The sequence below is a fragment of the Trichomycterus rosablanca genome, chromosome 17 (assembly GCF_030014385.1).
Source record: "Trichomycterus rosablanca isolate fTriRos1 chromosome 17, fTriRos1.hap1, whole genome shotgun sequence".
NCBI lineage: Eukaryota > Metazoa > Chordata > Actinopteri > Siluriformes > Trichomycteridae > Trichomycterus > Trichomycterus rosablanca.
Window position 1 is genome coordinate 6836661 of NC_086004.1, and position 206564 is coordinate 7043224.

Genomic DNA, 206564 nt, shown 5'->3' on the forward strand with positions numbered 1-206564 from the left:
CTTAGTCTAGCAGTGACAGTGATGTGTTTAAAAACTCCAGCACAACACACACTAACACACCACCACCATGTGAGTGTCACTGAAGTGCTGAGAATGATTCACCACCTAAGTGGTGCACTGTGGTGGTCCTGTGGGGGTCCTGACTATTGAAGAACAGCATGGAAGGGAGCTAACAAAGCATGTAGAGAACTACAAAGTGCTTCTATATGGTAAGTGGAGCTGATAAAATGGACAGTAGGAAAAGGAGGTGGTTTTAATGTTATGGCTGATCGGTGTAGATGGACAGATTACTAGATATTTTGTGTGTCCAGCACATGGTGGTCAAACACCTTACAGAAACACTTCATGTTGTTCATCTGTTTTTTTTTACATGGTAAGTTAGGTTCAATTGAAATTCCAAACTTTTTAATTGAAAAAGCAGTAATATTCATGGAAAATGAACAGCAATTCTAAATATGTTGGTATTTGTTTTTATTCTTTTATGCCTGTGTTCTTTTTTCCAGGCTAATCATTTTTCCCAACACATCTGATTAAACTTCTTAACAAATCACCATGGCTGACCTGGGTTGAACTCTGTGTTTGGGCAGAGAAATCGGTACATTATGCAGGACAGAGGGCCTTTAGGATCAGGATTGAGAAACGCTCTTTTATAACATACATTCCATTCTTAGGTCTTACAATTCTTGTAATATATACATCTAAATACATGTCCTTTTATAGTTTATTTAGCTTATATAGTTCATTTACAGCTAAAAAGCATTCAAGCTCTAAACATCTTTGGATCAAATACACCAATATTGTCTTTTGGTTTGTATTTTTTACTGGACTAGACAAAAACATGACATATTATATAATGTAGGGAAATTCCAGAACTGAAACAGTTTCAGTCTAATAAAGGTTACATAGGCATGTCTTAGACTCTAGGACTCCACCAAACTGTTTTAGACAAATAACATATCTGGCAAGAATGTACAGAATTTCATAGTGAAAATATTATACCAACATAAAACATGGTGGTGGTAGCATAATGGTGTGGAAAAACTTACCATTATTAAGCAAACAACTGATTAGAAACTCTTAGGAAATTCTTGTGGCATACAGTAAGATGATAGGTATGTAAGCTGAAGCTCAGGTCTAATTGGGTTTTGCAACATAACCATAATTTAAAAGACAGCATTAAAATTTTAAAGTAGGCTGATCAAAGCAGTTCATGCATGGAAAAGCAGTGTGACTGATTTTAAGCAGTTCTTCTTAAGGTAGTGTAAACAATAATTAGGTTTAGGGAGCAATTACTTTTCCACAAGAGTGGTAGCTTATTGTATAGCTTTGTTAATTAAATAAATGTAATTATGTTAAACAAAATATGTTGTGTTTTACTTAACACAATATATAATATCTTACAAAATATTTTGCAAAACGTAAATACTGGGCAATTGATTAAAAAATAAAATCAACAAATCTCACTAAAACCTGACTTCTAATTCAATTCACATTATAAACACTAGGGCTGCACCAATCACATACTAAGAACTAGTGTTAGGGCTGATGCCCTTAAGAACTGGATTGATATTAGACAGTATTTTTTGTACAGATGACAAATCAAATTAAAACAAATGAATACATACATTAAAAAATACTGTGCACAGATGCTGTAAGGTACTTGAAAATGACAGGGGTGCATTTTTCTTTTTTTGATAAGACAGATTTACCTTTTTCTATTGTTGCATTGACTGATTTGTAATTGTATCATATTGTGGAATAGAAACACTGAAATGTAAATTAAATTACCTCTGTGATTAAAAAGTGGTGAAGAAGCAGCACTGTATTCTTCAATTTAACACATCATGCCTAGTTTAGTAGGTCCATGGACCATGTCACTAGGATGCGGTGGTATACTGTTATCGGAAGATGAAATTACCAAATTCAACAATGATTTCATGCCCTGTCATACATACTCTGTTCTCCTCCTTGGAGACATTTCAGGGCTAGCAGGTCTTCCTTGCAGTGGCACTGACCCTGGCATAGGGTACTGTTCATTCTGCAAATAGAGGCAGGAGGTGATGAGCAGTGATCCGGCTACAACATGCAGAAGCGATGCCGTCCAGCCCCAGAACAAAGCACAGCCAAACTCCCAGCGTGGCACCACATCAGGAACAGTCTCATCAAAGAACCGTAGGACGGTCAGATGGGCCACGTATGACACAGGAATGACAACAAGAACTCCTGTGGCAAAGCAGAGCACTCCTCCAAACATCTTCAAAGTCCTTTTTGCTTGGAGAGTCTCTGTGCCCTTACAGCTGTTGACAAGGTAAATGCCAGGAATGGCAAAACTCAGGCTCATTAGACCAGTTGCCAAGGTTGTACACATCAGGATCCGGGCCAGGCGAATGTCCGGAGGGAGGCCGAGAAGGCTGTCGTAGGGTCGGCACTCCAGGATGCCCAGTTCTTGGACCACACATGTCTCCCATAAACCCAGCTCGTAGCTCTCGGCGGGAAGGAGATCAGTGGACAGGGTGAGCCACTGGGACATCAGAGTGGTAGTCAGTGAGCAAAGCCAGGCGCTAAGAGAGAGAAATACCCCAAGTAACTCCAGAATGCACACTCCTGTATCCATAATGTCACACCAGTCTGCCTGGCACTCCAGAATTAGTGCTTATCCTCCCTAAGAAGTCTATAGTAGACGTGCCAGTGCAAGATCTGCCCCAAATGCTTACTTAAGCAGTACCTCCAAACAAGTGCCTCCTTCTTTAATTAGACTCCTTTGAGGGAGTGTACCTAGCAAGAACAGCCAGGAGGATGGCATCATCCTGACACGTTGCCCTCCTATCCGCTGATGTGGCGTCTAAGCTGCACTGATCAGTTCTGACAGAGGATACGCGCCGTGAAAACAACAGCGTCATTCACACATGCAGACCATTTGCAAACAGTTCTTTTTTTCAGGACGTGGGGGAAGAATACAGAAGGGCTGGTTTGTGAATACTGTTGTTAGTGGCAAAATGTGATTGTGCTCATCTTCCAAAATGAATCTCTAATGTTTACTGCTTTGCACCAGAGAGTGAAGGCTACAACCTGAATGCTGGCACGGAGATGCAATTAAAAGTGGCTCCCTGCAGGTAGAAATGGTCTGTGAAGGTCATAAAACCAGATCAATGTGATTGAAGAAAATGAGTCTGGAGTCGTCAATAAAAAACTTGTCAAAAGAATCAGTGATAAAGGAATTCTCCATTTAATTCTGAAGAAAGTTTACCATGAACAATACATGTACTGAAATAATGAACAAAAACCTTTTTACGTAAATGCTTTTACAGTGGAAGTGAAGTTGATGGAATTTTTAGTCAGTAAATTTTAAATACAGCTCACAAGTGGAGCAACAGCAAGGGGTGATGGTTCCAGTGCCTATCTTCAGAACACTGAGCTTAGGGTGGATGTGCACCAGTCTATCCCAAACACATTTACTTAGTAAATACATGAACTCGCCCATTTTTTAACTGGACAGTAAGTGGAAGTGGCTTTGAAACTGGGTTTCTGACACCAACTCTAAATCCTGCACATCGTTAAGTAGTATTCTGCGCAGATCTGGTTGTTGTATTGACGTTAATAAACGCACCTAGACAACAGCGATTGAGTCTATGGGTGCGTCTCAAACCGTTTCAGAAATATCCAGGTTGCCATGTAGTGAACATTTTTACCCCAGTGGCATAAAGCGGAGGCATTCAGGCTCTCTTTATTTTTTTCTTTATTAATTTCTTTATTTTTTTTATTCTTCACGTCTTCTGCTGGCGTGAATGGAACGTGCTTCCATATTCAGCTACATTTACTGCATAGTGGGATATCACTAGGGTGCGAATGTTCCTGTGCCCTTTCACACTTAGCCCTAGTGTCGATTTGAGACGCACGCAGTTGCATGCTGGGAGAACAGCGTCTCTGAAGGGTTTTTATGTATCAGGTGTAGCTGTTTTATTTAATAACAACCATAAACGGTATAATATAAATATATTAAATGTAATAATGAATACATTAAATAACAATAATAAATAAAGCGATATTGAGTCATTATAAGAATAAAGAATGGCGGAGGCTGACGGTAAGCTGAGAACTGCAGTGTATGAGTAATTGTAGGATTTGCTCGTTTATTTGTTATTGTTTTACATTCATAGAGCATCACAGCTTACACACACTTCACTAATTATACTGATTTTAAACACGTCTGTGGACTATTCATACAGCTTTCGTTTTAGCCGCATTTGTATAAATGAATGTATAAATATTGTGTTATTGTTTGCATGCTTTATCTTCAGGCATTAAAGTAAATGCCTCATTGTTACCTATAGTAATATGTCAGCTGCATCAATATATAAACGTGTGTGCGGGAGAAAGGAGGAAACCGGTGCACCACAAGAAAACCCACGCAGACATGTTGTGGTTGAAAGTGACACAGACAGAGAGAAGAGGCGTGGATCAAACCATAATCCCCAGGACCACGCAGCTATGCAACACCCACAGAGGCGGTGTCTGTAAATGTGAACTCAGAATTTGACCATCGCTAGCTATGAGAAATGTTTGCCTCTCTTACCATCCTCTTCACTATTTATTATAGTGTGATTTAGAATTAAACAGAAGCCTTAGCAATGATACTAAATATAACATGTTTTTACTGTTTGTTCAGCCTGCTAGTGTTGCTGGGTGAAACTGGCTGCTAAAATGCCTTTCTTATTTTAAGTATTACAGCTAGTGCAGAACTAGTACTCCATGTTTAATATTCATAAGAATTTGTCCTGTATGGGGTTGATCAGTTTGTTTGTTTTTTCTTTTCACACCATCACATGATCGGCATCTATTTAAATATAACTGACAAAAAGCTGACATTTCTAGTGCATGGTTAAGAACAATTTACAGCTTGACCTCTGGGTCATATCCTCAGATGAGCCATTTTTGTTGTGTTGTTTGTTTGGTCTTCAAATAACACCATGTTGTTTTTATTAGGGATCAGCAATGCCACCCCTACAGAGGAGATGAATGGGGCTGGAAATCTGATGGACTTCCTTGATGAACCAATTCCCGATGTGGGCACGTATGAGGATTTTCACACCATTGACTGGCTCAGAGAGAAATCTAGAGATACAGATCGGCACAGGAAGGTATGAAAAATAAAACACAATGAGAAACATGTATGGTTGTGGATTTGCTTCGTTTTCCTGAGCAGAATGCATTTTTACACATGGCCAGTGGGGGATTTCTTTAGAGAAATCACATACAAGAGTCAAGTCTCTGTATAGGTGGGCTGGCATATTAGACCACTTTGCCACCCGAATGCCCAACCCTCTTATTACTTAACTGTTTTACAAATACTCTAAAATAGTATTATCTAGATTTTTTCGGTTGAGATATTACAGACACTAATTTCTGTCCTTCAGCCTTTTTCTACATGTAAACACTCTCCATGTTGCCCACAGATCCGAAACAAGAGGAAGCAGTCTATCTGGGAGTTTGTAAAGAGTCTGTTGGATGCATGGTCAGGATGGGTAGTGATGCTGCTCATTGGCCTGCTGTCAGGTACACAACATGCTTGTAGGTTTAATTGGGATGACTGACCTACATGACATGCTGGTCAGTGTGATGATTCCTTTCCCTCTGTTTTCAGGCACACTGGCTGGAGTGATCGATCTGGCTGTAGACTGGATGACGGACCTGAAAGAGGGAGTATGTCTCTCTGCATTTTGGTACAGCCATGAGCAGTGCTGCTGGACTTCCAATGAGACTACGTTTGCAGACAGAGACAAATGTCCTCAATGGCAAAAATGGGCTGAGCTGATGACAGGGACCACTGTGGTAAGGGATTAAGCTAAATTCTTCATTATCTAATTATTAAACCACATGCTTATATCCAAATTAGACTTGGGGGATGTTGCAAAAAACCTACAGTATAAGTATGACTTAAGTGTACATTATAAATATGCCCTGGCATTTGCAACCCCCCAAGCTTTACACAGCAATGCTGCACTGTGATGAATATTTGTAGAATAGTAATAGATTTTATGTGTTTAAAGTGAGTATTGGCTGTAAATATATGACAGTTTTTTTTCTTGCAAGTATTTAAGCCAAAATTAAATGAAACTTGAACTGTGTTTTCTGTTGTGTTTCTCATTAGGGTGCTGGGGCGTATTTATTAAATTACTTTCTGTATGTGATGTGGGCTTTGTGCTTCTCATTTCTGGCTGTATCTTTGGTTCGGGTGTTTGCTCCTTATGCCTGTGGATCAGGAATACCTGAGGTAAGCACAAAACAAAAATGACATAAAATATATGCAATCAGTTAGTCACAGTCTGTAATGTATGCAATAAGCACATAGGTTAGAGACCAGTCCCAAATTATTTTGGCTTAATTTTTGGGGTTTTTAGTGTTGAAACAACAGATTAGTTTCTTTGTTGCTGAGATCTAATTCTTTCCCGATACATCATTAATTCTTTATTGCTTCGATGAGACGTTATGTAATGCTTAAGTTCTGTTAGAAGAGAAGCAGTCTCATGTCATGATCCCACCTCTTTGCTTTACTATGGTATAGTGTTCTTAGAATAATAAGCACAACAATTCTGTCCTTGAACATGACAAGCTTAATTATTATCAAAGAGTTTTGTTTAGTCTGACCAGAGTAAGTGAAGAGAAAACATGTTCTGACTGGTTTAAATGCCAGTGTAATTTATCTACATTTGTCTCTATATTTGTGTTATTTTTCATATATACTGGTACATAGGTTGGATAAAAGAATGCAAAAATAGAAACAGGTGAAAATATGAAAAGCACAGAAAGCGATATTTTTCATTAGTGTTAACTCTTATGTTTTGTTTAGATATTTGACATGAATGAATGTCTTTACTGTATTTGTGACAATTTGTATAAAACATTATATATGAGCCATTGGTTAAGCTAGACTAAATTTGTGTTTCTTGTTTGCCAGATTAAGACTATTCTAAGTGGTTTTATAATCCGAGGTTACCTGGGAAAGTGGACGTTGCTGATTAAGACGGTTACCCTGGTGTTGGTTGTGTCATCCGGACTGAGCTTGGGGAAGGAGGGACCGCTGGTGCACGTGGCCTGCTGCTGCGGAAACCTCTTCTGCAGCCTGTTCTCAAAATACAGCAAGAATGAGGGCAAACGTAGAGAGGTGAACACCAATGCTCGTAATCATCTATCGCAGAGTTACAGTTACATGTAGCTATATAATATTAGGAAATGTTGTTCAGTGAAAGAGCTTTTACAATGGGTAAATTCCATCATTTTCCCTAAAACGATTTACAAAAAAAATGATACTAGACCAATGGCATTACTGTCTGTTACAATGAAGAAGAGAACAGCTTTACTTTTTTTTAGTGGACTGGGATGGCATATGTCTCAAATGTCACCTTTTGTCATATTTGCTGGAATTCAGTGATACTTATACGCTACTGCATGTTGTTTCTTCTCAATGTTTTGTAATGTTGTCATGGCTGATAAACCATCTATATGCTGTTTTTGTGATCTGTAGGTTTTATCAGCTGCAGCAGCTGCTGGTGTGTCTGTGGCCTTTGGCGCACCAATAGGAGGAGTGCTTTTTAGCTTGGAGGAGGTACACAACACTGTTCACAGCAGTCACAGTACAACATCTATTACGTCATATTTCTTACTAGCTAAAAGATTTGTTTTGTTATATCAGACAGTAAACCAGGAACAAGTTTACAGTAGTAATTTGACAATATACAGTCTGATGATTCAGTAAAGTGTCTACCATGACAGGTGTTGCTATACTATTATACTGTATGGCAAGATTTACATTTACATCATATGCTCTTAGAGTTATACTGTAAACTCTGTAAACTATCGACTCTCTAGAACGGACTTCATGTCAGAATAATGTTTAAAATGGTAAAGAAGAAAGATTTTACTCATATTGGACTCCATAATTAGAAGGGATGCCAAATGTATTGTTTGATAATAGTCTGGGTTTTAAAATTTAACCTTTATATACGAATATATACCATTACTGTGATTTTGGGCTATATTGTCCATCTCAGGATAGATGTTTAAATGTAGTCACATGCTGTCTGTTGGGAGCTGGATTAGCTGGTCTAACTGTATTTTATTATTGTGTCAGTGTGGGTTTCATTAGCTGGTTTTATCCCACCTCATAAAAAATGCAGAAGTTGGATTTGCTGCACTAAATTACCACTAGGTGTTAATAAGTTGGGGTGTGATGCCCTGTTATAGGCTGACACCCTGTCCATGGTGTATTCCTGTCTTGTGTATAGTGTTTCTTGCTGGCTCTGGACCCGCCATGACCATAATCAGAATAAGGCAGTTATTGAAGATTTAGCATTATGGTTGAATCACCATGATGGATTGGTGCCCTGTGCCTGATATTCCTGCCATGCACCAAGTGTTTCCTGGTGGAACCAGACCACATGTAGGGTTATTTATATTAATGTTTGCATATGAGATATTGTATGAGCTCAAGTCTTCTGTCTCCTCTTCAGGTGAGTTACTACTTCCCACTGAAGACACTGTGGCGCTCGTTCTTTGCTGCATTGGTCGCTGCATTCACTCTACGCTCCATCAACCCATTTGGAAACAACCGACTGGTGCTTTTCTACGTGGAGTACCACACACCATGGTACATGGCCGAGCTGGTACCCTTCATCCTGCTTGGGGTGTTTGGGGGACTCTGGGGCACCTTGTTTATCCGGGGCAACATTGCGTGGTGCCACAGGAGGAAAACCACCCGATTGGGAAAGTACCCTGTGCTGGAGGTAATCGTAGTGACAGCAATTACTGCCATCCTGGCTTTTCCAAACCCGTACACACGTCGCAGTACCAGTGAGCTCATCTCTGAGTTATTTAACGACTGTGGTGCACTGGAGTCCTCCCAGCTTTGTGATTACATCAATAACCCTAACATGAGCCGCCCAGAGGATGATATACCAGACAGGCCAGCTGGGCCGGGTGTCTACACTGCCCTCTGGCAGCTAGCACTGGCACTGATATTTAAGATAGTCATTACCATCTTTACGTTCGGTATGAAGGTAAGCAAGAACTTCAATGTGTTGCAATGTTTACTACTAATTACTAATTTAAATGTGTGAAAGATTGAAACAGGCATTTGGTGCTCATGTTCTTTTTTTAGATTCCATCAGGGTTGTTCATCCCCAGTATGGCAGTGGGTGCAATTGCTGGCCGGATTGTGGGCATCGCAGTGGAACAGATGGCCTACCACCACCATGACTGGATTATATTTAAGAATTGGTGCCGTCCTGGTGCAGATTGCGTCACCCCTGGCCTCTACGCCATGGTTGGGGCTGCAGCATGTCTTGGTTCGTAATATAAAATAAATAACATTTACATTGTGGACTAAATGACTACACTGGATGTGGACACTTAAGTTGTAGACTGTTATGTTTACCACACAGTTGTAATAATTATTTCTAACAATCAATCATATCACTTTCTCTGTCTCAGGTGGAGTGACTCGGATGACCGTGTCCTTGGTGGTCATCATGTTCGAGCTGACCGGTGGGTTAGAATACATTGTGCCCCTTATGGCCGCTGCAGTCACCAGTAAGTGGGTGGCGGATGCGTTCGGTAAGGAGAGCATTTACGAGGCACATATTCGTCTGAACGGCTACCCATATCTGGATCAGGATGAATTTACCCACCGCACGCTGGCCACAGATGTGATGCGACCTCGCAGGAACGAGCCACCGCTGTCTGTCCTGACGCAGGACAGCACCACTGTGGAGGATGTGGAGACACTCATTAAAGAGACTGATTACAATGGCTTCCCAGTGGTTGTCTCACGTGAATCAGAGAGACTTATCGGCTTTGTCCAGCGCAGAGACCTGACTCTGGCAATCAGTAAGCACGGCTAATTTGGTTCAGTGCAATCGCACACCTTCATAATCACTCTGATTCTGCAGCAAATTGGGATGTATTATTACATTTCTAAGCTACTTTATTTCAATTTAATTAAATTAGCATTTACAAACAGGTGACAAATTAAAGGAAAAACTGAAGTGGGCGGGGAAAAAAAAAAAAAAGTGAAACGATTAGGCAGTCACAGCGCATATTAAAATTTTAATCAAGCCTAGTTAACCTTGATGTTAATGGAAACCTTGAAAATGATGGAAATTAGTTTTTAAGGTTTTTAACCTTTTTTTTGTTTTGCGTTCCCCTTAAGTTGTTTTGCTTTTCTTTGCATTTCACATACTGTCCCAACATTTTAAGTTTGTATATCCTTTGCATATTAATGAAAATCTAATAGTTTATTAGGACTGGTTACACAAAATTCAAGTTTTTTAATGTCAAACACAGTCATGGACAATTTTGTATCTCCAATTCACCTCACGTGCATGTCTTTGGACTGTGGGAGGAAACCGGAGCTTCCGGAGGAAACCCACACAGACACGCAAAACATGCAAACTCACCACAGAAAGGTCCTGGACCACTCCACCTGGGATTTGAACCCAGAACCTTCTTGCTATGAGGAGACAGTGCTACCCACCAAAATCTAATAAAATGTATATTGTTTATTACACTGTAAATTAGAACTATTAAACATAAATTTGCCTCTGTGTGCTAACTTGTTTGCCTATGTGTTTCTATAAATGCAGAGAACGCACGACAGAAGCAGGACGGCGTAGTCAGTAATTCGGTGGTATACTTCACAGAGGACGCGCCTCAGCTGCCCGCTTCAAACCCCCAACCCCTGAAGCTGAGACGCATCCTTAACCTCAGTCCCTTCACAGTCACAGATCACACTCCCATGGAGACAGTGGTGGACATCTTCCGCAAGCTCGGCCTTCGCCAGTGCCTGGTCACTCGCAGTGGGTAAGAACTTCCTTAAGGTGATAAAACTGGTCTCCTGTTGCTAAAACAGTTCTTATAGTATAGAGCACAGGTTCAGATTCCATTTAGTGTTTCCTATAAAACATGTTTTTGGCAGGATTTTGGCGCCTATAAATAAAATGCATTATTATTATTATATATACCAAAGAAATCGGCTACCTCTTAGAATAATGTGACCCATTGCTCACAAACAACTAATATTATACTAGTTAATTAGTCACCTTTAATTTCTGCATCGTAGGAGGCTACTGGGGATCATCACCAAGAAAGACGTGCTTCGACACATGGCCCAGATGATGAACCAGGACCCTGAGTCCATCATGTTCAACTAAACCTCTAACCATCCAAAATTCTACATACTGATCATGTATATAGTGCAACACTACTGAGTATTCACTTATAACTTGAATGCTGAGAATATTTTAAGGTGGTTGGGCTGGTAAATTCAGTGAAAAATATTTGTTAGAAGTCTCATAAGCTGTGATGTTTGTCATGTAAACCCAGTTTATTTATTGTTCTGATGGTACCAGGCCTTTAAGACAAGCTAGAAATACACATCTCATAATCACAGTAGTAAGTTTAAGTGAAAGGTCTGGTTATTTAATTATGATGTGGTAAAGCTCACTCAGTTTAGAGTAACCACCAATTCAGCTACTGGCCTTTAGCTTCTGGTCTTCAGAAGGTGGTACAGTCACTACTTTTAAACAATTAAGCTGTAATTCATTAAATTATTTTAGTAAGCAGCTAGCTTATAATAATCTGATAAAATCTGATAAAAATAATTCATTTTTTGTTTACATTTGGGATTGTGTGATCAATCATGGTGTGTATTTCTTGCTGTTTGGTTGGATGCATATCCTAATCCACTCTCAAGTGTTTTTTACTGTGTAAATACTTAATTATAATGGAAAATAGTGCATCAAATTATCCTGATTTGAGCCAAGTAATAAGTCACCACCAACATAGCAGCACTGGTGATGTTACTAATCTGAGACAATACTTATTGTGCTGCATGGTGTGTAAGGTCAGAATAAAGTGGTGTGATCTGCATTTTTGAACATGAACATTTAAAATTCAAACTCAGACTACTGGGTTACATAATTTTGGTAATCTGATTACTCAGATACAATCCATCTGGCTTCTGGCATCTTGGCTAAGACAAATAATTAAATTGGAAATAACTGCAGAAATCAAGAAATCAGATTATTAATGCACATGTAAATGCACTCAGTGTTGTTCTGTGGTTTTATGCCAGTATGTGTCTTGGACCCCAGTACAATATCTGGGATATCTCACCTTGAGTAGATTTGGTTAAAGTTCTTGGATGAGTGGAGAAATGTTCTCATGATTAAGCTAATTGCCAATACTCACTACTTCAAGATACATCAAAAGATAGCAGCATGTATCCTTCTGTTCCTTAGGATGATCTATAACTACAACTAAACTAAACTGGTTTTCCTTTCTTTTCAGTGTTTATAATGATGATTTCACTTGCACATTAGCATTACCAGTGTGGTAGGTGCAGAACAGCCAAGTATTACCATTTACACTAACAATGTAATGATGTGATCTGCTGCTGCACACTTTATGTGTTACTACTGTAAATCATTAGTATGTTTAGCTTTGAAATGTTCTTTATTTTATGGGCGCTGAAACAAATGGTTCTGGTACAGACCTCTAAAAATACCTTAATATATATTCAGTTTTATTTTGTGCTGCTGTTACTCTAGTTATGTAGGAACTTTGATTTGCACAGGCTGTACCCACAGATTAATTTAAACATGATAAATATTCATTACATTTAATTGCACATTATTTATAGGGATGTTTGTATTGTGAACTCATTGCAAGCATTGCAGCGTGCCAATGTGGCGGGTCTGTTTATGTTGAACTATTAGCATTATGCTAATATTTATTAATTAATTGTAATTATTTATTTTGATTCTTTATGAAGATTCCTTGTGTGTAACATCATTTTTGTAATGTGGCAAGTTTAAGTTTTTTAATGTACAAATTTTGTATTTGTGTTAAATGGTGAAAGTTTTTATTTCTACATGTATGCTAATTACTGCTAATGAACAAGTGATCTAATGCACCTTCAATCATTAAATCAGTCAATCAAAGTCTGTTTTTCAAGTTGTAAGTTTAACCTTTTATATAATACTATAATAGAGAATAGGTCTAAAACAAGAATAAAACAGGTGTATCAACCCATTTATATCCTCAGCCCCATTAGGAAAACCAGAATACTTTTAAAACTCCCCTATGTCTTCCTGCCAGACACAATGCCATCCACCATTTGTATCACGAACTACATACAGCTATATAAAATAGTTTGTTAAAGGAGTGCACTGGTCATTAGTATTGGTTTATTATGTATTACACAGTTTGCATTCATGCAGCCTTTAAGCTCCAGCCTTTAGAAACATAGTTATCCAGCTTGCTGGGTAGATGAAATGTCTTGTCACAATCAGATTTGCTACATGTTGCCATATATTTCAAAAATATACCATAAAAACTGATTTAGATAACATTGCCAGATAATGAAGATTGTAGCAGCTAGCTATTAGCAAAGCAGGCTACACAGAAACAGTAAAATTCCAGTATTAGACTACTAATATTACTAATTTACATTTATTTCTTAAATTCTTAGTGATCTACTTCATATTACCCAAACATCTTACAACAGATTATAATGTTTGTGCTTTGATGTAGACAACACTGGCAAATAGGAAAGACACAAAATGCTACCTAAGCACTTAATAAATGATGGTAAATTGGAAATGTCTTACTCTTTTTTTGTTTTTATGTGATGGCCTTAGACTAGAGCATTGAATATTGTACATTAAATTTAACAGCCATGCTTATATTAAATGGTATTCAGTCACATGGTGGTTTTAATACTTAAAGTATAGATTTATATAAAACACTGGAAACACCTAGACATCCTTCAAAAGCAGTTTGGCACCATCAGATGGGCATAGACACGATGTTTGGCAGTGGGCCGACGGGGGGTGGGTTATACTTCTCTACCCGCATGAGTCGACGGAGAATGTCATCCCGGTCTCTTGGCCAGCTGTACAGATGTGTGTTCTGTAGCCATGTGGGAACATAGCTCTGAAGACCATAAACAAAAGAAACATGTAATTTATTTATATACCTGTGAGTTAATTGTCAATTTTGATAGATACATGTGCTATCTAAAGTGTGGCCAGAAGAACATGGACACCTGACTAAGCTTATTTCATTCCAAAACCATGAGCGTTAATATGACGTTAATATGAAGTCTCCCTTTTGGAAGGCGATCCACAAGTTTTTGGAATTTGTTTATATGAATTTGTAAGGTCAGGCACTGTTGGCTCGCAATTTGCATTCCAGTTTATCCCAAATGTGTTTATTTGGGTTGAATTTGGGGCTAAACATTTACCTTTTTAGCCCCAGGAAAAAGCACAGGAATGACCCTGAAGTTCCTGCAGCCGTTCCTTATGAATTCACTCTGAAGCTGGGTAACAAACACAACACAAGCAAAACAGTTTCATTAATGTAGCCATAGTAAACATCAATAATCCAAATGATTTACACTGTTTATAATCATGCCTTCATCCCCCACCCATGCCCCAAAGATTTGTGCACACCCCTTCTAGTTGTAAAGTTCAGGTATTTTGCCACACGCATGACTGTGTGTAAAATAATATAATTTTTTTTCAGTTATATGCTTCCATTTGTGTGTCAACAGTTTGAGGAAGGCATGTTTCTGTTCTGTTTCCAGCATGGACGTGCCCCTGTGTACAAAGCTAGTCCATTAACATTTTGGTATAAAGAAACTGTGGTGGCTTGCACAAAGCCCTAACCAAAACTCCAATGAACATCACAAGAATGAACTAAGGGGTGGTGGATGGGGCTGATGGGGGTGATTACAAACAAGTGTCCATACAGTAAAAAAAGCAAAAACTCTTCACCTGCTTGTGAATGTACATGGTGTTTGATGTCCTCTCATTGTAATCCATGCCCACACTGATACCTGTTACCGTTTCAAAATACTTCAGACTGATGACAATAATAATAAGATAATCTTTCTGCAGTAGGAGAAATACAGATGTAAGATTTAGGAATGAAGATCTAGTAACTACACAGTTCTGCATTTCTACATGTTGGTCTCAGGTATGTCTTTACCTCATTGAGGTATCTCTCCATGCAGTCGATCTTACTGATGCTGTACAGCTGCTGTTCAAAAACATCAATCTGAAAGCATACAGATCCAAGGAAGGTGCAGTAATGAAAAATTAAATGTTACAAGTAAATAAAATGTGTTTTCAATCCAACAAAACAGTAAAAGTTTAAAAAGGTATTCAGATTAGTCTTTCTACTTTTTTGAACAACACTTTTTCAAATACTTTAAACATACTTTAAAATGTGTAACTGATACAGACACAGTTTTATAAGATGTTTTGTAATAATAATAGCAGCAATATTTGCAAAACCCAATTTATTTTGTCACCTCACTATTAATGCACTAAATGTTTATGTTCTCTCAGAATTATTCTTACCAGTCAAATATACTGTGTTACTTTTATATGTATTTACACTGACTGCAATACTAAAAAAAAAGTTTTCATTATTCTGAGCAACCCTGAACGATTCATTATAATTGACTGACATAGATGTTATAAAATGTCACAAAGTGTGATGCATTTCCGCTCACATGTGTGTCAAAGCCGTTGTTCCTCAGCAGGGCTACAAACTTGATGACCTCCTTAAGATGATCTTCGTTGTCTGCCTCATATGTGACGAACACTTTTCCTTTATGTTTAAGAAAGAAGTTGATGGAAACAGAATGGAACAAAATGGAACAACAAAAAGAATTTCTGTCCTATTTAGTATTTATATCTGACCTGGTTTCCCAGAAGTACACGAATCACAGTAAAACTGTGTTAAAAATAATACAAAGTCTGTCATAAAACCATCTTATTTGTGCTGAAACGCATTTGAACCAGTAGTGTAAAGTAAATTGTTCAATGTGGTCTTACAGCTGTAAGACCTCAGGCAGTGGTAGCTCAGTGGTTAAGGTACTGGACTAGTTATCAAAAGATTGTTGGTTTAAACCCAGTCACCACCAAGCTGCTACTGTATCGCTCTTGAGCAAGACCCTTAACCCTCAGTTCCCTGCACTGTACTGTAAGTCACTTTAGATTAAAAATGCAGGGGTGCAGATAATACCAAGTAATTCACAAATGTTTTTGTTTTTTTTACTTTTTTGTAAATGAATGAATGAAAGAGAACTCACTCTGTTCCTGAGAAAGCCATCTTCTGCAAGGACTCGTCTGTCTGGGTTTGTGAGAGATGTCTTCACTAAAGAGAAAACCACAATCTTAGTCACAAACAAACTCTGCTTATTAAAAGATTATTTATTTATTTTCACAAACTGCCTCCTATTGGCCAGGGTCTCGCTGTGTCCGGGACCACCCTGAACCACTGTAAGGCTTGAAATCACACACTCGCACACTCACTAATTCACTCCATGGGAGAAGTTAAAGCTGCTTTTTGGCAGATAGAAGAAATCCAAAGTGCCCTGAAGAAATACTTACAGAAGTGGGGAGAACATGCCAAAGTAAATAGTGATTTAAAAAATAATTGACTCAGCTGGCAAAGTTGGTACTGCACAACAACATGGGTTCAGACTACTCACTGTAGGTAAGGTGCATGTGTGGGTTTCCTTTGGGTACTCTGCTTTCTTTCTACTTCCCAAAACATGTCAGTAAGTGAACTGGATATACAAACTTGCCCTTAGGTATGAGTGAGTACATGTGAGAAACTGATGCCCAGTAATGGATCAAAAGCTCCTAGTCAGGTGTACATACTTTGGCCATGTAGTGTATTTTGGGTCTCAGTGATAAAGGAGAAAGAAGAGTTGAAAAAACTGGTTTAGAGGACTCACTTTTCAGCTTCACCGGAATGTCTGTAGTTCTCCAGGCCTGTGGGACAAGAACCACCATGTCAGACACACTTACTCAGACACAAGCAATGCCTCCACCCAGCCTCTCGAGTTCAAGCATAGGCTAGCATATTAGACTGCTATGCCTCCCAAGGGTCTAGGTGTACCACACTTGATGTGAAATATTACATACCTGTGAGTGTGTACGGCTGGTGATGGGGGATGAGATGATTCTCAAGGCTTATTTGCACTGGAACTGGACCATACTTATAGGGATGTCCAGAATGGGGCATCATATGGCAGGTGTATATGGGAGGTCCAAATGAAGTAAAGGAATGCAAAGAGCCAGGCTTCTCCAAACTACTAAGGCTCTCACTGTGTTTACTGGGGAGAGAGTGGTGGCCACTGGGGTAATAGCGTCCACCCATTGAGCAGCTCTCGTAATCTGTAGAGGGCAGGTACGATGGCAGGCTGTTTGGCTGACATCCACTGAGGCTTCTGCTATGGTAGCTGGCATAGTGCCAGCCATCCAAATCTCTTCTGTCAATATCAGCCTGGCTGGGGTATGGAGTCTGCTGGATATATCTGGAAAATTGATGACTCTGGACTAGTTTTCTGCAGGAATAGGGATGATTGTGTTGTTCCAACAATTTACTCAAGGTAACTGAATGAATGTGGGAGGTCTCAGAATTCAGAGATTCTGTGAGAAATCCAGACTGAAACTCCTCAGCCAGCGTCTCATCATTTTCTTCAGGACAGTTTAGCGATGGCTGACTTTGGCAGGCCATGTGGAGGCAGGAGCTACAGAGAAAACTGAAATACATACACGTTAAGACACACCAGAAATATGTAGTCAAAATTACACATGAAATAAGCTAATAGACCTATCACAATCACACAAGTCTAATTTACTCACTAATTTAGTAACCAAATTACCCTGATCAGGGTCATGATAGGTTTAGAGCCTATGCCAGAAACACATGATCCAAGGCAGCACAACTTTTTTGGAAATTGGTGTGTACTTTCGGTCATATAGTGTATATCATGGCAGTTTTTAAATTTTAATGATTTCTGCAACTATGTAACTGTCTACAGTCAAGCAAGCTTCATATCACTATAGGTTTAGGGAATGCCATGCAAGAAAGAACCTTCAAAACTGGCACACGTTGCATCAGCCACGTCCATCAGGACAAAGTCTTTCAATAGATGACAGTTGTAGTTTGTAAGTGGTGCATTTGAACTTGCCGTATTTTTCAATCATGAACACTAAATTTAAATGACATTTAACTTTCTACAGCCACAAGTAAGTGTAAATTTGTTACTTATAAAAGAAACTTAAAGAGAAGCTGCATTTTTACAGTGTATATTATCCAAGAAAAAGCAAAACATTAAAAGCTTAAGACTGACAATATATGTTTATTTATGTAACCTTACAAATGTGCATAAACTTTTAAACTGTAGTTTATCCATCGCTTTACCTTTAAATTTAAAGGGAAAATGCGTAACATATACTGAAAACGATATCAGTTCCAATGTAATCAGCCAACACATACCTTCTGTACACATCAAATATATAAAACAAGGTCTAATCATGCATTTGAACACTAACGTTTTCACGCATGTAACATCTGCCTGTAGGATCTGATACAAATGCAGTAAAAGTGCTGACAGTGCTTTTTATTGTGTTTTTGTGTTCACATCTTTGTACCCAGGAACTCTGACCTCACACTTGAGATGTTTCAAAGACTAGGTTTTGCAATACTAGAAATAGGCCATGCGTGCCTTAGGTTTGCCTTTGCATACAGTACACCCAACCTTAGACTCAGGTATTATTTAGGCCAAACTGCAAAAAAAAAGTACACCAAGTGTCAATTTTCTGCAGATGTTGCAACTCAGTGAAACCACATCTGAGCTGTGTCAGTCTCTAGCACAATGTTGTTTGCTTCAAAAATCACTATGATACAGTTTTTCTCTGCAAAAAAGTTAAAAGAGGCACTGGTGGCTTAGTGGGTGAAGTAAAGCTCAATCAGATTAATAAAGAATTTGAGCCCCACCACTGCCAAAGTTTTTACCTACAGTTGCTTCAATCGTATTTTGATTGAAACCAATTCATCTCTTGCCTTGAAGCAGGTTTTAAAAAATATGGTTAATAATAATAATAATAATAATAATAATAATAATAATAATAATAATAATAATAATACATGTTAACAACATCAACAACAATAATAAATTCAATCCAATACTACATTAAATAATTAAGCATGCAACAAAAACAGGATAATTGAACTTACACACGTAGGGTAACTGCTCAAAATCAAGCTGGATTTTATAACTTTCTCTGTAGTTCTATTTTGCAGATGTGCAGATGTGATCAGTAACAGACCTGATATTAAACTGATATTAAATACTAACACAGGGGAGAAAAACAGAAACTGTCAGGACCCTCATCTGTAAACACACCCACAGTGGGCGGGGCTTCAGGATAACCACGCCCAAACCTGGCTAACTAGTCATAACCAATTATTAAAAACACATTATAGGATGTACACTATGGTATCTATATTTACCCCTTGTCACTATTTACATTTAAGATATCAAACAGTGAAATTATATACAGGAATAAATAATAAACGTAAATTAGAGTAAGTAAATAAACAAATTAATTAATTAATAAAAATAATAACTTTTCATAGTACATATACTGTATATGTTCCCTGTGTTTTAGTTTACCTGTTTATTATTTTTTACTAACTACTACAACTACTACTACTACTACCACCACAACTATAACTACTTCTACTACCACCATATCACTACTACCACCACTACCATAACCCCCCCCACCACTATTACTACTACTACTACTACTACCACCATATCACTACTACCACCACTACCATAACCCCCCACCACCACTATTAGTACTACTACTACCACCATATCACTACTACCACCACTACCATAACCCCCCACCACCACCACTATTACTACTACTACTACTACTACTACTACCACCATAGTACTACTACTACCACTACCATAACCCCACCACCACCACTATTACTACTACTACCACCACCATTCACTACATAAAATATGTAAAATTGTAATAAAGTACAATTGTTTCATGTACCTATTAGGAGGTTATTTTGGTTATAAACAGACAAAGACACTCAATCACGTGTTACAATATCCCAATATTGTACACTATCATAATATCATAACCCCCACCACCACCACTAATACTACTACTACTACTACTACCATAACCCCACCACCACCACCACTATTACTACTACTACCACAACCCCACCATTACTACTACCACCATAACCCCACCACCACCACCACTATTACTACTACTACCACCATAACCCCACCACCACCACTATTACTACTACTACCACCATAACCCCACCACCACCACTATTACTACTACTACCACAACCCCACCATTACTACTACCACCATAACCCCACCAACACCATTATTACTACTACTACCACCATAACCCCACCACCACCACTATTACTACTACTACCACAACCCCACCATTACTACTACCACCATAACCCCACCAACACCACTATTACTACTACTACTACCATAACCCCACCACCACCACTATTACTACTACTACCACCATAACCCCACCACCACCACCACTATTACTACTACTACCACCATAACCCCACCAACACCACTATTACTACTACTACCACCATAACCCCACCACCACCACTATTACTACTACTACCACCATAACCCCACCACCACCACTATTACTACTACTACCACCATAACCCCACCACCACCACCACTATTACTACTACCACTACCATAACCCCACCACCACCACTATTACTACTACTACCACTACCATAACCCCACCACCACCACTATTACTACTACTACCACTACCATAACCCCACCACCACCACTATTACTATTACTACTACTACTACTACTACTACCACCATATCACTACTACCACCACTACCATAACCCCCCATCACCACTATTACTACTACTACTACTACTACCACCATATTACTACTACTACCACTACCATAACCCCACCACCACCACTATTACTACTACTACCACTACCATAACCACACCACCACCACTATTACTACTACTACCACAACCCCACCATTACTACTACCACCATAACCCCACCAACACCACTATTACTACTACTACCACTACCATAACCACACCACCACCACTATTACTACTACTACCACTACCATAACCCCACCACCACCACTATTACTACTACTACCACTACCATAACCCCACCACCACCACTATTACTACTACTACCACCATAACCCCACCACCACCACCACTATTACTACTACTACCACCATAACCCCACCACCACCACTATTACTACTACTACCACCATAACCCCACCACTATTACTACTACTACCACCATAACCCCACCAACACCACTATTACTACTACTACCACCATAACCCCACCACCACCACTATTACTACTACTACCACCATAACCCCACCACCACCACTATTACTACTACCACTACCATAACCCCACCATCACCACTATTACTACTACTACCACTACCATAACCCCACCACCACTACTATTACTACTACTACCACTACCATAACCCCACCACCACCACTATTACTATTACTACTACTACCACCATAAGCCCCACTACCACCACTATTACTACTACTGCTGTTACTAAAAGTAGATCATTTACTGAGATAAACTGAGTATAGCTGGGAGTTATTTTTATTCTACACTGTTGAATGTAGGAAACGCTTTTTGCCGGCAGATGACGCTGTATTATAAACTGAGGTAACGAACCTACAGGTCCCGCCTTCTAATTTAATATATCATCCAACGCTGCAAACTGACCAATCAGAGAAAGTATTTCAGCGTCGCCCTTCTAGCAGGGGAGGGTCAGAGCCGTAGAGAGAGAGTTGCGACACTCCTTGATCTCGCCGCCACGCGGTCACGTGGTTCATGTACTCTCCAATAGTTCCAAACAAACCCGGCGCTGTCATGTTCTCCTGTGGGACAGGCAGCAGTAAATGAAATATTAAACGGTAAATAATAAACATTTGTACAATTTCTGGGTATTTTCAACTGCCTTTACATTTACTGCATCTGCTTTAATGTCAATTTGGTATATGAAGAGGAAGATTTATGTTTATAATGACTCGTTCTTGTTAACACACAGTACATTATATTATCATACACATAATGCGATATCATTAAGTAGTAGAGAAAAAATACAGTACACAGATTAAAGAGTTTTTTTGTTTTGTTTTTTTGCATAAACTAATCTCCCTTCACTTTCCTGAGGATTCATAATAATAATGATCATTTTGGCTAAACACGAAGCCATGTGGCTAGATTCATAAGGTTTACCTGCACTGAATTAACAGATTCATAAACACACTACCGTACCTTTAACATTATAGTGCAGGTACATGAAATAGCTTCATTCATCTCTTATTTCATGAGTGATTAATAATTGATTCCTACAAGTAATACATGAATGAATTAATTATGAATATGCACAAGTTCATTTGGTCTAATGTAAGTGGTGGACAAGGTACACAAACCATGTAGTTGAGTTAAAGTAGAGATATCCAAGGTAAAATATTACTCCAGTAAAAGTAGTAGTAAAAGTAAAAATACCTCCACTTGAGTAAAAGTACTAAAATATTTACCTTCAAATGTACTTAATTATGAAAGTAAAATAGCATGATTTATTACGGCTCTAATGTTTTATTAAAGCAATAAGCCACTCGAGACCATGCGTTACTGCGATTTTATCACGGGGAAGGTCGTTTTGGCACGACGCTAAGCGGAGTGCCTATAACGTCTTTCCCCGTGATAAAATCGCAGTAACGCAGTTACTCGAGTGGCTTATTGCTCGAGTCTCGAGTGGCTTATTGCTTTTATAAAACGGCGGTCAACATAAAATATAATAAAATACAACAATGTTCAATAAATAAATGTTTTTATTTACAAAAACACTTACAAAAAGCATTCTTCCGCGAAATCACGTAGTCCGTTAACAGTGTTGCTAGGCAACATGAGGGCGAACATAACATTCACTTTTTCTTTTCAGTGGCGTATTAATATGGAATGATGTGAGGTGGTCCTAGGTGTGCGTTTATCGGGGATTTTACAACGGCTTCGAACGCGGCTCAGCCAATCAGATTTTAGGACCAGAACTATCCGTTTTATAATATCATTTCTGTAACAAGACTCTTGATTAATCAACTCATTTTAGGTCAAAAGACTCGTGTCATTAATTACGCTTAACTGACTAAGCTAAATTCTGTTATACCTATTAATTAAGATAAACATGTAACATTTAGTGCTGAGCAAATGCTAAACAATAACAGGATTAAGTATATTAATGACATCAAATTCATTATTTTTTTTAAAACAAAGCAACAAACAGCTGAAAATGCTTGCTAAGTAGTGGAAATGAATGGGGCTCTATGGGATGTTTGGAACTTTTCAGAGCTCCACAACCCGGAAGCTGCGCAAAAAAATGTCCCGCCCCCGTTACAACGGTTCCCTATGGGAGAGTCGCCACTCTGTTCTCTCTACCGCTCTGGGGAGGGTTTTAGGGCCTCGGTTTGATAAATGCATGCAAAATGATTCTCTTTAGTGATTCAATCACTCAGTATAATGCAATAAATGATTTAAACCCTGCAGAGTTTTAAACGTTCCCTGCATCCAAAGACAAGTGCTTTAGTTCCTGGGGGGCTTGATATGTAAGCTTGATACTCTGTAGGACAGTGGGCTTTCAGGACTCATTTTAAGAAACCCTGGTCTGAAGTGATATTGAACTAATAATTATATCTGCATTATAAGATATTTTAGATTTATATAAACGTTTAAGTCTGTTAGCAAAGAACAAACATTACTTATAATACGCTTATTGTCGTACATTCGTATTAATAAGTGTCAGATTAAGAAAATAAATAAAAAGGTAACATTTAAAATATACTTCTGTTTAACCAAGCCTTCATTAGGGAATAAAAGTTGATTAACTCACTGCACCCTGTAGTGCAATTTCCTAAATCAGTTTTGGTGTGTGCAACCCACCCTTCATAAGCTTCAAAAGACATGTAATTCCTAATGCCATATAGTGGAGGTAGGTTGCTGTGTGGCACCACCACCCTGTGTAAAAAATGTAAAGTTCAATACATAAAATTCACACAAGTACAATTGTTTCATGTACTTTTTTGTCATGTATTTGTAAGAGGTTATTTTGGTTATAAACAGATAAAGACACTTAATCACGTGTTACAGTATCCCAATAATGTTGAGTTTTAAATAAAAATGCTGATAAACAAAGGGCTATTTGGGAGCTGAAAAGAGTCGATTCGTATTGATACCATATGAATGGTTCAATAGAGCCAAAGTGCCCATTACTTGAATGAATCATTTAGACAGTCAGTGGAGTCGGTTCCCTAAAAGATTCATTCGTTCCAGACTTCCACATCACTACCGCAGACGCAAAGGCGCTACTATTGGCGCATGCGCATTGCAGGCTTGATTTTGAACCGCTGCTGTGGGGCGGAGATCAACAACAGTGCTGCAGAAACATCAAATAATCAACCGGCCGAGCAGGAGTGATGCCCGGTGCACAGCTTTAACCTACCAGGTATGTCTGTTACAGTCAATTTGTGCTGATTTGTGCTTGAGTTTGATTTTATTTCTGTGATCTAATATTTTGACTTAAAAAGCCGCTTTGCCCCGTTAAGTGTCATGCTGTTTCTTATTGGCAGCTTGTTGCAAGTTATCTGATCCATAAACATGATCAGTGCGAATATTTTCTGCTACTGTCGCTGCTTTACTGGTGGAGCTGCACGAATATACATAAGCATGACTTCTGGATATATTCCCGAGGAAAGTATACACTAACTGGCCACTATATTAGGAACACCATACTAATACACGGTAGTACCCTCTTTACCCTCTGAACAGCCTCATTTCTTTTCTTTATGCCACAGATTTTACAAGGTGTTGGATAGAATTCTTGTATCATGCTGTCATTACTGCACCACGTTATTGTCAGCTACACATTTAAGTAGCAAATCTCCAATACTACCTCATTCCAAGGTGCTAGATTGGATTCAGATCTAGTGACCAGCTGGCAACTGAAGCACACTGAACCCATTGACATGCATAAGATGACTTGTGCTTTGTGTTATGATGCACTATCATGCTGGAAATAGACATAACACAATGGCAATATTGTGGTGATGGTCAGCTGCATTACTCTCAAGTAGACCCTGGGATTAAAATGATGCTTGATTGGAATAGGAGGGCACAATGGGTGCCAAAAAACATCAATACACCATTACACCACAACAACCAGCCTAAACCCGCTGACACAAGGCAGGTGGCATCCATGAATTCATACTGTTTACTTCAAGTGATTTAGCTTTAGCTTTAGGTTCTTGACTGACAGGAGAAGAATCTGGTCTGCGACTCTAAGGTTAAATGTTTTTGCTGACCAGTGGTGTAAAGACTCGTAGTAGTAATAATAATAATAATTATTATTATTACTATTATTATTATCATTATTGTAAAGGCTTGTTTTTGAGTTACCTTAGCCTTTCTGTGATAGGGCAGTGATAGCTCAGTGGTTAAGGTACTGGACTAGTGAACAGAAGGTTGACGGTTCAAGCCCAGCCACCACCAAGTTGCCACTGTTGGGTCTCTGAGCAAGGCCCTTAACCCTCAATTGCTCATCATGTTCAGCTCATCGTGTAACTCGCTTTGGATAAATGCGTCTGCTAAATGCTGAAAATGTAAAATGTATAAATGTAAAATGCTGTCAAATTGAACCAGTGTGGCTAATTAACAACTGCCACTCATGATGTTTTTTTCATTGCACCATTCTAAGTAAAAGTAAGTTGTTCTGGCAATAAAAACTAAGTTACTCGAATTATATTTTACCCCATCCTTGATATGAATATTATCTAATGTGCCTTAATGGTTTTTGGATGATTTATGCATTGCACTTCTCAAACATGACTGGCTTACTCTATAGTTACAATTAGCAGGTGTACAGTTGTTTCTAATAAATGGCCAGTTATTGTATAATAATTAGTGTTGTAACGAAGTATTTAGTTTCCTAAACTATTTTAAATTGTATTGTGTTAGATTTTTAAAATCAAATTACATTTTATAACATTAACAAGGATTTGAAAATGAAAACATAAATTTATATAAAAATTATATAAAAAACAGATTTGGAGACCCTTAGACTGCTATGTTCTTGTTTATGTCCTTATGACCCACTTATAATTATTGTATGTATTTACACAAATAATGTGTCTTGGTAAAAATTTTTTATTTCTTTTTATTTGAATTCTGATTCTTTTTGTAGGATTAATGAAGTGGAACTGCAGGATAATGTGGGACTCTACATCGCATTGGTCTGCTGTTTTGGATGAATACCCTGTGTGTTTCCATAACCATTGTTTGAAGTGTGTGCTGTAACTGCTCTTGAACACATATGGTGCCCACATGCCAGCTCCAGGCTTACGTTCACCTAAAGTGGCCTGTTATTAAAGGAAAAACATTTGTTTGCTGGAATAACATTTTTGCCCATGTACTGATCATTTTCATTGCATTTGACTCTTTTTTATGATTTAAGTTTTGGTTTGGGCCAATCCTAAAGAAAAATGGAGGCCAATATGGAATACATGGTGAAACAGGTGATGCAGAAAGACTTGGGAAGACGCCTCCAGGTCGGACAGGAGATTATTGACTACATCCTGGACAGGCAGAGGTCACATGACTTAGAGCATGATCAGACCATGCTGGACAGGATGGTGGACGGCCTGGCTACCTCATGGATTAACTCCAGCAACTTTAAGGTAACAAAAATGACATTACAGCTGCAGTTTAATGCTTTTTGTTAAAATCAAAAGAAATAACATGATTAAGTCATGTTTAAGTCAAGTTTATTCCTTACAGTTTATTTTTGACTTTAATCCTTTCAGAGTAAAACTAGTGTCAGCATGAAGTTGCATCTGATGATAAACCAGATGTGACAACATGCTTTCTCTTCAGGTTCTGGTTAATAAATCAGGATGTGAATTTACATCCTGTGTGGAAATGTACAATGTAGTAACATTTAGAGCTTTTAGCAGACGGCAGATAACACCAAACTATGGCAATGTGGCTGTAGTGGGGCTTGAACCAGCAACCCTTTGATTACTAGGCCAGAACACTAACTGTTAAGCTACCACTAGTGCTCTTAAACCCCCATGCTGTGTCTTTAACCATATTCTGTTGTACTAAAAGTCTGTATAATCAATAACACAGCAAGAAACTGATGCTGTGAGCAGCTGATGTCATGCATGTGTTGCTTGTCACTGTCGCTTGATTTGCAGCACTGTCGTATCCTTCTACTTTGTAAATTAATTAATTAGTAAAAACTGTTACTAAATATTCATTTAGAAACTTATGTTTACCAGAGGGCTTCAAAAGGACAGAAGTGTAAGATGCAATTTGTCATGTCAGCTTAATTAATAAAGATCTGATTCCATCACTTGAGGTGTACTTGGGACAGGATTTTAAAGCTGTGAATCATGGCATTAAATGGGCAATATTGTGTAGACTTACAGTGGTGGTGTACCATAATTAGATATCACACTTCAGCAGAAATGCAGCAGATGATTAAGACGAGAATGGCTATTGATTTTGAACAGTATAAAAGCAGCTGCTTTCTTTACTGGAAGAGGAACACAGAGTCCTTGTATATCCATGGGGGTGTACAGTTACCCAGACTAGCAAAAGGAAAAGTATTTAACCCCCTACTGTTACTTTACATGATTTTCATAGCATAGAAGCTAGAATAATTTGGAAAAAAACTTTTAGTTAGATTAATTAAAAAATTCTAAAACTGATAAATCAGCAACTTATAATTATTTATTCCCTTGTTTTGTGCTTGGATGACCTGGCAGCTATTGCAGGTAGTGTCTCAATCAATTTTGTGAAATGCGATAAATAATTTAAAAAAGGAATTCACAAGGAATGCTCCAAGTTCTGCCAGGCTGGTTGTGAAGCAGCGGTAAGGTCTTGCTACAGATGTTTGATGGGGTTAATATCAGGATTGTGATCATTTTCAGTCATAGCTACAGTCATAGTCCATCTATATGATGGACTGAACTGAGCTTCGAGGTTTGTTTCATGTCTTTAACATGGTATTGTATTTTATTCTGATCTGTGCTTTTTGTTTTTAATGCTCTTTTCATTTTGTTTTGAACAGTTTGAACAGATTTTACAATACTGAAACCGTACAGAGAGATTGGCTGTTTATTCTTGTATTGTTAAAGAAAACAGCTGATGCTCAAATGTAAATGAAAATGTAAGAAAATGTATGGACTGAATACTTTTTTCAGGGGACTGAAAAGGGATCTCAGAATGTGTAATGGAAAGAACTGCAGTTATTATCATGAGTACTGTGGAAAGTATTTTAGGAGTAAGAAATACTGCCTTCAAAAGTTTGCAATGTATTAGTGTCTGTAAATTGTAGCTCAGTGCAGCTCACAGGTTTAGAAAGTCTTTGCACTTCAGTCTGTGTACATTGTTGGTATAAAGAAATTGCCCTCTTTTTGATTATTTTTGTTGCATAATTACCTGACTGAATAACTAAACAAATAATGATACATAAAGGTGATATTTAAGGAACAGAGTTATCCAAAGCATATATTCCATTGGTAAAAAAAAAAGCTCATTTAAATGGAAACTGCCTTGTCATTTATATCAGAAAATACCAGAGGTTTTAAAAGAAATATTAGTTTCATAAAACCAATTATGATTATAAAAATCAAGAGAAAACTAAACTTATGGCCTCACTGGCATCTGACTCAACCCTCAAGAATGATTGTGGTGGCATTAACTAGAAAGTCTGGGATTTATTAATGAAAAGGCTTGCAAATATAGTTAAGTTCCTAATTTGGTTTATACAAGTGCAATTATGTCAATCATAATCACACTGTTTGGGTTTTGGGCATTAACCTTTTACGGGTCCCAGCATATCCAATAAGTTTAAGTCCAGACTTCAGTCTGGTTCATTTTCAGCCCTTGAGATCTGCACTTATCTTATGAGATCTGCATATTTTATTAGCTTCTTTGGCGTTTTCTTCAAATTGTGGCATAGTGTCCCTGTATGAACTTGACATGCTGCTTATAATTTAGTGACTGCTGAAATTATAAAATCAAGAAGAGGGAATTACTTTCACACACTATGTGTTATGCTTTTCACTATATTTAGGTGGCCCATCTGTTGTTATGCTTGCCTGTTATTTCGTAAAGCCGAGCACCATGAGCAGATTACCCACCGGAACAGTTTCAAGCTTAACAAAACTTGTTACACAGGCCAAAACTTGTCCCTTGTCCCAGAACACAATCCTTTACTAGACGTATTATACACTGTTGACTGATGGATTCATATGTGTATGAACATCTGTGTTTGTGAAACTGATGTGATGTCGGATGTGACACGAGTGTTTCATGAGTCAGGCTTTACTGTATCTCATCCGAACAACACTGACCCAGCATGACCATGCAGATGAAGTACAGGAGACGTGTGATGTGCAGCTACCGCGTCTCACACTTTATCCCTGCGCTGCAGCATCCTGAATGACCCTTAGATACGAACACATCAGAAAATGCTGAATGTGTGATTGACAGCATTACTGCAAGCTATTTACGGAGCACTTAGTAACAACAAGAATTGGCGTTATAGAAAAGTGCCTGATCCGTATAGGCGCTACGTCATTAGCATGTGAATGGACAGTTCAACAGAAACAACAGAGACTGCATTGTACTGATAAGATGTTTTAGAGATTGGTTTCCTCACTAATTATAATCTATTGTTTTTAGTATTCATTATCAATGTGTAATCAACTAATTTAGCATACTAAATTACATTGTAAGGACAACCAACAACACATGGAAATATCCTACACATTGATTGTCTGTTATTGAATATAATAATAATGGATAATACCTTTATTTGTCATATATACATATATACAGTACAACGAAATTCTTTCTTCACGTATCCCAGCTTGTTTGGAAGCTGGAGTCAGAGCGCAAGGTCAGCCATCGAACGGCACCCCTTGAGCTGAGAGGGGTAAGGGCCTTGCTCAAGGGCCTTGCTCAAGGGCCCATCAGTGGTTGCATGGTAGAGCTGGGATTTGAACTCTCAACCTTTCAGTTGGTAGCCCAAAGCTCTACCCATTAGGCTACCACTGTCCCTGCAATTAACATATTAATTGATGTTTAACAGCAAAACATACATAACAGTAACTATCCAGCGTTATAAGTATTGTGTTACTCTGGCAAAGAATTGGTGGTTTCTTTATTACTTGTGAATTACTTGTGGGTGAATTGTTGCCCAGACCTGCCACTCCTGGGTAGATTTATTACTGTTATAGGTATCTTCCATTTGAGGACTCATCACTTTTTCAAATCGGATATATGGGTGTTACATGTTTTGTTTGTTAAATAAATGAAATTGTTTTTGAACAATAAACAATTCATGCTTTGTGAAATTTATTTAGAATTATTATGCATAAAAATGTTTTGCGATAAAAATTTATTTAATAAGACAAAACCAGAATAGATGCATTTTATTGCGCTGAGTGATCTGCCCTGCGTCCCTATTATCTTTTATGTTTTTGAAGTTCTTCTTTGTAAAACACCCACCATATACGCAATACACAGAGTCATGAAATATTCATTGCTAGTTTAATGAGTCAGTCCAGGGATTTGCTCATGCATTTGCATTACTATTTTAAAGTGATTGCAGCAGTCTTGATGTATTCAATATCCCAGATGGACATGATGAAGAGTCACCTTAAAAGAGAATGTGACTGTTCATCACCGTTGCTTGGTACACAGCTCAGTGCTGAAATATAGCCATCGTGTATGATTAAAAACAGAAGCCCTGGTCATCGCTGGGCCTCCGTGAGCAGTGCAGCATTGCTAACTCCATCATACCAGTTGAAGTCTTTTGGTGTTGTTAAAGCATGAAGTTTTTGTAAACACCACCTGTTACTGAATAAGCCTTTATCTAAGAGGGATTAACAGAAATAATCAATATATTTTCACTTTCTTTTTTCTCTGGTATAAAAAAGATGTCACTTTCACATCCATAACACGGTGACTCAATGTTGTACTATTGTTCTCTCTGTATTTACTACATCCACATTAATGTTAAGTGAACAGTAAAAATTAGGGTTTTACCAGTACAGTGGTGAACATTGATGTGTAATGACTCAGACTGTAACACAAAGCTGTTCTTATACTGGATCATATTAGGAGATGCAGAGTTTGGAATGAACACAGGAAGTATAAAAGCAGTAATCACCATCTCCTGTTTTTGCTCTTGTTTGTCTGGCTTCCTTTTATCTCATGGCCTAGAGCGTTCTTACTGTCCAATTCATTACAGGCAGAGCAGGTATTAAAAGAACTCGATACTTAGTTGTTAAGGAGGGTTTGTCTGTTTTTACTGCACATCGACTGCTGTGGTGTCTCTCTGGCCTTGTGACTGCAGAGTAAATTAACTTTGATTAGAAAAAAAGTGCCAAATAAACAGAAAACCCCAATACCCTGCTAAATATTTTATATAAGTAAATGTGTGTTTTGTATTTAATGTGTGTTAAAACTGTGAGGGACTATGCACCCAAGTTTTTCACTCACCTTTCACACCTGTGTTAATGTGACATGACAAAAGTGATTTGATTTGATTTGAAACTAAAAGCTGAGTGTTACTAAACTGGTAGTTTTAGTCTTATAAAAATAATCTGCGTTGAATAAGAAATAGTTTTGAATAGAAACTCCTCATTGTCCTCCTGTCATCCCATAATAACAAACTGGACAGGTTGCTTAAAAGGTAAATCACAACGTCCAACATTCTGGCTCAGTAACAGACTACTGTATATACAGAATATTAAACGCTACATTCTGGCACTCTGATGCAAGACAGACCCCGACAAGTAATTTAGACACACTCAAATGAGAAAATAATTTACTTAACATGTAGCAAAGTGTTAGCCAAGTGTAAGTTCCATTTTGTTTTAATAGACGTGAGTTTATTTCTTAATTACATTTACGGCATGTAGCAGATGCTTTTATCCAAAATGACTTACCGTTATGACTGAACACAATTTTTGAGCAATTGAGTGGCGGGGCTTGAACCAGCAACCTTCTGATTACTGGTCCAGTATTTTAACCACTGAGCTATCATTGCCCAACTGTAACTATCTAAACAATTGAAATTATTCAGTAATAACTGCACTACTTGGCTTATTGCTGTGGATGGAAATTTTGCCCATTTCTTTAAACCAATAATTGACTGTCATTAGTTGGGGGTTACCTGCTGGCTGTCAGTTGGTCAAATGGAATTGAACATTGGCTGCTTTTACCAGAACCAGCTTATGTCTAACCCAGATTTCTTCTTCTTCTTACCTTTGCATTGCTGAACAAATGTGAGCAATTTATTAAAAGCACTAAACTTGTAGTAAGAAATTTTTTGCATGATTTTAGCAGAATTAATTTTACATGATCATTTGTGTACTCTTAGATAAGTCTGAATCTATATGTGTCAAGTATTTTGAATATTTTCTGAGCTTGGCAGTGGTCTTGAGTTTCAGTCATGGAAAAGGTTTAGTTTTCCATATAAGGATCTGGAGCAAACCCCAGAGGTTCATGAACCCATCGTGTGCTCATGTGGGATTTTCTGGCCTCTTCACATAAAATCCCGTCATCCAGTCATATAAAACATATTTAGTGAAGTGGTGATGACTGAATAGACTCAATGTATTATGGGCCGGGGAAGTTTAGTCTACTCATGTATCTATTCACAGCACTTTGGGCGGCAAGGTAGGCAAATGCCCAGGAGTTTCAGCAATTTCACCTGTTCCTCTGTAAACATGATTTGTAACAGGAAGAGAAGCTTGTGATTTGGCTGGCCCCAGTTGTTAAATTTGCACAATACACAACTGCTAAGAAATACGCATTGTCATGCACATTTAGAATGTGTCATTGTTTTGGCTTATCAGTGTATATAAATCACATCTACACGTGTCCCCAAAAAAGAGTGGCATTTGGGTGTATGTACATCTCTAGAGCCCTAAAGCTGTGCGGCACTCGTACTGCCTGCTGCTACCTGCCTCATTTCTACAGATGTGTTTTATTTATGCCTTCAGGTAAATGCTTCAAGGTAATTTCAAAACACTGGTGCTGTTTTTTGTAATTGATGGTTGAGTAATATTTGATCTGTTCAGACCTATCCCTTTTATCGAAGTGTGTGTATGTGTGTGTGATATGCATGCTCAGTTAAATGGCTGTAGCTCCTGTGTAGCACTACAGTAGCTGTTGGAGGTGAAGCATGTACAGTTAGTACAGTCTAACCAGTCTGGAAGAACCCAAAAACTGAAGTACTATTATAAACCTGCTGTATGTGCCAGGATTTGATATTTACATTTTCATTTTGAATTGCCTGTAAAAGTACTAAAAAGGCTTGTGCCAACATGATCTAAAGCCTTTAGCCAGAGAGGTGTACCAGCACATGTAAATGAACATGGCATCCCAATTACACTGACAGCTAGATTTGACAGCCAAGTGAGACAAATAACAGAGTTTTAAAAAAGTTACAAAAATGGAAAGGTTATGCATCCAAACTGGACTTAAATCTCTTTGGATACATAATTGGGGGTGTTCCCACAGAAGAGCCTACCATCACTTAGAATTAGGGAGGATTCTCCTTGTGACTAAGGCTGGGAAGGCTTTGTACAAGGTTTGAGTGTCTTTTATTAAATTGAATTGTGCCTATTAGGTCAAAAGAGAAATCAAAATGCCAGATTGTTTCAAATCTTTTGTGTTGCAGTCTGCCGCCCTTCCTATAAAACAAAGCTGTGCTGATCTACCTGAAAATAAACCTGTCCCTATGTCTGGGGGTGGGGGTGGGTGTGTGAGTACCAGTTGTCTTTATCATAACATCTGACCTATTTAGTCCCTAATAACTAGTACCTGTAGTCCCATATTGCCTGAGCTGAGTCAACCAATCAAATCTCATCTTCCACAGCCGTCCTGGAAACCCGGCCATCTTCCACAACTGTAATTGGATCACGTACAGTAATGAGGACAGGAGTCCCGCTGCACCTCTGTACCTCTGTTCCTGCTACTTATTTTACCTCACACTCGTTACTACTGATTAGCCATTAAATTATTATCATATTGAATTACATTTAATTATAGGAGGTAAATCTGACCAGAAATAAAAATAATAATCAAATGAAAATACAAACCTGTTTATGCCATATATATTTGCACAAAGATCATATTGGAAACCATCTATTTGCATCTAAATGAATGTTTAATTGATTGTATTTATAACTTGATATTTAATTGTATCCTGTGTGAACTACAGTAGCTGTTTGCAGGGAAAGCATGTACAGTTAATACAGTTTAGTCAGTCTAAAGGCCTGAAGGAACCCAAAAACTGAAGTCCTATCATAAACCTGCTGTATGTGCCAGGATTTGTTATTTACATTTTTATTTTGATTAACCGTTTTGCTTTTAAATGACCTTTAAAAAGGCTTGCTCCAAAGGCTTCAGCCAGAAAAGTGAATGAATGTTTAATTGATTGTATTTGTAACTTGGTATTTAATTGTATTTAATTGTATCCTGTGTAATATTCAGGATGTTGAGGATCTGAGTTAGAGTCTGAGGTCTAAACTCTTAGGAAGGCTTTCTATAAGACTGAATTTTGTTTGTTGGAATTGTTTTGCCTGTTCAGTCAAAGGTGCATTTATGAGGTCAGATAATGTTGGATGAGAAGGCCTGACTCGTGTTGGACGTTCCAGTTCATCCAGAGAGGGTTTAGTAGGCTTGATGTCAGGGCTCTGTGCAGGCCACTGGAGTTCCTCAACACCAAACGTGTTTTATGTATGTTGAGAGAGAGTCATGCAGGGACTGTAAAAAGCATTTACCAAACTGTTACAACAGAGACAAAATCATAACGTTGGTTTATTACAGTCGAAGGAAGTAGTGGTGGTAAATTCGGTTCATTTTAAGGACTCGGGTTAATCTTAGTCACTCAGTAATGTGACCCGGTTCACTTGGGTCAGTTGAGTCACTTGAGTTACTTGTACTGACATTCTGATTGCGATTGATTTACTGCATGAAAATGCATCCAAATATCACTTGTCTTCCATGCACTCATCTTCTGTAAATAAATCCTTCTCTCTTAATTCTCTTGGCACCTCACACTTCTCTTATCAGTGTCAAGTTGACACTTTTTTCTAAGTGGAATCATGATCATGCGGGAGAGGGGGGTGGTTTGTTTGTTTGTTTGTTTATTAGGATTTTAACGTCATGTTTTACACTTTTGGTTACATTCATGACAGGAAACGGTAGTTTATCTTCACAAGGTTATATCGAACACAGTCATGGACAATTTAGTGTCTCCAATTTACCTCACTTGCATGTTCATTTTTTGGACTGTGGGAGGAAACCCACGCAGACACAGGGAGAACATGCAAACTCCACACAGAAAGGACCCAGACCGCCCCACCTGGGGATCGAACCCAGGACCTTCTTGCTGTGAGGCGACAGTGGAGAGGGGGGTGGACTCACCTACCAATCAGATAGGTATATTAATGGGTCAAGGGTTTAAAATGACCATGGGGGCTATGATACTCCTTAAGTGGTACAGTACTAAAGTAGCCTGTAAGCATTTGCATTTTAATAATAATATAACTATATTTTGTTGTTTTGCTTACAAGAAAATATGTTGCATTATTAATCTGTACCTTGACTACTGATAATAATGACAATAATAATAGCGTGTGCATAAAATCAGCCACATAACAAACACCAGTGAGTAGATTCACGGACTGGAGTAAAGTCGGTTCAGCCAAATCATCTGAGTCCGCGGTGTTTCGGTGAGTCGGCTCACTCGCCTTGCGTACCTAGCAGCAGCCAGGGTTATGTGTATTGCAATCAGTGTCCGATAGATGGCGCCGTTAACCTGAACATTATTTATCTTTCTTTTAACCGGATTTGTTTGGGTTCCAAAAATTGCACCGAGTCTGAGCAGAACTGCTCAGGTGATGCGGATTGTGTTGGTCAGGTGTCAGCAGGGATGATCTCGCTAAACGCTCATTGATCATCCCAATCCACCCCCAGACAAGGAAGGATAAAATACCCGCCCGTTTCCCGGCTGGCATATGACTTCTTCATAAAATATACTCCATGGTAGGTTTAGTTAAAACGCATATTTGCTTAATCATTGTTGCTCTGTGTTTAGCGCACATCATGTGTAACTTACTGCATGTGATGAGTTTAAAATAAACAAACATATTTACAATAAAAAGTGAAACAAATGTCGATTTTAGACATTACCCATGATTCTTTGCGGTCTTTATTTGCATACTGCCCGCCTACTTGTGGAACTAGCACTGTTGTACAGTTAATACTGGTGTTAAATGTATAAAAAATGGAAAAGTCAAAGTATAATATTCTGTACATTTTATATATTTGATGTATTATTTATTTATTTTTTTCAGGTGGCACTTTTGGGAATGGATATTGTCTCTGCCTTAGTAACCAGATTACAAAACAACTTTAAACTTCAAATTGGGACAGGTAAAACAATACTGTTATTATATTTATTATTTTTAAACATACTATTATCATTATTATCAATAATAATAATTATATTATTATTAAATTATAAGATAATATCATCTTTAGAGAAATGCTACAGATAGTTTTAGGATGATTATAATCTGTTCACACCTATTTATTTTAATGAATTATTCACCATGTAATAAAATAATGGGTTTCCTTGTCTGTCTTTTTGTTTCCAGCATTGCCCAGTTTATTAGACCGTTTAGGTGATACCAAAGATCAAGTAAGAGACCAAGCCCTGACTCTGCTGTTAAAAATAATGGACCAAGCTGCAAATCCACAGGTCTGCACATACATACTAGTGAATTGGTTTATATAAATCCAAGTGGAATATGTTTTCCCTTAGTATTATGTCAAAGAATTATTATTTTATTCATCTGGATTTCTTATTTGCAGTATGTATGGGATCGTATGCTGGGGGGATTCAAACACAAGAACAACAGGACCAGAGAGGCTGTCTGTTTCTGCCTTATATCCACATTAAATATGTAAGTACACAGTTATTGGTGGTGTAATATATACATCAAGTCCTTAACAGTGCTTTTTTATATTGAATACAAATTTTTTTTCTTTTGCATATATTTTCAGATATGGAGCACAAGGTTTAACTCTGAGCAAGATTGTACCTCATATATGTAATTTATTAGGAGACCCCGCAGTTCAGGTAAATTTCATTCATCTTTTGTACTTAAATCAAAGTACTACTTTTTGCTGCATAAAATCAATTATAAATCTTGTCTTTGAGCGTCACCTGCTGGTTGAAATATACATTACATTAGTGCTGCATGGCAACGGATAAAATGGTAACCTATAAAAATGATTTATTTTTACTAACTACTTCATTTTGCCACGCATTCTTTCTTTTACAACCCCTGAGTGCAAGGTGGCAATATATCTTGGACAGGGTGCTATTTAATTCAGGTCAACAAACACATTTATTTACTACAGTGTCACCAAGGACGGATTAAGGATAGTCTGGGCCCCTGGGCAAAGAGTTGCCCAGGTCACCACCCCCCCTTCCAAAAACATAAATAAATTAATACATTAAACAACCTGTCAATAACTAACCCTAACACAAGAATCTATTTTATATAAGTTTCTTTCTACTCTTCTTTCTTGCAAAGTCATCCACTAATTCATCAAAATTAAGCTGTCTGACCAAATCTGATTCAATGGCCAGAAGTGACAGTGAGTTCAAGCGGTTTTGGCGCATCCTAATCCTAAGTTCATTCTTAATACGAGCCAGTTTGGAGAATGAACGCTCCCCTTCACAATTTGTGATAGGCACAGTCAAAAAAATCCTAAGTGCTATGTAGACATTTGGAAAGGTTGACTGTAAATTCAAATTTATCATGGTTTTGAGCATTTTACTAGGACATTTTTCTTTTTCTGTTATGAATGATTTGTATTGTATCAATTCATCTGCCAGGCTCATGTTCAGATCTGAAGGATATGCTGCAGCGAGTGAGTTAGCCTTTAAAGTGAGCTCACTGTTGGACATATTGTCAGGCATGAAAAGAACATCAAATAGCTCAGTTAAGTGTGTGTATGCATTCAAACGGTGGTTGAGACAGGACACAAGTTTGTCAATGACAACATTGAAAGTTTCGATCCGAAACTTGTCCTTTCCGTTAAATGCTACACCTGGCTCTGCACTATCATCAGACATAATTTTGCGCTTCTTTGTACGCTGGAGGTCATGCCTGTACTCTTGGGAGACAGCAGTGGTGACATTTAAAGCTGCCCCTTCAAACACCTCAAAGTTATCTCTCTGTGCTGCCACAAAGTCTCGTAAAGACAAGAGAAGTTGTGTAGCCGTACATATGTCAATATCATGCTTCTGCAGCTGCAGGCTTGTGGCTTGGAACCTCTGTAGTATTGTGTCCCAGAAGTATGCCATGAAGGCCATCTCCAACGTGTCCAATTTGTCACAGAGTGCAGAGGCTTCACTTCGAGTTACACATTTCTCCTCCATATCTTTAGACATATCATTCAATGCCTCTCTCAGTTGTGCATAATATTTCCAAAGAGCCTTAGTTGACTCAGCTCGTGCGCTCCATCGAGTACCTGAAAGTGATTTCAGTGTGAGTTTGATATCAGTATCACGGAAAACCTTTTCCCACCTGTGTGTAGATGATGCACAAAATGTGTACATTGCCTGTACAAAGTCAAAAAAACATCCAGCTTCTGGGCTACTGTCAACAGCATTGACACCAACTAAATTCAGTGCATGTGCTGCACAGGGGACATAACAAATCAAAGGGTTTCTTTGTTTAAGATGAGCTTGGACTCCATTGTACTTTCCCGACATGTTACTTGCATTATCATATGACTGGCCCCTACAGTTGGATAAGTCTAGGCCCAGATTCTCCACCATAGCAACGACACACTCTGCCAAACTGTCCCCACTATGGTTTTCAATAGGCTCAAAAGCTAGAAAACGCTCAACTACATGTCCGTCATTATTAACAAACCTAAAAATAAAAGTAAGTTGGTCCACATGAGCAAGGTCTGGAGTGGAGTCAACTATAACAGAGAAGTATTTTGGCTAGGGCCCAAAAGCATGGCTTGGGCCCCCAAGAGGCCCTAGGGTCAAAGTCCCTAATAGTCAGAGGATCCTTAAAATGGAGGGCCCTCGGAAATAAAAATATATTGTATCATAAATGTTGATAGGCATCGCAAAATGTTTTGGGCCAGGGCCCCCCCGGGGCCCCCTGACCTCAAGGGCCCCTGGGTGCTGGCCCCACGGGCCCGGTCAGTAATCCAGCCATGTGTGTCACTAGTGGATAGGGCAAGTTTAGAGTAGCCAGTTCACCTTATGCATGTTTTAGGAGGTGGAAGGAAACCAAAGGAAACCTAATATGGTAGATTCAGCAAATATACATTAACTGTGTATTTAAATGTGCAAAATAAGCATCCAGACTTTTACAAAAGTCTGAACCTGAATTAAACTGACAAATATTTTTGAAAGCTTTATTTAGGTTGCTTTTCTTTAATACCATTATTTCAGTGTGTCCTGTATGTTTTACTGTAGGTTCGAGATGGAGCTATGAACTGCCTTGTGGAGATTTACAGACATGTTGGAGAGAGGGTGCGAACAGATCTGGGGAAGAAAGGACTACCACAATCACGGTAGGCATTTTGGATCCTTGTACATATCAGTTATAGATGAGCTCATGTGGCGTAGGGGTCTAATACACTAAGTCTCCCTGGTGCTGCTGGCCTGACTCGGAGCTCAGCAGGCACAATTTGGGCCCATGGGAGAAAAGGACACATGGGATTTCTTATCATTTCCACTGCAAAAATGCAACATCAGGTGTCAGGTTGAGGCATCATACACCTTGTAATTGTAACACTAGCTTTAATTTAATTTGATTTAATTTAACACTACACTTTGCCCACTCACTTTGTTGATAGTGAATGACTGTATTTGAGAGAAATGTTTGGGAAATGAACACTTTTGCGCACTTTATGTGTTGCAGCGTAAACGTTTAGTTTGATTTATGATTATGATACTGTTATTTCATCTGACAGTGAAGTTTTTCTTTGGTGTTTGAGCATGTGATCAAACTTCTCACTTCAGTAGATACATTAATAAGATTGGACAGTAAATGGTGTGGTTATCTCTGACCGCTGCCATTAAAACATCTTTTTCTCTTTTTTTTAGGTTGAATGTAATTTTCAGCAAATTTGATGAAGTACAGAGATTAGGAAACATGGTTCAGGCTGCTGGTGAGTAAAGACCTATTGGACATTTTATGCTTAATAACTAAGATAATCTTCACTGTGCTGGGCAACAGCACTTTGTCAGTGGAAAACTATGGGGGCGGAGTAAGGAATGGGGGGGGGGGGGGGGGTGCTTTTTTGGTATATGATATATTATGGTGGTAAATGGAATATGATATTTTATAGTGATAAATGGTATATGATATAGTGGTAAATGGTAGATGATTAATGGCTTCTTGAAAGTTTTTGTTTGAGTTCTCATTGTGAGCATAAAATATAATGTGTTGGGATCACTATGCTGTGGGTTTATTTGTAGCTGAAGGACTTATAATGCCAGCATAAATGTATGTGTTCATGTAAGATTTAAAAACGCATAAGAATCATGTCCTCTGATTGGACAGTACCTGTTCTCAAAATTAGCACTGATTGGCTCATTTAAATGAGCTGTTTGTACATAATCAGATGGTGAAGCACTTGTGAAACTGAGAAAACATTTGCAAATGCCCTTACTGTGTTTTTATTAGTTTTATCTGAAGGGTAATGCAAAAATTAGTGGTTCTATTTTTCAATCCTGACCAAGAAGGGCTGTGACTAATACAAAAAGTCACACACTAACGATCTCTGTTATCCCCAGTCATTGTGTAGGTGCTCCTCTGAGATCCATCAGCTTAAGAATATAAAACAAACCCAAACGGCAGGCAAATGTTCAGTCAGCACAAGGAGATGTACTGCTTGCCTGTTAGTAAGGTTAGAATGCCTGTGTGTTGGTGGCATGACTTCAATGAAAAACCAGAAAGAAGAGACTGAATTTGTTTGGATGTCTGCTAGGATGTCAGTTATTAACCTGTTAAAAGAAATATCATGGTTAAAAATGCCAGTCCAGGGGTGCTCGGGTGGTGTAGCGGTAAAACATGCTAGCCCACCAGTGACGAGATTTTAAGCACTCAGTTTGAATATGGGTTGCCAACCAAAAGCAGACATGATTGGCTATGTCTGGGGGATGGCAGGCCAAAGGGATTCCTCATTGCTACTGCAATTACAGTTACTGCTGGCTGGTTGATGGTGCCTGCACAGAGGTGGGAAATAATAGAGATCAGTGCATGAATTTCTGTATGCAACACTGATGTCTGTAATATTGTAAAACTGTAAACCCATCTGGGAACACATGTTGAAGTGTGTTAGGTATGGCCCTCCTTGGTCAGGGTAGTGGTATGCAGCTGTATAACCAGATGTAATTGGACAAGGCTGAAGGCATCAGTGGATGCGGACATGTGCAAGATTTAAATCCTGTACTTAAAAAAAGCTTTAAATAGCCGTTCTTTTAGATCTGTGCCTGAAACTGGGTTTTAAATGGGCTTAGTGTTTCACTACATTGATGAAATATTGGCTCACCTAAAAGCTCCATGTCGTCTACCTTCACTATTCACTACAATGTTAAAGACCACTTGGTTAAGCATGCCAAGTGGACGACTCTAAGCAGAGAGGGTAAAACAGACAGAAAGAAGAGATGGGATTAGGAATGAGGTGTAGTAGAGGAGTGGGAGGTTGCTGCTGCAGACTCTTTTTTTGGAGCATGGTGGCACTTTATATACGCAGTCACAAGATCAGAGCGAGAGAGAGAGAGAGAAAATAGGAGAAAAAAAGGGAGGGAAGGGAGGGAGGGAAGGAGCAAATAAGATGCCCAGAGCTAAGCTATGCTGAGCTAAGAAGCAACATTCACCCCCGTACTCACACTCATACTCGTATTTACGTGCTAACTGTAGTGCATTAAATCACATCAGCACACTGGACATGACCACTGAGGAAGGTAAGAGCTGACTCTGTTCAGGAATGTTTATAGATTCCTGCAGGTGATGGGACTGCATGTGTGGATGCTTGCTGTGAGTTTATGTAAGAGGGTTTCTGCTGTTCCTCTCATCTTGTTCGTATCTGATAGCTGACCTCATTTTCATTTGGAATAAAGCAGGTGCACGTTTGTAGAACTCAATTATTACTCTGGCTTCATGCTAATTAAGATTTAGATGCTGGAGGTACCAAGTAAGCTGCACTATTGTGACAGTGTTTCCTACAATTGTGTTCTGGTTTATTCCAACCAGCTCTTACATTTTCTAAGTGGGGTTAAATATTGTTGATCACCCTATTTTATTATTATTTTTTTGTGTGGTTTGGGCAGTCAGTCTAAAGGAAACTTTGCCTGTCAGGCATTGATGGATTAATCAGTTGTGAAACTCTAAGCAGCAGAAGTCAAAAGTTTAAATACACTTGTAAGGAACATGATAGTCTACAATGTACTTAAGTAACCAGGATGAATAATTTAGGAATATTTAAGTTTTAAGCATGGCCTGATTGTTCATTAGTGACTACCGTGGCATAATCCTTACTAGATGTTATGATTGACTACAGCTGGTAATGTCTTTAGCCCATATAAATGATTGAATGATTGATTGAACACATAAAAAGTACATGAAACTGTGGTCTCTTTGCAAGCAAAAGAGATAACCTCCTTTTTTGGTGCATATAATCAACAACATACTTGAGTTAGGCTTTAAGGTGACAGTTTTGGTGCAGGGGCTTCTCTTTTTGCCCAGCAGTTTTCAACTTGTGTGCAAAAATATGCAAGATGCAGATGTTGTCAGCTTGTGCAGTGTAATAGGAAGAGCAGTGTCTGAGCTCGAATCCTGTTCTGGACTCACAAATGGAGAAGGTGCATGATGGTATGCCAAGTTAAGCCAAGTTAAATATGCAGATAAATGATGTGCTGTGGCGACCCCTAACAGGAGCAACCGAATGGAATTGTTCAATTGTACAGCTTGCAAGTCTTGAATTGTCCACCCTGTTTCTTCTAGTTTATTTCAGTTATGTCATTTACAGTTTATTATTAAATGGGTTTCTGGTCAATGTCCGAAAACTTGGTTTTTCAATAATCTTAAAAAAATAAAAACATTGTAAAACGTTTTTGGAGAAAGATGCATCTGTTTCAATCCTTCTGAACCATATTGAGTTTATAATTTTGTGGTGAAGAGAGGTAACCCTTCTTGCTTAGTGTAGAAGATGAGCTCTAAGAAAAAAGAGCTGCATGTCAGCATTCTGTAGCTTAAAGCTTTGATTGAAGTTCTGCTGAGCTACGGGATCTACTGAGTCTTATACCTCCTGCATTTTTCTTTTTCCACTGCGCTCGAAGGATTAGTGAATTTTGAGATGAAGTATGAGCTGTCACACAGTATTGCAAGGCTGTATGATATGGAGAGACAGACACTGGATTATACACTCACCGCTCACTTTATTAGGAACATCATACTTTATGGCATGGCTTCCACAAGGTGCAGACCACATCAAATTGCTGCAATTTACAATTTTGTAAATCCTTATACCACATCCCAAAGGTGCACTGAGCTCGTATCCACCATGTAAAAGGTCATAATAAAATACCAGCATATTAAGACTTACAGTACATGCGCAACTCCATGATTTATTTACTTATTGCCTATGATTTTGATAAAGGATGCCTAAAAAGCTCATGGTCGGGTGTCCACATATTCACATATATTTTGATATATTTTGATAAATTACATATTGTAATTGGATCTTTGAATTGTTTATTATAACAAAGGCTGATATAACAAATAAGGATTAATGAAAGCCTTCAGTAATGTTCCAGATGCTGCAGTTTAATGGTGTATGTCTGCAGTTGGAGTGTTTAAACAGATGCATTACACAGGCACATAATTTTTAGCTTACTGCATGGCTGAGAAAATCGAAACTCAGCAGCGTTCTGTGTGGAATGTGTTGATTATTGGGTTTAGTTCTCTGCATGTGGAACTGAATCTGTCCTGATGTTTCTGACTCATTTTCCAAACTATATAGTGAAGTCAGTTGTCATAAAGAGTTACTATGGGGGGTAGATGTCTGTGTATTTAGGCTAGATATGGACTTCAGTAACGAACAGTGCATTACAATTGAAACTCTGAAATGTTGCATTGTGGTGAATAATGATTGGAGGGTGTAGTTCACTAATCCATTACACATAGCTCTGCTGTCTGTTTTTGGTCAGGATTGTCTTGTTCTTTAGCCACCAGATAGGTTGGGTGCCCAACAGATACAACTAGCTGTGTCTGAGGGTAGAAAGACTGAATGGGGAATCACCTCCTTTTTTCTTTTTTGCTGTTCTCCTACTGCATAAGTGGCATAGGAATTAAGAAACCATAGCATATCCTCTTTAAGAAGAATCTGGCAGCTTCACATGTCATCACTCGCCATAATGCACATGGATATTCAATATAACCAAATTGGTATTTGTAAAAGAGCTGTTTTGTCCTGTACAATATATTAGTGTAGTGAAACACCAGAACATACATGAACATTGTGGTTTTTGGAATTACCACAATTGGTGATGGGATGTGTTTTTGACCAACATAAAAAACTGGACAAAAAAAGCTCTGTATTAGTGATGTTTATGAAGAGGTTTGGGGGGAATTGTGAAATAATCAGACTCAAGAATATATTCCAACTATTTTATATTTAAAGTCTTTCCAGAAAAAAAAGCCTTTAAAATGCAGGACAACTACACTGAAAATAACCTGATGCCCATTGTCAGGTATAAATAAGGGTCTGTGATGTTGTGGAATTTTCCTTCAAAGGCCCTGGAAACCTTACTAGGTTACATGGGATCATGGACATTTCAATCCAAAATTCGTCTGTCTCTGCCAAGAAACCAAAAATAGGTCATCACTGGATCTTCCAGCAGGACAGTCAGATTAACACGAACATGGTTTACTGAAGACAAAATAAATCTTCCTCCATGACCCAGTTCTCTGATCTAAACCCTGTGGAAAACCTGTGGGATGATCTAAAGAACAGAGTGCACTAAAGAGGACCTAGAACCCAAGACTAGAGAGATTCTGTAAAGAGGAGTGGTCTCAAATGTCCTGCTCATGACATCCTGTAGGAGAAGACTAAGTGCTGTTTTATTGGCAATGAGAGATTGTAAACAGTTTTAATTGCAGGGGTGCAAATAATTATGAAGGGGACAGTGTGCCATAATATTGCAACACAGAATGAATCTATGTTTGGAGCATATACCTTATTCATTTCACTTTCGGAGGATTGTAATTATGCATCTTTAGTCGTGACTGTAATTGTATTCTGTAGTTTCAGTAGAGAGGTTGAGAACATTGAAGTCTGGAGAAAAGAGAAAGCAGGTGCTTACTGGCCTCAGGGTGGCAGTAGTAAACATTGTAGAAATCAGAGAATACATAAGAATGGCTGTAATGTATCTTTAGAAGCTAAATATAAACAAAATAACACTCTAAATCAAATCATTCAGTCTGTCTCTTGTTGCTCTAAAAGCTTATTGAACCATCCCTGCTTTGCTCTATAAAACAAACCAGCTGTATATTTTTCTACTCTATTAAAGCCAGTGTCTCGGCTCTAACCCAGATCACACCAGCAGCACATCGTGTTCTAACACCAGTGTCCTTTTACTGAGTCACTTTCTCTGGTGACGCATTGAAATATGTCCTCGATCAGCAGTAGTCAGTCTGCAGATTCATCAGGCCTGGGTTATTACAGTAAGAAGCACTAGAAGCACTAGAAATAGGGGAAAGTTACACCCTACTTTAAACAGAGCAGGAAGCATTTTGGGGATCAATAAGCATTTATTTTGGATTTAAATTGTAATGTAATAAAAATAATAAAACATTTAAATAGATATCATTGTGGCATCGTGGTGCAGATAGTAGAGTTGGTGTCATACAGTTATATGGGTCTAAACAGCATATTGTAATATGTAATATTCAAATGGACAATTAATATTCAGCCAAATCCCTGTTAGAAATCAGTGTAGGTAAGAAAAGTAAAGTAACAACAAAGAAAGGGAATCGTCATGCTTGGTTCATTTTTAAAAGTGGAAAATATGGTATAATGCTAGAGCTGGAGTAAACATTTTATTATGTACTTTCAAAGCTATTAAATAACCCCCATAAAAACCTGAGCTGATCACATGATGGTATCTGCTTCACTGTCTTTCTATCCCAGTTTTTATTAGTTTGTATTGATTTTGATAGTCGGGTTTAATAGTTTACAGGCAGGTGAAACCCAGCATGAGTAAATACTGTGTAACCTACTTTCTTGCGAACAGTAGTAACATTGCATGTTGTTACCTAATTAACTGTGAGGTGCTACATAGCAATAAATTTTGTGTCTTATGTGTTAAAAGTCCACATAAATACTGAAAATATTCTAACCTGCCTTTTGTTCAAATAAGTACTTAAATGTCGAACATGATGAATGTTCAATCCTGCTTATATTCTAGGCTTGAAATGGATTAATGGCTGTTTACAGCTGAAGTTCAGCTGCTCACCAACGAAGGTGTCAAGAATATTAATATTTATATTAATATTTTTCTCTCATGTTTTGATAAATTATTAACTATAGTGTCCAAGGGTGTCACCATCTTGTTAAGGATAAATCAAACAAAACAGGATTCTAAGAAATGCAGTCATTGGCCAGTTTGAGGATTTGTTTGAGGAGAGGAAGGAGATGAGAGATCTGCACTACACTACACAACCATGTGGACCATATGTTTGTTGCACATCCTTTTTTAAAACCATTTTCTCTTGTTATTACACACAAAACAATACTTTTTGGTGTACACCTACAGCAAGATGGATTTTGTTCTTGCTTATTTTAAATCTAGCAGAATTATTAATGAATGTAATAGTAGGAGTCCATGTACCCCTTTTCCACCAAAAAAAACATGGTTCTTGAGATCTGAGATGGGAACCAAGATGGAGGCGATGAAGTATTATGTGTTTTTCCCCTCCCCCTAGTTGTCACCCCCTCCTCCATAAAGTAATATGAGAGGCGGAGCTCAGTGTGTGGCACCTTAGCTTGGGGTGTGCTTCCCGTGTTTTCATCTCTCGCTCACACACACACACACACACACACACACATGCACAGGGAGGGGGTCTGCCTGTGAGCCTAACTCAGGCAGCAATGCCCACGTTCAGTGCCTGCCTACAGCACATCAGATCCGGGATTACATGCTTAGTCATACACTTACACACACACACACTCATTCACACACCTCGAGCATCACGCCATAGTGCACACTCATATGGCAGATTAGGGGGTGTCCATACAAGAAAGGAGGGGCAGCTGCGGAGGAACGGGCAGAATGAGGCTGAGCCAGAGACTGTGACGGCATGTTGAGGAAACTGGTATGCCGGAGGATCTGCGCCTGTAAGCATCTCTTTCTTTTATCCAGAGAGGAAGGGAGGGAGGGTGAAGGAAGGAGAGGAACAGTAGATGTGCTGGACACAGGGTTGGTCATGGACAGCAGTGTTGAGTGTTACTACTAGGTAATCTTAATCTTAAAAGGGGAAATTGAGTGATGACAGATAGTGGACACGACCCAATTCTGCCTACCGGAACGGTTCCATTAATAATGCATATGGATGTTTTGGGAGAGGACATTGATTTTTAGTCACATCTGCTACTGTTCTACCTGTCTGTTTAGCTGCCATCTGAGAGGACATCACTTTTATGTGGAAGTGTGTGTGTGTGTGTGTGTGTGTGTGTGTATGGACTGTGTTTGTGTTAAAGCAGGATACAGAAATTGTTTATCAATATGACTGGATGGTGTGAAAGGTGTCATGAACGATGAATGATGACTGATGCCTGTGGTACGCTGCTCTGGTGTGTGCGAATGTGTGAATAATTTATTGGAATTGATTGCCAGGCTGGCACGTTTTTGGTGCTTTAGCTCTCACGTGTACGACTCAGGGGGATTTTATACAGACGCTTCAGAAAAAGGTCGCACCAAAAAAGATGGTGCCCTTCAGACGGGAAATTAAGCTAGAAAAGCTCTGACAAATTATCATGGCAAACACATTTAATACATGGACACTAGGCTTTGTGCATGGCTATTTAAATACATAGGGTGTTTGAATAAGTCATAAATAGCATTATTCTACACTTCATGTAGAAGTGCTTCTACTCTAAAGGGGAGGCAGTCATGTTCACTCAGAAAACTTTTTGGTATTTGGCTTAATAAAAGGTCTCATCAGAGTTTAATAGCTGATCAACAACTTGAATCAACACTATTTTTGAATGACACTGCAATTTTGCGTTTGACCTAAAATTTCAGGTTTCAAGGTGTATTGGGTATAATTTACACATTACAGGTGAGCACCAAAAATACTGAAACATTTTGCTTTTTTAAAACGTTTGACCTAATGACTCTTCACATTTAACAGTATGCCTAACATATTTGCGTTTGATAAATGCAATTTTTAGGGTGGGTGGGACGGTGGCTCTGTGGGTAGCACTGTTGCCTCACAGCAAGATGGTCAGGGGTTCAATTCTCAGGTGAAGCGGTCTGGGTCCTTTCTGTGTGGAGTTTGCATGTCCTCCCCGTGTCTGTGAGGGTTTGCTCTAGGAGCTCCGGTTTCCTCCCACAGCCCAAAGACATGTTGTCAGGTTAATTTGAGATTTACCCTAGGTGTGTGTGTGTGTGTTTTTTCTGTGATGGACTGGCAATCTGTTCAGGGTGTTTCCTGCCTTTCACCCAGTGAATCAGACCCACCACAGTCCTGAATATGATAAGAAGTGGCAAAACAGACAATGAATAATCAAATTTTAGGGTGTGTCTGAAATGTGATCGACTAGTGGGATGTAAATACAATAAAAGTTAAGAAAACAAAACAAATAAGCTGTTTTTTCCCCAGATAACGTATTTCTGTCATTTGTAATAGAACACAGAACCTATAATCAGTTCACATTTAAGTCTTTAACATTGAAAAAATGCAGATGTGTCTTTACAGTACATACTTTGCTCTCTCTTAAGATAAAAACATAGATGATGATGATTCTGTGGACGGAGGGCGTTCCTCCTCCTCCTCTAAAGGAGCATCGTCCACCCGACGAACTGGATCCATGCGCAGACCAAGTTCTGCCTCCAGCACCAAGAGTGCAGGTCAGTCACAACCCAAAATATGCCTCCTTATTCTGATCTTCTGATATGGAAGCAGTTATCAAAGAATACTAATTATTAAAGTGATATAATACGCTCAGGTGTGTGTCTGTGTGTGCTCCTGTTGGCAGGTAAAGAGGTCTCAGGTGCCGGAGCTGTGGATAAGGAGGACTTTATTCGTGCCTTTGAGGATGTGCCTAAAGTACAGGTTAGACTTCATTTTAAACAACAAGCTTTTTAACAAGCTAATTACAACCTCTTGGGTTGCTTGTAATAAACACCATTCACATAAATGCAATTACTCAAAAAAGCTGCTGGGAACGGAGCCTACGAACATTGCACTAATGACTAGAACAATAAAAGTAGAATATGCAACACATATTAGTGATTAGATTATGGCTAATAAATGTGCATATAAAATAAATGCCCAAAAGTATGTGGACTCCTTATTATGACTTTGTTGGATATTATATTCCAAACACTCCTACCATTCAAAGATTCAAGGCTTACAGCAGTTACTGAGCCTAGGGGGGTTCCACTGAGAAGAGTAAAAATAAAACTACCCTCAGCCTACATTGGGTCTTTGAGATTGCTCACCTCGAAAGTGCAAGGGTCAATGAATGGCGACCATATACTGTATATGGTAGCTTTATTGTCCTTGTAGCTCCAATGCAAAACTAAAAAAGCAAACAATAGACAACAAAGGTGTCCTAGATTGTGGACTATATCTGGGGTATGAGCTCTAAAAAAGTTGTTTCATACTGCTTTTAGCTGCATTTGATCTCTTCATATTTTTCATGTTGATGACCAGAATGTTCTATAATGAATTCCATCCTCAGACCATTTGAAACCCTCAGTAAAAGGCCACTCTTGTCTTTAGATTAATTAAATTGCTGTGACTGTAAATTTTTGTTGCTCCAGCCCAGATGAAAAGGTCACTGAGGCCACGGATGCTTCAGCCAGCTCAGGTTGGAAATGTGCCATTTCTGCCCTTGTCTCCGTTTCAAAGTGATGATAGTGCCGTGTCCTTGTTTCAGATTCACTCCAGCCGGGAGCTCGAGGAATCGATGAATAAGATCAGAGAGGTCCTGTCAGATGAAAAACACGACTGGGAGCACAGAGTGGCAGCGGTGAGCATACTTCCTGCCTCTCATTGTACCATTTTCCTGATTTTGTTGATACTTTTGAAGGTAAGCACTGAATTACAGATGACATTTGATTAAAGCTGGTTCTGAAATGGATCTGGGAGTATCCAGTTGTCCCTTAGGCACCTAAATCTGGTCCAGTGTGTCTGGCTGAATGAAACCCTGTTTCTGTTCTGTATGAGTACAATAAAATGGACTAATGTGGTTTACAAATTCAATTTTGGTTTCAGTTGAATGGAATTGAAATGCCAGATAGGCTTAAATGATAACATTGTTTTAATAAAGTAATTATTGTCTACAGAATTATTGCAGTAAATGACCTTTTTGTTAATGATTGCTGCACATCTTATTGCTTACACTCAAGTCTGTATTTTTCCAGTGTACAATTTTTTTCCTTTTGGCTGCTCTCGTATTTTTGGGGGCCCTTCTGGTCAGCATACCTAATTTGGCACAGTTTTACAAGCCAGGGTTTCTCATCCAACATCAGTGCCTGATCTCACAATTACTCTTTTGACTGATTGGGCACAAGTTCCCACAGACACTCTCCAGAATCTTTTAGAAAACTATCTCAGAAAAGTGTTAAAGTTACAGAAGATGCGGTTGGTGGTTGCATGTGCCTTGAAAGAAGCAAGTGTTAGCCTTAACCCTTTGGAATTGATAGCTGTTGAGTAATTTGGGAGACCAGAAAGCAGAAAAAATAATAATTATGATTATAATCATAATAAAGATCACCTTTATTAACCTAAAATGCAAATAAACATATCTCCCTATTATAACTGATGGAGGAAATGCATCAAAAAACCATGAAGTAAGTTTTTTATGATATAAAGCTGATTGGATTTTATGTCTGTTTTTACTTCTGTGCAGTTAAAAAAGGTTCGTTCACTGTTGCTCGCTGGTGCTGCAGATTATGACGGTTTCCTACAACAGCTGCGACAGCTAGAAGCAGCGTTCAAGCTCTCCGCTAAAGACCTGCGTTCTCAGGTTGTTCGTGAAGCCTGCATCACACTGGGGTATGTTCTCACACTTACAGTAAATGATATTTAATGAGCTGGTGGATCACTGAGGGATTTAAAAGATCTGTAATTTAAAAGATTAATTAGTTTAGTGAATTTTGTTTCCTGTTCTGAACTCTTTCTCAGATTGCTTTTAAGCTTTATGCATTACAATATGAAAGGTAATGATAAAAATGGCAATTAGACTGCGTGGAACTTACATTTATTCAATTTTTTGATCATGTGATTTTGATCAAACTCCCTTTGAAATGTGTGTACATTTTAGTGTTATTATTTAACAATATAGTAAAAGTGATTTTATTTGCTAAAACATTATTGCAGTTCTATGAATTAGATGTGGATTAATTTGAATGTTAGCCTGGGTGTGACAGTCTGGGCTTTGTTTGAAACATTGATATAAAAGGTTAAATATATTTAAGACATTATAAATATATTTAAGTCATATAACATTTTTAATTAAACATTGAATGATCGGTTCATCCACATTGTCAGTAGAAATGTTATACATTTTTCTGTTTAGGCATTTGTCGTCTATTCTGCGTAACAAATTTGATCATGGAGCCGAATCCATCATGCCCACGCTGCTCAACCTCGTCCCTAACAGCGCCAAAGTTATTGCCACATCTGGGGTCGCAGTTATTCGCCTTATTTTACGAGTAAGTGCTTACCTGAGAGTTAGTAATACAGCCAAAACTCTATATGATGTATAGAAAAATCTTGTGCAGTAATAGTACATATACTGGTGTGCCTTTTTCTCTGATTGCCTCTGTTATTGCATATGTGTCACATTCAGTAATTTAATAAATCAATAAACCCAACATGATATTAGATATGGGAAGAACTGGCGCGTATCCGAGGTGTGTTGCTGCATTACCTCAAGTGATTTTGGGAAAACTGGACCCACCGTGACCATTACTTTATATTTAAAAGTAATTTATCAGCCGCTCAGGTGGCGCAGCGGTAAAAAGAAACGCGCTGCAACCAGGGCTGGATTCTGGGAGCGTGGTATCGAATCCAGCCTTGCTTTACCGGTTCGAAGCTGAGTGGCTATATGAGCAACGATTGGCCGGTTGCTCATGTGGGGGGTGGGACAAAGAACTGGATGTGGGTCTCTCTCTGTCAGAATGCGATTGCGTTCTCTGCCGGCTGATTGGAGGCGCTTACACAGGGATGGGAGAGGGTGCCCTTAGGGTGTGTCTCTCCGCATGCAACGCTAGGTGGTGCCAAACTCGTCAATGTGTGGGTGGCAAAGATGCATCTGGCTGCTGCTCGTGTTTCGGAGGGGATACGGGTTAGCTTCAATCACCTCCGTCAGGGCAGGGTTCGGCATAGACAGAGAGGAAGCACGATGCTAATTGAACAATTGGATGCGCTAAAAGGGGAGAAAAAGGAGTAAAAAAAAAAAATAATAAAAAAAAAATAATAATAATAAAAAAAATAAATAAAAGTAATTTATCCAACAACCATAAAACCCCTATTAATAACTGCCAATTAACCAGTTCACCAAATGTAACAGCTAGGCTAATTTAGCTAACTGGACACAGTAAGGCAACTCTGGAATAAAAATCACACTAATCTTGAATCTTACCATTAGTTTCTACAGGAACAATATGCCTTAATAAAATGAAATTCCAGAAAAGCAGATAAAAATGTTTTAGAAATATATCAGTCTGAAGTGAGATACAGATTAGCAAATTAGCTAGCAAGATAAAAAAAAAAGCACTGCTAACGATGAAAAAACATTGGTGCTTTTTTATCATTAAAGCAACCTAATGATCCCCAAACCTTAAGCTTTTATTTTTTAATTAATTGAATTATTAAATTCACTTTTGTGTGTTTTGTTAAATGAACTTGAATTATTCAGTGAGAAAAAATTCAGCATTATAAATTCTTCACCTCTTGAAAGAGCCTATGCCATAAACCCTAAGTGACTGCACACCAATTCTACTTCTAATTTTAATCAGCACTTTTTGACTTTTATTTGTTTGCTGTGTGGATTTAATAAACTCATGTGGGCAAAATAACTATCAGAAATTTTGTTATAAAGCATTTTATAGTACAAAGAAATAAAGAAAATATGTCTGTTGATTGTGTATATTGTATAACGTGTTTCAGTATACAGCTCTTCACTCTTATCCTCCAGCATTAATGAGCCTGTCTTTTAACTGCTGGTCAATCAATAGCATTGATTAGGGAATTATATGTGTGTGGCAGCATGTCAGGGGTGTGTTGAGGCATAAACAAATCATAAACAGTGTCATGGCGTGTTTTTCCTGCCATGTGGGGCGTGAATAATAGTTTTACGCAATGACATAACATTCTTTATTATTGCTCAATAGTATTTTGTAACCTTTTCATTCAGTGTTTCACAGTCACAGCAATTAAGAACTACCACATACAAACTGACGTCTAGTACAGTGAACACTATGTACTCACTGTGATAAAAATACAAAAACAGAGGCAATCATAACAGAACCAGATCCTCTTTTATAGCACTGTATGTTATTATACATTTTTATTAAGAAACCTAAGTGTTGTGATGTTTTTTTTCCAGCACACACATTACCCTCGACTCATTCCAGTCATTACCAGTAACTGCACGTCCAAATCTGTAGCAGTGCGACGGTAAATAAATGCATCCTAGACACAAACCATTATAATCTTTTATCAAATAATGGCTATTTTAATCATATGTCTTTTACTCAGGCGCTGTTATGAGTTCTTGGATCTTTTACTCCAGGAGTGGCAGACCAGTTGTCTTGACAGGTAAGAATTATTTTATCAAAATGCTTTTATTCCAGGCTCTTGTTTCCATGCTTTATAATAAGAGTAGCAAGGCTTTGTCTTCTGGATGAACATTTTAAGAGAAGCTATCTAAAGCTTACACACTTTCACCCACACATGGGTCATGTCCTTGATCACAGCCCAGAAATTCTGTCTGCTGCACTGTAATTATCACTAGCAGTAAGCTCAGGGCTGCCGCAGGACTTCCTGTGGGTGCAGCCCCTTATCAGCACTGTGGGTGTTTTACTAAAGAATAAATAGCTCATAGAATTAGAGGAGCAGCACAGAAACCCCCATATTGATTAAGTGATCCAGTTGCACCACTGCTTCCTTTGGACTTTTGGTAATGCTTGGCTTTGTCTCTTTTTCAGACATTTAGCCGTCCTGATGGAGACCATTAAGAAAGGAGTTCACGATGCAGACTCGGAAGCCAGATCTGTTGCCAGAAAGTAGGTACCACACTTTTCAGGCATCATCAGGTGCACTGTTAAACAGAAAGTTGATGTTAAATTTTGGACACACAGCTCTTGCTAGACCTATCTACATCCTACTCAGGAAGTAGCGACAATTATGGTCTCAGACTCCTGGTCTGATCATGAAACAGTATAGTCTGAAGTGTCATATACGTAACTTCACTCAGCAACATTTACATCAACATACCAAACTCTTAAAAAATCAAAAGGAAGGCTTAAACCCAGGTCCACAGAACTGTAATTACTTTGTGGCTTCTCCTATACCAGTTGCACCACTGTACTATAACAGGCTGCAACAGGTACCAGCCACTTTACATTGGACATACCTTGTGGAATAGATTCCAGAATGTGTTTAAACATTTCTTTCATAATTTGTTCATGAAACCAGTTAATTTATGCAAGAGCAGTAGATCACTGCTGAGGTCCAAGTTCAAGTCTCAGGTTTGCTTTCGACTACGTGGAAATAATTGATGATTTCTTTTGCGATGGGTAAAATTGTGCAATGTGACATGATGCATATATTAACATTATTTCTTTAATCTGATGTTTGATATGAACACTAAATGAAGATGTTGACCAGTGTCACATGACTGGTTGACTGAATAATTACATAAATAAACAGATTTTTAATAAAGTGACCCATAGTAGTAAAACTATCAATAAAAAAGAATTTTGTGTGTATTTCAGGTGTTACTGGGGATTCCATGGACACTTCAGTAAGGAAGCGGAGCATCTGTTTCACGCTCTGGAGCTGACTTATCAGAAGGCTTTGCAGTCGCATCTGAAAAGCTCTGACAGTGTTATGTCCTTTCCCCAATCTGATCGATCCTCCTCTAGCTCACAAGAGAGCCTCAAGTAAGACAGAAAACCAGCTCCATTTTTCAATTGCATTTTCTTTTTCAGTTTCAAGAATGTCTTTAATCTCTTTTCATGTAGTCGGCCCCAGTCTGCTAAAGCTGCTGTAGGAAGCACTGGAACCAGAAGTAAGATTTTTCATTACTGGCATGACTGAAACTAATCAAGCTCTCACAGCCTGATAAACTGATATTTAGATGAATGTTAACTGTTTACATTCACCTGTAAAGAACATGTGCATTACATGGACAAAAGTATGTTGACCCCACTTCGGGGTGTAGAAGTATTCCAGTGGTCTTCACAGAACCTGACCTCAAGGTTTAGGATGGGGGTAGCAACTCCATATTTATGCCTATTGATTTAGAATGGTATTTTAACAAGCTATCACCATATAGTGTATATAAAATGATTTTAATTGTTACTGTTCTATTTTCTTTGACTAATGCGGACTTTTCTTTGACATTCATAAATTTGTTTTCTGCTCTCTGACTGCTTTGGTGCTAGTGGAACTGGCACTGTGCAGAAATATCCAAAAATTACCTAAATATCCTAAATATTGGATGTAATTAGTGAAATAAGGAATGGCTTACTCAAGCTAAAATTAAGCTGTTGGAATTGCCTATGACCTTAACCCTATGTGAAAACCAATTCTACCACATAGAATCAAAATCAAACCAATGTTATACCAATTCATTAGTACTGATGTGTTTTGTGACTGTATTGTTCTCAGCTAAAGTGGTCAGTTCTAGACCTTCACCGGCTTCCAGCGCACTTCAACGATCTCGTAGTGATGTTAATGTTAATGCTGCTGCCAGCTCTAAGTCTCGGATGCCCACGGTACCTGTTGCTGCCCCCTTCAGCTCAGCCACGGCACTGCCACCTGGTTCCTATGCCTCACTGGGTAATTATTATGTTATTACACTGTATCTTGTGTATACAATCACACTTGTGCAGTGAGCTGCTTTTTTACTTTTACTCACTAGTCACTAGACATGTATTTCATGGCATGGGATTTCACATATTTCTGCAACTGTTTTTGTACCTGAATGTTTTTGTATCCTTCTGACTACAAACTGTAGGTTTTTAAAGACATTTACTGCAGATGCTGTGTTTGTTCTTTATTTGTAAATTGCTCTAACCAACCACTGCCAAGACCCCCATCTCGGCTGTGCCACTGGCCTGTCCGGGTACTCAACAGACTTAACTGGACGTGTCTGAGAAAGGGAAGGCTGCATGGGGTTTTATCTCCTTTCCACTGTAACAGATTCTTACAGTCAGGTGCAATCGTCAGAGATTAAGTACTGCATTTTCTCTACAATTTTACTACAATTTTCTCTCTCTCTAGGTCGTGTTCGTACGAGGAGACAGAGCTCAGGTAGTGGTGTTGCGAGCAGAGCCTCTGTTACAGACGGTAGGGGGCGGAGTCGAGCTAAAACAGCCTCTCAGTCACAACGTAAGTTCACTCTGCACATACAACATTATCCTTTGGGAAACTCTTCTTTGTAATACATCATAAACATCAGCATGATCAGAGATGATTTTTGAAGTCATGACATTCCCAATGCATGCTGGGTAATGCATTCTCATTGTCATTATGTAACTGGATGCTTTAATTGCTTCCCTGCTGCTGGTATGTAAGGATCTAGATCAGCTAATTCAGCAGGTGGTAAGACTCACGGTACTGCTGCCTCATCTATCACTACAGCATGACCCAAACCCCTTCATCCAGATGTGACGTCTCTCCTGTTTTATGTTTTATTTACTGCTGTGTCACTGTCCATCATTTTTGCCTGAACTGTGTAGATTTAATGTGGTCATTCCTATTCTATGCTATTTTATATTTTGATGAGTAATAGGATCCCTGCATGCTCTCCATGCTTAGAGCTCTGACCGTATTTTTTATTTTAAGTAATTGCTTTGTGTGTGTGTAGCTGGGAGTCGCTCCACATCTCCGGGAAAGCTGATTGGTCAGTCATATGGAAAAGTCTCCACAGTAACACCCACCGGGAGGCGCAGCAAGATCCCCCGCAGTCAGGGCTGCAGTCGAGATAGCAGTCCCAGCCGTTCCACCCAGGGTGAGACACACACCACATCATACACACATTTTTTTCATCTTTTCACTGCTGACATATTTAGGCATCACCACAACATATCTGGTCTGCGTACCAAACTTGACACCAGATGCCCTTCCTGACACAACCCTTGTATTTTATTCAGGCTTGAACTCCTGACCATGAGCTTGTTGGACTTTCCATTAAAAAACCCCAAATGATATTAAAATAGAGTGGGGCTGAGGTCAAGGATTTGTGCAAGGCTTTTCATGCACATTTATTCTGGAACAAGAATGGACCTTCCCTAAACTGTTGCTGCAAAGTTGGAAACATATGTTCTTTATTTAACTGTTTATTACACCTGTTAGCAACCTGTTCAAGAAACTAGAAAAAACTGTATATAAAAAATAGTGTGTTGTGTTTTTAACAATCCTCTAATCTATTTCTTGTCTTGTAATTTTCCTCTTTTCATCACTGAGACAATAATTCTCTGTTTTAACTACTGCACTTCTGTTCTGCTGCTTGGCTCTTTGGTGTGTGTGTGTGTGTGTGTAAATGTGTGTTTATGTGCATGTGTGGTTGTGTATGCGTGTGTATGTGTTTATGTGTGTACATGTGTGTGTATGTGTTTGTGTATTGGCTGGTAGTAAGGGGTAGTCGTATCCCGCGGCCCAGTATGAGTCAGGGTTGCAGTCGTGATACGAGCAGGGAGAGCAGCAGAGATACAAGCCCAGCAAGGGGCTTCACCCCCCTCGGTAAGTCAAATACACCCAGAAATGAGTTAATTATTAGGAGAAAGTGTTAAATAAATGTTACATTTGCAGCCTCAAATGAAAGCAATTCTAAAGACAGGTATAGTTCAGGTATATTAGAGCTACTAAAAATTGCTGTGTGTGTGTGTGTGTGTGTGTGTGTGTTTGCCCTGTGATGGACTGGCAACCTGTCCGGGGTGTTCCCTGCCTTTCGCCCAATGAATCAGACCCACCATAACCCTGATCAGGATAAACTGGTGGTAAAAAAGTAATTTAGCCCAAAGACTAGTCTTAATCAGTATTAAATAAATATTACACTAGATTAGTAAGGATCATGAGCTTTTAGAAATAATTTCTAGTTTAATGATTCAGTTAGGACTGATGATGAGCAGCACCTTCTGTCCTTGTTTTCCCTCTGCTTTATTCTTTTCTGCTATAATTCTTACACAGTAAATTAAGTAACATTTACATCTTTTAATCTTAATTAAAGGGATCCATTGAACACTTTACTAAATAGTGTAACAGGTTGCTCTGTATTCTTGTCTTGTTTTTTTTTTACTACGCCCTCCTTACAAGCTAGTGTTGAAGACCATAAGAGGATAAACTGTATCCTAGTAAACTGTATATAATGTGAGTAGATATTACCTAGTAGTGATGTAAAACACAACTTTAAAAATGGGGTGCAATATTTACTAAGTGGCTGTGTTTACATGCAAGGTTCTGAAGTACACTGGATCCCTTTAAGTCTGTTGCTTAAGTGTATGGGTTGTTAGCTCTCTAAATCTGAACTGTATATGACTCTCCTGTTGGTTAGCGTCCCGGCGCCACTCACGCTCCACCAGTGCTCTGACATCAGCTGATACTCTTCAGACAGGTGAACAGTGGCATGTGCAATTGTAATTATTTAATAGTTACATTGCAGCATTTGAGTGATGAATCTGTGATTGTGGCTGCCAACTAAGCAAGGCGTAAAGTGTGTGATTCTGAATGTGTTTACTTTTTTTTATTGTGTTATTTATTTTGTGTTTTAGCATGCTTTTTCTAAACATTTGAATGCCAACATGAACTTGGAACAGCTACTACTTTTAGCATTAAATCAGTGCATCCTTACATACATGTTTATTGTTTTTGTATATTTTTGTGATTTTATTTTAAAGGCTACACTTAGTAAAATGCACTTAGATTTGATGTACAACGATCACCCAAAACATTAGAGCCACCCACCAAAATGTGCATGCCATTGCTTATTTCATATAATATTACATCTTATTGTTCACATGCTGAGTTTAGCAGATGCGATCAGCGATCAGCATCTGAGTGACAATGATTAGGGCCACCACCAACAGGTTGGTTAAGACTTATTGATTCCAGTGGACATAAAGACTATGGTGTCTGGTACGGACCAACACATGGTTCAAACTTTTTATCCAAAGCGACTTACAGTATACAGTCTAAGCAATTCAGGGTTAAGGGCCTTGTTCAAGGGCCCAACAGTGGCAACCTGGCAGTGGTGGGGTTTGAACCAGCAACCTTCTTTTTACTAGTTCAGTACCTTAACCACTAAATTACAACTGCCACATTTGCACCTGGATGACTGTGGGGTGATCCACCTCACAACATGCAGAAATTCAGTATTCTGGCTCCAGATACCACAGGTTTTCTTCAGATGTCTTGTGGAATCCATGTTCCGGCAGGCTAGAGCTGTTTTAACAGAATATTGGTCAGGTCGTCCTAATGTTTTGGCTCATCAGTGTATATATACTGTTTGATAATTTTAAGTATTGTTTCATACATACTGTATTTTCATATATTTTAAATGTTTGAGGCATGTTTTGTTCATGAATATTTTGTAATGTTGCTTTGTTACATACAGTATATTACTGTGTATGTCTTTGGTTTAATATTATTGCTTCATTTTTACATTGATGGCAAAAAAATCTTTAAAGGGATTGATTACAAAACACATATGTAATGTTTTTAAACTGTTGTCATTATTATTTAAATATTATTATTATTATATTAATTGATTAGGATTTAAGGAATGGAACTTTTTTGCCCCCTTTTCTTAAAATATGCTGGGCCAAAAATACACCAAAAGCAGCTGCCATAAATAGTCAGATGTTAAAACAGAGGTGACACTGCCCCAATCAAGCAAGCTTTAAATCACAGTAGGCTTGTTGTGAAAGCCACACTATGGTCCCAGAGATCACATATCACAGCGGCAGCAAGAAGAGACCCCATCCAAACTTTCCTCAGACACAGCCAACAGTGTGTGTGTGTGTGTGTAGATACCCGGCTAGATTGGCAACTCCTGCTGAGATTCAAATTAGCAAGTTTGAACACTCTTGCAGTGTTGTGTTAGCACCTTAGACAGCTACGTCTCTTGAGCACCGCTGTTTGTATATTTTTGACCCATTTTTTATTTTTTTTCCAGAAATCACACCATAAACATAAAAATAATTCCTACATAGACACCTTTTACAGGACAAACATGTTCTAAGGGCACTTGGGTGGTGCAGTGGTAAAACACACTAGCACACCAGAGCTGACATCTCAAACTACTGAGATCGAATCTCAGCTCTGCAATGATTGGCTCGTCAGATGGAGGGAATGCCGGAGGGGATTCCTCATGACTGCTGCAGTTACGACCTCTGCTGGCTGTTTGAATAATGGAGATTAGTGCGTGACTTAGTCACAGCCCTCTTTGATCAGGAGTGGAGGTCTGCAACATTAGATGAGAAATGTGATTGGGTAATTGGATACAACTACAGATTAGGAGGAAATTCCAAATCTTTTACTTTTACATCAGTTGTTAATAATACAGAATAATTCAGTATTGATTGTAATATTGCTTTTCTTTCTTTTTTCTTTCACTATCAGATCGTTTTGGGCTGATACACCAGGCGCGGATCTCTGCCTCGGTTAATGCCATGCGCATCCTTAACACTGGCATGGAGGTGGAGGCAGCAGTGGCTGATGCCCTGGTGAGATCACTACTGTTTTTCAGCTTTATTTCTAATGCAGTTCAGATAAAAAAACGTCTAGATAAAAAAAATTGGTGGCCAGAATTGTGTAAACATCATGAATAGCAAAATCCTGATCTGTCCCTCTCTTTGCTTTTCCCTTTATGGCTAAAATCTCACCAGCTGTTAGGAGACTCCAGGAGTAAGGTAGAGCTTTCAGTGATGTATAGCCATGTCATGTCACCATTATCTTCAGAATCCATTCACTTACATAGAGATATCACTAATTTATTATCTCTTTCTGACTGATTAACTTCATTCCAAAAACATACAACTGAAAGTTGATTATTTTAGGTGTGAATAATGCCAGCTTTCATTTGTCCATGTCTGTTTACCCCATTGCATGTCTGTTTTGTCAAAACATTAATGCCACATTCTTAGCAATGTAGCTGTGTGTATGCTGGTGCTTTAATACTAAGTCACTGTGTTTTTGTTTGGGCTTTAGCGGAGACCCATGCGGAGACGGTACGAATCTCCTGGCATGTATTCTGATGATGATGCCAACAGCGATGCATCAAGCGCATGTTCAGAGCTCTCATACAGCTCCCGCAATGGAGGAGTGCCACACTACATGCGGCAGACAGAGGACGTAGCCGAGATCCTTAACCACTGTGCCAGCTCCAACTGGTCTGAGAGGAAGGAGGGTCTGCTGGGTCTCCAAAATCTCTTAAAAAGTCAGAGAGTTCTCAGGTGTGTTTAACTATGTGCAGGCAATCTTTGTCTAAGTGTAGTTTATCAGCCAAGACTGATGTTTGATTTTTTACACTAGGTCACAATGCTGCATGACTACTACTACAACCAATTCTAATACTACTACTAATTCTACTACTACTATTTCTACTATTTTTACTACTACTGCTTAACCACTACTAGTACTACTACTTCTTAGCCACTACTAGTGCTAGCACTACTACTACTGCTTAACCAGTACTTTATATTATATACGGCAATGCACTGCAGGGTCTCAGAATGAATTACCGACCTGTCTTGGGTGCTACTGCTTTGTGCCCAGTCCAAGGAAGCCGGACCCACTGCAACTCTGACCAGAAAATTGGATAGATAGATGGATGGATGGATGAATGGATGGATGGATGGATGGATGGATGGTTGGGTGGGTAGTTGGGTAGGCGAATGGATGGATGAGTTTCTCTCTTTGTAAAGATATGTCAATTTCTAATTTGATGCATTGCATTCAAGTTACATGCCAACGGGAACAGGGCAATGTAAGACTGGACTGGTTTTAATTAAATAAGTCCAAAGAATTTTCAAATAATTAATTTCTTTTTATTAATCTTTTTTTTTCAGCCGTGTGGAACTGAAGAGATTGTGTGAGATTTTTACGAGGATGTTTGCCGACCCTCACAGCAAGGTGAGACCATTTAAATAACAACATTTACCTTAAATCATCCTAAAGAAAACCATGCCACTTATTTATCTCCTGTGATACTAAGATTTAGTGTCATGTGATACTAACAGTGTGTTTATTTTATTTCATGCTCGTCATGGTGTGGAATTCTCCAACAGAGAGTAAGTAAGCTACATTTCTTGAAGCATTGTTAGAATTCTTTACACTGAATGATTCATTGCTATAACATTGGGGTCCTGGGTCATGTTATTGATGCATGTTTGACGGCAGGTGTTTAGCATGTTTCTGGAGACGCTGGTGGACTTCATCATGCTGCACAGGGAGGATTTACAGGACTGGCTCTTTGTACTGCTCACCCAGCTGCTGAAGAAGATGGGTGCTGACCTGCTGGGCTCGGTGCAGGCCAAAGTACAGAAAGCCCTTGACGTCACCAGGTCTTCAATTTATAATTTGAGCAATAGTTTGCTAATAGTGCTTTTTATTTAATTTTTACACTGAAAAAAATATAAATAATTTTATGTCTTTAGATGTATGTTAATTAGATGTATTTTGTGTATGCTTTCTCTTTCATTTTCTCAGGGATTCTTTTCTGTATGATCAGCAGTTTAACATTCTGATGCGGTTTATTGTCGATCAGACACAGACTCCTAACCTCAAGGTCAGTCAAAGACATTAAATCTGATATGTCACCAGTTCCTACATAAGTGATTATCAGCGTCAGACACACTTAGATGTCAGATTTCCTAAATGTAGCACCTTGCCTTTCTGTACAACAAGTACAGAAGCCTAACCAAGGTAATGAGGATAAGTGGTGAGTGAGGTTGGGATGGCAGGAGCACTTGGTGTTTTTTAATGAATATGAACAATGCATAACCATAATTCCCTGCATTTATTTCGAGAGATCAAGTAGCAACAGATGTTTCTTGGCAATGTCATAGAGGTTTAACCAGGGTCTCTTTTAGGTGAAGGTGGCCATTCTGAAGTATATTGAGTCTTTGTCCCGGCAAATGGATCCCTCTGACTTTGGGAACTCCAGTGAGACTAGACTGGCCGTCTCCCGTATCATCACCTGGACCACAGAGCCCAAAAGCACAGATGTCAGGAAGGTAAATGTGTGTTGTATTTTTTGGTACATCAGATACTTATTATGAAGTCAATTTACAATTTGAATACTATATAATATAAACAATTTTTTAAAATCCTTTTTATGTATTATAATCCAAAAAGGTCCATTTTTGGGGGGCTTCTGCATATATGTCATACATTTTGAAGAAAAAAAAGGGGGTGTTGATTGACTCGTAGAGTTTTTTGTGCATGTATACATAGTCACTCACATTTGTTATGGCATATATACAGACTCTGCATGAATGGGTGAGTGAGGAGCTGGCAGACAGGCTCAGCTCGCTCACCTCCCTCCCCGTGGAGGGCAACCTGGAGGAGAAATGTAAGCAGGTAGTGACATTTTAACTTTAAACCTTTGTGCACGAGCTTCACATGGAACAGACTTGGCTCATGATCTCTTTGGTGACTCTCTTTAGATTAACCTTCAGTAAGATCATTTTCTCTTTTCATGAACTTTTTTAACCACTGGACTGTGGGAGGAATGGGTAAATGGTTGTGCTCTTTCAGAAGTCTAAATCTTCATATATTTAAATCCTCTGTGACTTTCCTCTGCCTTGATTGTGTGAATATTGATCATTTCTAATGCTTTAAGTTTATTTATGTTCTTTGTGCATGAAAGAAGATACAGAATCTAACAATTTGTTCAAGGGTCTTTCATGGTTTTAACACTTCTGTCCTTCTTTGAATGGCTGTTGTAATGTTGCTCCTTAAATGCAGAAGATCAGCATGTGATTTGGTCCTTTTTTAACAAATAGTTCAGGTCATTTAAAACAGTAAATAAACAAAAAATGTTAAATTAACTTCCCCTCCACATCTCGGCTTTTTAAAATTTGAGTATGTCCAGTTTCCCTACAGTTACTGGGCACTGTGTAGTAACACACCCAATATAAGGTGCAATACATCAATACATGGCGGGACCTTATGCAGAAAGGCCAATAATGTCTGTATTTAGATGCCTGACTGGCCAATAGCACGACAGGGGATTCAAACCCTGGATTGCGGTGATAGTGGGTTATGCTGATTTACTGATGACCTTATATATAATATTATATAAATAAACAAATACATTTTGACTATCATTGAGAGTGCCAAGTGTAATAAAGAAAAGGAAATGAGGAAAGCGTTCTGCAAAATCAAACATTAGTTTCCTTTAAATCCCATATAGCCTATATTAATGGAACAGTAGCATGTTTTTCATAGGCTTTTTAATCTCTTTTGACTGTTTAGCTGACACTGCTGCTACATCTTGTGTATTGTAAAATGATTTCAGTAGTATATCACTGTTTTCATCATCTCGAACCCTCTAACGAATGCTGGCCTTGCATCTGGCGTTGCTCACGTAATTGTTAGTTGTTTTTTAACTGTTACATTGGCTTTGTATTGCAGGCCGCTCAGACTGTGCTAATTTCTCTGTTTGAGCTGAACACACCGGAGTTCACCATGCTGCTGGGTGCTCTGCCTAAAACCTTTCAGGATGGAGCCACCAAACTCCTACACAACCATCTGAAGAACTCCAGCAAGTCTGCAGCTGTGGTACGTTTCCACTTTGCTCTTTCTGTTCGTGCTGCTATAGTGTTACACAGAGGCATCAGACAGAGGCATGTATTCCTGTATTTCAGAGTTCACCAAGCAACACGGTATGTCGCACGCCTACAAGACTCTCGGCTAATCGCACCAGTCCTCTAACGTCACCCACAAACTGCTCGCATGGAGGACTTTCACCCAGGTAACACCACACTACCCTAACAATTATGTTGTTTGTAATATTTCACTTAAAACATTGATTCACTGTTTACTTAGATGTACACAGTCCAGATGTTTAAGCTGTTTAAAATGTTCAGCTCGCGTGATGATACACTTAACTAATGTTCACATTTAAAAATATCTCTTCTGAGTAAAGGCTTGGCAGAACACAGGAACAAACCCTGTTTGAGGTTATATAACCAAATGTAAGTGGACACCAGACCATGAGCTTGTTGGATAACTAAATACAACTATGCATTCATATGCAGTCGGATTACCTGTGCAGCTATAACAGCCACTGCTTCTCTGTTAAAGCTTTCCACAAAATTTTGGACTGTGTCTATGAAAATTTGTACCCATTCTGTCAAAGCTTTTGCAAATTCAGGGATTGATGTTGAACAATTGGCATGCAATCTGTGTTCTAATTCAATGTTCAAAGTGCTTAAAAGAGTGGAGGCCATGTTGCTGAGTTCCTCCACACCTATCACACCTATATTTATGGAACTCTATGCCAAGCCGGAACACTTAAAAGTCTTTAAGAACTGTTGCCACAAATTAATGGCAATTACATTATTATACATGTTTGATTTAGGTGTGGCTGAAGCATCTAAATTTGTTCCATTTATGAGAATAGAGTTCACATACTTTTGGCCATATAGTGTATTAAACATGTTGGACAAAATTGACAATATAAAATATTAACTTTAGCTTTTGTGTGCCACGTTGTATGTTTATTTTTTAATATGCTAAATTGATGAATTCATGAATAAACAGAAATATTGCACTTATTTATGAATAAAACATGGAGTTTGACCAGTGGTGAGGACGGTATTCATGATTGAGCTGCTTTCACTTATGTTGATGAGTTTAACAAGTACTAATTCTGCTTTAATATCTTTCCGTTACCGTTCTAACACCCACAGCTTTGAATCTGTTTCCTCTGCTTCCTCTTTTCCTTCCATTTTTCCTGATTTCCTTCTCTTTCTCTGTTTTTCCTCCTTCTTGTATCATCCCTCCTTACCGGCTCAGTCGTTTATGGGGCTGGAGCTTGAATAGCTCAAAGACATCCTGTCCTTTCAAATCCCCTCCTCCTTATCCTAACACCCCCCCTCTAAGGGCTGGGCGGCAGGCTCCCTCGCCCAGGTAATGACCCTTCACCTAGGAGTCACAGCATGGGGTCAAAAGTCATTGGGGTCCCTCTTCCTTTTAAAAACAGGCTGCTTCTATTCATTCTGCTTTTTTAGGGATTTCATTAAACCCCCAAATGCTGAAGCTTTGTATTTAAAGTCATTTCTTAGAACCATGCTGCTTTCTCAGATTTGTCGTGCTGCATTTTCTAACACTGTCTCGTCACTTTTTTAGACCATCTAATCTCTATGTGATGCTGCACTGTTGTCTGTGTGTATGTGGTTCTTTGGTGTTTTATAAGAACTACAGCTGGATGCAAACGTTTGGGCACCCAAACCTGCAAACAGTTTTAAAAGAATACAGGTATCCACCGCTTTTTTTAAGCTTTACGCAACTTCTCTTACCTGAAAGACCTTCATTACTACCTGTTTTGGCTGATCTGAAAAAGAAATTTGAAGACTCCCGTTTTTACTATATGATAGTGCTAGTTTAGGTTTTGAGGGTTAAGGCCCAACAGTGGCAACCTGGAGTGGTGGGGCTTGAACAAGAAACCTTACAAATACTAGTCCAGTATCTTAACCATTGAGTTCCCACAACCCAAGTGTTACTTGGTATAATTTGACAACACTCTTTTTTCTGATGGTGGGGGATACCTGTAACATTTTTTAATTCATTTGTGCGTTCATGTTAATGCACACTCACTTGATTAGCTTAAAAAATGAAAAAAAGCAGTAGTTTTGGAATGGGCAAACGTTTGGACCGTCTTCTTAAACAACTGTCTATGAACCTTACGTTTATACACACATGCAATTTTACTACATTACCTGTAGGTGTCGCCAGATCAATCATGTGAACGTAAATGCCATCTGGTGGTGTAGTACAATTGCATGTCTGGCATGACATTTCCTCAAGATTCTGCTTCCACTTAACTGTTTTAGTGCTATACACCATTATTTTCTACATTAATAATAATATTATTATTAATACCGTGTGTTTTTGTTCAGTCTTTTAACAATGTGTGAGGGTTCTTAGAGAGTGTGTGTGTTTGTGTGTGTGTGCAGTATGTTGGAGTACGATACTGAGAACATAAGCTCAGATGAGATCTACAGCTCTCTGAAAGGAGTGACAGAAGCCATTCAGAGTTTCAGCTTCCGCAGTCAGGAGGACAGCTACGAGCCAATCAAACGTGATGCCAAGAAAGACAATGCGGTGAGATTCAGCACAATTTCACACCAGACATGTGAACTGAATTATCTAAATATTATAGCAAAAATACTACTTACTGTTTACTTCAAATCATGAGCTAGTGGAATGTGTCTTTTAGATATAATCACTTGTGTTTTGTGGCTAGACATAGCAGAGAGCATGAGTGCAAAGTATATCTTTTGTGTTAGCTAACCATGTATAGAAAATAGGGTTTTGTGCTCTCTTGCAGTGTACTTAACTTCCATATATAAGCAGAAATGTGTTGGTTGTATAAAACAAAATGTATTACTAAAATATGCCAAACAGCAAATGTTAACAGCATATATTACTGTTAAACAAACCAACAGACTTACAAATAATAACATGTAGTTTAGGGTTCTAGATATGGCACTTAGATTTGATTATATTAATAAAGTCATTCAAGCCTACTGTAAGTTCTTTTGGTAATTAATAAAAGTAAGATAAGAAATCATGTTAGTAGACATTCATGACTTTTCATTTGTTTACTCATTGTCTCTGTATCATGAACCCTCTCAGTCCGGTGTGGCGTCTTCGGCTGCAGACCCCCGGCTTGCTACAGAAGTGATGGAGGGGGGCCGGATGGCTCTGGACAACAAGACGTCATTACTGAACACGCCGGCTCCTCGATCATTTCTGGGGCCAAGGACACGCGAGTACAACCCCTACAACTACTCCGACTCTATCAGCACCTCTGATAAGAGTGCTTTGAGGGAAGCAGCGTTCAACGATGATGTGGAACAGCTCCGCAATGGTAAAACCTTTCTGTACTCATTTTTATTTTTACATTTTGGTCTTTGGTGTTTAGTGTAAAGCATGCAGTGTGTCCACTTGTATAGGAAATGAAGAAAATTGTGGTTCTTGTTTAGGTCGGCAGCAAGACTTTAGTGAAAACAAAATCATACATTCGAAAGCTTATTCTGCAGGTAATTTGTTTTTGCTTGTTATTATATTATCTGTTGAAATATTTGCAGTCTCACTGGGTTAGCTGTCTTCTCTACAAGATTTAACATTCTTAAGAATTTTGGCTTAAAGATTGGTATTACTAGAGTGGAACCAAATTCAGTCTGAATTTGAAAGTAAACCTATTGCTCATAAAGACAGACCTCAAAGTATTAATAATGGTTAAAGTGGGTCATGTCAAATCTTGTGTGGAGATAAATATGGTAAGAATATTACTTAATTATTTTGTATGGTATAAACTGTTCAGTTAAAGCAGACTGCTGTAGTATTGGAAAAAAAAACATCCGTACAGGCACTAGGCTGTGTAATCTTACCTATGAGAAGAGACAATAAAAAACTGAATCAAAGGGTAAATTACTTTCTGAATTGGCTTATGGATTAAACAGGATATTTAGAAAAAATATCAAACCTCATTAGAGAAGGCGGCTGGCCTCTTAAGACTTCAGTTCTTTACGATTTCAGTACAGTTTTATGTAAACAGAACACTTTTTGCTGTTTCCCAGGTCCCACACAGCCTCTTGAGCTGGTTGGTGACCTGTTAAAGGAACTGTCCTGTCGCAGTGAGCGTGTGGAGGAGAGGAAGGCCGCTCTGCTGGAGCTGTTGAAGGTGACTCGTGAGGACAGTCTGGCTGTGTGGGAGGAACATTTTAAAACTATGCTGCTCCTGCTTCTCGAGACACTGGGGGACAAAGACGTGAGTGTCAGTTTACTTCACATGATCATGCCTCATTTTCTAACAATATCGTCAATCAAGGGATGGTACGTTGACATAGCATGAAGTGTGGATGGCAACAGCACCAGGGTCCCGGTGGATTAACTACTTCTAATGCCGCTAAGTATTAGTAACTAATAAACGGGTAGGAACGTGATACCATGCGATGGATTAACATTAAAAATAAGTGTTCAATATAAGGGAAAAAACTGGTCTACAGACTGAAAGGCTGCAGAAATCGCCTCACAAATGCTCTTTTAGTTGAATGGGCACACATTCCCACAAACACACTCTGAAATCTTGTGAGGAGCCTTTCTAAAATAATGTTATACCTGCAAAGAGGAGAACTCCATATTCATGTGCATGGTTTTGAAATTTACTGTCCAGCAAGGGCAGGGCAGGTCAGGTGTCCACATACTTTTGACCATATATGACACACAATGGCTGAAACAGTGTGATCAAAGCCAGGCTGAGAAAACAGCATCTAAAAAACAGGCTGTAAACAAGACTTCCTCGGGATGAGTCAGGATGTCTTGTTCCTACAAGTCGGGCTATAAACAAGCACACAAAAGCCGTTCAGCCCTAACCAACCCTAATTGTTTACAAATAAAAACATGACAAACTCCTTTTCTAAATAGCTAACATCTTTTAATACCATTATTTGTATTTTTGGCAGCTGTGTAGTTACCTCCAGAACAAAAATTCCAACTTATGCACCAATAAATAACGTGCCTTTTCCTGATGTCCACTTTAGCACACAATCCGGGCGCTGGCTCTACGGGTTCTAAAGGAGATCCTGCGCGGTCAGCCTGCACGCTTTAAAAACTATGCAGAACTGACCATCATGAAAACATTGGAAGCACACAAAGACTCCCACAAAGAGGTGAGACATAAGTCACATCTGTTTACATCTGCCTTTTATGTGACCTGAATGTTGTTTGGCTTTCATAGTAAGTTCAAGAAAAGATTTGTATTTTACAGGGCTGGCTAAAACAAGGCTGAATTAACTAAATTGGCTTACCAGTTTAATTTGGTAAACTGGTTGATTAAGTAACCAAGGGGCAAAGGGCCACCTCCCTTCCCAAAAATCACATTTCCATTTATGTTGGGCGTAGGTCTGATTTCACATGCTGAACCTACAGACAGACCTACAACAAGTCTCCAGCATCAGCAACTGCTAACATGCTTAGTAGCATTTCACTTAATTATAAAACGTAGTTTCGTCCTCTGTGATCAACACACAGTACTTGTAGTTTTTAGTGTGTTTTTGATCACACTGTGTTTTGTGTGATGTTGAGGTGGTACGAGCTGCAGAAGAAGCTGCCTCCACCCTGGCGTCCTCCATAAATGCAGAGCAGTGCATCAAAGTCCTGTGCCCCATCATACAGACTGCAGATTACCCCATCGACCTGGCTGCCATTAAAATGCAGACCAAGGTCATCGAGCGGATTCCTGAGGATTCTCTGTATCAGCTGCTGCCTGACATCATCCCAGGCCTGTTGCAGGTACACACACAAACACACACAGAGAGTAAATGGTGCTTTGTGTAACTGGTTTTAGTCCAGTATGTACTGTATGTCCATGATCTGTTTTGTGCCCAGTATTTTTGGGAGACTGTGGGTTTATTCAGCTACAGTTGACAGTAAGGCCAAAAATAACAGTAAAAGGTTTTTAATTTTTATTTTTTACAAATTCAAATGTGTTTTTGTGTCTGTGCTCTTACTTTAAGGGTTATGATAACACAGAGAGCAGTGTAAGGAAAGCCTGTGTTTTCTGCTTGGTGGCAATTTATTCTGTCATTGGAGAAGGATTGAAGCCTCATCTTGCCCAGCTTACAGGCAGCAAGGTAAATCTAAAGAAATGCTCACGTCTTTGGTAGTAAAGTAAAAAGTGGTGAGAATGTATGAATATCCTGTATTTCAAATGATATAAATCAACAATTGAACAAATGAGTTCATTGTTTGGTTATCTCATAAATATAACTGCTGCCAGTCCTGTTTTTTCAACTTCCCCAAAATTTTCATCTATGTTCTTAGTCAAATGAAACATTTTGCAAGTTTGCTTTGTTTAGTGTTGCTGAAGCGTTAAATAAATCACTGTATGGGAGGTAAAAGTGGAAAACAATGCTTTGCTGTTCACAACCCTGTACATACAATTGAAGTTACATACTGTATATGCTAAAGGAATTGGCAGCTTTAGTCAAAAATGTAAACACCAAGAAGAGTATTGAAGCTCAGTTGTTACTTGGTGAGAAAGGATGCAAAAATGAACATTATTGCTTTTAAAATACATTTAAAAAGAAACTGAATCAAATGAAAGCTTCTTCCCTGGCACATTTCTTTTAAAGATTTTGTCAAGATTTGGCAACCTTAGACAAATTTTAGTCAATTCCAAACATACTGTATATCACTGTATATACTTTTGAAACATACAAATACCAGTGTCAGTGGCTCTTGATTCCACCATCCACTTGTGATTGAATCACCCAGGATAAATGTAAATATCAAGTGGGGCCAGCCGCGTGGGTAATAATCTTTACTGTTCTCTTTTACAGGTGAAACTGCTGAACCTGTACATAAAAAGAGCCCAAACTACCTACAGCAATAGCAGCAGTTCTTCTGATATCTCCTCTCAGAATTAAATCATGATCCACGGCCATGATTATTATCACCTCAGCTCTGCTTTAGTATTAGAGACTCACTCAGCCTCAGATCTGAGCTCTTTTTTAATGGAGCATGGTTTCTTAACGTTAGTCATATAGGCCCACTGCCCTGCCAGGTTTTAAGGCTTCTACTCCGAACACAACTGATTATTATTTTTTTGTTTTTAAATGATTAAGCCCACCATGAGCTGGATTAGGTGTGTTTGGAACAGAGAAAGCTTAAAACTTCTCTTTCTGTACTGGGTCTCCAGGACTGGTGTTGAGAAACTGATTTTGAGAAACTGTTATTTGATGTATTGCTGAAGAATAATAGTAGAACTGCACTTTTTCAGTGTGGGTGACTGTGACTGGTACGATTCTGTCCTCCTGAATGTGTGAGCAATGTAACAAACATCAACGCTAGCAGCTGAGCTGTACCTCACTCCACTACACTGTATTATCATATAGAGCAGTCTGTCAGTGGCCCTTGTTCTCTCTCATAAAGGAACAGTTCAGAACAGCTTATGTTTTGCTACCTCAAACGTAGTCAGTCAGCAAAGTCTTGTTGCTTTTCACTTTTGCATTAATGCTACCAAGCTAAAGCTTTCTTGACAGCAGACACAATTTTAAAGCAAGCTCTAAAAAACTACAAAGACAGCCAAACAAGATTAAGTATATATTATATTTTACAAAAGAAAGAACTGTGGTTGCATCTTAAATGGTAACAGCTGTTTAAGAGACACAGTGTTCTGTTACACTAACCCACTACTGCTGAGATCCGGGTTCCAATCATAGCTGTGTTGTTGGTCGGCAGGGCTACAACTGGCTATATCTGAGAGATAGGGCTGGCTATCATGGGGTGGTCACCATGGCCCTGATCAGGATAAAGCGGTTGATTAAAATGAAAATGAATAAAATCCCAAATAATACAATTAAATTAGTTTTGATTTTTAGTGTTTTGTAATTGCATATAGTTTATTACATAATATTGATTTACATTTATTTCTGTTTTTAATGTTTTAACTCGTATAATACAGTGAATTTGCTTTTAAAAAGGAATGTGGCCAGAGTAGATAAGATCACAGCTCAGTTTGGCACACAGACAATCAATAATTGCAGTATTTGCTGGTTAAAATCTACTATTTTCTGCTGTTGTTTAACAATCTTAAAGCTCACGGTGGGTCCATTTTTTAATGACCAGTAGAAAACCTAGAATGAGAAAGAATGTGTTTTTAATTTTTGCTTTATTTTAACTACTGAAAGCTCGCTGTTGAGCCCTGTTATGCCACGTAGTGTAGTGTAGTTTTACCTTCAAATTGTATGGGGATTCACAGCCCCAGTTTAAAACTAAAACCATTTGGAAAGGTCTTGGTTGACTATGTTTGAGCTAAAACACTTATAAATAGCTGTTTTGTTAAACCATTCCTTTAAGCTTATTAATTTTGTCAGATTTTACAATGTGGTCAGTTACTACAACAACAATATTCACCATTCACATTGCTTAAATATAGACTGACCAATCAGCAGTTGTGTTACTGTTCCTCTGTATGCACGAGTATTAGGAACTACAATTAGGAAAGAAAATGTCTGGGCATTCAGCACTAAATATGCAAACACTACGATTGTATTTGTACAGTTATTATGTAAACTTAACCAGTATGGAAAGAAAAAAGATACAGGAGGATTTTTTTCTGTTTTTTGGTAAAAACAGTAAGAATTTTTTTTCCATTATATAGGATTGTTCCTTACAGTCGTTTGGCTGGTCCATTTAATTCTATTGTGATGCATTTTGACTGTTCAGAACAAAATATCTTTCCTTACTCAGAAAAGGTATGTAAGATGACTCTGGTTGGGATATATTCTTGTTTTAAAGATACATACACTAAGTCGGCTTAGTGACAAGTTCATAAACTCAATTCAAACAACCAGGAGGGCAGTGTTGTTGAAGTAATTGAAATGCTGTATGTATTATCCAGCTAGCACCTGACTCCACTCTGCACCACTTGTGTTCTGTGAGTGCTGCTCCAGGAATGACCTGCTTTATTCGTATTAAGAAAACAAATGCCCATAGATATCACCAAATCAAATCCAGACTACAATGTAAGAACATAAATGCATGTATGTTTACCAGTCAGTTTGTGAAAAACGTGTTCAGATTGCTTGTTCTGGATCTGATCTGATCTAAGTACAATACTGTAATTAAGCGTTCATTGAACAGCTCAGTGTTGGAGTGAGTAATAATCCTGGTGGTGTATATACTGGGTGTATACTGTAGATATGTTTACATGTACACTACTTATCTAGAGCTCTGTATGCAGATTTAATAGGATCCCCAGCTTCCGTTAGAGGGGCTCAACGCCTTATACTTTCCTACTTTTACCTTCTTATAAGGAAAATCACCTGTTACATTGTTCAGCCTTGTTCACTGTGTTCAGCTGTGTATGATATATTGATGTGAATGAATGTGTGTATAAGGAAAGTGTTTTACAGAGACTGTTACAACAGAAGCTCTTACAATGCTTATGCTAATGTATTTAAATATTAGGCAGTCGCTACATTTTGCTAAGTGCGCATGCGTTTTGTTTAGCTAATTAATATTCATATCTGTATTTATGTTTCATTTTGTTTCACTGACTGTACATAAGAGCTGTTTTTGTTCATTTTCACCAATGATAAAATCTGTACACTTTAATTGCTCTAGATAAAAAAAATCTGAGTTTTTTTTTTAATCTCATAGTCTCGACTCTTCTTTATCTGCTGATTTCGAGTGTCAATTGGGTGTGTGCCATTGAGGCATCGACTCCTGGAGTCAAGATGCCAGCACTTAATGTATTGATAATCCAAGTGGTTTGCACATTGGTCCAAAATCTTTTAAAGGTGTTTGGGTGGTTATGATCTGGTGAGTATGAAGACACATCAAATAACAGACATGTGGGCATCATTTACCCACAGAAGAGATGGCACCAGGATGCACTGAAGGACAATCCACTTTGCAACATACAAAAGTTGAAGGACCTGCTGGTTATGCTGGCCAGACATATTGTGGAGTCCATATTTGGGTGGGGTCAGAGCTGTTTTGACAGCAAATTTGGTGGGTGGTCTTAATGTTTTGATAAAAAGCCATGTCTAAGGCTCTAGAACTCCAAAACACACAATAAGAGCTCCAAATGGACAAATAATGGCAAAAGTGGTAATTGTGTGGCCAGTGCTTAAATAATAGACTGCAGTCTGTGGAATAGTGAAATACTAGTGCACTTTTGCTAAGACTTTATAAAGCACACTTCACCAGCAATCTCCTTTAATTTAAGTGATGTACAGTGGGGTCAAAAAGTATTTAGTCAGCCACTGATTGTGCAAGTTCTCCTACTTAGAAAGACGAGAGAGGTCTGTAATTTTCATCATAGGTACACTTCAACTATGAGAGACAAAATGAGAAAAAAAAAATCCAGGAATTCACATTGTAGGATTTTTAAAGAATTTATTTGTAAATTATGGTGGAAAATAAGTATTTGGTCAATAACAAAAGTTCAACTCAATACTTTGTAACATAACCTTTGTTGGCAATGACAGAGGTCAAACGTTTCCTGTAAGTCTTCACCAGGTTTGCACACACTGTAGCTGGTATTTTGGCCCATTCCTCCATGCAGATCTCCTCTAGAGCAGTGATGTTTTGGGGCTGTCGCTGGGCAACACGGATTCCACAAATTTTCTATGTGGTTGAGGTCTGGAGACTGGCTAGGCCACTCCAGGACCTTGAAATGCTTTTTACGGAGCCACTCCTTCATTGCCCGAGCGGTGTGTTTGGGATCATTGTCATGCTGGAAGACCCAGCCACGTTCCATCTTCAATGCTCTCACTGATGGAAGGAGGTTTTGGCTTAAAATCTCATGATACATGGCCCCGTTCATTCTTCCCTTAACACGGATCAGTCGTCCTGTCCCCTTTGCAGAAAAACAGCCCCAAAGCATGATGTTTCCACCCCCATGCTTCACAGTAGGTATGGTGTTCAACTCAGCATTCTTCTTCCTCCAAACACGATGAGTTGAGTTTTTACCAAAAAGTTCCATTTTGGTTTCATCTGACCACATGATATTCTCCCAATCCTCTTCTGGTTCATCCATATGCTCTCTGACAAACTTCAGATGGGCCTGGACATGTACTGGCTTAAGCAGGGGGACACGCCTGGCACTGCAGGATTTGAGTCCCTCTCGGCGTAGTGTGTTACTGATGGTAGCTTTTGTTACTTTGGTCCCAGCTCTCTGCAGGTCATTCATCAGGTCCCTCCGTGTAGTTCTGGGATTTTTGCTCTCCGTTCTCATGATCATTTTCACCACAAGGGATGAGATCTTGACCCCAAGGAAGATTATCAATGGTCTTGTATGTCTTCCATTTTCTTACAATTGCTCCCACAGTTGATTTATTCACACCAACCTGCTTGCCTATTGTAGATTCACTCTTCCCAGCCTGGTGCAGGTCTACAATTTTCTTCCTGGTGTCCTTCGACAGCTCTTTGGTCTTGGCCATGGTTGAGTTTGGAGTCTGACTGTTTGAGGCTGTGGATAAGTGTCTTTTATACAGATAACGAGGTCAAACAGGTGCCATTAATACAGGTAACGAGTGGAGGACAGAAGAGCTTATTAAAGAAGAAGTTACAGGTCTGTGAGAGCCAGAAATCTTGCTTGTTTGTTATTGACCAAATACTTATTTTCCACCATAATTTACAAATAAATTCTTTAAAAATCCTACAATGTGATTTCCTGGATTTTTTTTTCTCATTTTGTCTCTCATAGTTGAAGTGTACCTATGATGAGAATTACAGACCTCTCTCATCTTTCTAAGTAGGAGAACTTGCACAATCAGCGGCTGACTAAATACTTTTTGGCCCCACTGTATAAGAGGTGATAATGAAATGCCCTTTCATTTTTGAAGGCTGACAAAGCTTGTCACGATGCTTGTCAATCAAAATCACTGTATATATCAGACCATCTGTAGGACTTTCTGTCCTTGTTCTTTTCCCCCCCAAGTAATTTCCCTACACATTTCAGGTCTCATAAACTTATACAGTACTACTGCAATTTCAGAAAAATAGACAAAATAAAAATGCAAGCAAAACAAACTAGTAATCTGTAATTTGACCATTGCTTTTTCATGGTCAGTTGAGTTCGCATGTTCTCCCTGTGTCTGCGTGGGTTTCCTCCTGGAGCTCCGGTTTCCTCCCACAGTCCAAAAACATGCAGTCAGGTTAACTGAACACACTGAATTGCCCTATAGGTGAATGTGTGTGTGTATGTGTGTCTGCCCTGCGATGGACTGGCACCCCGTCCAGGGTGTTACTGTGTGCCTTGCGCCCATTGAAAAGCTGGGATAGGCTCCCCATGACCCTGATTGGATAAGCGGTTAAAAAAGTGAGTGAGTGAGTGTTATTCTGAATTTGATGCATGCCGGACGTTTCCCATGCTCACGTGCCCATTGTTGGCACTTTCGGCGGTGGACAGGGGTCAGCATGGGCACCCTGACTGGTCTTCTGCTATACAGCCCTATACACAACAAACTGTGATGCAGTGTATTCTGACACCTTTCTATCAGAACCAGCATTAACTTCTTTAGCAATCTGAGCTACAGTAGCTCGTCTGTTGGATCGGACCACACGGGCCAGCCTTCGCTCTCCACAGGCATCAATGAGCCTTGGCCGCCCATGACCCTGTCGCCGGTTTACCACTGTTCCTTCCTTGGACCACTTTTGATAGATACTGACCACTGCAGACCGGGAACACCCCACAAGAGCTGCAGTTTTGGAGATGCTCTGACCCAGTCATCTAGCCATCACAATTTGGCCCTTGTCATTTTTCCTGCTTCTAACACATCAAATTTTAGGATTAAATGTTCACTTGCTGTCTAATATATCCCACCCACTAACAGGTGCCGTGATGAAGCAATAATCAGTGTTATTCACTTCACCTGTCAGTGGTCATAATGTTATGCCTTGTCGGTGTATGTTTTAATGGACAGACTGCTTGTCCTGCGCGGTAGTATCACAGTGTTCTTGTAGTTTCTGAAGAACAACAGCAGAGGGCGGAACAGAGCTGAGAATGTGGCTGTGGTTAGTTACAGTCACCAAACGCTGCTAACATCAAAATCTCGTCATGTCGGTAAATTTAAATTCAACTTTTTATTCTGTCATTTCTGGCAACGTTTTTGGCCAATTCTTGCAGCTGTAAGTAAAATCTATATCTTTATCAAGTAAAGTGCTTATTCAGAATAATTTACAAGTAATTAAGAAAGCTCTGTTTGTGAGGTAACTTGTTTCAGCTAACACCAAAATAACAGCTATCAAAATATTCGATTAGCTGTTGTGGCTTCATTTATTACATAAGTTTTACTTAATGACTAAAATTTGTGAAGCTTTTGTAGCATTAGTTAGAAAATAGGTTAGTTTGCAAAATTTTTAAGCTATGGTTATTTTAGTTTGCTAATATATTTGTTTGCAGTGTTTCCTTTAAACATGTTAATTTGTCTTAAAATTTTTTTTTATTATTATTACTTTTGGGACTTAATTTATATGTAATGAATTGGTTCTGGTAATCAGGCCTAGTGGTTTATATTTCTCTGTCAGTTTATTTTAGCTTAAAGCCAGGTGGGGCGGTCCGGGTCCTTTCTGTGTGGAGTTTGCATGTTCTCCCCGTGTCCGCGTGGGTTTCCTCCGGATGCTCCGGTTTCCTCCCACAGTCCAAAGACGGAGGAAGTGAGGTGAATTGGAGATACTAAATTGTCCAAGACTGTGTTCGATGTAACCTTGTGAACTGATGAATCTTGTGTAATAAGTAACTACCGTTCCTGTCATGAATGTAACCAAAGTGTAAAACATGACGTTAAAATCCTAATAAACAAACAAACAAACATTTTAGCTTAAAGTTGATACAAGTACAAGATGATTCAGTGTGCTCTACTTAGGAAATTTTTTTTAAAAACATATATACATATACAAGTTGTTGGGAAGTAGAATAAAGCTGTATATACAGTCCTCTCCATTGGACTGATTGTATATATTGCTTTATCCTACTTCCTAACAACTTGTATATGTATATATATTTTATTTCACACACACACACACACACACACACATATATATATTATTCCTAAGTACATAGGAAGTCTCACAAGTCTCACGGTTGGACTACTGCAACTCCCTCCTGGCAGGAGCTCCCATGTCCGCTATTAAACCCTTGCAGCTCATTCACAATGTAGCTGCCCGTCTGGTTTTTAACCAGCCCAAACACTGCCACACTTAAGCACTTAAGCTAAGCACTTAAGCTGACTTGTACTTATTTACTAACATTTTTCTTCCATTTGCAAAAAAAAAAAAAAAAGACACTTTGGTTCTAACAGGTTTCAGCAGATTTGTGTTCTTCGACTGTTGTTTACTAAAACTTGAGAAATGAAATGTTTACTATGGAAGCACTTCTGTAAGTCGCTCTGGATAAGAGCGTCTGCTAAATGCAGAAAATGTAAACGTAAAGTACACTGAATCTCGTTGTACTTGTACAATGACAATAAAGGTATTCATATTCGAAATCCAGTGTTTGAGATTCCCACAGAGTTCCTTTTTGCCTTTGGACTTTTTTTCTTTTTCTGAATTTATTTTCAGATCTGTGTTTCTCTATAATTTGCTCAGTGGTCAGTGCCTTTAAACTTGTTTGTTTTCATTCCATATCTGTGTTTCTCTAAAATTTGATTTCTCTGAATTCTCCTTTTCATTTTGATTTGTTCTGTGGACAGTATAGAATGTGGCTATATCAACATAAACTATTTATCCTTGTGTGGTCATTAAAAACTGCTAATACACAACTTTCCTACCCAAGAGGGCGGCACGGTGGCTCGGTGGGTAGCACTGTTCGATCCGAGTTTGATCCCCAGGTGGGGCGGTCTGGGTCCTTCCTGTGTGGAGTTTGCATGTGCTCCCTGTGTCTGTGTGGGTTTCCTCCCACAGTCCTAAGAAATGCAAGTGAGGTGAATTGGAGATACTAAATTAGCCATGACTGTGTTTGACATTAAACTTGTGAACTGAATCTTGTGTAACGAGTAACTACCGTATCTGCCATGAAGTTCCAAAGTGTGTAAAACAGGATGTTAAAATCCTAATAAATAAAAAAATCCTACACAAGAATCCACTTTCAAAATAAGGTTTTTGGACAGGACACATTAGATTGAATCTAGTTGTACAATTCCCATCAGTATAAAGACCTAATATTTTAATATTATCATATTGTTCAAGAATTGTGCTTTTTGTGCTTTTTAAAGATTTGGTTTGTCCTTAGCAAGTTCTGTCTTCTTAATAACTCTCTTATTTGCCCTTGAGCGTTAGTAAAGACATACTGGCATAAGAAGATTTTTAATCACAGTTTCATGAATAAAATTATAGCAGCAAAATAGGCTGATTTGTGTAGTAATAGGATAAATGACTGTATTTATACATGTGTCCTGATAATTCATCATTGTTTCTTATGATCAGAGGGAATGTGTCATCATTCCCACATAGTCTATCATTGTGGAGAAAATCATGAGCACTGAAGCTGAAAATGGCTCTTGATTGTGTGATGAGTTATATGAGCCTCAGTGTTGGGTTGTTTTTCTCTGGCTGTCTCCGCTGACAGTTACATTTAAATCACATCACTTAATGTACTGTAGAATTGGTCCTGTGGGCTGAATAGTGAAAGTGATTCACTAATGACTAATGGCATGTTAATCAGGGCAAAATATGTGATATCGCTACATCCAGAGGAGGATGGAGAACCCTAAGAGATTATTCTGGTCCAGCCCTCCAATTCTTCAAATTTTATTCGGGTTTGAGACCGGCAAGTGCACCTCCCAGTGGCTAGGTTGTTTCAGCCACCCTTCCCAAACATTAGCCAAATATGTCTGCAGACACCCGGCTGACCAATAGCACTGCTGAGATTTGAACCCTGGATCTCACTGGCGGTGTACTAGCATACTCTACCTCTACACCACTTGAGCACCTACAGTACCCAAAGTATACTTAAGCAAAATTGTTACTTTTTTGTATTTTTTAATAATGTCTTCTTTACTTTACCAACCCACCCGTCTGCTGTTTTTATTTTATCCATCATTCCTGCCCTTCTGGTTTTTGTTTCCTTTTTTACTTCTTATTTTAGTTCTTCATACCTTTCTTATTCTGTTTATGTTCTTATGTTTTTTATCCATTTCTCGGTCCTCCTTTTATTACCTTCTCATCGTTTAGCCTTCATTTTCATTTGCTCTTTGTGAAATGCCCACTCCTCCTTTCATTTATTTTCTTTTTCCATCCATCCATTCTTCTGTCCATTGGTCCGTCTGTTTCCTCTGTTCTGGTGGTTTCATGTTGCAGTATTACACAACTCTATTAGTTCCAGCACTAGATTAACTCAAGGTATTTAAATGTGTTGGCCTGATGTGTTGGTCTGTAAGCACCTCCTTGCAGGCATCTATATTTATTTGTATAACTGTGATAACAGAGCACAGTGTTAATGCTGTAGATGGAGGTCCAGCGCAGGTGTATCAGCATCCATGCCTTTCATTATGGTCCAATCTCTCTCTTTGGTGGGCATGTCCAATCTCCACTGCTGCATCCCCATCAATATTCACCCCTATGCTGAAAATTAATTTTAATCAAGGCTCTTAGTTCTCCTGGCCAGGCCTGACTGTTTAAGCATCTTTTTAGCGTACGATTAGCGCACATTTCCCAAACCTGGCCGGGAGTGGCGGCTGGGTCAGGTAGGTCGAGCCAGTGAAAGAGAATGACTTCATTGTGCGATGACTGCACCATAAATCATCGAGCCTTTTCTATAAATCACAGCAGATGGTGGAGAACGGGCACAGGCCCGTGGGAGCCCACCAGGCCCAGGGCATGCTGGGTACACCGAACTGCGGCAGACGCCGGCTGTGTAGGAGGTCAGAATGTGCGAGGTGTACATTTCTCTGGCATGGAAGAACGTAGAAAGTATGCAGTATGAGATTAGATTCAGACCTGGAGGTCTACGAGATCCGCCTCTCCTTCCTGGCTTAAGTTGTAACGTCCCCTAATCGGCCTGATTAGTATGCATGTCCTCGGATGTCAGGGCCCATGTGAGGCCTGTCAGGCTGACATTAAAATGTCTCGTGTTGAGAGGACAGTAGGGGGTGAACTGCACGTCACATCATCCATTTTGATTATAAAAACGTAATTGAGCAGAATGTGGGCTGTAATACAGTCACAATGCAGCGCAGTATCACACAGAATGCCAGGATCTCAGCTGGGTTTAATTCACTGCTCCATTATATGTAGCTCTTTTGGATTTTTTTCATTTGTGTGTTTGGTTTTTCTTAAATTGATTTTGATGAGAATTTTATAATAGATATTAATGTGCTTTTTATACTGAGATTTCTGTTTTTTCAAAACTCTGGCGCTAATGCAGCTGTAGCGAATGCAAAGTGCCATGATTAAGAAAAAACACAAACATGTCAGGACTGTATTTCAGGGTTATAAGTTTTCACAAGTAGACCCTTAGCTTATATACAACATTTGAATGTCTTTAGCTTATTTAGTAATACATATTTAAGAGTTTATTGATTTTTTTCTGATATAATACACTAGGTAGATGTTTATTTAATGAAATTGTGTAAACATATCTGAAACATTGAATGTATTGGAAAATAAAGAACAAAAATGTGTATTTATGGAAAGGGTTGATTTTCATCAAATGGTCAGATATCCACATAGTTTTGGTCAAATATTTTATGCCTGCACAGAGCAAAATATGGCTCAATAAAAAATATGTTCACAGTAATATTTTTAAAAGCCGTATTAACTTTTATATCATTAAAACTAAAATTCTACTCCACTAAACTAAAAACTAATTCACAAATGTAGAGATTATAAATTTCACAATGAGATTTTATATATTTGTATTTTTAATTAATTTAATTATTAATTTATTTTACTGTATATTAATAAGCTTTGCTTGGGGCAGTGTTATTTTATTTATAATTTTTAATAGTTATAGTACATTTCTGGTTTTTTTTAGCTAGTACTGCCTGCTATAGGTTTTTAAAATTTCCAAATTGTATACAAACATGTTTTCAACAGAACAGCTCATTTATTATAGCTTGTTATGTTGTATATTGCTTGTCTTGTGGAAAGAAAGTCATATTATAGATAACTGTTTGTAACTTACTTACCACTAGTTTTTTTATTTAATGCAGAGTGTTTATTTGATGCAAATTGAATGTGAGGCAATATACGATCAACTCCTGCACTTTAATTAACACAAATCTAAAACCACTGAGTTACCCATGCCACTTTCGTGACACAGAATTTAAAACATGCTTAAAAACATAATCTCCACTAGATGGAGCATTGATGCTGATTATTTCCAATCTTAAACAGTTCTACAGTTGACCTGTTGCATTCCTGCGGTAAAAAAAAAGAAAAAGAAAATAAAAAAACCTGATTAAGATAAAAAAAGAATTTATGTATTCACAAAAGACACTTACCCAAAGACACTCTAGTGTTTATTTGACTGTAGACTTTGGGTCTGCATGGGTGTGAATTTGTATGTGCTCTGAAAGAGGTTTTTTTCCAAGGATGGTCCTGTATTGGACTGCTTTCATCTGTCCTTCATTTCTTATCAGGCTTCCTCAACAGTGCTGAGAAGCACCTCAGTTGTATGATACTCTCACCACCATGTTTCACAGATTAGATTGTATTAGCCAGGTGACATAAAGGTTTGATTTATAGAGTTCTGTAAATAGTTGTCCTTCCAACATGATCTTCCACTGTTGGGTTCTTCTTTTGTCCTATTTAGTCTAAGGACAATTCCTCAGACTTCATGATTTGTTTTTTCTCCCCACAGTGAAGTCTAAAATTGTGGACCTTTATAGATCCAGATGTGCTTGTTTAAACTAATTGTAACAGGTGGACTGCAATCGAGTTCCGGCCTCATTTCAATGCTACCTAAAAGCAAACAGGATGCACCTGAACATAAAGGGTCTGATTAATTAACTAATGACTTTAATTATATTTGTTAGAGCAGGAAAAGCACTAAAATCTGTGGAGCAGAAGTTCTTAATAACAAAGATTTTTAAGTGACAGTGAAAATCATAATTCACCCCCCCCCCCCTTAATCTACACATTTTTTATTCTAAATTGCAAAAAATTCTGTTCTATTGCTTTGTGTGCCCATTCCTGCCCTGACTAAAGGAAACTTTTTTTTTGACCTTCTAACAACCTTCAACCTTATCAGCCTTCCTCTCTGAGGTACAACCAGATTCCTTTTTGATGCCCAGCCATGCTAGTAGCACAGATTCAAACTCATGAGCTCAACAGTGGTGGTAAAGCACATTAGACCGCTGCTCCACCCAGTGCCAAAAACTGCCATATCTGTTTTTTTAAGGTAATGGTCAGGTGTTGCACAGTTTTGCCTGTAGAGTGTATTAAAACAAAAGCTTAAAAAGAACCCTTCTTGTGTGTGTTTGTAAGTGTGTAGTTAAATTTATCACAGCTTAGGGCACTTCCTTTAGTTCTGCACCTCTTGGCACACGGTAAGTGTTGGTGCTGTGTGATTATGTTATTTTTTAACAGCTGGGTAAAAGATGGCTTCCTCTGTGCTGGTAAATTTATGATGATGTCTAAACTCGAGGCCCTCGGCCCTTCTGATCTTCTTTTACTCTGCTGACCTTTGACCTCGGGTTCATTAAGGAGGGGCTTGAAGCAGCCGTGAGTGCATGCTCGTAATCAAGTGCTGTATTTAATGCAACCAGGTCAGAGCCCACTTCACATCTGGTAGAAATTGCCACTTCTGGTAATTATGTGTGATTTCTTTTGTTTATTATTGTTTGTTTTGCCATCTATAAACATTATTTAATGGAGAGAGATGGTAAATCACCCGGGAAGTGTTTTTGCCAGATCCTTTTATGTTTCTGAGGCATTTAGCACTTGAAGAAATTGAGTGTAAGATGAGTTTTATATTTAGCACTAAAATCAAAGGTATTTTTATAACCGTTACCAGTATATTGATGGTGTTTTTAAATCGTTATTCATTTTATTAAATCGTTCATTTTAATTTCAACCATGTTTTCTTGGTCAGTGTTATAGCGGGTCCGGTTTAATCGTTAAACACTAGGCACAAGGTAGAAATACCCTGGACAGGTTGCCAGTCTATTGCAGAGCTTCAGCTATTCTCCCCCTCTCAGGTATGGCCAATCATGTCTGTGTAGATGCCCGGCCAGTCAGTAGCACAGCTGTGATTCAAACCTGGATCTCAGTGGTGGTGGTGGGCTAAAGTAATAGACCACTACCATCAGGCCATGTGGCAGCATCACAGTGCATAAATCATACAGTAACAGGTCCGAGCTTTAGATACAGATCTCAGAGCAGTTGTCTTTCAATCCACATTTCTTTTTTTAGAGGAGATTTCCTTCAGTAAACTTCAGTGCAGGTGCCATGAGCTATGAGTACATCTCAGTGCAGATCTCAGCACCAATTTCAGTAAAGCTAGTGCAAAGTTCGATGCGAACCTCAGATCTCTGTTAAGGTCTTATTACAGATCTCATATCACAGCACATGTAAGTGCAGATCTTAAGCAGAAACATAAAATAGGCTTCTCAGATGGGACGGGACCTCTCCACTCTGTAATCATCATACTGTTGAATTATTTGTATTGTCTGCCCTTCTCAGCCCTCCATTACTGTGTGTAGATTTGTAACCTCGAGCTGTCTGTAGTTAAACATGAAAAGTATACAGTGTGACTGTGTGCCATATCAGAGCTATTATTATGGCTTTGTAAGGCCTCTCTTTTGCCCGGTCAGAGAACTTTAAATGCAGGGAGTAAACGTGGGTCGTGTGTGGAGGGCGGCTGTGGCATATACAGAAATTTCAGAAGCCCGCTAATAACCCACTACACACTGAATGGCATGGAGTCAGACTCATGCTATCTGGTTGATGGTGCTTTCTGGTGAGATCCTGATTGGTAAACAGTTTTTAGTAAAAATGGTGGGGGACTTACAGAAGGGCTGCCTTCTGCGCCCAGCCGACCGGTAGCAGAGCCAAGATTTGAACCGGGGTGTTCAGAATCTCAGCACTGGTGTGCTAGTTAAATATTATTTATTTTACAATTGTTTTTTTCATAATTGTTATTTTGGTAAATGTTTTTAAAGAAATAATGCATATCTTATTGTAGCTACATATCCAATGCTCTTATGAAGATGATGTGGTTGTATTTGAATTCGTACCAAGCAAATTAAATTGGTCCCAAAAAAAAGCCCACCCCAACTTTACTGCTAACCATTTCCTTCCTCAGCCTGCTGGGTGGCATGAATAACTTCTTATGAATTGAATATATTTTGGTATAAAAATATAAAAACAGAATTAATATATTAATAATAGATGTGAATGTCTATTAAATATATTGATAAAAATCCATGAATTCAAACTGAATGAAAAATAAGAATGGCAGTTTAATTTTTAATGCAAGCGGGTGCCAACCCCATGTATTTGCCTTTAAATTGCCCTTCTAGCAGCCTGGACTAGGCAATGAGTATAACATGGGAAGAGCAATAATAAAAGGACCTTCTGGAGATCAAGGACAAGAGATGTGTGGAAAAATCCTTTTCTCTGGAGCAGCCACACAGCCGGCTGTGAGGCAGCACCCCCGTCGACATTAATGCAAATTATGCTATGATAATTTAATAACTCAGCCAGCTTGATCCGTCCTTTTTATTACAATTATTATCGGCCAGGGGGTTGTGTTCCATCACCACAAAATAAACATCATCTATCATCCTTGCTGATGATTAGCCTGTGACAGGCCACGCAAGCACCTCTGCATAAATGAGGCCTAACGCCACTTGGCTGCATTAAATCGAGCTTACTCAGTTTTGTCACCAACACTCATTACATGCTGTCAGGTGGATCTGATGCGAGGTCATTATCAAGCCTATAATCCGATTACAGGATAGCTCTGATGTTTGTCCACACAAGAACTTTGCAGCCCACTCATAGATTGAAAAACAAAAACTAGGACTTGGTATTAAGTTTGTAACTGACCACTAAACATATGCACACATAATATGCATCAGTGTAAGCTTTTTATGAAAGCGGGATGTACATGAATTGAATTATATCCTTATGACAATTTTACCTGGATTTGGCTGGTGAGCAGGTGTCAGTTTTAAGCCTCTACAACACTTTCCAAAAAAAAAAGTTTGATCAAACACAGCAGCTCTAGGCCTTTTATTTACTGTGAGAAAAACAGCACTAAAGCGGCAGCTTATGAAAGCTGGTCATTAAAATCGTTGCATTATGCAGAATTACAGTAAGGGAAATTAAAGGGAGAAAAGTTGTTTTTAGTAGCACTTTATCTCCCTACCATCTTATTTTAAATGCACACCTATTACTATGCTGTGACTTGTTATTATACATTTTAAGTTCATGTTAGCTTAACAAAGTGTTCTGGTGCTTTTGATTAAACAAATCAAGCGTAAAAGTAGATTCAGAGAGCATCAGAGGCGGATCGGTGTTCTAAATCCTTTGTTTTAAAACGGTTAAAGAAATAAAATAAGTAATTAATATGCAGCATTGGGGGGGGGGGGGGGGGGGGGTCAATGATTTTTAGTATGGAATTTGTTTTTGGCTAGGATAAGTGCTTTTGACTAGAACAAATATTTTCAGATACAAACTTCTCTATGTAGAGCCAAAAAATGAAACAAAAAGGAGGTAAGCACTATTAAATACTCAGCTCAAGAAGGCACTCTACTCACCTTTAAATCATCTTTAAATTCATCTATACATATGCTGAATCCTGAAATGAGATTTGATTTGAATTTGATTGCGCAGTTACTTGTGATAGAAAGCTTTCTAAATAGCAGCCCTGTCATCAATCCCGACCTTGTAAAGCTTACGATCCTGTTCTTGTTAATAGAGTCTTTTCAATTTGCTTATGCTGTTTGTAATTATTGTAAATATACAAGTAAATCTACAAGACATTATGAATTTGAAGATCAGAAGTCTTTTTTTCTCCTCATACATTAACATTTTCCTCCAGTTTTGTGATTGATGCATCTGTAGCTTGGGCAGCCACTATTTGACTTGTTTGGAATTGCCTCATATTCATAAGCATGTACATAAGACAACAACTGTCTCTTTTTTGTTCTAACAGACTTTATATCTTTGTTTTTTGTTTTGGGCCTTTCCACTCAGAGCGGTATCTGAAAATCTCTCTCTTGTTCTGAACTCCTCTCACTTCTGTCTGTCTGCTGTAGTATCTTGTTTTCAGCTCACCACTGAGCATGCTCTTTAAACCGACCGGCTTTGTGAAGATATAAGATATATTATTTATGTTCAAACCACCATTACATTGTTGACCTTGACTGTTACGGAGATGAAAGAGCTTTGGCACCTGTGTTTTGGGTTCAGGGGTTGTGAGAGAGTGCTCCTGAATTGTCAGGACTGAGTCCGTTTGTGTTGACAGCGTAGAGGGATTTGTACGGGATGGTTTCTCTTAACACTCCGGCATGACTGAAATATTAGCAGCCAAACGGTTGCTCTCCATTTCTTTTGATCATCTCATGCTTGAACCACAAAATGATATTGATTGGTGTTTCTCTTTTTAATTTTATTCTTTTATTATTTATTTATTTATTAATCTATTTAATTTATTAACAAAGCATCTTATACATATTTACAACTTATATTAGTTTGATCATAATTAATCATCATTGCTATTTTAATATGTGATGCATACTGTCCTAGATTTAATCATACATTTATTTAGATTTGTTTTTACAGCATGAATGTATGCTAGTGAATTAATTAGTGAATAAATGTTAGCTATTAGCATTATCATAAATTAGGAATGTCTTTTTAAATACATGAACATTGTAATTAATTAACATGATATTATTAAATGCTTAACTGCAATAAAAACGTGTATTAATTAAAAATGTATTAATAAATGTATTAAACTGTATTTAACTGACAAAAATACAAAGGAAATATTTCCTGTGATGCCTCCAAACCAACTCAACCAACTGTGGCATCACCACTTACACCAGTCTTGAGTTTTATCTTTATGTTTAGGGTTGTTGACTTCGTAAAACGTCCAGATTTGGTAAAATTACTTGATGTAAGATGCTGTTTCTGTTCGCCAGCCATAAAACTCTCGACTGCTGTGAGTTTGGGGTATCACCCAGGTCCCTTAATGCAAATGTCTGACATGCATTTATGTTTTTTATTGTTAGCAATAGTATCCTATGTGCTAACCTCCTATAAATGCCATTTTCACAGAAATGTATTTTTGCGCCTTGAAGAGCTTATGTTAGCTTGTGTGTTATTGTGCAGCTGGAGGAGTAAGAACTTGAGCACATGAGTGAGTAAGCGTTCATTGAACTGAGGGGTCTGGGGGTTTTTGGGAGGTCAGAGTTAGTCCCATGTTGGTGTCTGTGCAGTGGGGTTTAATGAGTCTCTGGAGGAGAGGAGGGTGGAATAGATGAAGGAAACAGGAAGGAGAGAGAAGTTGGGGTGAGAAGTCAGTAAGTCTGCAGGTCTACAGCTTGGGGAACTGTCATTCATGACCTCTCTCAGCTGGGTTTGCTATTTGAGATACGTCCTCATCATATACACTAACACTGCTTAGTGCAGGTTAACATGGTTCTTTACTTCATGAGTTTTATGATTTTTTTTCCTCTCTAAAAGTTGCTTTACTTCGTCCCACTTAACGAACAATGCATATTTTAATGTACTGGCTGGTTTTTAAACCTAACAAAGATTGGCCCATGCCTAATGGACCTGAAATGTTTTAAATAATGTTCACTTAAAAATAGCAGTGCCAGGCCGCTCAGGTGGCGCAGCGGTAAAAACACACGCTGGAACCAGAGCTGGGATCTCGAATACATCGTATCGAATCTCTGCTCTGCCTGCCGGCTGAGGCTGAGCAGCCACATGAACAACGATTGGCCTGTTGTTCATATGGGCGGGACTAAGCCGGATGGGGTCTCTCTCTCATGACTGGTGCAATTACGACCTCTGCTGGCTGATCGATGGTGCCTGCACAGAGATGAGAAAAGAGTGCTCTCAGGGTGTGTCCCCCCGTACACCAGCTGCACTGCACTCGTCAAAGTGTAGGTGATAAGATGCATACGGCCGCTGGCCACGTGTCGGAGGGGGCGTGGGTTAGCTTCGTTCGGCATTGGTGGAGAGAAAGCATGATGCCATGGGGCAATTGGACGTGCTAAAGAGGGAGAAAAATGGGAGAAAATGCATAAAGAAAATATATTTTAAAAAAAATAGCAGTGCCAGAAAGGGTTCTTTACTGTAATAGGATAGAAGAACCTTTTTGGTTCCTTAATAAAACATGATGATTTGTCAATGACACACAAACTCAATGAATCACTTTTATAGATAAAATAATTAGAAGTTATGATTGGTGTAAATTGATTAGTTTATTTTAGCACTAACACAAATATGAAGAACTATTAACTGAAGGACACTTTATAATAACAAAGCTGGCATGAAACTGACCCAGCCCATCCTCTAAGGCATTATATAATCTTTAAAACCTTAAGTTTGAAATAGAATTGATAAAAGCAGCCAAAATTTTAATGGATTAGTTGGATCATGTGTGTTGCAACAGAAACACTTAGAAAAGTAATTTGGGGCCTGTGCTTCAGTAGACTCAGCATCTTTCACTGTCCTGCAAGGTCGTGATCTTTGGCCCCTGCATTTTTTCTGCTGTTGTGGATCCCTAGGGATTCTGGGAATGTTTTCCCACCTATAATGTGTGTGTTTTACACCTCTGGGTGCTAAAAGCCAGCAGGCGGAGAGTTGCTCTGGATTTAACTGAAAGAACACCAAGTTTTATCTTCTCAGGGGCTGGAGAATTGGGAGAGTAATAGAGGAAGTGATAGATGGGTGTGTGGGAGGTGTGTTCGCTATGTGTTAAGCAGGGTTCTTTACACATTTCACCTTCAGGATGCTTCACTTTCATGGCCTTCATGGTTTCCTGATTCAATAGAGCAGCTCATACTTATGCCTGTGTTGTGATTCAGTACATTGTAGCTATTATGCTAAACAATTCCTAATGATCCAGTTACTGCGTGTATTGAAAATATTTCTGTATGTAATATTACACGCACCCTGGTAAATTAATGAGAACTAGAACAAACCTAATAGCAGATAATTCATTCACAAACGTTTTTGCTTGTTTGATGAGCTTTTCAGGATCATAGTGTGTATAATTCATCACAATAATAAAGGAATATCTCTAAAAGAACAATGCAAAAATGATCTATTTAGGTCAAAATTAAGTCTTCATCATGGCTTTTTAGCACAATCGTCCCTTTAAGTCCCAAAAACAGATGGCATGTTATTTAAAAACAGATGCTAGTTTGCATAATACCATCGCATGAATATTTATGTTTAATTATTCCATGACACTGACTAACCTGTAAACGTTAAGATGCTACACACAAGCCAGTCTGTAACCCCAGCGAAACATGTAGCCTCCTGCAGCCAATGCTAACACAAATTCTGGTTCATTAACACATCACACCATGTTCTCATGTGTTGAAATCCCTACCTTTGAGTATAGGATAGACTAATTTTTATTTTGTTTTTGTCTCATTTAAAAATCACTTCAACTGTATTTTATTTACAAAGATGTCTCTGCTGGACAATTAATGATATGTAAAAAATACTCTCTGGTTTTAATGGCTCAGAGTTGACTAAGCATAGAGTTCAACCAACACCAAAGCATTCATGAGCATGTTTTCTTGTGCTGATTGGTTGAGTTTTACCTTCAAGCATGACCTACAATCACTTACCACCATTAATTCCCGACATTGCATCTTTTTCAAGTCTTAACAATCTTTGAGCTCACTGGGTAGGATAACACCTGCATGGACATCTCATATATGTGTAAACAATACTTAAACATTAGCTGGTACATCTTCTCATTCTTCTCTCATTAATCTTTTAGCTGTGAGGGCCCTTTCTCCTGTGTTGTGACAGATCTTATCTCCGTTTTGACAGGTTCCTGTAGGCTCCGGCTTAGATGTGTAGCTCAAACCGCTCAGTATGACACTTAGTGGTGTTTGAGCTGGTATTTAAAGCATTGCTAATAATTGTTTAGTAATTGCAGTAATGCTTTAAACTGTGATCACTTCTGCAGTCATGAATGGGGGACTTTTAATTTAAACTCATTGTGACGTTTATCATTTACAGCCTGTCTGACTCCGAAATGGCCTGTAGTTTCATAAACACTTGTATAGCAAAACATGTTTTTGCAACCCTCCTTGGTCCAAAATTTTATCATTTCACCACATTTACTGATTCTTTATTGCATGATGAGATGATGTCCTGTCTCATATCTTACAACTTTATGCACTTATTATCTCACTACTTTAATATTCCATGGTTAGTTTACAGAACCATGATGCACAGTTAAATGACGTTTTAGAACTTTTAGAAGCAAATTAATAATACGCTGGTGTATGTACTGTATATGTTTTGACCCATCAGATTTTTTTTGCATGTAAACTTTTGACATCAGCTGTACATATTTTAAAAGGTTTGTGCCCCTAGTGTCATCTTGGACAAAAGGAAATCTGATCCGATCAATAATTAGTTCGCAGTACATTACCTGGAACCCATAGCGGCATGTTCCGATGGAGGTGTACTTCCTGCATGGGGGCTCCAGGCAGAAAGAAGAGTCGGATCGCGTAAATAGGGGCTGCCATCATTAGCAGGCATGGAAAAGGGGATGTGAAAATACAAGTGGGCCTATTTGTCTGCAGCTGGACTGGATTTCTGCAGCTAGATTGCTGTCAAATTATACCCAGCCCACAAGAGCAGACTTAGCATTCCTTTAGAAGTCCCAGATGAGGCTGGGCTGCAAACTACTGCCCACATAAGAATGAGTGTTTACACCTCCCTCTGTCTTTTATTCTGTACCGGCTTTGTCCTTATGTTAACAGATAGACTCTTGAGATGCAGTACATCAACCGTACTTACTGAGAACTGTGAGTAGGCTCTCAAAATAGGTTATAGAAGTCCCTCTCATAACTCCGCTGCAGGGTACCTTTCACAGTCTGACCTCTCGGCAATGTGGAATTATACAGTCGAAATATTATTATTCACCAGAGCCAGACTTGTGACCCCTTGCCGTTTACAAAGGTAGAAACCCGTCCCTCATATTGGCTGTACAGTGGTCTTGTTATAATGAGGTTGCAAAAGTCAGTAGGACAGAAACATGTGATATTAATACGTCCAATAAATTGCCCCCAGGGGATTTTTGTCTCCCCTTTTGTACCACATAGGAAATATTCAGTCTTTCTCTTCGCCTCCAGAGTATCTGTCATTTAAGGATCATCCAGCATAGCTTCTTTTTTGCCTCTGGCCTATGTTTAAACTCCCACTAAATGGTTTATAAGAAGCAGACTGTGGTAAGGCTTTTTTTTTCATTGAGTCCATCTCGTCAGAGGGAATGTTTGAGAGAGAAGCTCTTTAAACGCACGGCAAGCGATTAAAGCCATTAACCTGAGAGACAGTGTGTAAGAAAGTGGCCTGTCCTGGTCCCTGAGGGTGAGTGGTGTTGACATATCCTCACAGCACCGGCAAGGATTCGGTTTCAGCTCCACTTCGAAGGAGTCGACTCTGCAGGTAAAGCATGCAGGACGATCATCTCTGTAGATTGCTCAGCCTTAATGTTAAAATAGGGGCTTTAAAAGGCTGAAAAATGTCTAAGATTATGTGGCCATTTAAGCAATACAGGCATTTTTCTAAATCCAAATAGCATAACTACATGGCTTTAAAGGCATGATGGGTGTTCCGTCTTCTGTCTGATCTTGTCATCTTCTTCCCTTTCTCTTCCAATATAATCATGTATAATTTGCTGTTGCACTTGCGATCTCCACCACATACATGGCACCCATACTGGCCGAGGAGAGCCGTCGGGTGGACATGCCTCCTCTGACGTGTGCAGCCAATCAGTCTTCTTTTTAATCTTCAGTGTGTGATTGCTACAGAGAGCTCTACACGTTTATATAAACCTCAGTAGAAAGGAGAGAAGTTTATACCAAACGTCTTGTCAGAACCATGAAAAAGTAAGTCATTTAGCCTGGGATCTTGAAAGGTTGTGCTGGGACAGTCTGAGTGTGGTCAAATCTGAGTGTGGCTCCTCACACCGAGCATGGACTAAGATTATATCCCACATCTTACTCTGAAGTAATTAAACACTGCAGTTCTGCCGATCTCTTCCCTTCATGCTGACAGATCAGCTCCAGCCTGATGAAGCCTCCTGTGTCTCGGTTTCCTCTGTAGCTAGAGCTCACAGCCCGGAGCTTTCTTCAGAGACATCGCTCTTTCATCCAGAGGATTTCAAATGAGGCATCCATGCTAATGTATTGCCCAGTTTGTCTGGATTTTGCTTATGACTGGTAGCATTACATTCAACACTAGAGTATGGTGCCATAATATCAGCGTGTCCTCTTTTCTTTAAGCACTTACTGTTTTATTTTCACTGTTGACCTTACCTGTTGCACACTGTTATCTCACCCATTGGTCAAGATTTTTTCAATCATTACCCTCAGCACAATAGCAACAAACAGAATGCAGATTCTTGTTTATTCACAGTTGAAGGACAGGGGCCTTCATGTGTAAAATAAAAATGTAAACATTACTTCTGATACTTTTATGCAGACTAAATTGTTATTAATGAATTATAAATATAATAATTTTATGATTAGTCAACATTTTTATCTTATCGTATATTTTACCTGATATGGCCTGCAAGTTTTGTCTCCTTATTATACAGTGTATTGTCCCAAATATATAAATATTTAACATAATTTTTTATATATATATATATTATTTTTATGCAATTTCTCCCCATTTTTCTATTCTTCTTCCGCTGCTGACAGACTCCAGATTTGCATTCAAGGAGAGCACGCCGCTGCCCATGCCTTCTTTACACGTTTAAAACCCTCCTCTTCTCGTCCGTGCTTCCTGCATGGATGTCTCTTCTGCCAATCAGGGTCCTTACACAGCGTATGAAGACCCACCCACACACATATAGTCCGGTCCCCACCCTGCAGATACGGTGGCCAATTTGTATCTTCAGCAGGCACTGCCAATTATGCCCGCCAGATGGCGCCCAGCCGACCAGTGGCAACACCGAGCCTTGAACCCGGGAGTTCAGAAACCCGGTGCTGGTGCGTCAGTGAAATATCCCGCTGCGCCACCTGGGCGCCCTTTATTTAACATCATTATAACATTATAATATCGTGTGTGGAGCCCAAATTGTTAAATTAATGTCAAATGAGTGATACAGAAATGTATAATTGGAATAAGATAATTCGCTTTAATACGGACACTCCATCACTGCAACGTACATGATCAGACACGATATGCCACCGAACTTAAAACAAGCAACTTAATACAGGACATAGGTGCAGAATAATCAAAGGTTCGGTCATACTGACTGAAAAGAAAGAGACATAGAGACAGATAGAGACAGATGAAGGAGGCAGTGCTGAGAGGGACTTGTGGGAGTTGATAATGGGGTGTGTTGAGAATGGGGGCTCAGGGGAGCACTGGGCTAACGATGCTGTAATGTAGTGCTGCTGTCCACATGAACAGCACAGTGACGGATTGGGTGGGCAGTGAGAGCAGGCCATACAGCCACACACACATGCTGCCCAATCAATCAGATAAACGCACGGCTACTTCCCCCCGGTACATTGTCAGGCCTAGACACCTAATTAACACACACATACACACACATAGAAATACACACACAGTTTACACAATTGCTACACACTGATGTGTAGTTTTCATGTTACCAGGTTATTAGTCAACCTTAAGCAAGAAGATTTCCAAAAATGCCATATTTTTTTGTATTATTTCTGTAATCTTTATAAATTTCTATTTAAAATATGCCATCTGTGGGGTAATGGTGCAGCTAATAGTACCCAACTGTTGCCACTCTTACAGAAAAATTACCCTAATGCGTCTTTCAAACATGAGACAGCAATGTTTAACTGCATCGTGACACGAATGGAAGTCTCCATTCAAAAACTTTGGAGAACACCGTGGTCCAGAGACATCCCGTGTGACCGAACTGGGCAACACATTAACATGGATGCCTCATTTGAAATCCTCTGGATGAAAGAGCGATGCCTCTGAAGAAAGCTCCGGGCTGTGAGCTCTAGCTACAGAGGAAACTGAGACACAGGAGGCTTCATCAGGCTGGAACTGATCTGTCAGCATGAAGGGAAGAGATCGGCAGAACTGCAGTGTTTAATTACTTCAGAGTAAGATGTGGGTTATAATCTTAGTCCAGTTAGTTAGTTAGTGTAAGGAGCCCACCTCGGTTTGACCACACTGAGACTGTCCCTGCACAACCTGTCAAGATGCCAGGCTAAATGAGTAGTTTTTTCATGGTTCTGACAAGACGTTTGATGTAAATTGGTGAAAGTCATCTTTCTTTTCCACTGAAGTTGCAATACTGATGCAATATAGACTTGAAATGGACATCCTCACAGTAACCAGGTACAATTTCTATAAAGAAGTTGTGTGAAATGTGAAGAAGTGATTGTGCCATGCTAGCGTTTTTATTGTTCTATCTATTTTTAAAACATATAACAAAAACTATGATAGAGATGTGCTAGATGTGTCTAATGTGCTGGATGGGAAGTCACTTTCTCGCTGCTGCAACTTCGACTCTAGTACTGCATAATCAAGACACCGGCACAAGTTGAGAGGGAAAACAAAGAGCCGAGCATGTTCCTACAAATGTGTAGAGCTCTCTGTAGCAATCACACACTGTCGATAAAAAAGAAAACCGATTGGCTGCACACGTCAGAGGAGGCATGTCTAGCCTGCGATGTATGTGGCGGAGACTGCAAGTGCGAAAGTAAATGTTATTATTATTATTTATAATTAGGATTTTAATGTCATGTTTTATATACTTTAATAGTTAATTGAAAAAATACATTGGACAAACAAACCAAACACTAAATTCCAATATTTAACCACCTAATCCCAATTGTAAAGTATAGTGGGGGTATGTGGTTTGGTTCTGTCATAGGAACAGGAACATTTGTAGCAATTAGATATTTATGTGTAATAACATACAGTATCTTTAGGTTTTTTTGTAAACAGAACATGAACAGAAAATGTGCTAAACGCTAAACTCACCACTGTCAACCCCAAATCAGTCTACCAATAATAAACAATGCCCAGAGAAGTCCAGAAGTATGCAGTTGCAATTATTCAATGACATTTTACAAATTAATTGAGATGTATCCAAAAAGATTACTGGCGGTAACAATTACCAATGGTGGCTCAACCAAGAACAAACCATTGGGGATTAATATATATATTTTTTAACATTCCAAGCCAAATTCCAGATTTTGCATTGAGCTATTTACTATTACGACCAACCACAAGCACAAATCAGTGGCATTTAAACTAAATAAAATGTCTATTTAATAACATAGCCTCTTAGTTCACAAAGTGTCTAATTAATTAAGAAAGCAGGTATGTGGTAAAGGTGAGCAGGGTCACCCCTCTACAGTGCCCATCTGATCAAAGCGCTGGACGTTTCTTATCAACTCAGCTTCCACTCTCATCTCCGACATCAGTACTTGTTAAGATTTTCCTATTTTTTCTATTCGTCCTCGGGCTATTATTCCTGCCCTCTGTTTCTCAGAGAGAATAAGAAATTCCAGCTATCATCAAGCCCAGATCAAACGAGGTCTCAGCTGAATTCGCTGTCAGAACAAAACCATTTGTTCCTGCGGCTCGCTCCAAAGGCCTCGTCCCTGGACCTCTTACTCCTTCAAGTGTGTTTAATGTACTTTCAGCAGCTGGCTCCCCCAGGCCTGTCTGCCACTGCTCATTTTGGAAAACATGGCAGCGAACTTTAACAGGTTGCACCGTATGCACATGCCTATTTTCCTTTACCCATAATCACTATACATGTAATAAAAACAAGAATTTTTTTTCTCTGACTAAAGCACAAAGAAAAGATTTCCAGTGTTTCACTGACGTGCTTAATTGTACTTCGTTTTTTTATTTCATTCAAGGATTAATCCATTGTTATTTCTGGTGACTGAATGGGCCCAAATTCCCACAGACATACTTTAAGTTCTTTTTGACTTTAAAAGTCTTCTCAAAAGAGCAACTGTCGTAATAGCTGAAAATATCACATAGAGGTCACACTATTTTTGTAGCATTTTTTTTTAATGGGACATCCAACAAGCTCATTGTCAGGTGTCCAAATACTTTTGGCCAAAATGCCACTGCTCATTTTGGAAAACATGGCATCGAACTTTAGCAGGTTGCTCTGTATGCGCATGCCTATTTTGCTTTACCCATAATCACTATACTTGTAATAAAAACAAGAGTTTGGTATTTGTTCATTTTCTTGAATCTTTTTTAATCTGACTAAAGTACAAAAAAAAAGATTTCCAGTGTTTTTACTGACGTGCTTAATTGTACTTTGTATTTAATTTCATTCAAGGATAAATCCTTTTTTATCCTAATTTCTATTTTTGGTGACTGAATGGGCCCAAATTTCCACAGACATTCTTTAAATTCTTGTGAGAAGCATTCTCACAAAAGTGGCTGTTGTTATAGCAGAAATGATCACATAGAAGTCAGTCTGTTTCAATAGCTGTTGTTTTTGAAATGGGGTGTCCAACAAGCTCATAGTCAGGTGTCCAAATACTTTTGGCCAAATAGTGTATTTGTTATAGTAGTGTATGATTTGTGAAACAGACCGATTGAACTCCCATTATTATTTTACCCAAACAAAACCTCGTTCCCACCAGGGTTCTGCAAATGACCGGCCCTATGAGACTGTGGGTGTGTTCGAAAACCTGGTGAGCTCTCTACATAGATGCATTTTACGTCATCCTACGTGCTCTCCCGAGAAGAAGGCTGTTCAAATTCTTAGATGCCTTAAAACGCTGTCTAGTAAGGCACCTTAAATTTGAACAGAATTTTGACAGAATAACGAGGCAATCCCAGCATTCAGTGCGGCACAACTTTTCTCACAAAAAAATTACAAATATGGCGGACGGATGCAGATGTATAAACATGCACAAGTGTCATTTATTTGCAAATTCGGGCTTGTCATCGAATGTAACCCTTTTCGGTACACAACGGGAGATGTTAACATGCTAGCACGTTGTGCCACCTCATCCCACTGGTTTGAATGGCATGAGGCTAACTGTGTTAGCTTAGTAAGTGAAAACTGATGGAATCGCTGTCTAAATAGTGCATTCGAATAACCTGCCTTATAAGTCAATGACTTATTAGAATCCTCTCTAGTTAGGCAGCTGCCTAGGTAGGCAGTAAGACATTAAGGCAGCTCACTAGGTTTTCGAATAGACCCTGTATTACAGTCAACAAATGTTTGGGTTTTTTTCACATTTTTTGTTATACTAGAAGTAATCATGGTATGTAAAGTGGTGTGGTGTTTGACTTAGACTTTACTGATACACAAATAATTATGTAATAATGCATAATAAGACCCGGTGAAGATGGGGAAAAGATTCCACACAACACACAAGTAAAAAAAAAACAACAATACTGTATTTTGTAAAAATTTACAAAAAGATATTTACATAACCAGCTCCATACATGGTCTGTTCACATATAAAAAAAACTATTAACTATTATTATTAATGTCACATCAGTATTAGAGTCCAAAGTCCAAAATATTCAGAAGTATACGCTCAATTACTGGCTCCATCTTTCTTTCTTTGGGTACTGATAAACCTGTTAGTGTATAAGGAACGTAACTATCCGGCATTTCCACTGAGACCAGGATAGACGTGAAAAGTCCCTTTTCCTTCTTTTCCTATTACACGGATACAGAAACATCAAACTGTGTGATGAATTTTTGACTTTGTACTTGATAACAAGACAAAAAATAGTCATTTACATATTGTACACATTTCTTCAAGAGAGTCCAATTCTGCACGAGTCTTTATTTTTGGCTTCCTGCGTATGCGTTTGCATAGCAAGGCACTTAATTAGTACTCTCATTTCAACACCTTAAAAGAAAATACAAAAATACTGGACTGAAACTTTTCTGATGTTCAGTTTTTATATACAGCACATATAATTATTGTTCTAAGGCAGAATATGGCTTTTTTAACATAAGGGAATCTACAGGACCACAAAATCTCTACACTAGTGCTACACCGGATACATCATACAAAAACGTATAAAAACAATTCCTAATTCTTTATTTAAAAACGTCCACTTTTCTTCAGGTCCTTCCTATGTTCTTTACATCATATTTTAATTCATTTTGGACTCTTTAAGACATCATGTTTAGAAATTTGCTTTCTTCTGCCAGCGCGGTCAGCATGGAAGTCATGTCTCCGATGGCCATGTTGCCGACGCCTGCTGGAACAGAGGGCAACGTTACAGAGTTACTTGGCGTCGTGAGGCGGGAGGACTCCTGCGACAGGTTGCGGAGAATACTGGGACTGAAAGTTCCCGACATCAGGCTGGCATGGTCGCCGTCATCCAGCATGGCATCAAAATCGATCTGTGTTTGCTCCATACCGTCCACCGTGCTGGAGACTTGGTTGTTTCCTGGGGAGCTCACATCAGCCATCAGTACTGCGTCCGTTGCAGCTGATTTGTTTAAAGAGCTAGACTCGAACATGTGGATCTGCCCTGTGTAGAACATGGCACCGCTGTCTGTGGTGTTAGCCACAGGCTTTTTGGGGCTAGCCTCTGAGGTGTTGTATACAGGGCTGAAGTGAGATTGCGGGTATCCGGGTTGCTGTGACCCCGAGTGCTGTCTGCCGTAGTGTTTGGGTTCTGTGGGCGGCCTGGGCTGCAGCAGACCGTGGTTTCCGTTTTGGATCGGGTTTTGGGGAACAGTATCGTAGCTCTGCTGATCGGTCCCTGTGTGGGAATAATCTCCATGATAATCCTCACAGGTTCTAGTTTCACTGGCACCAGACTTTGTTCTTATCCTGTTATTTGGCATGTGCATGGGCTGCAATGGTTTTCTGGATGGGCTTGTCAAACCCACATTTCCTCCTGTTATATTACCACAGGATGGATGCTGCCTGCTGCTTCTGTCATTATCCTGGTGGTATCCATGCTGGGCATGGATATGCTCGGTCTTGATGGCTTGTTGCCTAGCAGGAATCTGGGCGCAGTTCATCCTCTGTTGAGCGGCGAGTGCGAGGTTCTGACTCATGGTTTTGACTTGCTGGTTGGATTTATGGTTTTCAAAGGGTCCACAGTTCTGTTTTTGTTGGAGTGCAGTGATATTTGCCCAGTGCAGTGCCTGCTGCTGATGCTGCTGCTTGGTTTGGCTGGGAGATGCTTCTATTGTCCCTGAGCTAACCTCATTCCACTGCACAGGCATGTGGGTCTTGCTGGCACTAAGAGATGAGTTGTGTTGGGCTGGACTTATTTGGCAAGAAGCTGAAGTCTGTCGGTTAATGCTGTTTACAGAGCCGTCCACCACAGCCATGCGCCTCTGGAAGAAACATGCCTGAGGTGATGCTGTGCCATTGCTAAGGTAGCCCTGTCCCTGCTGGTGCTGGTGACGGTGCCCAGAGCCTGCTTGTTGTGTCGAATTTCCATTAGAAGCAAGGTACTGAACCATATCATCCGGCAACATTAGGTCCTCATCGATGGGACCATTGACTTCGCTTGCCATGGTCTCCATGGCAATATTCTCTGAGATGCTGGGAGGCCGGGGAGGGAATGGAAGATGTTGTAGATTACCATCTGAGCGGGTGTGGCTCTGCATTGCCAACTGACGACTAGAAGGCAAGTGTTGGGATGGATTGACATTGATCATGCTATTAAAACGCTGCCTCTGCTGGAGGTGTTGTTGATCTGCGATCACCCGTCTTACTGGCTCACTCGCACGCCGCCCGATACTTCCCGGAACCTCATGGGGCATCATGCTAGCTCTGGCATACCCAGTGTCACTGCACCTCCTGGGCACTAATGGGATTCCAAGTGGGTGCAAAGACGTTTCGTGAGAATCTCCCAGCAAGGCCATACGTGCCTTTAAGCTCATGTGGTCCATATTGGGAAGAGGCGTGGGTGGAGCGCCCCCAATTGCTGCAGCATATTTAGCTTTAAGTCGGTAATGTTGGGCAGGAGTGAGGCTGAGCAGGTCTGGCAGGCCTTCACACTGGCTGGCCTCACTGGAGCGGCGGGAAAGGTCTGTAGAGATAGGGTCATACGAACCGGCCGAGCTGATGTTGTTAAGGCGCAGTCCGGCGTGAGAAGCCTGGCTGGAGCGGCGGCTGGAGTAGCATGGCGAGATGCCAGAGGAGCGTCGGCTTAGCGTGTAAGCTGAGCTCAATTGGCTTGCCAAGCTGTCCCGACGCTCCATTGGCTGGCACAGGACGGTTGTCTCGCCAGGGCAAAGGTCACTCAGACGTGGGCTGGTGATGGGCAGGGAAAGATTGCCGACATGTCCGGAGCTCTCCAGTAGGGACCCTTTGAAAAAATCATCGGGTATTCGTATTAGTTTTTATGCCCTTATCTAATAGAGTAAACAACCACAGTTTGTTTATAATCTTACCACTGTTAATGATGGGTGGCAGCTTGATGTCAGAGGCTTGTGAAACAGCATTTGCCCAGGAGCATGACTCCCTAACCATCTTCAGCTTCTCTTGCTTGAGGTGGCTCAGCCTGTGTGCTGGGCTGGCACACCTGTGCAGATGGAGGCCCAGAATGCCAGTGGAGACAGTGGAGTCCACCAGGGGCACATCGTCCAGCATGCTCAGGTCTCCCATGCCCCCCTCGCCAGGGCCCAGCAATCCTACTCCACCGTCATGGTGGGTGGCACTGCCAAGCGGTGATGGCTGGCTGCTACATGATGACTGACCACCAGGGCTGGACTGATACATCTGTTAAAGAGATGAGAGGAAAATTACCGTAAGCTTACAATAATGTTTTCACTGAAGCAGAATAACAGTGTACAGGCAGCAACCCATGCAATAGGAATGCAGGAGTTCCATATCAGAGCAGATTTATCAGCTGATATTGATACCGATCTGAAACTGATGCTTTTACAGTATGGCATCAAGTCCCATCATTAACATAATTATCAAATAAAATAAACTTTATAGACAATACAAAAAATGTGATAAATTGGACACACTTGTTGCATCTACCGTACTTTTAGCTCTGTCTTCATGAGACATGGTGAAGTCAAAGGATGACTTGAAAATGTTTGTTTATGCCCTATTAAATCATAGTTCTCACCCACTTTAATCCCATCAGTAAAAAAGTTTGGTCCTGGGAGACTAACTTTGCAAAGGTATTGCTTTTTTTCAATATACAAATCAGATATGTAAACCTGGGGGTATTATGTAGCAAAGTTTATCCAAAAACTTGATTAAGGTGCCCAGAAGACTCGACATAAGTGTAAACTAAGAATAAGAAGCTTTTTTTATTGGTTTATCTATTGATAGACAGACAGACAGACAGGTAGACAGAGGGTCAGATAGATGGTCGGACAGATGGATGAACAGAAAGATAGATAGTGAGATAAAGGGTCAGATAGATAGATAGATGGATGGACAGACAGACAGACTGACAGAAGGACAGATGTAGAATTGACTTTTGCTCCCCTTATAACAGTATAAGAATAGTATAAGAAACTGAAGTATAACTGCATGACATGATTTCCTATAGCAACGTCTCTCTTTGTGCATGAACTATTCAACCCTCCCAACATAAATAAAGTTATTCTCCTCCTCACATCTGTGTCATCTCACTGTACGACCTGAATGACGTATATATATTCTGTCCTTGAGTGAACCGCCGAGCTGTTCTTGATCACAGCGTGATCACCCGGCACTATTTGTTTCTCATGCAAAAACATTCCCAGTAAGAGAGAGAGAATATTAATTGTGTGATGGCTTTTATCATGCAGTGGCAGATGGGTTAGAGTTCCAGGATGAGAGTGAAGGAGGTGCGGTGGTGAGGGCCTTTAAAAAAAATCAGACACTCTACATTTTAAGGTATTTTAAGCTACAAAAAAATTACAAATAGTTTTAATGCCAAACTACCAATTTATTTGGAAGAAATAAGCAATTGCATGTGTGCAAGTAGGAAAGCTTTGCTACACTTAGATTATAAATGAATTATTTGGTTGTAAGTCAAGATTCCTGGTCCTTCAACACATAATGTGACAAGTTTGCTGGCAGCTGACATAGTGCCTTTGAGACCAAGTCAGCAGAATTCATTTAAGAAATGTTAAAATAATAATCCAAAAAGATGATTAATAATAATGTCAAATACATGAATATTTTAATCAAATACTTTAGGTGATGTACATAGACACATGTCATGCTAGAAAAGAGATTGGAAGTTAGTGCTCACCTTAGTAATGCCTGTCCATAGAAAAAGAAGAGAAGGAAAAAAGCAGATAGACATGTTGCATGAAAAGAGAGAGCAGGAGTTAGAAAGAGACAGATTGCTTTCGTCTGTAGGAACGGACAGGCTTTTGTTAGTATGTTTTAATTAAAGAAATAGACAACCTTTTAGTGTGTAGTTTTTCTTTGTTTAGTTATGTATTGAAACCTGTCAGTGGTTCTGTTTACATGCAAATATTCTCAACATTTAAGGTAGAAAAAAACCCAAATGTTTAAGGTACATGTATTATTCAGTAAGTGTACAAAATATGTACCACCCAGAGTAACACCCTAATGACAAAAAGTACTTTTTATTCCTTTCATTTTTAAAGGAGCTGGCAAGCTTTATATTGCTATACTAAGAGACTGCCATGAAAAGAATAACCCAATGTACAACACACTATATCATTTTAATTTAATGTGTTTACAGAAATAATTATAGTTTGATTTATTCCAATTATTAGGCTGCATGTAAACCTGGCTACTGTTATTAAACTAAAAAAAAGTGTGGAACAAAACTTACCACAGAGTTCTCTGTCTTTATAGACTTGACCTGCAGGTAATCCTCCACGCCTCTGGTGGTGCTGTTGGCTTCAAACTTGTCCTGTCCTCCCTGGTTCGGTGGTTTGTTTGCTCCCTCGTTCTCTCCGTTCTCTCTTTGTGAATGAGGAGGTCGGGGTACCAGGTCACCACGCTGTTTCTTAGTGACATGCGCCTCTGGCCCGTGCACGGTTTTAACATGTTTCCGGAGAGAACTCGGGTCTGTGTAGCGCTTGGTGCATCCAGGAATCTTACACACGTATGGTTTCTGCCAAGAGAAATCGTGGTTGATTTTCCATATATATAGTCCTGCCGCTGAGTATTATTACGTAAAGTTGGTTCCAAACTTAAGCAGAAACCAACAGACACCCTATCTATGGTATAAACCACTGATACTGGAACAATGACGTCAGTACTGATCATGACTGTGTGCTAAAAAAAAATCAGGTTGATCGTATTTCTGCATCTTGTTCTTTCTCTCCAGGCCATAATGGATAAAGCGAGGGCTGAAATGGCACAAGGTTTCATTTTGTATTTGGGCATCTGCAGGTGGTCTCTCCGCAGGGGATGTGCTTGATTCTCGCTAATGCAATGTGGGCCGCCATGCTCATTAGTTCTACACCTCATTATTTACAGGCACAGCTCTTTAATAGAACACGGGGCAAAGCATGATGAGGCAGTGTGTGAACAAAACTAATTCTGGCCTAAATTTGAAACCATATGCTGGAAACTGCATAATTACATACAAACCCCAGTTCTAGAAAAAATGGGGCAGTATGTGAATTGCTAATAATGCAGAAAGCTGTGATTTGTAAACCCACTTTGACCTGTGTAGAAACTAAAACAGCATGAAGCTTCTGTTTTGTGGTGGTGGTGGGGGTGGTGGGGGTGGGGGTGTTTGTGAATATATGAGGTTCTTCAAAAAGTTTCAGCCCTTTTTTTTTTACTCAGAATTTCAAAAACAAATGGCAACACTTTTCTACATAGTCATACTAACTTTTTAATGCCATCAGCAACAAATGTTTTTGGTTGAGCATGTAGCCACTGATGCACCGCTGCTTTCACATCATCATCACATGAAAATCTTCCTCTTGAGCGTCTGGACTATAAGTTCTCTCAGTCTCTTAAACACGACCCATTACTACTCCTCCCACCCTCACCGTTTCCAACCAAAATATAAAAGTGGGCGCCCAGGTGGCGCAGCGGGATATTCCGCTGACGCACCAGCACCGAGTTTCTGAACCTCCCGGTTCGAGGCTCGGTGTTGCCACCGGTCGGCTGGGCGCCATCTGGCGGGCATAATTGGCAGTGCCTGCAGGGTGGGGGACCGGACTATATGTGGGTGGGTGGGTGGGTCTTCATGCGCTGTGTAAGGACCCTGATTTGCAGAAGAGACGCCCGTGCAGAATGCACGGACGAGAAGAGGAGGGCTGTACACGTGTAAAGAAGGCGTGGGGCAGCGGCGTGCTCTCCTTGGATGCAGGTCTGGTGTGCCTGTTAGCAGCGGAAGACAGATTGGAAGCGCTAAAAATTGGGAGAAAAATTGGGGAGAAAATTCAAAAAAAAAAAAAAAAAAAAAAAAAAAAAAAAAAGTGCAGAAACCTTTGAAGATTCCTCGTATATGAATTTAGGAATTGATGAGAGAAGTTGGGGAATCATTGCAGTCAAGTTTGGGTATAAAGGGACTTTTGGGTATAAAGGTCCAGTTCTTTATAAGCAAAGACGTCTTAAGGCTCCCCAAGGGCAGAGGTTCCCCAACCAGGAAAAAAACTTAAAGCACATAAAAGAATATGTCATTCCCACCACATTTTGGACACCTTTATAGACATGTACATGTGCTTACCTCATTGGAATGTGTGCGGTTCTGATGCTTGGCACGGTCCGAGGCGTTAGAAAAGGCCTTGTTGCAGCCCTCATGCTCACACACATACGGTTTCTCTCCGGTGTGTGAGCGAAGGTGTGTTTTTAGGTTCTCCAAACGTGAATACGCCTTGGAACAGCCTTCAAACTGCAATATAAACCACAAGGCATATTTAGAAAACACATTCACATTCTGCTAAATTAAATAAACACACACATAGCAGTGTGAGGATTTTGCAAATTATAGTTCATGTAAATTCGGGCTTGCAGACTAAAATAAATAATATTTACCTTAATAATAATACCTTTTTCTTTTAGTAATTGAAGTATTTAAATGATATATATTTTTTAATAATAAGCTAAAATCAAGTACAGAAAAATACAGACAATACAAAAAATTGGACCTTGGTATGGAACGTGTTTCTGCAGGAAAAAATGCAATTAAATGTCAGGGTGCACAGGTCTAAGGTCATGTGACATATTGTTTTGGGCCTAATAGGTTAAAAAAAAACACATCAATTTTTAAAGTATACTAAGCAATAGAACACGAGAGGGAGTGTGTTATCACGAATAACATCACGGCTGTGATTCGGTCGCAGGCACGAGCCGAAGGCGAGTGCCGTAGATCATCACAGCCGTGATGTTATTCGTGATAACACACGACCTCAAGTGTTCTATTGCTTTTATACAACAGTTTTCACAAAATAAAGAAAGAAAATAAATCAAAGAAGCCCTAAATTTAATAATAAATATGCTTTAATATTGACAATACCTTCCGCCAAAAAGTAGTTCCACAACCAATATAAAGTTTAACACTACAAAGCAGACATTCCAAGTTGCAAAAACTCATTTCAGGAATGTAAGAACAACAACAAGAAAAAGGTAAGAACCTCCGAAGGGAAAAAAAGAAATAAAAAAACCTCTCGCACACACCAGAAAATATACGGGTGATAACAGAACTCTTAGAAGCTGCTAACTGGGCTATTACGCTAACTGTTCGCGTTACAAACACATTAAAGTTCCCTACATAGTGCACTAGAATGTGTATCAAATCACGGATTTATGTTCGCTACACAGTGCACTAGATAGTGAATTAGACAATTGGTTATGTTCCCTATACAGTGCGATAGATTGTATATCAGATCACGGATTTAAAACGTGATCGGGAGCTGTGTCGCCTGCGTGCACGTTTGTGTGTGAAGTATTATTGGAAAGAAATGCAGGAGATAAACTGTTCAGTAGAGCTTTGTTTTATTGCATCCTTAAACTGAACCCACGCATGCGTATATGGCATCAAGCATAACTCCGTATTCTGTGTTAACCCTTTAACGTCGTAAAGGCATATTACAACAGTGTGCATGCAGCTTGTCGTTACTGGCAACGCGTCAGCGGAGTAATACCGTTGTGGTGTGAAAAGCCCGTGCTGTTGTCACGAATATCAGCACGGTTAGAAGGCTTCTCAACCAATCAGATTGTACGGTCGGAACTAACTGTTGTATAAATCCTAAATTAGAACATATTAACCTTTTGAGCATGACAAATCCACTGTGCAAATTGTGCATCAGATAAGCACAAGTGTACATAAACGTGTGTATTTCTGAATGAGTAAACCACAGATCTAGGCTCTTACGTTAAGGTTGTGTATTTACATGTGTGTAGTTTCCACTCACTGTGCACTTGTGTGGCTTCTCCCCGGTGTGTCGGCGCATGTGCACCACCAGCATGTACTGGGCCTTGAAGGGTTTCTGCTCCCGGGAGCACTCCTCCCAGCGACACACGAACTCTTTCTTCTCGCCATGGATGTGCTCGTTATTGATGTGCTGCACACAAACACACGCATGCAGATTTAATTTTCGTTCCACGCGCTGGCTGGCTAACCACACAGGAGTCTGGTGCTGTTTTCGTTAGGCGTCTCGGGGGCTGGCCTCCCTTTGTAATGTCAGTGATGTGTTTAATCTTTAATTGGCCATGCTGTTTCTGCATGTCACGCTAAAAAGACAACGCTGTCGGCGTCGACGGCTGGGGACCAGCGAGAATCCGGAGCCCAAAATGCAGTCTCAGCTTTAGGGGAAGGCATTTGCTTATTTGCCAAATTAAGAGCTGCGCCATCCATCAAGGGTTGGATGTGTTCCCCCTCTGACAGCCTTAAACAAGAAAATGTGATGGGCTTTGGGTGTGTTTAAGGCTTTTTGACAGGTAAATCCTCTGTGATTTGTGTGAGACAGACTGGTAATTAGTGGGTAAACTATTCCTCACGCTTACAAACTCTTTTGTCTGTTTTTTTATTCTATTTTCTGCCAATTTAGTCCTTGCCAAAGCCCACCTACTGCATGAAAGCTACTAACCTAGGTGAGGAGTGTCTGTGATTGAGGGGGACCACATGGTAATTCCTTTCCATGGAAAGCCGGCCAATCTGCACTTTTAATCTACATTATTAAGAAGCTAAATATGCTTATAGAAGATTAACTGTAGTTAAACCAGTGTTAATCATCGCTACACCAATATATACTATTTGAACTATACAACATACCTTCTGACCATAAGCTGTGGACATTTCATTCCAAAATCATAATTATTTGTGGCTATACTGCCTCCCTCTGAATCCTTTACAAAACAATACCAAACTTTGGAAGGTGCATGTGGGAATTTGTAGCCATTCCAACAACAGAACATTAGTGAGGCTGGGTAATGATGCTGGACGAGGAGGCTTGGCTAAGTGTTTAATGGATTTAAGGCCACTGGAATTCCGCCACACCAAAGTAGTCAAGCCATGTCTAAAACCTTAAACCTCACCGAGCACAATCATGCTGGAACAGGAATGGTCCTTTCCCAAAACGGTTGCCTTAAGGTTTGAAGCATATCATTTATTTTATATTATAGATTTTATTCACCTGTGTGGCTGAAACACCAAAACATTAAACATAGGAGCTGTGAGGGGTGTCTGCATACTTTCAGGCGTACGGTTTACTATAAATATATTTCTGGAATATTTTTAAGTTTTAAAACTGCTGGCTTAAGCTAAAATCAATTAATCCCCAGTATCCACCCCTGCCCCCAATGCGCACACACGAACGATAGCCTCCTTTGCAAGATTATTACTATAGTTCATATCTGTGCACACTTGGCAGAATTCCAGATTTGTGGCCTGTGTGGCACCAGACCATCAGCGACTTTGACCAGGATTAAGTGATTAGTTAAAATAAATGAACAAGCCTGTGATAAGACAGCAGCTACACTTACACACACACACACACAGTGAAGCCTTTGTTCGACTGTAAGACCATAACGAGCTGTTATCAGAGTGTAGATCACTTGTATAAACAAACAATCAGGAGTGTGTAATCTGGGGAAAATCCAGTTAAAGCGCTGTGGCTGAACTGGGACAATGGCTTCAGAGAAATCCAGCGTAAATGTGTTTGTGTGCATTTCCCTCCCCCTCCAATAACGCTGCCTTTCTGCTCCACTGACGAGCAGGAATGCAGGACAACGTGGCGGTGCCCCCTGTCGGACCAGTGCATTATGGGGCAGAGTTGCAGAACACTACTTGTATCGGAAAGCACTGATCCGTGAATAAACCCCTCATCCCATTCCCAACTATGTTTCCTTTACTGAAGGTGTCTCATAGATTTCCAAAATTTTTTACATTTTATCATCAATTGCAGGGGCATCTGGTTCTGATCAAAATGTAACTTGACTATCTCATATTGATTTACTCATTAAAAAATGGCAACACTAGGACGACACTGTGGCAAAGCTGGTGGGAACTAAGGACCTGGGTTTGATCCTCGCCTCCAATCACTGTCTGTTAGGAGTTCCACATGTTCTATCTTCCTCCCAGTTTTTTCAGGTCATTTGGTGTCCTCCTACCTCCAAAAACATGCTAAAACATACTGTAAATTGCCCCCAGTTGTGAACGTCTGAGTGTGTGTTGCCCTGTGATGGACGGATACCAGAATGCCACATTACAAAGATGGGACCTAAGGACCTGGGTTCGATCCACCAAAAACAATTTGGCTGTTTAGTCATGCATGGGTATTCTTTACCTTTCGGAGCATCTAAAGCCACCCAGCATGACGGCAGCCACTCGAAGCATGTGGCATTATGGATTTCTGCTAGAATTTCAAAGGTCAGAGGTGAAGGGAATCCTCTATAAAGAGGTCAGAGATCAACCTGAGCTTGTGTCAGTCATCTGCTTTAACAGACACTGGTGACGTCTGTTTGGTGTCTGATTCATTTTACTTGTTTTGCACTGGAGCATCAGCAGTACTGCTACTCTTAAATATGGACAGCATATACACTATATGGCCAAAAGTATGTGAACACCCCTAAGTTCAGGTGTCTCAGCTATACGCAATACTAGCAGGCATATAAAGTCAATTATATAAAATAGATTATAAGTGTCCAAATTGTGGCAAGTCTGTGGCCCTTAAAGACTTGAAGGAAGTCATGTGACCAGCACAAAGCTCTGACCTTAACCTTATTAAACAGCTTCGGGTGTGTAAAAGCCAGGTACCTGACCTCAAATGTGCTCTTTTTACTAAATGGGCACAAATTCCCACAGACACATTTTGTATTTGAAATCCTGTATTCTCTAAAGCCTTCTCAGAGAAGTGGAGATGGTTAAAGCTGCAGGGGGTGGCTACATATTGATGGTCATGGTGGCTACATATTGATGGCAAGTCAGGTGTCCACATACTTTTGACCATACAGTGCTGTAGCGTCCCACTGCACTGTGGCACCAATCTCCTAACTTTTGAGCTGCGGAGATTACATATGTGCTACAAGCTATGATGTGGCTGTGTCCTAAACTGCCCAGATTTTAAACCACTCATACACACACATAAGGAAAACACTCACATGGACCAGCTGTTCTTGGGTCTCGTACTCTTTGCTGCAGCCCTCCCAGTGGCAGTTGGTCTCATACGGCACCTCCGGCTCCTGCTTGCCGTCCTCCCTGTCCACGTCCTCTTTGGGGTCGGTGAGTGCCGAGGGGTCCTGACAGGAGGGAACACACAACAATCAAAGTTTGTTTATCGAGGGCGGAGGTGAAGGCCTGTATTTTATCTAAATTACACAGTACTGGATTGGTAGGTGGGTTGTAGAATAAAGAGCACTTCAATTCAATTTGAATTGCTTTCATTTCTTTACATATGGCAGATTGGTAACTGCTGAAAGAGCATAACAAAAACTTTACTGTGGGTTTGTGTAGGTGCATTTCTATTGCAGGAACTTCTCAGTAACTCAAGTTATTTCTGGATATTACTTTTTAAGGATATGAAAGCATTCTGTAACTTTTAAAAGAAAGTAACAGAACAGTAACAGTAACAGACATGATTGGCCATTGGGAGGTGCACTTGTCAGTGTGCTCTCAGTGCTGGTTCCAAGCCCCGATTACAAAAAAAAAAAAAGGTTTCATGTCTCATATTCATACCTGATTTGCTGTTGCAACCCTTAATTACTGGAGCATCCAAAAAGAGGCTAAGTGGGTAGCACTGTCGCCTCACAGCAAGAAGGTCCTGGGTTTAATCCCCAGGTGGGGCAGTCCGGGTCCTTTCTGTGTGGACTTTGCATGTTCTCCCCATGTCTGAATGGGTTTACTCCGGGTGCTCTGGTTTCCTCCCACAGTCCAAAGATTACATTTACATTACATTTTCAGCATTTAGCAGACGCCTTTATCCAAAGCAACTTACAATTGAGAACGTCTACATTTTCAAGCAATTGAGGGTTAAGGGCCTTGCTCAAGGGCCCAACAGTGGCAACCTGGCAGATGTGGGGCTTAAACCAGTGACCTTCCAGTTACTAGTCTGTACTTTAACCGCTGAGTTAACACTAGACATGCAAGTGAGGTGAATTGAAGACACTATTCATTCAACATAGTCCATGACTGTGTTCGATATAACCTTGTGTGAACCGATGAACCTTGTGTGTAATGAGTGTGTGTTCCTGTCATGAATGTAACCAAAGTGTAAAACATGACGTTAAAATCCTAATAAACAAACAAACATAAAGGGGGAAAAAAAAGTTCAGGCACTTTTTTCTAGAACTCAGAAAATTATTCCAAAATTCAGTCCTAAGTACAAATTTATACAAGAATTTAGAAAATCTTTCATGAATACTAATGTTTTATGAACTATGGAAGACATTTAGATTTTTTTCATTGATGTAGGAATATGCCTAGGACCTCAGGAACCTTTAATAATACATAAACATTTCAAGAACATTTTCAATAAATAATCTCAGGACCTTCAGTAATCAGGAAACTTTTTTAAAGAAATGCAGGAACCCAAAACCTTTTCAGTAGCTCGATTGCTGTTTTCTAACATATTAAAATCACTATCAAGAATTTGAGAACTTTCTGAAAAACTAAAAAACAAACTTTACCTGAAAGGCTAAAACTTTTTCAGGAATGCAAAAGGTTCCCAGACCTCGGTAAAAAAATATGCCTTATGTGTAGTAACATGTCTACAACACAGCTATATTAAATCACACACACACACACACACACACACATGCATGCACACACACGCAGCATGCTGACTGCAGCATGTTTATCTTTGCCCCGTGAGCTATCTTCATCAATTCTGCGGGCCCCAAGACGACTGCAGGCACCTCAGTCCCCATGCATCAAGCCCCAACCTGCCTCCACTGCTGAGAGCCGCTGCAAATTTGTCAAAAGGCGAGGCAGCAGAGAGAGAGGGACACTGCAGATAAAGAACAGGCTCTCGGATGACAATAACGGCCAGCCAATATTTCATTAAAATAAAGTGCTCTGGCACGGTTTACACAGGGAGCCAGAGAGAGAAAACGAACGGGCGTAAAGCTCTTATCAGGAGGAGTTTTTCTCATACCAGGAGGAGAGACGAGGATCCCTGGGGTCTCCTGGCCTCTCACTGATCACCGCTGGAGAAAAATACTTACACACACTTTATACCAGCATAACAGGACACGTAGGAGATGCATTTCTGTTTTCTGCCATCAGTTACACAGAAGAAAAAAATGGCTACACAAGGTTTTTACACTCTATTACACAAGGTTTTTGGTTTTGGCTGAATTGTGTACAAATCGTTCAGTAGGAGAGCGAGAGACCAATCGATGACCAATAAATGTTTTGATTAACATACCTGATCATCACCAGTCTGATCGGGTGCGCTGCAGGCACAGTTTGCCCTGTGTCTGAGGGAGTGTTTCTCTATGTGCTGTAAAGCTCACTGTCTGCTGCTGGTGTATTAAGTATTCGAAGGAAGCATGTGCTAGCCCACAGCCAGCTTGAAAGTTGTGCATAGGGAAATTTTATTTCACTTTATTTTGGTCAGAGTCCTGATGGGTTCAGATTTCCTGGAATCACTGGGGAATGCAGTAACACTCTTGTCAGGATGCCCATCATGTCTGTATGCAGATGGCCGACTGGTTGATAGCACCGCCAGTGATTCTAACCCTGGATGCCATTGCTCCCTATTTACTGATCATCTGTTTTGGTTGTGCTTCAAGCCATCTCAAATTTAACTAAGGCGGCTCCCCATATCACATATTACCTAATTATTGGGCTAAGATATCGGGGTGTAAGACTAAGGATAGAGAGTGATAAGAGAGGTATTTTTACCGGAGAGCAGGGTGAGATAGGTCGAGAACCATCCAACTCCGTCTTGACTTTTGACCTTTTGGTATGTAGTGGGTTTACAGTGCTGCTGACTGCCGAGTCACCACTCATGTTCTAATGAATAGAGATGAAGAGAATCAAGTGAACATGAAAACAATGCAAGGGATGCGAAAAGTGATTAAAATAGCATGAACCACTTCAGCATGAACCATAGTTCAGTAGAGTATAGTACAGTATAGTAGAATATAGTGCAGTATAGTAGAATATGACACAGTATAGTAGATCATTGTACATTAAAATGTAGTACATTATAGTAGAATGCCATACAGTATAATAAAATATAGTGCACTATAATAAAATATAGTACAATGTAGTATAGTATAGCAGAATATAGTATAGTATATAAGAATGTAGTACGGTATAGTTACATAAAGTGAAGCATAAAAAAATATAGTACAATTTAGTAGAGTATAGAAGAATATAGTACAGTGTAATAAAATCTAGTATAATACAGTGTACTGCAGTATAGCAGAATGTAGTACGATGCACAGTGTATGTGTAGATTGTGTGTGAAGTGTGTGTACAGTATGTGGACAGTGTGTATGTGCAGTACCTTTGACTCAGCATCGTTGTGTGTGCTTGTGTTCAGTCCAGAGGCAGCAAGCGTCTGGTGTCTGGAGAAGGTGGGTGAGGGCTGGATGAGAGTGGGAGTGTGTCCGAATGCGCTCAGGCCTCTTTGCTGGGAGAGCAGCTGCTGGTAGGCCACTGGGTTGATGGAGTGATGGAATGGAAATGATGGACTGGGAGAAGAAATGAATGATTAGTATTTGTTACATTTTGTGTTGCTTCTACAAAAAAACTGTAGATTTCTGCTATGAAGGCCAGTGAATAACTGGACTCCTGATTCATATCATCTAAAGAGTCAAGTTTATGTAAAGATTCAGTTGTGAATTTGGTGGCAGTTTTTGGAATAGGGTGAGTAGTGGGTGTTAGGAATAGGGTTAGGCTAAGGGCTACAGTCAGTGACGTGGTGAAGGTTACCTGATGCCTCCAATGGAGGTGGCCGAACTGGAGCGGGAATTGTTGATGTAGGCCACTAAGGAGTTGGGCGAGGTCCGGATCATGGTCTGTAGGTCGATACTGGCGTCCGAGAGCGGAGAAATGGACAGGGCTCTTTTTCGGCTCAACCTGGGGGTGAGGCGTGGACTAGGGAAGCGCGAAACTGAAACGCAAACACATGAAAGGATTTCTTTATCACAGTGTGTGGTTGGAATGACAGCATTAGTCTCAAGTGTGTGTATCATCATATCAAACAATAAAGTAAATCAGAAAAGAAATGAGGCATCTCCATCATGGCTGAGAATCTATTCATCACACACCAGGCCTGATTTACTACGGCTTCTGTTTGACTCCCATGTGGACGTCCCTGGCTCATCCGACGCCCCCGGCGAAGCAAATTTCCCCCACATTTTCCTCTCATGACCAACAACAATCATCACTTAATCCACTTTATTTCCACTAACCTATTTTCCCTAATTTCCCCATTTCTCAGTTTTGGGCCTTGCACCCCTGAAATGAGACGATGGCTGAAAGTGTGGCATCTTTTACTACAGGGGCTTGTGATTGTCTGAAACTGAAATATTATTCTCTCTGTCTTTCCAGCTGAGGAGAAATCTATAGAGTCGCTGCTGTGGTGGCGGATTGCATTGTGTCATTTCCCCGTTCGAGCAACCTCTGTGCTATTTTAGGTAGCGCGTGTGCCAGGTGGGACGGTGTGATCGATGCTCGCACGCTCTCTCTCCGACACGCAGCCCCCCTGGAAATAGCGCGGCTCTATCAATAAGAGCTTCAGATCGAGTCTCGGCTAATAGCGTGCGGTAGACGGAGGCCGAAATGAGAACTGCTACAGAGAACAGAAATGCAGAAGAGCGCAAATCTGAATGATATTTTGTGTATGAAAGCACTTTGAGAGGGATGCAAATCAGACCAATCAGGCATCTTTATCTCCATCTGGAACTTGTGCTGACCTCATTCTGATTGCAGTGGAATGATTAATCATTGTAAAATTTACTGTAATTACTTAGATAACAATCAACGTTCTCTATCAGTTTGGTTAATGAGGGTAATTTAACGGATTCGTTCAAAATGAAAAGGAACGAGTCTGATAAACTGAGCAGAAGTGGAACGTACAGATCATCCTTTAGCATAATTTTCCACATACACGACTAGGCCTTGTTTTATGAACACTGCTTAACCTTTAACCTTTAGGGCAGTGGTTTCTAACATTTCAAATCAGCTTTAATCAGCCATTGCAGAAAGTCAGTCTGTCAGGCCGCACATTAGTACAATATTCTTATTTAAGCAGCTAAGGGTTAAGCATCTTGTTTGAGGGCCCAACATGAGTAGCTTGGTGGGGCAATAGTAGGGGCTTGAATCATCGAATATCAGATCAGTAACCCCATGCCTTAACCACTAAGCAACTATACAATATGGGTTTGTTGGACATCCTATTCCAAAACCCTAACGGCTATCATGGTACACTTTTTTTGTGAAGGCGATTCACAAAATTTTGGAGTGTGCCTGTGTGACTTTGTAGCCTTTCAGTAAAAGAGCACATGTAGTAATATTGGATGAAAAGGACTGGCTTACAGTTACATTTCCAAATTATTCAAAACATGATCAGCGAGGTAATGATCAATGACTTGTGCAGGCCACCCGAGTTCCCCCACATTAAACCATGGACCTCATTTTGTGTACAGGGACCCAGTCACCAAACAACTGACTATAGCAAGCATATCCTTTATTCATTTCTTTTAAGGCAGCCTTACTGCATCTGTTTGAATGTAATGCCTAACAATTTTTCTGTTAGTAATTTAGAAAAATTCTTTTTAAACAGTAGCACAGTAACTTAGATCTGTAAAGTTCAGGGTTCAGTCCTGCCTCTCCATGAATGCGCTGGTTTCTTTCCACCTCCTGATCAGCTCTAAATCGATTCTAAGTGTAGGTGAGTGAATGTGTGATGCCCTGCCTCTCCGGGGTGTTTTCCTTGCACTCAGTGTTTCTGGTACACTGCAATGTAAATCTTTAAATTGGCTTCTTTTCTTTTGGGTATAGACTGTTTTTGTTCCAGGTGTTGTGGTGTTTTAGAAAAAAAAAACTCTAAGTGTGTGTAAGCTCAACAGGTGCTAGACATTAGTGCTGGTGTTGGCAAAGCCATGTGTGAATATGTGTGTGTGATTAGGGGTTGTAACCAGAAGCTCCGGCAACCGGACGTTCATAATGATTTCATCACAGCTCTTGCCAACACAAGCAGGTTTACACAAACTACTGGTGTGTGTGTGTGTGTGTGTGTGATTATTATTTCTGTTCTGTAGTTATACTTGGCTGTACAGTGTGCATTAAAAACAATAATAGAAATATATCAGCTGTTTAAAATATTATTTTAACTGCATGTAGAAGTTTACTACTCTGGATTGGTGTGACTGTCTTGGTATTTTCATGGCATTAATGGGAGCCGGTAGAGGGGGACATGAGACACTCAGCCTAGACACTCGTGTTTGCCCTCTTCACTAAGGATGTTTACCACAAAGAGATGTATTTATTAATGTGCCACTTCCCTTGATAAATGACCAAATGGAGGGCTAGGCGTGGCTTGTCCCCGGCTTTCTGATACCCATCTCCTAAACTTTGATGAGTTAAAACCGGCTGGAACCCTCCTGCACCCTGTGAACCCCCCTCAATCCCTCTATTATAAGTGGGATGAATAAACTTTTTCATCCTTAATGGATCTTATTTATTGGATTTTAACAGAGGCATGTAAACATGATTATTGACTCATTGTCCACCAATTAAGATATCAAACACATCATGTCTCTTTTGCACTCTTGCTAATTTAGCTTGTAACTTATCACGAGTCACTGAGTGAAGTGAATCAAGTGCAGAATGACGACCTGAACTTCAAAGCATTGGATGATTAGCTATTCAGCTGTGTAGCTTTAACAGTACCGGGTTTGTCTGAGGCCGGGGTATGTCCCAGTCAGACTGATAACAGGGAGAAAGGCAACGGCAGCCTGTGCAAGAAGAAGCAGGAGTCACCGTGGTGTTTGTTTTTGGAAGGCCGACTGTTTAGCCTACGCTAAAGGTTGAGCAAATATTTGCACAGTGGCAGAGATGGGAAAGTAAGCTACTGGATTTTATAGTGTACTTACTTTAAATCAACACTAATCACGTCCAGTTTTCTCTGTGTAGTTGGACGAATAGTAATGTGACGGTTGACGTCTGATTACGATCATCGCCGTTTTGTTTTGATTGACAGGTTTTTTTTTAATGAGTTGAGCCGAGCTTACAAGTGAAATCATGTCTGACTAGTGCAACTTTCTGACATGCCAGAGGTACACGATGGCATCCGACAGCTTAAACATACTGACGGTGGACAAGTGGAGTAAAACAAGAAAAAATAAAAGCCGATGCCTCCACACAGCTCTACTGTATGACAGATTTAAGCTGAGTCGCAACATGTAACCCTGACTTTGGATCAACATGACAAGTGGAAAATGAGAAACTTTGAAAAAGGGGGTTCAAAACTGGGACACGGATGGCAGGAGCTTTAGTCAGAAAGATGACCAACTGGCTAATGTTTAAATAGTGTTGCATATTCTTCACAAGATGATGATTGATCAGGCCTGAATTCTTAACCTGCAATGAGGGGCTCCACAGGATTTGGGGTCCCCTGTTGGACAGTAAACACTATCTTAGTTAGGGGCCATGCTGGCTCTGAAGCCTATTGAAAAACAAAGGCAAAAAGCGGAAACGAACCCTGGACAAAGTGCTAGTCCATCACAGGGCAGTCACTTTTTACTCATTTACTAACACCTCGGGGCTGGGAAATTTTAAGTAGCCAAGCCCATTACTGACGTACTTTAGCAATAGGAGATAATTGAAGCATCTGGATAAAATCTACACACAAAATAGGAGACACAGTAAGTGGAAGAAAGAATCAAATAAATCATATAAATTTCTGGATAAAGATTTGGGTTAATTTTATTTGGCTCTTGTCCTCAAATCTTGATTCCTAAGTGCCAGCATCATCTGGAAAAAGCCCAGCCATCTTCACAAACTGGGCAGCATCTCCATTTCAGGTCATGCAACGAGGACTGGTGTCTAGTTTAATTAAACAGCTTTATAAATGACAAGACGGCTGTGGTATGCTGAAGCTCTGGGACCTGCTATGCAAGACTCACCAGACGCTGGTCCCCTTTTAAGGTGAGTTAGGAAGTGTGAATGGAAGCAGGTATTCATTATGTTAAACACACGCTTCCCCTGGAGAGAAACACTCTTATAAATGTCAGTAAAGCTCAGTGTTTGCGCGGTGTGTTTACGGAGAGTGCTGGCAGTGACGGTGGGAAAATTCAGTACATGAACCACTTACCTTAACTCGTTTATGGGAACGAATAAAGGTTCATAAGTATTCAGCCAATAATACATAATTAACTTAACGTCTGGAATTTTTTCATCATCGAGATCTGATGGGGGCGCACTCTGCACTTAAAATGCAGTTAAACCAAAGGGCTCAAATTTGGCTATGTTTAAATATTAAAAAGAATTTGCATATTTTCCCAAGACCAATTACGGAATAATACAAAGACTGAACCAGTGACCTCACTGCCACCAATGTGGCATGTTTTTGTCAATTTTTTTATATACACAGCATATGTACTTTTCCTTTATCGTGGTGTGTTGTGGAACTCACTGTCCATTGGGCTGATGTAGTCCGGCAGATGAACTGCAGCAGCAGCAGCAGCAGCAGCAGCGGCGGCGGCGGCAGATCCTGCCGTGATCAAATCACCATACGGACTCCTGTGACTCGGCATTGGGTGATAGAAATCAGCTCCAAGAGGGGGAGGGGGAAGACCAAACAGTCCTCTCTCCTTCAGGTGCTCAAGAGCTACTGTACAGAGAAAAAAAAGAGTGCATTTAATAACATTCATGTATAAGCTCAATTACAAAAAGCAGAAGTTTAGGGCCAACCTTCTGTTTAGTGTGTCATTTACAATATACAGCCAAAAATACGTAGACCCCTGAACTTGCTGCTTGTTGGGCATTGCTATGGAGCAACCCACCCTCCCCCACCCACTAGGTTCTGAAGGAAGTGTGTCTGAGAGTTTGTGAGGTCAGGCACTAATGTTGCATAAAAATGCCTGACTTGGAATCGACGTTTTAATTCATCCCTAAGGTCTTTACTGGGCTTTGTGAAGGTCTGGGCAGCTCCTCTACACTGGCTTTGTGCACAGTCCTGTTGAAACAGGAAAGGTCCTTCCACAAATTCCAAGCATATAAAATAAAATATAAATATAATATAAAATTAACATAAAATAATAAAATTTATATATAAAAATAATATAAATATAATATAAAATATAAAATTCCAAGCATATAATGTATTTCATGCATTAGATTCTATACACTTGTTAGCAACAGTTGTGGTTGAAACACCTGAACTCAATAATTATGAGGGGTGTCCACATACTTTTGACCATACAGTGTAAATAATGCAATTTAAGCTGGGCTGCATTCTTGGTCTATGATAAAACTGTATCCTGTCTTACTACTAAATAGCTTAGAATAAAAGCGTCAGCAAAATGAATAGATGTGAATAATAAAAGCTACGGTTGAAGCGTCGTCCAAGGCTGAAGTGGAGAGATGAGAGTACAGAGCTACAACAGCAATTCGGTGTTACCTTCTGCACCCACTAAAGTTCAGTTAAAAGTGTCAGAAGCAATACGACTGTAAGAGCCAAATCTGTTTTGCACACTCGGCCATGCAGACCACAAGTCCACCTCAGCAGATGGTTCAGATTTACACAGAGTTACAAAGTATTGACGTTCCAGAGCTCCCACTGTGCTCCCATGAATGTGTACACTTTTCTATATGTGTGAACGTATCGAGTGCCTTATTGAACACATTACCACTGATTTCCAACAATTTGTAGTAATTGTGTTGTGAAGCTCACCTCCCTGTGCCACGTCTCACCCTCAATCTGTGCCTCTCTGAACGTAACACAGTTTAGTAGCTAACAGAGAATTCCACATCTTTCCATAAAACTAATTTAGGTTAAATGCCAAGTCTGCCAAATCCTCTTCATCCTAATTGAAGTTGTCATCCAAAATGCAGGACTCCACTGTGGACAGGCCAACTATCCAAAGCAATGCATCCTACACATTCTTACCCATTCATCCATCATGGGGCAAGATAGAGCAGCCAGTTGACATTCTGCATGTTTTTGGTAGTGCGAGAAAGCTAAAGCACCTAGAAGAGAATTGATTTGATCCCAGATCCCTAAGATCCTGGTTTGTTGCACACACACTATCTTCTGCGCCCCATTTGATTCTCTAGACGCATAAATCACAGCTTAATATAAACAACAACAATAAGATACGTCCTGAATATCTCAATCCACAGGCTGTGCTTTAAACAGGGTCGGCTGTATCAGCACATAAACCTAAACAACCAAATCTAACATTCAAGGCCACATCCACCCATCTGCAAGTTAAATCAGCCTGTGCTATCTTCCTCCCCTGCTCTCTGGCTTTATCGCTGTCAGGATCTCCGGCATGCTGCTTATTTAAGTTTAAAAGCACACAGCCATTACTGTCGACAGACTGTAAAATGTGATTTATTTGCTATTTGGCCCCTTCGTCTCGGCCCATTGTTGTAATTCAGCATGAAAGAGAAAAATGTCAGTGGGACGGGTGGATTTCTTTTCACTCATTTGTTTCCACCCATGTGCCTTCCACACAGTGGAGAAATTGCTATGTGGGAAAGGTGAAATGTGGGTAAATAACTTATGTGGGTAAATAAGTATGTTAATTAATTTAAGATACTGAATGAATATTAATATTATTATAATATTTAATATCAAAAACCCTAATAATCTGCACTACATAGCTTACATTTTGTTCAGATTTCATTTTGCAGAAATGAAGAAAAAAAAAAATCTAAGATTTATTTTTATGACAGTCCAGACAAAACTAAGGATAAATAATAAATGAACACACACAAATAAATAATAAATATATTAATGTAGCTGGTTTAAAATGACCAATCTAAGGTAAGATTTGTTGCCAGATTCAAGTATGTGAGTGAGGGTGGAATTAAAATACATATTATTTTCATTTGTTCACGAATGGGTTTGATAATCCTGATCCAGAATATGATGGTTGGTTTGTTATTTGATGCATCTGCATTAAACTAAATATGAATTTAAGAACACAAAGCAGATGTTTTTTTAATTTAACGTAATTCAGTGGAATGCAGCAGAAGTGAACTGGAGGAGACTAAACATGAACCAAAGTGAATAGAACTGCATAGAACTAAATCGAATTGAACTAAAATGAATCGGTGAGTTGAAGTGAATTTTTTAACAGACAAATCAGTAAAAGCTAAACTGAATTGAGGCATTAATTACATGATACATGAATTGATTTAATTGAACCAAATGAAGAAACGATGCAGATTATATAGAAGTAAATCACGGTGATAAAAACTAAACTGAAATGAACCGAATGGTGAGAAGTGGTTGAATCAAGATACAGAAGAAAGCCTCGTTTGTGTGCGTGTGTGTGTATGCGCTCACCGTCTGCAGGGCTTAGGCCGCGGGCCGCTGAGATCATGGAAAGCGTTGGGCTGCCATGCACCGAGCGTAGGTAGTGCTCCATATGGGGGGAGATGTAGGGGTGAGGGGGACTGAAAGGCGACTCGGCTGGGCCGCCCGGAGAAAGTCGGATCAGGGAAATATCAGAGATAACAGGACTCCCAGCTAACACTGGAGCTCTGGGGACAAAAACAGAGAGGACACAGTCAATAACGATCATCAATAACATGTAGGTTTAAAATATGATTAACTATCATTTGCAAGGAACAATCATTAACCTTTGATATAAATAGAAATATTTCTTGGTTTGCACAGACATTCAGGCTAGTAAAAACGCCACAGTTGTAAATCAGAATTCCTGTATGGCTAGCAAACATTAATTTCTGTATTTCATTTTATTTTTGTATGTATCTACACTAGCAGGCCTCTCTTAGTCTAATCCTACCTGTCCTGAATAAACATCTACTCCAAGCCAGCACCTGCCAGTTCATCAAACTTTTTTTGTCTACACAGACTGCTTCATCCAGTCTGAATACCATCCAGATGCTGACTGGAAAAAGCTCCCTTCCAAAACTTCCAAAATCCTGACCTAAAACTTTTCCTCCTAAATATGCTTTGATTTATGGACCGACTGACACAGTAGACTCAGTGTATTGACAAACTCCTACCATTATAATGTTTTCCACTAGCTTGACATCATCTGAGTTTATTGAACTGGAATGTAGCCAGTAACTCATTAGTGGTTGTGATATGTTCCATCCTGTTTTTGATTGCTTGAATGTTAATGATGGAGAATAACAGAGACATTGTTGTGTAAAAGCTTTTCCTCTGGTTTGAATTAATACTTATGATGTCACAAAACAAACAACATTCACCCTGTTCTGGAAGACCAATTAAAACAGGTAAAAGTGTTTGTATAATTATTTTACTGGAATTATTTTACTTTACTTTATCCTAAATAAAGGTCCTAAAAAGCACTAAATAGTTATTAGGTTGCCGCTTGTTTTGTCTCAGTCCAGTGATAATTCACCCAAACAGCCTTTGGTACGCTTGGTCCCTGGAATACCCAAGAAGGGTAATCAGATTTAGCACAGGTACAGTACAGGTCACTTGGCCATAAATACAATCACTAAATGTGGGCTCACATATTTAAAAATGTACCTAACCATAGAGTACAGTGCAGTGGAAAAGGGGCGTAAATGTCTATGCATGGCCATGGTATTGTGATATCCAGACTCACATTATTAAACTGGTCAAACAATAAAATCCTAAAATCAGCACTTCTTGTACCTGCACAAAGTTTACAGATGCCACAGACAGAAATTTGTTTGGTAAATGCTGCCATAATCTTCTATTGTGAAATATGTAAGGACTGCATTTTTCACACTCGTTATTTAATTGCCACATTTTGCCTAACATGTGAGATTTCCCACTGAGACTAATAACAGTAGCGCATTGCAATTACCACACAGAAAAACATCTTTGTCTGTGATAGTCAGCAATCAGTCTGTGTCATAATCCTGCCCCGTGTAATAACAACACAGATACAACACTGTGTTTTCACCCCATTCATTTCCCAGCTCTCAATGTCAGGCTATTGTTAAAAAAGACTTTGGTGCCAGGTCCCTGTGATGAGGACATTGTTTCAGATGCCCATACTGGTGTAGCGTTCATGCCCAGCAGATGGGCAGTGCACCTGTTTCTCCTGGTGCCAGGCAATCAGGTGCCCAGGAGAGCCTATTCTCATGGCCACTCAGGGTAATAGAGGCTGGTGGCCCGGCTGTAACGCTCATTCACAAGCCTGGCAGGGGAGAGGAGCATCCAAGGGTGCATGAAGAGGGTGCCTGGTTGGGGGTGTTTGGCATTCTTGAGTGGTATTAACACACTGTGTTTAACTACACTAAAACAGAGATTGAAGGTATGGGCTGAAGAGGCGCCCTGCTCTGTTAGAAATGCAAAGAACATCTTTGCTCATATACGTTCATTTGAACCATGTCCCTACCAAACTACATTATAGAGAAACTTGGATATATGGTGAGATACATGATATTTAAAAAGGCTACACATGCATTTCTAGAACTGGCTGGTTTAAAAACTAATTATTGGTGTAGGAGTTAAGTGTAATGCAAAGATTATACCAACAGCACATTGTACAGTCCTCTGTATGTGTGTCCACAGAAAATTGAACAAAAAATCGGTGATAGGAATGACTCCACTGAAAAAGCAAGAGTTCTCCAAAAAAATCTCAAATGAGCAAAAGACCACATAGAAGTCCTGCAATGCTTCTGGGACAAAACTAATACATAAGACAACACTAACAGTGGTGCAAAAATGAAAGCATGGCAGAGGGTGGTTTGTACTGTATGTCTTAGTGGCTTTCCAGCTTGCAGTCATTGACCAATGACTTAAAATTGTATCATTTTTTCTAGAGAATATTAAGGTAGTGATCTGTCTTTCTCTCATAATTATGCAATACGGTCATCAATGAACGGAATGGTACACATTATTGCAGCTGATGTAAGTTCTGAGATGAAGAAATGTAGACAATTCCAATGAGTTCACAAGGCTTTCTTCTGCAACTGCAACTTGAGGTTGTATCTTGGTAGGGCCACTGGCTGATATGGCACTACCAAGATAAGGCTAAAAGAAGGATTAACCACAGTTGCGACTACTACTGTCTAGTCAAGGCATTGTGGAGGGATGCATGAAGCACTGGAATCGCTCAAGATCCCAGCCTGCAGCCATTTTTGCCCAAAGATGGTGTTGTGCAAGTGGCATGGGTTGCCAGAGTGCACAGAGAAATTGACAAAAATGCAACAAATTAAAATGCGAGTACACAAAAACTGTACTGCCTGACTTTACTTCAGCCTACTGTAGGTTAAAAAGCTAAATCTCGAACAGGCATCTCACTGTGTATCTGTGCTGATCTAAAAACCTTAAGTTCTACACAGCATAGTGGTTCATCTGATACTGAACAATACAGAACAGGGGAAGTGTGTGTCGCCATATGTATCAGCGACTAAGACAAGTGGGTGGTGCAATGTGTAGCCCCCAGTCCTCTGCATCTCAAGAATTCCCACAGTGCTCCACTGCTCCGCTCCGGAGATGAATCACCTGACTCTGTCACTCGAGGAGCGCTTCCCTCTCAAAAAAGAAAAGGAAGTTTCCCGCTGCAGCTCAGCTGACAGCTCTGACAAAATAACCCGGGCCCTCATTATGGTATATGCAAACAGTGATGAAGCGCCCTGTAAGGAGATGTCATGTTAGACGATCAGAGCTGGGACCTCTGACACAGTGTACCACGACTGTAACAAAGTGGCTTGGCTTGCCACGGGCGACACCATGCTTAATTTGCCGCGCAACGTCCCTGTAATTAGATGAATTTGGCGCATGCAGCGGGAAAGACAGCTAGATCAAGGCCTTGATGAATTAGGGGTGTACTGTCAAGATCACATCACATTAATCAAGGTGGCCAAGCAGTATGTGTAGACACGTCCCCCACCACCCAGCGCTCGCCGCTGCCTATGATGAATAGGCTGGCTGCTACCAGGCACACCGTATGTATCACCATCAAAATCTCTGAATTTAAATGTAAAAACACAACTTCCAGAATTTTATTGATTTATTCGACCTCTTTCTTAAGATAAACCAGCCTCGGAGGCAGACCCTGTTTCACGAGACGGATGAGGAAAATAAAGTAGTTTTCTAGCAGTACTGACAACAACAAAGTGGAACTTCAAAACTTGTTTGGCCCACTTTGTGTTTTACAACACAGAGCTCCTGATTCAAAATTCAGATGGGAGGTGGAAGGTCCGAAGGTTAGCCTAGATTAGAGTGCCGGTCTGTGGTGCCTTTATTTTGGCCCTTGAGGATTTGGATCCACAGCTGATGTTTTTTTTTGTACTACATGTGGCCCAGTCTTTAGCTTGGTAGAACAAGCTACCAGTAGAGTATAATAATGCAGTAATATGCTTATACAGATTGCGCTCAGTTGGCGCAGCAGTCTATAACGCTAGTCCACCACCGCTGAGATGTGGTTCAAATCTCTGACATGATTGGCTGTGTCTTTGGGCATGGCCATAGCCCTGCAATGGATGGGGTGTGTTTCTGCCTTGTGCCCAGTGGTTCCAAAGAAACCAGCCCACCACTACCCCAACCAAGATAAAGTGGCGGTAAAAAAAGGAGAAAATGGCATTACAAACTGTGGTCAAATATTTAAATACACTCACAGGAAACATGTATAAACATGTATGTAACATTTCTTTTCATGTGACAAAAAAATTATGAAACTTTAAATAATTATGTACGTTTTTTATGTCTTACCACTTTATCACCGCCGCCTCCTAATTCCTGGTTAGTAAATATAATTGATTAAATCTAGTAACTTCTGTGTGTCCTCCAGTGGCAAATTCTTAGAGAAAGTCTCAGCACGTCCAAAGCTCCATGCTGCTCACTCTGTATGCTTCCATCCCACACACCTCTGCCTTGACCAGAAAGTAGGAGTTGCTATTGCAGTGGCAAGGGGTTGAATACAAGACCCGGTCGGTTCGAGGCCATGTGCTTAAGGGCGAGTGTATCAGACTCCTGTGCCACCCAAGCACCATTTATTTTTGCCACTGTGAATTAGTGTTTTTGGAAAGATACAGATTGTGGTGACTTACCCGTGCAAAGGGTGAAGAGCATGAGGTTCATAGTGGTATCTGCCCTCGTGGTGACGCATGTCGATGGGAATCGGAGTGTGAAAAGTCGGGAAAATATGATGAGGGCCTGCAGATGAGAGAGAGAGAGAAAGAGAGGGAAAAATTTTAGAAGCTTCAAAAAAACCCAAGCCAGACTTTTAAAGCCAACAATAAAGTAAGACAAGTCTCAGAGCAGGCCGAGCCGTTCCGTGTAAAATATTGGCACTATCACACAAGAGAAGTGCAATAAATAAATAATCAAAGTCATCCTAAGAAATTCTACATCTTAGACATAAAAGACATCCAACTGGGCTTTCGACAAAGAACTGCAGCCAGACACACTTTGAACTAGCGCAGATGATGGATGCTATCAAGGAGAAGCGCGGCCTCGACGCAAACCGTAGCTGACAGCAGGGAGAAAAGGCTTCCTCCGGCCTGGCTCAGCCATGTACGTTCTACCCAACCTTTTTCATACAAAAATACACAGAAATACACATAATAGCCCCAAAACATGAACAAACCCCAATGCTGGGAAAAAAGGGTGCATTTGAACTTGAGTTGTTTTCTGTAAAATGTAGGAATAAAGGCGTAGGAAGGAGTCGGGACATTGGACTGGGAAAATGTACTACCAGTAAAACAGCAAGCAAAACTGAAATTGAGGTTAATGGTAACATCAAGTGTTACTTTTTGTTACTAAGGACTGTCCTGCACTATTTAATGTAAAAATTAAACATTGTGATTACTATAACCTACTCACTAATGTCACATGACTACTTATCTGCTGTGTTAACAGATGATAAAGAAAGGTTACGCGTTTTAACTATAAACTTGCTGATGCATTTGATGGTTTCACCTTTATCCAAATCAGTACAGTATTCATGTCATGTCATTATAATAAAATATAATGCCTCACATGATATGTGATATCTTGTTTCTGCTTTTTTGGCAGGTAATACGTGTTGGCCAAAAAGGTAGGGCAAAAATTAAGAGTTTAAACCAAAGTGCAGTAGGTGCTGCCATTGTTAATATAACCAATGCCTGCACCTAGATTTGCCAAATTTTAGTCGTTGTAATCTTGCACAACCTTGCAGGACAAGACTTTCTCTCAGATTTGAAGGGTGGAATCAAACTTAATTATAAAATAATAATAATTGAAAATAATATATGCTAATCCAATCCTCCTGAAGGTAACGCTACAAGAAAACGTACTATTCGCGCACTTTAAAATAGCTTTGTAGAACTAAGTCAAATGATAGGTTTATTTCAAAAATATTTAATTTACTTGAAACATTTTGTACACTGAATACTGGCGTTCTTTTGTGCCACTGATTAAACTCCTCAGGTTTTAAATACAGGTTTTGAAAAGTCTGTAGGCAAAGACCGGCCCCATTTCAGTGCAGTTTAAAGCCAACTTTTGCAAAGAACTTCCCCAGACATATTTAATTTTGAGATCATGGTTGGTCTAGCAAAAATACAGACTTGTATCTTAGGATTTTTCTGATGCTTTGTGACGCTGATAGCCTGAATATTTTGGCAACGTTATTTCCAATATAAAATCAAATATAAGAAGTTTCTATGCAAAAATGTATTTAAAGCGAATTGCAGTAATAATTAGATACATAAGGCTAGTTTAGATATTAGGGGGGTGGGCCATACCCCTGATTTCTACCTCCTGTAGGAATCATGGAAACCTGGTAAAAAAAAAAAAAAAAAAAAAAGAAAGAAAAGCTTTGAAATGAAATCCAGCCTCATTAATAAGACGTTTGTGTGCTGCTTGGCAACATTTTACTAGCTGAAGCTGCTGCACGTGACGCAGCATTTACAGTCAGACCTGTTTATATTAGTACGGCATTTTTTTCGTTATGGCGTCTTTTGTGTGGAATTTTTATTTGGAATGAAAGCGGATCAAAATTAACGCTTTCCTGTAATAAATGCGCCCCTGGCTCGCTCCAGGATGGCCCATTAAATCCAAGCGGCCTTCATTAGCCCCTGTGATAACGAGATACCACAGTTGATCTTTCTTGTTACCCAGTTTGTTTTTCACTGCGGTTTTTGGGGAGTCTTAAATTCTTTTACAGAGTTTTGTTCCTAATTAGAGTCTCTGTTCTGTAAGCCTTTGCTTTTCTTCTCACTTCATTTCATAAAAACAATACCATTACGCCTCCACTCACTTAGCCTTAGAACAGCCGAGCAGGTTTTTAGCTTAAACATTATCACAACGTTTAGAAATAAAATCAACAGGTTCTAGTAAAGTAAGTTGCCTTTTCTTTGCCGCTGTTACAGACTTCAGTCCTCTGGAAGGGTATTAGACATCGGCCGACACTCAGAGCTCCAATGTCCATATTGTGACATCACAAAAAAAGGAATATAGGATTATGTGTTGCACTTGGTCCTCACAGAAAAATAGTGCGCACACACATATATATATCTAAAGTAATGCATACTGATATACAGTATATTAAGCATATATATTTAACATATTAAGCTGCAACTGAACACAATAGGACTTCATATTGATGCAAATGCAAAGCATAGGTACTATTAGGTACTCAAACGTTTGATCCCAAAGCTATTAGTGGGCAAAGCTAGTTCTGCTTTCTGGGTGGCAGAATTGGTACTCCTGGTTTCCCTACTGATCAAAGCTACACTAGATAATCATGAACATCTGTAAACTTTTGTGTAAAGAATACTTTTCTGTGCTGCTTTTCAAGCTTTCAGTGACAATGCTTAAACTCTTTTTCCTACAGTAGCTGGATTTAAGTGTTTCAGACAAAGCATTTGTAAGGTCTAAAGTGGTAGCTGTTAATAGCTGAGCTGTAATAGAGGACACTTAGCTCTTAGTTTAAGAATTTACAATGTTTAAATTATATTTATGTATTAAATTATATTTATGTATTTATGAAATACTAAATGTTTAAAGATTGTTACTTGAATTTTAAAAGAAATGAAAGAACTGACATTAGACAATGCCTCAAATACTCCATATATCAGCATCATATCTTCAATCTGTCCAACTCCAATGCTGGATTTGTAAATTTTATAACAGGCGGGAATCTGTCCAAGTTTTATACACATATATAATTAGCATTGCCATAAATATCCAACACATGTTTATAAAACACAGTTTTCTGACTGGAATGGCGAGGACGGTGCTCGATTTTATACAGCATTTGTCATGGAAAATGCCCCAGGTTGAGTTTAATTGATGCAAAACACCATAAAACGCACCTGACATTCACAAAGTGCAGAGCACCAGAATAATGGTGCACAGCTGGTGAAAACACAAGGTGAAGGTTCCCGGAGAGGTGGCAGCGCTCCAGAGGTTCACACGGCAGCGTTCAGATCTGACCTTTTAGCAAAAAAGCTTCCTATTAAACCTCACAAACTGAAAAGCCACGCTGCACCATGGAATGATGGGATTGTGTGAGTGAGCACAGGCCTTGCCAGCCCCTCTGTCTGATGAAAAGGGAAGAGGGATATTTGTGATTCTCTATAAGCAGTATAATAGCACTGTGTGAAGGGAGGGGGGGCATACAGAACACCTTTATTCAGCTCCCGGATCTGGTTAATGCCCCTTAACTAATGCTGGGGTGAGTTACTGGAAAGGGATGGGGGAAGGGGGTGTTGGGATCAAGGAAATTCCAAGATGACAAGAAAAGAAAACTGGGTCAGCAAAACACAAAAGTTTGGGACCACCACCCTGGATCTTCACTGACTAGTTCTTATTAGCACTAAGTCTTCTCTGAAGGGAGACCAGTTGTACATGTATCTTGTATAATACAAAAAAAACGTTGTCTAGTGAGACTACAGTGGACCCTTTTAGCATGAATTTAAAACCAGGTTACCCTATTCCAAATAAAAAGGTGCAGCTGCAGGGACAATTAGCTCAACTTTGATTGAAGTTAGAGGGTGCAAAGTACAGACGCATTCTGGATAAAAACCTGTGCATTTGTGCCAGGATACCTAAACGTCTGTCTTCAAACACAACAAAGACTAAACCAGTCAATTATTTCTTACGCTGCAAACATATTCATATTTTCATGTCCAAATCCTAAAAGGTGCTATCAAAGCACATTACCCCCCTCTCAAACACAGCATCATTAAGCTTCACATATTTCTACACCAGCACCATTCATCAGAGCACCGCCTCAATTATCCACATTAGCACTATTATTTCCACAAGACAAATTCTCCATGTCACCCCTGTTGTTCGGAACTCTAGGGGACATCCAGCTCAGATCTTCTGCCCCCTTAAGGAGGTTCGGGTCTCCAGCATGCATAACAAGGCCCTGCGCCTGTCTCAGGATCCACCAAGCCGAGTTAGTCTATCAAATGGACAGCTCTATTGTTCCAGAAGAACAAAAGGCGAGCGCTCTGGAGAGTTCAAGAGCGACGTTTACCTGCTTCAGTGAGCTGCGTCCCCCGGGGGACCCGCTCCGGCCCTCGCATTTATTAGTCTTTCAGTGATAACATTTGTTTTAGCATCTGGGGTGGACGCTGGTCAGGAAGTGAGTCAGTTTCTCACAGTCACAGTGCAGCAGTGCTGAGATTTAGGTTTTTAGATGAAGCACTAAAACCTTTCTGTTTGTTCTTACTTTTAAATACAAGATCAAGTACAGAAGGGTGGTGGAAAATACATCAATGTTCAGACCCTAATTTTTTTCATTTCAAATTTTCATCAACTGCTTTGTCATGGTCAGAGTTGCTGTGGGTCCAGTTTCAATGGTAAACACTGGGTTCAGGGCAGGAATGCCCTGAACAGTCAGTAGTAGTTTCCATTCTTGCCCTACACAAATTGAGATTTCTTTAGATTTGCTGAATCTTTTCACAATATTATGTAAGGTAGATGGTAAAACACCTAATTTGCAATCTTACATTGATAAATGTTCTTTTCGAACTGTTGGTGAGCCACAAACCATTATTGCTGAGCCTTTGGTGGATCCTTTTATACCCAATCATGATTCCCTCACCTGTTACCAATTCATCTGCTTATTGAGAAATATTTCACAACAGTGTACCTTCAAAATTCAATCTGCTTTTCACTTGTATTCGGCCTTTGTCCCAACTTTTTTGGAGTGTGTTGATGCATTAAATTCTAAATGTCTTTTTATTTACAAACTACAATGAAGTTGATCAGCAAAAACATTGGAAATCTTTTCTGTCTAATTTATAGACACTGTTAAATGTGTGTCTGCAGGACTCCACGGGCAGAGCAGAGTAAAAACAAAGCCAAGATTTCAAAGCACTGGGACTTAAGATCAGACCGCTGGAATAAATCTACATTGCTGAATAGTAAGTAATGTATTATATATAAACAGTATAGTAATATATTATAAATATTTACTGGCTGAGATGTGTATAAAATATTATCTTAATTCAATAGGACACCTTGAAGTGGAAAAAAAAAACCACAATTCAGACACTGGAAAAAGAAAACAGTCGCTTCTAAACCTCAGAATCTGTAACAACTCAAGTAGTCCAATACTGCCTTGGGTAAATAAAGGACGGTCTGTTTAAAATGTTCAGGCTCCAACACAGTTTTGACTTAATTATTTTAAAGAACATGTAAACCTTAGCATGGAATGACATGTTGTGTGTAACAAAACAGCTGAATTATGCAGCAAGACACCTAATTATGTGGTTCCACCTTAATTCTGTGACTAATTTTCGGATAATACAACTCCTGAAACCCAAATGCTCTTTTTACAAAAATCTGATGTTGACATCTGTGTATTTTCAGTAATTGTTATAAAGTCACACTCTTTTCAAAAACCACTCTCATCAAACATGTTCTGAACCTGTTTAACCAGCCTGCAGATACAACCCAACTTCTATATAATCACTCTCTAAAATAAGAAGCTCTTACGACTAAGATGTTTGTTCTGCTCGGAACACACTTACAAAAGTAAAAGCAAACAAAAGCTCCGTTCCTGCCTTTGTGTGGATCTAATCCTCGGATCTGAAAGCCGCGTGTTTCCACCTTATAGGAAGTGCTCAATAACAGTAATGATTCCGCGAGCAGGCCGGTCCTTGTAGCGTAATTAAAAGCCTTTCTGTCTTCATCCAGAGAAGCAGGAGGGGAAATTAGACAGGAAATTCCTCTGGAACAAGCTGGCCAGAGGCTTAACTGCATACATAGCATCATGCCAACCATTACACACCACCAGACCTCAAGTCCCCCATGCAAAGCACACTGGGACGTCAAATGCCAAGGTAACTCGGGGCAGTTTAAGACGCTCGGCTTGCAGACTGTTACACAGCTGGCTCTGGAATGCAACAGGCTTTTTTCTCATCACTGTCAAGGCACTTTTTATAAAATTTATATCAGCATTTTTAACAGAATCTATTGTTCATATTACCTGTAAATTTAAAAAATAACATTATTATTTTTTAAATGCTTTTTATGCATTTTCCCTTTTTCTCTCAATCTAGTCATATCCAGTTACCCATTTGTATCCCTCCTTTACTGCTTCAGACCTCTACCCTGACCAAGGAGGGATGTGTCTAATACACGCCCTCTTAGACGTGTGTGCAGTAGCTGACTGCTTCTGTTTACCTGCACAAGTCAGGTTCACACAGGGATCAGTATCACGTATGGAGAGTCACGCACTGATCTGCATTATCCCCCGTCTCTGTGCAGGCGGCATTAAACAGCCAGCAGAGGCTGAAATTGCAGCATTAATGAGAAATCCCTTCAGCCTGCACACCCCTTCCAACATGGCCAATTATGTCTGTGTAGGCACCCGGCTGGCTGATAGAGCCAGGATTTGAACTCAAGAGCTCGAGATCTTAGCAGTGGTGGGTGCAGCAGCATGTTTTACCGCAGTGTCTGTCCTGACAAATACAGCGTTTTTCACACCAACCTGATAGATTTGCTGCAGATGTGACCAAACACCAGAGCATTTCTGGTAAAGGTAACCTGTTGATGTCTTGGGTTTTAGACCAAATGGGGTTATAAAGTTAAAACCTAAAGTGGAGTTGTCTCCAGTAAACGCAGGAAGACTGACCAAAGCTCTGCAGCTGCAGGGGCAAGAGGGCAAAGCGAGGTGACACTTATCAGCGTCCTTCAGCTACATCTGGGCTAAACACTAATAAGGTCCATGCATCATGGTGCTGGAGATCAGAAGGGAGAGGCCTCCTCCATCAGCGTTGTGTTGTTAGCATGCTGTTTGCGTAATTTAGGTACTTAAGATGGCCAGGTTGGCTAAGACTGATTACACCGTAGGGTAATCACGCAGCCTCCTCTATCATGCTGATTTATCACCGCTGCTCTTAATAGCTCTGCTTAACACACAGGTTTGTCCAGATTAAGTAATTACCTTTAGGCAAAAGTTTATTATCATTAAGACTGGAGTCTTTAATAAACACGCTGCTGTCAGAGAGAGAGTGGACGAGAGAGATAGAGGCAGAATGCTGGTGGCGAATGAACCAAAGTGATCATTAAGAAACAATACTTTAAATTGGTGTGTTCTGCAGGGGCTGTCACCGTGCTCCCCCGCTTACATTCATATTAGCCCGGCGGAACTCTCGCTAGGGGGTGATGGGGATTACCGCCGCCCCAAAGGTGCAGGATTATTCCTCAGGCAGACTCGTTTAAAAAAACAGGGGGAGGGGAAAAATATGTCACACCTTAAAATAACACCATCCATTGTGTGCACTCTCTCAGTCTGTATGGGTTAGAATAGAGGTGTACAGGGAGCTAAAGCTGGCACAGTGTGTCTTATTGTTTAAGGGGGAAAGCATAATGGTGCTGAGTAGGATGCCACTATTTTTTACATCTGGCGAAAAATAGCTCTATGGGTAAAAATAGCCACAAGGTATCGTCCGTCACACCCTCAGACACTTGCTGTAGCCACCACGGGTCTTAATAAAGGTTTGGAAATAACAAGGGTTCAGAGGAACAAGATCTCAGGATGATGTCCAGATCTGCCTGGGTCACATCACACCGAAGAGCTACTTGAGTACAAAATCTCTACAAATAAGAGACAGGCACTAGGGCTGATGAAAAGATGCTTGTTGTTTTTGTTAAAGTTAGCACACTGTTGAATACCAAGGATCAAAGTATGGAGGGAATTTGCCATCAGATTTACTCAAATGAGACAAATAGTTTACGGTGCACAACAACATTACAAAATTGATTTTTAGCAAGCAACAGCAACAATTCTTACCACAGAGGTCTTTACATTTCTGACAAAATGACACACTGCAGCTTTTAAAATGATTATAATCCTAAATAGTGTTTGTTTTCTACAATCCAAGGTCCTGAGGATCTGTCTTTGTTGATGTTTTACCCTTGTCTGTGCATGTTCTGCCCATGTCTAAATGGATTTTCTAAAAGTTCTACTGCAAACATACCAGTAGAAGTGAATCAGTAAGTAAGTGAACAGGTAGGTGGACACAACTCCATTGGCAACCCTAAATCAGGTGTAGCCTGTGCTGACTGGCCCTAATATGCAAAAGGTGCTTCCATTAATATGGCAATTAAATAATTCATTCATTCATTCATTGTATTTTTACCACTGTTTTATCTTAGTAAGTGTCGCAGTGGGTCTGATTCACTGGGTGAAAGGCAGTGAATACCCTGGACAGGCCACTAGTCCATCACAGTACAAACACACATACACTTTTACCTAGGGGGATTATAATATCTCCAATTAATCTGACTGCATATCTTCGGACTGTTGGAGGAAACCCACACAAACACTGGGAGAACATGCAAACTACACAAAAAGGACCTGGACCACTCCACATAATAGGAATCAAACCCAGGACCTTCTTGCTGTGAGGCGACAGTGCTACTCACCGAGCCACCAACAATGAGATCAGTGTACTTTAATGACCTTTTCAGTCACCAGATCTGAATATAATACAAAAGACTGGCGAATGTCACTGATTATTTTGGAAGACATGCTTTCTCCTACATATTTCAGTAATATAGAACCCTCAACGTACAGATGTCTGTAGTGTCATTATGGCGCAAATTTGTGACCAAATGCCTTTACGTTGCACCAATCGAAGGTCCATAAGCATATATTAAATGGATTCCACATAACAAAAGTTTGATGGGCTGAATATTCAATTCTACAACAATATTTTACTCAACATCTATTAGACGATCACCTGAATCATCTGGTGACTGCTGAAATCTGATACTGTGTACATGGAGCACAATCAGTAAATCAGATCATCTAACATAATTCCAGATAATAATCAGTCACCGGGCTGGAAATGTGTCGATTCTTTTCCTCTAAACGAAAGCAGACTTTCTGATGGCACTGATACAGCTGCGCTGGCGTGCCGCCTGTGTTTGCTTAAACTCTTGAGGTGTTTGCTGAAGTGTTTCAGCTCTCAGTGAGCCTAAACAGATCTCCCTATGGTTTCCAGCCATGTTTATAAACAGCTCTATCCAAAACGAGTTAACTCCTGTCTCTCTCATTAACCCTTCACTTATTCTGTCCACCCAGATTCCCTGTTTTAAAGACTCAATATTGTATTCATTTGTGAACAAGTTCGAATCGCATGTTACCCCAAAACACCGAGAGAACAGAAAACGTTAGGCAGTGTGTTGAGCACGTGGCTGTGAGCTTTTGCTTTTCCAGCTGCCTCGACGAGCCGCGGCCTCAGCCAGGGACACGCTCGTAAACGCAAAATGAGAAACAGCCGGAGGGCGCAGCCTCCTCCCGCGCACTTGGCTCTCTCTGTCTTCCCAGGGGGGTGGGGGGGAATTCGGGAGGCCCCTCTGTAGATGCAGTGCTTGAGGCCTTGAAATTTGTCATGAAACGTCTTGTTTGAGAGGTACTTACAACTTACGTCTCTTTCTGTAACTCATAACGTTCTGCTGTCGAATTTCTCCTCTCCTGCATCTTTATTTCCCTCTGATCTAATCCCTGTGTACTTACTGTGTTCCGATTACGAACAACACATGCATGACGACCGTACTGACAAACCTGTACAGTCAATAACAGTGCTGACAATAATTAAAGGACAGACACTGGTCCATTGTAGGGCATTCCACATCCACTTCTACAGGTTCTTTTTAAAGAGCTGGAAGGAAAACTAAGGATGTAAAGGAAACCCAGACATAAACAGAGAATATGCCAAGTCTACACCGAAAGTAACCAGCAGTGAAGCTTGAACTAGGGTTTCTGGAGCGGCACTGACTGCTCTAATAGCTGCAGTAGCTTGGATTGGCTGATTGTTATCTTTAAATCAGACTGATCTGCAATGCCATAGCTATAAAAGTTCCAAGTACATTTTGAAGAACTTCCAGAAGTCACTTTGGATAAAACTCATGCTTCTTTCTTCCAACTGGTAAAGCCATGAAAATCAAACAGATGTATAAGGGATCTTCAAAAAGTTTCCGCACTTTTATATTTTCGTTGGAAATGATGAGCGCGGGAGGATTTTTTTTTTAACATTCTTAATAAATGGAGTTAAAAAAGAGTGGACGCTTTTTGAAGAACCCTCGTATAAAGACATCAGATCTTGGCTAACAATAGAGTTAGAACTGCCAATGCCAAGTGACAAATTAATAATCCTCAAATTTGATTTAAACCTAGGTGTGAAAATCAACACCCGCTAATAGATAATTAGACCCTGGTTTCTCCTGAGGCTTAACCTGTCTGTCAGGAGTATTGTAAGGTACCTTACTATTTAATTTGCCTGCTAATACAAGCGCCATGACTCAACCTTTCATGCGGTCGCATTAATTGAAGCGACTTAATTGAATAATGAACAGGCCTGGTGACAGGCACTATCGCTGTAAGGCAGAAAGTACGGGTTAATGAGGGGGCTTAGACTACTGGCAAGCTGACCCTGTTTCAGCAGCATGGCCTGGTTAGGCGTAATTAGCTTTTTTCGCTCCCATCCGCTGTCCCCCAAGCTGTAGCCTGCAGCCACCACAATTAGTCTCAGTTCTGTACTGGATTAAAACGAATGGTCTGCCGACTAACCTGGCAGAACTTGAGTGTAATCTGAGATCAGATTAAAATATCGGCTGTGATTAAGGATTGTGAGAGATGGCAGGTCCAGGTAACATGGTAATGACGTGTGTTGACAATAGTGTGTGTTGTACTAGCAGCAGGTGCAGCAGCATTGTTGGGATATGTGGGTGGATAGAGAATATATGGGTTAAGAAATAGCATATATAGATGAATAAAAATAAATAAACTGCGTATTTCATTTTAATTGTTATGAAAAGTTGTATATCAGGGTTCGAGTGAATGATGTCATTGTTTTATGTTAGAATGAAAGAAAGACGCTTGATTTTAAAATTAAAACTGGAGGCTGCTCACGGCTTGGCTACATAAGCCTGAAGATGAACTTTCCCCCTTTTCTACCCCTGAACAGGAATTCCTACGTGGTACTAGGGGGGTGAGTGTAGGGGTCTATAGTTACTCTCTGATTGAGAATGTGGGGGCTCTACTCAGTTCTCCGAGTTGGGTAAAGAACTTTGTAATGCAGTCAATAAGAGAACAAGCCGTGCTGTCAGCAGTGATGGAGTTTTACTCTTGTTTTAAAGAGACTAATTAGATTGCCGGTAGACTGATCATTGCACTGTGTGTTTAAATCCCACGCTCTGCGTCTGTTAGCACTTTACTAACAAATAGTAGGTGTTTGCTTATCTGCTCAGAGCGCTGTTATTTCTGGGATTTATGAGAGTTACGTCCAAACCTGACTGTGCCTTACACGTTCAAAATGAAGTGGAGTTGTAATTGTGTTATTGCTTCATGTTTCACCGATCTCAGGTTTGGAGAGGCTCTATGCCAAACGTACTGCAAACTGGAGTGATTAGAATGAGCGTGTCCATAAACAAAAAGCTTCACGAATAGTTTGTAGATGTAATATTTCACCATGTTGTTAAACATGTTTTCTTTGCAGGATCTATTTAGAAAGAAATTCAAGCGCAGGTGTTACCATAAAAGATAGATAGATACAGTGGGGCCAAAAAGTATTTAGTCAGCCACTGATTGTGCAAGTTCTCCTACTTAGAAAGATGAGAGAGGTCTGTAATTTTCATCATAGGTACACTTCAACTATGAGAGACAAAATGAGAAAAAAAATCCAGGAAATCACATTGTAGGATTTTTAAAGAATTTATTTGTAAGTTATGGTGGAAAATAAGTATTTGGTCACCCACAAACAAACAAGATTTCTGGCTCTCACAGACCTGTAAATTCTTCTTTAAGAAGCTCTTCTGTCCTCCACTCGTTACCTGTATTAATGGCACTTGTTTGACCTCGTTATCTGTATAAAAGACACCTGTCCACAGCCTCAAACAGTCAGACTCCAAACTCAACCATGGCCAAGACCAAAGAGCTGTCGAAGGACACCAGGAAGAAAATTGTAGACCTGCACCAGGCTGGGAAGAGTGAATCTACAATAGGCAAGCAGGTTGGTGTGAATAAATCAACTGTGGGAGCAATTGTAAGAAAATGGAAGACATACAAGACCATTGATAATCTCCCTTGATCTGGGGCCCCACGCAAGATCTCATCCCGTGGGGTCAAAATGATCATGAGAACGGTGAGCAAAAATCCCAGAACTACACGGAGGAACCTGATGAATGAGAGCTGGGACCAAAGTAACAAAGGCTACCATCAGTAACACACTACGCCGAGAGGGACTCAAATCCTGCAGTGCCAGGCGTGTCCCCCTGCTTAAGCCAGTACATGTCCAGGCCCGTCTGAAGTTTGCCAGAGAGCATATGGATGATCTGTTTGGAGGAAGAAGAATGCTGAGTTGCATCCCAAGAACACCATACCTACTGTGAAGCATGGGGGTGGAAACATCATGCTTTGGGGCTGTTTTTCTGCAAAGGGGACAGGACGACTGATCCGTGTTAAGGGAAGAATGAACGGGGCCATGTATCGTGAGATTTTAAGCCAAAACCTCCTTCCATCAGTGAGAGCATTGAAGATGGAACGTGGCTGGGTCTTCCAGCATGACAATGATCCCAAACACACCGCTCGGGCAACGAAGGAGTGGCTCCGTAAAAAGCATTTCAAGGTCCTGGAGTGGCCTAGCCAGCCTCGAGACCTCAACCCCATAGAAAATTTGTGGAAGGAGTTGAAAGTCCGTGTTGCCCAGCGACAGCCCCAAAACATCACTGCTCTAGAGGAAATCTGCATGGAGGAATGGGCCAAAATACCAGCTACAGTGTGTGCAAACCTGGTGAAGACTTACAGGAAACGTTTGACCTCTGTCATTGCCAACAAAGGTTATGTTACAAAGTATTGAGTTGAACTTTTGTTATTGACCAAATACTTATTTTCCACCATAATTGACAAATAAATTCTTTAAAAATCCTACAATGTGATTTGTATCAATGTGATTGTATCTATGATGAAAATTACAGACCTCTCTCATCTTTCTAAGTAGGAGAACTTGCACAATCAGTGGCTGACTAAATACTTTTTGGCCCCACTGTAGATGGAAGGATGGATGGATAGATTCCACTTCAGCTTCCACTCTGTACATGCAATTAAATGTTTCTACATAACTACAGGTATCCATATAAGTCCCACAATATAAGGTCTGAATATTTAGGTCTTGATGTACCAAGCAACCTCATTCACAAAGGAAGAGTGTGGTTGAAACAATTGCCAATTTGGGACACACGCAAAATATTTGCATGAAATGTCTGCATCACAGGGCTGAATTTTTCATGATGCAAAGATAAAGACGATAAGAAATACTGGAGAATTGTGGAAACTGCATTAAGGACAAATAAAACTATAAACAGAGCAAGAAAAGATAGAGAAAACAGCAGATCACTTTAATTGTGAACTTTTATTAACAAAAGCTTCCCAAGACTTTTGACAGCAGGAGCAGAACTCCTTCCTTTTGAATGCATACATTCCTTTTGTGCATCTGAAAGACTCCCCAAATTCCCCAGACGCAGATTAGTGCCAATACCTCCTCATGACCAGCAGTCCTCTTGCATTTGCGCTTCTGTATTTAACACCAAACAAAATCCAGGTCTTTTTTCTTATTGTTCTTAAAAATGGCCACATCATCTAAAGCAGAAGACACTCAACACAAGTACAACAAACTTGTGCAATGTTGACACATCCCCTCATCCTCATCCCCTCACCCCCTCTCTCTCCTTTGCTGTGACATCACACTCTTCAGCTCTACGGCTCGTGCCACAGGAAGTCCTGGCACCTCACTCAAGTGCCGCTGGGTATTTTGACTTCCCTTGCTTCTGAGTGGCTCTCGAAGGCAGCACATTGCAGGAGGGTTCAGTTTGGGGGGAACCGTCACGCTCCCACACAAAGAGCTTCATTCACAAGCCGGCCTTCTTTGTTAGACAAGTGGGTAAAGATTTGCTCAAAGAAATCCATTCAGCCATCGTCACATCAGAGAGATGATAGCGACGAATGGAGATGTTCTAGCAGTGACGCTACTGGAATGAACCCCCCGGACTATTCTGATTACTATTATTATATAATCATCCAGACACCAATCATTTCTTGGGTGATGGTGATGAATCATCAGTCAATATTTATATTATGGTCAGTTAGTTGCTTTATAAAATAAAATAAAAAATCAGCCAATACTCCTAGCCAATTCACCTTCTACATGTTGTTAGGGGTGAAAGCAAATCCCTCAGACACAAGGAGACCATGTCAAACTCCTCACAGTGACAGGAGTCAAAGATAGAACCCACACCCTCCTTTTTGCTGGGTGCTACCCTATTTGAATTCCCAGTTCATTTAAATGTTCTATTTTTAATAAGCTAAAGACTTTTAAAGAATAAAGCAGAACATTTGCGTTTGTGATGCAACACTTAAGCATGAATTACTTTGCCCCTTAGTTTCTATTGTTATCCTTGTCTTCTTTGTGTCTGGCTCTGATGACACTCTCACACCCTCCATGACCAATAACAGCACTAATAGGGAGTCATTAGTTTTGCAGCTCTAATGAGGAAAATTTGCCATCAACAAGTTTCTCTGCAGTTGATTTGGACCAGTTAAAGTGTTTGAGAGACTTTATTTATTAGTGCGCAGGCTTGAAATTTGGCTCTGGTGGCTGAAAGGTAACCAACAGGATCAGATTGAGTCTTGGTTATTTAGCAAGAGAGTATGTCATGTTTTTATTTGTAAGCATCAAAGAGAGGGTGGAGTTTGGATCTCATGGTGGCATCTCTGTAATGTAATGTGAAACATTATTTAAAATAGTACGAACAATCAAAAGTGACCAGTGCATTCTTGACAACATTTCAAAATCTCATACACAAGTGTAGTACCCACTACTGCTGGGATCCAGGGTTTGATTGCCCAGCGGTGCAATCGGCCAGTCGGGCTGAGGCTGAGGCTCCGTAATTGATTGGCACTCTGTCTGGAATGGGTTACTGCATTTCTCCCTGTGATTCTGGGAAACTGGACCCACCATACCCCTGACCAGGACAAAGTGGTGGTAAAACATAAAAATGAATTATAGAAGTATAGGATTACAGAGGCTCATGCCTTTTCTTACACTAGTGTATATTTAATCATGTGGTCAAGCAGCTCTAATAAGAGAGCTGGAAGAGGTGGGTGGAAAGCTTTACAAATCTCAAAGGACCACAGACAACACCGAAAGCTCACTGGGCTCCTCTTCCAGAACAAATAACAAATGTCCACACAATTGCGAAGGAAGGGCTTAAATTAGCATGTTATCAAATATCCCAGTCATGACTTTTTCCTTTCATGGCTTTAGATAAATGTGTGAAGATAAATTGCTACACTGGTTTTGCATTTTCCTCACAGCGGTGCCTGATTCGCCGGGGACGCTGGTGGGTAGCGCGGCTGAAATCACATGTCATCAAGATGGAGAACTTGAAGGAGGAGGATAAAATGAATTTTGAGGACCTGGGGTCTCCTCCCAGATCTAAACATGCCAGCCCACGGTACACAGTGCCAGGCTTTTTCCTCCTCTCACTTTTATTTAACACCTTCAAGATCTGTGTTAGAACTAATCAGTCAATGCTCATGAGATTCCAACTTTAGAGAGAACCTCCCGCATAGAAAGTGTTTCAACTTTGTTAGTTTGTATAGTCTTAGCAAAAGCATCATTATTTCTTTAGAAAACTACAAATCTTATTTCCAGAAAAGTTGGGATGTTTTTAATGTGTTTAATGTTTTAGGCATGTCTACTAAACCTTTATTTAACTGACAAACGTACAAAGAAAAGAATATTAATGTATTCACTGTATTCAACTTAATAGTATTTGGTGAATATAAATAAATTTAAAATTTGATTCCTGTAACACTCTTTGTGACAGAGGCCTGTTTCCTCATCACCTTTCCTATTATTTTTTTATCTAGAAGTAATGATAGTATTTATGGTAAAAAAAATTTAAAATTATTTATTTAATTATTTAAATATTTAATTATTTCATTTTGATGTTGTGCATCAAAGAAGCCCTGCTCCAAAACCAGCACTTTACGCTTGACTGAGGATTGTTGCTGATCACATAGACAAAGAAAAACCCTCTGAAGGACAGTTTTGTGGTCAGATGAAAAAAAAAAAAGATTTAACCTTTTTTTGGCCACAATGACACGAAGTAGGTTTAGAAAAAAAACGGAGGCATTTGAACTCACACCATTGTGCATACTGTGAAGCATGGTGGTGGTATAATGCTCTGGCCAGTTTTGCTGCCAAACTGGTGCATTATAAAAAGTGGATTTTAGTACAACTTAAACCCATCAGCAGGACAACAACATAAAACACAGTCACAGAAATCAAAACAATTACAGAAATTACTGAAACCCCAAACTGGCGATGACATTCGTCCCTTAGGTATGTGTTAATACTTAGGTATGTGTTAATACTTAGGTGTGTGTTAATATTTATACTGCAGCATTTCTATAGTGAAATCTAATTGTGGCTTCTGGCTCCTCGCTTCATCTGATTCCGGTTAAGTGGCACTCGCAGCATTTCTGTAATGATTCTCTAAAGCTCTAAGCAGGACTCGAACCACAAAACAGACAATACGTCATATTACGAGGTCAAACTTTTTTCCTGGTTTTAGATTTCCAGTGGTAGTTACTTTCCAAGTGTAACTGAATGCAGAAGTCTGCAGCGTGTCCAAGGAAAACCTGCCTCAGAATAGAAACTCAAGACTCCCACATCTCAACCCAGTCAAAACAAACCCAAGTTTTTAAAAAGCACCCTGCCTGTTAACCCAGGAAGAGAGGTTTGTTTTTCTACTTAGATGTCAAAGCAGAGTTCAGCGGTGGCTCTCTGCCACGTGGCAGATAAATGTGGGTACACATGGGCATGTTGTTGGTATAGTGCCAGGACGTGCCAATCTCCTGTGCCTTAATGTATTGCTTTAGCTTGTCCCGAATGTAAGCGGATTCTAAACAAACTTGTAGATTTGTCAAGCTCCACTTGTTTTAAATAATCATCCTACTCATTATTTTTAAGTCTGGAAAATTGCAGTAAGTGTAAAAATTTAACCATTAAACACTGCCAATACACATCATGCAAAAAATGATTCCAGACTTAATTTGTTTTGGATTTGACCCACTTTGACCTTTTTACTACCATAATTAGAAGCCTAACCTCACCACAGATCTGAATACTCAGTTCCGTTCAGTTCATTAAGTCTGCTTGTTTCTATTATCTGGCACTCTCAAGGCCCTGACATGCAGAAACCACAAACTGTCAAGGCCACGGCTCTGCACGAGCAAAACATCGGCAGGAAATCTGCAGTTTTCCTCTCGTACTGTTATAGTTCTGGAGCACGCACCTCCCTTTTTGGGTTTCCTTAAGGAGAGACTATAATGCAAGATCTAAAAATGACCCCAAGGCCCCACAAAATCCAACACGCCCTGGACCACAGGCAACACATAGAGCCAAACCAAGCATGATGCTGGTGTACCGCAGATTTTCTAATTAATAGCTAAGTTGAAAATGACAGTGTTATAGTCTAAACCGGAACATGAATGTAAATCAAACGCTAGGTTTAAAAGCCAGAGGGATTTACAGAGCTATAAAACATGCTAAATATGCACAACTCTCTCACATTCCAGGATCCAAAGGTTTAAGTCTGTAATATAATGACAAAAATGTGCAAGTGCATCTTTCAAATGAGCAATAAAACATATTTTTGTGAGATTCTCTTCAATAAATATGTAATCTGATAGGTTTGTACATACTTGTAAAATGTAAAATGTAAAATACACTGCAGGTTATTTAATAAATAAAAATAAATACATTTATAAATTTTAAGAGTAATTTTAAGAGTAATTTTTAATTTAAGAGTAAATTAATAAAATTGAAAGACAAGTACTATTTTGATCAACAATTTGCAAGTTTAAATAAACCTTAAAAATGTTAAAGTTAAAAAGATCAAAACCACACTGAAAGAAATAAAGCAGACCCCTTGTCTTTTGTACACTTTATTGTGTTGTGGATTTGATTTTGAATAAATTCCGAAAACATAAAGATGACAGTTCACAGACACTCAGCATTTAATCTGACTAAGCTTGAGAGGATCCTGCCTAAAAAATAAGATAAACTGCCCAAATGCAGGCAGGTAAATCTTGTATCAAGACGTTTCCAAGAAGATCTGCAGCTGTAATTGCTGCCAAACAAGGCTTACACAAAGTATAAGTAAAATAAATGATCTAAATATATTTGTGAAAAAGTGATTTCAGTTTTTGATTTTGTCATTTTTTAAACTAAAAAAAAAATAAATAAGGGTAAAATACATGGTTATTTAAAAATACATTTAAAATCAACTCCACGACACTGGCCAAATTCACTGTATTGTGCATGTCCATTTTAATGAGCTTGTGTTTAGATTTATGAAAACATGGGATGTATTGGGTTTTCCACCCACATTACAGACAGATGTGTCTTTGCACTCAGAGACATTGTTTGGCCTGTAGATTTTACACTGCCCGTGTCCCACGCATCAGCCTCATCTGGATCTGTTTGTTCTTATTTATTTAATTCGCTAGCTCTTTGGCTGTGGTGTCTGACTGAGCATTATCAAAGTCTAAATTAAAGATTTGGGATCAGCTCGCCTATACAAACCTTCACTGTAAACCAAAGAAACAACGGAAAATTACTGAGGCTGAGAGTGGAAATGAATATGTATGAAATATGCAAGGAAAAGATGATGAATATTTTATGAATACCTACTTTAATAACAAACAAATGTACTTTTACTATGTTATAGACCACATAGAGTTTTAATTCACAATCCAGTCAAGAAAGGATTTAAAAATCATTGTATTTAAATCATTGTATTTAACAGATCAGCACAAACACCGCAGTCAAGTCCAAACCCAATGAGATGCTGTATGATCTAAAGTATGACCTGCAAAAAATCTTAGAATGGTTTAAACGTTCCTGTCACCTCCACATCAGCCTTATCAGCTACTAAAGAATAATAATGCGATTAAATAAAATTCCACCACAACTGAGAGAAAATGAGCTATGGGGTAATCCCCAATAAGAGTGAGTCTGAAATTGCAGTGGACTTCCAGGCTGCCATACAAGATGAAAAACAATCTGTTTTGAACAAACCTGTTGAATCTTGATTATTTTGATAAGGTTAAGTTAAATCTAAACCCCTGGTGTATAACATATATATCAAAACCAATGCCATATTTATAATGATCTTTAAGTTAACAAGTTACAATAATTTAAGCCAAATTTGGAATGAAGATAAAAAGCCTCATCACAATTACAGTGCAATCCAAACTTTTAGAATCTCAGTAATGGAAATCAGATGTTAAGGTTCCAATACAAAGAGAAGCTCTGCTGCAGAACAGCTGTGCTAGCACACACGACTCTGTAATTAAATATAATCTGATATTACGTGTTGCAATGGAACAAGCATCAAAGAGCTCAGTTAATATAATAATAAGCTCTGGACGATGTCTGGAGACATAACCCCCCCATTCCCGAACCAGAACCCGGCCCAAAAACAACATGTCACATTCCTGCTGATTTACAAGTGTTGGAGAAAAGCGAGAGATGAAGCGCTTCAGGGCATTACTGCAAATTTCCCAATTCTCTCTCTCTTTCCAGTAAGAGCACAGTGCACTCAGCATGGGTCTGTTTATCCCAACTGTCCTGCGCTCCCAACTGTAAATTACCCCTCTGTACAAATACCTGTGCGTGTATGAGAAAAGCTTTTTCGGAGCACACACCCCTCCTTACAGCACAGGCGTGGAGAGATTCCCATGCTTCCTCTACGCTGCAAGAGAATCACGATCATAAGAAATTCCACCATGTCAACTCTATAGACATCAGCATGCCCTGACAGGAGAACATGTATTTGTTTATCAGGGTGTCAACATATTAAAACAGTAGTGTTCACAGTTGGTATTAAAAATGCAATGTATATGCATCTCGATTTTATTATTTGATTTTGCACCAATGCTCCCAAATCCACACTTTAAAGACTGACTGAATTTTGTAGCTGACCAGACAATAATAATTGTTTCATGTAATTAATATTAATAATAATAATTATTATTGCTAGCTTTTTTATGATTTTTAGATGTAGAGGACATTTAACCTCAGAACTGTAATGTCACATTTTGCAGAAGGGTAAGAAGAAGGAAAATGCAGTGTATCTTGGAATTTTATCAGGCAATCAACACAGCCAGCTATAAATAGTGCAGAAAATGAGCAGGCGTCCTGCTTTCACTTAGAATTGTAAATCTAATCTCTGCCTTTCTTTAGCCCGTAGACAAAGTTCCGATTAAAGAGAAGGAGGCTTCTTCTAAAGCCATCAGGCTAAATGTTTACAAAGGGCTGCCTTAGATGTAGCTTAGCTCGCAGAGCCATTAACTTCCAGAGCAGAGTGTTCCCATGTGAGGGAAAATGAAAATAATTGCACAGGCTTTTACAAGTCCACAGTCTGTATTTACACAGCATATGGCGGCCCATATGACTCACGCAGAGGCAGCACAGACCTTGGGATACAGTCTGGGATAAAGTTTCATACAGGGCAGCAAGAAAAAACCGGACATGGCAGCTATTAGTCATTTCCTTTAAAAAAAATCGCTGAGAGGGGTGACTGCATGTGCACAGATTTCAGACTGAACATCTGCAATGTTACTGATCTTCTCGATAATGACATTCAACCTGAGAACTGAATGGTGACCAAGCACTGTACTCCATTCATTGGTCAACAGTAATGTGTGAAGAGGTACACAAATTCAGACTGACCCTACATGCTTAACTGTTTAACCTGCATGTGGGTTACACCTCCATGGCTGCTAGATTCTTTCTGTCTGGATCTTTTTAATGATCAAGAGGCCAGCTTATATGAAACAAGCGCTTGCATTTATACCTGAATAATGCGACAGGAAATGCAAACAAGCTGCCAAGTTTATAGAGTTCATGGGGATACGTTTGTTCATGACATAAGTCTGTACTCTAGACAATGTGTGAATGTGTGAAATTTCTCATAACAAACTTTATTCTTATTACAGCCCCAATAGTGATACCCTGCAGGCACAGAAATCTACCTATATTGACTGAATAAACAGTTGTGTTCTGAACCTCTCTAGACCTTTTCTATAAGGAGCCTCATTTAGAGCAAGCCTGGGGAGAAAAAAAAAAAAATTCCCTTCTTTTGAAGATAAGTGGGCCTGCTTTTGCAATAGGAGGTGGACGGCAGGCTTTTTTTTGCCTGCATTTTTCTCTGTCTTGGCGATGACCCCAGGGCCGTTCCCCAGGCAGCCCGTGGCTGCCTGCGTCAATTATTCACTGTCGCTGCTGCAACTTCATCCAGTTGATAAAGGAAATTGTCCTTATCGCTAAGCAGACACTCTTAAAACCCTATTTACACAGGTAAACCCTCAACCATCTATCCATCTTTATACTCTCGCTCAGATTCTCGCTCTTAGTTTCTTGTTCCTTTCTCTTCAGTGACTTTTCTGACTTAAAAAAGAGAACCAAGAGGCAGATTAACTAACCCATTATATATGTATATATGAAAGTATATTCATTGACAACCAGGACTAACTGGTGTTCTATTGTCTTACTGTCTTCTTCTTACCATGTTCTCAATACTGCACATTTGTAAGAATGTACCCAATATACATAAATGATCTTGGTTATATAGATCTGGATTTTGGGACCTGCACCATGCAAATGTAAAAATTTCTCTGTTTAAAAAGTACTTACCAAGTGGTTCCAACAAAATAGGCGAGAGCTGGGACACATTTGATGTGTTTGTCTTATTGAGATAAATCACCATTCATCTATAATAGATTTATTGAAATATATACATATATTTAAATTAAGACTTTAATGCCAAAAATCATTTCTACATAGGGCTAATCCTCTTTCTTGGCAACTCTTTCTTCATAAAATAATTTGCCAATTTTATGTAAATTGATAAAGTCTGCACTTGTAACTTTTAGCTATCCACCATACTAAGTAAGCTAGATCTGGGTGCAGGTTCAAAACTGTTTTGACTCTTATTTGGTATTCTATGGACAAGTCACTGCTATTTTCATCAAGCTAATTAGTAATTTGCAAATCTTTGCTAACACTACACATTGTAACATTTTGTCACACATTCCATGTCACACACTCCTCTCTCAAAGTGTGTGCATTCAAGTCTTCGTTTTGTCTGTGTGTGACCGTTATCCTCATGTGGCATGTTCGGGGTGGCTAAGCTTGAGCTCTGAAAACAGCGCGACCCAACTCAGCAGAAACAGCTACGGCGCAGCCACTCGGCCCATCAATCTTCTCCTGCACGAGACACACACTTTGGCCATGATGTACAGTGTATCACAAAAGTGAGTACACCCCTCACATTTCTGCAGATATTTAAGTATATCTTTTCATGGGACAACACTGACAAAATGAAAATTTGACACAATGAAAAGTAGTCTGTGTGCAGCTTATATAACAGTGTAAATTTATTCTTCCCTCAAAATAACTCAAAATACAGCCATTAATGTCTAAACCACCGGCAACAAAAGTGAGTACACCCCTAAGAGACTACACCCCTAAATGTCCAAATTGAGCACTGCTTGTCATTTTCCCTCCAAAATGTCATGTGATTTGTTAGTGTTACTAGGTCTCAGGTATGCATAGGGAGCAGGTGTGTTCAATTTAGTAGTACAGCTCTCACACTCTCTCATACTGGTCACTGAAAGTTCCAACATGGCACCTCATGGCAAAGAACTCTCTGAGGATCTTAAAAGACGAATTGTTGCGCTACATGAAGATGGCCAAGGCTACAAGAAGATTGCCAACACCCTGAAACTGAGCTGCAGCACAGTGGCCAAGATCATCCAGCGTTTTAAAAGAGCAGGGTCCACTCAGAACAGACCTCGCGTTGGTCGTCCAAAGAAGCTGAGTGCACGTGCTCAGCGTCACATCCAACTGCTGTCTTTGAAAGATAGGTGCAGGAGTGCTGTCAGCATTGCTGCAGAGATTGAAAAGGTGGGGGGTCAGCCTGTCAGTGCTCAGACCATACGCCGCACACTACATCAAATTGGTCTGCATGGCTGTCACCCCAGAAGGAAGCCTCTTCTGAAGTCTTTACACAAGAAAGCCCGCAAACAGTTTGCTGAAGACATGTCAACAAAGGACATGGATTACTGGAACCATGTCCTATGGTCTGATGAGACCAAGATTAATTTGTTTGGTTCAGATGGTCTCAAGCATGTGTGGTGGCAATCAGGTGAGAAGTACAAAGATAAGTGTGTCATGCCTACAGTCAAGCATGGTGGTGGGAATGCCATGGTCTGGGGCTGCATGAGTGCAGCAGGTGTTAGGGAGTTACATTTCATTGAGGGACACATGAACTCCAATATGTACTGTGAAATACTGAAGCAGAGCATGATCCCCTCCCTCCGGAAACTGGGTCGCAGGGCAGTGTTCCAGCATGATAATGACCCCAAACACACCTCTAAGACGACCACTGCTTTATTGAAGAGGCTGAGGGTAAAGGTGATGGACTGGCCAAGCATGTCTCCAGACCTAAACTCAATAGAACATCTTTGGGGCATCCTCAAGCGGAAGGTGGAGGAGCGCAAAGTCTCGAATATCCGCCAGCTCCGTGATGTCCTCATGGAGGAGTGGAAAAGCATTCCAGTGGCAACCTGTGAAGCTCTGGTAAACTCCATGCCCAGGAGAGTTAAGGCAGTTCTGGGAAATAATGGTGGCCACACAAAATATTGACACTTCAGGAACTTTCACTAAGGGGTGTACTCACTTTTGTTGCCGGTGGTTTAGACATTAATGGCTGTATATTGAGTTATTTTGAGGGAAGAATAAATTTACACTGTTATATAAGCTGCACACAGACTACTTTTCATTGTGTCAAAGTGACATTTTGCCAGTGTTGTCCCATGAAAAGATATACTTAAATATCTGCAGAAATGTGAGGGGTGTACTCACTTTTGTGATACACTGTATGTCATGAAGCACTGAACCCAGTTAATCAAGTCATTACCGGCCAGCCAGCTTTGTTCAGCCCACCTGGAGGCTACAACCACAGCAAGAGGGTGAAAAAAACTAGTTTGTCTGTACACCTAGTACAGAAATGCAGAATTTATGCTCCGGGTCAGAGCTACTCAAATAGCTGAGCTTGTAGGCCGATGATTGGGTGATATGCCAGACTGCAGTTATTTAATAACAAAAACAAAATAAAACAGAAAAGCAAGAATTGAAAATTCACACTGTTAGTAACAAACATGCTCTGAGTAAATGAAATGATGCCAAAGGCAGAGGGACATTAAAAAACACACTATTACTCTATATAAACCACTGTCTAAAACATACAGACGGTACATTAGTTTCAAGATGTCCATTGGTGTAAATAAGTGATTCAGTGAATGGATTAGTGTATGCTGCCATGTAATAGACTAATGCCCCATCCGTGGACTATTTACATTTATATTTGTGGCATTTATCAGACACTTTTATCCAAAAAGTCTTACAACTGAGGGTTAAGAGCCTTGCTCAGGAACCCAACAGGGGCAACTTGGCACTCGGCAACCCTACGATTGTCAGTCAAGTACGTTATTGGCTGAGTATTCCTGCCCTAAGCAGAGTGGCATCAGACCCATCAAGAAAATAATTGCATGAACTAAGAACAAACTACTGTATAAAATGCATTTCAAAAGTAATAATTTTTCCGGCTCAATCATTATTCAAAGATGCGGTTAGCATTTGCATAGTATTGCCAGGAATAACCCTTACATACTTTGATAATGTACTTTATACAAACTATCAACAATTTAATTGCCAAAGTTGGCACCCACTCCAACAGCTGTGCCACCCTGCCACACAACAGCAGCAAAACAAAATCCGAGAGCTGTTTATTGTTTTGAAGCGTGGACACGTACATTAGCTCTTGCCCAGCAGACAGATGCTCGCTGTCAGTAGAGATCGGGCCGCTCGTTTAGCTTCATTAAAACAGAGCAGTAGACGATGCAGTGCTGGGGGACAGCGGGCCTGTTCACCGCTCCTGTTAACTAAAACGGTCCGGCCGGATCCCTCATAAACACACACAGGAGGTGCCACTTTAAAGCCGCCTCTCTCGTATAACCCGCACATAAATACAGCCGGCCCTCATACAGCCGGATTTCCGCCCAGCGTCCAGTAAAAGCTGGTCTGGTGTTAACTGACTCCCAGCTTTTTGTTTTCACTTTTACACAAAGTGACTTGCTTCATTATACATGCTCGAATTTCCATAGAGGTCTGGGCGGGGGGGTGGACATAAAACAAACGACTGGCCCTGTGATGAATGGTTCTATTAGCAATCCAGATTGTTAAACTCAGATATAACAGGGCAGAGGGCAGAGGGGACCCATTCGTTTTCCCCTGCTCGAGTGGTGAAAATAGTTTTTTATGTGTAAATAACATATTAAAAGTCTGCATTATCCATGTCCTCTGATAGAGAGGAAATTGCTGCAAATAAATAACCGCAGACAGGAGGTTTAAACCGGAGAGCAGGTTTAATAGAGGGAGACACGCCACGCTCCGAGGTGGGCATTAGTTAGGTGACAAAGAGGCTTGCGGCCTGTTGTAAACCACACGCTGACAATAAAGCCCAGTAACAGGACCGTATATTAAAAGCAACCAGCTCGGCTCTGGGTTCAAGGACCTCATCCTCTTTCCGCTGCATATTCACTTATCAGCGTCTGCGGGTCAGAATAATAATACGAATGACTGTGATAAGTAATTGGCCTGTCCAGGCGTGTTGGCACACAGCTGAGGCTTTTTAGCACTAACATGCTACGCAATGAGACAGATTGACCTGCTGAATCTCTGTCTCTCTAGATTGCAGCACGGGAATTATTTGCTGTACTTGGGCCAGTAAGGGTCTGGCCACAGGGCTGTCTATGACCCGCTACTTCCCGGGTGTAATTGAAGGTGCAGTGACTTTTAACAAGAGACGAAACAAGGTATTAAATCTCTGCTTGCTCCTCTCTGCTGCTTTTATATACTTCAACTACATATATTTACAGTTACATACACACATCCTATATTTGCATTTGTAAGCAGTTTTAAAAGATATATCTAATATGCTATCTATATGCTGGGTCTAAATTAAATTCATTTAGTCACATCAGTCTGAATTAATAAAGCGTCCCTCATTATATTATGATTTCAGCTTCAGCCATGATCAGATGACATTTAAATTATTAACCATAACTTAGTTTTGAAACTAATTGCTTTTTAACAACACTCTCATTATAAATGAATATACACACATCAGTGCTGATATAACAATGTTAAAAGATGCTTTTTATTGCCTTCATTAACATGCACAAATGATAAAAAAACACTAGCTCCACTTTTATTTTAAACACAGCCAACAGCCAACTGGCATCTTTGTCGGCCTCTCAAGAGCAATTGTCCTCTGCCACTCTGATTAATTTATTACATTTACACTCTGGAGGTGAAGAACAAGGCCTATCAACCTCATTATCAGTTACTTAAAACACTTTTTGTGAGAAGCTTGCTTTCCTTAGTGGGTCAGACCAAAGGAGCAAATTAAGCCCACGTTAGCCATCCAAGATCACTCTGCTATTTGGGTCTCTGGATTGGCTTTTATGAAATTATTCATGAACATTGATCCGATTTGGATGGATCTATCTCAGCTTAGCTTACAAATACATTTAAGTTTTGGCATTTGTGTAAATGATATAGACTATGAAACTGTGCCGTCTAAAAAGTCAGTTGTATGACATTTCTGCCTTATATCCTTTCAATATGATACACTAAGTTATCCAATCAAAGTTATTAATAATGCTGAATAAAATATATGATTAAACTGTTACCACTATGTGCACATTATCAGTTTCATTCAAGGTCCTCTACTATGGCAGGCCACCAGTCTCCTTTATAAATGTGTAAAACCACCAGATATTCTCAAGCAGGATTTCCATTTTAAAGCCGTCCCTCGACTGGCATCTTTCTCAGTTTCACATGGGCCTTGTCGTCCATTGCTCTAGGTTCTGACTAATTTATAACATTTATACTCAGGAGGTCAGAACAAGGCCTTTCAGCTTCATTATACATCGCTTTTATCACTGGCTTACTGACATGGCTGAGATATGTCGCCTTTTTACCCTCCTATCCTTCTCTCTTTCTCCTAAATGTAACGTTTTATGGACATTCTAACTAGAAACTGATTTCAAATGTGTGTCCATGGGGCTCATTTAAAAAGGAGGTACATAGATGGAATGTAACTGCTTTCTATAAAACCTTTTTATTTTAGATTTAGTCTTAAAATGGAATTAGGACTTCCCTACTTGTGAGTAAAGCAAAAGCAAAGTGAGGCAAAGTAAAAAAAGGAATCCTGTATCTTATATTTAGGAAGAAGAGGGTTCTGTTTTCTTTGAACAGGGTTTTGGAAGATTTCTTTTCTTAGACTGTTCTCTACTTGTACTGAGGAAATTAAATGTTTACTTCTGTAAGTCGCTCTGCATAAGAGCCTCCGCTAACAGCTGTAAATGTACATGAGGGGGGTGATGTACCTCTGTTTAGGAGTGTAGGTGAGGGCTTTTTGGGCAGTTCGCTGAACCCATTGGTTTCCAGGCCACTCTTACACTCCTTTTTCTCTGCTGCTGTAGAAGCGCTGCTATCCATTCTGGTCGATTCTGTTTAAACAGAAAATAAAACAGTTAGATGAGCCTGTGTGATGCATGTAAAAACTGTGATTTGATGAAAAGGAAGTCATTTGAGTTCTCTGTGAAGTGGTACTGAGTGTAGATTAACACCTTTATGCTGAATTAATGTTTTATTTTAATGGTGACTATTGTCTGCATCATCTGTTTATTTGAGATGATGCCACTACTCATCTTTCCCAACAGAGGGCATTCTGTGCAGCTTTTTCAGCTAATCATCAAATCTGGCATTTACATTTTAAATGACATTTATGACATTTAGCTATCACGTTTACCCAAAGCCACTTACAATTGTGACTGAATACAATGCAAGCACTGATAGTTAAGGGCCTTGCTCAGGGGCCCAACTTAGCAGTGGTAGTGCTTAAACCAGTGACCTCTGACCACTGTTCCAGTCTCCTAAACACCAGGCTACAAATGCCCACTAGCAACACATCCCACTAAGCCTGGTGGACACACTGCACCTCACTTACAGACTGCATGTTCATTATATGGCCAAAAGTATGTAAGCACCTGACCGTGAACTTGCTGGACATCTCATTCCATAGTGAGCCTCTCTTTGCATCTATAACAGCCTCACATCTTTTGCAAAGTCTATACAATTTTGGAGTGTGTGTTGAAATCTGTGACAATTTAGACCAAAAAGAATGATGCAATTCATCTCAAAGGAGTTAAATGGAGTTAAGGTCAGGGCTTGTAATGCTGTATCTTTATGGACATTACTTTATTTGCACAAAAACATGGAACCAGGATGCACCGTTGAACCTGCTGATAATGCCCTGGTACTAAATTTCACAGGGCACCTTCAGAGCTGTTTTGACAGCATATTAAACTGGTGGTCCTAATGTTTTGGCTCATAAGCATACATATATGTTACAGGTGTATGTGAACTCTTTACTTTATCTGTTAATAAGTTTATATTCTAAGTCAAATTGTGAATCTTGAGCAGGAACCAAAACTAATTCAATTTGAATCTTTGGTCCTGGAAGGAAAAAAAATTAAAACAGCACTGAAAAGGTTTCTTAGTGCCAATAGTTCTGATAAGTTAGATAAAATGTGGATGTAAATGTTCTAAATGTAAATGTATATTAATGACATAAAAAGACAAACATCTCAGCAACTCTTAAGATAATTATGGAATAACTGTAGTTCCAAAGCTTTATATCTTAGAAAACCAGCATGTCCTGAAAATACAGTATTGGACATCTCAAGTACAGGTCATACAGGTCACAGTAACCAAATGGTACATGGATTACATTCTGCGAGACCCAATAGCGTGTCCTGGCAAGCAGCCGCTACGACGGCTTTATTCGTTTACTCACTCATCCATCTCTTATCTCTCTCTTTTTTCACTCAAGGTAAGCCGATTAAAGGAGGTGCCACACTTTATGGCATCTGTTTCACTTTTGCACAGCCAAAAACAAAACTACCCGAGCTGCATGACTGTCCATCCTTCATTCTCAACTTTATGACCAGCTTAAAAAAAAACACTAAACCCCGAGCTCAACCAAGTCTGTAACATCTGCCTGACGACCCGCTGCCAAGCCCGTCATAGAAAAGAAATGTGCAGCAAATCCTGTGGTCTGTTTATGAGACCCTGTTATCACTTGATCATTTGTCATGCATTAGAATAACACCAGTGTCCCACAGAACCAGGCTTTCTGATGTTTTGGCGTGGACTGTTCTAACCGCTAAGCTTCCACTGCCCTTGGTACCATTACAAAATGTACTGCGGCCACTATGGTGCACCTAGTTTTGTGTGTGCAGGGTATGTGTTGTTTTAATAAATTTTAATGGGTCCAGTACCACAAAAAGAGACACCAGGTTATTTTTGAGGATACCTCATACTGCAGTTATATTTATATTTCATTTCTATTCTATATTCTGTTGTACATTTGCCTAGTCATGAATTTAAAAACTTTTAGACCATAAAATTAAACACTGTTACCCCCTCCCTCTACAGAGCAATAAGTGCAGCAAAATATTTATTAAACAAAAGTGACTAAAAGGGCATTTTGCCTTCTCACTAACCCCCACTTCCACAACCCCGTATAGAGATCAAGACCACATGGAGTCACCCTAGACCACCGTAGTGACACAGCACATGACGAGATCGTACAAGTGTCAAAGACCAAACAGGCAGATGGTCACAAAAGCAAACAAGTAACAAGAGGCACTTTTTTGTTCCTTTCCATTGATGGTCGGCTGCCAAGAGCAAAAAGTCAAGAAGGATGACGAGGCAGGAGGCAGGACAAGGAGAGGCTAATCCCTGATCAAAACCTTCTACTTCCTGCCTAATACGTTCAATCGGAGTTCAGGTAAGACTGGCCATGACCTTACATGAATGATGGTACCCAAAAAAAGGGATTATAGGATATAAACTTGTATTTTACCAGCCATTGGGAATTGGGGTTGTTTCCCAAACTGAGAAGCCCGCCAACATTTTTACTAGCCAAGTCACAGACGTTTATTGTATTTCATTACAATCATAGTTTGTCCTTAATTATGATATTGATACTGAAATTTAGAGCCATTACAACCACCCTCCAATACCATCGCAAACATTACAAAGCCATCTGACATCTGATATGGTTCATGCATTCATGACGGTCCAAATCTGCTGGTGTTCACCACACATACATACAATAACTTTTTAAAGATATGGTGATGGATGACCCTCCTAAATAAACCATGTTTCCAAACACATAAATATTTTCCTGTTGCCAACTTGATTTCAATTTAAGGAGAGCTGATTGTGCTTAGTATTTTATACTCCTGTATTAAGCTTTTTCGTTCCATTTGTGAGGCGAATTTAAAGTGCGTCTGTATGTTGGAATGCTGCGCTGCATCAAATTCTGAATAACACGGTTACTTATGAGCTGCTGAAATCATGCCTTCAGAATGATATAAACCACATGGACGCTTTTAGTCTTTACTGCAGACAGCCAAAGCTCATTTAACTGATAAAAATCAGACCAGACGAAAGTGAAACATTCCTTAACAAGGATAACCTAGCTATTACTGTAATCAAATCAGAGTCAGAGTCTGATGCTTTGCTGTTCAAATGTGTAGTTATGGAGCATGACACTTGATGGGTAACAGACCATGAAAATAAGCCTTTTTCCTCCTGATGCAGCTGCGTGCAAATATTTTCAGATGATTACTTTCTAAATGCTGGAGAAGTTATTTCCAAGCTTTTTAAAGACGGAGCCGTTACGTCAATACATTCTTTGTAAATGGACATAAAAAAAGCTATCTGCAAATTGGCAGAACAATGTTATGACTTGCATTTAATGCCTGACTATAACTATCTAAAATAACAATGAAGATATTATGCTAAGTAAACTCTAGTAAAACGTTTTGGAACTAAAAAACTTTACTATTGAAATCAGATGAAACCCAGGTGTTTCACCGTCCAGCTGTATATTCCCTTATTAATACTTTAAAAATACTCATTATTTCTCTTTATTGCAGGTGTACTTTAATATTTTCAGTGTATTACTTACTGTATATTATAGCAGTGGGTCACAGTGGGCACCCATGTAAATAATATTCCCATGTTCATGGCAAACCAAACACAGAAATGAGGTTACATTATGCTTGTCTATAATAATAATAACAATAATAATAGTTTTAAAATTCTATGACATCTCATTGAACATTCTCTGGCCCCCATGGATGGGCATCTAGGTCCAAGGAACCAATGCACTAAAGGATAATCCACACAAAGAGTAAAGAATGTAAGGATTGTAAGGATTCACACAGCATCCATAAACTCCTTCTATTCACAGTTCACACTGGCCATTCAGCATTATATGGCCTAGGGCTTCCCAATCACGGATCTATTTTTCCAAGCTCTTAAATAGATGAAAGAGGCGTGAAAGGGCCTGATGGACAGGCCTGTGTGCTGTTTGGGGCAGCCGCAGTGACCGTTTTTCTTTGAAGAGATTAAACAGGTGTGAAGAGCTATTCCCCTTGTTGTGCAGACGGATGTGTCCCAGCGACGCTGTGCCCGCTGCATAAGAGGTCTCATTACGGGCACTTTTCTCTTGTTAATTACGCCCGCTGGAATAACAGCCGTCATTCACGCTCTTGTGGCAAAGAGGCCCAAAAGCCTTGAGATCTCTAAATGATGAGAAGTGCCACTTGATGTAGAGCGTGAACAGGACATTATAGGCCGGGTGTGAATGAGTCCCCCTTTTTTCATTCAGTATGACAGGGATCAAGCTCAAACACAAGTCATTTCTTATTTATTCATAATGGTTTAATAATGCACACTTAAAAAGAGCTAAGACAAAGCAAAGGATTGAACAAACTACAGGGAATTATCTATTTTCTCTCAACAAAGCTCAGAACGGCTTGAGTTAAGGCATTAAAAAAACCCTGGTACACAGCAGGGCCGCATACAGAGCGTTTAACCCCAACAATGCTTTGTCAACAGTCATTGCCTTTAGGTACATGCAAGGCCATTCAGCTGGCCATGATAACTAACAATAGGTGGTTTTTGGTGAAGGTAATTGAGGAGAACAACAACTTCTGAACTTAATTCTCTCCCATTCAAGGCTTCATTGTGGTGCAGTCAATGACATGTTTGTTTTAGCACCTCATCCTTTCCCAGAAGACCCACAGCTTCTGTTCAAGTACCCCCCCAAATCCTCCAAAAGAGGAATGCAAACACATTTCCAAGGGTTTGTTTGAACATCTTAACTCTCTTTCTTCTGTCACATGTTTTGGCTTTTAGTTTTAAAGCCAGGATCATTTCAATTACAGCAACCATCTTGAAAAAAAATTGGAAAGAAAAATTGGAACAAAAAGTATGAGCCTGATACCATAACAAAGATATATGCTGCAGCAAAAATGTTTGATGCTCATATCGCAAAGGCTATTAACAAATCAGGGAAAACAATCAGTGGCTAGCAGATGAAAAAGGTCAGTTTATATTCCAATACCAAAGAAAAGAGACAGGAAGAAAATCTCACTAAAATCTCCCTCACTCATATCACAGGCCAGTAAAATTATCCCAAAGATGATTCAGCACAAGATAACTGCCAGATTTCTGAAAAAATGCAGAGGAACAAGCGTTTTCATCCTAAATGTACGTTGGATTATTAAAAAAGCCAAGGAATTCAAGAAGGAACCACACGAATTATGGAAAGACTTCAGAAAGATGAAAATACCAGAGCATCTCATCGTCCTAACGAGAAATCCTTACATTGATCACCAAGCCACAGTCATGACAGAAAAAGGACAGACAGGTTCCTCAATTGGCAAAGTAGGCAGACAAGGTACTGGACAAAGTACTGTGAATTTAAAATCAAAGAAGAAGAACTGGTGGAGATTGGTGAGCATTCAGAAAACATAAGTAATATTCAATATGCGGATCACAGAAAACAGTTTGGGAAAATCCTTTATAAATTAAGTAAGAACATGAAACAATGTGGAATGTGAACTTTCATTGTGGAAAATCAACAGAACTTGTCAAAAGTGCCAAAACCTTTAAATACTAATGTATCACAGGAATACTTCACAGGAAAGTACTGGCTGTTAAATTTAGGTACGTAAATCTACTGACTTTTAACAGGTCAACCAATTTTAGTATATAAAATGATACCAAAATGACGATAAATTAAGATCTCATTAATAGAATGTTGTTACATTTTCCATGCTTTTATACAGCATGTCAGTTATAAAGACTGAATACTGGCTGTAAACGTTCTAAACATGTCACTGTTTCAACACCCTTCATGAAATTTGTATCTGCTCTCTGTCTTCTTCGTATCAGGATGAACAGCTGACAAAGCTTCTCTAATCATCTCCTTGTTACAGAGTTTAACATGCAGGTGGACAGCTGTTGTGTCATGGACATATTCCACCATGTAGAGACAGACAGTGGGGGACAGCATGTACACCAGTTTATTTCCTTTGTGATAATAACATTATTTAAGACAAAGTCTAGCTGTTAGCTGTTAAAACTACAGCACAGTTGTTGCAAAACCATGTCTCCCTATGGCTTCTGTGAAACAACAGCATTTAAATATTAAGCGTTATTTGAACCGGCACTTTTCTTCTAAAAGCTAATAGCATATAGCCTGTTTAACATTGCACCAATAACAGTACCCAGCTGACATTAATTTCGCTTGCCATTTAGCTTGGAATGGTTATTACACTAAAGATTGTGCGCATGCAGCATTTTCCCCTCTATTTTACCCAAGTATAATGGTTTTAATAGCAGTAAGGGTCTGTGCAGTGACCTGATTTGATCTGGAACCATAATAACCATTCCTCTAAAGCCTGTTTTATGCTTGTTTTCACACAGACATACATGCCTGTAGGCTCAGCATTTCACATCACTGATATCAACCAACAGCAACACTGGCTGGTTCTTAAAAATGTGTGTTGGTTCCCAACAGCCCCAGCTCCATCACCATTACAATGATGGTAGAACCTAGCTAAAACAAACCTTGGCTCTTATGTACATTTACATTCTATTCTAACTTTTAAAATTAATAAATGCAACATATGTGCACTCTGTCATCAGAAAATGTGAAAATAATTTGCTACAGAAAAATCACATTATTATTATAAGGTATTTGATTCTAGTACTAAAGGTTGGAATCCAGAGCAAAACTAAGCTGGAAACTTTTTCCATGTTTGTGCATCTGCATCCCATCTGCATATATTAAGAGATAGGTAGTCAGGGTCATACACCATACACTAAACATGTCACCTTTGTTTAATGTGCAGTGAAAATAGCCTTGCGCTGCACGCTTCAAAATTAGCATCTTTTGCTGCAAGTAGGCCCCACTTCGACAAATTCAACCCTTCCAAGACAGAGGGAAGAAGGAACAGAGAGAAAGAGGCATTTGGTATGTCTGATAAAATAGATGTCTCTATATTCCAGATGCGCTGGGCTTTCTGGAGAACCATTTGGCTCATCATGCAGGATTACTTACAGCAAGCAACAACCCATCACGCTGAGTAATTACGCCATGAGCTGTCGGCTAAACAAATGACTCTGACTGAACACTGAAAGGTCACACGGTAAAATCCTGGAGAATTCAAAGAGCTCTCTAACTCTCTTGCTGGCATCTGGAATGATCATTCAAATACACTGCTGTGGAGGCAAAGTGTCCTCTTACGGCACATCGACGGGGTTAATGCTACCTGCATATGCAGGAGAAAGAAAAAAGCACCAGCATTTTATGGTAGGTCAAAATTCAGCTATACCACTGTGGCTTGGTAAGGCTTAGAAAACAACATGCTGCTAACCTAATGCTAATGCTAGGTAATAGAGTGAGTTCCAACCATTTAGTCACAGAAAAATAAAAGTAATAATTAAATCAAACAACATTCATGACATCCTGTCTCTTACAAGTGTATGTAAACTTTTACTTTAACTATAGCTGCATGTTACAAAAATAGAGTAAGTGCTTCTGAACTTTAGTCTTGGTCTTAGTATAGGTCTCGGTACTGACCGACTGACTGAGGTGTTTTTTTACAACACTGATCTAATTAAAATAAGTTAAGTTAGGAGGCCCAGACTTCATAAATCTATTCTTGTGTAATAAAGGACTTTACATTCCCATGAGCTCTCTGGAGTGGCTAACTTCAGAGTAGATCAGGCTGTCATGTGGATGGATCACTGAATCAGTTGGCCTGATGTGTTGGTGGGGGTTTGTGGCTGCCTCAGTGACAGAATGCAGTGGGGGCAGGCATGAGAACCTGTGAAGAATGGCCGAGTGGGGGGTGGTGTTTTCTTTGGGGTAAGAGTGGGGTCCTATGGTTCAGATCAAACCCCCTGCTGGTCAGTGCAATATCCTGTGGGTGATCTCTGAGGGTTTGGTCAATGTCAAACAGATGTTGCGATTATAGCCCCCGCTGAACTTCAGGAGCAGAGGCTCTTATGGGAGGATCTGGCCTGTCTTTCCAAATCAGCCTTGAAAATTATAACCGCCTGAATGTGCCAAACATGGCTATTTTATAAAGTTACATGATGAGACGCTCTCCTGAAAGCACGCACCATGTTTTCGCCTCAGGCCATGGCCTGCACTGCAAACCCTTGGGGAGACTCTGTGTTGCTTCGACTGCTGTGTTTCGGCAATAGATAGTCTTTTCCTGTCGCTACCTTTGATCCAGGTTGCCAAATGGTGTTGTTGGAGCCACTTGTAGTTTAACAGCCAGGCGATGTTGTAAAAGTCCTCGTCTTGACGACTGAAGAGTCTGGACAACTGCATAAGCACACAAGTGTTTTAAGCATTTGCCACCAGCTCCAAAAGGTTTTTTGCATATCTTTTTAATCTGGTTTAGCTAGGTATATCTGGATCTCTTAAGTTCTAAAAAAATCACAGGCTTGATAGTGACTGCTACTTAAATACTGAAGAGTCAGATGGGTGTACCCCCGGGCAGTTTTCCCACTGATTTAACAGCGCTTGTAGCTATACACCACCATGCTGGCTGAGGAGAACCACAGTGACAAAAAGGCCTGGTCAGCCTTTACTCAGACATGGTGAATTGTTCCTGTAAAGAGTTTAAACTGGTTGGTGGTATCAGTGACAGTGGTGGTGGACTCCTGCATTAGACTGCTGCATTTTTAAAGCATGTTAAAGTTCTTTGGACAAACAGACTATAAGATGTGTAACAAAGTGTAACAAGAAATGAACACCATTTGTGTTTGTGTTAATCAGGCCTTAATAACACACCATTCTCAGAAAAAAACACTCTAATGTAGCTCTTGTTTACATGTATCACTTAATTAGCTCATTTTCATTTTGTACTGCAACAATTATAAGAAAATTTAATGCTTTATAATATAAGCAGTTTTAAATTGGCAGATTTATACTTATTAACCTGTGTCTAGTTGCTAACAGCTAACACATGGAGGGAATCTAATGTACACGTCGTCCTGGAGTCTGGCTGGTCAGGAGTCTGCAGCTAAGCTCTGTTTTGTCGTCTTTCATTTTCAGCAAATGAAGAACATGCCGTGTGAAGGTCAGTCTAGCCAGGTTTGTAAGCTAAAAAAAAAACAAGTCATACGGGCCCCAGAGAAACTTTCTCTTAGAATAACTGAATCACCGTTATGTAAACAAACTAATCCCGCTGTAATGCCTGGTCCTAAATTTATGTTATGCATGCTTTAACTAAGACAGCTGACCCTTGTTAGTGTAGCACAAACAGTTTGTCTGAAATGTGTACACTTCTATTCAGGGTGAAAGTGATGATGAGACATATGCAGACTCGCAGCTTTCTGCTGTCAGAACTTCTTTAAAAGACGGACCAGCGTTTGGTTATATCATACCTTTAGGAATTAATTAGGTCCTGAATCAAAGCATTGCATGCATTCATTACATTTACGGTAGAGAAAGTTCCTGGTGCCCCTGATGGCATCCAGACTTTAGATTGCAAAGCATCTTGAAGAGTGTGATGTCCTTTCATGAGGAAGTTGATTTCTTTGACTGTAATTAGACGCTGCTTGATGCCTGATTGTTCCGGCTTGATTAGGCCTGCTGCTTATTTTTTGGACGATGCTTTTCCCTTCGAGTGAGGAACCGACTGATCATTTAAATCTTACTCAGGGACTAAATTTGATGCCCAGTCTGAGTATGAAGAGTATGTCTACAAAAACTACTTGTAAGGGACAGTCCTATGATTTTAATGGTTCATTCAACATTTCTTTGTTCCTAAATGACTGGAACATGTACTAAATTTGAGTTCTTTTATAAGTATATTATAATAACCTAAGTCTATGCTCTTCAACAATGTGTCAGACTTCTACACCAACCAGACAAAGCAAAATTCCACATTGATTGTTGGAATGGAAACAAACAAGCTGCTCCTGCAGTTAAAGACATCTAGTTTAATGGGTGTTTGCTCAAGGTTCTAATAAGAAAGAACGGTGCTCATACACTCACGTCAAAGCCACATTTCCAGACACTTGATCAATGACAAACCAAAAAAGTTAGTTCCAGTAATTTCCAACTTAGCAGAAAAATCTCCTAAACAACTGAATTTATTTATACCAAATTTTCACCTCGACAGAAGCACGTCTCATGGTGCGCTCATCTTCCATGAAACACTTAACATTTCATATGGAGTTTATCTACGTCTCTTTGATGAGCGATTGCATGTGGTCGGGAGCTCGGGCTGCCAGAGAGAGAACAGCGCTCTTCATCAGAGTAAGCCAGTGTAGAAAGAGAGAGGGTTGCCTGAGGACAAATCACCCCTGACTGGCGCAGAGATTTCTCAGAGCAGACAAGAAACTAAAATATTAGTGTTCTGCTGGTCTGGGTTTATGGAACCAATTACATGTTTGCCCCTTTGGAGTGACTTAGCATGGAAGATACCAATGTTTGGTAGTAAAAGTCATAACAAATAACAAAATATATCCACTACAAAACAAACAAGATGGCATTATAACACCGAGAGAAATGAGTCAATGAACACAATCAAAACTTTTCTTTCGTGCATCAGCAGAAGTAGATAATGAGTCCAATATGGCACCAAGAAACAATGAAACCCAAGACATTTCTGAAGCCATTTATCCGAAATCAACTCAGTATAACATAACACAGATTTTCAAGGGTCACCGGATCTATTGAGACACCACAATGGAATGACTTCTCTAGAGGTCAGCTCCCCTTGGATTCCTCCATATAGCAGAGGTAAACTGACTTCATATACTCCAATGAGAAAGCCCATTGTGCTCCAAAGTCTTAGAAAAAAAGAGATGGTCCCCTGCTGACCTGGGCTCAAGGCTCATTTGCTCAAAGAAGTGTGGAGTTGCAAGTGAGTCTCTAAACAGTTCAGTCAACTGGTTCAACTATTTCATCTGGGAGATGTTTTGCCTCAAAGGTTTTGCCTGTTTCAATTGATTTTATTTGGTAGAAAAGAATAAAGAGGTTTACCAAAGTGTGCACAGGAATTCAGATTATTCAAAGTATAGATACAGCAGGTATAATATGTACTGCCCTCCTTTTATTAGAGATATAACCTGTGTTCTAAAAATAAAAATACACATACATCCACCTAAAATAAAAGTGCTTTAAAAACATTGACCAAAAACAACCCAATACATAAACTACAAGGGTGGCACGGTGGCTAAGTGGGTAGCACTGTCGCCTCACAGCAAGAAGGTCCTGGGTTCGATCCCCAGGTGGAGCGGTCCGGGTCCTTTCTGTGTGGAGTTTGCATGTTCTCCCCATGCCTGCGTGGGTTTACTCCGGGTGCTCCGGTTTCCTCCCACAGTCCAAAGACGTGCAAGTGAGGTGAATTGGAGACACTAAATTGTCCATGACTGTGTTCAATATAATCTTGTGAACTGATGAATCTTGTGTAATAAGTAACTACCGTTCCTGTCATGAATGTAACCAAAGTGTAAAACATGATGTTAAAATCCTAATAAACAAATAAACATAAACAAAACAAAAATGAAGTTAGCACAGAGGCAGAAAAATTATAAAGGATTTATAAATTTGAGGCAATAAGCACAAACACAAGTATCTGAATAAACCTGACAAAAATATACATATAACATTTTAATGTATTAGTCGTTTCAGTTCTAAAAAACTTTTAAGGGCTGCGCCCAATATTACAACCTGCGGCTTTAAGAACAAAATGTAATTTTGTGTCCACTGTGTAGGATTCTGAAGGCCTGTACAAGGGCGGGAATATGTGAAAATGGCATCGTGAGGAAGGTAAGAGGGTACAGCCCATGATCGCAAGCTCGGCCAGGCTAGCCTGAATGAGCTGAATGGGGTCCAGGCGCTCTTTCACATCCTTTTCAAACTCTCTTCAGCCTGACTGCTGGGACTCTTCATCACAAACAATAGCAAATGCACTAAAACTTTTTTCTTCCTTTTCTTATGCTAATGCCTGCACCCTGGCCCTCGCATTAAAAAAATCCCTCTCCCACCAGTGCTTTCGCCTCTTCCTCTAGGTCCAATTAGAGTTTTTTCCCCCTGCAGTTTGCCTTGTTCTGCCTCCTTGTCAGCTAAATTTCTAAGCACACAGACTTTTTCATTCTTCCCCCGAAAAGTGGTTTTTTTTCTTTATTCTCATTACACATCGTTATATAATGGTCACACCAAAACCACATGAATATAGATACCATAACAAACAACATATGAGAGTGATTACTGATATTTATTCCAAGCATTGTGGGATAAACCTTCAGTAAACAGAAAAAAAGATGTTTTAATTTGGCGAGCAAACGTCAGGCCTGTTGACTTAGATTATCAGGAATTTAAGCCAGACTACCAAATATTTATATCCAAAATTAACACAGTTTGACCATAAAGCTGCAAAAATGTCACCTTACAAACAACTCCTTTGGGAATGTTTGGTAGTTTCATTAATTTAATTTCATTTTTATTAACCATTTTATTAATGAAAATGCTTTATCACAGTGGGTCTGGTTCACTCAGAAACACTGATGCATGGCAGGAATTTCCTGTACAGCACATCAATTCATTGCAGGGCTTTGGACATAGCCAGTAGATGCCTGGCTGGCTGATAACACCACTGAGATTCAAACCCGGATCTCATAAGTGGTGGGCTAGCGTAATAGACCGCTGTGCCACCCGAGTGCATAACATGAACTGTAATATTGTAATGGGTGCAGGCAGCAAGTCCATACGCATTCATGTCATAGTCAAGTCGTGGGGTCTGTGTTGGCCCATGACTTAAGTCCAGCCCAACAGATCCTGACTATCAATTAATAGGCAAAACAAGGAACCTTCTTGCAACCCAATTGAACAGAATTTTGAAATTTAGGAAAAAAAAATTTAATGCATAAAATAAATAAATACAAAAAGCAGATCATTAAACTTTGTGTATGGTCTTAAACACATTACACAAACCATTTAAAAACCCAAAATTGTATTGTACCAAGCAGATTAGGATCTTGTGCTACATCTAGAAATCCCTCACAGTCAAACTAAGTTTCTAATAACACTGGCGCCTCTGCACCTTTCCCATCAGATCTGCTCCCATATGGATCAAGTTGCAGTTTGAAATTCCAGCATGAAGTCACCGAAAAGTGCAACACTATTTTGCAACAACAATTTTAAAAGCAGCCCATATCCAGAACCCATCTACTTTATCACATTCTGACACGCAATGCACTTTTAACTTCACAGTTTAGGATTATCAGAGTAGATATCAACACTGTAAACATGTGTGCTAACTTGGTTTTGAGTAGAAGGGAGGCAAATCAGACTCGAATAGCCAACTTTAACTACTGTATGCAAAACTATATAAAAAATGTAACTAATTACATGTAGCCTATTATGTAGTAACTGTAGGTTTATCCAATAAGCCTTCTGAATGGAGCAAAAAAAAAAAAAAAAGAGTGCATTCTGGGACAGATTTTACATTCTGCAAATATTTTTTAGTTTACATGGATGAATTAAGTTTGCAGTCATTTCTAGCATAAATTCTGAATGCAGAGTCACAAAAACAAGACTTTTACTGCCATATACTGCAAATTCATGTCAAGAAACAGTATTTGGGGAAAATACAGTATTAGCAAATCTGTATGAAAATCTGAGAGGACAACTGATTTGGTCCTGCAGCATCATCTTACCTTTTTATAAGTGAGCTGGCATGGAAAGAGCTTGTTTTTACAGTGTTTAACAAATTTTGGCTAAAATGTGATGAGACAAGTACATAAAATGAATACAAAAATGTAAAAATAAATTGGTTAAAATTACAAATTTAATATATAATAGTGGTACACTGATCCAGATGTCTTGTTTATTTTATTTCCTGTATTTATTAAAGTTTTGAATTAAAGCTTACACCTCAAATCAGCTTCATAGTCTAAATAATATAAGAATTATAAGGGTGGGAGTAGCGTGGACAACTTTGCAAACCAGCCAGTTAAAGTACAATAATAATATGAATAAAGGCATTACATACATATTGACACACTTTAACAAAAATAGAACTGAACTGAATTAAAGTGGGACTTGTTTAGTTATATACCTGATTAATTTGGTTTGAGATGAAATTGTAGTGTAAGAGTATTGTAGTGTATATTGTAGTAGTGTAATGTATTTTACATATGTAGATTTGTTATATTAGAATTTACAGAAGTACACTTTCTGATTACCAAGAAAATCAGTAATACATGTAAATGTATCCAGGATTGTTCAAACTTTTGCATGGTACTGCATCATTTAAGTTTCATGTGAAATGTACATAGGTGAAGTCTATCATATGTGCATACAGGTCTATTAAAAGGCTACACACACTATATTAGGTATGATAACCATGTATATACAGTATTTACACAAAATGTGGCTTCCAAAATAGCTGTAAAGATTTAAATAAGCGGTCTATGCACATAATGTTAATTTATCATCAGTCAATTTAATTTAGATTTTATTACTACTAGTACTAACTAATAACTAGTACTTACATTTTACATAAATGTAAATGTATAGAAAAAAACACTAGGCCTACATTTAATAAAGTGTTTATGGTAGTTTGCTTAACATGGAAATGTGTAAATACACAAAATGTAAAAAGTTTTTCACAGTTTATATGAAAGTACGTGCCTACACTTATAAATCTGGATGCACTTGATGGTAATCCTTGTCCACATTTTTATAGTTTATATAAACATTCTGGTAATATATAAAAAGGTCACAATAAAGAACTTATGTAAAACATTTAACAAAGTATTTATAAATGTATATAAATCTATAACATTCACTGTTTACTACACAATACATGCATGTATTTAGCAGTAGAAATGATTTAATCCAGGTGCACTTTACCTGGCTGTAAAAGTGGTTCAGGGTTCAGATATTTTCTCTCAACAAACAGTTCTGCTCTTCTTCACATCAAACTTTGGAGGTGCAGAAAGAAAAAGCCGCTCATCAGTCTCAGCGGGACACGAAACTCCATCCGAACTCTAAAGCCTCCAAACTTTACCGAAACTTCATCAAAACTTGATGCAAACTTTAGCGCAAGTTCAGCGGACTCTCCTCGATCAGTCGGTGCGGTTACGGTGCAGTCTGACGCGCTCGAGCATTTCCGACACGCGACTTCAAATCAGTGCGCGAACTTTTGGCGCTACTTGGTGTTTGTGCAGCAGGAGCAGCATGGCAGAAAGAATGTGGAACGCACTGAGATCGGACGCTGCGTGCTGGGATCAATCCGATCTCTCTCTCTCTCTCTCTCTCTCACTCTCTCTCTCTCTCACACACACACACACACACACACACACACACGCGCTCTCTTTTTCATTTGTTGTTCGAGATGGGCCGGGCTAGCGGAGCGCGTGCACCCACAGTCACTCACGCGACGCGCACTTACACGCGCGCAAGTTTTAAAGTTTGGGGTTTGTACTAACTGCTTCATCCTGCTTCATCACAGAGCAAACATTCCGAACACCAGGCGCAGGACATAAATACACCCCTGACAGGGCGCCAATCCACCAGGGTAACACAAACTTACACATTCAGTCCCCCACACCTAGAGGCAATACAGAGCCGCACTTCCACACTATGCATGTACCGATGTACCCGGAGACACAAGGAGAACATGCTAACTAATCACTGGCATAGACTAGATGCAAAGATCAAACCGAGGTCTCTAGGACGCATGTTGCTGGGCAGCACTCACATTACCAGTTGTGCCAAAGTACCACCAATGTCACACTCCATGTTTGGTGTTGTTTTTTAACCTCTTATTCTTTTTCTTCTTTTTATTAAACACACCCTCCACAGCAGACAGACCTCACATATGCAATTTACTGACAATTTAATCATTTCTAAGTACTTGCTGTGTATTTAATCTACATGAAAACATACATAATTCAATAATCCATTATAATAATACCAAAAATAGAACTGAACTGAATTTTAGTGGGACTTGATACTGCAGTATAATTGATTAATTTAGTTTAAGATAAAATAGTGTGCAAATGATTAAATGTAATTTAGTAAATTTTAGATATCTATAAATAAAATATTCAGCAAATGAACAGCGATTGTTAGGGTGTATTGCCTTATTTTTGCTTAGAAAATCAACAAAGCATGGATTTTAACCAAGGGAGTCCAAAACTATGACATATTAAAAAGTAACTGTCATAATATCAATCTAAACACATGTAACTTCATTTATGGTAATTAAGCTAAGACTAAATTGTGGATGCCAATTTGAGATTGTTTCACTTCACTTAAATTATTAATTATACTCAGTGTACAAACTGAATCCATGTTGCTTAATTGTATCATTTTCATACATCATATACCAATACTCAATTATTTTGATGCAATGAATTTCCTTCATTTATTTGGGTGGACCAACCCAAGTACTTTTACTATTTTGTTCAGTCATTTTCAGAACAGGATGACTGTCAGGTGTAAACAAGGTTCAGAATGTTTTATTATTCTCAAACGTAATTGTACAATCAATATAAAATTTTTGCTACATTTATCCACACATGAAATAAAATATTTTACTCATTTAAAAATATTGCATAAATATTCTCATCAATCTGTCATAGATTTGATGGTCTTATACAAACTGGACTTGATATCACAGGTAGTGTCACAAGCAGCAGTTATTACACATTGTGCACAACTAACATGAGTGACAGTTTAATATAAAACTAGCTTTTTAAAAGTTAGTACTAATTATAAACATACAGTTGTTACACAAATTATGTGAATTAATCATTAACTTGGATCCCCTTTTCCCTACTCGCTACAGTAAGTAACACAGATGATTAATCTAAACACCACGTGAGAAATAGAAGGGAAGGGAATAATGGCTCTACCTTCTGAACTTTGACCCAAAAAAGTTTTCAAAAACTGTTCAATTAATTTCAAAATCAGATTTTTCAAATAAAAAAATGCTCGAAATCTTCATCATCAGATACAGAAATAATTTTGAATGTATTTTGTTGTTCGTAAGTAATGCTTTCTATATGTTTTATAGTTTAATGTATGACGAACTTCAAAGAGAAGCATAATCTTCAATGTTTCTACATGCTAACAAAGTTCTACCTGCTGCATCAAGGACCATTTATTATAAAACTGATATTCAGACCTTTTTCAAATCAGTAAAATCAAACATCAATTAGCCAGACTTGATTGAGACTGATTAAGACATGAAATACGTCTTATACATGTGTATGTAAACTTCAACTTCAACTGTATCTTTAATTTCAAATAATTAAAAACATCACATTATTTGATAAACCTATTTTAAAAATTGGATCAGTAATTAAAATGCAAATAAAAACAGAAAGAAGTGATTTGTAATTATCACAATAAATATATTATTTATAACTTAATTATTTTTTGTAAATATTTACACATTTTTTATTTGATACCGGCAACATAATGTTTAAAAACAGTTGGGAAATTTGTGAAAAGATTATTTTTACTTGGAACTTTTCACAGGTGGTGCTATCCTAACTGATTCTAAAGTTATTTACAAGCAAAGCTGGTAGAGGTTCAGCATTTTGTCTGACTAAGTGAATTGTAAAACATTTTACAGCATCAAGGACTTCAGAGATTTCAGCATCTACCATACATAACATCATTAAAAATCCAGAGAATCCAGATGAATCTCCATATTTGTCTATATCTATATAATAATCTCTCTATATAATATTCATCTCTTTATACAGATGCACACAAGAAAATAACATTTATTAAAAATTTAAATATTGCATATCCTGTCTTGTTACTGTTTTAAATTAATACAAGTCAAAAAGGGTGTGAAAACTGAAGACAATAATTATTGCAGTTTTGCAGGTGGAATTTTTGCCTGTTTTTTGCCTGGAATTAGCCTGTTGTCTAATTCTCCACTTCCTGATGTGCCATACATTTTATTAGCAGACAGATCTAAACTGCAGACAAGCCAGTTAAGTATATGTATTCTTTGTCTACGAAGTGCAGAATGATGTCTTCAATTTTCTTGCTAAAATAATTATGAACTTCACATTTAATGACATTGCCTTAATGGCAGCATATGTCTCATTAAAATCCCAATATACACCTCTGTGTCACTGGTACCTTTACACATACTGTATGCAAGTCACCTCTGCTGTGGGCTTTTGCTAAAGGCATAAAGAACTTGGTGTGCATTGTTTACCAATATCAAGCTAAAACCTGGACTTATCTGACCCCAATGCATGTTCTCAGTCTTTCAGCCTGTCTGAGATGAGCTCAGGGTCCAGAGAACTCAGTAATGCTTCTCTCTGCACAACATATTTTGGCTGCATTTCTTAATGCAGCAGCAGTCTGTGTTAAGTGACAACAGTTTACTCCTGAGTCCATGTCGCTATATTTATCATAGTAGCATGATGGTTTCTCATGAAATAACATCTGAAAGCTCAAAGGTCATAGAAATTCAGCAGTGGTTTCCGGCCTTGTCCTAAACAGACTAAAATTTCTCCAGATTCCCTGAACATATCCCCATAAATGGTTGATAAAGAATGACCTAAATTGTTTGCATTTAAGACCTAAATGATCTTGCATAAAGAAATGTTTTTTAACTGATTAAGAATTCTCTTACCAAGTTTGGCTTGAAGTATTAAACTACAACCTATTTTTGTTGTAAAGACTGAGCTTTTGGTTGATCCTCCTTTTATACCCAATTATGATTCCCTAACCTGTTACCAGTTTACCTGCTTATTGTTGAATGTTATAAAACAGTGTAATTAGAATAGTCTATAGTTAACTTTTAACTCTTATTTTGCTCCTGTCTTGTGTTGCAGGTTACAAATGTATTAATATATTTAAAATACAATCAGGTTGGTCAGTAATGTCTTTGTAATTTAGTAAGTTAAATAAAGATTCATGAGAATTAACAAATCAAAGATTGCGTCTTACAAAATGGCCCAACTTTTCTGAAAATAAGGTTGGTACATTCACAAATGCAAAGTTAATAGACATTGTGGTACTTGTGGTTTCACAAAAAAAAAAAAAAAAAGTGTTGATTGGAACAATAAGTCTGGCCTAAAATCAAGCTTGTTCTAGTTAACCTGAATGTAGTCAAGCAGCCAAGATTGTTAAAGGGAGAGAAAATTAGTAAAACCTGAAACAGTACCAGAAATGAGCGAGATGCTAAAATAATTTGAAGAGCTCAGGGAGAAACAGTTTTTAAAAAATAAGGAGTTGCAGTCATCCCTTACGGTAAGGTATGACTAAATTGACCTAAAATGACCTCAGGTAAGGGATGACTGCAACTCCTTATTTTTTAAAAACTGTTTCTGCCTGAGTTCTTCAAATAATTTTTGCCTGAAATACCTGCTTTTGCATCGATGAATTATAATCAGTCTCAGACTGATTATAATTCATCGATGCAAAAGCAGGTATTTCAGGCAAAAATAAAATTCATGTGAGTGTAGAAGAAAATCACTGCTAAGCAAGAAAACATCAACGTTCATCTTATAACAACAGCAACAACAACAAAAAGCAACTATATAATCCCTAAAGGTTTGGAATAATGTTGTTTAAAGGGATAAATCAACACTGGAACTATCAGGACAGCGCGGGTTAAGTAAGAAAAAGTTCTGAACTGATGTAAACGAGCGGCAGATTTAAATAAAACCAATAGAATCCAGCGCCATCTATAGGACAAAGATGCCAGAAAAGTTAAAATTTAGGGGTTTTAGCATCTACCCATTATTAAAAATACAGAGAATCCAGAAGAATAGCATGTAGAAGGTAAGGCAACATCAAAGGAGATCCTATACTTCTTATCACCTGAAGTATTGTCGAGCAAAAATTAAAAATATTCACTCCCCCCAACTACACAGACACAGGGTTGATAGGGCAGAGCCAAAAGTAACATTCAGTGCCATCTATAGGACAATATGATAATAAAAGGCTGCACGAGGTGGTACGCCAGATAATCTCGGAAAAGTAATTACATGCACCGAAAAAAAATAAAATAATAATAATAAATAAAAAAATAACAAAATGTGTAAATTACTAATAAAATTCTTATAATTCTGTTTTAATAAAATCAGTTTAATTAAAACAAATCATATTCAAACTAATGTATTATTTAAAATATTCGGGGCTACGCAGACACCGTACTTCATTACGTCTATACTTCACGTTATAACAACTATAAACTTGTTTAATTCTGTTAAATCTGATTATTTCATTGTGCTTATGTTTTAAAGCAGAAACAAACACAGTCACATCTCTGTACAAGAGAGGATTTTTCTGAAACTTAATGAAATGCAACCACAGTCTGCCTCTTCCCTGTAGTGTTTTTGCCTTTTGAAATGAATCTTTCTCATTTAAGTGATGTTTGAATTAGGCCTACATATAACGCAAATTAGATGTTAATATCGAGGGTGTCTTACCTAGTTTACCTAGTAGCGTGAAGGTTACGGTACTGGTTAAGGTACTGGACTAGTAATCAGAAGGTTGCCGGTTCAAGCCCCGCCACCACCAAGTTGCCACTGTTGGGTCCCTGAGCAAGACCCTTAACCCTCAATTGCTCATTGTGTAAGTCGCTTTGGATAAAAGCGTCTGCTAAATGCTGAAAATGTAAAAAATGTAAATGTATATATATATACAGTATATATATATATATACACACACACACACACACACTTAATTAATGTGAGCCTTATGTGGTTCTGTGATGAGAAACATAGGTGGTACTTGGAAGTTTCGGTTTGATAATTGGTGGTACTCGGTCTAAAAAGTTTGAGAACCACTGCCCTAGACAATCTCACCCCTCTTAAAGAAAAGCTGAACAAAGAAAAAGATGTTTTAATTAGATTTAAGTGAATACAGAAACTACAGTGGGTAGACACTCACCTTGGCAGATGTTGAGGGCACTTGAATCCTACTAGACATAATTTTAACATTTTGCACTGGTCTAATTCCACACTGGGCTAATGGTCTTTTTGAAGCAGATACATGTTTTCACTATATTCGTTATAAATTCGTATAAATGTATTCGTTTTACATTTTTATTTGCCATTTACTTATTAAACTGATTTCAGATAAATGCTTGAACCCACGAGTAGCAAAACGAACGTGTCAGGTTGTTTCTGTTACCGAAATAACATATTTTAAATAAAATCAAAACTTTAAAAGTGAAAACGTCTTGTGTCATTTAATTATTCATGCTCATATGTACGTATATGATATAAATCATTTAGTTCTGGAATATTCTGTATAGTATCCAGACGATCCTAGTAATGTATTACACTACCATCTAGTGGACAAATTATGTAATAACACAGTAATAACAAACTAATAAAACTTTAAAAAACTTCATAAAACTTCACAGAGCTTGCTTTGTGCACAGGGGCCTTTTATAAACTGTTGCTGCAAAGTTGGAAGTTGGAAAATTACCTTTATATAATAGATTTATTACACAGAAACACATACACTAAAAAAACTTTTGTCCAAAACTTTTGTCCATTAAGTGTATATTAAAATAATACTTCACCGTTTTAAATAGAATCTCAGTGTACTTAAACACCTTGTACATTTCCATGTTTTGTTCATTTTTTTGAAGTAAAAATGAGTTGATACATGCTAATGAATAATCTTTAGCACATTTTAATACACAATTACACTTCATTGTCCCCAAATATTAACATATTGGAAGTAAAGAATATGACATTTTTAGTTATTTAAAAAAACGACTTGCTGTAAAATACCATATTTAGGACCTGTAGAAGATGTTGAAATACTTTTACTTACCAGGATAAACCATGATATCTCAGCGGGGGTGTCCAAACATTTGCAAATTTTATATAAAGCACTATGGTATGCAGTGAGCACTCAAATGAAAGCTTTCAATCTAAAAAAATCTTACCACTTCAATTATGCTGGTAAAACCCAGGCTATCAGGTGAAACGTTTTAGAGTACAGAGCTTAGCATAACATAAATGTGTTTTAAATTATTTAAATAAGATGTGCTGTTTCCTTGATCAGTAACATACACAAGATAATTTCCTGTACTGGGAGGTGAGAACATATCAGAACTTCTCATACAGTAATCAGTTTAAAAGTATATATAAAAGAAATTCAGCAATAACCCTAAAATTCCCATCATAAGTATGTTTTGCATTCTTTTTTTATTACTTGACACTGTTACAATTCTCATCTCTGGTAATTAAATACTCTACAGCTGTGAAGAAGAGATTTGATTAAAATCTGGAGTATTTCTTTAATGATTTACTAATAAAATACAAAATAGAGTACAATCATATAAGTGATTCACATGCTAGTAATCTGTGACAAACCCAGTGACTGGGTTCTAGTGTGCAATTCATAATACACAGTTCCACAAAATATATGTGCTGAAGTCTGACCACGGTCGCCCAGCCACACTGTATCCTGTGACTCCAGTTCGATGGCATTGTTATGTGAATAAAGTATCAAAAGCACTTTAGAAAATCCTAAGCAATGTCAGTTGCATAGACCACCCTGAATAGAGCAGGGAAGAACAGTGGTATCCATTCCCAGTTCCTTGATCAGACTGTATTGGCACAACAATGGTTTTGCAAGTCCATCAGAAAGGACTTGTGCTGCTTGAAGCTCACACTAAAGCAGTGTACAACGTTCCTTCAGGCTCTTCTTCTTCTTGCCACCTTTCTTTCCATTTTTGTCCTTGTTCTCTGCCATCTTTTTTGCCCGTACCTCCCTCATCAGGTCAAAGAACACCTGAAAGTAAAAGCATTCTCAGCAAATTCCTCGATCTTGGCTTTTATCTTTGGTTTTATTTACTAGTATACATAACATTTATAAGAGCTACCTAAGCTGCTTGAGTGCTATCAGGTATTAAGAATGTAATGATGAATTCCACTTAATTGCTGAGTTTATTAAGTAAACAGTTTAATTTAAAATCTGTACTTGGATACACACATTGTGTGTGTGTGTAATTCACCTTATCAACGTTGGCTCGGGTTTTGGCTGATGTTTCCACATACTGCACTCCCCATTCTTCTGCTTTTTCCCGAGCACTCGTCACAGACACCTGTCTCCTGTCCTCCAAATCCGACTTATTCCCAACCACGAGCAAAGGAATCTTATCCTCCTCTGACTTCACACGGAGTATCTGCTCTCTGTCACACACACACACACACGCACACAAATGTAAAACAGCAGATTTCTAAGCTTTTGTATATGTTTGGGGCCAATCACAACCACATGGCCAGACGAAACGTGCATTACATTAGTTTTGGCACATCAGATGTTTGTGCAGGTTTTTGTTAGTATGACATTGCATTGTGAATGAAAACATAAAAATCTACAAGATAGACAATATCGTGTTTCCGAAGATGAGATGAAAGTCCAAACTGTCATCATAGGTTTAAAAGAAATTTGTCCAGATGCTGAGATGTAATCCAAGAACCACAACCCCCAACTACAAACAACACAGGTCTGTCATGAATTACCAGCTGCTGTAAACAGATGACACTGTACACAGTCAAGCAAGCTTTCACCAGGTGAAATCAAAGCCCCTGCTCATGCTTTTTCTTTCTCTATATGATCAGTAATGAACTTTAGTAAAACGCTTGATTTAAAACAGGGACTTCTTTCTGACTAGGCCATCTGCAAAACTATACCAACGTAAAGCATGTCCGACTGTGGACACTGTCATAGTGTTTTAGCAGCTGACAAATCATGACAGATCTGTTTATTTGGAGGACAAATTTTTACTCCGCTTAAGGTAATAGTTCTAGTTCCTTATAGGGTGGGGGCAATGCAGCTCTGAAACTTCACTTTCTGAACCAAAAGCACCAACAGCAAATCCAGTCTCAATACATTACTTGGCACAGTTTTTACACCGGATGCCCTTTCTGACGCAACCATCCTTATTTTATCTGAGCTTTGGAGAGGCGCTGAGCATCTGCCTCCCAATGACTAGGCTGTTTTGGCCACCAGGACAGTAGCCAACCATATCAATGCAAAAGTGGACCGGCTAAAATTCAAACCCCAAAGCTGTAGTGTACCTTCCCGCTGTGCCAATAAAATAAAAGTAATTTGAAAGTAGAATGTAATCATTATCATTATTTAAACACCAGAAAACTGTATTGTCCCTTGTTTTTTCACATGGCAATGCATTAGTGTGTCAATCATCATAAATGCTGCTCAGCGATGTTTTCAAAACCCATTTATCACATATGTATACTCTTAGGAGTGAAGCACATCTTATGCATGTAGTTTGCTGATGCTTGTCAGATAAAGGTAGACACCTGAAGTCTGAGGTGGCACTGAAGGACTCCTGCTCAGTGATGGAGAAAACCAGCAGGAACCCTTCTCCACTGCGGAAGTAATTATCCCTGATAGCAGCATAGTCCTCCTGTCCTGCTGTGTCCAGAATGTCGATCTGAACCTCCTCTCCATCGAGCACCACCTTCTTTCTGTAGCTGTCGGCTTTAGTAGGCTCATAGTCCTCTACAAACTGGAAAGGGTTTCAACATGAGTATAGTAGCACCATAATACCATCCATCACAGAGCAAAATCTCATAAACAGTTACTGCAGGTGAGGATTAAACCCAGGTTCCCAGGACCACATTGGGGTACAAAACCCACTCTATAAGCTCTGCCAGTGTTTGGCTTACGGGCTCTGATAGACAGCAGTTAATAAAAGGTGAGGCCTTGACATAGAAGAGGCTGGGATTCCCGGCACTACAATGTGCTCTTACTGTTATAGCCATCAAACATGGTAAACGTTCAGACATGTGCTGATTCAGACAGTGTTAAGGCACTCATGAGGTCCGTGTAAACCTCACCTCGTCATACATGAACTGCAGCGTGAGGGCTGACTTGCCCACTCCTCCACTTCCCACCATGATGACCTTGTGCAGAACCAGAGAGCTCTGACCCTTGTTCTTATTGGCTGCCATGTCTTATCTGCTCTTGCACCTTTTCACTGGTCAAAACACTTCCTATAAAAAAGACCATGAGTCAACTTATAGTCAAATGCACACATTCAAAGAGTACTCAAACTTACCACACACATATGTGTGATTATTTACACACTTATTTACACCTAGGGTCAATTTGTGCAGCTACTTGTATTTGCATTCTTGTAGGACCCAGTGCAACCCTGATCCAAACCATGCAGTTAGTGAAAATAAATCATTATTTTTTGAATTATGATTTTATTTTGACATCAATTGAGAAATAAAAAATTATTTTAATAAAGACAGTTCGTAATAAAAGTGTTTTGTGGTAGGTGTTCGGGAAATTAGTTTTTTTGCATAAGACTATGCAAGTTATTGATGCCTATGTTAAATGTGTGACTCTTATAGGCCTATGTGCGCATAACACATTATTTTATGCATTGTAGAACTGTTTTATTATTAACTCTATTTAGAAATGTATCTATAATTTATAATAAATAATACTTTCATTTTAATGTAATACTGACAATAAATTCTGGTCATGGTTTTGTTTTGTCTGGTGTCAACTGGAAACACTGGGTGCTTGTAGGACCCAAAGCAACCCTGATCCAAACTAAGCAGTTAGTAAAAATAAGTATTTTTTGAATGATGATTTTATTTGACATTACATTTTCAGCATTTAGCAGACGCCTTTATCCAAGGCTACTTACATTACTGTTACAGTATACAGTCTGAGCAATTGAGGGTTAAGGGCCTTGCTCAAGGGCCCAACATAAACAACCTGGCAGTGGTGGGGCTTGAACCAGCGATCCTCTGACATCAATTGAGAACTAAAAATAAAAATAATTTAAAATACAAACAGTTCATAATAAAAGTGTTTTGTGGTACGCCTTTATGCATAGTAGTAATAAATAAAGAGACCTAAAAAGGAAAAGTTGTAAACCCCTGGACTACATGAGCACCTATAGTGTACTATGTAGTGTGTAGGGAATTTTGAGGAAGGTGTGATTTGGGATACGGTTTATGACTGTTAATGTCGCTACAGCAAGATTTAAGTTTGTGAAAATAGTGTCTCACTAATAATCAGAGCTAATTAGAAACTTAAGGATATATAATATAAAGTTAATGTGTGTTATTAATCAAACACTTTAATCTTGTTGTTACTTTTTTCTGTTGTGTTACCGCCCCGTTCGGAACAGTGGTACAATAGAGCCCGCCTTTTCTTCTTCGCTATTGGTTAAACGAAAACAGTACCCGCCGTCTGATTGGACAACTCATGGACTTCTCTAATTCCACAAAGAGAGAAGTAACGCTTCAGCTAAGTAGTTATTAAAAACAACACTTTAAACCAATAGAACATCACAGTGACATCTTAAATCTTAAAATCAAGTTTTCTTACCGTAAGCCGTTTATAGTTTACAGTCTGATTCCGTTAAAAACGGTGTAATTTTCCAACCAACCGACTTCACCTTTTCCCAAACTACAACTGCTCTGTAGCTCCGCCCACCGGAAACACTTTTTGTTTCCCGACGCTTGTTTAGTTGAAGCTCAGTAAGAAGCGTTTAGTACAGATTCACTAAATAACAGATGATTTTGGGTGCTATAAATGAATAAATAATGAAATAAACTATATATAAATAAGTAAACATACTGAACTGAAAATTAAAATAAACCAAAAATCAGTAAATAAATAAATTCGCTGATAGCATACAATAGCCCTGTGTAAAAGAACATATACTGTAATTACAAAAATGTCAAATAAATAAGGTGTATTGTCTTCTTAAAATTAACCTCTGTGAGCCCGTGAGTAAATGGGTTATTGGGTGGTGTCGGTCCCGCATTGGATTTCACTGTAAATGCACTGATAGTATTTAGCCAGTAGTTGGCGCTGTGTGTTCACCAAAACGCTCTGAATAAGCTGTAACTTCTTGTGTTGATGTAAATGACCTGTAACCAGCGATTTTTTAAAAGTAAGAACATATTTTTATTTATATTTTACATGTGCAATCACTGTCTGGTAACTGAATTTAACATACTGGAAAATTATTCTCAAAAATGTAGCATGTGTGAACATGAGGCTACCATAAACATGTATGTTTATTTTTCTTTTCCAAAGTGTTAAATTAACAAAATCAAAATTACTATTAAAACAAATAAACAAGATGCAGTACAGTGCCATATTTAAGTTTACCTGGAAAAATGTGCTGTAGATACAGAATATAACAAAATTTGACCAGAGGTGTTTAAACTGTTGCATAAGACTGCAATTGAGCCCTATTGTAATATGTTTTAATGTGTGACTCTTTTAGGCCTATATGCGCAAAACACATTGTTTGTATGCATTGTTGAACTGTTTAATTATTAACTCTATTCAGAAATGTATCTAAAAATTCTAAGAATTAATCTTGCATTTTAACTTCATATTAATAGTAAGTCCTGGTCATGGTCCCGTTCTTCGGTGTCAACAGGAAACACTGGGTGCATGGCAGAAATACACCCTGGAGAGGGCGCCAACCCATCTAAGCAAATCACACACTCATTTGTTCACATACAATTTTGAGCATACAATCCACCTGCTGCATGTTTTCAGGAGGGTCGAGGAGTATCTGGAAGGAGTGCTTCATCACGAGAATGCAATGGTGACTGGAGGCTATCAAATATCTCCGTCCTTCACTGCAACATCAGGCTGGAGTTTGCATGTTGTTCCCGTGTCTGCATGGGTTTCCTTTGCGTGCTCTGGTTTTCTCCCACAAGTCCAAAGACATGCAGTCAGGCCAACTGAGCCTGTGTGTGAATGTGTAAGTGTTCACATTCCATATTTGTGTTCACAAATCTATATTTACTCCATTAATATACAAACCTATCAGATTGTGTGATTATTTTTTATGCGACACAACGTTAGATACTACTTGCATTCATACCTATATGTATATATCGTTTATAATCTATATTATTATTATTATTTACATATATCATTATTACTATCTGTATATCACCACTATTATACTCATTCATACCTATATTTAATATTATATATAATATAACAATATCTTTATTTCTATATATATATATACAGTGTATCACAAAAGTGAGTACACCCCTCACATTTCTGCAGATATTTAAGTATATCTTTTCATGGGACAACACTGACAAAATGACACTTTGACACAATGAAAAGTAGTCTGTGTGCAGCTTATATAACAATGTAAATTTATTCTTCCCTCAAAATAACTCAATATACAGCCATTAATGTCTAAACCACCGGCAACAAAAGTGAGTACACCCCTTAGTGAAAGTTCCTGAAGTGTCAATATTTTGTGTGGCCACCATTATTTCCCAGAACTGCCTTAACTCTCCTGGGCATGGAGTTTACCAGAGCTTCACAGGTTGCCACTGGAATGCTTTTCCACTCCTCCATGACGACATCACGGAGCTGGCGGATATTCGAGACTTTGCGCTCCTCCACCTTCCGCTTGAGGATGACCCAAAGATGTTCTATTGGGTTTAGGTCTGGAGACATGCTTGGCCAGTCCATCACCTTTACCCTCAGCCTCTTCAATAAAGCAGTGGTCGTCTTAGAGGTGTGTTTGGGGTCATTATCATGCTGGAACACTGCCCTGCGACCCAGTTTCCGGAGGGAGGGGATCATGCTCTGCTTCAGTATTTCACAGTACATATTGGAGTTCATGTGTCCCTCAATGAAATGTAACTCCCCAACACCTGCTGCACTCATGCAGCCCCAGACCATGGCATTCCCACCACCATGCTTGACTGTAGGCATGACACACTTATCTTTGTACTCCTCACCTGATTGCCGCCACACATGCTTGAGACCATCTGAACCAAACAAATTAATCTTGGTCTCATCAGACCATAGGACATGGTTCCAGTAATCCATGTCCTTTGTTGACATGTCTTCAGCAAACTGTTTGCGGGCTTTCTTGTGTAGAGACTTCAGAAGAGGCTTCCTTCTGGGGTGACAGCCATGCAGACCAATTTGATGTAGTGTGCGGCGTATGGTCTGAGCACTGACAGGCTGACCCCACACCTTTTCAATCTCGCAGCAATGCTGACAGCACTCCTGCGCCTATCTTTCAAAGACAGCAGTTGGATGTGACGCTGAGCACGTGCACTCAGCTTCTTTGGACGACCAACGCGAGGTCTGTTCTGAGTGGACCCTGCTCTTTTAAAACGCTGGATGATCTTGGCCACTGTGCTGCAGCTCAGTTTCAGGGTGTTGGCAATCTTCTTGTAGCCTTGGCCATCTTCATGTAGCGCAACAATTCGTCTTTTAAGATCCTCAGAGAGTTCTTTGCCATGAGGTGCCATGTTGGAACTTTCAGTGACCAGTATGAGAGAGTGTGAGAGCTGTACTGCTAAATTGAACACACCTGCTCCCTATGCACACCTGAGACCTAGTAACACTAACAAGTCACATGACATTTTGGAGGGAAAATGACAAGCAGTGCTCAATTTGGACATTTAGGGGTGTAGTCTCTTAGGGGTGTACTCACTTTTGTTGCCGGTGGTTTAGACATTAATGGCTGTATATTGAGTTATTTTGAGGGAAGAATAAATTTACACTGTTATATAAGCTGCACACAGACTACTTTTCATTGTGTCAAAGTGTCATTTTGTCAGTGTTGTCCCATGAAAAGATATACTTAAATATCTGCAGAAATGTGAGGGGTGTACTCACTTTTGTGATACACTGTATATATGTATATATATATATATATATATATATATATATATATATATGTATATATATATATATACAGTGTATCACAAAAGTGAGTACACCCCTCACATTTCTGCAAATATTTCATTATATCTTTTCATGGGACAACACTATAGACATGAAACTTGGATATAACTTAGAGTAGTCAGTGTACAGCTTGTATAGCAGTGTAGATTTACTGTCTTCTGAAAATAACTCAAAACACAGCCATTAATGTCTAAATAGCTGGCAACATAAGTGAGTACACCCCACAGTGAACATGTCCAAATTGTGCCCAAAGTGTCAATATTTTGTGTGACCACCATTATTATCCAGCACTGCCTTAACCCTCCTGGGCATGGAATTCACCAGAGCTGCACAGGTTGCTACTGGAATCCTCTTCCACTCCTCCATGATGACATCACGGAGCTGGCGGATGTTAGACACCTTGAACTCCTCCACCTTCCACTTGAGGATGCGCCACAGGTGCTCAATTGGGTTTAGTCCATCACCTTTACCTTCAGCTTCCTCAGCAAGGCAGTTGTCATCTTGGAGGTTGTGTTTGGGGTCGTTATCCTGTTGGAAAACTGCCATGAGGCCCAGTTTTCGAAGGGAGGGGATCATGCTCTGTTTCAGAATGTCACAGTACATGTTGGAATTCATGTTTCCCTCAATGAACTGCAGCTCCCCAGTGCCAGCAACACTCATGCAGCCCAAGACCATGATGCTACCACCACCATGCTTGACTGTAGGCAAGATACAGTTGTCTTGGTACTTCTCACCAGGGCGCCGCCACACATGCTGGACACCATCTGAGCCAAACAAGTTTATCTTGGTCTCGTCAGACCACAAGGCATTCCAGTAATGCATGTTCTTGGACTGCTTGATTTCAGCAAATTGTTTGCTGGCTTTCTTGTGCGTCAGCTTCCTTCTGGGATGACGACCATGCAGACCGAGTTGATGCAGTGTGCGGCGTATGGTCTGAGCACTGACAGGCTGACCTCCCACGTCTTCAACCTCTGCAGCAATGCTGGCAGCACTCATGTGTCTATTTTTTAAAGCCAACCTCTGGATATGACGCCGAACACGTGGACTCAACTTCTTTGGTCGACCCTGGCGAAGCCTGTTCCGAGTGAAACCTGTCCTGGAAAACCGCTGTATGACCTTGGCCACCATGCTGTAGCTCAGTTTCAGGGTGTTAGCAATCTTCTTATAGCCCAGGCCATCTTTGTGGAGAGCAACAATTCTATTTCTCACATCCTCAGAGAGTTCTTTGCCATGAGGTGCCATGTTGAATATCCAGTGGCCAGTATGAGAGAATTGTACCCAAAACACCAAATTTAACAGCCCTGCTCCCCATTTACACCTGGGACCTTGACACATGACACCAGGGAGGGACAACGACACATTTGGGCACAATTTGGACATGTTCACTGTGGGGTGTACTCACTTATGTTGCCAGCTATTTAGACATTAATGGCTGTGTGTTGAGTTATTTTCAGAAGACAGTAAATCTACACTGCTATACAAGTTGTACACTGACTACTCTAAGTTATATCCAAGTTTCATGTCTATAGTGTTGTCCCATGAAAAGATATAATGAAATATTTGCAGAAATGTGAGGGGTGTACTCACTTTTGTGATACACTGTATATATATATATATATATATATGTATATATATATATATATATATATATATATATATATATATTGTTTATAAGAATAGATACACTACTGCTTTCATTATTATTAATGTAGCAGATGCACAATTTGCACATACCTTTTTGGCATACCATGTATCGTATATATGCACGCTGTACATTCGCTACACCTTACTTACTTTACTTGTATTTGTATTAGTTTCTCTTCTTTTGTTTGTTAAAGAAAAGGCCAGATAATTTTTAATTTAAAGAAGGCCAATAATTTTCCTCGGAATAAATACAGTATTTATCTATCCTATCTCCGTCTAAGTCCTGGATATCAATAAAAAGTCCACTGTAATGTTTGCCAGGCTTAAAACTGGGCACTTTGTGTTTAGGTTGCCATGTGTGCACTTGGAGTGGTTGCTGGACCCACGTGATTTGTGCGGCGGTATAAAAAGTTAGTGAGTAAAGCAGAAGCCACAATGTGGAGAGCGCAACGGGTTAAAGCTGTGCGCACAGAGCGCATCACCGAGTCTCTAAAGCGATGAGGAACTCGGAAAACGCCAATGCAAACTATAGGACACTGAGTAAAAAAGAAGACACGAACGATTTGCGCATGTCATATTCTTTTCACGATGGATATTTTTAACTAACAGTCAGAAACTGGACAATCTGCATGAATCGAGTTGACTGCTGTTCTTGACTTAGGATTGGTTTTCCAGTCATGGCATGACGCACCTTGAAGATCCACCGATGCTGTGACTTTTATCCAGCTTTTATCAAGTAGCACCGAGGGACATAAAGCCACCTAACACATGGACGGTGTAACAGCCTGGAATCAATTTAAAGAATCTAAGAAAACGAGTCATTTTTAATCCTGATTCTATTTGATGGCGAGTCTGTTGGAGAGCATCGTATGGAAGAACTGAGCTCGGAGATGCAGGGATGCACGCAGCGTGGATGTTACAACTTATTTAACTTTTCTTTCATTTTTAGCACATCTGGAAAAAGTCCGAACCATTTGTAAAACATAAATACAGAGAATATTAGCTGATTTACTTCTTTTTTGCTTTTTCCTAATGTTGTAGCACACATTTTAACTGGCCTGAGTCAGAACTCTTTTAAATAGTTTTGTAGTTTAATAGTTTATTAGCTTACTCAGTTTTATAAGCTTAGAATTGATGTTTAATTTTTTGTCCTATTTTTAAAAATTACTCTTTGCGCATCACTACACGGATAGTACTTGTTTTTCTAAATATTTATTATTACTTTTATTTTTGCATTTGCATTTATTTTATTTTGTTTTAATTCGGAACAAGTCTCAGCCATTTCAGAACCCATTATGGATGTAATCTCATGTAGCTCAACGAATTTATAAGCTATCATTGATAAAAAGACTAAATTATTTAGAATACTTAAAATTTGCGTCTTAAATGTATCCAGTTCTTTCATAACTATATGGTTTTACAATATTAATAATAATAATTATTATAATTATTATGCTTTTTTGACTTAATAGTTTTTCTCTTAATTGGGTCAGGTCAAAACTATTCATTTAATTTAATTTAAATCACTTTAAGTGGTTGCAGCAACTTTATTTTATTTACTTTATTTATTTTTGCACATACTTATTTGGTTAAAACCTGTGCAGTCTCTTTTTAAAACGTTGCAGCTCTGTACATCACCAAACTAATTCTGGATATTTAACTTCATTATTTTATTATTTACCTCTCTTACTTTTTTGCGTACGTTTCCAGTACGACCCTAATTTTATTTTTGCTTTTATTGGTAAAGAGAAGAGCCTCTTGACCCTTAAAAGAATGAACAGATTGCTGTTGAAAGTGCTCTGTCTGGCAGCCTGCGCGCTCGCGGTGAGCAGCACGCCCGCACCGGAGACTGAAGCGCACGCGCACACCACCGCTCCCCGGGAATCGTGCGCATCGTGCGGTGGAACGCAGCCTACAGACCCGGAGCGCATGGAAGCGGGATTGGTGGATGCCGTGAAGAGGCACATCCTGAGCCGGTTGCAGATGACGGAGCGACCGAACATCACACAGTCCATCCCCAAAGCGGCGATGGTGACCGCGCTGCGCAAGCTGCACGCCGGGAAGGTGCGCGAAGACGGCAGAGTGGAGATCCCAGAAATGGATGGGCACGCGAGCTACTCCAATGACGTCGAGGAGGAGACGTCAGAGATCATCAGTTTCGCAGAGACAGGTGCGTGTGCGTGCGTGCGTGACATATAACCAGGTGTGTTTTAGTATGTCAGTGGGCCACCACAGCCAAATAATTTCGGCACAATTTGCCTCAATTAGCACCTCAGTTTTTATTCTACAAGGTATTAGAACTGTACTGTAGGGATGGAACACCATTTCCCCCCCAAATATCCTCCCTGAAGGGGGCACAGTGGCCTTACAGCAAGAAGGTCCTGGGTTTTATTCCCAGATGCAGCGGTCCAGGTCCTTTCTGTGTGGAGTTTACACGTTCTCTCTGTGTCCGCGTGGGTTTCCTGTGGGAGCTCTGGTTTGCTCCCACAGTTCAAAGACATGCGGGTTAATTGAATATACTAAAATTGCTTTAAGTGTGTGTGTGTTTGCCCTGTGACGGTTTGGGCTGTTTCCTACTTTTCGCAGGGTGAATTGTACTTAATGTGACCACAGAATGAATGAATGCTCCCTAAAAAATACTGGCAAGCGATTGGGTACATTCAGTTTCTCTATAAGTGGTGTGAATAAGTGATGGACTTAATGATTATGTAACACCCTGTAATGAATTGCTCTAACATCAAGGTATATTTTAAGCTCAGGTGTCTATCCACCTGTTCTAGAGAGTATGTGGACTGTTCAGAAATGTTAAATTTATGTCAGAAAACCAACGAATTTAAGGTTGATAGGTTGACCGACAGGTCAAGGTAAAAACAGCTAAGAGACATACAGTATAACCCAATCTGATATGTGGTGGATGTTTTTTAATTTTTCCCAGCAGGTCTAAGCACATTAGAAAAAAAAAAAACATAACACATATATAAGAATCAAAAAATAAAGTATGTGTTTAAACATTCAGCAACTGCTGCTGCGTATTTGATAAAATGGTTGAGAACCGCTGGTCTGGACTGTTCGTGTTTGGTTGTGGGATCAGTATGAACCAAACATTCCCATGGGTATGTGCTGGCACGAAGTAGCTATAAACTGTGTTTGTGTGTGTGTGCATGTGCGTGTGTGTGAGTGATTTAGCTTTGGTGCTTCGCTCATCCACTATAAACAGTATGCTGCACTGGAGCATAGAGAATATTACACAGCAAAGAGCACCACAAACACTTCCACAGAAAAAAAATCACCGAGCCAGTCTCCATGCCCAGTAAAACTCACTAAGCCTGGCTTTGGTTATGATGTCATTTGGGTTTGGACATTTTCTAGGATTAGATCTGTTAACTATAACCTCTGCATCTATTATATTGTGAAACATACGTAGATGGCAGGGTGAAAAAGAGTTGAGCGATATAACAATATGATACGGATGTTGCTCAGTATTGTATCATCAGGAGTTAGTGATTTTCAGACTTCATTGCTAAACAGGGTGACAAATCAAAGATTTGTTGATTTGTTCTTCATCTTAAGCAATCACTTCATCTCTGAGTGTAGTCTCAGTAAATCCAGAGCCTATCGTGGGAACTTTAGGTGCCACACAGCTAAACACATTGAACAGGGCACCTAGTTCATCACAGTGCATCAAACACATATTATTTCACTTACTAAGTCACACCTATGGCTATTTTAAACTGGCATAGACATACAAAACTGAAACCAGAAGAATTAGAATCAAACCCAGGTCTTCTTGGCTCCCAGAGCTGTGCAGCATCTGCACTACCCGCTGCACAACAATGCTTCACACAAGCAGTTGATTTGACCCTAACATTAATCATTTAATTATTAAACTGGCATTAAGGTGGTGTCAAATCCCCAGTGGTGCTATCTGCTATGTTTTTTTTGGGGTGTTTTCTCCTGGTCAGGGTCTAGTGCCACAAAAACACTATGCACTCACTCACACTCACAGCAGTATTGAAATCAATTCACTTTTTGAATGTTTTTGAGGGGTGGAAAGAAACTAAAGTACCTGAAGGTTTGCCACACATAAACAGGGAAAACATGCCAAACTCTCTAAAGACAGTGACCAGTGTAACCGATTTAACCATTTTCCTGTTTTCAATACAAATGCATGCAGATTAAAACTTTTTAATTTTACTTTGATATGTGGGGAATAAAAACATCAAGTTCCAAATTCAAATATTTGCTGCTCTATAAAATGCATTTTCCAACTTGCAGTGTGTAAGACCATGTGTAAACACCAGTTTTATTATAGATTACATCTTTTTATGTTTTTTAAAATGATTTTTGCTTGTATTTTTTTTTTTAGTTTGTCTATAAAAAACATCTTATCTATTTTTATACTGTTTATGTTAAGTTTTATTAGAAGAATAAACATAACTCCTTGCAGACAGCGACTGGAAACCAGGACTGAACCCAGGTCCCGGGACCCATGTTTCTGTATAGCATCTACTTCAAAAGCTGCACCATCATGCTGCCTTAATTTATTTAAAATTATGAAAATGTATTTTGGATTACTTTTTCCTAAACTATAGTACCCTAGTAGACAAAAGCCAGGAATGAATAAATAATCAAATCAGATTTTAATTATTTACAAAATTGCAAAAATGCAGAGCTCACAGGTATCTCACATCAAGAACCAATTTATAAGACATTAGACAGCGACAAATACACCATAACATCACAAAACATGCACTTGCAGTAAATAAAAACATGACCTGAAAGTAAGGCATTATAGTAATAAGCTGACTAATTTCTTATGTTCCATGTAATGCCCATATATTTTTGGCCAGCGGTGCTGCTAGGCTGAACATCGCAGTGCATCAAAATTCAGCCACAGTTTGTCAAAATGAGACTTGAAAGGTTTGGTGGTTGTACATATCTGGCAGGGAAGTTAGTTCAGATTCTGCCTATTGCTATGGCTGTGAACTTTAGCAGGCCCAAAGACTCATAATTTATCCCCAGAACAAAGAATCCAAGAAGTTAAAAATAAAATATGTGTATATCAAAACAACTATGAGGCAAATTAAACCTAAATCTGTTTCAGTAAGATGCATAAAGTTTCTTGGTCTTGTCTTGATTAGAACAGGGCAGTGTGTGAATTGCAGAATCTAGCAGAATTATTATATGTAAAAATAAGCAAACATATTTGGAACCTGTTATTTTATCCTAATTTAGAACAGACATGTCAGGAGGAATTGTTTACGTGTGTGGTTTGTGCGACCCTCCAAGGATATGCCACTCAGACCATCACTGACCCACCAAGCTGGACTACTTGTGCAACCTGAATGGGCCTCAGGTACCGCCTCATGTTGTCTTGCTGTTGCCTGTCCTGTGCACCTGTTGTCACCTTCATTTGCACTAAACAGAATGATCCCTGAGGTTTTACTGACTTGGTGTTTTACTGTGCTGATTATGTGCTCCATTAATTTTTTGAGCAGTATATAATACATATGACACATAAGTCATGATCAATCATTTCGTTAACAAGGGCCATTAGATGACTTGTTGACCAAAAGCTAAACTGATTTGCAGCACCAAATTCTGAAAGAGTATGAAATGCCTAGAGTGATGTTTTAAACTGTGGTGCTGTACCACAGAGTATGAAATGCCTAAAGTTGAGAGAGAAGGAAAAATAAGCTTTTCTTCTTATTTCTTACGATAAACCATTCAAAGCTGTAACTGAAAAAACAACAGCCTTGTGACAAAGTATGTTTTATTTTTGGTATAATGAAATAAATAAGACCAACCGTGTCCCTGACCAGAACAAAAAGGTGATTAAACAGACAAAAATAACTTAAAAACTTAAATCTTACTATTTTCTATCCTTAATTTAGATGTGTTAATTAAGCTGATTATGCTACCTACAGACATTTTATAAATTTAATTATTATTAATTTTGTATTTTCTGATGTCAATAGAGACTGAGATCACTAAAGTCTGTGTCTGATTGCATGCTGCATACAGCAAAGCTTTTTTAAAAAGTTAACACATGGGTATAGTGCATTTATTTGATGCCCTGGTAACGTTTTAGTATTCACTATTTACAACTAAATAGTTGCTGTTGTGAGATTCTGGCATTGTTAATGAGGCTAAAGATGTAAAGATGAGATATTTTAGTTATTCTTAGGTAAAAGAAAGCTGAGGATGTTAAAATAGACTGAAGGCTTAACATAGATTAAGAAGAAGCTGTAACCTGGGCCTTTCTTCTTCTTGCATGGCTGTATGTAAAGCCCATGGTAATCACCCCTGCTCACATGCTCTAATAGCTTTTCTAGTTTTCAGCTAGCCACTCTGGCATTAGCATATTCATGATTAGGCTAGCAAGCATTATTTCCAACATACATGCTTATGATTAATTTTAAATTAACATTAAAATAATTTCAAAATAGAAAGAACTAAAACTATGACTACACAGGCAATGGGCAAAGTCTTTGTGTTAGTAATTTTTTAAATCTTATTTTAATGCATTTAAAAAAAACTGATAATTGTGTGTTCTAAACCTGTACTATAATTACTCTCATTACTGTCATTTCATCTATACGTGTGGAACCATTAGCATGTAGCACTTCACTCAGTCCTCTTGTGTTGATGGAGCTAAACTGCCCCTCAGTCAGAAGGCTGTGGTCTGTTGTGAACAGAGATGTTGAGTAATGACATGGAGATTACTTCTTAGTGCTGTTAGAGCCTGTACAGGTGGGGACATGTCAAGGGTGTGTATTGTTGCCCGCAGAGGGGCCCACCCAGGCATTGTCATGCCCTCCGTGTAGTGGTCGAGCTTAAGTTATTTCCTCTTTTGACCTCTTACAATTTCTCTTTCTACGCTAATTCCATAATTACCTTCAATGACAGCTGTCTTTCGACTTTGTACACGGCCCTTGTGAGCCAGGCTAGGGGTATTTGATGAGAGGAACCAGGCAGTGCTAAATATACAATAAATTCTACCCTTTTTGCCAGACACTAAAATCCTAAATGTGATTTCTGTGTCCTAGGTTAAAAGCATGATGGTCTGGAAGAATGAAACTGTGAAATCAGGGGCGAGTGGGCTGGACAATTTCATTACCAAAATGTAAACAGGAGAGAAACCACCATCTTTTTTATATAATCAATATCAAAACTAACTCTTTTTAAATTAAGCTCTATTGTTGACACTGTTTAGGCTATGTATGTATATAGTTTAAGACGCTACTTTTCAAGACGTTAATGAGGACTGGCTCGGCTCTCACACTTGGTATTGTCTGATTCTGATCTGAGCCAATTTAATATGCCATCCTAATAATCTAATGCATAGCTATTAAATAAAACAAACCTTTAGTAATACAATTCTACAGACATAAACAAACATCAGTAGCTCCTCTAAGATGTTTGCAACTCTTACATCACTTAATTGTCTTAATGCACACTTGAGGTATATTTGGTTTGTTCATTTATCATTGTGTATAGAGTTAGGGTTAGGGTTGTGTATTTCTGGTCTGGTCTTAATTAATCACAAGCTACATAGACTAAATAGAAATAGAAATAGACTAATGTGGTTTAATGTGGTGAAACTGCAAACTCTGTCTATTATAACTACTGTTTTCTTTCTACTATTACCTACACTACTGGGTAAAGCTTTCTACCATAATTAACCCATTAAAAAACTGCTTAATGCAGCTTGATACAACAAAACAGTGCAGTTTCAGTTTCATGAGAGAAATTCGGTAGTCCATTTATAATGCATTGCTTTGGTACATTAAGCCATGATAAGATTTTTTATTCACATTAAGTGTTTAAATGCTTTATTCTTTAGCACTCTGAGCTTATTGTGTTTACTACCTAGCCCTCATACTGCTCTGTTAAAACATGAAAGGAATGTCCGATGTTTGTTTCGTGCTGTTCTCAGATACACTTCAGAACTTCTGAGGAACCACACCGCAGACCTGAGTCATTTTAAAGTTAAAAATCTGTTTTATGGGCTGTTTTATTATTTTGTCCAATCATTACTAATTAAAATCGGTTCAAATAGTAGCAGTAGTAGTAGTGTTTTAGGGTTACCTGCAAAAAATGCACTATGTTTTTTAAGCTCTTTCTCAGCACCTTTAGCTTGATTCAGTTCTCAGTGTAAAGCCATGTGCTGAGTGTCTGTCTTTCCCGTGTGTCGTCTCAGACATCACAGGGCTCATTGTGTCCTCTCAGTGGCGCTGTGTGCTCTACGTCGCAACAGCTTTCATTCCAAAGTCTTTGAACTTTTGTAGCCATATGCTCTCTCTCCTCATCTCCACCCTAACTCACGGCCAACTGCGCTCTCGTAGCCCAGGCTGTCATCGGACACAGAGGCCAGAGGAGCTTGCAGCTTGGCTTTACCAAAAGGGAGCTGCGGGAGTTTGCAAGTTTAATTGAGCTGCAAATTGAAAAGACCGTTACAGAGATGTTAATATCTTTGAATTATCCAACGACAGAATGAGAAGAAGATCATGTGGGTCGGATTAAGCGAGTGAGAGGGAAAGCAAGAAATAGAAAGAAGTGGCAGAGGAACAGACTCTGACGACTCCGCCCACCCACATTGTCACTTAACGTGAAACACTAACACCATTTGATCACTTCAGGTTAAAGTGTTCCCAGTTAGGAAGCCCATTCATGCCAATGTGAGCGATCGGCTGCTCTCTCAGCATGTTAATGTTCCTGGCCTTCTGTCCGGACTCGGCTATTATTCTATAGTGACAGAGATTCAGGTCTTCAACTGAAAAAAAGAACTTTACTGCATGCACAGAGGGTGCACCTGCTGTTTTAGTTCTGTTTGATGACATTTCAATTAGTGCTGCACAATATACTGTGAGAGGAAACAAGCATTCAGCCACTTTTCTTTCAATTATTTGATATAATTCCAAATCATTTGTTTACTTGAAATTTAGGCATATAATATCCTTTAACTTTGTACTTATGAATATAAATAAAGATACTTTTTAAACTATAATATATTGATAAGCATAGACTAATGCAAAAATACAAAAATGGTTCTCATAAAACATGTTGCTTCTTTGTGATAATGAGGCATTATTGCTGGAACCTTTAATGTAGTGATGTACAGGATACAGAATTAGGAAGAATTAAATCATATCAGCCAAAACTTAGAGAGTTGATATATGTTTTATAAAGAAACTGACCCCAAACTTACAGCCAATATAACTTAATACTGGTTTCTAAAAAAGGTGAAGGTGCTTGCCAAGCCTAGCCAATCTCCTGTTTAAAATCCTTGTAAAATTGTCGAGAACTCAAAGGGGTTCATCAACAGGACCATCCCAAACCTGGAGTGTAAAATTAATTAAACTAATCCGGTAATGATATAATAAAGAAGTGTTGTTCTGGTGTGAGTGTGCAGGTGCAGCAGTGTTGTGGGGGATTTTAAAACACTTTTTAAACTTACTTTAAAAAAAAAAACCCCATATCTTGAAGTTAGAGACTTGAGCTGTTTTAGAGTATGTGTTAATCTTCCTCTATTGTTTTATCAGTGAACAGTTAATGTGTGCTTTAAAGCACTAAATGGAAGCACTAATTTCTTTCTGGCAATGATATTAAATGGTTTAAAATCCCAGCAACATTGCTGCACCTGCTACACTTACACAACTACAACACACTTTCTTGTCTTTACCATGTTACTGTCATTGCAGTGCTGAGAATGGACAATCACCAAAATAACATCTGGTCAGTGCGGGCCCTATGGGGGTACCTTTTGATGAAAAAATGGGGTACGGGGGGTGACAAAGTAAAAAGAGCAACAGATGGGCGACCGTCAGTAAATGTATAATCATAGATTTTTAAGTGCATGGTAGGTGTAGCTTTTAAAATGATCAGTTGATGGATGTCCAGGATAGGCGTACATGATAAAATGCTTGAGTGTGTATTATATAACCATAAGCAAAATGTTTTGATACTTTAATACTCCTATAGTATTTTTCTCTAGTATATAACCCTATACACTGGTGTTTTTACCTGCATTATGGGCTAGCTAATGAATTCACAATTTTTTCAATTTCACTGATTTATTTGTGTTTATTAATAAAGCATCATATCTTGTTCATTATTATGGAGAGATTTTTTAAACTTGTGTAGCAATAAGCTATGATGGTCAATACCCCAAAGTCCAGTAAACTAACCTTTTTTCTTTCTCATTTCTCTCTCATATTATAGATGACTTGCTGTCATCAAAGACCAGCCTTTTCTTCGTTGTCTCCAATGAGGGCAACCAGAATCTGCACGTGTCTCAGGCAAACCTGTGGCTGTACTTTAAACTGCTGCCTCGCCCCTCAGAAAAGGCCCCTAGAAAAAAGGTTATGGTTAAAGTGTACTACCAGGAACCAGGCCTGGGCAGCAAGTGGAACCTAGTGGAGAAGCGTGTGGAGCTGAAACGCAGTGGCTGGCACACGTTCCCTCTGACTGATGCAGTGCAGCTGGTGTTTTCCAAAGGTAGCCGACGGCAGAACCTGGACGTTCGTTGTGAAGGCTGCGAGAAAGCAGGAATCCTTCTGGCGTTGGTAAACCCGGCTGACGAGTCCCACCGTCCATTTCTAGTGGTGCAGGCACGTGCCACAGACAGCAAACATCGCATACGGAAGCGCGGCCTGGAGTGCGACGGGACCAGTGGCCTGTGCTGCCGACAGCAGTTCTATATCGACTTTCGCCTTATAGGTTGGAACGACTGGATCATCGCTCCTTCGGGGTACTATGGCAACTATTGCGAGGGCAACTGCCCAGCATACATGGCAGGTGTGCCAGGGTCAGCATCGTCGTTTCATACCGCCGTGGTGAATCAGTACAGAATGAGAGGAATGACGCCAGGATCCATGAACTCCTGCTGCATTCCCACCAAACTCAGTACCATGTCCATGCTGTATTTTGACGACGAGTATAACATCATCAAGCGTGACGTGCCCAACATGATTGTAGAAGAGTGTGGATGCGCTTGACCTGGGATTTATAAGACAGGGACTGATGACTTTAAATAAAAGAATTATAGTTAGAAATTATATTTATAAACAGCTGGGTGCAAACAATGTATGCCCATACTTCCATGCATGCACAAAGTTTTGTACATATATTTATGTTGGGTAATACCATCCTGGTTAGTCTTTTCGAGCGAGACATGATCTTGTAACATGAATACACATTTGAATACACATATGTTAAATTTACAGTGGGTGAAACAAAAACTTTCAAGGTGGAAACAAAGTTTCATATTTACTGGGCAATCCAACTTCTTGCACTGGTGGAGCGCAAAGCAAAAAAGGTGATGTGTGCCAATTTACATACTAAGTACTAGTAGTATGCAAAAAAGTGGTTTACTTGCATTGTCTGACCAGTCACAAACAACTAGCATGACAAAAACATTTTGTACTTTACAGCTTCATACACTATTTAAATAACCAACCATTAACATGTGTAGACAATATTAGACAAAATGTTCTTTAGCAAAAAGCTTGCAGTGACATTTCTATCATTTCTATCATAGAGGTCTTTAAATCCCAAACTCTTAAATGTTTGTACAGCTTTAAAGACTGAAGTTTTCTCTCTGCTTTGCTTGTTTTTTAGATAATTCATGGCTGTATGTGCACAGACTACAGAAAATTAGGGACCGTAGCTTTATTTTCCCCTGCCCTCAATTTACTGCTAGCTTTTGAAAGTACATTTTCTATGTTTGTATTTACATTACAAGATCATGTCTGGTTTTGAAAGTCTATTCATGCATTCAATCGATTATTATGGGATTCAGTCTTATTTTATAAGCAGGTTTGTACAGTATGTGTAAACGTCAAAGGGACAGGAGAGTTTTGTTATATATTGTCGTCCTTTCTTTTCATTTGTCCTATAAAAGAACCATATTAAGAAAGAGACAAGAAAAGCCTTAGAAAATGACAGAGCAAGATTTTTCTCTGGCTTTTCCAAACCTTGCCTCTTTCACTGTAAACAAAAGCACTGACCAACTCTCCACTTACTCATTTCAACAGCAGCACTTTTCTTAACCACGTTGGAAAAAAGTGACAAACAATCAATTTAAGAGTCTCAGTCAAGCAGGATTCATCTGTCAAGCTTGTCAAATAACTGGCCTTTAGTTTTAAAGACATGCTGCATTTTAAATGCTCTTAGTAAAGCTCTGTCTGAAGCTTCTGGCTTGAGTTTTCTATAACACACTGATCCCATCTAAGGACTTTGTTTATTTACAAAATAAAAGTAAAAAATTAAACTGTTCAAAGGGAAGATATCTCAGTGAGCATTGACCGGGTTACCAAAGCCAGGACAATACCTGCTACCTTTATCAGTAATTTCACTGATTTGCCTCTTTCACACTAGCAAACCCTGAATCTGTTATTTTCTAGGTTTAACCAGATATGTCTTCTCTCTGCTTGCGGTGCATTTTCGCCTGCCAGTAATTACTGAGAAATTGTATTTTGACTTCAACATTCACGTTTAATTTTCAAATCAAACACTAGGAACTGGTCAAATATTTTCCAGTCCCCACTGTCAAAGAAAAACTTCCAAAAGTACTGAAACTGTATCATATTGCATCTTTTCTCTCAAGCTGCTTTATTATTCAGTTGGCTAAAGGTGTAGAGATGCAAACAAACAAAAAACAAATGAACAAGCAAACTAACAAAAATCACATTTGATAGCACTTGCTAATTAAAATTCCTTTTAAGTGTACCAAGTGGCCCACCTGTGCTTGCTCAAAATATGTTTTCAAATAAGTGCCGCATTAACTATGCAATGTAAATAGAGAACCGACCCACAACCTGACCAGCCTGAACTTCAGCTACTAGTCTTCTATTACTTTCAATACTTGAAATGTCATTCGCTGTCTTCTCTGAGCGAATAGTCGTTACAATGTTTGCACTGAAAAGAAATTGCATAAGTAATAAAGAAAAGAAAGGCTTACCATTGAGTTGAATAAAAATTATTTTTGTAAAAGCAAGCAAACGTAATTCTGTTCAAATGTATTATAGTGAATCATGGAACCAAAGAGGCCAAGATTTTTCTGTACCGTTATACGATGGTGTTTGTGTTGCATTGTTATTATTATGTAAAATAATTTTTTGATCATGTAAGAGGCCTAAACACTGTATCAGGGTAACATTATGGATTCCATTTTCAGCGCAATTCTTGTTTTTTTGTACTCATGAGAAATTTCATATTTTTTCAGCAACTTTAATATTTTTCAGTTTTCTATTTAATACTTCTAGGTTTTTATTCCCAGAAGCCTTTAGAATCATATACATGACATTTCTGTACAGCTTGTGTAAAATAAAAATGCTTTTAAATATTTTGTTCTTTGTAACTGTTATAAAATAAATTCATTATTGTGAATTCAGTGTGTCATCATTTAGGTGTTATTTTTTATTATTGTTTTCTTTTGGCTTCTCCCTTATGTATTTAGGGTCGCCACGGCTTTGTGATGCAACCTCCCTTACAACTGACAACTGCCCCTCCTAATGGCAAGGCTGTTAGTAGACCACCCCCCTCAGACATAGCCAAACATGTCTGTGTAGATGCCCAACTAGCCGATAGCACCACTGAAATTCAAACCTTTGAGATTATTATAATTATTATTATAATTAGTATTAATGATAATAATATTGACAATAATAATTAGAGAAAAAACATTAAGAGACCACATATTAATAACATTAGTACTTTGTTGCATTTAAGATTAAATAGTGTAAATAGTGTAGATTAAATAAATCTTTTTCAGAAACCAGCCTTGAATTATACTCAAGTATCTGTAAATCTATCTATATATCTATCTACCTGACTTAATTTTTTAAGGCCAATGAAGGTTAAAACATCCAGATTTTGTTTTTTCACCGCTAATCAGTGCATTATTTCAGTATGATATTATTCCAAATATCTTTGATAGCATGTAATGCCCCAGGATTATTTGCAAAAAAAACAGCCACATACACAAAAACAGTATGTACACACTTGACCATAAGCTGGTGATCAATTCCAAAACCATGGGAATTAATTTAAAGTTGGCCTTTGCTTATTTGCTATAACAGCCTCCACTTTTATGGGAAGGCTGATCACTAGATTTTGGAGAGTCAAAGTATCTGTGGTATCTTTTATCCACTCCTATTATCCACTTCTTTTTTGTTTGTTGACCAGTAATTGTGTTCAAAATGTTGATTATTTACATAAACGTTTTTGGTGCAGTTTTTACTTTCCACCTACACAATAATGATTTGTAGGTTCATTCATATGTTTAAAATGGCATCAGTGCAGGAGCTACTAGGCTGTCAGGTGTAGTTTCCCATAATTTCCTACAGACAAACTCTGTAGAAGGCCTTTCCAGAAAACTGGATGCTGTTATAACCACAAATGAGAGGTTACTCCATATTATAATTCCATGGTTTTATAATGCAACAAGTTTGGGCTCAGATTTTCACAACAACCTGCACAGTGCTGGTGTTTTAACAAAAGCACAGACTAACACCAAGATCCAACAAGTGTTAAATACTGGGGAGTGAATTGGGTAAGGACAGGGGTCACAATGCTTCCCACACTTGCCCTTATTGTGAAACCAGAACCTACCCCTACAGCTGCTAGAGCATTAACAGCTAATGAAGACCTGGATTACAACCACTTTATTTGTTTTGGACAGGAGTTGAGCAAGAAGTTATATGCTGACCCCAAACCTCAAAAATGCACAGGCTAGTTACTAACAATACCTCTCCAAACCACACAGGGTTGCGTAAGGCATTTAGAAGCCCAGAATATCCTCACTTCCATCAGCAAAGTAATTACTGCTTAAGTGTCCACTGCTGCATTTGTCATGTGTATAAACATTGAAATGAAGAGCAGAACTCTTTCATCAGACCAGTCTGTCTTTAAATGGACACTGTAGCATTTTTACCCTGATTTCTTATCCAGCACACCTACCTTTAACGTTTATGATTTTCAAAAACTGCTATTTTGTCTGTTTGCTGTACTAAGGAAAGCTCACTTCCAATGGAGGACTGATGGTATAGCTGGAGGTAAATAAAAGTAAGAAATAAAGTATGATGGTGTGTGCTGTTACAGGACAATATTCAACATATTTCAACATATAATATTTGAAAATTTCCATCTGAACTTAGCCCAGTGCATCACAATGCTTCCTGATTGCATCCTGGTGAAATCTCTTCCCCAAGCTCACATTTATCTATTTCCTACTTCCAACACATCAACTTCAAGAACTGACTGTTCCCTTCCTTTGCTTCTTAATATATCCTACACATTGATTTAAGATAAATAATAATAATTGCTTCACCTGTCAGTTGTTGTAATTTTGTGGCTGATTGGTGTATGCTCAACAGATATGGAAGAGAGGCAAAGATGGCAGGGTAACCATAAATTGCTGTGAAAAAAATTTCACACACTCCAAAATCTTTAGGCAGCCAATGAAGTGTACTATAGTCCAAAAGAAGAAGGATTAACATATATGGGTCCAACCAGGTCATTGTCAGGTGTCCTCATACAGAGGGATTCCTACAGAGAGTTTTACTATGCATAGAGGAACTTTAATTCCTGGTTGGTGCATCAACCAGACATTAGGTGTTATTGTTGCAGCAGTATGGAGGTAACACTCAAGCCAAAATTATCTTCCTCAGACACTTCTAACTGTGTCTGTAGATCATGGTGGCTGTTTGTTGTTACCTCACTTCCGCTGCAACAGTGACTCCTGCAGTCTGGCTGAGGCACCATGACAAGCAGCTGAGGAACACATAGACCGTGGCATCCAGAAATAAATAATACAAACAGTAATTGCTAATTTGTGCCTGAAGCAGTATGTCAGTTTCCTTTGGGAAATGGAATGTTTATTGTAATAATTTGCAAATATTGGAAATAAAAATGCATAGACATTACCCCTGTGTAAATAAAACCTAGACCCAGGGGGAGAACCAGTTTGAGAAGCACTTGACAAGCAGTGCTGCTAACAATTAGTGCCGTTTGACACATGGCACCTGGACGCTTTGAGTGGCTTAACAGATTGGAGCCAGTCTGAAGATCGGCTGTAAAAGGGATTGGGTCAAAAGGACTTTTTTAAATGTTTTTGTACTTGAGAGTTTATGGAGAGGAATGACTGGAATGTTCCACTTCACTTATCAAAATATGTACATCTCTGAATACCCACTGCATTAACAGCGAGCTTATACTAAAAAAGGAGCTGATTTCAATCGTCTGTGTTTACTTATGACACACACAAGATCTATTTAAACAAAAACAGCAGAAATACAAAGAAAAATCATGATTTTCCCTACCTTAACACTCATTTGGCAATTGATGCCTGCAACACATTCCAACAAAAGTTGTGACAGGAGTAATGTTAGACTAATAATAATAATAATTACAACAACAACAATAATTATAAAAGTAACAATAACTTCAATCTATATATCACATTTCTCAAACACAAGGTCACATTAAAAAGTCAAGGAAGATGAAAAACCTTCAATGAGTAAAAGAATGAAAGGTTTTAAGCTGAGCTTTCAAGCTGGAAAGAGACTGGGGCAATGACTTCTATAGTTTACAGGCCATGATGCTGAAAGATCTGCCCCCATTTAGTAAATATCTATTGTATGTAGACTTGTAAAAACAGGTAAGGCCATTTTAATTAGGTTTTAAAAAGAAATATCTAGAAATGACTTAATCCTTTATGAGCAAGAATGAATACTAATAATCTTTGCCAAAGAATAAGTCAGCTAATAATCAAGTGGTTCACATGGATTGTTGCTGGGTGGAGCCGAGCACAGAAATAATTGAATAAGTTTGGTGTGGAGCAACTCTACTGGCCAGCACAGAGCCCTGACCTCAACCCCATTCTAATCCTTTGGGATGAATTGGAATGTTGATTGTCAGCCAGGTCATCTGTACCCAACTTAAACTTAAACTCTTTTGACCAAATAGGCACAAATTCTCACAAAAAAGCCTTTCCAGAAAAGTGGACGCTGTTATAGACTTAAGAAGGGAGGTGTCTGTGGGGTTGTCTCCAGCAAACTGGTTAGATGTCCACATACTTTTGGCCTTAAAGTAGACTTATTAAGCCTGCATTCTGTTCATTAATTTATTGCTATTGACAGCTTAATTATAAATAGGGTCGCAGAGGGTCTGGCACTACACAAAAACACTAGGCACAAGGCAGAAATACACATCCAGTCACACCTACAGCCAATGTAGAGTGCCCAACTCACCTTCTGCATATTTATGGTAGATGGTAACAAATCAGGGAAAAAAAAAATTAAATTGGGAACAAATTGGACCTCTCACAGATATTGACCACAGGTACAAACCTTGACCCCAAGCAACTCTTGTGCGGCCTTCACTCTACCAGCTACTGCTATGCCATCATGCTGCTCCTTATTTTATTTTATTTTATTTTATTGGTATTTTTTTTATGTTCTTGAGGTTTTTTTAAACTCAGCTTTTGAAACTGAATTCCACTATATGTTTTATTTCCTTTTTTTCCCACATATTTTGACATGTTAATGAACTAACAAGCAACAACACATTCTTTTTCCCCAGCAGAGCAGCTCACATTTGTCACATTACTAAATAAACTCTGCATTTTTAACCATGTGGAAAATTTGCAAGGCATTAGCAGCTTGATATGTTGGTGGTCAAAGGTACTTTGACACCCCACTTGCCAGAACACATGTTTTCCCACAGAAAAAAAACACAATGTCATGAATTTTAATGACAGGAAGTAGACAGTATTTAACCCCTTGGTCTCTTATATATGCTTAGAAGCATTAGGACTAACGCGAGGGAATAACCGTCCGCTTGCTTAGTGGCACCACAGTGAATCCCAGCAACTCGGTTTCCCTGAAATGGTTTTCATCAGCTGATATTGGTTCTGCTTTGTCAATCTGAATAAAAAATAATTTTTTTGTAACTGTATATCAGTCCATCTACCAACAGCTCCCGTGGTCATATTCACCAAAAATAGATTTCACTAACCACTTACTTCAGATCAGGGTCATGGCTCAATGACACCAAGAGGCAATTTGAACATGTCAGTACACCTATTTTATTCACTACGTTTGGGGAATTGGGAGGAAACCTGAGTATATGGACAAAATCCATGCAGAAATGTGGAAAACGTAAAAAACTACCTACTAATAGTAACTGGAGGAGAGGATCAAACCCAATTCTTTAAGACAAATGTTGCTGTACAGGGTCCACTCAGCCAGCTGCACCTCTGCCCTATTCAGAAAAACTAAAGCCTAAAATTGCACTACATGGCCAAAACTATTTTAATACACAATGTTTTGGGTTTGACTAATTAGGATAGTAGAAAAGCACAACTGGTAGAATTGATGCTGCATAGCAACATGGTTTCGGAAACCTGAGTTTAATCCTCTCCTCCAGAAGTTTTTCATGTTCTCCTCGTTATTTCAGTCCCCCTTGTTTAAAACTAATGGAGTGTGGTCACTCTGATCTGCTTCTATGTAAAAGCAATGGAGTAAGTGAACGTGAGGGTGTGTGTTGCTCTGCAAATGTTTTGGTTTCCTGTTAAGGGTGTACTTTTGCCTCATCTAAAGAACTTAAAAGAGAATGTTGTTCTGTTTATATGCCTCTGGTTTAAATCAGTTCTAATTGAACGCTAAACTTTTAGATATCTGATATGATGTTTAGAAGGGCTGGTGCTCTGGTGGTGCAGGTGTAAATTGTGCTAGCTCACAGCTGCTCGGATACACGGTTTGAATCCGCAGTTGTGCAACTGACCGGTCGGGAATCTACATCCAGACATGACTGGCTATGACTGAGGAATCCAGGATTTGTTACTGCATTGCAACCAGTAATTCCAAGATGAAGCATTGGTAAAACATTAAAATAAATAAATATATGTTCTAGAAGGGGGTGTTAGTGTATTGTTAAAAAAAAAACTTGAAAATGTACAAGTTGATATCACATGACAGACAGTTGCATAAGCTTTCAAAGTCATTAACACTTGTGAGGGACTGTATTGTGGGTAGAGCAGCGCAGTAAGGGTTTTTTTTTGTCAGATGAATAAGTGGACTAAGATCTTTGAATAATTTCTGAAACACACATTGGACATTGGACACATTGAAGGTTGTTTAATGAAGATTTACCATTCA

The 206564-nt window shown here is 39.2% G+C and overlaps 7 protein-coding genes, 1 long non-coding RNA gene and 1 other non-coding gene across 13 annotated transcripts; 4 read left to right on the forward strand and 5 right to left on the reverse strand.

Annotated features, from left to right (window-relative positions):
• Positions 1-1945: 1945 nt before the first annotated feature.
• On the reverse strand, positions 1946-2614 carry LOC134331756 (putative claudin-24). The gene has a single exon (XM_063013270.1). The coding sequence runs from the start codon at positions 2612-2614 to the stop codon at positions 1946-1948; it is 669 nt and encodes a 222-aa protein (XP_062869340.1).
• Positions 2615-4052: 1438 nt separating this feature from the next.
• On the forward strand, positions 4053-13108 carry clcn4 (chloride channel, voltage-sensitive 4). Its single transcript, XM_063012354.1, has 12 exons — positions 4053-4084; positions 4984-5138; positions 5454-5553; positions 5642-5829; positions 6149-6271; positions 6956-7162; positions 7523-7603; positions 8508-9053; positions 9155-9341; positions 9487-9882; positions 10638-10854; positions 11114-13108. Exons 1-12 carry the CDS (start codon positions 4069-4071, stop codon positions 11202-11204), a joined length of 2307 nt encoding a protein of 768 aa, XP_062868424.1. The 5' UTR covers positions 4053-4068; the 3' UTR covers positions 11205-13108.
• traf3ip2b (TRAF3 interacting protein 2b) lies at positions 7048-23039 on the reverse strand. Of its 3 annotated transcripts, XM_063012352.1 has the most exons (10): positions 22844-23039; positions 16998-17617; positions 16808-16844; positions 16157-16221; positions 15575-15672; positions 15046-15114; positions 14832-14948; positions 14300-14374; positions 13812-13989; positions 7048-7120 (listed from the first exon to the last, which is right to left on the reverse strand). In XM_063012352.1, exons 1-9 carry the CDS (start codon positions 22909-22911, stop codon positions 13843-13845), a joined length of 1296 nt encoding a protein of 431 aa, XP_062868422.1. In that variant the 5' UTR covers positions 22912-23039; the 3' UTR covers positions 7048-7120; positions 13812-13842. The 3 variants fall into 3 exon arrangements, 2 of the variants coding, with proteins under 2 accessions (XP_062868422.1, XP_062868421.1); XM_063012351.1 differs by lacking the exon at positions 7048-7120 and having other exon boundaries at positions 13639-13989; XR_010015102.1 differs by lacking the exon at positions 7048-7120 and having other exon boundaries at positions 13906-13989; positions 14832-14893.
• On the forward strand, positions 21874-74973 carry LOC134331091 (CLIP-associating protein 1). The gene is made up of 45 exons (XM_063012353.1): positions 21874-21899; positions 24316-24487; positions 26222-26321; positions 26492-26714; positions 36426-36504; positions 36729-36832; positions 36946-37037; positions 37138-37213; positions 39584-39681; positions 40217-40281; positions 49121-49249; positions 49378-49454; positions 50284-50376; positions 51259-51404; positions 51928-52063; positions 53962-54032; positions 54114-54173; positions 54563-54640; positions 55352-55519; positions 55601-55647; positions 56250-56420; positions 56865-56972; positions 57451-57594; positions 58218-58325; positions 59137-59196; positions 61203-61306; positions 61469-61492; positions 61791-62035; positions 62651-62714; positions 62870-62872; positions 62982-63145; positions 63291-63369; positions 63674-63817; positions 64068-64163; positions 65220-65366; positions 65453-65559; positions 66606-66719; positions 67766-67913; positions 68448-68682; positions 68798-68854; positions 69395-69585; positions 70358-70486; positions 70902-71108; positions 71333-71449; positions 72158-74973. Exons 4-45 carry the CDS (start codon positions 26520-26522, stop codon positions 72242-72244), a joined length of 4767 nt encoding a protein of 1588 aa, XP_062868423.1. The 5' UTR covers positions 21874-21899; positions 24316-24487; positions 26222-26321; positions 26492-26519; the 3' UTR covers positions 72245-74973.
• On the reverse strand, positions 35927-36056 carry LOC134331984 (U4atac minor spliceosomal RNA). Its single transcript, XR_010015209.1, has one exon. It is a non-coding gene; the product is annotated as a U4atac minor spliceosomal RNA (small nuclear RNA).
• Positions 74974-78374: 3401 nt separating the features above from the next.
• On the forward strand, positions 78375-133546 carry LOC134331708 (uncharacterized). 3 transcript variants are annotated; one of them, XR_010015155.1, is made up of 3 exons: positions 78375-78458; positions 133216-133310; positions 133402-133546. It is a non-coding gene; the product is annotated as an uncharacterized LOC134331708 (long non-coding RNA). The 3 variants fall into 3 exon arrangements; XR_010015156.1 differs by lacking the exon at positions 78375-78458 and adding an exon at positions 104227-104299; XR_010015154.1 differs by lacking the exon at positions 78375-78458 and adding an exon at positions 119823-119951.
• gli2b (GLI family zinc finger 2b) lies at positions 100550-170957 on the reverse strand. Its single transcript, XM_063013210.1, has 14 exons — positions 170914-170957; positions 155987-156109; positions 128001-128106; positions 123322-123518; positions 120439-120636; positions 115731-115911; positions 115303-115489; positions 114693-114803; positions 111950-112087; positions 108763-108912; positions 107076-107240; positions 105216-105500; positions 102853-103180; positions 100550-102767 (listed from the first exon to the last, which is right to left on the reverse strand). Exons 2-14 carry the CDS (start codon positions 156096-156098, stop codon positions 100603-100605), a joined length of 4323 nt encoding a protein of 1440 aa, XP_062869280.1. The 5' UTR covers positions 156099-156109; positions 170914-170957; the 3' UTR covers positions 100550-100602.
• A 6717-nt stretch (positions 170958-177674) lies between these two features.
• ralbb (v-ral simian leukemia viral oncogene homolog Bb (ras related)) lies at positions 177675-182482 on the reverse strand. The gene is made up of 5 exons (XM_063013212.1): positions 182389-182482; positions 180876-181031; positions 180336-180544; positions 179024-179201; positions 177675-178800 (listed from the first exon to the last, which is right to left on the reverse strand). Exons 2-5 carry the CDS (start codon positions 180987-180989, stop codon positions 178681-178683), a joined length of 621 nt encoding a protein of 206 aa, XP_062869282.1. The 5' UTR covers positions 180990-181031; positions 182389-182482; the 3' UTR covers positions 177675-178680.
• Positions 182483-189174: 6692 nt separating this feature from the next.
• On the forward strand, positions 189175-198612 carry LOC134331705 (inhibin beta B chain). The gene is made up of 2 exons (XM_063013211.1): positions 189175-189571; positions 197626-198612. The coding sequence occupies exons 1-2, from the start codon at positions 189175-189177 to the stop codon at positions 198399-198401; spliced, it is 1173 nt and encodes a 390-aa protein (XP_062869281.1). The 3' UTR covers positions 198402-198612.
• The last annotated feature ends 7952 nt before the right edge of the window (positions 198613-206564 follow it).

Coding starts and splice junctions, on each gene's coding strand:
- LOC134331705 (XM_063013211.1), top strand. CDS start 189,175: ATGAACAGATTGCTGTTGAAAGTGCTCTGTCTGGCAGCCTGCGCGCTC. Junction 189,572..197,625: donor CATCAGTTTCGCAGAGACAG/GTGCGTGTGCGT, acceptor CTCATATTATAG/ATGACTTGCTGTCATCAAAG.
- LOC134331091 (XM_063012353.1), top strand. CDS start 26,520: ATGGAGGCCAATATGGAATACATGGTGAAACAGGTGATGCAGAAAGAC. Junction 52,064..53,961: donor TTATTCGCCTTATTTTACGA/GTAAGTGCTTAC, acceptor TTTTTTTTCCAG/CACACACATTACCCTCGACT. Junction 71,450..72,157: donor CCCAGCTTACAGGCAGCAAG/GTAAATCTAAAG, acceptor TCTCTTTTACAG/GTGAAACTGCTGAACCTGTA.
- traf3ip2b (XM_063012352.1), bottom strand. CDS start 22,911: ATGTTCGCCCTCATGTTGCCTAGCAACACTGTTAACGGACTACGTGAT. Junction 17,618..22,843: donor TTCGCGGAAGAATGCTTTTT/GTAAGTGTTTTT, acceptor TATGTATTTCAG/TTTTCTCTGTAGCTCCTGCC. Junction 16,845..16,997: donor CCAGCCGTACACACTCACAG/GTATGTAATATT, acceptor CTTGTCCCACAG/GCCTGGAGAACTACAGACAT.
- LOC134331756 (XM_063013270.1), bottom strand. CDS start 2,614: ATGGATACAGGAGTGTGCATTCTGGAGTTACTTGGGGTATTTCTCTCT.
- clcn4 (XM_063012354.1), top strand. Junction 6,272..6,955: donor GTGGATCAGGAATACCTGAG/GTAAGCACAAAA, acceptor CTTGTTTGCCAG/ATTAAGACTATTCTAAGTGG. Junction 7,604..8,507: donor TGCTTTTTAGCTTGGAGGAG/GTACACAACACT, acceptor TCTCCTCTTCAG/GTGAGTTACTACTTCCCACT.
- ralbb (XM_063013212.1), bottom strand. CDS start 180,989: ATGGCAGCCAATAAGAACAAGGGTCAGAGCTCTCTGGTTCTGCACAAG. Junction 180,545..180,875: donor TGCAGTTCATGTATGACGAG/GTGAGGTTTACA, acceptor AACCCTTTCCAG/TTTGTAGAGGACTATGAGCC. Junction 178,801..179,023: donor CCCGAGCCAACGTTGATAAG/GTGAATTACACA, acceptor TTTTACTTTCAG/GTGTTCTTTGACCTGATGAG.
- gli2b (XM_063013210.1), bottom strand. CDS start 156,098: ATGGATAGCAGCGCTTCTACAGCAGCAGAGAAAAAGGAGTGTAAGAGT. Junction 120,637..123,321: donor CGGCCTAAGCCCTGCAGACG/GTGAGCGCATAC, acceptor TTCTCTGTACAG/TAGCTCTTGAGCACCTGAAG. Junction 108,913..111,949: donor CCCAAGAACAGCTGGTCCAT/GTGAGTGTTTTC, acceptor GTTTGTGTGCAG/CACATCAATAACGAGCACAT.